The following is a 216955-nucleotide window of genomic DNA, read 5'->3' as shown; positions in this document are numbered from 1 at the left end:
GTAGAATTTATTGTGACGGAAGAACGTAGTACATGCATCTTTGTCTTTTAAATCACGGTTTGAAGCCTGGATTAAAGGTTTGAAATTACAGATTCAAGTCTGGAGTGGATCAAGCCTAGTGGGTAAGGTGTCAAGTTTAGGTTGGGGTTTCAATTCAGGGATTCAAGCCTTGGCTGATGTTTCAAGTGCACATTCTCTTTTCTAAGTAGGGTGTCAAGCACAGGTCATGTTTTCAGAATAGGGTTTCAAGTTTCAAAGAAGAGATTCAGGACAGGTTTAGCGTTGCAAGGTAGGGTTTCAAGCCTGGGTTAGACTTTCAAACAAGGGTTAGGTTTTCAAATTAGGACTTCATGACAGGTTTAGGGTTTCAATCAAGAGTTAAGGTTTCTAATTCAGGTTTCAAGGCAAATGTTGGGTTTTAAGTTATGTTTTAAGCCTGGGGTAGGGTTTAAAAGGAATAGGGTTTCAAATTATGGTTTCAAGATATAATTGAGGTTTGAAATTAGAGTTTCAAGCAAAGGTTACTGGTTTCAAGTCCAAATGACAAACTGACAAAGTGTTTCACCTCTGTCTGTCCCATCCTGCGAGGGGGCGACAGATTGTCATCTGACATTTTTCCACTGCGCTGCCCCCGTCTGGGCGGCGACTGGTCTGAGTCGGAATCTCGCCGTCCCTTCTGCGGTTTCTTCCTCGGCGGAGATTGGTCGGAATCTGAACCTTGTCTGATGGCAGCTGTGCTTTGCACTTTTCCCGACTTCCTTGAACGCTGCCTGGGGGGCGACATGTCGGGAGAATCGTGGCGTTTCCTCCTGGGAGGTGAAATGTCAGGTGAATTGTGGCGTTTCTTCCTGGGTGGTGAAATATCGGGAGAACCGTGGCGAGCTCTCCTTGGAGGGGAAGCGTCTGGTGAGTCGTGTCGGGTTTTTCTGCCCGACGATTGCTTGTGACTGGATGACTGGATGTCCTCCTGACTGGACTGGATGTCCTCCTCTTCATTTTCATCTTCTATAATGTAAGACAACACAGAATGTATACTTTCACATATTATGTGTCTGTTCCCCCAAATCAAAATAGCTGACCTCCAATGACTTTCCACCTGGAGCTGCTTCGGAAGGCTTCCAGCATTCTCACATCATCGGGGCGCTCGTCAATCACTTCAGCGATCTGATAACAAGCAGTCGGTGGGTCAATTCCAATGTCCAAAACATCGGCACCAATGTTATTTACACTATTTTGTGTATTTTAGAAAATATATATATATTTTTAAATTTTTTTTTTTTTTTTTTTCCAAAGCCAAGAAAAGAAGTGCAATGAAGTGGTACATTTTATTTAATTTGGTTGTAGTTCAAGTTTCAAGACAGGGTTTGGGTGTCAGATTTGGGTTTGAAATTAAGGTTTCAAGACAGGGTTAGCTCCTTAAATTGGGGTTTCAAGTTAGTGTTTCAAGCCAGTATTTGGATTTCAAATTATAGCTTCAAGACGGTGTTAGCGTGTCAAACCGTGGTAAAGCGTTTCAGTCAGGGTAAGGGTTTTAAATTTATGTATCAATCAACCCAGGTACACCTGGAACCAACATATATGTTGTCATTTCCCCTAGTCTATAGATGAATGACGTCGAAATTTTTTTTTATTTTTGTATATAAACAGCAACTGTGCGAGCGTGCCAAATCAACCTGGCCATCATTTCTTACCACGGGCGCTTCCTCGTCGTCCTCTTCAACCTCATTTTCTTCTGCCACCATCTGTCTCCAATCTATATCATCATCGACTATTTTAAGTCTTGCATAAGAGAGAGGAAAAGGGAGTTAGAAGCCACCATATGCCATTCATAGAGAAAAAGGTACCGTAGGTTAGCAACTAGCTGCTAACCACGCACACACATAAGCGGAGAGAAACAGCTCAATGTAAAAGGACTAGAACTCACCCTTTTCCTGGAACTTTACGACGCTTCTTTTTAAGTTTCCCCTTAGATTTTTTGGCGTCATCATCGTTGGACAAATAGCGTTTTAGGTACTCCGCTTTGGATAATTCTGCTCCTTTAATGCAAGTACCGGAGGCAGCCATCTTGACTTGGGGCAACTACGGAAGCGCGGAGTGTCCTAACACCGACCCATCAGTTCGGAAATCATACCGAATGACCGCGGAGAATCTTCACATTTGGTGCGTGTCTTTGGCTACTTTATACTAAAAAATAATACATTTTGCTTAAACATAAACGTATCTTTGTTTAGCATGCTAAGATTCAGCTTGTGAAATAAGCAATTTTGTAATATTATTGGCCAGCGGAGGCAACCATCTTGCTGTGGGGCATCTACGTAAATTGCGGAGTGTCATGCGCTCCCCATTTCGAAAACGTTAAAGGAATGTGGAGAAACAGCAACATTTGTTGTGTATTTACTACTAGTTCTACTACTACTACTACTACTAGACCTTAGTCGAGTTAGGGCGAGTTTTGAATTTAATGAAGTTGAACTTGAATTAAATATGATGTAAATCCAATAAATTATTTAGAAACTGAATCATTTTGTCTGCCATAATATAAAAACATTTATCATGAAATAAATAAAACCTTCAGTGTAAATTTGACATTGAAATTAAATTAATGTACAATGTATCAAATTAATAAAATTTTTCGAACTGCTTATCCTCACTCAGGTTGCGGGCGTACTGGAGCCTATCCCAGCTATCTTCGGGCGAGATGCGGGGTACACCCGGAACTGGTTGCCAGCCAATCGCAGGGCACATATAAACAAACAACCATTTGCACTCACAGTCACACGTACGGACAATTTAGAGTCTTCAATTAACCTACCATGCATGTTTTTGGGGTGTGGGAGGAAACCGGAGTACCCGGAGAAAACCCACGTAGGCACGGGGAGAACATACAAACTCCACTCAGACGAGACCAGATTTTTATCCTGGGTCGTCAGAACTGTGAGGCGGATGTTCTATCTATCTATCTATCTATCTATCTATCTATCTATCTATCTATCTATGTATCTATGTATCTATGTATCTATCTATCTATCTATCTATCTATCTATCTATCTATCTATCTATCTATCTATCTATCTAATCTATCTATCTATCTATCTATCTATCTATCTATCTATCTATCTATCTATATATATATTACAGTTGGCATGAAAACTAGATTATGAAAACAGGTCAACATTTTATTTTTGATTTTTATGACTTTATTGATGAGTGCTAATGATGAGCTTTGTGGTTGTGAGACTATGCTTTATGTGTGTGGCTTCACAGTGAAATACAACTGAACTGTACTTAACAAATGTCCTGCGCTGGATTTAAAAAAAAAAAAAAGGTTAAATCACTGTAACATTTAATTCAGTGATTCTTTTGCATATCACGAGAGGGAGAATCACTTTGAAAATCATTACTTTATGTTTTTACATGTAATGGTAGAAAAGCAGGACAGCAACAGTCCAGGAACTCTGCAGAAACATGCTGACAGCGCTGCACTGGACAAGTTGATCTGCAAAAGAAGGCAAAGATGAAGAAGTTTGACCCAAAAGTTCCTCCCTGCCTCCACTCACCTCTCTCCACATTAATGCTGGCTCCCTCCCCGGTTATCTTGCACATGTAGGTGGTGTTGTGCGGCAGCTTGTCCCAGTAGCCACTCAGTGTCAGCCTGTAGCCGTGCGGCTCCACCTCCGTCACGTGGCTCACTTTTCTGAATTGCGCCTCCGCTGCCAGTCCGGACACGTTGACATTGATGAGCGACTGCTTGGAGCCCGACGACCAGGAGAACTCATAGCTGCTGGTCTTGTCAGGCTTGGCCTTAACCAGGCAGTCCACCCGCAGATCACCATCGTCTTCCTTGCACACTGTGATGAGGTTGCACTGTGCCGGCGTCAGCAACACTGACACACACAAACAAGATACATTTAAACTATGTAAACACACCTGTGGAAATATTTTCCTCACCTCCTAGTATGACGAACACAAACAGACATTGGAGCATGATGGAAAGCTTCCATCCAACTGGGAAAAAAAATAAAAAATACATTTTCATGACAAATCCTCAAAAAAACAAAAAAGGTTTACTTTCTGACCGATTTCAGGCACAGGTCCCTGAGACTTTTTCGTGCATCCTGTTATGATTGACATGTCCACCCAATTTCATGTCTATCGGGGAAACTGGTGTCGGGGGCTGATATTTTCAAGAACAGGCCACTGCCTTTTCATGGTAGAATCAAACATCAAACAAAAACTTGCTGCCACATTCTGCCCACATTAGGCAAAACAAGCTTCACAATTTAGAGTCGCCAATCTGTCTCGCATACATGCTACCAAATGAGGCTCATTTGGGCAGAGATGTTTGTCAAAGCACGAGCCATGGAATTCAAATCAAAATGTCTGACTTCCTGTTCGATCTCAAGCATAGCCCACGGTCCTTAAGACTTTTTGATGTATCCTGTTTTATTAGTAGTTAGTATATGTTTTATGGCATTATTATGACTTGCATGTCCACCTATTTTCATGTCAATCAGTGAAACTGGTGTCAGCTGCAATTTTTTTCTAACTGTACTGAGCCATTTCAAAACATACACCATCAACTTTCATACAAAGCAAGTTTTTAAAATAAATCAGATGAAAAGATGACGTAGGATTGTGTTATCATCACCACATCTTATCCACAGTAAGGAATCATTCAATGTTTGTTTATCAGCCCTGATATCCCTTTTTTTCTCTTAGAATAGTCAAATCTAACATTTTGCACGAGACTTACCTGTGCTTCGGTGCAGGATGATGAAGCAAGTCTCAGCACTGCAGAGCAAAACACTGAATGGGTTGGGGGAGGATGGGGGAAAGAGAGAGAGAAAGAGAGAGAGGGAGAGAGAGAGCGAGAGCGAGAGCGAGAGAGAGAGATAAGGATGGATCCCCGATGAAAGTGGGAAAGAGTAGTCGTCATCTGTGTTGTTTTACCACCGCTGCTCTATTTTTAACCTTGTAAGCTACGACGCTATTAATAACGAATCACAGTCAATTGTAAAATTTCCACAACACAGACCAGACTATTTTGGTCATGATGCTGCGTCATCACAGTGTGTGAATGAGCTGCTTCCATGGCTGGTAAATTTCTGCACACTGTATGTCATTATTATTTATTAACAAAAAATATGAATTGTATTTATTTTTGCTTAAAGTAAAACTCTAGTTAATTTAATCATCATAGCAATATAAATAAATAAATAAAATAAAATCTACGTCTGTCGCCAAACAGCGTTACAGACTGTTATGAGTCCTACTGTATAAGGATTCCGGGTGTTCCCGGAAGTAGTTGCTTGCAAAACGTCGCACTGACAAGCTAACAAATCCGATATTTTGGCGAGAAATAGTCACACTTTAGTGGTAGTCTACGCTCTGAATAACTTAAAAATAGATACCCCCCTCCCCACACACAGAATGGTTCACTGAGAGTTAACTAACATAATAAGTTATGTTAGTTATCTGCCGCCTGAGGCGGAACAGCGAACACGGAGGACAGATCGGGCATGCCGCCGCTTTTTCTCCCTTGGCTAGACGAAGATGTAACATTTGGTTAAGGTAATGGCTTTAAATCTTCATAATCTTTTCTATACGTTGTGTGAGTTGTATGAAGTAAATTATGTTTAATTAGGGCAAATTTTGACCATACCTAGGAACTGAGGTTGTTGCAGTTGTTTCTTATCGGAAGTATTTTGGGAACTCATCTTACGGTCATGTAAATGCTGCTTCGTCAGCCTCGGTGTATGGCTACGATGAGGCTCATTTGTCATGTTTGAATAAAGAAATGTGAAAATAGAACCCAAATTGACCATTGCAGTGACATTAAGGAAATACACAATACCAAAGTAAACGTTTTGTCATAAATATATATTTTTTATTGCATTGGCGGAGTTACAACGTTATCTTTGTACACATTTCTTTGTTTTTTGGGGCTAATAGGTCACTGAGTAGTCTACTATGCATTTAAAAGCAGATATTACAGTGACCACTAGCAATTAAAAAAAAATTATAATACAAAAAAAGCACAAGCTTACATCCGAGACTCAAACGAAAAGTGACGGCCATATATTTACTGAAAAATGTGTGGTTTAATAGACCTCATGTACAGCGGCAGTGCAGATAGGTGAGCGCGGTTCACTTCCATCCATCTGTCTATTTTTTGAGCCGCTTATCCTCACAAGTGCTGGAGCCTATCCCAGCTCTCTTAGGGCAGGAGGCGGGGTACACCCTGAACTGGTTGCCAGCCAATCGCAGCGCGGTTCACTTGTCTTGCATTTTTTCCAAGATAGGCACGATCATGTCAAACTTGGGCCTCTTGGCGGGGTCCTCATTCATGCACAGCCTCATCAACTTGCAGATGTGAGGCGAGATCCCCGGCGGGATGGTCGGTCGCAGGCCCTCCAGAGCCACCTGCGAATAGGCCACACCGTTACAAGCCATATAGAAAACAGGGGTGAAATTTTCTTGTGAACGTGCTTGCCTTCATGCCTATCTCCATGGGCGAGAGGTTGGCAAAAGGCACCTCCCTGGTGACCAGCTCCCACAGGAGCACAGCGAAGCTCCACATGTCTGCTGATCTCCTGTTGATGTCCTCGGAGCGCTTCTGGAGGGCTGAAATGTCACAAGATAGGTGTTTAAATTTCTTTTCTTAGATCATGTATTTATATGTGGGTAGTGAAAGGTAGTAATATACCTTCCGGGGCCATCCAAGCCGGAGAGTACATGCGCCCGGCGCACTGGAAGGAGAACTTTGCGTCCGCCATGCTTATCCTGGCTGTCATGTCCTCGTCAATCTGTAGTTTATAATCACATCAGCGTGGATTATTTTTACAGTGATTGAAAAACTACCTAAATATACATACATTGGAACATAAATTCATATTTTTATTATCAGGCGGTTCCATAAAATTGCATTTTTACTACCTAAACATAAATATATGAATGTTAGCAGAATAAACATTTTTTGTTTAATTTTAATGTAATTAAACTGTTTAATGTAACGTAATTTAGTTAGTTGAACACAAATATTGTTTTGTAAATGTGTTCATTGTAATTAAAAAAATAATTAGATTAGTTGAAATATGTTGAATTTAAATTTAATTGTCAAATTATAATTCAATTTAAAATGTCAACATTTTAATCGATAATTGACTTGACTCTGTGAAATTGAAAATATGTTGAATTGAATTAAACATTTTAAGTTAAATGTTTCATTCAAAATGTATATTTCAATAAAAATAAAGTATATGTACTTGCATTTATATGCTTTTGTTTTTATTTATTTTCAATTGATGAATTAATTTTAATTTACTTGATAGAACTAAAAGATATTACATTTAAATTAAATATAGTTGTGGTTTAATAGTGTTTTCCACGCTAACGTACAAATGACAAAGCATAAATATACATTTTCTATATTTATAGTTATACTTTTGTACATATACAGTATTTCATTCAGTATGCATTATAATTATCCTTGGGCCCCTTGTAAGATGCTCTATACACTCGAATTATAGAGAGCTGACGTATAATCAAGACTTCCGAGCTCCCGTGCGCTCGGCCGGCTCACCATGACGTGTTTGCTGTTGAGGTACAGACGTGCCACCATGGGCTCCAGCGTGTGAAGGAAGGTCATGGCGCTGGCGATGTCCAAGGCGAACTTGACCGCTTGGCTTTGGTCCACCACCAGAGCTGAAGACCACACGAGAAAGATGCACGGCTACTCTTTGTTGCATTGTTTTATTTATAACACACGAGAGGAAGAAGACTCACTGGTGCCCTGGTGGAGAAGGTTGAACAGAGATCCATACGGCATGTAAGGGGTGATGATGATGGGGTGCGGGGCCGGGGGCGACTGACACGCTCCCAGAACAGGGAGAATGTTGGGGTGAGAGAAGATCCTGAACCCAAAAATAATATCGAATCGTAGTCAGCATGACATGATATTATAAACTCCACTCCCTGTTATCCATGACAACTCATTGCAGCTTTTAGAATGCAAACATCATGTTCATGTTTGGCCCCTTTTGGGCGACCAACTATACCTTGTTTCTGGCCCACGTGTTGAATTTTTACTTTAATTTGTTAAAAAAAAAAAGACCATTACAATGTGTGCGTAGGTCAATTTTATTTATTTTTCAATTATTAAAACATATTATTATGATTATTGTAATCATTACTGTTTGAATTTGGATTTTTCCTTACAATTTTGATTTATTTGGTTGAAATGTAATATATTGAATTGAAAGGAACTCCAAATTTTCATTTTTTATGAAATTATGCTTTCATTTTTAAAGTACAGTGCTGCCTTAAGAGTTTAATTCGTTTCGTGACTAGGCTCGTAACTCAAAACACTTGTCTCTCAAATCATCTTTCCCCATTGAAATGAATGGAAATGCCATTATTAATCAGTTCCAGCCTCCCCAGAAACCCAACAATTTGTTTGTAATGCACTGTTTTTGTTCAATTATCTGTTGCTTAAAGCATTATATTACTGTCACATAGATGCCATTCGTTAGCCCATCTATGGCGTTTTTCATTGTTTGTTAGCATTAAACTAAGTGGACTTTGTAAGACAGAGTTAATGTGGTTTGGTTCAATACACAACAGGTACTGTAATTCTCTTTGTTGTATGTTTAGTTTGAAGTTTGAAGATGTGGGATACGTTGCAGTTGTCTACCACCAGCATACATTTTCGTGTTTCTTATTGAAAACGCGTGAATTGATGTCATTATCAAGTCTAGCGCGGTAGTTCGGGAGGTTACTGATGTTGCGTCAGTTACCGTAGTTTGGGATGCTCCTCGCTAAAGTCTCTGCTCTTCCTGGTGCTCCACTCCCTCACCTGCAACACCTTCACCACCACGTCGTCACCCTGCCAGCGACCCTGCCAACTCTACAACACGCACATATAGACACCTTAAAATATCACACAACTAAGAACCCACACGCACATGCACACGCGAGAGCGGTTTGGGGGACACAAACCTCTCCTGAGTGGTTTTCATTGATTTTTGCCAGCAGTGAAAGTTGTTGATAATCAATACCGGCCTGCTTGTTGAGGGTGCCGTTACCTGAAAGCAACATTTTAAAAACAATATTAGTTTCTTTATCAAGACAAAAATGTGTGCTTGTTAATTGTATGCTGACTGACGAGGCCTGGTCCTCATGGTGCCCTTCCAGAAGGTTTCCTTGTAAGGAACTTTGGTCAAACTCTGGCCCAGTTTTTCTGCTTTCTCTGAATCAATCAATCAATCAAACATACAAACACCCACAAATATGTAACATATGTCAGTGCTTCATAATAATAACAGTGATAATAATAATAATATTTGATCATGATTCCGCTGCTGACCTTGAAGAAGTTGCTTAAGGTGAGCCTTAGCCTTGTCCAGAGGCGTCTGTCCGTACCTGTTGCACACACACACCTGAGCCCCGCTCACCACCAGGTCCTAAACACACATTTAGTTAATGGTGGAAAAACTTTTGAAAGGATTTATCTTGGTCTTATTTTTTACATCACATTAAACCGGCATTTATGGCCACGGAATATGGGTTTGGAAAAAATGTTTGCAAAATGATTTACAGCTTCTCACACATTTTTTTTCATGACATATCAATTATTTGGCAAAATAGTTATATTATATTTATAAATTTGTAAATATCCATAATTAGGATATATTATTTTTAAATTGATTTTATACTTTTTATTTGGGATCATTTTTATAGCACCATCCTTGTGTGGAATTTGAATTTCAATTCAGGGATTGAAATAATGTAAATAGAAAAACTTAATAGTATAAAATAATAAATTGTAATTAAAAATGTTTTTAAAAATTATAAACATACAAAATAAAAATGCTGTGTATAATAAATAATATTTATGGATACACTGTAAGGATCAACCAACATTACAATATGATATGAAATTGTATAGTAAGAAGAGTATAATATAATAAAAAATGTACAATTGTAAAAATACACAACATAAATGTAACAAATATATAATAAACAGTTTGTATGCACTATAAGGATCAAGCGATATGAAAATATATCACAATAATAATAATAATAATATATAATGATAAATATGTACTGTAATATACAAATAAAAGTATAATATACCAATAACATGCTCTCGTAAAAATAAATAAATACATTTACTATAAGGATCAAGTGATATTTATCAATAATTTGACTCAAGCGCTTTTATTGTTACAAAACAAATGTGTTGTATCCATTTTTCTTCAGCAGGGGGCATGCACAGCATGTGCACTCTACTGTAAATATACTGTATTATGTATTGTACCTGTGCTACTGTCTCTTGTCCCCAGAAGCATGCGTAGTGCAGCGGCGTGTTCCCGTGCTCGTTGACCGTGTTGGGGTCCGCCTTACATTGAATCAGCTGCGCACAACATGATGATGATGATGTCACTCCACACTTATGACATCATCAAAATGAGCATGTGACAATAGCATACCTTGGCCACAATGTCCGCGTGGCCGTGACTGGATGCCAGATGCAAGGGGGTGTCGTCCCCGCGGTTCACAACGTTGATGCGGGCGCCCCTCATGATGAGCATGTCCACTACCCCACCGCGACCCTCCCGACACGCCCAGTGCAGCGGGCTGAAGCCATGGTCGTCCCTGGGGAGCGAAAAGCCCGTGTCACATGTCAGACATTTTCAACTCCTCGTGTGTGGTTAACTCCCTTTCATACAGGCTTTTAAAGCTGGCCTTTTCTCAACTTTTCCCGTGTGTCGCTGTTCTGTGTGAAAGGTACCGACACACAATGTGGGGGTCGGAGTAGATCTTCAAATTTCTCGGCTACCGTGGGAGTATCAGAGGCAGGATGGTGGTTTTGTGAAAGGGTATAGGGGAAAACTGGGACCGGGTTGTGTTTAATACACTAACACTCATTCGACCGTCATTCCTCCCACCCTGTTGTGTTAAAACCAATAGTTGCTTCCCGACAACTATTTTGCACTTCCTCATTAAGCCCCTTTAACACAGCCAGCTGTATCCAGTGTCATCCTGTGTGAAAGGTACAGATATGAAATGAATATTTCCCAGTTTTTGACGTATCAGAGGTGTGACGGCAGTCTGTGCGGAAGAATGTAGCGGGAAGTTGAGACAATCCAATGTTAAGCCCCTTTCACGCTGCCTCTTAAAGCCGGCTTCTTCCCAGCTTTTTTCCCATGTCACCCTTTTGTGTGAAAGATAGATACAAAAAGCTAAATTTCCGGCTTTTGATGTATCAGAAGTGGAATGGCAGTCTGTGTGAAAGGGGAGAGCAGAAAGCTGGGACAGGGGTATATTGACTTTAACACCTGACACTCATTTCTCCCACTCAGTTGTGTTTAAAGCCATTGTTGCCATCCAACAATTGTTTTTTATGTCCAAACTTAAGCCTCCTTTCACGCTACCAGCTTTTATTATATTGCTGCTCTGTGTGAAAGGGTCAGAGTATCGGCAAATCTGTTAGCAAACCCAGATGGTGTCAGAGACAGGATGGCAGTTGTGTGAAAAGGAATAGCAAAAAGTCGGGAACGGGTTTAACACCCGACACTCACTTCTCTTGCCTTGTTGTGTTAAAAGCAATTGTCGCTGTCATACAACTATTTTATACATCACAACAGACACTGTGATCTATGTGAAACGTCACCCCTTTCACATAGGATGCCGTGTCGTTGTGTGAAAGTGCGTAAAGACGGAGCATTGTTCCGTCTTTGTTGTGTTCTGCGTGAAAGGCAAAGGCGGACAGATCTGGGAGGAATTTGTATGAAAAGAGCTCAATGCGGCAATTTTTTTGTATCTGTGTGAAAGGGGCTCAATGGTAAATGCCGGAAAGTCGTGCAGTCTCTGCCATATTCTCACTTGCAGACTTCTCTGTCTGAAAGCGCACAGATTTGTGGCAATAGCCCCTGTTTGTTGGGTTCCGCGTGAAAGGCAAAGGCAGATACATATGGGTGCTTGTTTTCTTTTGGTCAGCTGATGCTCCTCCTGATTTTCTCTGACTCTCGTTCCCTAATCTTTATTTAGACTCCAGTGCACGCTTCCTTGCGCTGTGGGTGGTCTGAAGCCCACCGGACGCCTGGCGCGCTGATAAACACGCCTGTGAAAAAGTGGAATGACTGTCAATAATTTTACGCCCGCTGGACAGCTGCCAGGATTCAACACTAAAAGAAGACTATCTTACTCTTAAAGACGCACTCACACTGGACTATTAGGCGGATTATTTCTGTTCTGCATGTGGCGGTTATCATGAGTAATTGGTGAGAGGAGCGATTGCACTAATTATATCATAGTACATTTCATATGTGCACGCTTTTTCCACACCGTAGATTATTTCCCGTTGTCTTTATTTCTGTTGTGCAAGGTGGCTGTTTTCATGGATAACTGGCGAGAGGAAACAAGCACACGAATTGTGTCATAGTACATTTCCCATGTGCACGTGACATGGTCTTTTTTCTATTCTGTGGATTATTTCCTGTTGTGTTCATTTCTCTTGTGCGAGGTAGCTGTTATGAATTATTGGCGAGAGGAGTGGTCACATTGATTATACGACATACATTGCACGTCGGGCTGTGAATTTTTTTGACGTGTATTATTTCTAGTGGTTGTGTTTGTTTTTCATGTGCAAGGTGGCTGTTATCATGAATAACTGATGAGAGGAGTGATCACACGATATTGTAGTACATTTCACATGACGTGACTAAGCGTTCTATCTACGGTAATCTATAATTCCTAGTCATTGTGTTTATTTCTATTGTGCAAAGTTGCAGTGGATATTGCATTGTAGTGATCAGGTACATTACATGCACGCATGTGACAGAATGTGGATTTTTTTTATACTGTATCAATTTGATTTGTAGTTTATTTTTATTACAGGACCCATTGTTTTTTCTTTTTCTTTTTTAAACTGTGGTTTATTTCTAGTCACTGGGTTTATTTCTCTTGGGCAAGGTTCACAATAATCATTTGTGACCAATCCTGTCACATCCTTTTTTTTTAAATTTGTGGATTATTTCTAGTTGTTTTGTTTATTTCTATTGTGCATGCTGGGGGCTGTGAGTAACTGTATCGCATTAATTGTATGAACGTTTCAAACACTGTGGATTTTTTGTTGTCGTCTGTAGATTATTTTGCCATTACACTTAGAATCCGCCGCACCCCTCGCACCACCACTTTGGGAATCCCTGACGTAAAGTGACGTCACCGTCTGTGGATTCCTGACCTATAAAAAGAATCCAGGAGTGGCTGAGGGTCTGAAATATTCCCAAACAGCTCATCATGTTTGCATTCCAGTTGCAGTGAAGGAAAACATGGCATAGTGACCAGACCCCCTAGTGTTGGTGTAGCCCCGCCCACACGGGAAGTGAGGGTTGTCAACATACATATATGGGCCGGCCAGACCCTTGGAATGAACTTCCTTTCTGGGTATGCTGCTATTATATTGAGCTCTCAATTTTTTGGCGATGACATCATTAAAACTGCACAACTCAGCATGATCAGTATGGAAACTATTTGATGGCGCGCGCGCACACATACATCAGGCTTTCCCCCCCGGTGTATTTTTTTCCACTTACCCTAAATTGAGGTCATTTTCCGTGTTGTCCAACCACAGTCGAACCGCCACGGAGTTGCCCTCTCGACACAGTGTGAAGATGTCATCCATGTTTACAGTGGGGTGCTCCTTTAAATTTCGTTTGGACTGTGGGATGTGCAGCCTGAAATGTAGTTAGAAAAAAAACGAAAAAAAAAACCACCGCAACCTGAAATGTACCTAAACTTTGGTAAACTAAACAAGAGGCACAAAACATTCAATTAAAAGAGCTTACCGTTACAGCTCCGTTTCAGTTTTCCCACCCAGTCTTTAAAAAGTTCTTCCCCATAAGTGAGGAAGCGCAGCGGGCGCGAGTTCGCCCCGCCCCGGCGGTCATTATCCAGGCTGTTGCCGGCGGATGGGCACGGTCCGGAATCATGGACCTCGGACGCCCCCTGGTGCACAACGGTAGCGGTGCGCCGTGCCTGCATGCCGCTGACGTCACTATTCGACTACCTCACACATACCGAACCAGCATAACGCAAGTCTCCTTATATGGAATTACAATGAGTGACTTTTTCTTGGTGATCGTTCATATTTGGTCAAATGGATTTATTGTTTATGTTTTGACGATACACGATAAATTATTCATATTTGCTAACAAGTTCATATACACATGACAAGTACAGTAGTTTATCATACACTCTTAATATTTACACATATTTTACTCCACTCTGAGGCAATGTTGTAATGGTTGCGCCTCATTGTAAAGCAGCCTCCTCTTCCTGCTCCTTCTGCTCCTCACTGTTCACCTTCCCGTTGTTCCAGCAGCTCCTTGTGGTCGCTCTTATGTGCCCTCTTTCTCACCTCCTCCTTATCCTCCTCGTCACACCGCTCACGCTTAATTCCCTGGTTCTCCTCCTGGCCACTCTCCTCCTCCTGCCTCACTGATCCGTGGGCTCTCCATCACTCTATTGGCCCGCCTCCTCATTGCGACCAAACTCCTCTTCGCCTTCTTCCTCCTCCTGGTGGTCATCCAGCGCCTCCTCATTGCTCTGTACCTCCTCCCCCTCATGACCACCCAGCGCCTCCCATTCTCTCTCCTTGCCCGTATCCATCTTTCCACCCAGAGCCTCCTCACTGCTTCGTTCCACCGACCCTCCGGCACCTCCTCCTCGAGGTCATTCTCCTTGTCGTGGTCGCCCATCGCCTTGGCGTTGCTCTGTCGTCCCACCTCCTCCTGCACGTAACTTTCGTCCACATCCATCGCCTCCTCCTCCTCTTGCGCCTCATTGGCCCTCTCATTTTCCTTGTTGTCCGTGTCCTCCTCCTTCTCTTTCTCCTTGCCGCCATCTTTCTTCTCCTCGTGGTTACTGTCCTCCTCACTGCCACTGTCCTGCCCGCTGTCACTTTCATCCTCACTGTCACTCTCGTCGTCGTCGTCCTCCTCCCCCTGGTCAGTGTGCTCCTCCTCGTTGTCAGTGTCTTCCTCCTCCTCGTCCTCCTCGTCATCGTCATCGCTGTTCTCCTCCTCTTCGTTATCCTGGTCACTCTCCTTCTCGTTGTCACTTTCTTTCTCCTCCTCGTCATCGTCGCTCCCTTCCTCCTCCTCCTGGTCGCTTGCCTCCTCTTTGTCACTCCCTTCCTCTGCCTCCCCCGCCTCGTTGCTCTCCTCCTTCTTGGGGTCAATCTCTTTCTCCTTGTCCTTCTTCTCCCCTGGGCCATTCTCCTCAGGGTCACTCTTTTTCTCCTTCTCCTCGTCCTCCTCCTTCTCATGGTAATTTATGTTCTCCTTTTCTTCCTGGTAGCTCATTTCCTCCTGCTCATCATGGTCACTCGCTTTCTCCTCCCGGTTGGTCCTTTCTTCCTCCTCGTCACACTCTTTTTCCTCCTCATCTTTCTCTTCCTCCTCCTTCTCAAGCTCCTTCACAAAACAACTCTTTTCATCCTCCTCTTCTTTGTCATTATTTCTCTCCTCATTGTAACTCATTTTCTCCTCATCTAAATCAGCTTTTTCCTCCTCTTCTTGGTCATTTTTCCTGTTCTCCCCTTTCTCCTCCTCCACATTGCAACTAATTTTCTCCTCCTCCAGTTCATCTTTTTTCTCCTCCTGGTTGTTCATCTCCTCATTTTCATGCTCACTCCCTTTCTTCTCCTCCTCCTGGTTGCTCTCTTTCTCCTCTTCATGATGATATTCTTTCTTCTCCTCTTCCCCATCACCCATTTTTTCCTCATCACCATGATCACGCTCTTTCTCCTCCCTCATGCAGTCAATCTCCCGCTCTTGGTCATTCTGTTTCTCCTTCTCATTGTAACTCCCTTTGTTCTCCTCCTCCTGCTCATTCATCTTCTCCTCTTGATGAACACTCTCTTTCTTCTCTTCTTCCTCTCGATCACCTCTTTTCTCCCCTTCATCCTGGTTGCTGTTTTTCTCATCTCCTTCATAATCTCTCACTTTCTCCTCCTCTACTTCCCGGTCACCCATTTTCTCCTCCTCAACAACATCACTTCCTTCCTCCTCCTTCACCCTGTCAATCTCCACCTCTTGGTTATTGTGTTTCACCTCCTCCTCATTGCAACTCATTTTCTCTTCCTCCTGGTCATCCTTTTTCTCCTCATTTTGAACGCTCCCTTTCTCCTCCTCCTGTTTACTCCTTTTGTCCTGGTCTGCAGAGTCACCCTCCTGCTCCTCTTCCTGGTCAGCCATTTTCTCCTCTTCAACATGATCACTCACTTTCTCCCCCTTCACCCATTCAGTCTCCTCCTCTTGCCCATTTTCTTTCTCCTCTCCCTCCTCCTTCTGGTCATTCATGTTTTCCTCATTTTCATGATCACTCTCCTTCTCCTCCTTGACCCAGTCCATCTCCTCCTCTTGGTCATTCTTTTTGTCCTCCCCCTTCTCGTAACTCCTGCCCTCCTCCTCCTCCTGGTTGCACCTTTTCTCCTCCTCATCAAGATCATCCACTTTCTCCTCCTCGTTGTCAGCCTTTTTCTCCTCTTCATGATCACCCTTCTCCCCTTCCTCCTGCTGCTGCTGTTCGTTCATCTCCTCTTCATGATTAATCTCTTTCTCCTCCTGCATCTCCTGGTCACCCCCTTGCTCTTCATTGTAACTCTTTATTTCTTCCTCCTCCTGGTCATTCTTGTCCTTGTCTTCATGACTATTCTCCTCCTCCTCATCCTTCTCCTGGTCACTCTTCATCTCCTCCTCATTATTATCATTGACCATGTCAAACTCCTCCTCTTGGTCATTCCTTTTCTCCTCCAGGTTGCTCTTTTTTGCCTCCCCTTCACGATCACCCTTTTTCTCATCTTGTTCCTCCTCTTGGTCGACATGATTACTCCCTTTCTCTTTCTTCAACGAATCTTGTTCATTCCTTTTCTCCTCCACTTCATGGTTGCTCTTTTTCTCCTCCTCATTGTGATCACTCTCTTTCTTCTCCTGCTCTTCTTCTTGGTTATCCATTTTGTAATGACCTCGGTTTACCTCTTTCCCCGAGTCAATCTTCTCCGCTTGCTTGTCTTCCTTCTGTTTGCTCTTTTTGGCATACTCTTCTTGATCACTCCCTTTCTCCTCCTTCATCCAGTCAAACTCTTCCTGTTGGTTCTTCTTCTGTTCATCTTCACCACAGCTCTCCTTTTCCTCCTGCTCCTCCTCCTGGTCATCCTTCTTTTCCTTCTCAATATGATGGCTCATCCAGTCAAACTCCTCTTGGTCATTCCTTTTGTCCTCCTCTTGGTTTCTGTCTTCCTCTTCCTCTTCATGATTACCCTCTATCTCCTCTTGCTCATCCTCCTGGTTACACATTTTCTCCTCCTTCACCCAGTCAATCTCCTCCTCCTTCTCTTGCTGGTCGTTAATATTCGCATCTTCATGATTACTCGCTTTCTCCTCCTGCTGCTCCTTGTCACCTGTTTTTTCCTCATTGTAACTCCTTATTTCCTCCTCCTGGTTATTCTTCTCTTCATCATCATGACTACTTTCCCTCTGCTCCTTCTCAACAAAATCACCCCCTTTCTCCTTCATCACATCCACATCATCTCCTTCATTCTCCTCTTCTTCATGATAACACTCTTTGTCCTTTTGCTCCTCTTCCTGGTCACCCCTTTCCTCCTCATTTTGATCACTCTCCTCTTTCATCCAGTCAATCTCCTGTTGATCATTCCTTTTCTTGTCTACCTTGTGGTTGCTCCTTCTCTCCTCCTCTTTGTGATGTTTCTCTTTCTCCTCATCGTGGTTTCCTTTTTTCTCCTCCTCAACATCCACTTTCTCTTCCTTCATCCAGTTAATGTCCTCCTTCCACTCTTTCTCCTTATTGTAACCCTTTATTTCCTCCTCTTTCTGGTCACCCTGTTTCTCCTCATTAGGACCACTGTTTTTCTCCCCCTCTTTCTCTTGGTTGTTGTTCTTCTCCTTCTCGTCATTACTCTCCTGGTCACCATTTCTTTCCCATTTCTTCTCCTTCACCCTGCCAATCCCTCCTTCTTGGCGATTCATTTTCTCCTTTTCCACATTGTGACTTTTTTTCCCCTCATGGTGATTTTTCTCGTCCTCTTCATGACCACTCACCTTGTTCTTCTCAAGGTCGACTTCTTTCTCCTTCTCATCATCATTTCCTCCTATGCCAATCACTTCTAAATGTCTCTCCTCTGCTCTTCTCTCTTTCACCTCCCTCTTACCTCCTTTTAGCAAACAGTTTGTGTCCTTTCCAGACATTCCTGGGGCTTTTGAGTTGCTCAATGAATTATTGGAATTAATGGGAAATATTCTACGCTGCGCCTCCTCCACACATGTCAGGTAGAACTCCAGCCAGCCGTCACGGATGCAAATCGCGTGATGTCGGCGTTCTCCCACCCGGTAAATCTCCCGGAAACGTCGCGGTTGCAGGCTCGACAGGCAGGAGCGTATTTGCAGCTTAATTTTACTCTCCATTTGGCGTGACTCTGCGTCACGCTGCTGCCCGTCGTAACGAGACTTCTTCTTCTTCTTTGACGCGATCGGGTCACCGCATTGCTTCCTGACGAGTTGTGTTTTTTTTTTCTCCTCTCATTCCGGCGAATTCCAGACTTTCCTGCCTTTGTCGATGACTACTTTCCTGTCTCATAAGGGATGACAGGGCTGTGATGTTTGGCGATGATCATTATGACACGTGGGGGTAAATAAGTCATTGTCAACAAGTGTATATTTGTGATTCACGAGTCAGTGGTAATATACCAGAGTGGGCTCCTACATAATGTTTTTAGACTTCGTTAAGGAACGTGACTCACTGCTTCCCAGGAACTTTTCCGAGTAAACAATTGTATGTTTGTGATGACTATGAGGCGGCTCCATGTTTAGTATGAGTTTGACAGCAGCTAATCAGAAGACCTTGTGTACTATATTCGCTGTACAATTTGCAACTTGTAGCATTGCTAATCAGTGGTAGCTCTGCTTACGTCCTTGTTTTTGCTTGTCCACTTAAAAAGTTCACTTGTGTGTGTGTGTGGCGTCTCTGAATGTTGGGACCAGTTGGCCCAAATCCAGCAGAGGATCCATACAGAGGCCAACGTTAGGTATTGATGAGCTGTCGGCCCACGCTGACTGGATGTGCTCACAACTCTGTTCCAGCCCTTTCTATTTGTTTTGTTGTTTAGATGAGGTTTAAAACAACAAAAACGCAGATCTCCCCCATGGCTTAGAATTAACATCATAGCGACACAAAACTTTTCCATATTATTCCTTTTATCTATTAAGATTCTACATGAGCACAATTGCAACCTGATCTGTCAGACATTTGATCTTGAGTTTAGATTGGTGCCAATTGTGCAATCTGGATTGGATCTGGATTTGGAGCACAATTGGGAAAAATATATTGAAAGAATATTCATATATAATATAGTTGACATAAGCAATTCACACTCTTGAAGTTCCATTGTTGCTATTTGAGCAATCTGGATTGGATCCGAATTCAGAACACACTAACAAAATACCTTGGAATAATATATACATCTAATATGATAGACACATAAGCATTTGAAGGTGTTAAAAATGATTACCTGTTGATTTTACTTTGCTGCTACATGACAAATCTGGATTGGATTCGGATTCAGCGCACGTGGGGAAAACACCTTGGAATAATCGATATATATCGATTCATTCTATTCGATATGTATAGAATAGAATGGCCATACCAGCATCCTTCCATGTAGAGTTTACACTGGGCAAATGTGCAATCTGGATTGGATTTGGATTCAGAGCATGTGATGTGTGTGTGTGTGTGTGGTGGTGGGGGGAACAATGTAAAAGACACAAACATCTGAAGATGTTTAATAGGATTTTAATCATTTTTTGTACATTGTTGCTTAATGTGCAGTCTGGACCAGATCAAGATTTGAAGTACATTTTGGGAGAAATACATTGGAAGAACATAAATATAGGATTTTCCCTGATGAGAACATTGTTGCCAAGGGTACAATGTAAATCAGATTTCTAATCTGAGCACAAGGAAAACAACTGTGGAAGAATGTATAAATATATACAAATACACAAAAGCATGTAAAGATGTTAAATAGAATCTTCCCTGCTGAATTTACATTTTTGCCATCTATATAAGATTTTTATTAAACTCGGTCAAAAATTACACCTTCTGAATACACACAAAATAGCAAATTTTATTTTAAATTGGAAAAGATTTTACACCGGGTTTTCTCCCTCATTAGACTAGGAATACTTGTATGCATGTGTGGAATCTGGATCAGATCTGGATTAAACTCGGTCGAGCTTTACAGTTTCTGAATAGGAACACGTCCTGCCTTTCTCGATGGTGTCCGTCTCCTGGGCGATATACTTGCTGTTCAGGTAGACGCTGCTCTGAGAATCCACTGATCCGAAGTGGGGGCCATGGGTGGTGTCCGTCACATGGACTGACAGCTGCTTTGACCGGTTGCCTTGGAGCTTCTGCTGTCGTTGTTTTGCCACATTGAGATCCAGAGAGGCGTAGTTCATCAGGGCCTCTGAGGGCTGAAAAAGATGTCACATGAATCTTTGCATGGTAGCATACTGCAAGGCAGAGGTGGGACCAAGTCATTGCTTTGCAAGTCACAAGTCAGTCTCATGTCTTTGCCCTCAAGTCCCGAGTCAAGTCCCAAGTCGAGACAGGCAAGTCCCGAAACTCAAACTTACGTCACAAGTCCTAGACTTTGAAACGCAAAAGTCAAGTCGCAAGTCCTAGACTTTCAACTCAAAGTCAAGTCGCTAGTCCTAGACTTTCAACTCAAAGTCAAGTCGCAAGTCCTAGACTTTGAGTTTCAAAGTCTAGGACTTGCGACTTGACTTGGGACTTGCGTGTCTCAACTTGGGACTTGACTTGGGACTTGAAGGCAAAGACTTGAGACTGGCTTGTGACTTGCAAAGCAATGACTTGGTCCCACATCTGCTGCAAGGATCGTTGCATGTTAGCCTTTTTGAAGACATCACGATTCAATGAATGTGAACATTGCAGATGACGTGACATGATTCAATGCATGTTTGTATTTTAGATTATATCACACAATTTAATGCATGTTAGCCTTTTTTGGTGTTTGCATTTTAGAAGGGAATGCTTGGATCAGTGCATGCTAGCATTTTAGATGAAGTCACATGATTCAGAGCATGTTTGCATTTGATAAAATATTGCATGATTCTATGCATGTTAACATTTTAGAAGACATCACCTGACATTTGCATTTCAGAAGGCATCGCATGATCATTGTTCCTTTTTAGATGACCTCAGGCGATTCAGTGCATTTTAGCATTTGAGATGACATTGCAATATTGGGTGCATTTTGTTCCCAGACATTTCCAGACATGCCAGGGATCACTGCATGTCAGCATTTTGGACAACATCACATGACGCAGCTGATGTTAGTGTTTTTAGAAGACGTGACATGATTCAATGCATGGGTTTGCTTTTGGGTAAACATTGCATAATTTGATCTATCTTAGCATTTTAAAAGATATCACATGCTGTTTGCATTATAAAAGGCTTTGCTTGGATTAAGGTATGTTCGCATTTTAGAACACATCACCTGGATGGATTAATGTTAGCATTTAAAATACTGTATTGCAGTTCATACATGGTTCAACATGTGCTTGCATTTTAAACGACCGCACTGTATGCTAGCATTTTAGAAGACATGGCATGGATACGTTTTAGTGTGTTAGAAGACATGGCATGGATCGATGCATGTGCTTTTATCAGAAAAGCAACACTGACGTGCGATTGTGCCACATGAACAGCTTGTGGTTGTCAAGGCTTTTTGACGCATTTCCGCATGTTTTTGTTTTTTTTGGAACACTTTTTTTTTTTTTTTAAACTTCATTTTTCATAACTGCCTGAGGTTTGACCACAAATGTGTCAACCCATTTTCCGCTATGAAATCAAATCTTCTGCTTCATGAAATCTGCTCCATCAACCTGCTTTCAACCCTACATTCTATTAAAGCTATATGACCTGTGTAAGTGCCCTAGAAAAGACTTAAAAATAAATAAGCCTGTAGATCACAGAACTCCAGCAAGCCTGAAGTGCTAATTCAGGTTAAAAATAAATGTTTGTTAGTAAGTCCTTGGCCCAGGCATGAACGAGCTTGATAGAAATTTTAGTGGGAATGTAGATGACACTAGATTTTTAATTTTGTTGGTTTAAAATGATAATTTCTTATAGTGTTTATTTTTTAATATATATTTTTAATCATTCAATTTATTTGAGTGTAGTTTAACATGAACAAATATAAAATATGAAAAATATTTTTGAAATTCTACTTAATTTTATTTATTGCTTTGCCATTCAACAGATATTAATGTATACAATACATTGATTTTAATTCAATAGATTTTTAAAATTTCAGCATGTAGTCATTAGTTTGTAACTTAATTGAATTAAATTAAATTATTTTGGGAGTATGTTTTTGATCATCTCATGAAATGTAATTCTTTTTAAAATGTTTTTTTCAATGATGCATTCAATTATTTACACAGCTACTGCTACTACTACTGTTTTAAATGTCTGTATGTAGTGAATATTTGTCTAACTTAGTTTAATGACTTAAACACTTTTCTGGATTTTTTTATCACTTAATAAAACTTATTTTTTAGATTCAATTAAATACTGTTTAATGATATGTTTAATTATTTATCAAAAAATAATTCAGTCACTTTAATCTAATTAAATAATACTCATGTTGAAATTATTGTATATTTTATTATTATTATTGTTATTATTGAATGTATTTCAATGTCATGTGATAAATTATTTTTGGATGGGTTTTAATTTAATTTAACACCAACATTCTCACTGAGGACTGATATTTTTCCTTACCAGACGTGAACCAGAGTCTGTAAAATATCTGTATTGAAACATTTAATAAACATCAAATATATAAAAATGGAAAAACTTTATAGTAACAACTCATAGGGACACAAATAAATGACCAGAAGAACACCTTTTTTTTTGCTTGCAGTGATGCATTGAAGTATGGGTTCACATGAGGTACTTGTAATGTGTCACAATCCCCAGAACCTGAACACAAAAAAACACCTTTGTGTTCATTAAGTCACACAAAGACGAGTTAAAAAAAAAAAAAAGTAATTGCAGGCACCGCTAACCTGTGATGTTTCCGTAGATGGGATTATGGTGTTTATGGTCAGCCTTGTCTTGCTGCTCGGGTCGATGGGCGTTAACAAAATGCCGCCTCCCCTCCTGTGAAGGCCTTTTGACAAAAACAAACAAAAAAAGGAACGATTGTCAGCTCTTCTTGTTGTTGCTGTTGAAGTAGGAACTAAAATGGGTTACCTGTCTGCTGCGTGAGTGTATGCGCACCGGCAGCGGTCTGGTTTGATAGAAGAAAGAGTTAGTTTTGGGATGTTGGGCTACTCTCATTAAGCGCGACATATTTCATACCATACCTGTACACAAAGACGCCCGCCGTGTGACGCAACAGGTGGCGTTGACGCACAACGACACGAACAATGCCACAGACAGCAGCAGCAGTGCGGCTAGTGTATCCGAGCAATCTAGAGAAAGAAGGAAACAAGACATACTGTAGAATGAAAACTTCTTTTTTTTTTTTTCCATTGTCATACCTTTATTCCAAGAGGGACAAAGAATACTTATTTTGTGTGTCACACAATGAAGATGTGAGCTGCCTAGCAAATCAACAACAAATGCAAAAGCTACTGTGCAAACATCTGTTACTACAACCAAAACTTAATCTTATCTTAACCCACCACAGCAACATTTGAAATAATAAACACGCTAATAACGACCATAACAACCACTACAAACAACTAGTCATTAACAGCAACAACTGTAATAACAGCTGTAATCACAACAACCGTAATAACGCATTTGACAACTGTAATGACAACTCTCACAACCAATGCGGTATAGAAAGCTGTGACAACGACGAATGTATCAACGACAACAAATATAACATCAAGGGTTAGGGTTACAGCAGCAGCAACAACAACAGTATGAACAACTGTAACAACCGAAAAAGAGAGGCGAATAACAACTCCAATGACAACTTTAAAAAACAACAAATGTAATATCAACAACTGTAACAATGACAAGTGTGTTTCCAACTTGAACAACAACTAATGACATCTGTAACAACAACAACAGTCACAACGACAACTGTAACAAAAACGATATTAACAACTTTGACAACAACTGTAATAACTAACTACATGAAGGCAGCTAAACAACTAAACGTGTATCAATCAATTGTATATGCATAAGAATCATACATTAAATCAATATTATATGAACGTTATGTAAAAAAAAAAAAAAAAAAAAGAAGCAGTGGAGTCACAACTATACATAGTATACTGTATAAACACAATATGCAGATTTGAATGTGAACAGCAGCAATAATAGTCGGCAGCGTTTTAAGGAGCAACAATGTTGTACATATATAAGTATGGATGCATAACATAAACAGAATACAATAAAATTCAGCATAATACTGTATGCTGATGGTGTGTATACTGTTTTTTCTCTTACCTTCTCCGCTGTTCATGATGGGTCTCGGTCGTTGTGTTGTTGTGTGCCACTTTGTCTGCATTTGGCCACACACACGCGCACACACATGCACTCACAAACACACACCTACACACACGCACATACACAGGATGTGGTTCAAAGCTGGCAGGACGTCGCAGCACAAAAGGTCACTTGGGCAACCGCATCACACAGCCGATTTAAAAACAAAAAAAAAAACAAAAACAAAAAACTTTCCACTGATCCAATTTATACAATTACAAAAATAAATACATAAATAAATCAAATCAAAAAACAACATAAAATGCAATTTCCTGTTCTGTGATTATCGTCTCATTGGCAGGACAACAAAGCAACAAAAGCGAGAGCAGCACGATCCATAACAAAGATGAAAGGTGTGTAGTGCGTTGCTATGATACAGGACGTATTGATCACTTCTTTGGCCTGGTGGCTTCTCGGTGTGAACAAATATTGATGATTATTTTATGTTTTAGAGCCACTATACGTCATTATTTATTTTTATATATAAAGGACAGTGCATTTATTCCGTAGAGGGAAAAAGTTTGCAGTAAGACACACACACAGAAAAGTGTTTTCAACGGTGTTCATTGAACAGTACAGTTCAACTTTAGTATTGTCCTTGCAGTTGAATTGGTTTTATGAAAAACCCTTTCAAACCCTAACCTTTGCTTGAAACCCTAATTTGAAGCCCTTTCTTTTGCTTGAAACCCTAACCCAGTCTTGCAACTTTACTTTGAAATCCCAACCTCCGGCCTGAATCTCTGGTTTAGCACCCTACTTTGGAACCTTAAACCAGGATTTGAAAACCTAAACTGAAACCCAAACTGTGACTTGAAGCCCTACTTTGACACCCTAGGTCTGTCTAGAAAAGCCTACTTTGAAACACCATCCTTGGCTTGAAACCCAACTTTCAAATTGTAACCCCAGTTTGAAAGCCAAATTTGAAACCCTTACCATGACTTGAAACACCAATTTGAGTCCCTAACCCTGTCTTAAAACCCTACTTTGAAACGCTAACCATGGTTTGAACCCCATCTTTGAAACCTTAACCCTCGTTTGAAAGCCTTACCCTGGCTTGAAACCCGCATTTAACGCGCCAACTTGACACCCTTGACTTAAATGCCTACTTTGAAATCCTAACCCTCGTTTGAAAATCGACCTTGAAACCCTGCCTGCTAAGAAACCCTAATCCTTGCTTGAAACCCCAATTTGAAACCCTAACCCATTTATTAAACCTGCAACAGACCCTACTTTGAAGTGCCTAATAAGGTGGTCAATAGTCAAATTTTTTAGTTTATCGTAACTTGAATGAATTCTTTCGCTGAAACATCACGCGTATGCGTGTTTATGCTTATTATGCATTTCATCATTAATGAATGACATTAGTGCCATACCACCACCAGGGGGCAGACAAAATACACTTTAGTGATTTACAGCGTAAATGAGTTGAAACGTGTTATTTATGAAATAGTTCATATATTACGATGAATATTGTTATAAACTCATAAAGCTGTCGGTCTGTGATATTTTTCTGATCCCCCCCCCTGCCTGCGCCGTCTTGTGCGAATGATGTGCAGGATGTGAAGTGGCTGTGATGCAATCGACAGCAACGTTGCATAATATATCAAATATATTTATTCAATTATTTACTGACTTTCATGTCCTGGTGCAGGCAAAATCACAGAAAAAGTAGACAAAGCAAGAACACGATTGATTTTTTTTAATTCATTGGGATAAGCGGTACGGAAAATGAATTAATAATTCAGTTGAATGGGGGAGAGAGATCATGACCATCTTTATTTCCCCCCCTTTTTCTTTAAGGGAGAAAACGTAAAACCGCCTATCTGTCCGTCCGTCGGTCTATCGACCATGCATCCATCTGTACATTTATCATCATCATTCCCAAAAATCTTTTGAGAAAATATTTGTAGTTGTTAAGAAAAAAAAAGTATTTTTGCGAGACAAAGTCACATTTTCTTAAAACAAAAAAATCTGATTTTCTAAGAATAAATTTTGATTCATGAAGAAAAAGAATAATAACCTTACAAGAATAGTTATAAAATGTTATTAAGATAATGGCTGTATAGTTATGAGGAAAACATTCTTAATGTTACAAAAAAGTCTTTTTTTTTTCTTTTTTTCATCATTAATATTATTATTATTATTTTTTTTTGTGAACCCCCCGCCATGTTACAGGAATAATTTTGCATCTTATTTATTCATACATTTTTTCCCCCAGAGATGTCATGTGCATGAGAAAGAAAAGCACATTTGAAAAAAGTTCAAATTTTATCAAATGGTCATACGACAATAAATTATAATAATTAAAAAAAATCCCAATTTTATGATGATGAAGTTATATATATATATATATATATATATATATATATATTTTTTTTTTTTTAGAGAAAATTGGAATTTACTAGGATAAATTTGTATTCATTGTCTAGTTTTATAGAAAAAAAGTCATAACCTTAAGAATAAAGTAATATTATTCACCCAAAATATAATAGATAAATAGTGGAAATGTTTAAAGACCCCTCCAAAACATATATTTTGTTTGAAGATAATTTTGAGTTTAAAAGATTAATGTCATGTTTTTGGGGAATAAAAAAAAGTTTATTTTACCAGGAAAATAGTTTTTAACAACAAAAAAAAAGACATTAAAATCGTATGGGATAAAGTTGTAATCTTGCAACAGAAAAAAAACACACCCCGGGAAAAACCTAGCATACTTGAATAAAAGTTATATTTTTTCGGGAAGAAACATTGTAATCTTATGCGAACAAAATCCTAATTTGTTCCTAAAAAAACAGCATTATTTTATGAAAATAAATTGTAATCTCACAAGTGTAAATGTCATATTTTATTGAGTAAAATAATCAGTTTTACAAGAATAACATATTTTCTCAAGGTTCAAGTATCATTTTTGTTCTTTTTCTCAGTTTTTGTTTTTGTTTATAAACAAATTTCTATCTTTACGTGAATTATTATTTTTTTGAATAAAAAAAAAAAAAAGGTCCAAATCAAATACAGGCGCCGAATTGGAATCGCGCACTTTGTCTGCAATTGTAAAAATGCAGCTTTAATTAGAACGAGTAGCTTTTTATTTTATTTCCCTGAGATAAAAAGGTGAAGTCTGGACGCTTTTGTTTCTTCTCGAGTCTCCCGAGTGTCTCGAGTTCATTGAAGAAGAAGCCGATGAACAGCTGACAACCTCGGGCTACGACTCTTCAATCCTTCATGCCACCTTTTCTGCCAACGGCCGTCCGTCCTCCTCCGCCGAGACGCTCGGATCGCGTGCCAAATTACCCTGAAGCCCTGATTTTTATATTTTGATTGTTTGGACTGTGTTCCCTCAGGAGGAGTTTAATAAAGTGGAATAAGTTTATGAAGGTGGATTATTCCATCAAGAGGGACATTTGTACCAAAGAACCTCTTAAGCTCTGCTGCTTTTATTAATAAGCCTGGAAGAAATGGAAAGCGGCTATGGCAAAATGAGCTGCCGTGCGGATTAATACAATTACCCAACATGCGCCATCAACTGTAACTTATTAAACAAAAAAAAAATACTGTATATGTCATTATCAGTTTGCACCGAAAGAACTTTGTCTAGTCTCATTACAAATAAAAACAATTAAAAAAAATTATATTACACAAATGGTTTCATGGAAGATTTTCAGATTTGAATAAGAGAGCCACAATAAAAGTAAAAAAGTCTTACTCTTACAAAAATGTAATCTTATTAAAAAAATAAAGAAAATAAGTTTTACTGTTTGGGAAAAAGTCCTAATCTAATGAGAATGAAGTCATATAGTTTAGATAAAAAAAAAAAAAAAAAGTAATTTTATGAAAAAAGTAGCATTTTTCAATTTTAAAAAAGTCAATAATATTACGAGAATGTACAGCAGTCGTATTTTTTTGTAGAAGAAAGTCTTGCATGAGAATTACGTCTTTTTTCGAAAAAAAAAAACGTGAAGTTTAACTTTAAAAAAGTTAACTTTAAAAAAGTTAAAAAAACAATTCACAAAGTTCTGACAAAAGAAAAGGTTTTGTCTTTCTGAGCAAAAGCTGTGATTTTCAGAGAAAAAAAAAATCTGACAGAAAGTCGTAATTTGTTTTAGAGGAAAGTCAAATTTACAGAAAAATAAAAAAATGAAATCATAGTGTCATGACAGAGAAGTGTATTTTGTCAAGATTAAAAAAAAAAAATTTTACGACAAAAAGACGTCCCAGTACAACAATCATACTTTTTCAGAAAAAAGTTGAAATCTTCTGAGAAATCCTTTTAAATTGAATTGAAAATGATTGTCATTTTACGACAAAACATTTTGTTGAGAAAAAGTAATTTTATGAGATTAAAAGGACTTTCTTTCAGAAGTTCTAAAATAATTTTAATGAAAAAAAAAATCACAATTTTCTGACAAAATGTTTGAATTTTTTTTAAACAAACAGTCAAGTCATTCGTATGAGGAAATGTTCAAATTTCTTTAAAAAAAAGGCGCAATCTGAGAAGGATTAAATTGGATTATTTTTTAGAAAATGTGATTTTTCGCTTTCTTTCAGAAAAAGTAATCATTATAATTAAAAAAAAAAATTAAAAATTAGGAGGAAATTTGACAAGAGTAAATTAACACTGTAAAAAAACAACCAAAAATTAATAAAACCACCTTGGCAGGGGTAGTGAAATCGTCCGTGACGGTGTCAACCAAAAGTGAGGATCAGCTTTCCAAAGTCAGACTTCATGCATTGAGACTGTGAACCTTGTCCATACGTAGGATTGACTCAAATGGCCTTCATTAAAAAAAAATCCTTGAGTCTAACGTCCTCCTCCACAACATTCCTTCTCTTCTTCTTTTGTCGTTTGTTGCGTTTGCGGCGAGCGACAACCACAAAGGAAGTCGTTAATGTTTTGTCCTTATATAACTGGGCGCGTGCACACACACGCAGACACACACACACACATGCAGCATCCAGACAGCGACGTCAAAGGCGATTACACATGTCGCAGATGATTCTTCTGCCCACATCGCGGCTAGCGTTACGTAACCCAAATAGAGCAACATCCGTCATGCCATGTATGTACTGTACAGGACTGAATATGCATTCATACAGGATGCATAAATTATAGCATCATCATTGGGTGCCTCACACAATTGGAGCCATCTTAAAATCCATTTTTTTTCGAGAATTTTTGAGAGAAGTTGCGATCTTATGAGGAATAGAAAAAAAAAGTGATTTTATGTGCATAACGTATTAATTTAGGTAGAAACAAGTTGGAATCTTATGAGCAGATGAATTCATAAGACTGTTAATTTTTTCATCATCATCATCATCAATCATAATAATCTTCATCAATTATAATAATCATCATCAACGGTAATAATCATAACATAAAAAGCTAGATTAAAATACAAATAAAAAACAAATAATACAAATGTATTGAATAAAATCTAGATAGATTATTTTTCCATGTAATAAAATCACGTAAATAATGTGATATAAAATGTTAATCATTAAAAATAAAATGAAGACATTCAAAAAACAAAACAATTGAGATGTTAATATTTGTAATGTAATATAATATAAAATGTTAATTATACATTACATACACATGTACATTAGAAAAACAACAACAGTTGAAAAATGAGAAACTGTAATAAAGATTTAGAAATCTTGAATGTTCATAGTTTACATAGAATACTGTATTTGGAAAATATTGATATTTCTCATGGACTGGAATAATACAAATACAATAAGATACTATAACAATCAATAAATCGATAAAATGAAAACAAAAAAATGAATTAATATTTTTTAAATTCCAAAATACGATGGTATTTTCTGTGAAATGTTAAAAGATGAATAATATAACTGTTTAATATACACAAATTTAATATGAATGAATAAAATAAAAATAAACAAAATTTGAGAAAATTCTGAATAAGAATGTTTTAAAAACAGTGGAAAATCTTTCTTTTCCATCGGTTGCCACATACTGATGCTGAGGACCATTCCAGCATGGTACACTTTATGTTTTTGTAAACAACAGAAGGCGTGAGAACACAACAACATGTTCAAGCACACAATCACACTTTCCAAACACGTCGTGGTCCGAACCCCCCCGAGCGGAAAATATTCTCTCTTCTTTGCAACGCTCCCGTGTGGGAGAGAGAGGAAAAAAAGGGGATAAACGTCTCCTTGTGGTGGACGTGAGGTCGAAGCCAACTTTGGGGGGGAAAAGTCAATGCAGGCAGACTCTTGGATCTTTTGATATTGTCTTAAAGGAGCGTCGCCTTTTTAATTTGTTCAAAGGCGTCCGCATTGACCATTCTCGTTATCGATCGTGCATCCGGCAGACGGTACCGAGATGTTGTTCCTAATTAGATGCCGTGTTCCTTGAGGAGCAACTTTCACATCTTCAGGACATGAGAAGAACTTAATTGAGATTCTTCATTGCAGAAAAAATTAAGCGCTGAAGAGAATGGATGTTGTCGTTCGCTGATGTGTTCACTTTGTGTGTTCACCAACGTCATCAGGTAGTCATCAGACCCCCTCCGAAAGTGATAAAAAAAATTTTTTGGGAATTCTTATTTTGGTCTGACTGGGAATCCAAATGTGTTTGTAGAAGGTTTCTCGAAGCTCCCTGACCCAAAAAGTATTTTTCTTAACAACTTGAAAAATTGTAGTTTTCGCGGTAGCCGCACTTTGCGTCACTTGTGAAAATGGCCCCCCTTCGAAAGTGCAATTCTTTCATATTTTTGGGTCTTACCAGGAATTTCGATGTGTTTTCCGAAGGTTTCCCGAAGCTCCCTGAGCAAAACAATTATTTTTATTAACGGCTTGAGAAATTGTTATTTTCGCGTGAGGCGCACCTAATGAAAAAGTGTGATTTTCAACCACTTCATAGGTCATAATCAGAATCAGAATCAGTCATAGGTCAGTAGTCAGGCACCCCTCCTGGACGAGCGGAAGATCTTATGTGCCGACACGCTCTCAGAACCCGTAAAGCATCATTCACTTTTTCTGGGAAAGGATCACGTAATGGTTTGAAATGTCTTTGTGTAAATCGAGCCGCACATAATCAACACTATTTAACATGAATACAAGGTGTTTTCGTCCTCATTTTGTCACAGGAATCCATGCATTATTTATGCTTGTATATTTGCTACTACTAACAACTATTCCCTCTCCATGCATCCATTATAATTATTAAGTACAGTATTATTACAGCCAATAATAGGCTATATTCCCGACAGCTTTTACAGCTCAATCAATTTGCAAACACTGCGCCGAAAGCTCTTAAGGACAACTCGCTTTTGTTTGTCCTTAAGGACCACAAGTAGAATTAAAAGTCCCAAAAACACAATGTAAAAAAAAAAGTCCCTCGGGGGCGGGTGGTATATTAAAATACACTCACTCATTGTTTTTATTTTTTTATTTTTTTTCCCTCCTGTTTCCACACAGCAGTAACTTGTTCAAAAGATTCATAAGCCAGTGAATAAAGCGACCCCACATAAATCTCCATAATGCGGCCAACCTTCAACTAAAACACAGATAATTCACAAACAATAAAAGCCAGGAGGAAAACATTAAAAGGACATCCATATTTGTATGTCGAGTAGTCTTTTCATTTAGCATTTTTAAGAAATTCTGATTCATCTACAGTATAAGATGTGAATAAGAGCCTTTGTGTACAACAGAAGCAAAAGAATGACATTTTGTGCCATATTTTACTGCGATCTGTCAAAAGTGTACAATTTACTCTATTTACGTGGAAAATGCACTTTATGATGACAGGCAAGACACATCAGGATGAACAACAACAAATAATACCAATAATAATGATAGTAATAGCGAGCACATTTGGACCATGTTTGTGTTTTTCCCAGTGGTGACATGAGATGAATGCTGACATGATTCCATTCAAAAGACAAGCACAGCCTGCTGTCAACGGAAGAAAATTGTTTCAGGGTCTTCTTTCCATGTTTGGAAAATTCAGCCTCCATAGCCAGTGTCCAAAAAGATTTTCGACCGACTGCAACCAAATTGGGTTGAAAATTGACTCTTTTGAGCTCTTCATATAAAAACTTGTCACCTTGACAAGCGTACAAACACGGCTGTACAAATATGATTTAGAATATGTAAGATGTGACGTATGCAAAATCAATGGCAGGCAACCTTTGCATGTATGCCATTCTATGAAGGTCTACAAACGATAAGTCAAGGCCTGTTTAATCAAACCAAGCTCCATTATTATTCTATTGTCACACACACACAATATATAAGACATATGATTAAAATTTTGCATGTCTTGATAATAATGTTTTTCTCCCCATTGTTTTATAGTCAAATTTAGTGATTTCATTTTTCAAAAGAACTATTCATTGGGATTCCAAACCACAGTCGCCATATCACAATGAAATGTGTCATTTTCCAAATGACTTCTGTCTACACAATAACACTTTCCAGTTTTATTCACTCTCATATGAAAACTTTTTGATATTCACTTGGGGTAAGTCTCAAATTTAAATTTAATGCTGGTCAGGGAAAAAAATAATGAAAGCGTCCCCCTTTTGTGATAGGGACGCGTCAGAAATGAAACATTTTGAGGGGCACCGACATCAATTATTACCTTTTTTGATCGTCTCCATACACAGTTTGTCATCCTCGTGGCTTTTATGGCTCATATTTGATGTGCTGCGCACCACCTGCAGTCACACAATCCTCCTTTGACGTAAATCAATGTTTTCACTTTTAATTTTCTTTTCAACGCCCAGACGGCCCGCAGAATTTCACCTGCAAGCAAATTGAAATTACACTCAGCCATTTTAATTCATGTAACAATACGTACAATTTATTATTGTGGTTAGTTTCAGTTGAGCTTAGGAACAGGATTTTTGGGGAGGTAGTTTTCGAATGAGTAAACACACAAAACACGTCTCCAAAAGCCATGCTCCAAATGACACGGAAAGCGCGCCATTTTGGTTTCAGGTGGCCATTTTAGAATCATTTGGGGAATTTCCAGGGGTCCTTCAATGACAAATGTGATGAAGTTTGATGACTCAACAATTAAAAAAATAAATAAATTCAGTATTACTTTGCAGCATGAAATTTGGTAGTCGCGTCTATCATGAGTAGATCCACAAAAAAGTCTCAAGAAGCCATGCCTGAAAAGACTCAGGAGGTATGCCATTTTGCTTTGAAGTGGCCATTTAAAGTAATTTAGTCTAATTTCCAAGATAAACTTGTCCTACAAAATTTTGTCTGATTGCTACCAAATTTGAACCTCACTAGACGTATAGAAGAAGCTCACTTGGAGTGAATCATTGAAGTTTTTGTCGTTATTGTTCGAAATTGATAGGACGCTTGCTTTAAAATGTAACCACAACTCCAGAAAGTGCGACGAAGGTCAGTTGCAACGTATTGCTCTACATTAGAAACAATTTGCACGGTTGATCTGCTGCTATGTCTATCTTGTCACATGTAGTCCAAATTCAATAGGATTCTCGCCTTGACATAGGACAATAATTCATTCAAGTTTGAAGATTTGCTAAAAATTGCTTCCATCTTGCTTTGCATATATTCAAAATGAATAGGAATCTTGTTTTTGCTGCTCAGTCAGAAACAGCTCATAACACACACACTGAAAAAAACAAGACTTGTATGAGTATAAGGGAAAAAAAATGAATTTGAAGCGACACAAAAAGGAGGTGAGATGGCTATTTATTGACATTTCCACACAATGAACCCCCCCCACAATAAATTATTATGTACTGAAAAGGGACATCATCGGGTCCACGTCGGAGGAGCGTGGTGGTGCCAACGTGAAGGGCCCTTCAGAGTGGCCGCTTTTCATAGGTTCATCCATGTTTCACGTGAAAAGGATGCACGGGACAAAAGACAGGCGTATTAATTCAGTCCACATTGCTAATTAATTTTCTTAAGAACATTAAAGGGGGCCCATGCTTCGATTCAACCGCTGTGAGCAAAACACACAGTCGGCTAAGCTTTGCTAATTTAAGCCCAAAGTAAAAAGCCAAAGTTCAAAAACAAGCTCCGGTCATCTACTTTTGATGAAAGTGCACTTGTATCGTTATCACACAAGATACGCTGTTGATACAACTCGATCAAATATTTCTAAAATAAAATACACTAAAAACATAACCAGCTTTATTTTCGTGGTAAAATTTGTGAGTCATTTTACATTTACTCAGTTACACAAATATGGTAGTGCAGCTTTTGCACATCATTAGCCTCATCGCATTATTGTCAAAATATCAACACAAAATTTCGACGTGCCCTGCTAGAAATTTCGATTTTTCATTACGTTTGTATATATGCTCAGTCATCCAGAATCAGTGAATCGAGGCAACTGGACTCTTGCCTCTTTTCGTATTTTCTGAAATATGTTCAAAAATGACTTCGGCAAATATGCTAGTAGGCAAACAATTATAGCAAAATCGCTATTGGTATCACAGCAATACCGTATCGGGTATGGACGTCCAATTATTTTCTACCACAACTTTGCGAAGGCCAATCCCTCTCCGTTACATTCAGCGTCCCTCAAACTCGGGTGAACTTTACACGTTCTTTCAACATTGCGCCGATTCATGATAAAGTCATAGCCCATTCCACGCCGTTCACTCTGGTTGCAGCCAGTGCGAACAAGACCAGAATGTTAAAGAGAGGAGACGTCAAAGGGACATTTGAGTTGGAATTGTGCAACTCTATCCCCCAAAATGTTTTTTTGTGGTTATACAGGGTGACTTGAAGAGTTTTAAAAAAGGTTTTTGGGTGTACCTAATGAAGTGTCCAATGAATCCACTAATTACAAGTAAATCCAACATCAATGTTAATCTGCCTGGCATTTACCTCATCATATTTGCAGTTATATAAAGCAGGCCAGGTCACTTTAATAAATGTGTGTCCTTTCCATCAAATGAATAGCTGTCATATTGTTTGGGGACTAAATGAACACTCGGGTTAAAACGTGTCCGTATAATACGTCGAATAAGTCGTTAATCTGCGCGTTAGATGCAATTAAAGTAAGAGATATGAATTATTCATCTGCTCGCGTCCTCTGCCTCGCTCCTAACCGTTCTCTTTTTCCTCTCTCAGAGTTCCCGACGGAACACAAATGCAACACTGTTAAGCGGTACACGTCTGTTCTTTCTCCCAGCCAATTACTAAAGAGACTATTAATATTAATAAAACAATGGGACAATATTATGATAATATATTCTTATGTATAATAAAGTCCATCCATCTGTTTTAAAGTACTATATATATATATATATATATAAACTAAACTAAACTAAATTAAATGCTACTTTACTGTAAAATAATGTATCTTCTTCTTTCCCTTTCGGCTCGGGGGTGCCACAGCGTGTCATCCTTTTTTCCACGTAAGCCTGTCTTCTGCATCCTCCTCCATCACTACTGCAAGCAGGAAGGGGCTTAGAGCTGATCCCTGATGCAGTCCCATCTCCACCTTAGACTCTTCTGTCACACCAACAGCACACCTCACCACTGTTCTGCTTCCCTCATACATGTCCGATATTATTCTAACGTACCTCTCTGCCACTCCAGACATACAGTACCACGGTTCCTCTTTGGGTACTCTGTCATCGGCTTTCTCTAGCTCTACAAAGACACAATGTAGCTCCTTCTGACCTTCTCTGTACTTCTCCATCAACACCCCATGCATCTGTGGTACTCTTTCTAGGCATGAAACCATCCTGTTGCTCGCAAATACTCACTTCCAGCCGTCATCGGGCAGGAGGCGGGGTACACCCTGAACTGGTTGCCAGCCAATCGCAGGCCACATAGAAACAAACAACCATTCGCACTCACAGTCATGCCTACGGGAAATTTAGAGTCTCCAATTAATTCATGTTTTCGGGATGTGGGAGGAAACCGGGGTGCCCGGAGAAAACCCACGCAGGCACGAGGAGAACATGCAAACTCCACTCGGGCGGGGACGGGGATTGAACCCGGCTCCTCAGAACTGTGAGGCTGACGCTCTAACCAGTCGTCCACCGTGCCGCCTTAAATAATAATATATACTGTAATCTAAATGATATAGACTATAAGAAATACAATGAAATAAATAGTGAAACACATCAAATAAAAATATATGGAATAAAATATGGAATACAATTTATATGTAATAAAGAATTTTTTAAAACTAAACTACAATAAAATATTGTATAAAATAAACAAATATAAAACATAATGAATGCATCCATCCATCCATCCATTTTCTGTACCGCTTCTCCTCACGAGGGTCGCGGGCGCGCTGGAGCCTTTCCCAGCTATCTTCGGGCGAGAGGTGGGATACACCCCGAACTGGTCGCCAGCCAATTGCAGGGCACATATAAACAAGCAACCATTCACACTCACATTCATACCTACGGGCAATTCAGAGTCTTCAATCAACCTACCATGCACGTTTTGGTATGTGGGAAGAAACCCACGCAGGCACCGGGAAAACATACAAACTCCACACAGGCGGGGCCGGGATTTGAACCCCGGTCCTCGGAACTGTGAGGACGATGTGCTAACCAGTCGCTCACCGTGCCGCCACCATATATATAAAATGAACAACATTTTCAAAATGAAATAAATAAAAAAATAAAAAAACATTGTGTTATTCATTACCAGAGCAAGAATCCTATTGATTTGAGTGATATCCAATTGAACATAAATGAGTTGTGTGGAGGCGGCATGGTTGGTTAGAGCGTTTGCCTCACAGTTCTGAGGACCGGGGTTCAATTCCCGGCCCCGCCTGCGTGAAGTTTGCATGTTCTCCCCGTGCCTGCGTGGGTTTTCTCCGGGCACTCCGGTTTCCTCCCACATCCCAAAAACATGCATGATAGGTTAATTGACAACTCTAAATTGCCCTTAGGTGTGAATGTGAGTGCGAATGGTTGTTTGTTTGTATGTGCCCTGCGATTGGCTGGCAACAAGTTCAGGGTGTACCCCGCCTCCTGCCCGATGATAGCTGGGATAGGCTCCAGCACGCCCGCGAGCCTCGTGAAGAGAAGCGGCTCAGAAAATGGATGGATGAATGGAGTTGTGTGTCCTTAATTGTTTTATTAGCTTTGTCAAAGTCTCAAGATGAATCATGAGCTGCGAAAGTGGGTGAAATATTCCATATGAACCGCAGGCAAGGCTTTGATTGATTTTATTATCACACATCTTTTTCCAGGCTGTGACTAGCTTCGCAATAACAGGCGAGCCTTTGCACCCGTCACATGTCTGGGCGGATCACGTTCCACACGTCCCTCTTCTGGTCCATGTTTTCACTCAGAGCGTCCTGCGGGCATCCGGGTGCCGCACCTGTCGGAGAATTCGTGTCAGTGAACATCAGCCGTGAGCGGCGGCAGTCGAGCGTGACGCAAGCACCCCTCCCCCTACATACTTCCTCCACAGCAGCAAACATTTATCCCCCCAAAAAACTGAATAACAAGGAGAGGTCTAGAATGCTGATGAGGCGTTGGCAGAAATTTACAGCAGGTGGCGCTGTAACCGCCCTAGCTTCTCTACCAAATTAGCCAACTCGAAGGTGGAAGAAAGTCCTTTTTGGAAAAGGCACAACGAGAAAAGCAACATTTCAATTAAATTGGTGGATTTAGACGTAAAAAAATAAAAGCGTATTCATGTTATATGTTTAATAACGGTTCTGTTATGTATGACCTCATTCAACCAAAACAAGCCAAATAATTAAATTAAACTAAAATTGAAATAAAATTAGGGCGGCACGGTACACGACTGGTTAGCACATCTGCCTCACAGTTCTGAGAACCGGGTTCAAATTCCGGCCCCGCGTGTGTGGAGTTTGCATGTTCTCCCCGTTGTTGTGTGGGTTTTCTCCGGGCACTCCGGTTTCCTCCCACATCCCAAAAACATGTGTGGTAGGTTGATTAAAGACTCTAAATTGCCCGTAAGTGTGAATGTGTGCGCGAATGGTTGTTTGTTTATATGTACCCTGCGATTGGCTGGCGACCAGTTTGGGGTGTACCCCGTCTCTTGCCCGAAGATAGCTGGGATAGGCTCCAGCACCCCCGCGACCCTAGTGAGGATAAAGCGGTAGAGACAATGGATGGATGGATGAAATTAAATTAAATATATTTTTTATTTAATTTAAAAGAAGCAAAATAAAAAACACACCATACACAAAAAATTAAAATATAATAAATCAAATATAATTTAATACATAATTAATTTGATAATACTGTATTTATATAATAGCATTGTTATTTAAATAACAATAAATAATATAAAAAATAAAAAAATGACTATACATACTACCCCAAAATAAAATACAAAAATAAAAATTAAATGGAAATAAGCGGAACGGTGACCGACTGGTTAGCACATCTGCCTCACAGTTCTGAGGACCTGGGTTCAAATCCCAGCCCCGCCTGTGTGAAGTTTGCATGTTCTCCCCGTGCCTGTGTGGGTTTTCTCTGCCTATCCCAGCTATCATCGGGCAGGAGGCGAGGTACACCCTGAACTGGTTGCCAGTGTGGTGGATTTTTTCGCCTGTCTTTCCGAGTCGGAGGTCACCTGGGAGAACTCCGACGTCCGTCGGGCATTGGATGAATGAAGACTTCGAGACACTTGCCGTTTGGGCTAATTCGATTTATTGAACAAGCCTTAGTGTCATAACAGCTGCTTACATTGTCAGAACGACGAAAAAGCCCCCGAAAACCCCTGTTTCTCAGTTTATCAAGGTTCTAATTCTCTGGGCGTGGAATTAGCCCCTCCCTTGGGTGTATCCGGAAGATGGCCGTTCCTCATGACCATATTTGGAATTGCACCCGCCAGCTGGTGGCTCACCTTCTAGCTACGCTCACACCCGGTTCCCTCATCTTGTAAGATGCAAATCCATCCTCTTTGCAGACCGGGACGCCTGTTGTGAACCCAAGATATGTTACTATCTGGGCGGAGAATGAAAACCCTAATAAACATACAAATGATTGAAGGAAGTCCTTTGATGTAGAACTTCAAAGAAAAGATGGTTGGCTTGAATACAGATCTCCAAACATTTGGCCCTTCCAAAGGAAGTCTGATTGTGTTACTATTAAATATACTACACCAGCCAATCGCAGGGCACATACAAACAAACCACCATTCGCACTCACATTCACACCTACGGGCAAGTTAGAGTTTTCAATTAACGTGCATGTTTTTGTGATGTGGGAGGAAACCGGAGTGCCCGGAGAAAACCCACGCAGGCACGGGGAGAACATGCAAACTCCACACAGGCGGGGCTGGGGATTGAACCCCACTCCTCAGGACTGTGAGGCTGACGCTCTAACCAGTCATCCACCATTCCGCCTAATATATAACAGTAAAATACAAAACTTAACACAATAAAAAATAAAAATAAAAATAAAATAAATAAAATGTCATCATTTTCCCCCTTGCATCAAATCATTTTTCACTAACCTGTTTCCATGTGGCCGAAATGCATAAACTTGAACTAAATATTGTTGCTCTATAGCCTGAGGACAATCAATAATAAGTAATTTTCTATAACCACTTCATAAACTCCACCGTGTGGCTTTTAATAATTAATCATTAATTATACAGTAGGCGTCTTGTGCTGCTTGTCATAAGCAACATTTGACTCACGGCATGCAGATTGAAGGCATCCATTGTGGCCTATTTGTTTGCAGCGGCATAGGCGTCAATGAGCATTGTTACATCACTTTGGCCGCGGGCGAGCTGCATTAACAGCAACAGACCAGAGAAAGAGAGTGATAGCACATGATTACTCCACGTTTGTTCATACTGCTACTGTGTAAATGTCCGCAACACGTCTACTTGTACACATGCAGTGAAAGTGAAGGCGTTGAAATGTGACAGTGTTGTGTTGAGTGTCAGCTATCACCTTGCCACAAAAAAAAAAAAAAGACCTCAGGTGTTTGCAAAGTTTACTCCATGAAATGCTAATCCCTTTAGCCAAAAGTCTCTACTTTGGCTTCTAAAAGCAAAACACACCTCAAAGGAACTTCAAATTCTCGTAAAGGGACTAAAATATCAATGTTTCTTTGATCGTCACATCATATTTAGCATGCTAGCTGTTAGCATTCTAGTGTTTGATCAATTGTCATCTGAAATGGTGTAAATATAACCATGTAAAGTGCTTATTGATCTGTCTAGCACTTTTTATACTTCGGGTGTTAGCTTGCTATATTTTAGCATGCCAGCTGGTCACACGTTAGCGTTTTATCAGTTGTCCTGTGAAATAGTATGAATGTCACCATGTGAAGTGATTAGCAATCTGCCATAGCTCTTTTTGTACTTGGGTTGCTATCTTGCTATGTTAGCATAGCAACTGATGGCATTTGAGCAGTTTATCACTTCGAATTTGAAATAGTACTGATAGCATGTTAGAATTTCATCAACTGTCATTTGAGTCTAGTACCTGACTCTAAGCGAATGGTGGAGGATCTTAATGTTTTTTTTGTTTTTTTTTGCAGGTAGCTAGCTTGATGTATGTTAGCATACCGACAGAAAGCTTGTTGGCATTTAATCAATTATAATGTGAAATATTACCCAACTAAAAGATATGATGACCAACTAACAGAATGCTAGCTTTTTATCAATTCTTAATTGAAGTAGGCCCTGACCACATGGTATGATGTACAGTAAAATCCATGTTGCGCTCTGCCTTAATGCTTTTTTATTCCAAGGTTGGTTGGTATATTGCTGTATGTTATCATACCAACTGATAACATGTGAGTATTTGATCATTTCTTGTTTAAAAAGCACCTGACTAAAGAGAACGATGCATGCTTTTTGTACTCAGGTTACCATCTTGCTATATGTTAGTATAGCAGCTGATAGCCTGTTAGCGTGTTATCCGTTTACATATGAAACAGTACGTGAGTAAAAGGCATGGTGTAGAATCCCTATCGATCTACCTATCACTTTTTTACCTGGGTTGGTATCTTGCTGTATGTTAGCATACAAACTGATAACATGTTAGCATTTGACCAATTGTCACCCGCAGATTATTCATTTTTTTTGTACTCAGGTTGCTATCTTGGTATATGCTAGCATAGCATATTAGCTGCAGGACTATTTTTCATTATTCAGTCTAGACATGTTAGCGTCCTTTTCCCAGCATTCCTCTCTCGCCCACTGAGCATTTCGAGGACATCCGACTTTTTTACATTTTCACCCCGATTTTAATGTGGCCTTGTCCATTTCACGCGTGAACACCAAACGCTTTGACGTGACGATTTGTTAAATGCGCCGCGAAGGCGACACGCACAGCGGTCAATTAAAGCACAGAGCGCTCAGGCGGCGGCGAAGGCCTGCAGTTGGGGCGGCTTTCGGGCAGTACAGGTCAAACAGAAACCAAGAGCAAACTTTTAATTGCGTGACATGAACTCCCAACGGCGTGAGAGTTTTAAAAACAACATTTTCAAAAAACACGTCCAATGACGACAATTAAAAGTCCACACTGACACTAATTTACAAAATATTTTCGTAGAATTTTGGAAAAAACAAGAAAAGGCGCCCTGAGATGGCGAGAGAAGCGGCAATGAATGTCATTGAATAACAACAAGAACAAGAGACACTATAAATTGCACTGAATATTTTGTTGATATGAAAATAAATTAACCACAAAAAATATACTGTAGATATGAGGCGACTGTGTGTGATGTGGAAGGAAGAGCAGCTGTTCTTTAAATTTTTTTCTTACATATACCATAACACTATGAACTTTATTACAGTAAATTGCACAGCGGCTATGCCCAATGAAAAGCATGTCCAAATCGTATTTTTTGTTTAAAAACACCTTATTAATATGAATTTAAATTCATTTGGTTTAATGGAGTTCTTAATTTATTTTAAAAAATCTAATGAATTACAATAAACGTGGCTAAAAAAAAATGCAAATTGATATTTCTAAAGAAAAAAGTCGTCATGTCATTTAAATTAGTATTTAAATTAGTTCTTAATTTACTTAATAATAAATAAAATACAATAAATAAAAAAGTGAAGCGGTAGGATTGATTTAATTTAAAATGTAAGCCTTTTTAATCAAATTGAATAATTTACCTCAATAATTTATTAAAATTAATTTAAGTAATACAATCTTTTATTTTAAAATGTATAAATTGTACATTCATTATTAAACAATACATGAAAAATAATTATCTTTGTTAATTTATTTCAGTAATTTAGTACAAATTACCTTCTCTATTCATAAAAAATAGAAATTAATTATTTTATTTTTAATGAGAAAACATTTAATGTAATTGTTCTGTCTTGCTGAATTTCGTTGAGTTGTTGATTTATTAAAAATAATGACATTAATTACATTAAATTAATATAAAAAAGTAAATTTTTACATTAATTAAAAAAATATTTTGTGGATTACTTAATTTTTTTAATTTTAGTCCTTAATTCATTGAAATAAATAAATTACATAGAACCAGAAAACCAATAAAAAACACAAAATAGTAATGTATGTTAATGTATTAAAAACAAATATATATATATTTTTTAATTTGATTCGTTTGTAGCTTTTTTTGCTTCATTGTTAAATTTTCCACATTTGAAATAAAATGCTTCAGCCGCTCAAAGCAGGAACAATGTAATCTACATATAACAATTAAATGAAACACATTGTCCAATGGTGAGGCATCCTCAAGATGCTACGTCACACGCAGCGAGTGAGCAGCCATGTTTGCAAACACATTATGAGTGGAGAACAACTTCCTGATTGGGAATTATTTACTAAGTTTGACTACATTTCGGCTCAGTATACATCTGTATACATCAGAACAGGCCATGTTGAAAACTCATTTCCCATTCTTGCGAGAAATTTTGTACAAAAAGTGCATGGTGATTATTAAAAACAACAACAAAAAAAACCCTAACATTTCCACATAATCCCACATAAATATAATAGTTCCAGGAATAAGTCAAATAAAATATAAAAATTTGAGTTCTACGAAGTACAAGTGCCAAAAACTAGTTGGCTCACCCAGGATCGTGTCATGCTATATGTTAGCACACCAACTGTGAGCATGTTAGCATTTTATCAATTCACAGTAGGCTTTTGCACATTAGCACAGAGTCCACTGAGGCACGGGATGTTCCCAAATGAACAGTAAGGGCGCAAAGAAGGTTGTTAGCATGCCTGCTCTTGGCATCTTATCAATTCTCATTTGAAATGGTACCCAACCACAGTAGATCAAAAAAATCCTTATCAATCTGCCTTACCACTTTTTGTACCCAGGTCTTCTTTCCTGCTATATGGTAACATACCAACCGTTAGCCTGTTGGCATTTGAGCTGTACTTTTGCACATTGGCGGTAGTCTATTGAGGTAGGGGATGTTCCCAGGTGAACATTAGGGGTCCAATGAAGGTTGTTAGAAAGCTAATTGTTAGCATGTTAGCATCTTCTCAATTCTCAGTTGAAATACTTTCCTGTGCAATCAGAGGTACATCACATTATCAACCTGTCTGCATATTTTGTACTCAAAATGGTATCTTGCTACATGCTAGCATAACAAATGTTGGCATGTTAGCATTCATATATATTTCAGTAGGCTTTTGATGGTTTTGCGGCTTCATTAGCACCTATAATCCATTGTGCTACCTGTTACTTTTGTTAGAATTTTTATTTAAAAAAAGTTAAACTGGGCAAGCAAGCCTATAGTCGGTCACAATTGTCAGCTTACAGGCTAGCGACAGCTAGTGGCACCATACAGTATAAATAAATATTAACAATAAATAAATAAACAATGATAATTAATTAATAATACGTTCCTGGAATTTTTTGTAGCATTTCCTACTAAATTCTGGTGAGAGCACACAGCTACTTCCTGATTATCATCTCTGGTTTGACTTAAGTGGCATTCAAGTGAAGAGAATAGGAGCATTTGATAAGTGAACATTATGGTTCCAACGCAGGTTGCTAGCATGCTATATTGTAGCATACGAACTGGTAACATGTAAGCAGTCAACTCCCAATTTCAGTCTGCTTTTGCACACTAGCATGTAATCCGTTGAGGCACGGGATGTTCCCAAATGAACATTAGGGGTCCAAAGCAGTAGTTAGCATGCTAACTATTAGCATGTTGGTATTTTATTAATTCTCATTCGAAATAGTACCCAACCACAGCCCACAATGTAAAATATCAATCTGCCTCAGTGCTTTTCGTACTCCGGTTGCTATCTTGCCATATACGGTATGTTATCTTAATGACTGCTAGCTGTTAGCATGCCAGCTGTTAGCGTCTTGTCAATTCTCACTTAAAAATAAATAGCACCCAACCACAGGGCATAATTTGAAATATTTAGCACTCATTTGAAATAGTACCCGACCACAGGGCATGATGTGAATCTTTATCACTCCGTCTTAGTGCATTTATTTTAGTCAGTGTAGTCAGTGTGCTATCTTGATATATGTTATCTTGACTACTTTTAGCATCCTAGCTGTTTATTGTTTCATTTAAAAAATATAGTTTGACAGAGCGATACTGTAGTCTGTCACAAATGTTGGCAAAGGAAGTACCAAGAATGAAAAGTTCCTGGATTTTATATTTGTAGCAATTTCTATTATTTCTTCTTTTTTTTAACGTTGCATTTCCTACTAAATTCTGACATACCCTGATTATCATCTCTGGTTTTTATTAAAGTGGCACTCAAGAGATGCAAGTCGTACGTTTTTGAGGCTTTGGAAGTTCATCAGGCAGTTCACGTGCGACCAATCTGTGCGTCGTCACGTTAACACGCTCAGTCTTTGTTGTTGGCGCGGTCCCTCAGCGACTCGTTGTTGTTGAGCGGCGGCGGCAGTGACTGCTTGCTGCGCAGACTGCGGCCGTCTGTAGCAGCCCGCGACGTCTCTGTGACAAAGAGGCGCGTCACCCACACGGAGGTGACGATGCGCTTGTACTCGTTGCGGAAGTTCCGGTTGAGCAGGCCGTAGATAACGGCATTGAGACAGCTGTTGAAGTAGGCCATGAAGTAGCTGACCACGAAGAGCCACTCTGGGATTAGTGGCACCACGCGCGACGGGTCCACTGCCACCGCCAGCCCGATCAGGTTGAGGGGCGCCCAGCAGATGGCAAACAGCACGAACACCACGAACATGGTGATGAAGTTGCGCAAGTCGCTCGGGCGCAGGCGAGGGCTCTCCTCCGTCTTCACTTTGCGACGCACCTGCAAGCATGGACCAGAGGAAAAAAACGTAAACTTCACAATTACAAAATTGTTGGGAAAATATGCTGACTTTTTTCTCATAACCATTTGTTTGTTTCTCTAAAAAATAATTTTCTAAAAATCTACTCAGCTCTCAGAAGATTAGGACTTTTTTGTCATACAATTACAACTTTATTTACAAATTGTATACTTTTTTTTCAATAATTTATTTTATCTCAATAAAAAAAAGTTTTTTTTGTGTGGAAAAAAGGGTTGAATTTTTCGAAAAATAAAATTGAATGTTAGGGCAATAGTTGTATTTCTTTCAACCAGAAAAGTCTGAATTTTACTCGTAAAATATTTTTTATTCTTTCAGGGAAAACAGTCATATTTGTTGAGGAAGAAAAATTGAATCTGATGAGAATAATGTCATATTTTCAAGAAAAAAGTTATAATCTTTTACAAGTACGAAAGTATTTTGTTCGGGTAAAATGTAATGTTACGAGAGTAGTTACTGTACATATTTTATTTTCTCACAAAATATTTTATCCTCAGACTTTGTTTCTCTAAAAATATATATTTTTAAATGTATATATATATATATATAAATATATATATAAATATATATATAAATATATATATATATATATTTTTAAATATATATTTTCCCCCCAAAATGTTTTCTGTAAAAAAAATCTTACAACAAAAAGTCATACTTTATATTTAGAAAGTACTTTTATTTTTACTTAAAAAGTCATACTCTTATGATAGAGATGGATTTTAGAAAACCTTCAAAATGTTTTTGAGAAAAAAAGTTGTAATCATACAATAAAAAGTTGTTTATTGGTCAAAGAAAGATCCAATCCTCTCAAAAAGTGCAATGTTTCGACAATAAGTCTTTTTTTTTTAAGCGGTCATGTTACAAGAAAAAAGGTATGGTTACAACATTTGTTCAAAAAGTATGACTTTTTTTCCCTTATGACTGCAAGTTTGATCCCCCCCCGCCCCCAAAAAGTACGTTTTTCTGTTCAAGATTTGTTGAGGTAAATGTTTTTTTCTCCCAAAATAAAACTTTTTTCATAGTAACATTGTTACTGTTTTTGTAAAAAACAAAAAAACCCACAAAAAACAAAACACGTTTCACTTCCTTTTCAAAATTGCTCTCGACTTTGTTTTCTAACCATTAGCAAATGTCCAGAGATTTTAGTTCAGTGAGCATTTTAGGATTGTTTGTGGGTGTTTTGGTTGGCTGGCCGACCAGTTCATGCCAGGTTATCACAAGCTTGTATACATGTCACTATAAGCTAAGTGCAGTCACGTATGATTTTATTAGTACGATATCGATCTTGGTGTTACTGTATTGTATCTCCGATCATATTTCGACTACGCCAACAGTGTAATTGAAGAAAATGTCCTTTTCTTGTGCACACGTACGCTGGCTTTAGCGCACGTGCCCAGAAACACAGGTTTAGGAAAGCGTTGAATTTTGCCTTGTTAAAGATCAACGTGATCAAGCTGAAATGTTAATATGTCAGGAAGGATTTAAACGGCATGTTGTGGCATTTAAAGAATTATGCTGACTCGTGCGGCGGTTGGGTCACAAATTTAAAGGTCGTTATTTCCACATTCTGACAAAAAACAGCAGTTTGGATCTGTTATGATTTGGTCCACTGAGCTGAGCATTATTTACAGATGCTAGCATTTTCAGAATCATTTCTCCCGCTCAAAAATGCCTTATTGTCTTAACATCATGACTTTTGTTTCGAAATAGTAGGACTTTTTGTTGTAAAATTTAGATTTTTTTTTTCCTCTTAGAATTCCAGGCTTTTTAAAATAAAAACAACAACTTTGATAAATAATAAAACATGTTTCTTACAAGATAGGGACTTTTGTCCTCCCTAAAAATCTATATTGAACATAAATATAAAATAAAAAATTAAACAATTAAAACATTCAAGTTTGACTTTTGCCATGAGTTTACAACTTTTTTATGACATTTTGTTTTGTCATAAGGTTACATTAAAAAACAACAACATACGACTTTTTGTCATATGACATAATACAACTTTATTCTTTTAAGATTAGGACTTTTTCATCACAACCTATTTTTCAAGGACTTTTAAAAGTAATTTATGTGGTACTAAAAATAATAGAAAAAAATAAAAAAAAATCAATATTTTCAAATTTAAAAAAAAACATTTTTTTTCAATGAGATTTGTTTCTTGGAAAGCTACAACTTTCTTAGAATATTACGAAAAATTCCAACGGTTTTTCCTAATAAAGGCTGTTGAAAGATTACACCTTTTCTCTTGCAATAAAATGTTCTTAGGGCTTTTCTTTTGTCAAACAGAGACTTTTTGTCATAGAATTATGAATTTTAAAATTACTTTTTGTGTTAAGAATGTTACAAACCCCAACAGAAAGTTATTGCTATGTGATTGTAACAATCATACAACAAAACAAAAAAAAAATTTTGAATGAATTATTTTTCTCTTGAAAATCAACAACTTTCTCGTAAGATTATGAAAAAAACAGTTTTCTATAAAAAAAGACTTTCCCTTGAAACAAAAAAACCTCTTTTGGACTTTTTTCAAAACAAAGATTTTTTCGTCGTAGGTTTGTGACTTTTAAAATGACTTTTTTTTTTTTAAAGTAAGAACATTAAAATAAAAAAGTCAGGTTTTTGTTGTTGTATGAAAACATGACTTTGTATCATGAGATTTTTTTTCTTGAAAAGCTACAACTTGTAAGATTAATACAAAATATAATTTTTTTGTAAATAAAAAAAGACTTATGCCTTTTCTCCTAAAATTTCTCCTAAAATACAAAAACAAAAAGACTTTTTTTCTGAAACACTTTTTTTTGTTCAAAGGATTGTGACTTTCATTCATTCAATTTCAAGAACAGTATGATTCAATTTTTTTCCCCCCCCCGTACAATTACAAAACCTTTTTTTCTTGAAAGGCTGCAACTTTCTCACCGGTTTATGAAAAAAAAATCCAACTTTTTATCATAAGATTATGCCTTTTCTTTCTAAAAAATATATTTTTTTGTCATAAGATTGTGAGTTTCTTAAAGATGACTTTCTCTTTCTTGAAGAAAATGCCCTTGTTTTGCAAAATAAGATTGTGGCTTTTGTAAAAAAAAATACAACTTAATCCTCACAGGACTACTTTTTTTGTCTGGATGCTTCTGTTACGTTTCTAGTCATTTGCTGCCTGTGAGGTCACCAAAACAACAACAAACTGACCTGAATGACAAGTATCCAGATGCGCAGGTAGCAGAAGGTAACCACCGCGATGGGCACCAGGAAGTGCACCACCACCACAGCCACCGTGTAGGAGGTGCTGACGTTCTGGGCGAAGGTGCACGAGTAGACGCGCGGGTCGTAGCGCAGCGAGCCCACGAAGAAGTTGGGCACGATGGCCACTACCGTCAGCAGCCATATTAAGGCCACGAACAGCAGCGTGTTGCGGTAGCTGTACAGACGGCTGTAGGAGAAGGAGTGGCAAATGTAGCAGTAACGGTTGACCGCGATGCCCGTGATGTTGAAGATGGAACCGATCACGCTCAGGCCCATCAGGAAGCCGCTCACCTGACCACAAAATGGACACAGGACCGGGAAGTGTTAGCAATACACTGAAAACCCAACGTCAGAATGTTAGGAGATGAGTGCGATTTTTTTTCATTGTTTTTTTTTGGTTCATTGGTTTAATTTTTGGTGGGGAAAAAAAAGGAATCTTGCAAGAATGAAGTCACATTTTTTTTCTGTTGGGGGAGGGGGGGAAGCTTCCGAGAATAATATTTTTTTTTCAATATAAAAAAGTCAAAATCATTTTTAGAAGGCGGAGGAGTCTGATCTTTTTGTTTTTTATTATACTTTTATATTAAAAGTGGTTATCTTGCAAGAATTATGTCACTTTAAAAAAAAAAGTCATTTCTGTGGGAAAAAATCTTGCGAGAATAAAGTAGCATTAAAAAAATGCTACTATTAAAAGGTCAAAATTATTTTTAGAAGTTGAAATATTAGAATAGTCAGAATTTTTGTTTTTTAATACAGTACTTGTTTTTGCAAAAAAAGTCGTATTTGTAAGGAAATAAAATCATCTTGTGAAAACAAAGTCACATATTTTCAAGATAAAAAATCCTAAATTATTTTTAGAAAAAACGTTTATTTCTGATTTTTCAAGACTTAAGTCTTATTTTTTAAGAATTTAATCTCTATATTTTGAATAACAATTATAATTATAGAATTGTAATTTTTTTGAGACAAAGATTATAATCTGAAAAGAATAAAATAGATTTTTTTCCAAGATAAAAAGTAAAAATTTTTCAGGACCAAAAGTATTAATCATATGAGAATTAAGTAATTTCTTTGAGGAAAAAAGTGTAAATTATTAAAGTAATATTGAATAAAAGATTTTCTTGAGAAAAAGTCAAACTCTTACAAGAATAAACTGTTTTCTTTTGTTGACAATTATTATTATAATTATTTATTTATTAATTAATTTATTTAATTATTGTTTTTTAGGAAGTCTTAGTTTTCAAGATAAAGGTTGCTATCCAATGAGAATAAAGTTGCTCACATTTTTAAAAATGTTTTTGGTTAAAAAAAAACAAAAAAAAAACAAGACACTTTTTTTAAATTGAAAAAAGTCATCTTACAATAGTGTACATTTGTTAAAGGTCTTACCATGCACTGAGTGTTGCCTAGTGCCCATCCATCATGGAAGAGAGCGTAGAGGACCAGAGGATACGGGTAGAACGCCACCACCAGGTCGGCGAAGGCCAAACTCACCACAAACACGTTACCTGCCATCACAAGAAAAATCCTCTTTGGCCTTGAAGTTCCTTTTTTTTTTTTTTTTTTAAAAAAAAAAAAAGTATTTTTAAATGACTGACCCCTGTCCCCTCGTCCCTCGCCTGCTGTTGATTTTGGCACATCCATCCGCGGTGGTGTATTTTTGCACCGAGGTGCTGCTTACTTTGCATTATCGCACCTTCAGCCGTTCTCATTCTACGGGACACCACCGCCGCTCTCGACGTGTGCCGGGAACGCATCCAGTTTGAGTGAACGCGTTGGCAGGGGAGGCTGAAAAAAAGGTTCCTGGCCCCTGCGACACACGCGACACTTTTATCGGGAAATGGCACATTTGCTGTGTGAGTGTGGAAGGACACGATGGTGGGTGGGCACAGCGGCGTGTGTGTCTACTCGGCATCCAGGGCTTTTTTAAAATCATGTTTTAACCTTTGTCAGACATTCAGAATGTGCTGGGTTCTATGCAGGCTGTGAGTCAGACCAATGTAATTAGGAGCCTACATTTTTATTTCTTTCAAGAAAAACGTATTAGTATCATGAGAAACAAAACATATTTTTTCTGAGAAAAATGTCTTACCAGTCATATTTTTTTCGAAGAATAAAATGTGATATTGCGTTATCCCGCTTACTCGCCTATTCATGGATTTTTTTCCAGAACTATCCGAAACCTTTTGTGCTCAAGCCAAAGTGCTGTCTAATATAAACGTGACCTTTTGTCATCATAAGATTCTTTTTCTGCAAAAGCTAGTAAGATTACGAAAAATACCAACTTTTAAAAAATGAACGTTTTAAGATTCCACCTGTTCTCTTCACGTTTTTGTCATATGAATACAGCTTTTTCGGAAAACATGACTTTTTGTAATTTTTGGGGTGCTTTGGCGCTATCATGGTGTCAATGTTGAAGTGAGGGGAGGAGCTTCATTTAGTTTTTACTACGCGAATAAGCTGTAAATTTATGAGAAAAAGTTGATAATTTTTTTATTTTTAGAGATAACCTTTTCTTTTTCAAGGAAAAAAAGAGTAATCTTGTAAGAAAAGTCCTTTTTCTGAACGTAATCTAACTCGCTCAAAGCCAAGCCCTAACCTGATGGATGTTTTGCTTAAGGGATGAACAATTTGACAAAATTAGCTTGATCCACTCTGGAAAAAAATTATAATGAATTGATTCATATTTAAAAAAAAAAAAAAAAAAAAAAAAGAGTTAATGTGATGCTAGAATTTCTTTTTCAACATTTTGAGCTCCTGCTTCAATGCTCGTGTTGCATTGAGTAGACTAATTGTTTTTTTCCGCCCTGGGGGGAAAATTTGACTAATGCATTCCACTGTGTACGTGAAATATGTTTTGAAAGTTTTACAGTGCTGGCAGTGGGTGGTAGGTGTAAGGTAATAAAAGATAAAACCATAAAATACGTTTTTAAGTGGCAGAGCAGCAGCAGCAGCAGCATCAGCAGCAGCAGCATCCATCCAGGGAAAATTTGCTGAGTCAAGCAAAAAAAACACCTCAGTCAATATAAGAGAAGAGAAATGCATGGATGAGCATTTCTAATGTTGAAATACTAAACTTTAATTTTGGTTAAAGCAAGGACCTCCAACTTTCTCAGGGGTGAAAGGAGCTAATCTTTGATGAATTATTTTCAGGGGGGGTCTGCAGCCATCCAGTCCCCAACGGCATTGAGCGGATCAATAAGCAGAGATAGCTTTCACATATCACCTTTGAAATCATCCACACTGCTGAAGGTAGAAGATAAGGTGAGAACAGGAGAGGCCTCGGGAGGCTACCTTGAGGGACACCAAGCTTTTCAAACATTTACCCTAGTTTGAAAATCTAACCATGACTTTGAACCCTAACTCAGGTTTGATTGTCTAACTTAAAACCTAAACCATGGCTTAAAACCCTCATTTAAAACCCTAACCATTGCTTGAAACCCTACTTTGAAACACTCACCCTTCTTTGAAACTTTAATTTAAAACCATAATCCTGGTTTAAGACTCTAACATTGGCTTGAAAACCAAAGTTAAAACCCTAACCCAGGCTTGTCACCCATTTTAAAAGCGGAAAACCTCATTTGAAGCCCTAATCCAAGTTTAAAACCTGAACTTGGAATGGCTTGAAATCCTACTTTGAAAGCCTAACCTTGGTTTGAGGCCTTAACATTGGCTTGAAACCCTAACTTACCATAAATGATTGTTTGAATCCCCAATTTAAAACCCTAACTTTGGCTTGAAACCTGAACTTGAAACACTGACACTGACTTGAAAAAATTATTTGAAACATTAACCCTAGTTTAAAACACTAACCCATGCTTGACACCCTAACCCTTGTTTGAACTCTGAAAGCTGGCTTGAGACCCTAACCCTAGTTTGAAACCCAAACCCATGCTCGAAACCTGAACTTGGAATTCTAACCCTGGCTTGAAACCGTAATTCTGGCTTGAGAACCGAATTTGTCAAGTCTCCCAACTTTCCTCTGAACTCGTCATGACTTCTTTGTAGAACTTTCTTCACACCGAAATGAAGAAATAAAACTTTCCAGCCGTCGCACCACTTTGAATACACATTGTCAAGGAAGTTTTTTTTAATTATTTTTTTTTTAAACTTACTTTTTGTTACTTGATTGATGTGCGCAGCTCTACTCTAGCAAGATGTCTTCATTGAAAAAAAAAAAAAAAGACTAAATGTAGAGTACGTCCTTTTGAACACAGTATAAGTGCGGAATGGGCAGTTAGACCAACGGGGGACAATGAAAGGGGAAATTTTATTCTGTATCTTAAAAAAGAAAAAAAAAAGGCTCTCTTTTTAATTATTGCCGCTCGGCTAAAAGGCACAATTATATCGGCTTCCTGTTCATTAACTTTGCTTTTGTGCGCAGAGAGAATAATTTCACTTCCGGGCTACCATGGTCACGCACCGACAGGAGATTTTCCCTGGCGATTAGCGGTGAAAATCACTTGAAGCAAACCTTCCATGGCCTCTGGGGTTAAAGTTCATGGGAGTAATTGTGCTTCTCTGGCTCGAGAAGACGTGTTTAAAAAAATAAAAACAAATAAAAATTTAAATAAAGGCTTCAAACTACCTTGCTAAGCACGTTAACAAACTGATTCTAGGCTATAAAAGTGACATTTATTGAGACAATCAATTTATTGAAACATCAATATGAAACCTTAACCCTAACTTGACAACCCGGTCCTGTTTTAACACCCTAATTCGAAACCCTTGCTGCATCATAAAACCCAACTTTAAAACCTTAACTCTGACTTGAAACCTTAATTTGAAACCCTAGCCCTTGTCTGAACCCCAAATTTTTAAAACTCTACTTTGAAAGCTTGACCCTTTCTTGAAACCCTATTTTGAAGCCCTAACCTTGGCATGAAACCCTACTTTTAAACCCTACCTCAAAACCCCAATCCTCTCTTTGAAACCCTTACCCTACTTTAAAACTTAAAACCTGAATTTGAAACACTAATTCTAGTTTGACCCCTTTATTTCAGAACCTTAACGTTTCCATGGAATCACTATTCCTGGTTTAGAAACACTATTCCTGCCCCGAAACCCTCATTTCAAACCTTAACCCCCTATTGAAAGATACACTGAAACACTATCCCTGTGTTGAAAAGTTAACTTGAAACCCCAACTCTAATCCTGATTTAAAACCCTAATTTGAAACTGTAACTCTTGTTTGAAACTCTTGTAAAACCCTACTTTGAAAGTCAGACCCTGGCTTGAAACCCTTACTTGAAACCCTAACCCTTGTTTGAAACCCAAGCCCAGTCCTGAAACCCAGATTCCAGCATCAAATCCTATTTTGAAGACTTAACCATGTTTTAAGACCTATTTTGAAACACCAACCCGGTCTTGAAACCCTACTTTGAAACCCTATCCCTGCTTGAAACCTTGCTATAAAACCCGATCCCTGGCTTGAAACCTTAACTTGAAATTGCAACCCTGTCTTGAAACCCTATATTGAAACACTAATCCTAGCATTAAACCATACTTTGAAATCCTCATTCTGTCCTTAAAGCCGAACATTTGAATTCCTACCTCAAAACCCTAACCGTCTTTTGAAAACCCAACCCAACTTTAAAACTTGAACCCTGTCTTAAAACCCTAATTTGAAACACTAACCCTGACTTAGAGCCCTTCTTAGGAACCCCATCCTTGACTTGAAACCATACTTTGGAACACTAACCCTTGTTAGAAACCTAAACCCAGGCTTGAAACCCCAATTTGAAACCCTAACACCAACTATCAAAAAGTGTAGCTTTGTAGAAATGACATTTGAAGTCTAAATGACCTGAAAATGAGTCAGCAAAACGAAGGAATTCAAGTGACACGTTCCTCACAGCGGACGTGTCATGTCCCGACAGCTCCCTGTGCTTTTTTAAATGTATTTATTTATTAAATTTTTTTTTTTTTTTTTTTTATGCCAACACCGACCTAGAAAATGACCCAGTGGGCTGCGGCGTCACGTCGGGCACGAGGGACGGCGAGCGTTACGTAAGCTCCTCTGTGACTCTTGTGTCGTTCATTTAACTCAAGCGGGTCGAGACGCCACGGCAGTTACGCGTGTGAAACGCTTTTTGCTTTTGGGACGTAGTGAGCCGGAATGTTCTATTCGTTTCATTTTGACGTCTGAGGGACGACAACGGGAGAGAGGCGCTAACGGCGATCTTTACAAAATATCAGCACAGAAAAGAGAGCAGTAGGCTACTTTTTAAATCACTTGTCGGTTAGTTTTTTTTTTGTTTTTTTGTTTTTTTTTTGTGAGTTAGTGGGGCGGTGACCCTCCACGTCCAGCAGATGGAACTCTGTTGAAAAAAGTGGGAGTTAGCTCTTATTTGGCCCTGACTAGAAACCCTACTTTGAAAGACTCACTAATGCAGGCTTGAAACCCTAATTTTAAACAGTAATCTTTGTCGAAACACCACTTTGAGAACCTAACCACGGCTTGAAACTCTAATGTGAAATCCAGACGCTAGTTTAAAACTCTAACCTAGACTTTAAAACTGTCATTTGAAACCCTAATGCCGGTTTGGAAGCCTAACCCCATTTTGAAACCCTATTCTAAAAGCCTAAGTCTGGCTTGGACCTCTAACCCAGGCTTGAGACCCTAATTTGAAACGCAAACTAGGCTTGAAGCCTAACTGGAAACCCGAACCCTGGCTTCAACCCCTAATTTAAAACACTAACCCTGGCTTGGAAACATAACTCAAGTTTGAAACCCTAACTTGAAACCTTGATGGTGGCTTGAAACCCTAACTTGAAAGCCTAACATTGACTTAAACTCAGGTTTAAAACCCTAGCTGTGGCTTGAAACTCCAATTTGAAATCCTAACCCTACCTTAAAATTTGAAAGACTAACCCTGGCTTGAGAACCTCACTCAGGTTTGAAACCCTAATTTAAAACCCTAGCCCTGGATTGTAACCCTTGAAACCCTACCCTGAAACTCTAACCCCGGCTCGAAACCTGAACTTGAGCCCATAACTGTTGTTCTGGGTTCAAACATGGCTCATGACCCTTGTTTAAACCACGACCATTGGCTTGAACCTCACTCTTCAAACTCCCAACCCTGACCCAAAACCCTATTTGGAAATCTGCTCCAATGTAAACGTTGAATTGTTGGGATGTTTTTTTTTTTTTTTTTCTTCCGACTTTGGGGATTAAGTGGTCCTTTTGAAGTGTTGACTTTAATTTTTTTATTTGTTATTTTTTTACTTCAGCTTCAGCTCTCGGAGCAGGAAATGAGCAGTAAACAGCGGTTTTTACAATCCTACTTTGCACGCCTCGATGGACACTGACTTGGATTTCCAGACAGCCAGCCGGCCGGACGGACAGACTCGGGGCATCCTTCCTGTCACAAGCGATTCGATTGGTCTCTTTATCGCCGCACAACCGGAAAGAGATTGCGAGGATTTTGGTTTCTTCCCCCCCCTCTTTTACTGAATGCCTTTTTCCCGTGGGAGGATGAGCCTTGTTTGCATTTAAATGTGTTTTTAGTCAGGGAATTGTGGGACGAGAGAAAGAGATGGAGAGAGAGAGAGAGAGAGAGAGAGAGAGAGAGAGAGATGGAAAGACAACGATGGAGGAAATCCAGGAGGGGGGAAAACAGATGCAGTCATACCCAACACTAAAATTCCCAACACAGGCTCCAAACCCTACTTTAAATGAAACCCTAACCTACATTGGAAAAAACAATCCCATCTTTAAACAATACCTTGAATCCCTGATCTTGTCTTGAAACCATAATTTGAAAACCTAACCCTCTCATGAAAGCCTACTTTTACAAATTTGACCTGGTTTGAAACCCTAACCCAAGTTTAAAAGCATAAATTGACACCCTAACCTGAGTTTGAAACCTCACACCTAGGCTTGAAAACCAACTTTGAAAGCCGAACCCTGCAATTTGAAACCCCAATCATGTCTTTCAAACCTACATTGAAACAGGTTTAAAGGTTAAGGAAACCCTAACCACTTTGAAAATCTAACCACGGTTTAAACATCCTAATTTAGAGCTTTAATCTGGGTTTGAAACCTTAACACAGGCATAAAACCCTAGTTGGAATTTCTAATTTGAAAAAAAAAATGTTTGAAAGCGTGTCCAAGGCCTAAATTTATCGAGGCTTGAAAACCCTATTTGAAACCCTAACCTAAGCCTGAAATTCTACATTGAATGCCTAACATTGGCTTGAAACCCCATTTTACAAACCCTAACCCCAGTTTAAAACTTGATCACAGCCTTGGAACTTTATTTTGAAAGCCTAACTGTCTTAAAACCCTCATTTGAAACCCTAACACATGCTCGAAACCCTAACCAAGTTTGAAAATCCCGAGATCGAAAGCTGCTTCAAAAGCCAAACCCTGCCTTGAAACACTCATTTGCAACCCTAACCCAAGAGGGAAACCCCAATTTAAGAGCCTAACCCTTGCTTGAAGCCCTAAGCCTGCCACGAAGCCCAAGGAACAAAAAAGAAAATTACAAAAATAAATAAATGTCATGTTGCTCGAGCAGCCAAAGCAATAAATGATGTTATCATGGTTGCTATACATCACTGCCCAAACGTGCCCCTCCCCTGCAAGTGTACCCTCAAACTCAGGAAATAAGGTGCTTTTTAATTATTTCCCTCCTTTCGACAACACTAATCCTTGGCAAAGTCTGCCTTCCTCTGCCCTCTTGCCGTTCCCTCACTCCAGCGGTGCTTTTACTGCCAACCAAATATCTCCTCATTTATATTCTATTCAAAGCAACCAAAAACAAAGAGAAATGCTTTCATGTCAACACCTCAGTCCAAACAAACGTGCCCCCGAGCCATTAAAAACTCTCACGAAATAATTAATTACGGTCTGCTTCTTCTTGCGTGATGATTCCTCGTGAAAGCCAAAGACATCGTGTGTGTGTGGGGGGGGGGCTGAATTTAAAAAGTCAGTTCATGACTAAATTGAAGTGAGTATTGTAAACTTCATTCAAAGAAGCCCAGACTTACAGTATGTTGCGTGATTTCAAAAAAATAAATGAAAATTACAACTCTCACTGTCCGATTTGTACACTTATTAGCACATCTGCCTCACAGTTCTGAGGACCCGGGTTCGAATCCCCGCCCCCGCCTGTGTGGAGTTTGCATGTTCTCCCCGTGCCTGCGTGGGTTTTCTCCGGGCACTTCGGTTTCCTCCCACATCCCCAAAACATGCATGCTAGGTTGATTGAATGGATTGATAGTCTTGTATTGGAACTTGTGCTGCACAATTTTTCCACGTATCTTCTAAATTCTGAACTCGAAAGCAAACGTTCATCGAAGGAAAGAACCTCAGAGTTATGTTGCGTGCTATTTCTAAGTTACAACTCGCCATGTGCCATTTTTTTTCAATTGTTTTAAATTTCAAACTCGCACTGTTCGAAATGTGAAATTCCAACTTGCACTATAAGATTCTTACAGTGATATTTAAATGTGCTCAGTATGATGAAGTGTTTTAAATTCTAAACTCGCACTGTACGACTTTTACAATGAATTAGGGTTCTATTTTCATCAACAGCGCATCTGTGGCGGGGCGCAAATGCCGGCGGATGCCGATTTTCGTGCAAGGCAAGAAGTTAGTTTTGAATTCCAGTCCACATGAGATGGTTTTTAGAAGTGTTTTGAATTTCAACTCGCATGGTACAATTCTTATTTTTTTTTAATTGTCTTAGTCAAACTCGAATGATCCGTTTATTATTATTATTTTCTTTATTCCAACTTGCCATTTTCAAATTTGTTACATACAATTTTAGTAAAATTTTTATTTTTTTTATGTCTCGTGTTCATACCAGCTCTGCGTGATTTTTACATTTGTTAGTCATGTCTTTGAAATTGTACTGTAGCAATTTTGCAGTGTGAGTTTTTAATTCCAACTCGCACTGTCCGATTTTCAGTGTTTAAAATTCCGATTACATTTGACGTTCACATCGTGAGGACTTGGAGAATACTGTATGCAAAATCATATTCTTCCACCTGAGGCCAATCCAGAGCCTCGGTGTTAAGGTTTAAACTCTTAAGCCGGCGTGTGTGGCAAGGACCAACATCGCCTGCGGTGTGCAAAAATATTTACTCGCAGTCAGAAATATAATCACAAAAGCCGCATTTACTTTGCAGATGGAGAGAAAAGGATCCAAAGTTGGACGGGAAAGAATTTGGAACTGCTCCGTTGGACAATGACATCGACCTCCCCGCCCGCCTCCTCGTGTGCTCCAGTTAATAGCTGGCAACAAGTTTAGGTTTTAATTAGAAAAAGTGTTGATCTAGGAAGTGCTGACTTGAAGAAAGATGAATCTCAAGACGGTGGAGAAAAGGGGATTAGACGAGAGCAACGGAGGAGAGCTTGACATTTGCAATACTGTGGGAAAAAAAACAACTAATGAGATTTTCTTGCTGGTGTCGCGGTCGTCCACGCTTCTTGCTCATCACTTTTCACGTGCGGAGCCCAAATTATCGGAAATCGGAATCGTTCGCACGGTCCGACCGTTTACAATTTCAAGAGAAATCTGCTCAAAAGTAAATATGCGGCGAGAAGGTGCGTTAACTTTCCAAAAGTGGTTTTGTGTGAAAATTGCAATGACGACAATGTTTTTAACAAGTAATGTTATACAAGTGTAAAAGCAACACTACGGTAGCCCTTGTTCGAAACCCTAACCCAGGCTTCAGGCCCAAATTTGAAACCCAACCCCAGGCTTAAAACCCGAACTCAGTTTTGAAACCCTACTTTGAAAGCCTAATCCAAGCTTGAAACCCTATTTTGACAGCCTAGCTCAAACTTGGATACCTACCTTGAAACCCTAGCTGTGGCTTGAACCAGAACCCAGGCCTGGAACCATAATTTGAAACCCTGACATGGGGTTGAAACACTAAAAAATAACTAATTTGAAACCCGAACTTAAAACGTAAACCCTGGCCTGAAATCTTACTTTGAAACCCTAAATGCTCATTTGAAACACTGACCCAGACTTGAAACCCAGTTTGAAACCCCAACCCAGGCTTGAACGCCCAACCCAAGCTTGAAAACCCTATTTTGAAACCCTGTCTTGACACACTAACCTAGGTTTGAGACCCGACTTTGAAAGCCCGATCCAAGCTTGAAACCTTACTTTGAAACCCTATCCCTGAATCCTTTATTTAAAACCTTTACTCAGGTTTAAAATGCTTTTTTGAAACCCTAAATTAGGCTTAAAAACCCTGTTTTACACCCCTATCGGAAACCAAAATTTGAAAGCCTTAATTGAAACCCTAACCCAAATTTGAAACACTCATGTGAAACTCTACTACAATCCGCTCACCCATAGGACCCCTTTCCCCTATTATTTTCTCATGTGTGTTATATTTCAGATTGTACGACCTCATGGGAGTTTCTTTTTTTTTTTTTTTTTTTTTTTTTTTATATAAAGCGGAAAGTCCAACCGCTTGAACAAAAAAAATTCTATTTCCATGATTTCTTATGGGTGAGAAAACAAATCAAATAGAAGATCAAAAAGCCTCCTGGCGTGGATCGTGTTTGGTCTCTCAGGATCTGGTGTATTTGTATTTTCTTTCTTTCTTTTTTTTTTTTACTTTGTGTCAATCTGCGCTCCCAAACAAAAGCTCATAAGAACAGTATGTAGCTCACATTGTGTCCAGAGAGCATATCGAGCATATCACCTTCCTATTAGAATCCATTGCAGTCGTGTTGTGTTCACCACAAAACTCTGGAGCCAATTAAAGGGCTGCTGGGAGTTTTTTTCTTTCTTTTTCTTTTGACCAGCACAAATGCCAGCTGAATAAACCACAGAGGTGGCACAGTTCATGTGTTTTGGATTAAAATTTTGTTTTTTTGTTTTTTGTATTATATAAATGTGGAACTAAAGCCAGCTTGTTTTTGTTGTTAAAAACAAAGCTTTTGCAAACACGGGTGTAGACGCTTCAAACCTTTCTGAGCTTTCTGGCTCGTGTTCTTTGAGCAACATTATCTCGTGGAACAAAACTATATTTCATAATAAAATGTCTCATCACATTATCACCGTACTTGCTTGAATTGCTCGAATATGTATGTACAACATCCAGTATGTCAACAATACATGAGTGTAAAATGTTGAAGAGGCTTAAAGCAGTAATTTGAAACTTTAACATGAAACCCCATCCCTGATTATAAATCCGAACTCTTGTTTAAAACTGTAACCCTTTTTTGAAACACTCATTTGAAACACTAAGTCAGGCTTGAAACCCTACTTCGAAAGCCGATCCCTATTTTGTAACTCTGACCCAAATTTGAAACCTAATCCGAGATTAAACCCTAAACCAGGCTTTGAAACCCCAAATTGAGGCTTGAAACACTACCTTTTGTAACCTATTCTCAACAAATGTGTTTTGATGCGGACACAGATGATTTCGAAACCCCATTATGTGCGGACATTGAGTTTTTACCCCGCCTGTGTTTGCTGAAGCCCACCCGGGTGAACGCCACAACAAAATACAGTTCGATAGATCTTTTATGCAAACATGCGGCATGTGTCATTTACATATTCAACTGAAAAGTCAACACAGATGCAAGGTCGCGTCGCGCAAGCTATTCACAGTCGCTCATCTTTGCGAGCATCAGCGTAATCTAGTGTGTATGATAAACAGCGTACATATGCAAATGAAGCTCCTAACCTTGGGAAAGATAAAAGTATTTAAGTGTATAAGATAAACAGGATTGAGTCAAGGCGCCCTGTGCCAGATGTAATGAAGCAGCCGCTCTTTGTTGGCTCGTCTATGCCATTTCCCATTAAGTTTTAGCGTCTAAAGCTATAATGTCTAAATTCTGTCGCCCTCTAGGCTGGAATTCAGTATTGCAACAACAGAACCGTTGCGTCGCTTTCACGTCACTATGTGATGATTCTACAACATTCCTCAAGATTTTTATTCTGTTTTGAAGGACAGAAGGTGGATTCTTCGGAAGAGGCAATTGTTGGACGTTCCCTATTATTGCTGCGTTTCATGCGTCGCTCGGACGGTGCTGAGCTTCATTCATTTCACGTCAGGCACCTTGTTGGGCAGCTCAAGGGTCCCCGAGAAGATGTGTGGATTCCGTTGGCGGCAGACGACTGTTATTGTTTTCCTTTATCATTGAAGCATGAAGATATCGCACAGAATGAGTCATTCTTTATGATTGCTGCATTTTGCGCATGCATTGTTCGGTTGCGACTATTTTACGTCAGGCAGCTAAGGGGTCCTCGGAAAGACCCATTTTTTAATATTTATTGAACATATTCAATTTACAAAAGAAAAAAAACAGGCAACGAGACAACGTTTGCGGGAATTATAATTTTTTGTTTACACAGTAATTATTGTATGATTATATTCACCTACAAACTCAGGATAGTGTCAATTTCTCGAGTAGTTTAACAAATAAAACAGTTACACACTCTAGCTTTAAGGTAGCCACCATTAAGGCAAAGTTAAGTCGTTTTACTTATGTAACATATAATTCTCTTTGTTTTATGTTTAGTTTGACAATAAACACCAACTGGGAGTCTTTCAAATCGAACGTGTGCTACCAAACTACTTAAAAACACATTTTATTGTACCTTGCACAGATTCAAGACACCGTGGGCCGGCTGCAGCGAAGCAGCCCCCGAACATGAGCGAGTCTCCTGCTTATTCTGCAGCAAGCACCACAGTAAATACTTCCACTGAGTGTCATTCGATCCTCTACTGGAGAATTTGAATTCCTCCCCGTCACATCTCAAGGTAATTAAAAGCCTTATCGTGGTTGTAATTTGTTATCGGGCTGTAAGAGCCCCCCACCCCCCATCCTGAGAGAATTCAAGGCTTAAATGTCACCTCACTATCTGAAATGTACTCTCTTCCTCTCTGATCTGTTGCTGTGTTTTTTTTTTTTTTTTTTTTGTCTTTTCCTGAGCCAAACCCGAGAGAACATCTCTCTCTCTCTATCGCTACTGCCAAATGCTTCCTTATGACTTGAGAAAGACAATGAGAAATTGGCTGGATAAGAAGACGGCTGGTAAGAGAGCAGCATCTTGCATAACGCCACTGGAGCGGGTCCAAGCGGCGGCCGTGCCAGTGTTCGACATTAGTGTCGTTCCCAGCCAAGGATACGCAGGAACTGGAGCGGCAGTTTTAATGCAAAATAAATCCATCCAGGTGTCACATAAATATTACTATATATGCTAATCATTCGGGATGGAGGATGCAAGGATGCCACTGTGAGCATACATAAACAGTCACACTGTTGCTATTTGTCAAAACTGTGAATTCACACTATCCATGAGGGGTGTAACGGACATGTATTTAGATTTTTCAGTCCGGAACATTTGGTGCATAATAAATTAGGGATTCCCAACCATGCGAAATGATACAATTTCACTTAATCAATCAACAGTGCTTATTGGTCGTTTATCCCCACTTATTCAAAAATGTTTCGTGTTTAAAAAAAATAAATGTTCAATGCAATTATAGTGGGCGTCAATCATCCACAGATTTTTACTATTTGGGGTCTGGCCCGGTCCCTATCCCCCCACAAATAGCGGGGGTCCACTGTAAACTAAATGGAATATGAGGACGAAAATGACACCATAAAACTACATTTGACCACTTGTAAATTGGTCGATATGCTATGTGCTGTATATTAACACGTTTCTGCTGGGCCACATCATCTCCAAAAAACCCATAAGGGAATGTCACAGCCGTTTGCAAAATCAGCCTTCATTCAGGGTCGTCATTAAAGACTCTTGGAAAGTTTCAAGGACATCTCCGGTAAGTAGAGGCCTCTTTCCCGCTACGACCTCTCCGAAATGGACTGCGGCGGGCGTGCGGGGCGGGTGGGCGGTTCTGCGATGTAATCAAACAGTCGGAGATTAAAGCGGATCTTCGGGGCTCATCAGGTCAGCTGGTGATACAATAACTGCGTCATAGCGTACCCAGCGCCGTTCATCCAAAAATCTTCCTAAGAAAGCCCCTTGGCGGGTTTATGGACACAAGCGGGAGAATGTTTATCTGTTTTATTAGCGTCAATACTGTTGAAAATATGAAAATTGAAAATACACCTGTTCAAAAGTTTGGCGGTCACTTAGAAATGTCCTTAATACCACTGTGCCGTGAGACGTCATCGGGTGTGCTGGGAGAAATAAATCTGATTTCATTTGATGTCCCTTTTAAAGAGATAATAAATATGTCTTGTAAATTTGACACACCACAGAGAAGAGTGACGTTAACACTTGGAATAGTGAAAATTGGTGCCTATTATAATTGGAAAAAAAACGTTGCCTTTTTCCTTTTTTTTTTTTTTTTAAACCCCAAACATTCTGGAATAAGTGGTGCACCAATAAGCGTTTTCAGTGTTGGTTCCCCCCCAACAAAGAAAAAAACAAAAACAAAATTGTAAAATATTTTAATCTGCAATCAGAATCATCTTTATTTGCCAAGTATGTCCAAAAAACACACAAGGAATTTGTCTCCGGTAGTTGGAGCCGCTCTAGTACGACAACAGACAGTTAATTTACAGAACACTTTGGAGACAGAAAGACATTGACAAAAAAAAGAAAAACTGTCAGTGAGCAGTAAAGGGTTGCTAGTTATCTGGTAATGCCGGTACATTTATTTTTTTAACATTTTTTTTTGACAATTGTGCAAAAAGATGCAGAGTCCTCTAGCACTTCGAGCAGTTCGAATGACTAATATTGCAATAGTCCGGTGCAATGACCATTGTGCAAAGGGCGCTGAGACTTCAAGGAGTGTATGCGGTTTAAAGTGACGAGTAGTGCGATCATCTGGGACAATGTTGGTTGTGCAAATGTTACAGATACTCCTCAATCGGTGTGCAAATGGAGCAGATGCTACTCTGCCATGAGTGGCCAGTATATGCAAATAGTGCAGCATGGCGAGACAGCTACAGTGAGTGCACGAGTAATACATAATTGGCCCCACAGAAATGTGACAACGAACTCAAGTCAAAAAATTGCCAGCTTGTTGTAATGGAATTATAGGTTAGGTGTTTAAGAAGTTGATCGCAAGAGGGAAGAAGCTGTTGGAATGTCTACTAGTTCTAGTTTGCGTTGATCGGTAGCGCCTACCTGAGGGAAGGAGCCGGAAGAGCCGGTGACCGGGGTGCAGACGGTCCGAGAGGATTTTGTACGCCCTTGTCTTAGCTCTGGCAGCGTGCAAGTCCTCAATGGTGGGTAGGGGGGTACCGACAATCCTTTCAGCAGTTTTGATTGTCCGTTACAGTCGGAGTTTGTCCTTTTTTGTAGCAGCACCAAACCAGACTGTGATGGAAGAACACAGGACTAATTCGGTGATCGCTGTGTAGAACTGTCTCAGCAGCTCCGGTGGCAGGCCGTGCTTTCTCAGAAGCCGCAGGAAGTACATCCTCTGCTGGGCCTTTTTGAGGACGGAGTTGATGTTGGTTTCCCACTTCAGGTCCTGAGAGACTGTAATTCCCAGGAACTTGAAGGTCTCGACAGTTGACACAAGGCAGCTGGACAACGTGAGGGGCAGCTGTGGCGAAGGATGCCTCCTGAAGTCCACGATCATCTCTACATTCTTGAGCGTGTTCAGCTCCAGCTTGTGTCGGCCGCACCACAGCTCCAGCCGCTCCGCTTCCTGTCGATATGCAGACTTGTCACTGTCCTCGATGAGGCCGATGACAGTGGTGTCATCTGCAAACTTCAGGAGTTTGACAGTCGGGTTCACTGAGGTGCAGTCGTTCGTGTAGAGAGAGAAGCGCAGCGGAGAGAGGACACAACCTTGGGGCGCCCCAGAACTGTCCTTTTCAAATCTGCAGTAGAAGGTATTCAAGTCGTTGGCTAGTGTGCTATTGTTCTCATCTTGGGGGGGATCGTCGCTTGTAATTAGTCAGCGATTGGAATGCATGCCAGACTGATTTAGAGTCGTTTGCGCTAAACTGTTTTTCCAACTTTGCTGCATAGTTCCTCTTTGCAATGTTAATTTCTTTAGTCAGCTGGTTTCTAGCTCGATTATACAGGGCCCTGTCCCCGCTCTGATATGCATCCTCCTTAGCTTGGCGAAGCTGCTGAAGTTTAGCAGTGAACCACGGCTTGTTGTTGTTGAATGTGCGAAATGATTTTGTTGGTACACAAACCTCTTCACAGAAACTGATATAGGATGGAACAGTGTCCATATATTCATCCAGGCTGCCAGCTGAATTTTCAAAGACACTCCAGTCTGTGCAGTCTAAACAGCTTTGAAGTTCCATCTTGGCTTCATTGGTCCAATTGATCACTGTTTTCACTGTAGGCTTCGCGCATTTAAGTTCTTGCCTGTACGTCGGTATTAAGTGAATTAAGCAGTGATCAGACGAGCCCAGGGCTGCACGAGGTATGGCGCGGTATGCGTTTTTTACCGTAGTGTAGCAGTGGTCTAAAGTATTATTTTCCCTGGTAGGACAGTCGATGTGCTGCTTGTATTTAGGGAGTTCGTGGTTGAGTTTAGCTTTGTTAAAGTCCCCGAGAATAATGAGGGGTGAGTCCGGGTGTTTTTTTTCAATTTCGTTGACTTCTTCGGCGAGCGTTAGCAATGCGGTGTTCGTGTTAGCTTGAGGTGGACTGTAGACTCCAGCCAGTATGAATGATGCGAACTCACGTGGCGAGTAGAATGGTTTACAGTTCAAGAACAGCGACTCCAAATGCGGGCTGCAGTGTGTGCTGAGCTCCTTGACGTCCGTACACCATTTTTCGTTGCTATAGAGGCATATCCCGCCGCCTTTTCTTTTCCCCGATGATTCCATGTCGCGGTCCGCTCGATGAATGTGGAAGCCGGGAAGCATGACGGCGCCATCGGGTACAGCGTCGCAAAGGCCGCGGAACGTCCGAAGTATTTACTGGTCTTTAACAGAAGATGAAGCTCGTCCATTTTGTTGGGTACATTCGCGAGGTGGATCGACGGGAACGCCAATCTGTGTCCTCTCTTGCGGAGTTTCACCTCAATGCCGGCTCGCTTCCCTCTGTGGCGCCGCTTCGGTCTCTATGCGCCGAAAACCGCGGCCGCCGCTCCGGTGAGTAACTCGGGGAAAAAACTGAGCGGATTTGCGAACGTTGGTGACAGAAAGTCCAGAGTAGCCTCCTTGATGGTTAGCAGGTCCCCCCTTGTGTAAGTGAGTCATGTAAGGTCTCCAAAGACGGACGAAAAACACAAAAACAATACTAGAGAGCGCGCTACTGAGGCGACCACACTGGTAGGCGCCATCTTGGTAGATGCATCAATATGCAAAAGCAAGTGAATCCGCAGGTGCTGAACCGTGAGTATATGGCGGTCCGCTGTATATTCAAATACCAAAATGTTCAACTCAAACTTATCATTTCATCTAACGGGAGTTCGCTAGGCCGGGACGGCGAACGACTGGTTAGCCCACCCGCCTCACAGTTCTGGGGACGGGGGTTCAAATCCCGACCCTGCCTGTGTGGAGTTTGCATGTTCTCCCCGTGCCTGGGTGGGTTTTCTCCGGGTACTCCGGTTTCCTCCCACATCCCCAAAAACATGCGTGGTGGGTTGATTGGAGACTCTAAACTGCCCGTAGGTGTGACTGTGAGTGCGAATGTTTGTTTGTTTCTATGCGCCCTGCGATTGGCTGGCGACCAGTTCAGGGTGTACCCCGCCTTCCGCCCGAAGATAGCTGGGATAGGCTCCAGCACGCCCGCCCCTCACCCCTAGTGAGGATAAGCGGCTCAGAAAATTGATCGATGGATGGAAGTTTGCTAGCTTAATGCTAATGTCCAATGCCAAACTCCGTAGTTGGGCTCATGGAAATTAGCATCGATGTTGCGTTGATTAAAAAAGTGATATGAACTACTATTACTGTGGCTCGGTAGGGGACCTTTTCTGCCTCTTCTTCTTGGTCTTAATTACGCTGCATTTACATCCAGCTGAGCTCAGTGTTGCCCTCCATGTTGTGGCCCAACATGGTACTACACTTTAGGCACGCAACTCTAAATTTGGACTTTGGGAGGTATTTAAGACAAATTCGTATGTCCGAAATGTTTGTAAGGTGAATGCGATGTAGTGGGGGAACACTGCACTTGTTATCCTTCCTAGTTTTAGGAATGGTTACCTTTGTTCCTTGTCTTTCCCTTGCATGTTTAAAACTTCAATCGGCTTCATTCTGTGACTACTCGTGCCTCTAGTGCGCAAGACGCTAAAGGCCGCGCGGCTTTATTCCCATCTGACATCTCTAGGCTTACATCTAAAGAAGCCTCGTCCGTCAGCGAATCTCAGACGAAACCAATTTGTTTTTTTAATTTATTTTTTTTATCAGGCGTGATTGCATTTCCTGTCGGCCCGACATGCACGGGTGCCGACATGGGCTTCTCGTTGCCTCCCGACGGATAAGGAATCCACGTGAGCGGCTGTCGGGTTAGGTTGAGGATATTTGGATGTGCTCGTGGGGTCACTGGCAAACAAATGTGTGCATTCACTCGCCAGTTTATTTGCTACGCTTAAATGGAACTCATGCAGAATAATCGCACAGCCTTGCAGTCATAAGTGCTCTTAATATTTTATGGACCAAACAAGACAACTGCAAGAGTCAATATTCATCTTGATTGCTCCAGAACACAAAATGTTGTCATGGGCAGGCTTTAAAATTGACAAACAAATATAAAACTAAAGTAGGAATGCACTACTTTTTTTGTGTGTGAGTTCAGGCAAATACGTGGACTCTTGTTATCAATCAGTTGAAATCGGAACAATTGATCAGAATTTTACAGTTGTAGTGTTTGTATTATTATGTAATTATTATATATTTAAATGTTATACTTCTAATATATTTTATGTATTTTATGTATTGTCTTTTTTTGTATTTCCCACATATTTAAAAATAAATACATAAATGAATAAAAATACATTCCAAATATTTATATTTATTTAGTAATAAAAGAAACCAAATAAACAGCAGTCTGATATATGCAAATACTGGAAGGATACGTGTATAATGTCTATTTTTTTTCATTACATTTAAATAAAAATATGTTATCCCAATTTTAGAGGGAAACCATAACAGAGATGAAATTTTTAAACATTCTGTTTAATTGAAAATATATATATATTTATGAATTTTTACAATACATTTTTGTGTTTTCTATATATTATTTTCTAAATAAAAAAAGGCAGCCCTCGCACTGCTCCTCTTTTATTAAAAAAAAAATCCAAAGGGAGTAGTTGACAGCTGCTATTAAAAAAAAATATAATAGTGTAATATTTTCTAAATTAAATTTAAAAAAATACTTCAAAATGTATACATTTTAAATTGTCAGCATTAAAAAAGAAACACATTTGATTAAAAAATAATGCAAAAATAATCGTTTATATATATATATATATATATATATATATATATATATATATATATATATATATATATATATATAATATTTTACTATTATTTTTATTATATTATGACTATTTTTAAAATACACATTTTTAACATTAAAAGTAGATATTTAAAAAACATTGGGGATGAAAATATATTTGAAAAGTCTCCCATGTAGCTCCAGTTTTTTTTTTTTTTTTTTTTTTTTTGTAATATTGTTGATAGACTTGAAATGTGATGGAGACGTTCCACATTTATCTGATTAAATATACGCTAGATTATTTTTCATTTAAAACACATACACAATTTAAATTGTTGCACTGTAGGTAGACTTGCTGTTTTTCATGTTTCGTTTTAGAATCGTAACTGTAGCCTACTGCTACCTGCTGGCATGCAGGATTGGTCAATTTGTCGCGTTTTTGCCTCAAGCCGTGATTTAACGCAAATGAACTGTCAAGTGCAAACGTTTTAAAGAGGGCGTTTTAAAGAGGGCGACAGACGTGGCTGCCGGGAGTCTGTTAAGCTTGCTTTTACTTGCCTCTGGAGGCTCCACTTGGAGTCTTTGCCTTTGTGCTTAAAGCAAGTGAAGCAAATTATTGGTGAGCCAAGCAAGGAGAGTTGGGGGGGGCGCATGCGGGCATTTTGTGCCAACTGCGTGGCCCCCTCGAGCCAGATGGAATCTTTCCGAATGTGTTACGGCGCATCATTCCAACTGCTAATTGTGTGCTTTCCACGGTTAAATAAATGATGGTCTTTGGCACCGAGGGCAAAGAGGATGTCGGGTCAGGGCCGCGCTCATTCCGCATGCTCTTTGCCCCGGGGAGTGCCGGCCCGGTTCCCGTGTACCTGCCGAGCATTTTAGATGCACAAGAACAACATCTTGAATTGTGCAAAACGCTGCCAAAGTCGAGCAGGTGGCGAGCTTAGATAAAGAGCAGACGCGCTCCTTTAAATGATATTTTTTAAACTTTTTAAATGCACAAAATTGTGAACAGACTTTAACACCATGCATCATCCACATTAGACACCTCCCCCTTTTCATGGCCAATCATTTATTTAATCATCAAACCTTGACACCATGCTCATCACTTTCAGGTTGGATCTTCAGACTTTTATTATAAAGATGGGAGTCCAATTTCATATTGACTGGTCAAACTGGTGGAGGAGCAGATTTTGTTTGTCTGAATTGCGATTACATTTTTGAATAGAAAAGAAGAAAAAACATTGTGATTGTCTAGTGCGGATAAAAACAAGAAAATTAAAAGACACAGGGGTAAGTCCTTGAGACCTTTTCTTGCGTTCTGTCATGCTGAGCATTTAAGATGCACAATTATGACGCTGGGACCTCTTGAATTGTTCAAAACAATGCCAAAGCTGAGCAGGAGGCCAGCGCTGGGTCTCAGCGCGGCTGTTTGTGGGAGCTTTAAGACACCAGCTGGTGTCACCATCGTTGGGATTGTCTCCACACTGCAATCTACAGTATGGAGAATGTATGCGCACATCGGTTTTTTTTAACGTCCATCTGCGCTGGACTGACTTTAATGCTGACGCGAGCAGGCCAGACGCCCTTTGAACTTTGAGAACCAAGCAGATGATCGAGTCGGAAGGCTGTCGTGGCTCGTCGCTATAGCGTCGGAGATAACAATCTGGATTGAAGGCGTACGCTGATGAGGGGCCCTCGAGGCCCCATGTGACGAGTTGCACTCGACCAGAAATGTCAGTTTCTGGCGTGCAAACGCGGAGAGATGCCCGGCTGAAATGCCAACAAACAAAAGAACAAATGGGGAACCGGTTTCAAATTGTTCAAATGCATTCATGCCAGTGAAAGGGGGGGGGGAACTATGAATCTCAAAAAGGCTTTGGGTTCGACCTTTACCTTGAGGAGACGAGTTAGTAGAGATTCATGTTTTATGGCGAGTCATCACATTTTGCTGACATCCCCGGGCCACACGCAATGATAAAAGCTCAATTCTGTCTCATTTTAGCTTTGCCCGTCTGGTGAGTGGACATGGTGGCAATCGGACAAAATCTCTGGTACACTTTCGTCTTTAAAGGATCCTTGGCCTGGCCCTAAAATGGCCACTTTTAAACCAAGATGGCCACCGTCCTGTATCTTTTAGGTCATGGGTTCATGAGATATTTTTTTTGGTTGGGTCTACTCACGATAGACATGCCTTCCAGATTTCTTGTGACAGAAAGGGAACGAGCCTCAGTGGCTGATTAGTATTTTTTTCCCCCAGTTTTATGCGAATCCCTCCCCCCAACACACACACGCACAAAATGATGAAAACTTACAAAAAAAAAATAGTTATTTAGTGTTGCCCATCTGTCTAGTATATGAAGTTGAAATTTGGGTCTACTCATGATAGACATTTCTATCAAATGTGTCTAAGGGAAACTTGCTTCAGAGGCTGAATTTCCAAAGTGCCTCTTGCAACCCAAGTGAGGGTAGAATATGTATGAATGGAAATTGTTTCATAACAAGTCATCAAAGTTCTCCTTCAATTTCCAAGTTTGTCTGTGAGGACCCCTGCAAAAATGAGCCCAAAATAGCCTTTTTAAAACAAATTACCAGACTTCATGATCATTTTCTGACTTTTTTGTGTGTTTACAGGGGATATAGCCATGATAAAAAGCTTTAATATCATGTGGACCTTGGACAATATTTTAAATAATCGACTTCCTGTCCGCCGTGCCAAGCCATCAGAGCTGGTGATACGCGAGAACAGACAGCAGAGGACTCGAAGGCCCTCGGGAGGGCAAAAGTGACTTTGCTTTAAATCAGTTTGTTTACTCGCATGAGCTGATGATTGCACTTCAGCCCGAGCGTGATTGTCAGCGACACCGATGCACCGTCTCGCTCCGACTCGCGCAAAAACGCCGGTGCTCATATTTTTCCCAAAACAGCTTAGCGGCCAAATCTTTCATTTAAATGAAAGACGCCATTTTCCATTTTACGTTGCTGACGGGAGATTGGGTGAGCATCACTTGGCGTGAATGCCAGCGGATGAAATATTCAGTGCGCAATCAATCGCATTGCTTTTGCGTGAAAGATGTTTGGATCGCTTCGGGGTTTCTGTTACATATATTTTGCTTCCATAATACAGCTCAGTTTTGTGCAAATTTTATTTGACATTATTGTGGCAGTGGTGTAAGTTGGTTAAGATAGCTGCTTCCGATTAGCGCCCATTTGGGCAAATAGTCAAATAAATTATGCTGTGATCACCAGTACCCACTACGGGTGGATGACATGATGGTTTGAACAAAATTATAGCAAAGTTTGGGTTGAAAATTTGCACTGCTCACATTAGACGACGTTAGCTTAAAGTTTTGCCATTTAGTGTCTTCCATCTGTCTAAGATGCCTGCTTCCAATTGGGGCTCATTCAACCGAATTATTTAGTAGGACTTCCTCAAAGTACGAACTTATGACGTATGACTTCCTGTTCAATTTAAAACATGGATCTTTGAGACTTTTCCGTGCGCTCTGCCATGATAGACGTCCATCCAATTTTGTATTGACTGGTGAAACTGGTGTTGGCATCAGATTTTATTTTTTTCTACGTTCCTGGAGTGTTATAACGAAGTGAATTTTGATCACATTTTCCCCTTTTGAGAATTTCTGAGGTATAGTTTGCATAAGGATGTGCTTTGAACTCCAAAATGTTTAACTTTTGGACTTCAGCTATGTTGTTAAATGAATGGCTGTGATTTGCGTACCCAATGACGTGTCGCCTTATTACAAAGCCGCTAAGACTGACAATGCACCACAAGGAAATCCGACAGATGCGCGCTAACTTGAAAACAGCTGACGTGTGTTTACAAACAAAGATGGCAGCTGTCAGGAAAACAACAATGGCTTGATTCCTCCGCAGGCAGCTCTGAATTTCTGGATTCTCACAGATGCAATAAAAAGGATTAGGAATTCCTTCCCTGTTTTCCCGCTGCTGAAGAATGTGGATTTTGTCCCTTCTAAGCTGATCATCAGACATGGGGAAAAAAAAAGAATGGACAAAAGTAGTGGGACGTGTTGCAAATTTGGCAGGAAGTACAGCTTTTATGCTTTTTATGGGCTTTGCATTCTTGCTATTCTACTCCAAACTCCTCCAAGCATGCACCGGAAAGAGAAGGGGGCCTTCCCCAAACTTTTGTCTTTTGGCAAAATAAGGAGTAGAAAGTACAGAGTCGTCTTCGGTCGATTTTTAATTTATTTATTTTTTGCTTTGACTTGCACGGAAAAATTGGCTGATCGGATATGTGAACACAAATAATGGCGCAACATAAGTAGAAAGACAATATAACAATATTCATAGTTCATATGTTATCTATTCTTTTGTGAAAAATGCCAAATATTACTGCGGCTTATTGAGCTCGGTTGCCAACGTCTCCACGTATGTCTGTTTGTCGGAATTATACTGCCCCCAGGTGGCCAGGGCCAACACGCAGCACATTGTACATTGGACTCCTGCGATTCGTGGGCCAAAGGGACCAGGCTGACCGAGAATAGTGCAACTCAATGAATGGTTGATGCTTATTATAATCTTTATGAAAAAATAATCCGTTTTTTCCCTATGTAAAAAGCACAAATATGTGGGGGATCAGTCAAAAAAAATACAAATACAGCGAATAAGCACAGGGTTCCGCGAATAACGACAGATATGTTCTCCCCAAAAAATCTGCGGATAGCTGAATCCGCGAATACTGAACTGCAAAAATAAGGGGTTCCACTGTACATTGAATTGATGCAAAAAGTATTTTCTTTACATTCTATTTAATGTCATTACTGTATGTTCTTATGGAATTCAATATCATACTGATATTTTTCTTTATCCAATGTCAGAGAGCTTTTCGTCATACATCTGTGAATGGATTTAAATGGTGAAGAAGAAAAAAAAGCAAAGAAAAAAAAAAGCATAATACAGCATGTGTCATTTAATGCATGGCAACACCAATGTGAATGAAGGCTTGGCTTTCTCCGGATTCCCACAGTCACATTCCAGGTATGCTTTCAGTCATCTACATTCCACACGCCGCCGCGGAAGCATCGCCGAGCAAACATTGTGTTCACCTTGTTTACGGATTTGTTTCGCACGCGGCGGCATCGCAACATCCTTATCCTCCCTTCCTCTTCCTCCTCCATTCTCATTTTTTCCCTCTCCCTCCCTCGTCTTCCCACCTCCTCACCCACGGCCGCCTGGAGGTTGGCAGGAGCCGTTACGTAACTCGCTTCAAATTACCGCCGCTCATCTATTATGGATACGGGCTCGCACGCAACGCGTTTGACCGATTTCGGTATGGAGGATGGCGACGAGGGATACGGGGTCAGCCGTCCGCGCTCGTGGACATTCGAGGGGGTGCACTCGGCGAGGGGAAAGAGTGAATCACCCCGACTTCCCCCCCGAGTCGGCGGCAAAGTGCACACGAGCGGCGGGTGATTGTGATGACACATGACAGCATCGGTAGAGGCGGCCCTTACGTCGTGGTACAGTTATGTCGGCCTTGAGCCTGGCTTCTTAGGCCAATGTTTCCCAATCTTTATTGAGCCGAGGCATGACAGTATTTAACATTGGAAAAATCCTATTTTAATGCTAACACACTATCAGAATCAGAATCATCTTTATTTTGCCAAGTATGTCCAACAAACACACAAGGAATTCGTCTCCGGTAGTTGGAGCCGCTCTAGTACGACAACAGACAGTCAATTGACAGAGAACGCTTTGGAGACATAAAGACATTGAGAAAAACTGAGCAATAACAGGTTGCTAGTAATCGGGTAATGCCGGTACAATTTTCTTTTTCTTTTTTTGGACAATTGTGCAAAAAGATGCTCGCACGTCCTCTAGCACTTAGAGCAGTTCGAATGACTAATCTCGCAATAGTCCGGTGCAATGACCATTGTGCAAAGGGCGCAGAGACTTCAAGGAGTGTATGCAAGTTTGAAGTGACTCGTGGCGCGATAATCTGGGACAATGTTGATTGTGCAAATGTTGCAGATACTCCTCAGTCAGTGTGCAAGTGGTGCAGATGCTACTCTGGCATGAGCGGTCAGTATTGGTCAACAACACATATGCAAATTGTGCAGCGTGGCGAGACTACTACAGTGAGTGCACGAGTAATGCATAATTAGCCTGACAGAAATGTGAGAAGCAGCATGTTGCAATGGAATTGTAGCTTAGCTGTTTAAGAAGTTGATGGCAAGAGGGAAGAAGCTGTTGGAATGTCTGCTAGTTCTAGTTTGCATTGATCGATAGCGCCTACCTGAGGGAAGGAGCTGGAAGAGCTGGTGACCAGGATGTGGAGGGTCCGAGAGGATTTTGCTCGCTCTTGTCTTGGTTCTGGCAGCGTGCAAGTCCTCACGGGTCGGTAGAGGGGTACCGATAATCTTTTCAGCAGTTTTGATTGTCCGTTGCAGTTGGAGTTTGTCCTTTTTTGTAGCAGCACCAAACCAGACTGTGATGGAAGAACACAGGACTGATTCGACGACCGCCGTGTAGAACTGCCTCAGCAGCTCCTGTGGCAGGCCGTGTTTCCTCAGAAGGCGCAGGAAATACATCCTCTGCTGGGCCGTTTTGAGGACGGAGTTGATGTTTATCGCCCACTTCAGGTCCTGAGAGACTGTAATTCCCAGGAACTCGAAGGCAGCTGGATAGCGTGAGGTGCAGGTGTTGTGAAGGATGCCTCCTGAAGTCCATAATCATCTCTACAGTCTTGAGCGTGTTCAGCTCCAGGTTGTGTCGACCGCACCACAGCTCCATCCGCTCCACTTCCTGTCGATATGCAGACTCGTCTCCGTCTTTGATGATGCCGATGACTGTGGTGTCATCTGCAAACTTCAGGAGTTTGACAGCCGGGTGCGTTCAGGTGTAGTTGTTTGTGTAGAGAGAGAAGAGCAGCGGAGAGAGGACACAACCTTGGGACGCCCCGGTGCTGATGCTGCGTGTGGATGAGGTGGCCTCCCCCAGCCTGACCTGCTGTGTCCTGCCCGTCAGAAACCTGTAAACCCACTGGCAGATGGCAAGCGAGACGCTGAGCTGGACCTGTGACGCTCTTGAGGTGGTCCATTACGAGGCGTTCAAAGGACTTCATGACCACAGATGTCAAGGGCGACAGGCCTGTAGTCATTCAGACCCGAGATTGCAGGTTTCTTGGGGACTGGGATGATGGTTGAGCGTTTGAAACGGGATGGTACTTCGTACAGTTCCGGTGATCATTTGAAGATCTGTGTGATCCTGATATAGGATGTGACAGTGTCCATATATTCATCCAGGCTGCCAGCTGAATTTTCAAAGACACTCCTAAACGCCTTAGATTGGAATGCATTAATGGCAGTTCAATATTGAAAGGTACACGTTGAAGGGTAATGTAACATGAGGTTGAAATGATAGGAAAGTGCTTTAAGGTAATAGTTTGTGGTTTGTTTACAGTTTAAACTATTAATAAAGGCAATTCTAAACATTTAAGGGGGCATCAATTACTCATGTTTCTTCGCTATTCAGTGTAAAATCTTGGCCTGTTTTATTTGAACACAAAGCTATTATTCTGTTGTATGAATTTCAACAGGTAGATACACAGGTTAATTGCATCTCATGCCATCTAGTGGAAAAGTATTTAACAAATCTGCCTGTCACTATACGTTGCTGACAAAGATGAACAAAGTGCTTGGGAATCATTGTCCTAGGCACTTCCTGTTTGCCCAAGTGGGCGCCTCCCTAAGCACTTAAAGCCACTGGAACCGTCCCACTCAGTCAGTCAGTCAGCCATACCAGTGTGGCTAAATACTGGCAAAAACCAGATGAAAGAATTGTATGATGGAGAGAATCCCCTCCAAAGCCTGGCGGACCCTCTGCGGCATGCATTATAGATCAGTCGCAGTTCGTATGAATGGGACGTGATAAAAAGGAAGGCGAGCGGCGGATATTTGTCACAATGGGACATATAATGGGGGTGCCGCATGCAATTTCCACGTGTGGCTCCAAATCATTCAATCTCAACTCAAATGAATTAATACTCATCAGGCCCTGCGGCAAATCTGCCACCCCACCCTTCTTAAAACCCCCCTTTTCCATTCCGTCCCACTCTTCCTCATCTCATTTCAAAAGAGCTTCCAATCGTGTCCCTGCCTTCGGATGTCAGGCGAAGCCTTTTTCACACTCGGCCAAATCTCCCCTGGATTAAACGGGATCCCATTGATCTGACAACTTGCCCGCTTGGCTGATTTGCGTTTTTCAAGATTCCGACGGATTCAAATCAACCACCCCTCCCTCCTCGGGGCGCCGAAAAACCCCTAGGTCGGGAGAATACATTAGCCGGGGAAGGAGGTGCTCTGCCCCCTCTGCGGTGCCCGCCGGGTCGCGACGGGGAGAAAACAAAAAGTAATGCAACGAAGGGCATAAGTACGTTTTTAAAAACTGATGAGGGGAATATTAAAAAGCACTAAAAGCAAAGAGTGGAGAAGTGAGGCTGGGAAGCGGGGTCGTGGGATGTCTCTTTTATAGCTAGTGCACTTAGCAGGCCCACCTCCTGGTGACATTTCAGTTCCCAGAGTGATTTTGGAAAACATTTGGCCTTCCGGCGCCTGCCCCGCGACGGCCTGCAAACGTAGCAACCGACGTTTGTCCCCCTGAAGACGCGACAAAACCTTTCTATCACAAACTTTTACAGTATACGCATGAGCCATCCCGACCAAGCTGATTTGCTTTTTGTGCCTCATTTGCTGTTTTTTCTTTTTTTTTTTTTTAGAAATTTCACAACATCAGGTGACCATCAGTCGTGAAAGTGAAAGTACAGGAAATGTTTCTGATTTGAGGTCTTATTTCCCTACTTTTGTGCAGGTTGAATGTGCTAGCTGCTCCATGTGTGTTAAAGTCGCAGTTGTTTGAACGCCTATGGCATTTCAGTTAATATGTTAGCGATAAACTAGCGCACTTTCGTTAGAGGAAATTTTGGTTGCAGATTTTAGTTTTCAAATACAGTATACAATGTTTAATTCTCTTTTATGTGCCAGTTTTACAGTAAACTTCAACTGGGGTGTCAAATAAACAGCTTGCAGCAAGCACGCTTAGGTCTGAATCAGACTACAAGACAAATTTGGTCGTTCCCGATTGCACTATGTCAGACTGCTGCCATCAAATCTTGCCGTTTCTCGGGCAGACAGTGGGAACACTACCCGACATTTATTCCGATAGCGCTGTATCCCGTCTTTTACGATCACTGGGCTTTATCTTGTCAAATCAAACACTGTCCGCGAGGTGGAAGCAGAAAACGTGTCACCGGTCAACGCGGCCGGATACACGCGTTACCATGGTGACGACAACAACAGTGCACCGCGCCCATGTATAGTTTCTGTGTGTGTGCGTGTGAGTGAGTGTGGGGGGACAAAATGAGGAAAAACATGTGGTGTTCGTCACTGGTGATTGGGAGAGAAGCTTCATTAAAGGCAACAAAACGTTATGTAGCCTAGTAAGGTAGTGCTGGCACATAGGGTTGTACGTAAACATGCCGGCATTCTGTCGAATCATGCGGTGATGCGTCGGTCACAATGCGCAATCGATGTCAAGGTGCGCTGTCGGAGAGTTGCTGTTGATATGTCACGCGACGTAAAAAGTCCCAAAAATCAAACTTGCTTGACTTTTCATTTTGGCGTCGTAGGGCTATCGTAGGTCCAAGTTGTTGGTCATGGATTATGTCACACTACAATAATTTTTGTTGTTCCCGACAAAATATATCGGGGCTAAAATCCTGTAGTCTGATCTAGGCATTACAAGTCTTGACCTCGGTAGAGTGAGAACAGGCGCTAAGGAATTATTTAAAGTGTGTTTAACAAGTTTGAATGTATTTGAAGCATTTGGGAGGGATAAAACTATAAACACTTTTATATGATCTCTCTCTAGCAGACTTCCACCTATGGCTGATGGGTCTGGAATGTATCCCTGCGATAAACGGGGGTTCACTGTACTGCAGCGTAGGTTAGCGATAGACGCGTTCCCTGTACACGACGGTCTCATCACAAAATCTTACGTTTGGCTTCATTAAACTCACAGATATTGTACAATAAAAACACCCCAAATTGTATCTTGTGCACTGCTACGCCAAGACAATCCCATTCGAGATAAAACACACCTTCAAGAGAAGCATGTCTCGCGTTCATGTTGAAATAAATTGATTTTGTCTTTTTTGTTTTTTTCTCGGATGCGTGTCACATTTTTTTTCATTTCCTTTTTGATTATTTGAAACACCGCCCTGCCTCTCGTTGTGCTCCAAGGCCTGATAGCAAACGCGAGCTCCCTCCTGTTTTAGCGCGCTCGTTTATAAACCATCGAGCGCATCACGTAGCGGGATGACAAATGACATATATAATTGGTACGGACGTGCGGGAGCTCAGGAGGATTCCTTGCAAACATTTCTTTGAACGAGATGCCAACATCCTAACTGCCTACCCTCCGTCCCTGCGTACTCATTGGACCGGAGAAACACAGAGGATTAAGCTGCTCCGGTGTCAAATTAACCGAGAAGTTGCGTTACAAAAGTAATTCTCTCACTCTCATTTTTTTAATGTGAATTTGAGGAATGCATCGATGTCGACTGGGGTGAAAGCTTCCCGCGGTGCGTCAGACATCAGCGCTGCGCGCAGCCATTTGGAAACACGGCGTCAAGCAGAGCGTCTCGGCAGCACAAAAATGTCTGGCGGGAAATTTCTGATTGGGCGGGGGGGATTGGGGGAAAAACCTATTTGTGAAGAAACCAGGCGGGATTTTTCATTCTTGTTGTCATTTGTACTTCTCCATTGATCCTCCTTAAATCCTCAGGAAATTTAGACTATGCAGGAACTATCTGGATTTAAAATAGATAGTATCTGACAAAGGAGCAAAGAAAAGCCAATCGGCCCCACTTTCTTTTATTGAGCCAATTTCTGGATCATGAAGATTTTGGCAGATGACTGACAAACAGCACATAGTTTTACTGATCCTTAGTAATTTTGGTCCGATATCCAAGCGGGTATAATCTGGATAAATAACGATATCGACATAAAAGATAAAAGGAAAGCTAATCGCTGCCTATTTGTTTTAGTGAACCTAGTTCAGGATTACGAATGTTGGAACAAATTGACAATAAAAGGTATTTGCTTCTTGATTGGTCCTTGGTCATTTTGGGCCTATATCCAAGCATGGACCATTTGGATTCATAATGATAACCTTCATCGAAGACAAAAGAAAAGTATAATCACAGCTACTTTGTTTTAGTGAACCTAGTTCTGATAACAATGGTCTGAACACACTGACAATAAACAAATCGATAAATGAATATATATGTATATAAAACCATTACATAGCTTAACATTTTAAAATAAAAATTACTAAAATAATTAGAATTGTCAAATATATAAAGAATTTAAAAACATTTTACACAATTACACAATATATTGTTTTAAATATATAGCCGAACAATATATTTTGATATTATATTATGATAAACAATTTAAATGTAAAAAAAAATAATAATAATAATTAAAAAATGCATGGGGCACTTAACATACCCAAATATATTATATAAAAAAAATAAAATAATATATATATATATATATATATATATAATAATACGACAAGACGATAAAAATATCCAATAATGTATATTACAAAATATGACAGAACCCTCCAAAAAGGCAGTTTAGTTTGGGTAATTATGTTCGATAAATAAGCTTTAAAATAGAGTTTGAATCGGGGACCTAGAAGGGGGACTTGGGTACATCACAGATGTCTTGATTGAAAATGGAGCCATGTTTCTATAGTTTTGTAGATGTAGATTACCAAAGGCAGCCAATTCTGGGTCTTTCTTGCCCCTTCCCAAAGAGGCCGGAGGGTTGACCCAGACCACGCTGACCACCATGGAGAGGTCTCCCACCTCCTTCTGCTCGCTGATGAACTGATCGAACACAGCGCCAAACTCCTCGTGGAGCTTCTGCATCTCGTTGATGTTACTCGCCACCTTGTTCATCGCCTTCATGGCCACTGAACAAACATGTATACGCACGTCATGTATGAATCCCTTAATAAAGGTCTAAGCCGATGTGTCTGAACTCCCTTAAGTGAAAGCTAAACATGGATGTATTATTCCCTTAATCAAGGTCTAAAGTGTGGGCAGTGGGTGGGGTGGGGTGGTTGGCTAGGGAGATGGCATTGGGTCCCTGCGGCCCCCACTGGGTGGCCGGTTGTCGGTGTGGGACGTGTCCCGTCCGCCGGGCTGCTCTCGGGCGGACCCTTGGGCCTGATCCCGCCCCTCGATTGATTGGGTGGGGTCCTCAGCCGCCGCGGTGCGGCCACAGCAATTACAGGACACTTCTGTCAGTCTTTGTGCATGGAAAACGGTATCAATTACGTATCCGCAGGCACACACCCCTAGGACTCTTTCACTGGGTGTGGCGTCACGTACTTACTGCGACAAATAACTCATGAATATGCAAATCGCTTGTGTATCCCCTCACTTATACTCTCGTTCTGTACACTTTTATAATTTACATAATTAACGCCACCACACTTCAGTTGTACAGCCGAGTTCAAGACCCTTGTCCTGCATGCGTCTTCTCCTGTCCTTGCCCTGTTCTATCTTGTCCTGTCTTTCCCTCACTGGGTGTAGCACTACAGCCCCACGCAACACTCATATTTAACGTTTCCTTGTTGTAGATAATGTAACGATTTACTTCTCTCATCCTGTTTCCAGTTCGTGCTTTGTCTTTTGTCTTTATTTCGCTCTCCCTTTTAGAAACTTTGTTCTGTTCGACTGATCAAGTCTGATTCTCAATAAACCTCAATTATAATACAAAACTCCACTGTGACACAGTAAAACTGTTTCTGCGTAAAAGGGATACAGATTTTCCATTCTGCTTGACCTAACAGTTTAGATTTGTACTGATTTTCTGTGATTTTGGTCATATATCCAAGATGTAACTATCTGGATTCATAATAATATCTGACAAAAGCTCGAAGGACAGCTAATTGCTGCCACTTTGTTTTCATAAACCAAGTTCTGAAATTACAAATGTTTGTTCAGACTGACAATTAACAGTATGTAATATACTCTACTCCTCCTCTGTAATTTTGGTCCAATATCCAAGCAGAAACTATCTGGATTCATAAAGATATCCAACAGAAAAGCTGTGTGGATCTGAGGATTTCTGTAATATGCAGTGATGATGTATTAGCAAGCCTTATAATCCTCAATTTATTAGTTTCTTTGGGGTTTTGACCTGATGATGTCCTCTCACTGTTCTCAACGTAACTATAGTTTTTATGGCGTTTTTAGCACATTCCGCTGTTTGATTCCAATAACAATAACATCTGCAGTGAAGGGATATACGACACACTTTGTCTTAATGACCCGAGTTTTGAAAAGCGTGGACTATGAATGCAAGGTTTTGAGCAAATAACTGACAACAAAGGCGATTTTGATGATATACCCCGGTCAAAAACAGACGCTGTTCCCCAATCGGTCTTTACAATGTGTTTATTTTTGTGCGCCTCATTTCAAGTTGTTTTTTTCAAGCATTATGTTCAGACGCATAAGAGCTTTGGGGAAAAGTAGCTGTGGTGGGCAGCGAGGAGGAGGGGGAGTTGTAGATTTGAAATAAATAGTCTCTTTGAAGCGACTTACGTGTGATCGCTTTGACGCTAATCCCCTTCAAAGGCAGTGCTCCAAAAAAAACTTCTGACCCATGCGGGGTGCTCGTATATGCACACACTTTGGTGCACCCAAGCTGGTATGCCCACAATAGTGTATTATGATGTCGCGTTTTTAAAATCTATAGGGTTCTTGTCGTGACCTACAATTGTATTCCCTCTAAAGTTGATTTTTCCTTTGATGTTAACAATTTCAAGTTTGCAGCAGCAGCAGCCAATTTCTGGTCTAATCCTTTAAAGTCAATAGTTTTCTTGCTGTAAAGTGGCTGACAGAGGACATGACCACTGGAGCTATCTTGTTCTGGATAGCATTCAAAATCAATAGGCTTCGCGGAGAACAGCAATCCCCTGATAATTCCGATGAAACAAGTGCGTCTTGTATCAGAAATTGCTCAAAGGTTAGAGATTTCTCCCTCTGACTTAGTACAATATAGTTTCCAAGGCTTGTTCTTAAATGCTAATATCTAATTAGCGTGTGATTAAAAAACAATAGGATGCTAGAAGCAATATTTTTGGGGGAAGTTTCAAGACCTTTTGAGAACTGCCAATCGTAATATCGTTCAAAATCGGTAGGTTGCCCAAACAAACAACGACGACAGTCGTTCCTGAAAAGGTCCTTTAAGAGTAAGATGTGCCCTTCAATCAGATATCAGTCAAAAGTAATGGATTGCTTGCTTGACACAGTATAGAACAGTTTGCAGTTTGACTATTTGATTCACAACCGATTGGAAGCCTTCTCCGACACAGAACAACAGTTCAAGCTAGCTATCATTCAAAATCAATTGGCTCATTGACAGTAGACCTCCAGTCAAAGTGGCCTGCTGTGTATTACTTAACTTTCTCCCTTCAGCTATTCTTATGATGACAATGTGGAGCCTACTGTATGTAGGTGAGAGCGAAGCCCATAGTTAGTCATCACCAAATGCCGTTTGCCCACGTAAACAGTGAGTGGCCTTCAAACAGGTGTTTTCCCACCTGAAGCGCGCGGAGGGCGGAGGGCTTCACCCTCGCGGATGAGTGGGCCGCGACGTAACGAAGAGTGCGTGTGGCTAAAAGCGCTCCTCTGCCCACTGTAATACCTCTTAAAAAAATACAACGTGGGCTGTGGAATAAAGTGTAATAGTCCTGAGTTGTGAATAGCAGTTTATGGGTGGCAGAAGTTGGCGTGGACTCCATGCAACAAAGATGTGAAACAGTTCTTTCCCCATTGCGGCTACAATTTATTTTAATGCTGTAATGACCATATATGAGCCAATGGTGCTGGACTTTTCCAGAAGTTGGTGTGGCTCCATGCAACACAGATGTGAAGTACTCATCGAAAAATGTGCTTGTATAGCAAAATATTGGTGGACTCCATGCCGATGCCGATCTGAACTCTTGAAAAGAACAATGCGTATATAAAGACCGTATTTTCACGACCATAAGGCACACTTAAAAGTCTTGAATTTTCTCCAAAATGGACGGTGCGCCTTATAATGCGGCGCACCTTATGTGTGCACCGAGCTCCAAAATGCTGTTGTGTGATGAGCGCTCCGCATTTCCTGCCGACACTCTGCTTGTACAGAGGAAAGGCGGACGTGGCTGAGGACAGCATGCGGCCGTTAAAGGGGAAAGAGTGCGCGTGAAGGAGGACGCGAAAGGCACGCCCCCAGTAGGTATATAGCGCCGGTATGTGCATTGTGCAAAACAACATCGGTTTGGCTATGGACCCCCAAAAACGGCACCTACGAAGAGACGCGCTTACGAATCACAGTTTAAACTGCAAGCTATCAGTTACGCGGAGGACCATGGGAATCGAGCAGCTGCGAGAGATTTCAAGATCAACTAATCCATGGTTCTCAAGTGGAGGAAGCAGGAAAATGAGCTTCGCAAATTCAAGAAGACGAAGTTGAGTTTCCGTGGAAACAAGGCGAGGTGGCCCGAGTTGGAAAACCAACTCGAGCAATGGATTAATGCGCAAAGAACAGCCGGGAGAAGCGTCTCTACAGTCACCATTCGACTGAGTGCGATAACTCGGAGCTTGCCATTATTCCCGGAGGCTTGACGGAGGAACTCCAACCGCTGGACATCGGTGTAAACAGGGCGTTCCAAGTGAAGTTGCGAGCGGCGTGGGAGCGATGGATGACAGATGGCGAACACAGCTTTACTGAGACTAGGAGGCAGCGCCGGGCGAGTTACGCCACAATTTGTGAATGGATTGTGGATGCTTGGGCTAACGTGTCTGCTTGCAGTTGTTCGAGCTTTCGTAAAAGCCGGCATCATTTCTGAGGAGCCGCACGGCAACGAGACTGACTCCGACAATGACAAGAGGGAACCTGGCGTGTTTGATGGAGAACTTGCCCAGCTGTTCATTTCGGATACAGAACATGAGGACATTAATGGATTTGTGGATGACGATTGATCAAAAAATAACGTGAGTACATTGTTAAATACTTCAATAAAGTACAACCAAACTCAGTTTTGCTACTGCTGCCTTTTTAAAAACATTGTTTTAGCGTGCATGCATGCTACAGTATGTTTTAAGATAGCTTATGTTTTACCATGCCTGCGCCCAATAATACGGTGCGCCTTATGTTTGTGCAAAATACAGAAATAAGTAACTGAGAAGTAACTGAGACTGCGCCTTTTAGTACGGTGGGCCTTAAGGTCGTGAAAATACGGTACACACATTGAATTCCATGCAACATAAATGTGAAGCAGTTCTCAGAAAATGTGCTGATGTAACTAAATATTAATTCGTGGACTCCATGCAACACAGATGTGAAGCAGTTGAAGGGAAGAATTCGTATATAGCTTGTTTCCAGATGGTGGACTCCATGCAACACAAAATGGGAATTAGTTCTCAGAAATGGTGCTTGTATAACGAAATAGTTGTTGTCGGACTCCATGCATGCAACACAGATGTGAAGCAGTTCACAGAAATGGTGCTTAGTCAACTAAATATTACTTTTAAACTTCATGGAACACAGAGGTGTAGCAGTTGAAAGGAATAATATGTATACAAATACATTTTAGTTGCTGGACTCCATGCAACACAGATGTGAAGTTTATCACACAAACGATGCTTGTACAAATAAATAGGCGGTGGAGTCCATGGAACTCTGATGTGAAATAGTTCACAGAAACGGTGCTTGTAGAGCCAAATATTAGTTGGTGGACTCCATGCTATACAGATGTGAAGCACTTCCAAGAAACAGTGATTATGCAACTAAATATTAATTGAGTGATATTATTGCTACAATGACCACGTATATTCCAAATGGACGTGGGCCGGGAGTCACGGCTCACAGCTGGCAGACGCTGAGGACTTCATGAAACACAGTTGCACAGGATCACAGGAGTTAACCTCTTGATGAGGCTGTTTGAACAATGTTGTGAACCAAATCAGCAATCTTGGATGAATGTGAATTTGTGTGTGTGTGTCTATATAGACTGCACACACGGTCTTTCATTAAAGTTTCCACAATTTTTGAAAGTCTCTATTCGAGTTGAATGACAGCAGTGAAGGCAAACACGTTTTCTTCCCTCCATTCAAAATACACACTGACGTGTTTTTTTTTCTTTTTCTTTTGATGCACAAATGGAGCCTCCGCTGTTTCCGTGCGTGCGTTCGATCACCTGAGGCCAAGGCGATGGCGAGAGGAACAAAAAAATAATAATAATACAAATAAAAGAATTAGGCGGCACGGTGGCCGACTGGTTAGAGCGTCAGCCTCACAGTTCTCAGGTCCTGGGTTCAATCCCCGGCCCCGCCTGTGTGGAGTTTGCATGTTCTCCCCGTGCCTGCGTGGGTTTTCTCCGGGAACTCCGGTTTCCTCCCACATCCCAAAAACATGCATTAATTGGAGACTCTAAATTGCCCGTAGGTGTGAATGTGAGTGCGAATGGTTGTTTGTTTGTATGTGCCCTGCGATTGGCTGGCAACCAGTTCAGGGTGTACCCCGCCTCCTGCCCGATGACAGCTGGGATAGGCTCCAGCGCGCCCGCGACCCGAGTGAGGAGAAGCGGCTCAGAAAATGGATGGATGGATAAAATAATTATTTTTTTCCTCACCTTGTAGATGGAGTGGGGGGCTGCAAGTGAGGCAAGTTAAAGGTGGGCGGGGTGGCTGGGGAGCGGTGACGCAGGTAATCGTTGTAAGGCATTCACTCTCAATATATATTTTTTAATACGAGCTCTTTTTTTTTTTTTTACCCCTTGGAAATTCACACCTCCCATATTTGACACTTTCAGCCCATTTTACCTATGAAGGTCATCATCATTATTACACCAGAACCGTTTTCACTTTAAACCTGCCGCACGGGCCCCTGGGAGAATGAGACCCAAATTTTAAAAGTCAACTTAGTCAAGGGTACAAAAGCAGTTAACATGCTAAAATAAAACTAATAATTTACAGCGGTGCCCTGAGATACGGGTGGTTTTTTTTTTAGATACGGGCTGTCATGCGGACAATTTTTTGCTTTGACTTGCGAGCAGACATTTGAGACACGAGTGCTATATGGTGGCAGTGAACTGAACTCACTTTACAACAACAACAAATTTCTACGTTGTGTATTTAAAACAACCGCACAGCTCTGTCATTAAAAAAAAGTATTTAATGCTAACAAACAATCCTAAATGCCATAGACAGGCTAACGTATAGTATCTTTGTCGCAGTGCTGAACCCCTTAAAGCAACGGATATTTGAACAACATATGTAGACAGACAGTATAACCATACACACAGGCATACAGTATATTCATTATCATTTTTAAAAAAATAGACCGATGTTACTGCAGCGTGTGTATTATACTGCCCTCAGGTGGCCAAGGCGCACACCACCAGAAGGAACAGCACAATGCCCAATGAATTGAAGCGAAAAAATGTTGCGAAAATGCCATTGCTGTATATTTTCACAAAGTAGACTTTTATATCGTGCTATTTTTTCTTATATATATATATATATAGATTATGCTAAAAGAGTCAGGAAAGGCATTTTATTCATTTTCAAGCTGCCGTGATAATTCCGTAAAAACTCCGTCCAGGCTGTCATTCAGCTTCCTGGCTAATTTTACCTGGCAATCATTTTATGCTCTCTCCACTAAGTGAGTGAGTGAGTGGCTGCTGGGGAAAAAAGAAGAAACGGAGCTGTTGGGAGTGCAGGCGGACATCAATCAATGCTGTCAATACGCCATCATAATAGCGGCTCAAGCCTTAATTAGCCTGCGGCCAGTCCTCGGTTATAAAAGGTGCAAACCCTGTGTGTGTGTATGTGTTAGTGAACGTGCGTGCATGCGTGTGCGCGCACCGCATCATGCGTACCGCTGAAATCGACAGTACGATTTACCCTGATTGCAGGCTGACAGACTCGATACACGCACACAAATAATAATTAAAAAAAAAAAACAAACACTCATGTTGTTGCATATTTACAAGCACTTTTTCCTTATGTAACAATGCAATGCACACGTTACAGGCAGAAATAGACGGAGCGTGGGAGTACGATGTGGAACATGACACCCGAAGGTTCCCGGGTCGGTCCAGAGAAATAGCCGCAAGTAAGTTCCCACATGCTCCAAACACACACACTGGTCCTCAAAAATAAATAAATAAAATACAATTTTGGACCCTCACCACGTCTAATTTGGAACTAATTTGTAATGTTACAACAATGAAATCCTTTTTATTTTTTTTATTTTTATTAATTGAGACAAATAGTATTTTTCTTTCAGGAAAAAACGACTTTCTGTTTTTTAAAAAAATGGTGAAAAAAGTCATTTTATTTCGGTAAACACTGAAATGTGAGAATAATTTGTGTTTTTGGGGAAAAGCATTATTTTTCAAGAAGAGGGAAGACTTTTTCTTTTTATTAGATAAAACCAACATATTATTAGAATAGCATCATTTTTGAAGAAGGCCAATTTATTCCAGAAAAAGGATTATCATATTTTCTCAAAAGAAAGTTGTGAAATAACTTTACATTTATGTAAAAGAAAAATAATTTCTTCATAAAAAGAATATCCTCCAACATTTCTTTTGTCTAAGAATATGATTTAACTTACAAAATAATTGCCTGGAAAAATATGACTTTTTTCTTTGCGAAATGCATTCCAAAGAACAAAACTTTCCCCTGCTGCAAAAATAGACTTTTTTTCCTTCCCCAAAAACTAAATATTAAAAAATTACTTTTACGTAAGAAATAAAATTCCCCCCCCCACCAAGAAAATGCTTTAAAAAAATAAATAACACCGATTTCGAGCGGGGGAAAAAAATATTTTGGGGGATTAAAAAACAACTCTTTTCTCTCCAATAAGTGTTTTTTCCCCTAAAAATGATACTGTAATTGTTGTTGTCCCCAAAAACTTCATCAAAATATTTTTTTCTTCACTTAAATCATTTATTTCTGATTTTTCTCCCCAAAATCTTTGAACATTTTTACTTTTTGTCAAAAAAACCTCATTTTCGCTGAACAAACACTTTTTGAAATACTTTTTTTTTTGTACGCAGGTTTATTTTGTTACGACTTTTTCTTGAAAAACACGACTTGACATTGCTTCTTCCAAATGTTCATTATAGTGTAATTGCGCCCTTGAGCAAGGCATCATCCGCCCTCCTTTATCTGACCAACTCGCTACCTAGATCAGCAATTCTCGAAGTGGTAGTAGTATGCAAACTCCTCCTCGTGGTATGCAAAAAATAAATAAATAAATCACTGCCCAAGTACAGTTCACTTCAGTTGTATTTAACTTTTAAGTTCAATACATTTGCATTCCATCTTTAAGAATTGTTTCCTCTTAAGAAACAGTTCTTTAGGTACATATATATATATATATATATATATATATATTATTTTTTTTTTTTTTTTTTTTTTACAGTAATGTTGGCCACGTTGATTGGCACTTGAAGAACCTTTTTAGGTGGTACTTGGCGTAAAAAGTTTTGGAACCTCTGAAGCAGACAAATCCAAGTCAATCAAGGAGAACATGCCAACGGGAACGTGTCTTACCGGAGTTCCTCAGCTTGCGGTTCCGGAAGACGCTGATGATGACCAGCAGGTTGCCCAGCACGTCCACCACGGTGGTGAAGATGAGCACGCTGGCCAGGATGCCGATGACCCACGCGGGCCGGCCGCCCTCCTCGCCGCCGCCGCCGCCGCCGCCGGCACCGGTCAGGGCTCGCGGCTCCTCCGAGCGGTTGCGGAGCAGCGCCAGCGTGTCGGGCATCAAGTCCCGCGGAGCATCGCCGCGCCTCTGCTGAGCCTTCTCCTTCTCCTTCTCCTTCTTCTTCTTCTTCTACTTGCGCTGCTGTTGCTTTTTGTTGTTGTTCTTGCTAAGACACTTGATCGGCAGAGGGAGGCGCTCACGTGTGACCTACATAAAGTTACACCCGTCTTTTGTTCACAAAAAGTCATTCATTTTTTTTGAGGCGCCCTCTCTTCCGCTCCTCTCTTTGGTTTATTACGGGGTGGGGGGGACGGGAGGGACGGGGGGCAAACCGGGGACGTCTGCTCTAAGCCGTTGCGACGCCTCTGCACGCAAAGCAGAGCGGCAGCGATGTGCTCAACATCCCGGAGGAACGCCCGCCCAACCCGATGATGCCTTCATACTGCCCCCCCCCCCCCATCACACAGCCACCCTCAGCCCACCTCACGCGCACGCACACTCCCCCTGGTGAGGCGCGCATGGAGACACCCCGCGAGTAACACTAACACATCACCTCCTCCCACGCGCCTTTATAGGTCTATACTCTCTCTCTCTCTCTCTCTCTCTCGCTCTCTCTCGGCATGCTGAGGGATGCTCAGTAAACAGAAACGCAGCGCAGCACACTGGCGCAATTTCCTACCTTTTGAACCTATCAACATATTTTGATTAGATTTTCATTTGTCTCTGTCCTAAATATTTTGATGGGATAAATTGAGAAAAAAAAAAAATCGTGTTTTTTTTATAGATTATTATTACATATAGATTTTTTTAATGGACAAAAAAATAATATTTTTTGAGAAAAATAATTTGTATTTTTGAACAAAAACAATTTCATTTCCCCCAGAAAACGCATTTAAAGGAAAACCTTCATGACATTTTGTCGTTTTTTTTCCGCGAATGCGTATGCAAATATCTTTTCCCTGAGTAGGAGACAGGGAAGAGAGAAAAAAACAATTTAAAAAAACATTTTCAACAAAAACTCATTTATTTTAAGGGTAAATAAGTTAAAAACCGTTGTAATTTTCCATTTCTTTTTTAAAAAAATATTTTAAAAAGTAGTATTTATTCCACAAATACATTTCTTTCAACAAAAAGTAGTATTTTCCCGCAAAAACAAGTTGTATTTTTGACTTTTTTTTCTGACAAAAAAAGTTTGTAAATTTCCATCCATCCATTTTCCGTAATACTTATCCTCACGCGGGTCGCTGGCGTGTTGTTGTATTTTGTATTTTGATTTTTTTTAATTTTATTGTTTTTGTTTGTCATGAATGCGACGACAAAGTGGCGGTGTGCACGGAGCAAGTAACACTAACACATCCCCTCCTCCCACGCATCTTGTTTGTGCTCTCTAATGCTCTTTTTCACTCACTCGCTCGCTCTCTCCATCTCAGCATGCCGAGCGATGCGTGCAAACATCTGCAACGCATGTCAGCACACTGACGCCATTCATTCACCTTTTCCCACTCAAACTACTTGATGTTAACTGCCTGCATGCTGACAGGAAGATGATGTTGCTGTGTTGTGTAATATATATATATTTTTTTACATTCATTTGTATATACTTGTTTAAAACTCATTCACTGCCAGCCTTTTAACATTTTTGCCAGCCAGTTAACATGGATATTTTACTTCTAAAGCCGTCAATGGCAGTGAATGTGTTCAGCAATGTGTCATCAGCTTTTATTTTCAAACACAATGGGAACACTTTGGAAAAAAAAAAAATATTTTTTTACCTAAATAAAATAATAAATAAATCAATTTAAAATATGTATTTATTCCAAAAAAGAGTGCTGTCCAAAATATTGTGACGGGAAAAATGTCTTGACAAGAGAAAAACCCTTTTCTTCAGAATTCTCTTTTCAGGAAATAAGTAAAATAAAAAAAATAATTTACAATAGAAAAAAATAAAGTTTTTATGATATAATATAATTAATTATAGTAAATAAATAAATAGATTTGAATTAATGGTTTTTGACAATAGGTTTTATTTTACTTTTATTTTACTAATAAAAACATCTTAAGCAAAAATGGGAATATTTTTTCATAAGTTTTTTTTTTTTTTACTGACAAAGAAAATCGTTTTTTGACAAACAAAATATTGGGGGAAAAGTTGTTTTGTTATCAAAAATGTTTGTTGTTATTGTTGTAGTATCTTGTTCACCCCAAAAATATTTTATGACCAAAAAAAGTAGTTTTCCCGAACAAAAAAAGTAATTTTTTTTTGTATTTTATTTTTTTCGAAATAAAATTTTTTTTTACTCCAAAAAGACGCTTTTTGGGGGGACAGAAAACCTGTTTTTTTTTTCAACAAAAAGGGGGTAATTCATTTTTTTCCCGACTATCTTTATTTTTTGACACATATTTTTTTTCAACAAACACATGACAAAGTTTTGGGGAAAAAAAATGAATATTTTTTTGACGAAAAGTTTAGCTGGCCAATTATTGTAGCTCAGAGTTTTGCTGCACTTCTCCGCGCGTAATCGACTCTCACGTCGCGATCCGCAATCGTTTTGAACTGCACGTTCTTGCTTGTCGACTCTGTTGTAACGCAAAGCAATTCTCAGACTAAAAAAAACACAAAAAGCATTGCAAAGAGTACTGTTTGTGGTGGAAACGTAACGATCCTTTTGATTTGAGGCAAAATGCTGTTTTGAGGTCATATTGGTTCCTTTGAGCGTAGCGCGCAATAGATTGTGTTTCACAAGCGTTTGAGGACAAAAAACCCGTGTCCAATTTGTCTAAAGCGTGCCGACTCACTCTCGGGCGTCATTACGGAGCTCTCAGTCAGGGCGGACAAATTGCATCATCACGGCTGTCATTGATCCCTGGACCTTTATGACGCACGCACAATTTGCAAGCATTTTTTTTTGCGTTGGTTTTTTGGTTGCGCCTTGCGTCCTCGTGTGTGTCTGACACCGAGCAGGACGCTTTCATCCGCCAACGGCCGGGTGTCGCCGGCCTCAATGTGTCATCGCTCAAAATGTGGATGACAAGAGAGCGGGGCGGGGGGGATATCCAGCAAAAGTGACGGCGGTAATCAATGCCAGATAGGAATAAAGTGCCGGATGTAATAATTTTAGTCAATTGAGGCGCTGAGAACTAAAGTGGGTTAACACCATTTTTTCATTTTTAAGTTAAGTGCAGAAATGCATGTTTGTATATGGGAATGTTATTTATCATCATTCATGACGTTCATGATCCGCTACTGCACAATTTGTTTCTCTAATCCGTTTGTTTCTTTTGTATGCTAGTATACGGGAAAATTATTTATCATCTCTCATGAGATATTGATAGATTTGACGGATGTTTGGACTTAGACCACTATTGCACCAGATGTTTTTTCAATTCATTTCTTTCTTTTTTTTATGTTAATATATGGGAATGTTATTGATCATCTTTCATGAGATATTGATTGAGTTGACGGATGTTTTCATTTAGACCACCACTGCACAAAGCTTTTTTTCTAATACTAGTTAGTGCATGTATGCACAGTATAAATAGTTCATTGTTATTCATTGTTGAATATTCTTTAGGCTTATTTTGATAAACGTGGTATTTCGAATTGAAGATTATTTTATTTTTATTTTTACAATAAAATGGAAATTTTTCAAAAGAAAAGTCACTTTTGGCAATACCAATTTAAAAGTTGACAAATCTTCAGACAAAAAGATTGAACAAAAAACAAACAAACAAACAAAAAAAGGAATATTTTTACCATGAAGAAGTGTTACTTTCAAAAAGAAAGCTACCCTTTTCTCAGCAAAATAAGTTGTTTTATTTTATTTTTCGGGGGGAAATATGTGGATTTTGTTTCATCAAAACATGTTGTTTTCCCTAAAAAAGCTGTTCATATGATGTTAAGTTGCTGAATTTGTACAACAAAAAAGTACTGTATTTAGACACAAAGGTCAACAAGAATGTTAGACTGATTGCTTTTTTTTTTTTTTTTTACAAAAAGTTGGATTTTTAGAAATCACCTGTATTATTATTATTAATATTTAAACACTTTTTGGAGGGGTGGGGACACAAAATGATGCTTCAACAAAAATATTTTTCCAACAGAAAAGTGATATTATTTTTTTTCCCAGTGAGAAAGTTGTATTTTGTTTTACAAAAAAGTTATAGAAATCATTTGAAGTTTTATATATATTTCTTTGGGTCCTTTTTATTTAAAAAAAAAAAAAAGCAAATAACAAAATTCAGCATTTTTGGAGGGGACAATATTTAGGGTTTTTGGGGATATTTTTTGTTTTAACATAAATATATTTTTCTTTTTGTTGTTGAAAGGAACACCATCAGAAGAAGTCAAGATGATGTTCAATGACGACATGGTATTGCCAAAAGATCAACGCCCTGATTACACATTCAGTTGTGTCGTTCTTATGTCATCCCTTCCAACTTTCATTACATTTGGTAGGCTTTAGGATGCACTGAATTTAAATTGGAACAGAAAATTGTTGCAGCTGTTTTTTTTTTTAAACTTTATTGTGGTGGCATGGCGGAGGACTGGTTAGCACATCCGCCTCACAGTTCTGAGGACCAGGGTTCAAATCCCGGCCCCGCCTGTGTGGCGTTTGCACGTTCTCCCTGTGCTTGCGTGGGTTTTCTACGAGCACTCCGGTTTCCTTCCACATCCCCGAAACATGCACGGTAGGTTAATTGAAGACTCTAAATTGCACGTAGGGGTGAATGTGAGTGCGAATGGTTGTTTGTTTATATGTGCCCTGCGATTGGCTGGCGACCAGTGCAGGGTGTACCCCGCCTCTCGCCCGAAGATTGCTGGGATGGGGTCCAGCACGCCCGCGACCCTACTGAGGAGAAGCGCGACAGAAAATGGATGGATAAACTTTATTGTTGTCAGCTGGCAAATGTTCACAATCCTCTCTTGTGTCTCCAGTTGGTCCGAAATGTTTGCTGTTTGCCTGGAACACGTAGGAGGGAGCATTTATTTCTTAGCTTGTAGCACAGCATGCGACGCTGCCCTTGTTTTAGTGACTTATTTATTTTTATTATTTTTAACTTTGTTCTTGTTTTTGTCTTGCAATTAATTGTTTTAGCTTTATGTCTGTTTTTTTTTTTATGTATGTATGACTCATTTTAGCTTTGGTTGGTTAAGTGCGCTATGAATAAAGTTGAGCTTTGTTAACAATTTAGCATCATAGTGCAAGTGTAATGCAGTAAAACAATATGCTCCTTATGCACACTGCTGATCATTTGGAGTGCTGACATCCTCGCTGTGTTTATGCGGCTAATGTGTTTGCTTTTGTTTGCTCTAACGAAGCGCTGGGCCACTTAGCGCTCCACCAGTGACTGATGCATTATTTTTACATCCAAGCCGCTGAGTGTTTGGCTAGGGTGAAACAGCTGCTTATAATTACAAAACCAGAGGAAGCCATTAACCTTTTGTGACGCTTGCTGGAGGGGGAAAAAAAAAACCGTAAAAAAAAAAAAAATGAAGATGAGTGTTTGAGGAGCGTATGTCTTGTCGTTGATTTAACATACCCGTCAAACACGTCCAATAAGATCATTACATGGCAAATGAACTTCGTTTGAATAATTCTTTGATTGATTAATCATGTCTTGAAATCACTGTGGTGGCAAAATGGAGGTCACTACTTGGTTGCTTCCAGCAGAGGCACTGTTGATTCACTCAAATAGTTTGCAACACAAAGAAAAAAAAAATCTTTTTTGTGTAGTCATAATATTCAAATAATTTATGTATTATAAAAAAACAATACAAAAAGTCTGAAACAAGGGAAAAATAAAGTTTTGTTTTTAGTCAGTCTAATTAAAGTCAGAACAAAAAAAAAAAAATTTAGCCATTAGCCTACAAAACAAAATTATTTTTCAACACGCCTTTCCGCAGATATTTTTTTGTCTTTTTTGGTGTCAATTTTATAAGAACAACATTGTCGTATTTTAAAAAGCAACAATTGTGTCACGTGTGGGGAGTAGCTGGACCCAAGCGCAGGCGGAGGCAGATGTAAAATGACGAACAGTATATTGAGCAAAGGTTATGGAGGTGGTCCTGGATGTGTTGGCAGGCAGTGGACAGAACAGGCAGCTGGCTTGGTGGCAGGAATGGCGGGGGTCAGGAACACAGGGGAGCACTGGGAGACACGAACGAGGAGTTAAGTGGCTAACTTGAGTACGGCGGGCCGTGGTGCCGCTAGGAGAGGCTGCAATAAAGCCTGCCTGTTCCAGGCTTAAATACCGGTGGTGATGAGGCTGATTGGAGACAGGTGCTGAAAACAGAGAGGGGAGGGGGGAGAGAGAGAGGACGCAAAGAGCCCTCCAGGCTACTATGATGGAACAGCAGGGCACTATATGACAAATTGAATTGATTAGCCATAGTCAAATTTGAAAAAAAATCATAAAACTGCTTGGATATTATCAAAAGAAAAAAATGTCATTAGCCAAAAAAGATGATGAGTTACATGAATAACAATTGTTTTCTTTCTTTTTTTTTTTAAAAAAAAGCTTATTATTAAAAAGAAAAGTTAGCCAACGATTAAGGTTAATTAAAAAAAATATCACCATATAAGATGTCTTTTTTCACACTAAAAAATATTTGTAATAGTTTTATTTTTGTGTAAGTCTTTTAAAGATGTATTTTGTTCTTAGTTTTACATTTATTTGACGTTATTTAAAGTCTCAATGTTATGCGAATACAATTGTATTTAAAACATAACAATTAATTGATTGTTGATAGTAAAATTATGAAAAAAATAAAGCAACGGGAATGATCCTCAAATTTCAAAGTAAAAAAAAACAAGAATAAATGTGTCTTTTAATAAGCTTAATATAAAAAGTTAATGATGAAGTTGAATTTTTTAAAAATCATACTATATTAGCAAAAAAAGTCACTTGTAACGAGAATAGCTGTAATTTTAAAGTCATAAAAGAAAAATGTTTTAATAAAAGAAAATCACAACATAAGAATAATGAAGGTATATTTTTTACCTCATAATTGGTCTTTTTTTAAGATGTCTATTTTTTTAAGTTGCAGTTATGTAATAAAGTCATATTAAAAAGTATATCAAATAAACTGCAATCCTGATTACAATTTGTTTAACTCCCCCCCCCCCCACACACAAAAATGTCATTGTCAATATTACAAAATGAATTACAAGAATAAACGTGTTCTTCTTCCAAATGTCAAGCACCGTTGTTGCGTGTCAGAGCAAGAATCCTATTCATTTTGGAGGCTCTGACTAAATTGTCTCTTTCCTGCATATTGGTGATTTCTGGTGAAAACAAAATGCTAACATGCTAACATAACACTAGTGCATGATGGAATTTGCTGACCGTGGTTGGGAGTCAGTACACACAAGTGCGCATTAAACAAACATGCAGCAGCAGCAGTGCTCCTGGCATATGTCGGAGGATTGTCCCGCTAATCATCTGACACACACACACACACACACGAACACACAAACTCTGGCATGCCTCGCTGCAGCTGATTACGCTGTTGAAATTAAAGCATTGGTGAATAATACATGAGCAGCGGTTGCGTGAGATGCTGTTTGTGTCCGTTCCAGCTGTGCGTGTGTGCGCGTGTGAGCGTGTGTGCCAGGCAGATGTCGGCCACACGGATTAGGTTGCGCCCTGTGTGTGTAATCCCGGTGTTAGTGAGAGCAAACCCTCCTCTTCCTCCCCCCCTTTGCTTCATGTGATTTCTCAGCATGCGTCCTGCTCTCTGCGAACTCAAACCAACATCGCCGTGGACCAATGGCGCGATGCAATTAAGCCAGAAAGACTTCCCCACAGTACTTAAGTAGATTAACGTATGGCTGTCTGTTACGGCGCGTTATAGATAGGCCAGTGTTGAATGGCGATATTGTGACGTATCCTATCATCGTTTAAAAATACAAATGGATACAGTATCGAAACTCAATACTGTGAGGTGCCGTATCGTTGTCTATTAGGATACCATGTTGATACACCGGCATTGAATATCATTGTTATATGCCGTATCTAAAATCGACATTTCATACCTGTCTTAATGACTTCATTTTGCTTAATTAAGTGTCGGCGTTATCAATCTGGTGTGAGGCTCCCTCATAACCCTGCATCATCACCAGAGTCAGAGGTGTTCCTAATATTTCACCCTAAATAGAAAAATGTCTATTTAGACCTATTTTGTCCAAATGAGGAGATGAGAAAAATTAGAAACATCTTAAATCAGGTGCAGGGTCATATGTCATACTGTAATGGTGCATGACAAAGAGGTTTGTGGATGACTGTGATAAGGCCAATGTGACATTAAATAGATATGTATATCAATATATGAACATATACAGACACACAGACGTATATATATATATGTATACGTGCATAAATAATTATTGTATATGCACGTGTATGTACTGTGCGTATACAGTACGTATATGTGATTACATTCATTCCTGCGGTGGCACAGAAATGTCTGACAATGAAGATGCGTGATAAGAGAGCAGACAATCTTAACTTTGATGTCAGCTATTAGAAACGCCTTCAATTAAAATGCTGGTCCATGTCAACAAAATCAATTCATTTCTTGCTTTGACATGAAATTAACACGGAACATTGACGGGCCAGAGAGACATCAGTGAAGTGTGAAGGGATGGAGAATCCATTTATCAGATTGAGAGACAGACGGAAGAACTCAGCTGCCATTTGCTTTCTTGGCTTGTAGGAAGTGCTTCGAATGATTAAGGCCTGGCGGAGGTCTAGTGCGAGGTGAAGTGCAGCCACAAACGACAAGAACGAGTTTCACTTAGTGTACACAATTTATTCACAGTGAGAAAACACAGCGATAAATCGGAGGCAGGGTGTGTGTGTGTGTGTGTGTGTGTGTGTGTGTGCGGTCTTAAAAATGTCTCACTTTTAATTATCTTTCACTTTGAAGCTCGTGATGCTCGGCCGCCAAACGACCTTCTTATGAAATAAATAATTGATGAGTAATGAAATGATTAAACAAAGATGCCGTTAATCTTAATAACATCTCTGAAGCGGCGTGCCGCATGTGGCTAAGAGTCCTTTCCTCGGAAAAACAGGCCCCGCTAACGAGATGAGAGAGGCGTCACTTTTTTCTTGTTGTGTATTTTGTGTCAAGAGTCATGACGGTCATTTGAATCCGTGCCAACCTGCTGCGGGTTCTGACCCAGTGGAGGTTCTGTTGGTCCTCGTAGCCCTCCTGGCTCGCAGTGACACCAGGTTCAACAGTCTTTCCAGCTCATCCGCAGAAGCGGTCATAGCACCAGAGCCGAGAGGTCCGCCGCTGTCCTCCCGAGACCCAGAGGCCCAAGCCCGCAAGGGAGGCAACAGCTGGGCCGGGTGCAAGCTGTGGCCCGGTGGGCTGGATGGGTACCCGTCGTAGGCTTCTCGGGTTGGGGGAAGGGTGTCGTAGAGACCCTCAGAGTCTTCGCTGTGTACCGAGTCTTGCCGGGGCTCCCGGTATTCCTCGTAGACGGGTGACTCCTCGCTGCTCCTTTGCCGCCCTTCCCCATCCAGCCACCTCTTCCGCTGCCACTCGCCCGACTGGTTCTTTTCCCACTGGAAGGCCCTCCGCCCGGCCTCTGGCACCGACTCTTGGCCTCTGTTGGTGCTTGGGACCTGGATCGGATAGTCCAGCTGTAGGGAGCGGGTGCTGCCTCCCCGGCGGATGTTCTGGTGAGCGTTGCTCAGGTCATAGTGGGATGCCATCTCGGGCAGACGCAGGCGCGTTGGCGAGAACCAGCTGGAGTTATGCCTGGACGAGTCCCAGTGGTAAGCTGCAGAGACAGGATGAAACTTTTAGACTCTGTGGAACTTTACCCAGAATGATTCATATTTGGACCCTAGTTGGGAGGTAATAGTTTCAAGAGATCTAGCAACATTTGGGGTGTGGTCAGCAGCAGAGAATGTGAGTTTAGTTCCTGAGGACTACCAAGCTAGACCCCCCTGGGCTGTGGGAGACGAGCCCCTTTCAGACCAACATGAAGTGGGGGGGCGGGGGGGGGACCGTCGACCTGACAATATACCAGATTTGGCGGTACTATCAGGATTATAAACGATGAAGGACATTGCCTGTGTGTAAAGGTATTTGGCATTGGTGGGACTGGAGTGTGAATTTTAACACCCGACTCGTTACTCCAGCCATTTTGCATTGAAAGCAATTATGGATTTCCGCCTGGCAGATTCCCAGTGGTAGACTGCAGGGACAGGTAAAAACCTTTCAATGCAGGATGAAGGAACTTTGGGAGTGACCCTGCTTGGGGAACCTTTAGGGTTGGCTTTACTGGATCCAGGAACCTTTAGGGTTGGCTTTACTGGTACCAAATACCAAAAAAAATTAATAGTTTGATTCCTGAGGACTACAGAGCTGCCGTTAAGAATGACACTTCAGTCTCGACGTGTTCTGGGCGATACTGATACGAAATGGGGGGACAAACTAAACCTGACATTTTTTCTGCTTTGGAGGTAGTGTAAGAGTGTGAGGTTTTGCTGCTCCTGTGTCAAAAGCAATTGTCACGGTCACAGGAAAAAGGGGGAGTACATGCTGGATCCTCGGTTATTCTGCACGATCTCAGTGTGAAAGAATCTTCCGTTTTATCACATTCGGCCTCTAGCTAATGTCTCCCTCATAATGAATGAGTATGATGATGATTACATTTGTTATTGTTAATGATTATCGCTTGGAATCATGGAACTGATGATTATTATAAGAGATGCCTTGTGACAAAAGAAGTCAAGACTTGTTTCTCTGATATCTTTGAAGTTTAACACCCTCAAGTCTCTTTTTCTTTCTTTTGTTTGCACCAGCGCAGGGGGCACAGAGCTCCGCGAGATGCGCCATGAGGAGAAGTGGCATCGGTTGCTAGGGAACAAGACATAAAAGTCAATAACCGATGTCTCGGCTAGGGCCATCACACCTTCCTGAACCTGATGGGAGAATTTTAGCAGTTTACTTCATATTACTGCCGGTAAGACTTGTTGTCTAATTTGCTAACAGACAGTCGGTACCAGTTTTGGGGTTCTGCGGGATGGACCAATCCACTGATGAAATTTAGAGCCCCCTTCCCAACCATCTGTAAATTCAAGTTATTCTCACTGTTCTGTGTCAACAGCCGTAGACTCGGAGGGTTCAGAAAGCGGGGGCAATTTTAGAGGTAGTATCAGACCCATAACCATCTTCGTTTAAATGGTATTCTGCTCACGCATCATTAGCAAATTATTAGCATTAGCATATGTCCGGTTTTGGAGGTACAGTGTAGCATCAGAGCCATAACATCAACAGGACAATATTTGTGTGTTAAGGGTATTCCTTGATGTCTGGACGTCGATTTGAAGTTGAACACATCTCCTGCCCGCAACAGATGTCGTCAAGAAATCTTTTAAAAGTTAATATTGGCATTATTTGCATTGTTAGCATATAGTAGCATATACTAGTGATGCAATTAGCATTGCATCACTAGCATATATATTCAATTTCAGAGGAGCCGGAACACCATCTGTGTGTTCAGGGTATTCCACGATACCAAGACCGTGATGTGAACTTTAAAACTTCTCCCGCCCTCTTATGTTAAAAGCAACATAAGAGTTGCCATCACCCATTAGCATAGCATTATTAGCATGTTGCGCAACATCGGTGAAACATCATCTGTGTATGACCTTTCCGCAGTGGTGTGACATTTGACCCTTCTCCCGCAATGTTGTGTTGAAAGTGACATCACACACGAAGTCACGCATCTTTAACATATAATTAGCATTGTTCACATTTGATCATAGAAATGGCACAGAACTGTAAGCATATTTCCGGTCCATATCTCAGGTAGTATCAGAGCCGTAACATTAGCGGGAGACCATCTGTGTGTTAAGAGTATTCTGCAAATGTTATGAAGTTTAACACTTCTTCTGCCCTGTTGAGTTAAAGGCAACACAACAGATGCTGTTACATATTATTAGCATTATTAGCATTTGATTTTAGAATTAGCATATCATTATTAGACAATGTCCGATTTTATGAATTTGTACAATTTGCTGCGGATCCAGTTTAACTAGCTTGGGGGAGGTCCTTGCTCACACCTATTTCTCTTGGGCGTGCGAGCGACTCCCGCTAACAACAATGCTACATGGTCTACTTGCGCTAGTGAATAATTGAGGTTGGTGTTAATGAGGTGTGAGAGAGTGTAAGATGTATACAGAAGTTATGGTACTGATGAGGTGAAGTAGAGTCTATGTGATATTGCTGAGCTACTGAGAGGAGGCGAGCAGATACACTTCATCATTGGTCGCTCTTTAATGCACACGCGTGTGGAGATGCACACGACCAAGACATTGAAGCTATTGTAAAACAAGAACACGCACAGAACTACAAAAGCTCCACCAAACCTTTACAAAGAAACGTGTCTACCTGCTAGGATCTGTCTGAACATGTTCAATTGACATTGAATTTATACTGTAATCTGGATCAGATCAGGATCAAATTTGGTTTGGCATTACAGCCTCTACCTGTCAACCTACCCCCTTACGGTATCTACCTACTTATCATGTGCCTACTTTTGCATCTTTCTATCCACCTTCCTACCTATCCAACTACCCATCTATCATCCTACCTACAACCTACCTATCAATCTTTCTACCCATCACACCCACCTGCTGACCTGCCAACCTTCTGACCCACCCACCTACCTATCATCTACCAACCTTCCGATGCCTACCACCCTACACACCATCCACCTACCTATTGTACTTACCCATTTACCTTTCTATACTTACCAAACCAACTACCCACCTACATACTTTCCTCCTCATCCAACCACCCGCCGGCCCGACCTTCCCACCTACTGATCCAAACGCTGACCTTTCAACTTTCACATGAACATGTGTACATAAACGTGCACAGTAGCGGTCAATGTGAACACAGCTGTTTAAATACAGTTTGTACAGTATGTATAATGTGACACTTACCAGGACTGTCCTGCCACTGCTCATTGTCCATGTTGGACACTACAAAAATAATGATTATAGATTTATGTATACATTATGTAAACAGTATAATTTTGAATATCAAACTGTGTCTACAAGTGTGTTTTCCTACCTTCACTCTCAATGTGGTCCACCGTGTCGTTGACCAGACGGATGACTGTCACGATGGAGGCTACGCACACACACAAATACAACCACACACAATGTCACAACCACTAACTTGAATAGGTTAACATATCATGTGTGCGTGCATGTGCTAATAGCGCAGGGTCACGTTTGTACACGTGTGTGTATGGCATGCATGTGTACTATATAGGTTGTCAGCTCTGCTACAGTAATTAGAGAGGACACACGCCACGCACACACACGCTATTGGCGTGTTAGCCTTCCTGGTAGCAGAGGGAGGATCAATGCTATTGAGTTCTTTGTGGGAAAAAAAAAGTTCTTCTTCTTCATCTCCTTCTTCTTGCACCTCTCAATTCTAATCGGCTCCTTAATGACTTCATTTTGCTTAATTAAGTGTCGGCGTTATCAATCTGGTGTGAGGCTCCCTCATCAGTGGTATTATTGCTATCTCCACCAGGGAGATTTTTTTTTGCTTTTCTTCTTTTTTTTAACTGAGATTACTCATAAAATACTTTAATTTCTGCAAAACGACACAAGCAAAGGAACAACTCCACTAATTCCAAATGTTGGTGCAGTTTAAACCATCATTTGAAACCTGTACCCAGGCCTGAAACTCTTAACCAGACTTGGAACCCTAACCCTTGTTTCAAACTAGTACAGGCTTGAAACCCCAATTTGAAACCAAAATCCTGACTTCAAACCCTATTTTTAAACTCAAACCCTAGCTTGGAACCCCATTTTTAAATCATACCCCTTTTGTGAAACCCTAACTATAGGCCTGTAACCCTAATGTGAAACCTCAACCCTCTCTTGAAACCTTACTTTGAAACTGTAACCCTGGTTGAAAAATTCAATCTTGAAACCCTAACCTAGGCTTGAATCCCAAATCTGAAATGTCAACCTTGGCTTGAAACACAAATTTGAAACCCTAACCCTTCATTTGCGACAATAACCAGGGCTTGAAACCCTAACTTGAATCCCTGACTGTGGCTTGATGCCCTCCTTTGAAACCCTCCTTTGAAACGTTAACGCAATCCAAGGTGCGCTGTAATCTAGAGTAATAAAAAATGTTGCGGTGCAGATCCGGGTAAAAGTGCGGTGTTGACGTACCGTTGTCGTCGAAGGACTCTGACGTGTACGAGCTGAGATCCTCTAACGTGGAGTCTGACGAAAGACCGATCGCGTCGCTCTGCGTAGGCGACCGCTCACCTGGACAGACACAAAAGCATTGCACAATTAGCCTTGTTAGCAGTGTGGTTAGCATGTAAGTTTGACTCAGGTTGACATGAAGCTCCTCAACTGGAGCCGTTGTTATCCTCAACAATCCGTCATGCTCTGAGGCCCTTGAACATGTGTGTATGTGTGTGTGTGTGTGTGTGTGTGTGTGTGTGTGTGTGTGAGAGAGAGAGAGACCACCCCCTGCACCCCACCCCGTCACGTGGGACCCAGGCCGGTTGTCAATCAAAGTAAGGCAAGCAGCCACTGGGCGCCTTGTGTATACACCCCAGACGCTTCAATAACACACAAACACACGCACACGCGCACAAATACAGACGAGATCTAGTGTTTAAAGCCTGGGCTAGAACATCAAGTCTAAGGTAGGGTTTAAAATTTGTGTCTGGATCAAGGTTTCAAACAGGGGTTATAGTTTCAAAATAGGATTTCAAGCCTGTGTTAAGGTTTCTAACAATAGTTAAGGGGTTTCAAGCCTGGGTAAAGATTTCCAATAAGGGTTTCAAGCCAGGGTTAGGGTTTCAAATTATGGTGTTAAGCCAGGGTTAGGGTTTCAAAGTAGGGTTTCAAGCCTGTGTTACGATTTTAAAGTAGGGTTTCAAGTCAGGGTGAGTGTTTAAATGAGAGTTTCAAGTTATGGTTTCTGGTTGGGTTAGGGTTTTGAGACAGTCTTTAGGGGAATTAATGTGACTTTTCAGTGTTGCTGCTACTAAATGATTCATTGTATGCTAATGATTGAAAGTTTTGGCTGGCTGCACCACCGGCCAATCAGCTGGCTCCGTTCCCCTCCGTCAACTCCCAGCTCGTGACGCCACATTCGCTAGCTGCCGCTTAGCTCGGCGCTAATAAACAAAGTGCGGTCGCTAACGAGGGTGTTCAAGCATCTCAATCACGCACTAATTAAGCGGGAGCGGATCCCCGCCGCAGCACGCATTCCCTGCTCGGTGGGGGAGCGCATCCTGATCCCTACGGAGGAAATCAATGATGGTGAGCAGCAAGTTGAGCACAACAAACACAAACGCTTTTGATTGGCTCCTTGGACTGGAAAGAAACCATGTGGGATTGCGGTAGCTTCAAATAACACTGGCAAGATGCTTTACAAGCACAACAAAAGCACAATTTGAAACCGTATCCATTCTTTCAAACCAGCAGGTTTCAGAGGAGGGTTTCAAGCTTGGGACGGGGTCTCAAACAAAGGTTAGGGTTTTAAAGTAGGGCTTCAAGCCTGGGTTAGTGGCTCAAGACAGTTGTAAGGTGTTTGAAATTAGAGTTTCAAGCCAGGGTAAGGGTTTCCTAGTTTGAGTTTTGTCTTATAAAATAGGGTTAGGGTTTCAACCCTAGATTATGGTTTCAAAGTGGGGTTTTAAGTCTTATTAGGATTTAAGGCAAATGTTTTAAGCCTGGGTTTGATTCTCAAAGCATGGTTTCTGAAACTGGGTTAGGAGTTTAAAGTAGGATCTAAAATCTCGTTAAGGTTTCAAGCCAAGATTAGGGTTTCAAAGTTGGGTTTTAAAATAGGGTTAGGGTTTCAATACAGTGTTAAGATTTGAAATTAGGGTTTCAAGCCTGGGTTACGTTTTCACATTAGGGTTTCCAAACCGGGTTTGGGTTACAAGCCAGGGTTAGGTTTCAAAGTAGGGTTTCAAACCAGGGGTAATTCAAGTTAGGGTTTTAAACATAAGTTTGAGTTCAAGACAGACAAATGATTTAAAATTAGGGTTACAAGCCTGGGTTTCTGTTCCCAAGTAGGCTTTCAAGCCAGTGATAATGTTTCAAGACAGGCTTCTAAACATGGGTTAGTGTTTCAAACTAGATCAGGTCTGTGGTTGCAAATTAATGCTTTCAAACAAGGAAAAGGGTTTTAAATAAGTATTATCCTTTCAAAGTAGAGTTTCAAGCCTGGGTTATAGTTTCAAATTAGGGTCTTCAGCCATGTCGCTACTTGTTAGCCATTGCCATTGTGGAAGCGATCACTCTGTCCACCAATCAACACGCGGCACTGCTGTCTGGCCCCGCCCTTCCGTTGCCCTACCGCCAAACCGTACGCCAACAGAAGAGTATCAATAACTGGTACGGATCACTTGCTGTATTTTGGTACTTCTTTCCAACTGGAGCACTTTTGCTCCAAAGTAGGACAAAGTCGAAACGCAAACATTCTTCATCATATTCATTATTCATATTTATTCATCGTATGTGTTCATTAGAATTGTCAATGAAAAAGTTTCAAGTGTATTGAGGTCAGTCGGAAGCAATCCGTCTCCATGGCAACCATGCCAGACAAAAGTGGCCTCGGCGCGCCTGTGTGTTTGAAACCCTGACCCGCGTTTGAAACCTTACTTTGAAAGTGTAACCCTTTTTTGATCCCCAAACCCAGGCTTTCAAACTGACTTTGAACCCTGAACCTTGGTTTAAAAACACAAATGTGAAAGCCTGACTCTCATTTGAAACCCTTACCCAGACATAAAACCTTAATTTGAAACCTAACCTTGGCTTTAAACCCTACTTTGTCTGTGTGTGCGCGTTCAGTCTGACCGTCGCTGCCGTCCGTCCTTTCCATCTCAAAGGCTCTCTGACTCCACTGGTCCTCGCGTTCTTCTCGCCGGCTGGCTTCCGCCGCCGTGTTGGCGTCCCCGCCCTCCCAGGACACCTTGTGAGCGGGGCTGTGCTGGTGGAGGCGGCGGCAAGGCGACGGCGGGGTCAGATTGGTGGGTGCCACGCTGCACACGGCCACGCCCCGACGGTTGCCGCGCATGTTTGACATGTCGGACAGGAAGCTGCTCAGCTGTGACGGAAAAGACGGGAGAAAAGAAAAGAAAAAACAAAGTGAGCAAATGTTAAACAGCTGCTGATGTGCCACCAGCTCAGATCCCTCTCATCACGGTATGGATAGCATTTTTGCCTTGCATCAAAAGGTTCTGGGTTTGGATCTGGGCTAGGCCTTTCTCTGTGAAGTTTGCATGGCTTTTCGCTATCCCCTTACACCCATCCCATGTTGATTTTGGTACCTTTCACAGGGAAAACTGTGTGGACGGATGGATGGATGGAGCTGGATGATGGTTGTATGGACGGGTGGACGTATGAATGGAAGTGGCTGGATGGCTGGATGATGGGTGGAGAGATGGTGGAAGGATGGAGATTGATGAGGTGATTGGATGATTGAGATGCTAGATAGTTGGGAATGGGTGAGATGAATACTTGTTGGATGGATGTAGATGATAGAGAATGGATGGATGAATGAATGGATGATGATGAATGGATGATATGAACAGATGGATGGAGATGGATGATGCTTGGTTGGATGGAGAGAAATCGATGTGGTTGGATGGATTGATAGATGGGGTGGATGGATGGATGATTGGATAGTGATGATGGATGAATGGAGGTGGATGGATAGAGATGGACGGATGTGGATGAATGTATTTGGATGGATGGAGGTGGTTAGACAGATGGAAATGGTTGGATGGATAGAGATGATGAAATGGATGAGGGTTGGATGGGTACATGAGATGAGTGGATGGATGGATGGAGATGAATGAGAGTTGGATGGATGGATAGAGATGGATGGGTGAAGACAGATGAGGGTTGTATGGATGGATGAGGGTAGTATGACTCATAGTGATGGATGCTGGATGGATGAGGGTTGGGTGGAAGGATGGATAGAAATGGATAGAGATGGATGGATGTGGTTGGATGGACGGGTGATGAATGGATGTGCCGTATGTATGCCCGACCTACCCTGCTTCCATCCGCGTCTGTGCTGCGTCTCCCCCCCATCAGAGGTGAGTGCGCGTCAGGTCTCACCACCACCTGAGGCGGTGCCGTCAGGCCGCCGCCGTCGCCTCCACCAATAGCGCTCACCTTCCCCGGCGAGCCCGGCACACGCACCGCCTCGAACTCGATGCCCTCCGCGCCCATGCCTGTCTTGCGCAGCATGTAGCTGGTCTCCGTGATAGCCGACACGACTGCGACGCTCCCCGCGGGCGCCGCCCCCGCCGAGTCCTTTCGGAACTGGATCTTCTTCCGGAAGATTGCGAAGAGGATGAGGAGCAGGATGACGACGAAGGCCAGAACGCCAATGCCAATGATCTCGCCGGGACCGACGTACGACAGCGGCTCCGCCTGGGAGACATCCGCATACGTGAGTGACACTTGACACAGATGATCAACACCTGCCACAAAGTTTAAGAAATCCGGTGCTTGTATTTGACACTGAATCATACCGACGGCATTGCGAATCTTTTACACATAAAACATTATTACTACAGCTGTCAATTCTGACCTCAAATAATGTAAGATAATAAATTGTAATAAAAATGCTTTTTAAAAATAACAATTTGTAGGGTCGCACCTGCGTGTCGTCACCCGCCTCACTGCCACCGTCGCAGGCCCCGCCCTCATATCCCGGCGTGCAGTTACAGAAGAAGGATCCTAGCGTGTTGACGCACTCGCCGCTATCGCCGCACTGGGCCCGCTCGCACTCGTCCACGTCTTCATCGCATCTGGAAAATCAACGATCATTTTTATCGAAAATACTTTTCGGGGTTATAACTGTGGCTCGGCTTTCCCACGTTCCGGCTCTGATGTGGCAATTTTGCTGGATCTCAGTGTGAAAAGAGGCTATAGACATGGCAATATCGCGAGCTGAGGAGATTCCAACACTATCAAGGGGGTATTTAACACATCCACTGCCATTGACGGATTTAGAAGTCAAATATCCATGTTAACAGCTTTGTAGATGAATTCAAGTTTTTAGACACTCTTAGTGGGGGCGCGCTCGGTGCTCGACCAGCTGCCGACACGCATGCACGCTACTGCTTTTGAAACACCTCCCCAGCGAGACTCTGCCGTTTTCTCCTCACTTGTGACGACTTCCATCATGCGCGCTCGCCGGTGTCTTCATCCTCATTAGCATTAGCGTGCTGCTTCCTCTTCCTCTTTTCTGATTATGATATTTGTTTGATATTGGGTTGTGCTACACGACACGTGTGCAGCAACTCTTGGAAATGTCATCACGCTGAATAATATCTGCTGAGTGTGCGTTCACGCCTGATTATTATGCACTGATAACAAGCTGCAGCCTCAGAACAATTACACAACAACTAATTTTAAAAAAATGCTGAATACACATTTAACCCCCCAGATTCACTGGAATACAATTATTAGCACTTCCGCTTTATATTGTTGTATCTACAGTGGGTACGGAAAGTTTTCAGACCCCTTAAATTTTTCACTCTTTTATTATATTGCAGCCCTTTGCAAAAATCCTTTTAAGTTATTTTTTTCCACATTAATGTACACAAAGCACCCCATATTGACAGAAAAAAAACTAAATTGTTGATATTTTTGATGATTTATTAAAAAAGAAAAACTGAAATATCACACAGCCATAAGTATTCAGACCATTTGCTCAGTATTTAGTAGAAGCCCCCTTTTGAGCTAATACAGCCATGAGTCTTTTTGGGAATGATGCAACAAGTTTTTCAAACCTGGATTTGGGGATCCATTCCTCCTTGCAGATCCTCTCCAGTTCTGTCAGGTTGGATGGTGAACATTGGTGAGCAGCCATTTTCAGGTATTTCCAGAGATGCTCAATTGGGTTTAAGTCAGGGCTCTGGTTGGGCCATTCAAAAACAGTCACGGAGTTGTTTTGAAGCCACTTCTTGGGTATTTTAGCTGTGTGCTTAGGGTCATTGTCTTTTTTGAAGCTGAACCTTTGGCCCAGTCTGAGGTTCTGAGCACTCTGGAGTACGTTTTTGTCCAGGATATCCCTGTACTTGGCCGCATTCATCATTTCTTCGATTGCAATGAGTCTCCCAATCCCTGCAGCTGAAAAAAACCCACACACAGCATGATGCTGCCACCACCATGCTTCACTGTTGGGACTGTATTGGACAGGTGATGAGCAGTGCCTGGTTTTCTCCACACATGCCACTTAGAATTAAGGCTAACAATTTCTATCTTGGTCTCATCAGACCAGAGAATCGTATTTCTCACTATCTTGGAGTACTTCAGGTGCTTTTTAGCAAGCTCCATGCGGGCTTCCATGTGTCTTGCACTGAGGAAAGGCTTCCGTCTGGCCACTCTGCCATAAAGCCCCGACTGGTGGAGGGCTGCAGTGATGGTTGACTTTGTAGAACTCCCGACTGTATCTCTGAGGCTCAGCCTCAGTGATCTTTGGGTTCTTCTTTACCTCTCTCACCAAGGCTCTTCTCCCCCAATTGCTCACTTTTCCCGGACGGCCAGCTCTAGGAAGGGTTCTGATCATTCCGAATGTCTTCCATTTAAGGATTATGGAGGCCACTTTTTTGTAGCCTTGGCCAGATCTGTGCCTTGCCACAATTCTGTCTCTGAGCTCTTCAGGCAGTTCCTTTGACCTCATGATTCTCATTTGCTCTGACTTGCACTGTGATCTGTAAGGTCTTATATAGACAGGGGTGTCAGACAGCAAGACAGTATAGACAGCAAAGGGTCTGAATACTAATGGCTGTGTGATATTTCAGTTTTCCTTTTTTAATAAATCAGCACAAATTTCAACAATTACGTTTTCCCCCTGTCAATATGGGGTGCTGTGTGTACATTAATGAGGAAAAGAAATTAACTTAAATGACTTTAACAGATGGCTATAATATAGCAAAGAGTGAAAAATTGAAGGAGAAAACCGAAAACTTTCCGTACCCACTGTATCTATATATATAAATGTTGTTTATTATAATGGAATGTATTGTCTCATCAATCATGTGGTTTATATATATTTTAACTGAAAACATATTTTTTTAAAAAGCAATCATATTCCATTACATTTTTGTCTTTATTGTAACTTGTTTTGAAATGAAAAGGAAATGTAAGAAAATATTTTAGTACAGTATATTGTTTTTTCTTTTACTGCTTTTGCTGATGGGCTGGGACAATATACATTTCTTAAATTGAATTTCTTTTATTCTAAGGATTATTTTAAATGAAATTTTAATTGTTTTTATTCAAATTGTGTGATCGCTTATTTATACAACAGTTAATGGGGGCCAATAGATTTTTTAAAATTGAATAATAAGAATAAAATAAAATTACAAAATATAATTTTAGAATTGTGTGCTACTTATTAAATTTTTTTATTTGTGAAAGAGCTGGTACATGATTCATTGGGGTCAATATATGTTTTTAAAATTGTAAAAGTCTATTAAAAATTACAAAATAAAATTGCATTATTGCATTATTTTGTTTAAATTAATTATTCTTATTCTTATTATTATTTACAAATGGTCTGAAACAATTTGTGTGGTTCACTGGGGTCAATACTTCAAAAGCATTGATTATTCTTCATATTATTTTATTATCCCTATTTTATATTAAAACTATGTACGAATTATTTTATTCAATGGTTTGGGATTGGGGCGGCACGGTGGACGACTGGTTAGAGCGTCTGCCTCACAGTTCTGAGTACCTGGGTTCAATCCCCGGCCCCGCCTGTGTGGAGTTTGCATGTTCTCCTCGTACCTGCGTGGGTTTTCTCCGGACACTCCGGTTTCCTCCCACATCCCAAAAACATGCGTGCTAGGTTAATCGATGACTCTAAATTGCCCGCAGGTGTGAATGTGAGTGCAAATGGTTGTTTGTTTCTATGTGCCCTGCGATCGGCTGGCAACCAGTTCAGGGTGTACCCCGCCTCCTGCCTGATGACAGCTGGGATAGGCTCCAGCACTCCCGCGACCCTTGTGAGGATAAGCGGCTCAGAAAATGGATGGATGGATGAATGGTTTGGGATTGGGTGGGACAAACCATGTGGTTAATGGGGGAGTGTCATTTTTATACAATAATATCCATCCATCCATTTTCTGTCCCGCTTATCCTCACTAGGGTTGCAGGTGTGCTGGAGCCTATCCCAGCTGACTCTGGGCGAGAGGCGCTGTACGCCCTGAACTGGTCGCCAGCCAATCGCAGGGCACAAGGAGAACATGCTCAATGCACACAGGCGAGGCCGGATTTGAACCCAGGTCCTCAGAACTCAGCGGTAACTCCGTGAACCAGTCTCCCACTGTGCGACTATGAGACAAATCATGTCCTTGTGAAGGTCAACATGGTCATCATTTTTCTAAAAATGTATTGCATATGTTTGTTTTTTTTCTTGCTAATTGGTCTTCGTGGGGGTCATTTTTCGAACAAACATCAGGTCCTTACTCTCTAAATTATTGAGCAAACAAAACAAGTGTGTAAAAGGAGTGCTGCTGCCCTCGAGTGGCAACTCTCGGTAATAATCACACATCAAGTTGTAAACAAGCCACGCCAGTGCTCCATTAAGGTCCAAAGTTTTTTGATCTTACATAAGCCCCCCGAGTCCCGGCGGGCATCCGCAGACGAAGCCGCCGCCGCCGCCCACGGCCTGGCACTCGCCGCCAGCCTGGCAGGGGTTTGGTGTGCAGGGCATCACTGGGCTTTCACAGCGTCCTCCGGTGAAACCAGAGATGCAAGTGCACCCAAAGCCTGTCAAAGAGACAACATAAGCATCACAGCCATAGTTATGCTGTTAGTTGTGTGAAAAGGCAACTAAACAGCTAAATTACAGCTTTTTTTGTGTTATGATTGATGCCCCAATTTTACAGGGTCACTGTTTGAAAGAGGCTATTAACAAAGCAATATATAACATTTACAGTGTTCTGCATGAAAAGGCCAAGGTAAATAAGTGGTAGGCTTGTTACAGCTGTAATAAGCAATTTTGCAGAATCTCTGCATGGAAGACGCTGTCAACATCAACAATATTCTGCCTTTGTTGTGTTCTGTTCAAAAGGCACAGGTGGATAAATAAATGCTGGATGTTCCATTATAGCTCTAATGGACCAATTTTGTGGGATCTCAGTGTGAAAGAGCCGATGACCGTAGGGCAAGATGATGCTTTTGGTGGCTTCTGTGTAAAAGTCAAAGGCAGATAACTTGGTTTTCTGTGATACTCTGATGTGACAAATTTTGTTCAGGATTTATATGTGTGAAAAAAGCTATAGAGGTGAAAATATCCTGCCTTTTTGGGATTCGTGTAAAAAGACAATGGCAGAAAATGCCTTTTCACTAGCTGTTATGGCACATTTTGGGGCGTTTCTACATAAAAGAGGCTAGAGGCTGTAGACATATGGCAGTACCGTCTTTGCTGGACTCTGTGTGAAAAGGCTGATAAATGCCAGATTTTCTGTTCCGACTCTTGTGGCTATTTGCAGGATCTCTGTTTGAAAAAGGCTATTATACGCATACAGCAATCTACCACCTTTGCCGCGTTCTGTGTAAGATGTTTGTTCCAAAAATTCAACATGAAATGACTTGTCGATCGAATATGACTTTTTAAAATGTATTTAACTGGTGAAATTAGTGGACCCGACCTCCAGAGGGCAGGCTGGTGCACATGGCTCCGTTAAGGCAGGGGGCACTGACGCAGGGGTCCGGGTAAAGGACGCAGCCCATCTCTACCTCACTCAGCCCAGCGAGCTCAGCGTAGCGACTGCGTTTATTCTGCAGTGGCAGCTCTCTGCCGTTGAGCGTCAGCTGGCCAAGGCATCCTTGGAAGCCATCTTGGGCCCTCGCCCCTTGGCCGGCCACCGTCAGGGGCCTCACCTGCGCCCCGAAGAAGAAAGAGGATTCCGGGGCGACTGGCCAAAGGCGGACGGGGGCTCTGGCGGCCCGTCGTCGCTCCACGTAGCTGTCGTCCAATGACAGGAGGGTGTAGTTGCTGGTCAGCTCCAAGGCCACGGCGTGCCACAGCCCGTCGTTGATCTGTCGCCCGGAGATACCCATTATGCCCAACGTGTTGTCGCAGTCCAACTGGAACCACAGGCGGCCACCTTCGATCTGGAACAGGAGGATTAAGTGTGTACAAAGACAAAAACCAAGACAAGAACCAAGTCAAAAAGTGAGTCAAGAACCATGTCAAGAACACGTCAAAAAGCAAATGATCAGTCAAGAACCAAAAATTAAGTCAGGAACTATTCAAGAACCAGGCTAAAAAAAAAAAAAAAACAAGTGCAAGAACAGAATCAAGCGGGGGGAAAAAACTATGTCGTAAACAAAGTAAAGAACCAGTCAACAATCAAGTCAAGAACCATGTAAAGAGCCAGATGCCGTTAACAACAATATCAAAAAGAACATCAAGAACCAGCTCAGTGCGAAAGGGGTAGATTTATTTTTTTATGTTGTTCTTGACTTTGATGAAGACTGATTCTTCACATATTGTAGAGTTGGCTCCTGGCTGAATCTAGAACATAGCAGCATCCTTTGCCATGGCATGCACCCAGGACAAAACTTCAGTCTAAAGAGCAAATGTTTACCTTGAGCATGGTGCAGGGGTTGACTCTGGTGAACATGATGACTCCCCTTGTCTGCAGCGTGCGGACTCTCAGGCCCAGCTTCATCTCGCCGCTCTGACTGCTCTGACCGCTCTCCGTCAATTTGTACTTGATGTAGCCGTTACCAGAAAACCTCAGCGAGCTTTGACCTGTGTGGAGACAAAAGACACAAAAAGTGTCACAGGATTGAGTGTACATGAGTCAAGTCAAGTCCAACCCCAATTCCAATGAAGTTGGGACGTTGTGTTAAACATAAATAAAAACAGAATACAATGACATGCAAATCATGTTCAACCTATTAATTGAATACACTGCGAAGACAAGATAATTAATGTTCAAACTGATCAACTTGATTGTTTTTAGCAAATAATCATTAACTTGGAATTTTATGGCTGCAACACGTTCCAAAAAAGCTGGGACAGGTGGCAAAAAAGACTGAGAAAGTTGAGGAATGCTCATCAAACACCTGTTTGGAACATCCCACAGGTGAACAGGCTAATTGGGAACAGGTGGGTGCCAGGATTGGGTATAAAAGGAGCTTCCCTGAATTGCTCAGTCATTCACAAGCAAAGATGGGGCGAGGTTCACCTCTTTGTGAACAAGTGCCTGAAAAAGTAGTCAAACAGTTTAAGGGCAATGTTCCTCAATGTACAATTGCAAAGAATTTAGGGATTTCATCATCTACGGTCCATAATATCATCAAAAGGTTTAGAGAATCTGGAGAAATCACTGCATGTAAGCGGCAAGGCCGAAAACTAACATTGAATGTCCGTGACCTTTGACACCTCAGGCGGCACTGCATCAAAAACCGACATCAATGTGTAAAGGATATCACCACATGGGCTCAGGAACACTTCAGAAAACCAATGTCAGTAAATAAGTTTGACGCTACATCCGTAAGTGCAACTTGAAACTCTACCATGCAAAGGAAAAGCCATTTATCAACACACCCAGAAACGCCGCCGGCTTCTCTGGGCCCGAGCTCATCTAAGATGGACTGATGAAAAGTGGAAAAGTGTTCTGTGGTCCGACGAGTCCACATTTCAAATTGTTTTTGGAAATTGTGGATGTCGTGTCCTCCGGGCCAAAGAGGAAAAGAACCATCAGTACTGTTATGGACGCAAAGTTCAAAAGCCAACATCTTCGATTATATGGGGCTGTGTTAGTGCCAATGGCGTGGGTAACTTACACATCTGTGAAGGCACCATTAATGCTGAAAGGTACATACAGGTTTTGGAGAAACATATGCTGCCATCCAAGCAACGTCTTTTTCATGGACGCCCCTGCTTATTTCAGCAAGACAATGCCAAACCACATTCTGCACGTGTTACAACAGCGTGGCTTTGTAGTAAAAGAGTGCGGGTACTATACTGGCCTGCCTGCAGTCCAGACCTGTCTCCCATTGAAGATGTGTGGCGCATTATGAAGCGTAAAATACGACAATGGAGACCCCGGACTGTTGAACAGCTGAAGCTGTACATCAAGCAAGAATGGGAAAGAAAAAGAATGTTAAAAGAGTTTTTGTTAAAAGAAAAGGTGATGTAAACATGACCCTGTCCCAGCTTTTTTGGAATGAGTTGCAGCCATAAAATTCCAAGTTTATGATTATTTGCTAAAAACAATCAAGTTTATCAGTTTGAACATTAAATATATTGTCTTTGTAGTGTATTCAATTAAATATAGGTTGAACATGTAAATGTAAATCAATGTATTCTGTTTTTATTTATGTTTAACACAACGTCCCAACTTCATTGGAATTGGGGTTGTATTAAATGAACCAAGGAACCATCTCAGTCTTCAATCAACCAGTCAAAATCAAGCCCAGAACCAGTCAAGAAACAGCTAAAGCCAGTCAGAAGTCAAAGTCAGGAACCACATCAGCCATGAAACAATCTGTCAAAAATCAAGTCCAGAACCAGTTAAGCACGTCAAAAGCAGTCTGAGCGAAGGACCATATCATCAATCTTGAACGAGTCAGTCAAGAACCAAGTGAAGAATCTCATTACGAATCAAGTGAAGAACTATCCATCCATCCATCCATCCATTTTCTGAGCCGCTTCTCCTCACTCGGGTCGCGGGCGTGCTGGAGCCTATCCCAGCTGTCATCGGGCAGGAGGCGGGGTACACCCTGAACTGGTTGCCAGCCAATCGCAGGGCACATAGAAACAAACAACCATTCGCACTCACAGTCATTCCTATGGGAAATTTAGAGTCTCCAATTAATGCATGTTTTTGAGATGTGGGAGGAAACTGGAGTGCCCAGAGAAAACCCACGCAGGCACGGGGAGAACATGCAAACTCCACACAGGCGGGGACGGGGATTGAACCCCGCACCTCAGAACTGTGAGGCTGACGGTCTAACCAGTCGGCCACCGTGCCGCCAGTGAAGAACTATGTATAAAAAAAAAAAAACAAGTCAAGAACCAGTCAAGAAACAAGTTAAAAACCAGTCAAGAACCACATCAAGAACCAGGCAAAAACCAAGTTAAAATCCACATAGCACATCAAGTACCAGTTGAAAAACCAGCTCAGTGTGAGAGGGGTGGAATTGGTTCTTTGATGGTTCTTGACTTTTTTTTTGACTTGCTCTTGACTAGTTCTTAAGTTGCTTCTGGTTCTTGACTCATTTAATTTTTTGCTGGTCCTTAAGTTTGTTCTTAAATTAGTTCTTGACATCATTCTCTACGTCGTTCTTGAATGTTTCTTCACTGGTTTTTGACGGGATCCTAATGTGTTTTTTGATGTGGACCTCAAATGGTTCTTGATTTGGTTTTCAACCGTTTCTTGACATGGCTCTGTAGTTTTTGACTTGTTCCTGACTTGTTTTCTGTCTAGCTGCTGACATGGTTCTTGATGTGGTTCCAACTGGTAATAACCCCAGTAGCCAATTTCCAAAGGCACCAGATCAGTGTGAAAGGGTTAGACAATAACCAAGTCATGAACCATGTCAAGTACCAAATGTAGAACTAGGTTACGGATGTCAGACCTTGTGACTTTTGTAACATGGTTCTTATAGGTTCAGGAAGTTAAAGAAAGTCTTAAAAAGATCCTACCAGCACACTCGTCCAAACGCTCAGGTAGACACTGGCAGACAGATGGTGCGGTTGGGCCGGAGCGTACACACTGCATGTCTGCTGGACACGACTGACCTTCACACAGCTCCACAGGAGCAGAGCAAGCCCCACCTGCTTGGAGCATTGGCAAATCACAATGATGGATAGAACGTTAGGTACCCCAAGAGAGATCGATGAATGGTTACTGCAATTTACTCAAAAACTCACGAGGGCAGGTGCAGGTCTCAATGCGTCTGAACGGCAGTGACACCAAGCTGACCCTCTCTGTGCTGTACGTCAGTAGCGAGCCAGCCTCCATGGCCAGCGTCTGCTCGCACACCTTGTCGCCGCATGCCAGCTCCCCGGAGCAGGCGCCACCCACTGCAGTCGCTCCAGCCAGGACCCCGCGGAGCTGCCCCCTTGCCTCCCGTAGCTTGGCGGCCACCTCTTGGGGCGCGTAAAAGCCCCCCATTCGCCCACTACCACCACCAGCTGACATCTCTGGCCTCTCGACTGCCACGAGGAGGTCCACGTCGGACGTCCCCTCCACCGGCTGCACGCCGAGGATGTGGAGCGGGTCCTGTTGTCCCGCCGACCATTTCCAACCAGCCAGCGCCCGCAACGTCAGCCGGATCTGGCTTAGGTAGCGGCCCAGTAGGTCCTCGGGTGACAGGGAGCGGAACCTCAGGGCGATAGCGCTACGCAGCAGCACATCCGTCACCTGTTCCACTCGGACCGAGACGTCAGCGATCACAGCAAAACGACCGTCGCTGACAGTAGCGTTCATCTGATACCTGAGAACATAAAAAAAGATAAAATAATGTGAGAAGGATCAAAGAATACTCAAAAAGATCGAAGAACAAAGCAAGGATAAGTATATTTACCTTCCCGGCTCTAATCCCGGTAGAACCATAACACTGCCGTCCTGCCTGTTGATGCTAAACATGCTCTTGTCCTGCGGCGTGTGGGTGAAGGACAGCGCGTCGTTTGGGTCGCGGTCTGTCGCGTGGATGCGACCGATTGGGCCGCCCTGGAATGTGTCGGTTGCCGTCACCACAAAGATTTCCAGGGGCGAGACGGCCGGCTTGTACTGACTGTTCCCGATGACCCGCAGAAAAACCCACGAAGACGAGACCAAAGGGGGCCGGCCAGAGTCGCTTGCCTGCCGAACGAAAGGACAATTCTGAAGCCAGTGGTTTCAAACTAGGGGTCCGTGCGGCATAACTTGGGGGCCTGGAAAATAATTTGCCTACATATGCATACGCACTCATTAGTGAAGGTATAACTTTAATTAGCGTAGCGTTTAGGGGTATCCATGGTCGTAATGTATTTGGCACTGTGATGATGAGGGCATCCTTGCAAAAACATTCTCCCCGTTAAGTGGTCCCTAAACCCAAAAGGTTTGAGAACCCCTGCAATAAAGGCTCCAGTTTAAAATAGTTTGCATTTTCTGTCAATTATTGAATGGTTGAGTTTTCACAGGGCAAGACAGGGCATAAAACATTTTTTTAAAAATAGTTTCTGACCTGGACCTCGAGGGTGAACTCCCTGGGGGACTCCGGGCTAAACACGCGGTCAGACCTTAGCGTTCCCGTCTGGTCCAGCGTAAAGAAACCGCCCTCGTTCCCGGAAACTAAGCTGAACCCAAAGGGCGGGCCATTCCTAGGGGCGTCCTTGTCACTGACAGACAGACGGAGCAGGACGCTGCCGGACGCTTGGTTCAGCTGTAAATTTGAAAAATGAAGAACAGTGGTGGGAAGTAACGCAGTACAAATACTTCACAGTTCACACTGCATTTTCAGGTATCTGTACTTTATGTGCATATTTATTTTTCTGATGATGTTTTACTTTTACTCTCTACATATGAAAACAGATAACTGTACATTCTACTCCTTTGTCAAAATGGTTACTTTTTTTCAAACTCCACGGATGATATTCAACCATCTGGTGTTCAAAAATTCTGTTTAATCTGGAAAAACACATGCAGTAGGTTAGGGCCCAAACACTGACCTTGAATAGCGAAAATATGGAAGTAGTTGATGCTCCTACCCTAATTATCTTTGTTTATATTATATATATATATATATATATATATATATATATATATATATATATATATGTATATTTTATATATATATATATATATATATTATTTTGCCTATAGATGCTGGCAAAGCACGACTTTTGTCTACATTAAGCTCCTCAAATCACTTCAACATAGTTCATTGGCACCAAGTTGCCACAAGATGGCAGCAAAGCAAAGCAATATTTTTATTCCTTTTGCTGGAGCAGTAAAACAACTACGTGACCCGAAAAAATGAGCGATAGGATCTTCTACCTGGACCACGGCAGTGGCGTTGGGCGGAGTGAAGACGGGTGGATTGTCGTTGACGTCGGCAACGTCTACGTTGACGGCGACAGCCGAAGACATGGCGGGCGAGCCACTGTCGAAGGCCTGCACTGACAGAGTGTAGCGGGACACCTGTGCGGGGCGGGAGGGAGCGCATCTTTATGCATAAGGCGAAGCTCCCGACAAGCTTCGTTACGGCCGCATAATGTGAGTGCACGCTGACCTTGCGCTGACTCAGAAAATGACTATTGATTTCCTTATGAGTTATTTTGCACTTGAAGGTGTGTCCGTAAGATGGGTCTACACGTACCGGCAATCCAGCCACATTCGGCATTTGAAGCCAGCAAAGGCCCGATTATCGGATGTTCCTGAAGATGATCCTGAGCAATCATACTGTAGTGTGGCGTGTGTATAGAGTAATTTTTATTGTCTTTCCCGATCAAATTCAGGGAAGGTCTAGTGATCATATGGCTCTAAAAGATGATCTTTGAGCGATTATCCTGCGGTGAGGGATGTGAGTTTTCCTCTCTTGCAACCAAAGTCACCAAATGTCCGATTATCGGATTTCCCTGAGATGATCCTGAGCGATTATCGTGTAGTGCGTTTTTTTTTTCTTCTCTCTTTCGATCAAAGTCGGGGAAGGTCAAATTATTGGTGTCTGTAAAAGATGATCCTGAGTGATTATCCAAAGGTGTGTGTGTTAAGATTGATTTTTCCTCCGTTGCGATCAAAGTCAGGAAAGACCTAACTATCGGATGACTCGAAGTGATCCTGAGCGATTATCACGTTTGGAGTTTGTTAAGAGTGATTTTAGAAATGATCGTGAGTGATTATCCAATGGTGTGTTAAGAGTGACCTTTCCACTCTTCTGATCAAAGTCACCAAAGGCACGATTATCGGATGTCACTAAAAGATGATTCAAAGTGATTATCCAGTGGTGTGTGTTGAAAAAGATTTGTCCTCTCTTGTGATCAAAATCAGGAAAGGCCCGACTATCAGGATGTCTCTGAAAAATAATCCTGAATGATTATCCTGTGGTGCGTGGTGGGTCAACAGTGATTTTTCCTCTGTTTCGATCAAAGTCAGTAAAGGCACGGTTATCGGTCATATGTCTCTGAAAGATAATCCTGCTGTGTGTTTCATGTGTTAAGAGTGATATTTCCTCACATACATAACCATTCCCCCCCCCCCCCCATCACGTGTGGGGTCTCTCACATTTTAAAAATCAGTTTCAATGTTAAAAATTAGTATGTGTGTAGGCCACTTTACCAGCTCCCGGTTCAGACGCTTATTGACTTTGAGCAGCCCCGCCACCGGGTCGATCCAGAAGTGGTTGCTCCTGTCGCCTTTCAGGATGGAGTATGTGATGCGTCCATTAACTTGACTGTCCAGGTCTTCTGCCAGCACCTTAGACAAACACATGCCCGTTCAGTAATCGAGATTCCGAAAGGTTACCTCTCGCGACGCAATCACACTACCCTAGTTATGGACTGGCCGACCGGGGCGTCCTCGCTGACCAGGACATTGTAGACATCCTGGCTGAAGACAGGGGCGTTGTCGTTGATATCCATCAGCTGGATGGTCACCATGGTGGCAGCGCTGAGGGGCGGGCTGCCTCCGTCCCAGGCCTCCACCGTCAGGTAGTAGTCCTTGCATACTTCAAAGTCCAGATCATCAGCCACGAAGAGGGAACCTATGAGGCAGAGGCAGGAGAAAGTAATGCGTTGTTTTTTTTGTTTTGTTTTTTTTAAATGAAAAACTAAAGGTGATAGAGCCTTATTGGCCTTTGCACCCAAATTGTGGAATGCACTATAATTAAACCTAAAATCTGCCTTGGTCAAAGGAAAGTGGAAGTCGAAGTGGAATCTGGAGAAAATCCATCCAGGCGTGGGGATAACATGCAAAGGCCCCAGTGCCAGGTGGTAAGAGCAGAGCCTTCCACAACTCTCTCAAACCACATCTAGAGCTCCAGATATCGGTTTGGACAGCTCACCCAGGTTCCTGTCAATGGAGAACTTGGCCATCTCGTTGCCTGAGCGGATTCTGTAGGAGATCTCGGCATTGGGCCCAATATCAGCGCTGGTGGCCAGCACCCGCAGCACTTCAGTGCCCACCGCGACGTCTTCGGGCACGGTGACAGTGTAGTCCCGCCGCTGGAACACCGGCGCGTTGTCGTTCACATCCAGGACCAACACGGTCAGGTCCACCTGGTGGACACAAGGCACAACAATTCAGATTCAGAGTACTCGGCGAAGTTGACCCAACTAATACACCATCTGGAGTCTCCGGTGTACCTAAAGTGTTTTTGTAATATTTTGTAAATATTGAAGACAATTTTGCCTTTTCAAAGACAAACAAAATATCAAAGAAAGAAAGAAAGAAAGACAAAAAGATAGTGGAATGTGAAAAAGATGAAAAATATAAAAGAATATTAAAAATGTCAAAATTGTAAAAAAAAAAAAACCCTAAGATTTCTGGAAATCGTCTTCAGTGAACCTAACTTTGGTTTTAATAAACCTCAACGACAGTCTTTAACAAGGCTAATGTAGTTCTTTTGTAAACACAGCAGACAGCTTCGTTTTTTCGAAGAGCATACAAAAATTCAAAGAACATGAATTAAGTGTTTTTAGTAAACATCAAAAGACAATTTAAAATCTTCAGTGACGATAACAAATGTTGTTTCAGGGAACACAAAATTATCAAAGAATTTGAAAAATGTTTTAAGTATGAAATATATAAAATATTTGTAAAAAGCGCAAAGAACATAAAGCTACAATATGTATTTTTGTTAATCAAATCGTTTTTGTAAATGTCCTGGAGAAATTGGAAGCTAATATACGTATTCTGATAAACATCAAAGACGATTTAAAACCTCCAACTGTAGCTATCATACAAGTTTATTTTAACATCAAAGACCATTTTGAAGCTTCAACATAGCTGATGTATATTTTTAGTAAACATAAAAAAAATTTGTCTGAGAAAAAAAAAAAAAATGAAAGAATGCAAATGTGAATGACAAAGCAAAGGTATGTGTTTTCAGAAATTACGCTAACGAACAATCATGTTTTTGTAAAGTCGAGTCCTCAATGAAGATAATGTACATGTTTTTGTAAACATGGAAAGCGATTTTGTCTTTTCAATGACAACAAACCAAAGAGCAAGGAACAGAAACATCAAAGAATTGAACAGGGCGCAGATCGGTGTTTCTGTCAATCGTCATCAATGAACCCAACCCAAGTTTTAGTAAACATAAAAGACAATTTTACATCATCACCATATTGAACGTACACTGTTCAAAAAGAAGTTTCTTTTCTGATATGCAGCCTTGCTTCTCGACATAATTTGTGTATTTTCTTTGCAAATATTAATACAGATTTTCCACAGCATTTACACCAGTGGGCGCCAGAGGTTCGCTCGTCCCTCAGGTGTCAACTCTCGTCATTTTACCATCTCCGTGCTCATGTGATAAGCATTGATCTTAATTAAAATCTACATGGCTTGTTATCGGCACTCCTTGCGGTGGCCTCCTTTCGATGGGAGGCGCGTACCGGCAAAGAAGACAGACCATCTATTTCCTCCGTTAATCCCGAAATACTGTATATCTACAAGGCTCGTGCTTGTCTGAGCCTTCAAGGAGACACGATATTCATATTTATTCATAGTTTAAAACAGTTCCCAGGTGTCAAAATTCCCCTAAGGATCAATAATTAAAAACAGGCTAATTTCGGTTCTTCTCTTGCTGAAATCAGCCTGTTTTGAAGGGGCGGTCTCATGCAAGCGAGCCAGCTCTTGTCCAAGGCCTACATAGTCCTGGACCAATGACGAGTCTGGCTTTCGTTACGACTGAACAGTGTCCGTGGGCTGCCTCTCGTCATCTTGCCGGGGATCTGTCAGTCATTACAGTGGTTTACAAACCAAAATTTCAAAAGCTGACCCTCTTCCATACCCTACCCGATGAAAAACGTAACTGACAAATGCATCGGTTGGTGGCAGAAAACGCTTGGATTCCAAATAACGAATATAAATGTCCATGGCAGTTAATGAGTTAAAAGCCATTTAAAAAGTCAATTTTCAGTTTTATGTCCAACTTTAATGTAATTTATTTGTGTCTAGATGTTTTATTTTCCTCCTTAAAGTTTGTGGCCACCAACCTGTGAGAAGAGCGCCCCCTGCAGCCCGGCTTGGTCTGTGGCCCGAACGCGGAGCCGGTATGAGTCTTGACTCTCTCGGTCCAGGGGTCTCTCCAGGACCACCACTCCGGACACGGGATCGATGGAGAAGACCCCGTTGGCCGAGTCTACCAGGGAGTAGACGATGGTGCGGTTGAGGCCTTGGTCTGGGTCGGTGGCCTGCAGCCGCGTGAGTAGCGCGTTGGGCGCAGCGTTCTCGTATACGCTGGCCACGTAGCGTGAGGACGCGAAGGACGGCGCGTTGTCATTGACGTCCAGGAGCTTCAGCGACACGTCGCAGCGGCAGAAGAGGCCCCCGCCGTCCGTAGCCTGGGCGATGAGCTTGTAGGAGGGACGGCTCTCGCGGTCCAAGGGCGCCACTGTGCGAAGCTCGCCTTTAGAACAAAAACACACACAATAAACATCAAAGACAATTCAGTCTTAAACCTGACTTTAATTTTTTTCCAGAAATACCAAAGATAATTTAGAATCTTCAAAAAAGTTAACGCGTTGTCTGAAATAAAGACAATTCAAGCTGGAACCTGTCTTTCAATTTTTACATCCATCAAAGACAACAATTTACCGGAAGAATTTAACCTACTTCCCTCCGATTGTTATGAACATCAAAGACAATTTATTCTTGAACTTACTTAAAAAAAAAAACATCAGCGACAATTCACTCTTCAAGCTATCAATTTCTATGCACACAGATCAGTCTTGAAACTAAGCTTTTATTTTTTATAAACAACAAAGACCATTTGGTCTTGAACCTGAAATAAATTAAACCCTGAAAGACAATTCAGTCTTGAACTTAGAAAAAAAACATTTAAAAAAAAACAACTTAAAACGAACTTGATCTTTTTTTAACATAAAAAACCATTTAGAATCTTCAAAAATGCTACAGTTTTCCTAAATATCAAAGCCAATTTAGTCTTGAACCTGATTTCAATTATTTTTTTATCCAAGACAGTTCAATTGTGTAACTACTTTTAGTTTTCATAAAAAAGAGACAATTTAGTCTTGAACTTATATTGAAACCAAAATTAAACCATCAAAGATAATTTGGTCTCGAACTTACATTAAAAACATCAAAGACAAAGCAGTCTTGAATCTAACGTCAATTATTTTATAAACAAAGACAATTTAGGAAAATCTTCAAATCTTGACATTTTTTCTTCAACCTCAAAGGAAATTTGGTCTTGGGGCAGTGCTTTTAAACATGTTTTTTTTTTTTAGAAATACCAAAGACTAAACATCAATGAACGAATCTTCAGTTAACTTGAATTTTGCAACCAAAGACAACTAGGAAGCCTGAACAAATCTAACATACGTATTTTCGAAACATCAGTCAATTCAATCTTACCTACGTTTTCATCAATAATTTTCAAAGAAACTAATGTATACGTCTTTCTGAAACATCCAAGTCAATTTACAGTTCAATTAATTTGTTTTATACACCAATTAAAAGAGTCCATCAAAATTAATTGTTATTTCGAACATTAAAGCTCAATGCTGCCTTAGCTGAATCTGACCTGACTTTTGTCATAAACATCAAGACAATGCCAACATGTATGTCATCCAACGCATCTTTGCTGCTGTGAAGTACCAGTGTTGGCATCCATGTAGAAGTCTTCCACGCCGATGCCAAAGAGCGAGTACTGGATCTCGGCGCTGGAACCCGAGTCACTGTCGGACGCGCCCACCGTCAGCACGCCCTTGTTGGCCGCCACGTCCTCTGGGAAAGAGGCGCTGTACACCGCCTGGCGCACACACACGCACACAGACACGTGCATCCATCATCCCATCTGACAAAAGCTAAGAAAACAAGATTTTAAGTGGTCTCCATCGACCGCATCCCAAAATGGCCGCTGCGATGTGACGCAAACATATCTCGGGGCTTTTACGTATTGTAAAGATATTCTGTGCTTTAGGTAGCAGACATTTTGAAAGAAAATTAAAGGGCTACACATTGTTAGTGAGGAGTAGAAACATCAAATGTGAGCGCAGCAAAACATCCTCTGTTGGTAATGAAGCACATTTTCACAAATAAATGTCTTTGAAATGTAAACTGCCCCAACGGAGGCTTTGCATTATGTGGGGAAAAAAATGCATGAAGGTGAGAACTGATTAGATAACAAATGAATGGGAAGCTAGAATGGGAAGCTAGAAATCTACACCATGGTCTATCTATCCTGGTTTGGATAAACACAAAATTAATCATGCAGTGTAAGGGGGACAAAAATTCAGCCTCATAATTTATTAATTTAAAATTATGCATCTAAATTAATGATGTACTATTATTCAGATCTGGTAGGTGTGAATGTGAGTGCGAGTGGTTGTTTGTTTAGATGTGCCCTGCGATTGGCTGGCGACCAGTCCAGGGTGTACCCCGCTTCTCACCCAAAGTTAGCTGGGATAGACTCTGGCACGCCCGCGACCCCAGTGAGACTCTAGTCAGAACTGCACCAAAAATATTTCATTATTATTATTATTATTATTATTATTATTGTTGTATTATTAATTTTTCTCTGTGAAAAAAATGTTCTTTTCATTATCTTAGTTTACATTTGTGTTATTTAAATACAAATAATATCTGCTACAAAAAATATGATATATCTAATTTGTCATCTCATTCTAATCTGCACCAACAATAAATACAATTTAACACAATTTATTTAATATTTTATTGTTTTCATACCTCTTTTCACTCATCTGTATATATACATTTAAAAAATATAGATAAATACAAATAATATTGTATTCAAATTTTCAAAAATCTTTAATCATTATTATTTTAATTTTTAATGCTAAGGGAAGTTTTTTTTCCACTATGTTTATAAAATATTTATATTCTTTATGATTTAGATACAATTAGTAATTACTGGAAGTTTTCTTTAAACTAAGCTGTATTTATACATTGTATTATTTAAATAGAAATAATATAGAAAATATATTACTGTCATTTATTAGTTTTATATATATATATGTTAATAAGGTTATATTAATAAATTAGTAATTAGTATTCAAAATAAACAGGTTTATTCTTTTTTACAATGCTGCCCAGGTGTTGTTTAATTATGAAAAAAAAAGATCATTATTATTTATCATATTGAAAAAATATGTATAATCAATGCGGTTTTTGATGAAATTTGGACAGTGCAACTCTAACCACGGTGGACATAACAATGTTTTAATGCCACCTCGCCCACCTGGTTGCAGACGGGGCTGTTGTCGTTGGCATCTATGACGGTGACCTCCACAGCTGCGCGGGCCACGTAGAGGCCATCGCTGGCCGTGACGTTGAGCAGGTAACGATCCTGACGCTCGCGGTCCAGCGGCCCGCTCACGTACACCTTCCACTCGCCCTGCACCAGCGCCAGACCGAACACACCGCCCACGTTACCGCCTGACAAACAACAACAAAAACATATATTATACATTATACACATCTTACATTTTTTATTATTATACATTATACACATCTTACATTTTGCTACAAACATTACAAGCAAATGAGTCCGTACACCTAAAAATTCGAGTCTCTTACTATCCCAACTTAAATTTCGTCATAAACGTTAAAAATAAAAGACCTTTTAGAATTGGCACCAAAGCTAACGCACGTGTTTTCACAAACAACAATGAACAAACATCGTTTTGTAAAGACAATTTAGTCTTTGAGATGATTTTGAATCTTCAGCAAAGCTAACGCGTTTTGTCAACATCAAAGACAAGTTAGTCTTTAATAAGCGTATCCTATTTTTTTTTAAATTTTATTTAAACACCCGTGTTCGTTAATCATTTCAAAGAAACTAACATTTTCATAAAAATGAAAGAAAATGTAATCTTTGATTAACCTAAATAAAATGTGTTATAAACATAGAAGACAAATTTGAGTCCTTAAATAATATTTAAAGAAGGTATCATACCTGTACACGTTTCAAACTTAAATTGTTCTGTACACATAAAAGACAATTTAGAAACAACGCTAATGTTTTTGTAAATTTCTTTAAGTCTTCAAAGAAGCAAATGTACAGCTGTTCGAAAACATCATTGACAATTTGGACTCTTTCATTTACTTAAATATGGTCACTAATAAAGAACAATTTAGAATATTTTAGAAAGCTAACACATGATTTTGCAAACATCAAAAGTTGTGTGTCTTTGATCCAACCAACATTTATAAGCATCAAAGACCCATTTAAAATCCTCAGCAAAGCTAACACATAGTTCCAAAATGTAGGATTTTTAACCCAAAATGCTTTTTAAAGAAGATAAAGTAGACACTTTCATAAACGTCGAAGACAGATTAACGTCAACTTGGTTGTTTCAAAACGTTTCCCAAGTTGTCACTATGCGACCAGAAGTAAGCACGCCGCCGTACCCCAAACACGGAAGTGTTGCGTCCATAGAGTCCATTTTGAATCCAATGTAAATTTTGTTCAAAATAAACAATTTAGTGTCTTTGATCAACACAACTTAAATGTTGTCATAAACATCAGCAAAGATATGTGTGTTCATAAAGACATCAAAAAAAAATTAACGTAAGTGCTTTTGTAAACTTGTATTAAAATTTGGAGTGGAACTTTTTTCGTAAACAAGATGTCAGAGGAGAGCTGTCGGCGGTTGATAAGCGTCAGTCACGTTACTGTGGAAACGACGCGTTTGCGGCATTTGGGCGTGTGACCTTTGATTACAGCGCGTCCATTAGGCCAATGAGTGTACTAAATGGCAGAAAAACAAGGCGGCATGATGCCATCCTTCGTCCGGAATACGGAACACGTCCCGCCAAGAATAACAACAACAATCCCAGGAACAGTTTAAAACTCACTTCTCCTATTCCTAAAGAGTCCGCCTGACTGCCGAATAACAATCAGGTACACGAGAAAGGGAGGCTGAGACTAATGAGCAAATAAGAAGTCACATTGCAGTTACAAATGAGGATAAATGAGAATAATGGAAGGACTTGAAAGTCTTTCATGTGACGTAGTTTCAAAGCAGATAGGAATTGATTGAAGAGAGCAAAAGTTAAGGCACTAAAGCAGGAAAGCAAACGTTGAAAGCATGATTTATTTTATTAAATCTCGTCTTATTAAAACTCATTCTTGAATCTGCACCTTTGTCCCCAAGAAGTTTTTTTCTTTTAAAAAGTTCAAATTCCCCCCCAAAAAATAATGATCTCAACTGGATCAGCTTTTCACCATGCTGAATATATTCTTTTATATTGTTATACTTAAGAACATATTAAAGCTTTTAAACTATGTATTTAAAATCCATTTCCTTTACCGCTTCTCCTCACTAGGGTTGCGGGCGTGCTGGAGCCTGTCCCAGCTATCTTCGGGCCGGAGGCAGGATACACCCTGAACCGGTCACCAGTCAATCACTGGGCACACGAAACCAACAACTATTCACACTCACAATCAAACCTACGGGCAATTTAGAGTGTCCAATCAACCTACCTCGCATGTTTATGGGATGTGGGAGGAAACCGGAGTGCCCGGAGAAAACCCACCCAGGCACGGGGAGGACATGCAAACTCCACACAGGCGGGTCCGGGATTTCAACCCCGGTTCCCAGAACTGTGAGGCGGATGTGCTAACCAGTCTCCAATGTGCTGGCTATATTTAAAATATATAATTTAATATTGTTTTCATCAGCATCTGCACTAAAAAATATTGATAAATGTTGTCGATGATGTATGTTTTTAATGCGTTTTTAAAATTAAAAGTATTTGTTAGATTTAATTTTAAATATAGGGTTAGGTTAGGGTTAGGGTTAGGGTTATCTATGTTATATTACATACGTAGAATAGTAGTAGTTAAATATTAATTGTTTTTTAGTTTTTTTCCTTTTTTCCTTGTTATCTGTAGGCTGTTTTGTCGCTTCACATACAGCATCTTAACACATTACCCTATATTGGATTGGTTTCAATGTGTTTCATAAAACACATCGAAATGTTCCTCAGTGTAAAAAGTTTGCACCATCAGAAGACTCCCTCACCGGTGATGTAGAAGCTGACCATGCGGTTCTGGTCGGTCCCGTCGTCGTCCCTGGTCTTGAGGACGGCCACCACCTCGCCGGGCGGGTCGCTCTCCTTGACGGCGCCGCGGTACAGCTCCCGCCGGAAGCGCGGCGGGTTGTCGTTGACGTCAGACACGGCCACCGTGACGGCGGCGGCGGCCCGCAGCGAGCGCAACTCGCCCTGGTCGGACGCCAGTACGCGGAAGCTGTAGCTGGAGCGCTCCTCGTGGTCCACACCGGCGGCAGCGGTGATCCAGCCCGTCTTGCTGTCAATGGAGAACACTGAAGTGGCGGCGGACGTCGGCTCTTCTAGGCTGTAAGTCACCTGCGGGGAAAGACAAGGTGCATATTTTGATAGAGTGCTGCTTTGAGAGTCGAGCTTCCCCGATTTACGAGTCGATATGAGCAGTCGTTCGAATAATTTTTTTTTGCTTTGACTTGGGGGCGGCACGGCACAGAAAATGGATGAATGGATGACTTGGGATAACAAATTTGAGATACGAGCACCGTATGGTTGCAGTGAACTCAACATAAAACGAGAATTACACACTGCTTTGAAAACAACCACACAACTTTGCTTTTCATTAACTTAATGCTAACGAACAATGCAAAATGTCATAGACGGGCGAACAAGTAGCATCAATAGTTGCAGTGTTGTAACCCTTTATTCAAGATATTGCCAATGAATTTGTATTGATCAATGCATTTTCTATCCTTTTACTTGGTAGTATCTGTTACAGCACATCCCACCTGACCGTTGGAGCCCCGGTCGGGGTCCAGCGCCCGCACTTGGACCACCCGGGTGCCGACCGGCATGCCCTCCATCACCGTGGCCACGTACGTGTCCGTCTCGAACGCCGGCTCGTTGTCGTTAACGTCCAGGACCTGCCGCACAGAGGAGTTTTCTTTTTTATTCGTTGCAGGGAAGGGGAGATGTTGCGTGGAGCAGAAAAACACAGAATGCGGTAAATACAAGGGCTTGGGGAGTGAGCCACATGCTGCTTCACCTCAAACCTTTACTTTGATGTTGTCTGAAAAATGACAAGGAAACTGCCCTGCTACGGCTTTTAACCAACGGTACCTCAAGACACCAAGCATAAAATGTGCCTTCTTGCTGCATTAGAAATAAATAAGGTTTTCGCTATGGCATTCAAAAACAATGGTCTTGTAATAACACTCAAAATTAATAGTCTTCTTGCTATAGTGTTTAAAATTAAAAGTGTTCTTGCTGTAACATTAAAAATTGATGGGGTTCTTGCTATGACACACTGAAAATCAATAGGGTTCTTGTTTAACCATATTTAAAATCAATAGCGTTCTTGCTACAACGCATTAAAATCAATAGTTTTTTTCTATAGTGCATTCAAAAGCAACAGTGATCTTGCTACACAGTGAAAAATCAATTGTTTTCTTGCCATAATGTGTTAAAAATGGATAGTGTTCTTGCCATAACAGATTAAAACTCAACGCCGATCTTTCCGCCAACCTTGACTTCCACGTCCACGCTGGTGATGGCCTCGATGAGGTCCCTGCGGGCGGCGGCGGCCACCTTGAAGCGGTATACGGGGACGCGCTCGTAGTCCAGGGGCTTGACCAGACGGACGAGCCCCGTGTCGGCCTCCACCAGGAAGGTCCCACCCTGGTTGCTGTCGGCCGTCTCTCCGGCCACAGCGGAGAAGGCGGCGCTCTTGCCCGGGCCCATGTAGACGGACCCCAGCGCCGTGCCCGCCGGCGTGTCCTCGGGGACAGTGAAGGAGTACTGGGGCTGGCTGAAGGACGGGATGAAGGCGTCGGGAGGCACCACGTGGATGAAGGCCGACACCAGAGAGTGTTTGGCCGGGGAGCCGCAGTCGGTGGCCTTGACGAAGAAGGACAGCACCGTACCCTGGAGGTGGGACACCGAGCTCTTGGTCATCATCCAGCCGCTGTCGGACTCCACCTGCGCAACGTGACACACGGCAGACGGCTTTTTGTTAACAAAGGACTGAGTTGTCTATCCTATCGCTGGTTTCGGGATGTTTCTGCTTTTATTTTGGTGGTTTGGCACTTTTTGTCATTGCTATTGGCTTGATAGAACTCTCAGCCAGTAGCCTTTTGTGAACAAATGACGTTTATTTGGATACCCAATCAGAGGTTAAGTAGTGTTGCTGCTTTTTTTTTTTTTTTTTAGGTAGGCTTGCCACTCCCTGTTTTTTTTTTTTTTTTTTTTGCCGTTGACATGATAGTACTTTCATTTAAGAGCTTTTTGTAAACAAAGGACTTTGATTGGAATCTGTGACTGGTTTAGCACGGTTACCACTTTTGTTTTAGTATGTGTGCCACTTCTTGTTTTTTATTCCATTGCTTTTGGCTTGATAGGACTTTCAACCAGTAGCACTTTGTCACTGATTTTGTCACTTTGTCACTGATTTTATTTTGGCAGCTCGTCAGTTCAGGTTTTTCATCAATTGCCAGTACGTTGGTATGACTCTCAGCCTGTAGCTTTTTTTTTTTTTTTGTGAACAAATGACTTTGATTTGGATATTGTCATTGGTTTAGCAGTGTTACTGCTTTTATTTTGGCAACAGGTCATTACTTCAAGTTTTTTCCATTGCCATTGGGTTGATCGGGTTGTCAGCCAGTGGCTTTTTGTGAACAAATAACTGATTTGTCTCTCCTTTGACTCATTTAGTGGTGTAACTGCTTTCATTTTTGTAGGTCTGCAACTTCAAATTTTTGTTCCATTGCCATTGGATTAGTATGACTTTTGCCCATTGGAACTTTTTGTTAACAAATGACTGATTTGGCGCTCCTTTGACTGTTTTGGTTGTGTTACTATTATTTTGGCAGGCTTAACACTGCTTGTTTTTGTTTTATTGCCATTGGCTGAAAAGGACTCTCAACCAATGGCTTCTTCCGAACAAATAACATTGATTTGACTCTTCTCAGATTGGTTTAGCGCTGTTACCGCTTTTATTTTGATATGTTTGTCGCTTCCTGTTCTTGTTCAATTGCCTTGCCAAAGGCTGTAGTTGAGATGTTGGTTTTGAGTCTGCGGGTTTTATGCTTTTGTTTTTTACAAGAATGAGTGCAGAATACAGAGAAAATCATAACAAACAAACAAACATAAATGTAGATGGAAGTTAATCTACAGAGTTTATGAGAGGATTGTCACATCATGGATATTAATAATTGTGTACAGCTGATAATTCAGACTGACCTCGAGGACGTCGACCAGGGACAAGCGCGCCTCGCTGTAGAGCGAGTAGACGATCCTGCCGTTGGAGCCGGCGTCGGGGTCGCTGGCCTGGATCTGGGTGACCAGGGAGCCTTTGCCCACGTTGGCCTTGATGCTCATGCGGTACTCCACCGCCCGGAAGCGCGGTGCGTTGTCGTTCTCGTCCGCCAGCACCACTCGCACCGTGCAGAACGACGCCCGGCCTAGGAATGAACTTATGCTGAACTCAACTGGACTACTTGGCAGAAGGTTTTGTACATGATGATGATGAGCATGAAGCTGATGATGGTACCTCCTCCGTCCAGGGCCATGACAGTGAGCAAGATGTCTTTGTTGAGAGGGTCCTCTCGGTCCAGTCTCTGCGTGGTAGAAATGATTCCGTCCGCGTCCACGGCGAAGCGACTCTTCCCAAAGTCGTTGATGAAGGAGTAAGTGATCTGGCCGAACAGACCCGAGTCCTCGTCGGAGGCGCGGACCTGCGATGCACGCGACACGCATAGATTTTAAACACTTTGTGCAGGTCACATTAAGGAAGATGACCTCGAAACATGAACGGATACCTGGATGACCTTTGAACCGTGCGGCGCATTCTCTGGGACTTCTGCCAGGTAGAACCTCTGGCTGAACACCGGACTGTACAGGTTGGCTCCCAGCATGTTAACCACCACCTGGAAATCAGCATCAAGATCACCACCAGTTTTGGGATAATACTGAGCATGTACAGTATGTTGATGTGGATGCTAGCTAACTGCTAACATGATAAACCTACACTGTTGGCCTTGTCATCAAAGCATCCACCTGGGATGTTTTGCCTTTCTTTTTGGCCTATTGCTGCAATAAAGCTCAGTTGTTCCTCTTATTACCATTCGAGAAGCGTTCACACTTAACGTAGGCAATTACAAAACAGCCGACACAGCAAAAACTACGTTCCACTTGGCAGACGCTCCCGTCAGTAAATCCGACGTGACACGAACACGCATTAACCTCGGCGCACCCGGGTCAAAACGCTCCCCAAACGTCGGGCGTCCGCTAATTGAGCGAGCGCGCGGGTCGGGACGGCGGCGTCACCTGAGCCGTATTTGTGAAGACGCCGTCAGACACGGACACGTTGAGCTGATACGACAGCTTCATGCCCTGTCGCCTATTGTTAGACAGACGCAGAACGCCGCTCTCCGCTTCCATGGTGAACGTCATGCGCTCGTTACCAGACAGGATGCTGTACCTGGGGAAAGGATGGGGAGTCAACAACTCTCATGATAATTGCACCTCAAAGATCACTGAAACATATGGTGTATTAGGGCCACAATGAAAAGAAAAGGGAAAAATGGCAAAATCAATCGGATTCTTGGAGGATAAAAAGTTTGATTTTTCAATTTAACAGAAGAAATGTGTATTTTTTTCAAGGAAATAAAATAAACAAAGTTGTATTTTTCCAAGGTAAAATCTTTTATTTTTTCAGATACAAATTCATATTATGGGAGAAAACAATTTGGAAATTGATGTCTGTTTTTCTGAGATGAAAGTCAGAATATTAGAAGGATTGAGTTGTATTTTTTTGTATTTTGTTGAGAGAAAAAAATAAAAGTCTTAATTGTATGGGAATTAAGAAATTAGAAAAAAAAATATATATATATTATATATAGAAAATAGACATTACAAGAATAAAGTCTTATTATGAGATTTACATTTTATTTTTCCAGATAAAAACGTTACATTAGGTCATACAGTTTCAAGATTTGCATATTTATAGAAAAAAGTCTGAAAATTACCAGAATTACTCTCTGATTCATATTTTTTCAAGATTGAAAATATTTATTTAAACCTCTTAATAGTCTGCGACTTAAATCATATGGTGTAGTATTATTTTTAAGTATGCACCAGTTAATATGTTCAAGTGCTCAATATGAGAAAAAAAGTCATTTTCTTTCATATTAACCCATAATTTTCTAGATTTACAGTGGCATGTTTCAGAGATAAAAATTCTGAATTTTCCAAGAAAAAATGTCTTCATATATGAAAAGAATTAAGTCGTATTTTTGTGGGGGGAAGCTTCTATTACAAGTAGAGTCATAGTTTATCATGCTTTGGGGAAGGGAATTATGAACAGTTCCAAATGTAAGTCAGTGTTAGCAGGAAAGCAAAATAATGTCAGGCAAAGCCTACTACAACATCTGAACTTTATTTGGGAGGCAAACAGAAGCATTTCAATTGCTGAATGTGATTAGTTAATTCTGAGCACAGCCACATCCCCAGTTTTAAGAGGGTGTGTGCAGTTGTGCAACCACTTTAGCCACGTGGTTTATTTTTTCCTCTCAAAAAGATTATTTTTTCCGATTGAGTTGTACAGGTTATATGTCACATTAATGGTGGAAAAAGGTTTGAATTTATTCTTCTTGGTTTTCATGTTTTTATATCACAAAAACCTGGCATTTGAACAGGGGTGTGTTGACTTTTTACATGCACTATAACTTCAAACTGACCGGAGCCTCTGGGCATCGCCCATGTCGGCGTCCGAGGCCTGAACGCAGGTGACAAAGTGCCCTCGGGGCGCCAGCTGGCTGACGAAGGCCTCGTACAGCGTCTGGCTGAAGTCGGGCGGGTTGTCGTTGATGTCGGCGACGGCCAACGTGACGCTGACGTCGCTACTGAGCGGCGACTCTCCGCCGTCCGTCGCCCGCACGACGAAATTGAAGCGCTGGGCGAGCTCGTAGTCCAGCAGCCGCGCCGTCAACAGCAGACCGCTGTCGCGCTCCACGTGGAAGTAATCGCTGCTGTTGTACACGTCGGACACGATCTCGTAGCTCACCCTGGAGTTGTTGTCCGAGTCTTGATCCTGAGCAAACACCTGGAAATGAGATCACAGTCGCCAGTTTTATTTAAACATGAATTTGGGGAGGGATGTCTATCATGAGAAGACCCACAAAAAGTCATTACCCGAAAAACACGGGAAGTCGGCCATTTTCGCTTGAAGTGGCGATTTTAGGCACATTTTTCCATTCTTATAGGAGTCCTTCAAAGACAAATTAGATTTTGTCCGATTGCAACCAAATTTGAAACTCAAATAATAGACAGAAGGACAACGCTGTGTGACATAGGATTTGAGTTGTTGTCATTGTGTATGGATGGAGCATGTTCCATGACTCTCTATAAAACACAAAACTGATTTTAGAGCTGAATCCAACATATTGAAAATCCAGTCCCTGAAGCCAAATGTCACTTAGCGACATGAAATTTGGCAGGCATGCCGATCATGAGTTCTCAAGTCTCAAAAAGCTGTGACGGAAAAGACACAGGGGGTCTACCACTTTGGTTTGAAGCAACCATTTGAGGCTCATTTGGTCCATTTCGACGGGTCCTTCAAAGACAAACTCCTCCTTGAGATTTTGTTTGATTGTTTTCAAATTTCAACCACATACACTAGACAGATGGGCGATGCTAAATCACCAAACTGTAATAAGTCAACTTCACAAGGTCAGGTCTTGATCAAACATGCGTGTGATGAAGGTCCTGCCCTGAAGAGATTTACAGGCACCTACTACTGGCATAAATTTAGAGCTGAAATAATTCTGCTCCTGATGCACTCATCTCCCTAAAACACAGTTCTTGTTTTGGCATTGGGACACAAGCTTGGAAAGCTCAGGAAAGATTAAATAAATTCTTAGTGGCAGATGTCAAATGTTCTCCATTACAACAACAATAATAATGAGCTTTAATGATTTATGACGTGATCCAATATAATTACATTGTCTCTGTGAGTCCAGACAGTTTAATTACACATCGTCTTGAGAAAATGTTTCCACAGCGCCGCTCTATTATTCGGAGAAGGTCAGACTCTTTCTCAGGGAGCTTCCCGAGGGAACGAGCACAGCTCTGCTTCGGAATAACGTGGTGACTGATTAGCCAAGCTCAAAGTCGAGATATTGTTAAATTTCATAATTGTACAAGAATTCATTCTTATTTTTCAAGATTAAATCATATACATTTTTAAAATGTCTTAATATAACAAGAATTAAGTAAATTGTTTTAAATAAAAAGTTGTATCTTTTTAGATATGTCACGTTTTCCATACGAAAAAGGTGTATTCTTTTGAGATCAAAATATTGTCTGTATCAAGACAAAAAAGTCATATTTTTTTTAGAATAAATCGAATGAAGTGAAAAAAATTAATGAAAAAAAAAGCTGTTTTTTTTTAGATAAGTCACATTTTTTGCAGCAGACAATTACTAAATAATGAGATTTAAATTGTATTTTTTCAAGAATAAATTCTAAAAGTCATAACATTTGGTAACAACAATATACAGTATTTGTATTTTTTCAAAGATAAAGGTATATTATTTTTAGAAATCATCATAATATTAAGAAAATTCATTATTTTTCAAGAGAAAAAGTAAGATTTATTTGAGTTTAAGAGTTGAATTTATTCAAAATTAAAAGTCAGATTTCTGTCAAGATTTTTTTTTTTTTTTTTTAGAAAAATAACCTACAGCAGTAGTCACTTTTTTTGTTTTAGATAAAAAGTCATATTTTCATCTCAGTCATATTATATGACAAGAATTAACCCATGGTCTTAGTTTTGAGAAACAGTCTTCATATTATATAATATTATGAGAGGAGCGACACAGCGAAAGACTGGTTAGAGCGTCTGCCTCACAGTTCTGAGGACAGGGGTTCAATCCCCGGCCCCGCCTGTGTGGAGTTTGCATGTTCTCCCCGTGCCTGCGTGGGTTTTCTCCGGGCACTCCGGTTTCCTCCCACATCCCAAAAACATGCATGGTAGGTTAATTGATGACTCTAAATTGCCCGCAGGTGTGAATGTGAGTGCGGTTGTTTATTCGTTTGTATGTGCCCTGCGATTGGCTGGCAAGCAGTTCAGGTTGTACCCCGCCTCCTGCTCGATGATAGCTGGGATAGACTCCAGCATGCTCGCGACCCTCGTGAGGAGAAGTGGCTCAGAAAATGGATGGATGGATGGATGGATTGAGAGGAAAGTCTTTTTTTTTTTTTAGGAAAACATGTGTATACTTATACATTCAAAATAAATTTATTTTTATTTATTTTTTTTTTACAAAATTCATAGGCTTTTTTTCTATAGGAAAAGATTTGTTCTGACAAAAAAGTAAAACTTTTCATTTATTTCTTGGTAAAGATGGTATTTCTCAAAAGTTGTAGTTTTTGGGGAAGTTAATAAGTATGTTTTAAGAAAAAAGTTACATTTCTAAGAGTTAAAAGAAAAAACATGACTTTATTCACATGAAATTACGACTTTATTCTCTACTCTTAGATTTACATTGAAAAAAGAAATTGGGAACCTGTAGGACACTGGTTCCGATCATGGCGTTCTCGGGAAGCATGGCCCAGTACGCTGACTTCTGGAAGGCAGGCGGGTTGTCGTTGACATCGAGAACCACGACGTCCACGTCCACCTCAGACCTGGCGCCCGTCAGCGTGTCAGTGGCCCTGGCAGTGAGGCGGTAGTACGGCGCCATCTCGTAGTCCAGTGGGTAGAGCACGCTGATCGTGCCCGTGTCGAAGCCGATGTCGAACTGCAGTGACGGGTCACCGCCGGCCAGCGTGAAAATGATGGGCTGGCCTGTCGGGCTGCTGGCGTTCAGGCTCAGCAGCGAGGTGGACACAGCCACGTCTTCGGGCACGGTGACACCGTAGAAGGGCTTGTCGAACAGTGGCATCGCTTTGTTCAGCACGCTGACTGGAAGCTCCACCTCGCTGGACAGACAGGGGGTGCCGCCGTCGGAAGCCACGACCACCACCTTGAACTCGCCGCTGGACAAGTCAGCCTCAAAGGCTCGCTTTAGCGTCAGCTCGCCTGTCACAGGGTTCACCTACACAGTAAGAGGGTTCACGAGTAAAGGTTACATACAGTGATCCACGCTTTTCGCTGGGGATGGGGACCAAGTCCTGCTACGAGTAGCGAATATCTGCCAATAATTGACGCAGCTCCAAAAGACATTTGTAATTGCGTAGAGGTGCCAAAACATGGCAGCAAAGCACTTAAAATGGAGGGGATCATAAAGCACCAACACCATGCATCTAGCATGTACACAATCATGAACGCGTTACATAAATGACTATTCTGTAGCTAAATTAATTGACACAAACAAACTACCTTCACGTGAGGCTACTCAATAGTATTAGCGAGTATACTGGCCTAAATAACACACTAGCAGAAACTGACGTGACATTACACGTGGGCAAACAAAAATGCGTATTAGCACTTCAGACAAATGGTACTGAGTCATTAAACTCACGTTTTCGCATTTACACAAGATAATAAATATTAGGAATTATAATGGAAAAGTGGAATACTCAGGCTATCAGTAGTAGCTGCATCGGGAGATCTCACACGCAGAAGAAGAAACACTATCGCTGAATTAAACCTCACAGAAACAGCAAGATTCCATTAGATGGCACCAAAGTAAAACTTCTGTTACTCTGGGATGAGCACAAAAAATAGACAATAGATGATTCACTACACGTGGCAGGGCTTGGTCGGACAAATGTACTGTAGCTTTAAGAGGATGCCACTGAAAATCAGGAGTGACTCCTACCTGAAAGTTCCTGTGTGGTTCCTTGAGACGGTACGTCACCTGAGCGTTGACACCCAAGTCCCGGTCGGTGGCCGTCACCGTGAAAATGGATGAGCCGGGTTCTGCTTCCACCTGCACTGTGGCGTAGTACGGGAGGTTCACAAACTCGGGGGCGTTGTCGTTGTCGTCCTCCACCTGAAAGGAGACGAAGGTAGTGGGACCACGTGCTAGCATCGCATTCACAACTCTAGGACAAGTTTGTGGAAATTGCCCTAAAATGGCTGCTTCGGAGCAAAATGGTTGACTTCCTGTGTATATTCGGAAAACACACTACTAGTTACTTTAAACTGCTTAAATTTCTTGACTGCTCTGCACAATTTGCACAATTATCGCTGTACCAGATTATCACACTATTAGTTACTTCAAACTACTCTAAATTGCTTGAGAACTGATTCATTTGCACAACTGTTATTTTATCAGGATTACCACATTACTGGTAACCTTTTATTCCTCAGTGACTCTCCATAGTGTGTTTTTATGTCTTAAAAGTATATTTTGTCGCAGTGGCTGTCTGTTGTCGTACTAGAACGGCTACAATTACTGGAGACAAATTCCTTGTGTGTTTTTGACCAACACGGTAAAAACAGATGATTCTGATTCTGATTCCTCTGTCTTTTCAGGCATGGCTTCTTCCGAGTTTTTGTGTGCCTACTCAAGATACATATGCATACCAAATTTAATGTTTTTAAAGGAAACTGGTTTCGGGGGCTGAATTTTCAAAAATGTTCGGGTTGTATGGCGAGTCATCAAACTTGGGAAAATGGCTTCTTGAGACCTTTTTTTGGGAAAGGCTAAGATTCATTCTCACCTGCACTCTGACGGTAACTCTGGCTACCTTCAGTACTTCCTCCTCCTTGCGGACCTCCACCACAAGCTCGTAGCTGTCCCGTTCCTCACGGTCAAACGGGACGCCGACGGTGAGCAAAGCCCCGCAGGTGGGCCTCACAGCGAAGAACCCACCGGGGTTGAGCAGCGTGAACATCAGGGGCTCGTTCAGGCGCTGGCCGGCAGCGTGGACCACTGCTAGGACGCTCTCGTTGCGGGTGTTCTCCCGGACGGTGGCCATGTAAAACGGGGCCACGAAAGAGAGATCACTGCTGATGGCTTGGCGGACGAGCACCGTGACCAAAGCCACACTCGAGAAACGGCCGTCCCAAACCTGCAGCGCAAAAACACGAACGTGCAGAGCGTGTTTACGGCCATTTTGTGGCCATTAGCTTGTGTCTAATGAAGTGTCTGGGTTTGTCTTTGTGTCAATGCGCTGACCTTCACGTTGAATCGATAGCGGTCCTTGCTGAGGTTCTGATTGATGACCGTCACCACGCCGCTGCTGCGCTCCACAGAGAAGTGCTCCAGGTTGCGGTCCACCAGCGAATACACCAGTCGGGGAGTCTCGTTTTCAGGGTCCAGGGTCACGTCAGGATCGAAGGCGTCCAGGTGGAGGACCTTCACTCCAGCATAGGTGGGCAGCAGCAGGATGCTTTCGTATATGTCCTGGGAGAATCTTGGTGGCGAGTCGTTGATGTTGATCACCTGAGATTCACAAACCAGGGTGAGTAGATTGACTTGTGAGAAGAAGACAAACAAGGGACCACTCACCTTGATAAACACCTCAGCAGGACTGTCAGCACTTTTAGGTGGCTGTCCACTGTCTCGGACTTGAACCCTGAAGACAAACTCTGGGAAGGTCTCGTAATCCACACTGGCAATCGTCCTAAAATACAAGAAGATGACGATGAAGCTGAAGGACTGGACCGTTTGGTCAAGCTCCAACCTTGTAAAGCTGACTTTCCTGTTCCATGATGTGTTAATTTCTCTGTGGTTCAAATTTGGCAGTATTCGGACAAAACTGCTATAAATAAGTTTGTCTGTGAAGGATGCCTGAAAAATGAACCTAAAATGGTTGCTTCTATCCAAAATGGCAGACCTCCTGTGTCATTTTGGGTATGGCTTCTTGAGACTTTTTTGTGGGGTCTTCTCATGTTAGGGGGCTGAATTTTCAATAGGTCAATGGCAAGGCATTAAATTTCACCACAATGCTTTGCCCACGTAGAATGACGAAAACTCAAATGCTTCGTATTTTACCGTTACTCGTCTGTGTAATATACAGTATATTATTACAAATTAAAATCTTTCGGACCAAGTTTGTCTTAAAGGAAGACTTGGAAATGGCCAAAACAAGCCTTCAATGATTACATGAAACCAAAATGACAATCTAACCCTATGAGAAATTTTGGTGGGCCAACTCATGATAAACATGCCGACCAAAATGTGTGTATCTAAGTTTAACTGGCTTCGGGGGCTGAATTTCCAAAAATCTGGCACCTACCGGATGGATCCGGTTCCAGGGTCCACACTGAAGAACATCCGAGCGGTCTCGTCCACAATCAGGAACACCAGCAGGGCGTTGTGATTGCGGTCGGCATCCGTCGCCCGGATGACCAGGGGATCGCCGTCGTCCCCGAGGACCACGCTGTTGACTGGGGCCGCTTCACTGATGGCCCCTGAGTACCTGCCGCAAGCGTTCCGACAGCAGGGTCAAGACTTACGGTCTAAACAGTGGCCAAAGGGTTTTGATACCTTAATTGCTGGAAGACAGGCGCGTTGTCGTTGACGTCGCCCACCTGAACCACGACTGGGGCGCTGGCCTCTGCACCTGCCATGCTGGAGGCGCGGACCATCAGGAAGTAGGATGACGTTTTCTAACCAAAGCAAAGAAATGGGGCAGACACCAGAGATTAGCTGGCTTTCTTTTTAAAAAACGATTAAAGGCAAGCCTGTGAGTATTGTCATCCATCCATTTAATTAGATTTTTGGACATTGAGCCCGCGGCACGGTGGACAACTGGTTAGAGCGTCAGCCTCACAGTTCTGAGGACTCGGGTTCAATCCCCGGCCCCGCCTCTGTGGAGTTTGCATGTTCTCCCCGTGCCTGCGTGGGTTTTCTCCTGGCACTCCGGTTTCCTCCCACATCCCAAAAACATGCATAAATTGGAGACTCTAAATTGCCCGTATGTGTGACTGTGAGTGCGAATGGTTGTTTGTTTGTATGTGCTCTGCGATTGGCTGGCAACCAGTTCAGGGTGTACCCCGCCTCCTGCCCGATGACAGCTGGGATAGGCTCCAGCACGCCCGCGACCCTAGTGAGGAGAAGCGGCTCAGAAAATGGATGGACGGATGGACATTGAGCCCCAACTGATTTAATGCCCTGAGAAAAGATTAAAGTCAACTACCGGGATTTTCAACACAATTTTCTAAACCAAAACATTTAATGTCAAGTGATCAAACTTTGCTGTCGTTTCAAACCAATATGACTATCTTGATGTGTCCTTTCAGGCATGGCTTCTTGAGACTTTTTGTAGGGCTACTAATGATAGACATGGCTACCAAATCTTATAAGGGAAACTGGCTTTTGGGGCTAAATTTTCAAATCAACATCCTACCAATCATGTCTTTTGACTTTTAAAAATCAAAATTAGTGTCTTTTTGTAAAACTGTGTCTTTTTGTACATGGTTTCTGCAGACGTTTTGTTGTGGGCGTCATCATGATAAACACGCCCACCAAATTTTGGGTTGCTAAAGAAAACTGGCTTTGGGGCCTGAATTTAAGAAAAAAAAAAATCTGCTAATCATGTCTTTTCTTAAAAATCTGGATGATTGGTAGCAAAGTGATTGGTGTCTTAACCAGATCACATCATACAAAAAAAAAATTATATTATTCCTCTACATTTCATTGGAGTGTTATACTGTATTTTGAGTTAGTTAACCCACATGATACCATATGATCTACATTAAACAGGTCCACAAAGTATGAACTGACCTCAAAGTCGAAGCGTTTGCGTGTGCTGATGACGCCCGTGTGGCGATTAATGAAGAAGCACTTCTCCTCGTTGCCCCTGGTGATGTCATAAATGAGCGCCGAGCGGCTCAGGGCGCTCACTGTGGTCACGTGAGCGCCGGCTGTGCTGTTTTCCATGATCTGCAAAAAAACAAAAAACAAAAAACAAAAAAAACCATCAATAAGTTGTTGTTTTCCGGGTCTTTCAGATCGGCACTTGCTTTACCTCAGCCTGGTACTCCTTCTGGGAGAATTTAGGCCTGGATAAGTTGGAGAGCGTCAAGGATACACGGGCGGAAGCAGTGGCCATTAGCGGTGGAAAACCGCCATCCGTGACTTGCACACTGAGTGTGTAAAAGCCCACAGAAGTGACATCCAGGTCCTTGGCAATGAAGATGAGGCCCGTGTTGTTGTTTATGCTGAACATGCCACCTGTGTTGCCTGTGAAATGACAAATGCACACAAAAACACTTGAGTGAAATGAAAGACAGATTTTGTCCAATTCCTATGAGATTTTAACCACGTATGCGTGAACCTGTGTGACATTATAAGGGGAAAGTATTTAATTTTTGTCATTGCATGTGGGTGGAACATGGCAGCAAAGTTTGATTACTTGCATGAAATACAAAAACATTTTTCAAAATTCAGCCACTGAAGCCAGTTTTCTTTAGCCACATGAAATTTTGTGGACATTTCGATCATGAGTAGACCCATAATAAAGTCTCAGGAAGCCATGTCCGAAAATGAACGGGACGTCTGCCGTGTTGGTTTGAAACTGCAGCAAAGTTTAATGACTCAACAGTAAGCAATTTTTTTTAATTCAGCCCCCGAAGCCAGTTTCATCAAGCAACATGAAATTTGTTAAACTTATTGATCATGAGTAGACCCACAAAAAAGCTTCAAGAAACCATGCCTGAAAATGCAAAGAACGTCCGCCATTTTGGTTTGAATGTTTGATGACTTACCATAAAACTTTTTATTTTTATTCAGTCCCCGGAGCCAGTTTTATTTAGCAGTAGGAAATTTGGTAGACAGTTCTATAATGAGTAGACACAAAAAAGTTTGAAAAAGCCATACCCAAAAATGTACAGATTTTCTGCCATGTTGGTTTGCAGCGGCAGTAAAGTTGGATGACTCGACAGTAAACTATCTTTATTCTTAACTCAGGTCCCGAAGCCAGTTTCACTTAGGAACATGACATTTGGTAGACATGTATATCGTAAATAGACCCACAAAAAATAGAAAGAAGCCATGCCCAGAAATACATAAGAAGTCTGCCATTTTGATTTAAAGCACCCATCCGACTGCTATCGAATTTGAACCTCGTATGCAAAACAGAAGAAGAATAAGAAGAATCATTATTGTCATGAACATGCATGCATGCACACGAAATGTGTTCTCTGCATTTAACCCATCACAGTGAACACATACAGATACACATGTTAGTGGAACACACTGGAGCAGGGGGCAGCTGAAGCGCCCGGGGAGCATTTCAGGGTATCAGTGTCTTGCTCAAGGACACCACAGACAGATGGACGAAACCCAAAAACAGATACTACACATAATCACAACCTGCTTGTATGGTGTAGGTGAGTTGTCCGTTAATCCCGTTGTCCTTGTCTAGTGCTGTGACTTGCAGGACCGAGGTGCCGACGGGGGAAGATTCGTAGGTGACGGCATCATAAACAGTGCTGGTGAAGTAGGGGACGTTGTCGTTGGCGTCCTCCACCGCCACCAGGATCCGAGCCAGGTCCCTGTTAAACGGAAACTCCTGGTCCTTGACCTGAAGGACGAAGGCCACGAGGTAAGGTAATCAAGATCAATTCACTTATGCTAACCATGCTGTCAAGAGCTCACCATGACGGTGAGGATGTGCTGCGTCCGGGCCTCGTAGTCCAGACGGTCGGCTGTGTACACCGCCCCGGTGCCCGGGTTGAGCCGGAATAGCCGCATGCTGGCCGGGTCCACGCTGCCGTAGATGGAGAAGCTGAGGCGGCTCCGTTCATCCATGTCTGACGCACGCAAACGCAGCAGCTCTGTGTCCACCGCGACATCCTCCGACACACTGACGTCGTAGGCCGGCTGCGAGAACACCGGAGGGTTGTCGTTGCTGTCCTGGACCCGGATAAACACCTGACATGGCAGAGCAACATATTCGAGAATAAATAATTTTTTGAAAATTCAGCCCCTGAAACTATGTTCCCTTAGCAACACAAAATTTGGTAGCTACTGTATGTCTATTATGAGAAGACCGACAAAAGATTCATCCATTTTGGTTTAACTTATCCTTAAGATTTGAGAGCTTGTACACCAGACAGAAACTGTGAAATATTTTCGTTTACATAATTGCATTGGGCAGACGATGACAGCAAATTCTGACGACTCGCCATAAAACATTAAACGTCTTGAAAATTCAGCCCCCAAATCCAGTTTCCCTGAGAAACATGAAATTTGGTGGAAATATCTATCATGATTAGACCTAAAAACACACAAGAAGTCTGCCATAGCCATAAAGAACATGTTCTTTGGTCCTTCATCAGATGTTCTTCACAGCTCACTAAACATTGTGATAAGTTTATGTAGTTTGTGTGTAGTGTGAGCGTTTGTATGTGTGTGTGTGTGTGTGTGTGTGTACCTGTGTGGTGGCGACATTGGTCCCATCCGTCACCTGCACCGTCATATTGTATACGGCCTGCACCTCGGCGTCCAGCGCCCTGGCCACCACCAAGGTGCCCACGCCCACTTGGAGGTCAAACTGCATATCGAAGCTACCTGCGCACACACACACACACACACACACATACACACACTAGCAAGTTAGCATTTACGTCTAGACCTCACCATGTAATTATTGTTTCCATCTGGGTCCGGCGACTGAGCACAGTAAAGTGAAGTGAAACGTGTCAATGCGCCGCCGGTCAGCCCGGGAGCCGTTAGCAACCTTGCCAACATCTGCCTTATCGCTCGCCAAACACCATCCACCTCGCGGCCCAGGCCAGTGTACAGTTTATAGGCTTAATCTTTGATTAGAGGCACACAGAGCAAGAGAATTGATATGCCTTAGCTATTCAACGCCATCCTCGCTCTCATCCCTGCACATGTCTGAGGGCTCTGGCTTTATGCGCAAGCACATGAATACTGATGCTCACTGCAGGAATTGGCTTACTTTTCCCTTTTTTTGGGGGGGGGGGGGGGGGGGGGGGGGGTTCTTGTTGTTGCTGTTCCTCCCTGAGGAGAAGATGGTCAATATTACACTCAGGGGTGAGCTGTCTCGCAGTATTACCAAAAAGAGATATCAAAATTCTAAAGGCTTCAAAGAAGAAGCTTTTAACTCCATGCAACATAAAAGTGAGGCAACTGTCAAAATCAATGCTCGAATGACTATACACAGTCCAATGGTGTTGGGCTGTGACTTGCAGCTCGTAAGTAGCAGAAACTGGTGTGACTCCATGCAACACAGATGTGAAGCAGTCTGAAAGTCCAACAGTCCAACTGTCCTGGGCTGTGAATAGCAGCTCATAAGTGCCAGAAGCTGGTGTGACTCCATGCAACACAGATTTGAAGCAGTTCTCAGAAACTAAAATATGAATTGGTGACTTTTGTTATTCAGGTGTGAAACATTTACGAGACAGTGACTGTGCAACTAAATATTACCAGGTTGGCTCCATGCAACACTGGTATGAAGCAGTTAAACACAGTGAATATGCAATGCATATTAGTGTATGTTAGTTGGTGGACTCCTTGTAACACATATGTGAAGCAGTGCTCATAGGACTAAATTCTTTTGGCAGACTCCAAGAATCAGTTCACAGAAGCGGCACTTATAAAACTAAATAGTACTTGGCGGAATCCATGCAACACAGATGGGAAGCAGTTCCTCGAAACAGTGATTGTGAAACTAAATACTACTTTGTGGACTCTATACAACACTGGTGTGAAGCAATTTTCAAAAACAGTAGTCTACTTATGTAACTAAATATTAGTTGGGATGACTCCATGCAACAAAGATGTGAAGCAGTTCTCAGAAATGGTACTTATACGACTAAATATCAGTTGGTAGACTCCAGGACACATAGATGTGATGCATTTCATTGAAAAGTAATCTTGATGCAACTAATATATTAATTGGAGGACTCCAAACATGCACCACAGATATGAAGCAGAAAAAAAGTGTTTATCCAACTAAGTTGCTGTGACTTCATGCAACACAGATGTGAAGCAGTTCTCAGAAACTGTGTTTATACAACTTTATATTAGTTCAGTGATCTTAAGGCTATAATGACCATATACAGTCCAATGGACTGGGTTGTGAGCTGCAGCTGAGCTGTGCAAAACGTTGGTTCATGTAACACAGATGCGAAGCAGTTCACAGAAACAGTAAAATACTGTATTTATCCAGTGTTTCACAGGAAAGAAAAATGTTTCAGTTATGACAGTAAATATTTGAGTTTGAGGGAATCTTTGCAATATTTGGAGAGCCCGCTCTTGATTGTCGTTTACTTTTTGTCAAGGAAAAACGCATTGTGATGCATTTTTATTCATGTTTTGATTTGGAATGGAGCGTATTGATGTTGCATCAACCACTCTCCCATTTGCAGGCCTAATCCATCTACACACACTGTCAGAGTGTGTGGATGCTTCTTCCAATTGAGATCAATCTGTATTCCCTTTGGCTATACACAAGCTGCTGTGCTGAATTTACCATTTTGTTTTGTTTTGCTCGTTTTTTTCATGTGGCTAATTTGCTTTTCGTCTTACCTGTGTCGAGAGAGCAGTTCCTCCCACACGCGTTCTGCGGAATGTAGAACATTTCTCTGGCCACGCGTCCTCCTGCACGCAGAGAATGGCATGAATTAAAAAGTGTGATGAGTTGGCAAAGGTATTGGGACACCCAAAGGAAGAGAAATGTGAGGAAAATTGGGAGTTTCGACAAGATGTTTGGAGGACTTTTCTAATATTTGCGAGGTCAAAAGAAACTTGGGGACTGACTGCTTAGGAATTTCTTACACGCAATCTGCATTTTGTTGCCTTGTACTTGTGAGCTGTACAGTGGTGGATAGTAATGCACTACATTTACTTTACATATACTTGAGTACATTTTTGGTCAATTCTACTTGTCAGAGTGGTTTTAATGCAACATACTTTTTACAGCAGCTATGTCATGCACTGTCATACTGTATGTGTCTGCCTAAAACGTCTATATTATTTTTTCAGTTGAAGTGATATTGTTGGGTAACAGTTGAAGTTACACATTTCTATGTTTTTGTTTATTTGACTGTCATGATGCTCTGAACAAAATAATAAAGCAGAAGTAACTCACCAGTTACTCAGTACTTGAGTAGTTTCCTCACTGAGTACTTACTCTTACTCTCTGCATGTGTAATGAGAATACAATTGAATCTAATCTAAGCCTTGCTTTGTACCCTGGCAGCGGGAAAACAAATGTCTTCCGAAAACAGTTCCCACAAAAGTTGGCCGCATCCAATTGTACAAAGTGTCCTAATACTTAAGTCCAAACAGTGTACTTAAAGCAACTTTGTAAGATCTATCATGATGTGATTAGACACTAGTTGAGTCTGATAAGTTCTAATAACAAGACTGTGGCCACTGAAGCATGAAAGATGCAAGCAACGATTGCAATGTTTCCCCTGCACCAGCTAATCAACTTATTTTTAATTAATGTGTCGGCGTAGTGTTGATTATTTTGAACAACAACAGCAGCAGTAGAGAACAACCAGCGCAGTGAAAGGTCATCGAAATCAATTACATGATGTCACTGTACAAAATAAATAAATACAATTGAACACAGTGCTTACGTATGTAAAAATAGAAAGCATTATTGATGTTGACGGGTTGGAACACCATTGTGCTTTTATAAAAATGGTCACAGTATTTTCCAGCATTAACTCTTCAAAGTGCTTTTACCGACAATGTTGAACCAAACGGGAGTGTTGGACTGGCCCACGGCGACCACTCCCACGGGCTGAGCCACAGTGGCCGTCTCGGGCACGGAGAAATTGTAGCAGCGCTGGGTGAACAGCAGGGGCAGCACCGAGGGTGTGGGCCTGCTGATCCATTCCACGTGAAGTTTGACTGTGGACCACAGCGGGGGATCGCCGCCGTCCTCTGCCTTGATCTGACACAGGAAATGATGTCACATGAGTGGATTCTACCAGGATGTACTGATTTATTGCATTTAATGAGGCTAAAATGGATGCTTCATACCAAAATTTCATCTTTGAATAACTTCTCAAAACTCCTGAGACCAAAATTGATGCAAAATGCGTAGATGTGCCTTGGCGGAGGTCTGCGCTCCACTGACTAGACTCGTTTCTTTTTCAGACTCAACATGGCATTGACCAATCAAAGAAAATGTAAAGCTAATGTCTGCAGTAAAGTGGTCTGAAAAGAAGAAAAGCGAGTCATTTATTACGATGACATTTGTTTGTATATGAAAGCCCCAAACCAGCTTTGTGTTGACGTGATTGAGAGCAAGCAAACTCAAATATAAAAGCAATTCCATCGGCGGGTTATCAAATTTATCTTTGCCAACTCATAAAAATGCATTGGGATGATAAAATATGGATTTATGCCTGATGAAAAATGGCCCAAAAAGCAAGTCCAACCTACCGTGAGGATGTGGTAGCTGCCGGCCGCCACCGCCTTCCTGGACACCACCATGGCGGTGCGTGGGTCCAGGCTGAACGTCTCGTCCTGGTTGCCGTCCACGATGCTGTAGCTGACGTTGGCGTTGGCGCCCAGGTCGCGGTCGTGTGCAAAGACACGGTAGACGGACTCGCCGCGACGGTTGCGGTCGCGCTCGGGCAGCCGGATGCGGTAGGTGACCTCCGGGAAGACAGGCGGGTTGTCGTTCTGGTCCTCCACGTGGACCATGACCCACACGGTGGACTGGCGGGTGATCACCGGCCCATCGATGACCGTCACCTAGGAAACCGACACGGCTGCGTGGATGTGAAATGTTTTTGTGCGCTTTTAGCGGACACGCATTGGCAGCGGTGAGGAGTCGAGCTCATGGGAAATCTCTTTGTATTAGCGAGGCCTGCGGTGGAGGCAAAGGTCTCATCGATTGGATCACATCACTAGCGCGAGCTGCCTGACTGCTGACTGGACTCTTAATTACACTCTGTGCCGGGCAAAGTCGCACACACCAGTACTCACACAGCAGGTCTTAAATGGAGAGCCCACTTCCGACTGTCTATTTACATCCACTTTCAAGTGAGCATGCAGAGTTTGAAGGAAGTCAGAGCATCTCGAGGGCGAGTTTGTCTTTTGACCAAAATGAGCCTTTATGTGTCCGCTTCATATCAAACTGGCAGATTTCCTGTATCCTTTCGAGCATGATTTCCGTAAAGTTTTTTGATAGACATGATTGACATGGCTCCCAAATTTTATGCGCCTAAGGGAAACTAGCTTTGGGGGCTAAATTTCAAAAACAAAACATTGACTGTCAAGTTATCAAACTTTACTGGCTTTTCAAACCAGAATGGCTGACTTCCTGTGTCTTTTTAAGCATGAGTTCCCTGAGACATTTTTTGGGGTCTACTAATAATAGACAAGCCTACTCAATTTCATGTTGCTCAGTGAAAGTAGCTTCAGGGGCTGAATTAATAATACAAGTTTGATGCTGAGTCATCAAACTTTGGTGCCATTTCAAACAGAAATGCCTGCCTCCCTGTTCGTATTTTATGGCGAGTCATCAAACTTCGCAGCCATGCTCTGCCAACACGCAATGACGGAAACTCAAATGTTTCACCGTTTAGTGTTACAGATTTGTTGGTAATCAGACCAAACCTCTAGGATAAGTTTACTTTTGAAGGACCCCTGAAAAATGTGCATAAAATGGCCACTTCAATTTAAAATGAAAGACTTCCAGTGCATTTCCAAGTAGAGCTACTTGAAACTTTTTTTGTGGCTCAACTCATGATAGAAATTGATGTCAAATTACATGTTGCTCGGCAAAACTGGCACTGAGGGCTCTATTTTCACAAACTAGTGAGTCTAGTGAGTTTCAACAGTGAGTCCTCAAACTTTGCTGCCATGCTCTGGCCATAAAGACAAAAACTCAAATGTTGCACAATTTTACATCACTAATCTGTTTCGTATGTGTGGATCAAATTTGGTAGCAATTGGACAATATCAATCGAACAGGTTCAATTTTGAAGGACCCCTAGAAATGGCTGAGATGCCCAAACGTTTCTGAGATGCTGGGGGGCATGGCTACTTCGGACTTTTTTGAGGGTCTACCAGTGACAGACAAAATAACCAAATTTTGTGTTCCTAAAGGAAAGTAGCTTCCGGGGCTGAATTTTCTTTTGCATATTCGTGTTTTATGGCAAGTCATTTAACTTCGCTGCCATGGTTTTTCTTCCAAAATGCAATGATGAAAAAATTTCTGTCTTTCTCAGTCTTTTCAGGCATGGTTTTTAGACTTTTTTTATGTGTCAACTCATGATTGACATGCCTACCAAATTTCATGTTCCTAAGTTAAACTGGCTTCATGTGCTGAATTTCCCCCCACAAAAAAATACAATTTTTGGGTTTGATGGTGATGGTGAGTCATCAAACTTCAGCACCGTGCTCTGCACCGCCATGTTCCCCAGACTTTTCGAGTCTTTTGGGCATAGCTAATTGAGACTTTTTTTATGGTTAAAATTATGATGGACATATCTACCAAATTTCAAGTTGCTACGTGAAATGGGCTCCTGGGGCTGGATTTTTAAAACATTCCTGGCTGTACAAAATGATCTAAAGTTATCTTTGCGATGCAGAATTATTGCTCCAGCTCTTGTATTGGATCTCATTAAATTGCCTACCTAATGAAGTGAGTGTACATGATTTTATTGTCTTCCCCTGTGTCCTCTCAACGTGTCCAGACGCTGTGACATCGTTAGGTGACAGATAAACATCTCGGAGGGGGTCACTCAGGGGTGTTATTTCTTTTCAATGCTGCGGTTAATAAGTTGCGTGCAAAGTCTCGACAGGGATGACGTTTTCCCTGTGAAGTGGAGACGCTGCGATTATCCGCTTCATCTGCATGGAGCGCGAGTTGAGTTAATGCTAATCGTGGCGCTATCCGGACGTCAAGTGACTGCACTTATCTAACACTTACTCACTCACACACAAAGTCCTGGCCAGCCCGAGCCAAGGAGATAACCAATGATGAACGATTACATTTAAGAAATCCCCACGCCCGCAGCCCCAACCCGCAGGCATTCATCAGCGTCTCGGAAGGGCCTTGAGGGGCTTGGTGTCTGGCTTGTCCTCGAGCCAGTCTGCTCTGTTAGCGGCGTGGCAGGTGGCTCCCAAAGATAAACAAACCAGTGGACCCCTGAGCCACCGCGCCGGTCATACGTTACCTCCAGGAAGTGTTCCGACTGGTGCTCTCGGTCCAGCTTCCGCGCCGTCGTGGTGATCAAGCCTGGCAGCCATAAGACAGAAGAGAGAAAGTATAATACTCTGTCAACTTTCGCAGAATGTTAAGCAATCAATTTTATGGGTTTTCACAGGATACAGGTAAGTGCGAATTTTGAGTTGAGAGCCTTTAGTGTAAAACCATGTTGTGCTCTAACATGACGGGCAGCTCTGAGGTACTCCAGGAGAAGTCATTGTTCCCACTGCGCAGAGAAAATACACTAGACAGTATATCTGTCTGCAATTTGTATGTGTTGCTGCTCTGTGTGTTTTAAAGTAGCTGTTGTTTGAAGTTTTATAATCACAGATGCTAATTTCCGTTATCCTGTCTGTGGCATTTTCCATAACAGTTTAGCATTAGCGAATTCACCTATTCACATCTTTTTTGGGGGAACCTATCCTTTGTTAATCGCTGAAAAACTCATCCATAACAGTATTGCTTTGTTGCCATCTAGTGACATCTATAGGCAATGACAAAGCCTTTTAGGGGCGGCATCCATTTTTCACAGATTTTTACTATTAGCGGTTTCCCTCTTTGACGTGAAACAAATAGGATCGGCTAGCATCGTGGATCCAGAGTATATGTCAGCATTAAGCTAAGGGGCTTTCATTATTACATTGTTTGGACATTTTATGTTTAAATATTCAATATTTTATTATCTTGTTTTAAGTGTCAGTTTTACAGTAAACTTCAACTGGAGGTGACAAATAAACAGCTTGAAGTAAGCATGCTTTGCCTTTTATTTGGAGAACTGTGGAAGCACAAGTCTTTTTTTCCTTTCCTTGACAGCAACAAAGTGAGCACAGGCACTAAAGAATATTTTAAAATGTATGTTTTAATAAGTTTAAGTATGTTTTAATAAGTTTGATAGTGTTAATAGCGTGCGGAGAGGTAAAACTATGAAAAAAAATAATTATATGGTCTCCATATGCGGCACGGGGGAAGACTGGTTAGAGCGCCTGCCTCACAGTTCTGAGGACCGGGGTTCAATCCCCGGCCCTGCCTGTGTGGAGTTTGCATGTTCTCCCTGTGCCTGCGGGGGTTTTAACCGGGCACTCCGGTTTCCTCCCACATCCCAAAAACATGCATGCTGGGTTAATGGACAACTCTAAATTGCCCGTAGGTGTGAATGTGAGTGCGAATGGTTGTTTGTTTCTATGTGCCCTGCGATTGGCTGGCAACCAGTTCAGGTTGTACCCCGCCTCCTGCCCGATGATAGCTGGGATAGGCTCCAGCACGCCCGCGACCCTACTGAGGAGAAGCGGCTCAGAAAATGGATGGATGGATGGTCTCCATATATCGATTTCACCGATTGTGGGTGGGTTTGAAACGTATAACCTGCGATAAACAGGGGCTCACTGTTGTTCTTGAGTGAAATTAAAATGTTATTTTTTTTTTTTTTAACAGAATTGCTTGTGTGTGGACGCAGTCATAACTGACCCACGGAGCCCTTTAATATAAATATAAATATGTTTATTAATAGTATTACAGTCACAATCACACATGCAAAAACACAAAGTATACACATACACTTACATTATCACAACACACACTTGATATACAGTAAGACAAAAAACCTTCACACACAACAAATTCGACACAAAGATCTATACACACCTACAGTATATCATCATAGACTCAACAAACACCTATGCAGCACTAAAACACACACACACACACAAACACACTTATGTACACAAAGCTGATAACATGCACTACACACACTTACCTTCACACATAGCTGCACCCACAACAAACCCTATACAAAGATACACATGCCTGCTCTTAAACCCGTCACACACACACACACTCTTGCTTGTTGCAAGGCAGTTCGTAGAGCGCGACTACTGCCCTACGGAAGAAATTAGCATATGGAACCACACCCCCAACCGACAGGAACAGGACGTCAAACACTAAGGAAAATGAGTTTAATATGGCAAGTTTTTTTCAAATGCAATAATTTCACATTTGCATATTATAATATTCACATTTTGAACATAAAAGAAATACTAGTGAGAAAAAGCACCTCTAATGGATCTGGTGGTTCTGTAATGCAGTGGCCACTGAACTACATAACTAAAATGATACATGTTAGACTTAACTGCAGCAATGTTGCAGCAGTGTGAGGACACGTTAGGATTCTAATGGCGTACACGTATACTAAGTATAAAATGTACTTCAAAACCACCAACAAAAATGTAATCAAGTCAGTTTACACTACATTGACCCTTCCTTCACTTTTAGACGTATTTAGTAGTGTCTTTGTTTTCATGAATATGCATACAAACGTGTCAGTAATTAATACATGCAGGCTAAATAACGTCACACTATAATGAAAGTCGATTCATTTACTTAATGGCAGCGGAATTAAGGCACAAGGATTAGTAGCATTCTGTGCGTGCGCCTGTATTTTTGGGTGTTATGAGGTGGAAATGTGCATGTTTCAGTCACACACACACACACATACATACACAACTCTTGCAACAGTCACACGCCTGTTCTCACGCCGTCTCACACACAACGAATACTACAAAGGTGACACACACACATTGAACAATCACTCCACAAACACACTATCATTACAATAATTCCTTTTTGTACCACAACATTTTGTGACATGAATCTCTCTATACAAAGTAGTTGGACGGTCCATTTAAAAAAAAAAAAAAATCTCGCGCATCTGGGGAGGACAAACATGGGAGCTTTTCCCCTTGTCTTCGACCTTGTGTCAACACTCATCTCTTGTGTTTGCTCCCCCGCCGAGGAAAAAAACGAGGAGGAGGAGGATGAGTGGGAGTTGGAGTGGAGGTGGCGGGGGTTATAAGTGGTTTTGGGGTGGTAGTGGAGGGTGGGGGGATTGTCAGTGCTCCTAAAGCAAAGAGCAGCGCTTCAATCTTATGTTGTGCTTGGCTACACACACACACACACACACACACAACAAATCAAAATGTGGGGGTCGAACGGCGCACATCAATCAGTTAGGCCCAGGACACACGGAAAGTTCCAGGACTCCTGACACACACAAAAGTCCCATCGCGCAATGATAACACGCCTATCATATCAATCCGCCGCTTTAATATGATCCTGCTCGGGAGGCGGCGCTGGATGCAGTATAAGTCCATTTATCAGGAGACAGGGACGTCGATACGGACGGGAATGAGCAAGAGATAACAGCACCAACAACACAGACGGTGCTCAGACGGGGGGCAGGGGGGAGTCCAACCCCTGTGGCAAACCACACCACACCACATGCAGACTAATATTAACTTCTGTATGTTAATCAAAAGTGTTCAAATATGATTTAAAATCTTCCCTGTTCAGTTCAGGTTTTCATGGCAGTAACAGTTTGACCCTGGATCAGACTATTTGTGTGCTTGTGTTTGCTCCCTGCTGACCAATCAGATCGCTGATCCCACCCACCACCTCCGTGATGGAGGGACTTTGACAGATTACATTCTGTGGTGTCAACACCATTAAATAAGTAATTATTAATTAATTAATTCATTCATTCATCTTCCGTTCCACTTCTCCTCACTAGGGTCGCGGACGTGCTGGAGCCTTATCCCAGCTATCTGAGGGCGGGAGGCGGGGTACACCCTGAACTGGTCGCCAGCCAATCGCAGGGCACATATAAACAAACAACCATTCGCGCACACATTCACACCTCAGGGCAATTTAGAGCCTTCAATCAACCGACCCTGCATGTTTTTGGGATGTGGGAGGAAACCGGAGTGTCCGGAGAAAAACCATGCAGGCACGGGGAGAACATGCAAACCCCACACGGGGGGGGGGATTTGAACAGTGGCCCTCAGATCAGAACTTTATTTGGGGTTCACCAGAGGCACTGACTCCCATTTAACATGAGTTTGAATGTGATTGGTACAACCATATCTTCAATTACTGTATAATGGGATGTGCACACTTGTGCAACCAGTTCCCAATCAAAAAGATTTCATTTCATGTTTTTTTTTATTGTACATGTTATAGATCACATAGACGGTAGAAAAAGCTTTGAAATGATTCATCTTGGTCTCATTTTTTTATGTATATCACAAAAACTTGGCCTTTGAATAGGGGTGTGTAGACTTTTTATATTCACTCTGTCTATCTATCACGATCTATGATGTAATATTGTAATATAAATGTATTTGACCTGTCTTTGGGTTGACGTAGAAGAAGTTCTGCGGGTTTCCGGCGCTGATGCGGTAGCTGAGGCGGCTGGGCGTCGCGGTGAGGTCGGGGTCCTGCGCCTGGATGCGGATGACCGACACGTCCTTGGGCGAGTTCTCCATCACCGACGGGTGGTAGATGGGGTCCGAGGTGAGCGGCGCGTTGTCGTTCACGTCCTCCACCTGATGAAATGGACAAATATTGATAGTGTTTTTTTTATGACCGTTCTGTTAGATACACCTGCCCACTCTAATGATATGCAATACTAATACTACTTATAATAAACATTTGTTAAAATATTATATTTTAAAATTAGGAGAATACAAAAAATGGAAAGAAATTATTTATAATACAATTGATATAAAACAAAGTTTTCTGTGATTTTTATTCTTGTTGGATTTCAGTTTACATCCGATACTCTATCAAGAATTACTAAACTAGGAAAATGATTCCATTTTTCAAATTAATAAAAAAAATAAGGAAAACATTTTTTATTATTACTTGAAAAAATAGATTCGTTTTGATTGACACTCTCATTCAGCACACCATACTGTGGTGTATTTTGATGACTTTTCTACTATCTACATGAGCAAAACAATTTTAAAAAGAATGTGTTTCACTACTTTCATTTATTTATACAATGTTTTCCTTTTTTTGTATTATTCTGAATAATATTAAATAGTAGTTGGTTAATATTTATTGCCAATTATAATATTGTCAAAGAAATTTTTTTTTATACAGCAGCTGGTTTAGATCTATTTTTGTACCTCTATGAGCAGATTTTTTGTTATTATTACACAATGTATTATTTTTTGTTTTCATATTTTATTTTTTTATTTTATTTTGACACCGATGTTTATATTTTCAAAGGTCATATTTTAATACAGCTCTTGTATTAGTGAATTTTTATCTCCATGAATGGAAAAAGAATATTGTACATAGTTTTTTTTCAAATTTTTTACTTAAACCATGTTAATACAATAGTAGGTTATTCATATAGTGTATCCCAAAAGAAAGGAAAACAAAACAAAACACAACCCTCTATATACATATGCAGATGTTCTTATGGTTGAGCTCAACATATAAACCCTTATACTGTACATACACTTACGCATGTGTATACACATACTGTTACACATGTACATGTATACATACAAACATATGCAAATATACACAGATACTCATATATACACAAACATACAGACACACACACACTTACAGTAGTAGTAGAGGATGTACCGTATTTTCACGACCATAAGGCGCACCGTATTAAAAGGCGCAGTCTCAGTTACGGGGTCTATTTCTGTATTGAACACATACATAAGTATTATTGGGAGCAGGCATGGTTAAACATACGCTAGCTTAAAACATGCATGCACGCTAAAACAATGTTTAGGCAGCAGGAACAAAACGGAGTTTGGTTGTACTTTATTGAAGTATTTAACAATGTACTCACGTTATTTTTTTTATCAATCCTCATCTACTAATCCATCAAAGTCCTCATCTTCTGTATCTGAAATGAACAGCTGGGCAAGTTCTCCATCAAACACGCCGGGTTCCCTCTCGTCATTGTCAGAGTCAGTCTCGTTGCCGGGGGGCTGTTCAGCAATGATGCCGGTTTTCGCGAAAGCTCGGACAACAGTCAAAGCAGATACCTTAGCCCAAGCATCCAGAATCCATTCACATATGGTGGCGTAACTCGCCCGCCGTTGCCTCCCAGTCTTAGTTGCACTTGGTTTCTCACAGCGGCTGTGAAATGGGCGCGCATGGAGTCACAGATCAACAGGGACGGTGACGCGTGGAAAAAAACATCCGGTCTCTTTACGTACACCTCACTCAGCCACACTCATTTTCTCCTTGTCCATCCAGCCCTTTTGATTGGCCTTAATGATGACTTCGGCTGGAAACATTTCTTTAGGCAGCGTCTTCCTCTTAAAAATCACCATAGGTGGCAGTTTCTGTCCATTACCATGGCAACCAAGCACAACAGAAAAAGCCGACTTCTCGAGCCCCGTTGTGCGTATCGGTACCGCGGTGGTCCCCTTCTTCTCTACAGTGTGGTTCACCGGGATGTCGAAAGTGAGCGAAAGTGAGCAAAAGTGAGCGGCACCTCGTCCATGTTGGTGATGTGGTTGGGCTGGATGTGTTTGTCGGCAATCTTTTTACTGCAGTAGGAGCGGAAGATGTCCAGCTTTTCCTTGTAATCCGCCGGACGTTGCTGCGCCACGGTAGTCCTTGCCCGGATGGATAGATGGCGCCGTTTCATAAAACGAAATCACCAAGACGGACCTCCTTGAAAATGTTCGATTTTCATTTCTTCTGCAAGCGTCATTGCCCTCAGTCGAATGGTGACTGTAGAGACGCTTCTCCCGGCTGTTCTTTGCTTATTAATCCATTGCTCGAGTTGCTCTTCCAACTCGGGCCACCTCGCCTCGTTTCCGCGGAAACTCAGCTTCGTCTTCTTGACTTGGCGAAGCTCGTTTTCCTGCTTCCTCCACTTGCGAGCCATGGATTCGTTGATCTTGAATTCTCTCGCGGCTGCTCGATTCCCATGTTCCTCGACGTAACTAATGCTTTCAGTTTAAACTGTGCTTCGTAAGCGTGTCTCTTCGTAGGTGCCATTTTCGGGGGTCCTTAGCCAAACCGATGCGCATACCGGAACGATATACCTACTAGGGGCGTGTCTTTAGCGTCCTCAGTCACGTCTGCCTTCCTCTATATAAGCAGCATGTCAGCAGGAAATGCTCCCAGTCAGTCAAGCGGAGCGCTCATGAAAGTCACACAACAACATTTACAGATTTTGGAACTCGGTGCACACATAAGGCGCGCCGCATTATAAGGCGCCCCGTCCATTTTGGAGAAAATACGTGAAAATACGGTACTATTCTTCTTTGTTTGTGTCTTTATGATTGAAATATTATTCTGCCTCCCGGTGGCCAAGGCAGGCACACCAGAAGGATCAGCACAATTAATTGGATTGCAGTGTCAAATCATGATGCACAAACTGTATAATTCTCTACATTCTGTCTCATTGTGTGTCATTACTTTATATATATATATATAGAGAGAGAGAGATAGAGTACAATAATATAGAGCGCTATGGTTCCTGATTAAAATACACATTACATCAATTTTTGTTGTTCTTCCGGAATGCTGGAACGCATTAATAGCATTTCCATTCATTTCAATATGAATTAGATGGTTTGAGATACGAGCGTGGTCACAGAACAAATTAAACTTGTATCTCAAGGCACCGCTGTACGTATAAAGTACCTGGTTAGGCACCTTGTTGCTATGTACTTCACCATGTCGAGGTGAATGAATGAATTTTTTCATGAATGTCTTGCTGTTGTACTGTAATGTTGTGGCCAGTGAGTGTGCAATATATCCATACATAAAGAGTGCAGCCCGAATGCGAAGGCTCCCATTGTCATGCAGAGCGTGTGCATCCTACCTGGATGAAGACCTCCACGGAGGCCGACAGCGGCGTGACCTCTCTGTCTGTGGCGTACACCGTGAGCCAATAGGAATCCTTGCTCTCGCAGTCCAGGATGCCTGCGGTGTAAATCACCCCTGTGAGAAGGAGGACATATTAATAGCAGCGGGAACATATAACAATCAGGTGTATGTGTCTGAGTGTGTGTGGGAAACAATATGAGTGTCATTTCCCAAAAGACGCAAACTGGTAGCCCCCACCCTCACCGATCAGAAACAGTAAATTTCAGTCAGAGTCAGTAAAAAACAAAGCAGTAAATAAAATTGTTTAAATTTTATATATGTCACTGCAATTGTTATTGTAATTGCAGTGACATTCATGGCCATTAGGGGCGCCGCTGTTGTCACCTTTAGCGCTACCGGCCAATCACGACTCGCTGCCACTTTTTGTTGGTTGAAAAAATGTGAGATATATGAAATTGCTCCTGAAATAAAGTATTTTATTATAATAAAATAAATAAAGTAAGGACTATTTAATTATTTCTAATTTTAATTATGTCACATTTCAGTTATCTATTTAACTGGCATTATGTTTGTATAATGTAAATTTGACACTGTTTTGCATTTGTGTTAGATCAATAAAATATATAAATATGTGATTGCTGAAGAGCAAAACTTTCATGGAGACATTTTCCAAATTGAGCTCATCGTTCCGTATTTCTTTACTTATTCACCCATTATTCAAGCGATTCCGATTTCAAAATGTTCGGCTCATTTGTGACATATTGGAATTTCTCACATTTTCACTTTCTTAGAATTGAACATTTTCACATTTAAAATCTCAAATGAATGGAGACATTTTACGAATATATCGAATCCGTCCACATTTCTCAACTGATTAGATCTATTCCTAATTAAAACTGTTAGCTCATTCCGGATATCTATGGAACTTTTTTTTCACATTCCCCAAATTCTCACTTTTTCCCGCACTCCACATCTTCCAAGACAAAATTCCCCAAAATAATGCAGAAATGTTACAATTTTAACCTAATCCTTCCACATTTTTCAACCGATTCAAACCATTCCAACTTCAAAATATTCTACCGATTTAGGACATCTCAGGACGCATTTTACCCAAACTCCCACTTTTTTTATTTTTTTTTATTCCACATTTTCACACAAAAATGTCCATTTGACATATTCACCTCCTCCTTCCATGTTTCGCGCCCGATTCAAACCATTCCAACATCAAATCTTTCAGCTCATTCAGGACACTTGCTTTTGAAATTCAAGCATGTGATTAGCATGTAATCACTTGAGCAATTCCCATAAGAAATACAACATAAATACAGGGCAAGATATAAAATCCTCAGTGATTGCAGCGATTTTGACAACCAGCATTATATTACTAATTCAGTACATGTATTATTTAATGTTCTCACATTCTTCTTTTTTTACATTTCAGTTAATGAATAGACAGTTTCAATATTTTGCATTTCTCATTCGAATGAATTATTTCACCTTCACTTTAATGATACATTTTATTTGGCTTTGCATTTATTTGCCCATGAAAATCCCTTGACACTGGCGGCTGCAGTGATATTCACGGCCATTAGCGGCGCCTCCGTGGTCACCTTCAGCTCTTTAGCCAATCATGGCTCGCCCCTCGCTTGCTGCCACTTTTGTGCCAACACCAATAAAGTCACAAACACATGCACACACACGCACACACGCACAAGCACACGCACACACACGATGTGTCAGTGGCCCCAAGTAAGATGAGGAGCTGACAGCTTTGGTTTGACCCCTTAATGGACTGTCTGCTCTGTTCTCCATGCCAGACTGCATTGAATTCAAGTCCACTGACTGACAGCCTTTGCAAAGGCTAGTGTAGACAAAAGTATTTAGATGCACCTCCTGATGGACTCCCCCAAGGAATGTAAGCATCCATTACAATAGCTGTCTTGTTTTTTAGTAGCAGGCTGAACCAAAAACAACTTGGATGAGTCCCAAAAAACTTGACAGAGAATTTTAGGCAGGGGTGAAAGGGAAACGCAGGGAATGTCAGTGCACTTCTGTAAAATCCATTAACATCGCATTTTCCTTACTTTCTCTACGAATAATTCATAACTTTTAGCATTGAAATACATTCATATGCAAGGAGGTTTGTGTCTCCGATGCGGATCCAATTGAGGATTGTTGAGGTCCGAGTCTGATTCCAGTTAATTAATCGTTCACTCAAAAGTTGCACGGAGCCCTTAATTCCCCCGCAATCTGAATTATTCATCATCGAAATGTCCAAAATGTCTTTGTCATTATTATGTATTTGAATCTATTAACTATATTCTGGGAGCATTTTAATTGGATGAAAATGTATTTCAAACACTCAAATGCAATGAATTCAGCACAAAATACAATTTTGCGCAAGCGGTTGATGAAAAATTATGAGTCGACTTACTTAATAACTAATATCTTTTGCATTAATTACAATTGATTATATTCGCCATTTAAAGGGGACATGATTTGCCAAACCAACTTTTTCTAGTTTTGTAATATTGTCTCTATGGATCAGTGAACATGTGAAATATGAGTTAAAATCGCCCATGCATTCCTGAGTTCCGGACATTTTTCTGCCAAGCGGCCTGAAATTAGGTCATTTGAATTTCTCAAGCTTATCTACGTCATTAGAGAAGAGCTCCGCCTTCCCTTTCCGCTCCCGAGCCAGCGCTGTCAACATAACAAACATAAAAGTGGGTCTTCGAGACTGAAGCAACCAATCAGAGGAAAGGGGGCGTACCTTAGCCAAATATGGACAAAGCGGTTACAAAACTGGGTCTAACAGAAGTAAAAAAAAAAGGGGGCCTTTTCTGGACAATCGTATGACAAAACCGAGGTGTTTTTTTTTTTTAATGAAATTGATACTTTTATACTCAGTCCATGTTCGAGAGTCACTCTTTGGAAGTCTAAATAGCCACAATACTGGACCTTTAAAATGGGCCCCATTCTTCAACACTCTAAATGCATTTTAGTGTTTTCAATAGCTATTAGTGACACAAAGTTTATGCCATAGAAGAAGGAAGACTTTTTAGTAAACTTCTCGACATCTTTTCATGTTCAAAAATAATTAACAATAAAATATTAGATGGAAAAATTTAATCGAATTATAGTGTTTTTTCGTTTGCCTTTGAGATGTCCTGCTTTGTTAGCGGTCTTTGAAAGCACCTCATGCACAGCAAAGTGAAACTGAAGGTGAAAGTTTTTTTTATCCTTTGCCAAAAACGACTAATGTTATTGTAGCTTACTGAGTCAGTTGTGAAAAACTACTTTGCATGTATCGCTAGGTCTGGATTATACTGCCCCTAATTGGACAAGTAGGACAAGAAGGAGCATCACAAAGTGCATTTAATTGAAGCACAAAATGTGGCAAAAACTCTTTAGTTCTTTACATTCTATTTAATTGTGTAATTTCAGTATGTTTTTATAAATTACAGTATTATAGAGTGATATTTTTCATATTAAAAGAACATTAAAAAAATTTTTTTGGGGGGGATTAATGACATTTCCATTCATTTCAATGGGGAAAGATGATTTGTGATGTTTTGCGTTACGAGTGTGGTCATGGAAAATTTAAACTCGCATCTCAAGGCACCACTCTACTATCGATGAGCCTCAAATGAAGGTATTTACTTATGTTGAATAATTAAACTACTGAATACATTTATTTATGTACCATGGGTTCACGGTTTGGTACATGCTAGATCCATGGTGTTGATGCTTTATAATCCTCTCCGTTTGGAGTGTTTTGCTGCCCTTTTTTTGGCATTTATGTGCAATTACAAAACCCCTTTGAGGGGGATGTCAATTATTTGCAGATTCTTGCTATGTTTAAAGAGTGTTCTTGTCTGCGGCGGCGACGCGCTCTTGTGAGCTCGTCCTTGACTTTGTCCCTTTCAGAGTGCATCCGTCCGTCTCTGTCGAGAGGGAGGCGAGGTGGTGTGGGGGAAAGAAACACACACACGGGTTTTTTCAAAAAGCTCTTTGAACTGTTAAAAGAGCACAGTGCCAATTTCATACAAATGTGACTTGACAACCTTCATTTTCACCATAAACAACACACTCCACACCAAACTGAGGTGTCGCCACATGCATTCCCCTCTCCCTACATCTCAAAAGGTGTCCATCCGTCACGCATCATATTTCCCAAGAACATGTTCCGTGACCAATCTCGGAGCACATTAAAACAGCTCACTAATGCGGAGGAGCGAGAGACACCAGATGATGTGAATATCAATTTTCTCGTTGCCCAGTGGTTTAAGAGCGGCAAGGACGTGGCTTATTACTGATAGACGAGAGGAAGATCTTTGCATTGCACACACATGGGAGGAGTGAGTCATCTCCAAAGGGGAACGATAAGGCCGGCCTTTCCACAAGGGGGAAAAAGGTGCAAATACTCTGGGAAATTGCCTCGACGTGAGCAGACGCCGAGGAGGAAGAGAGGGATGTGCTATTTGCTTTCAATCGATACCTCCGCAACGTAACAGCAGAATGAAAAGGAGTTTTTTTTTTTTTTTTTTAACCACATAAGCATTCAAGTCTACATCGTAAAAAAGTCCAAATTTGACCAAATCGTTCTGGGAATGTACAAGTTTAAAAAAAAAAAAAAAAAAAAGCTATGTTCAACAAGCATCAATGGATGAACTCAGTGCAGACATGCTAACTAATCTGTAAACAAACATAGTGCAGCTCAACCTCTGGCTATCAGCTGTACGTCAAACTTGTTAACTTATTTGAAACAAAACTGAAAACCTTGCAACCAGCGGCGGTTTCTGATACGGGCCATGGGGGGAGCTGCCCAGGGCGGCATCCTGTTGGGTGGCGGCACAAACGGGGGTTTTGTCGTAAATATTGAACATGTTCATTATTTAAAGGTCCCATACTTTGGCTATTTAGACCTCCATAGAGTGACTCTCTAACATGGACGAAGTCAATTTCATTTGAAAAAAAACACTTTTTGTTATGTCGTACGAGTGTCCAGAAAAGGCCCCTCTGACAGCTACTTCTGTTTGACCGAGTTTCGTATCCACTTTGTCCATATTTGTCTAAGACTGGCACCTTTTCTCTGATTGGTTGCTTCCGTGTAGAACACCCACCTGTGAGAGCACACGTGTTTGTTATGTTGACATCGCTGGCTCGAGAGCGGAAGGGGACGGCGGAGATCTTTGCTAGCTACATAGACAAGGTCGAGACATTCAACTGACCTGATTTCAGGCCTCTTGGCAGAAAAACGTTTGGAACTGGGAAATTGCGTAGACGATTTTAATTCATATTTTTACTGAGGGACCATACAGACAATATTACATCCCAAATATTAGAAAAAGTTGGTTTGGCCAAATATGTCCCCTTTGAGACTGTCGGCCCCGACCTGTTTCGGACCCCAATATCGAGAAGAATCAGGTCCATTGTCTTTATGTGTGTACCGGCCCTAAGCCAACTAAGCTCACGATGCTAACTAGGTGCTCCAGCTTTCACCATTTGAATGAGCCTTAATGCTTTTTTGCCTTTGAATGTTTATAATAGTAAATAGAGCGCTAAGGGCTTTACTGCTTACCATTGTAGTGGGCTGTGCGATCTCAACGCTACATTAGCTTAGCATCCTGATTTGTTTTGTTCTGCATGATTTCCATGTGTCACGTTGATATACTGAACGTTAACTTAAAAGGCAAACTTCAAAAGCCTGTCTGAAATAAATAAACAACGAGACAATACAGTATCTCTCCTGGGAGTGTTGACATTAACTACTGCCGACCGTGTCCTTTCGAGATAAAGTTGGGCAATGGCTATGAAATATGTCAAACAGTCGTAAAAAAAAAAAATGTAATAAGGTGTCTTTTTTTTCCCGCACTCCCCTGCAATCTTCTTTCACTTTCTGCTCCGACGGGCGCTCGCTCGGACCCACCCCGGAATAATCTTGGCCTCACCTCCAGCTAGCTTTGCGCCTCGCTGACTTTGTAATGTTAAGGTACCTAATGGAGCTGTCTATCGTTACACATTACTGCAGGGCATTGCATCGGTGGAAACATCTTTAACTTCAAAAGCAACTTTATATTTCGGCTCACTGCGGCATATAATGAGGCTCAATATGAGAATTTATACAAATGTTTTTGCATTTAAGAAAAGACAAAGGCAGGCTCAGAATAAAGCTATGCGGTCTGCTTCAAGGTAATAAATATTCATGTAAAATAAGGCATAACATGCACTTAAAGACTTCACGTGCTTTGGTAGGGAGGTGTTGGTGTTTCGCACCTCTCAAAACTGAGCATTCCTCATTTTTGTATTGGACCTGATAAGGCTCCTCAACTGTATCTAACGTTGCATCATTCGAGTATACAATGTGCATACAGTACAACGAGGGTGGGCATAAAGAGAATGCGGACTAGAGCCAACAGGCCTTGTATGTGACTGTCAATTGATCGTTCTCCTCTGACTGGCCAATCAATACTAATTAGCCTAGTTAAAGGTCAATATGGGCCTTCAGTGGACACTGACGAGCGCACAAGATGAGAGAAGCTGCTTACCGTCCCTGCCAGGCTTGATTTTATTCACGATGATTGTGATCATTTCACCGACACGAAGCTCGCTTACGGCTGCTAGTTTTACGTGAGGAGGCAAACCAATCAATTGCACCGAGCTAGCTATGTATTATTTGATTTTATTTGTGGTTGTGTGAGGTTGTTTGATGGCTCTGTGCTGTGCGGCTGCTCCAACAAAATTCCCCCCGCGGGGATAATAAAGTTCTCCTTGACCTTGGGCAAGTGTCAAAATGAGAGCGGCGCTAAGTGTATATTACACAAGTATAAATAAAACTGTAGATATGTGTGTATTACTGGACCTGTGAAGGCCTTTCATTAGTGCAGATAACTTTGTATCGTATGTCATCATATAATGTGATAAAGTGTTGTATCGTATCTTACTGCAGTTAATTGTTTATCATTAATTGTACATTGTGTATCGTAGTGTGTGTCATTTTATATTGTGCTTTGTAGATCACGGTAGATTATAGCAGATCGTGCCCTATCACATCAAATTGTTATATTGTATTGTATCATACTGTATTTAATCATATTAGATTTTTACATAGCATGTATCATATCTTGAATCATTGTATATTTGATCAAATTGTACATTTTATTAAATAGCTATTTTTTGTCATATTGTGTCATATCACATCCTATCATATCTGATATCATGTATCATCTGTATCGTGTATCACATTGTATCATACCTTATCATGACATTACCATATGGTGTAATATTGTAACGAATCATGTCACGTTTTATGTTTCTCGTATTCATGTTGTCTCTTTTTTTATCGTGTGTATTTTGTATATCATCCTATTGTGTGTCATATCGTATATCGTATACGTCATAAAATGTATTGTATTATACTGTATTGCATTGTATAATGTTCAATCATATTGCGTCATATTCCTATCACATCAAATCTTATTATATTGGATTGTATCAAATTTTTTCTTATTGAACATACAATATCGTAATGTATCGTACCACATCATAAATAATCTTTTATATAATGTGTATTGTAGCCTGTATCATATTGTATTGTATATTGTATCGCATTGTAGATTGCATCCTATCCTGTCACATATCATATCATATGGTGTAATATAGTAGCAGATCATATTGTATCGCACGGTATTGTTTCGTGTGTATCATATCTTGTGCAGCATATCGTATCGTGCTGTATTGAATCTTTTCATTTTGTACCAGATCATATCCTGACACGTCATAGCTCATCATATCGCATTATGTCGAATCATCAGATTGTATTATTATTACATTATGTCATATCATATTGAATCTTGTGTATAATACTGAAGCACAATGTATCGGATTATATATTTTACCAAACCGTATCTTATTGTAATGCATTGCAACATGTCATGACATATCGAATGCAATTCCATTGTATCATATCACAACGTCCAGTACATATAGTATATATCGCATCGTATTAAATAATATAGAAAGATAAAGTCTTGTATCGTACAGAAACGTCATATTGTGATGCGTCATATCACATCATTTCGTATTATGTTGAATATGTAGTGTATAGTGTATCGTTTCGCATCATATAATATCGCATTGTAATGCTCTAGTCATTGTGATTTATCGAATCCTATCCTATTGTATTGTATCGCATGTCGTATCATATAAGTCGAATGTTACCGCATTGGATCATACTGAAACTTATCGTATCATATCATAGATCATCAGAATTATTATAAGGTGCGCCATATTCTGTTTCTCATGGATTGTATCTTGTGTTTATATTTTGTGTATCGTACCGTGTTTCATATTGTTACTATATATTGTGTAGCGTTGTGGATCAAGGCTGAGACATCTCCACCACAGTAGAATCATGTCATACAGTGAAAAGGTGAAGGTAACATTTTTGATATTTTCATATTTGCACATCACAAAGACAGACAAGGAAATGTAATTTATTGCAGCGAGAGCTGACAGAAAATAAAATGAACTCTGATAGCAAAGTGCACGTTACTGCACACTCAACTTTCATGCAAATATGGAATGTGCAGACATGCGTGGCATTTTCAGCGGTCGGTCAGTGGGAAAGCCCGGGATTTCATCTAATCCACACGTGCCGACTGAGGTCGTGTATAGCAAATGTCAACACCGTATGCGGAGAGTGACACCATCGCACTGCGCAAACACCTTTTGGCATTTTTTGTTTTGTTAGACGACACAGAGTTACACGGATACAGGAAAGGCTCTATCCGAGTTGGCGATCAGTTGCAGGGCACACTCCCAGGCCCTGCCAGTACTGCTGCCATGTTGCCTTCATTAAAATAATGATCTCCCAAGCAAGCAACTCGACGCCTCTGACGTCACCCTCATCACCTGGCTTCATTATAAGGACAAGAAAGTATTGAGAGACACCTTTTAAACCTCTTGTAGACCCACTTTTTTTTCTGTATGGAACTTGTGCTTGGCTTAATAAGTGCATTAATATTTACATTTCACAAACTGTATTTGAAATGGATAATAAAACATAAAACTTCAATCCAAATACAGCCATATGAACTCACAGTGACAAACTCAATATAATTAATAATATTATTCTTATAATTCTTAATTACGTAAGCCGAGCGTGAATATAATTGCTGATACAGTATAATACAACATAATATAACACAAATATTTTTATAAATACATTAATATCATAAATATTACAGAAATATTACTATATTTATTATATTAATGTATTTATAAAAATACTGTATTATTTGCGGCGGCACGGTGGACGACTGGTTAGAGCGTCTGCCTCACAGTTCTGAGGACCAGGGTTCAATCCCCGGCCCCGCCTGCGTGGAGTTTGCATGTTCTCCCCGTGCCTGCGTGGGATTTCTCCGGGCACTCCGGTGCATGCATGAATTGGAGACTCAAAATTGCCCGTAGGTGTGACTGTGACTGTGACTGTGAGTGTGAATGGTTGTTTGTTTGTATGTGCCCTGCGATTGGCTGGCAACCAGTTCAGGGTGTACCCTGCCTCCTGCCCGATGACAGCTGGGATAGGCTCCAGCACGCCTGAGTGAGGAGGAGCAGCTCAGAAAATGGATGGATGGATGGATTATTTATATTAATTCATTTATAAAAAATCAAATTGTGTATCGAACCGTGGTTCAGAAATGTAAATACAGTATGAATCGAATCTTAACTATTGGGTATTGGCACAGTCTTATGTTTTCTTTAGTTTTTTCATTTCTGACAATTCTGGATAATGTCCCTAAGTGAAATTGACCCAGGAAGATTTTTGCTGTTGCTACGAAACAAACATTATGTTGTGGGTCAAATTGACCCACTTCTTTTTTATCTACAATGAAAATTGCACATACAGGAAATGAAGTTGAGATATACACTTATTTTTGTATCTGACATTTTTGGGGCGGCACGGTGCATGACTGGTTAGCAAATCTGCCTCACAGTTCTGAGGACTGGCGTTCAAAGCCCCACCTGTGTTGAGTTTGCATGTTCTCCCTGTGTCTGCGTGGCTTTACTCCGGTTTCCTCCCACATCCCAAAAAAATGCATGATAGGTTAATTGAAAACTGTAAATTGCCCATAGGTGTGTGTAGAAATGGTTATTTGTTTAATTGTGCCCTGTGATTGGCTGGCAACCAGTTCGGGGTGTACCCCGCCTCTTGCGTGAAGATAGCTGGGATAGGCTCCAGCACGCCCGTGACCCTAGTGAGGAGAAGCGGTACAGAAAATGGATGGATAAATGGATGACATTTTTGGATAAATAAAAATGCTCGGGTCAAATTGACCCAGAAATATTAATGTTGTTGCTGAGAAGCAAACATTACCGACTCTGCTGTTACGCTGCAGGTCAAATTGACCTGATTCAAATTTAAATTATTTTCTATATTAATCTTCCACACATGCATACACTTTAATAAACAAACAAAAAGCACAGATATGTGTTTCATCCCAAATTTGAATTTTTAAAATATAAAATATAAAAACAAATTAATACCGTATAAAACTATCAACTGTCACATTAAATGTATTGCTTCCATTTCTGACCCTTTCCAATAATGACTGACTCGATCATTTTATTTCATATTAAACATGGAGCGGGTCACATTGACCCATTAACATTTTTGATGTACCAAAGAGGTAGGTAGTTAGTTTGACTTGAGCCTTTCATGATCTGTGAAATAATTGTGCGTATCCGACTTTGTGGGAAGAGCTTGGGGAAGGCCCATTTGTGTGTTCCAGTGCACACAGATAGATCCATAAAACCATACTTGGATTTTTGGTGTTGAAGAACAACGCCACTGAATACTATCAGTGACTATCCTCCCAAATGCTGTACAAATGCCCGTCCGGATACTTTTGTCCCGCTCATATAATCCGAGTAACAATGCATCGTTTGATTCCTTGTATCTCACAGCTGCTGAATTCCAAAACACAACAGGAGTTTAATAGGAGACCAATTACGAATAAATGGAAACATCTGCCGCGAAGCACATGACTTGTATTGGATGTTAATTGGGTTTGGTGCATCAAACCTGTGTCTTCGTCGATGATGAAGGCGCCCAACCCGCTGCCGCCCTGGATGGAATACTTCAAGGTGCCATCTTTTCCCTTGTCATCGTCCTTGGCAGCCACCGCCAGCACGCTGGTGCCAGCCCGGGAGTTCTCCTTCACCGAGCCTCTCACGGCGAAGTCGGGAAAGTATGGTGCGTACAAATTCTCATTGACATCCACCACCTGGAAACCAGAAGAACGACTGGGTCAATATCACTATAAAGTGTCTTTGGTGTCATTATGAAAATGTAGCAGAGTAATGAAACTCTCTGTAAAATTTCTCTTAAAATCAGTTATTTTCATTCAATGCCTTTTTTTCATTGGATGTACGTGATTTCGGCACAAATAGTGTGCGTGATAATTGTTTAAATGAAACTAAATCAACATTTTTTTTTCACATGGTTTTGTGTCCACAACGTTATTTGATAGGAGTCATTTTTATGATGTACTGTATCTTCTTTTTTCATAATCCTATTGAACATTTTGCACATATCCCTAAAATTGCTGTTTGCCCTGTCATTATGGACTTTAGAAACCCATTTACTACATAACTACAAGCATATTGTCCTCTTCAGTGGAGGCTGACACATTGCAAAATGAACATTTACACAAATGTTTAGGAATTTTCATCGTATTATGTGTTGTTGGATGTTATCAAGCTTAATATCAATTGATGTAAAAAAAAAAATTAAAAAAACAACTGAGAAATTCGAAATATAGTTGTTAAAGAGTACACAGTCCACTTGCTAACTAAACTTTTTTAAGTTTTTACTTTTACTCTCAACATTTGAAAACAGACATCTGTACCTTCTACTCCTTACTTTGTCCAAATAGGCTTGTTAGTTTTTTGAAACTCCATTTTCTTAACTTGCAACAAAACTGTGTCCTGGGAGTTTTTTTTTTTTTTTTTTTTTGTCTTCTTCTCTGTGTGAGCAATAATATATAAGTTAATAAAAGAAGGAAACTATTTTGTGCAAAAACAAGGTTGTTGTTTTTTTTTTGCCTTGTGCCAAGTTATCAAAATGGGCATTTCCTTTGACAACAGAAATTTGTTTTTACTTTTAACATTCATACTTGAGTAAATTTCAGAGTCTGTACTTAAGTAAAGGAGTTGAATCAGTACTTCTACATTTACCAGAGGATTTTTTTTACATACGTATCCGTATTTCTACTTAGGTACAGAGTGTGAGTACTTTTGCCACCTTAACATAACTCATATCTCATGTTCATGGGCGTTGCGCACCTCCACCTCCACATACGTCAGGCTGCTGAGGGTGGGCATCCCCCGGTCCTCGGCGAGCAAGGTCAGGTTATAAAACGGCTGCTTCTCAAAGTCCAGCTCCTTCCTGATCCTCAACACGCCGCTCACAGTGTCCATCTGCCCAGCACACACACACACCCACACACACATGTACAAGAGTCAGTAAAAGCAGCATTTAAATATGTAGGCCATATGTAGGGCGGATAATCCATTTTCTATACCACTTATCCTGTTCAGGGTCACAGGGAGCTGGAGCCTATCCCAGCTGACTCCAGACTGGTGGCCAGTCAGTCACAGAGCACACACAGACAACCAATCACTCTCACACTCACACCATCACTGAGTGGGACGTGAACCCACGTCGCCTGCACCCAAGTCAGGCAAATGTACCACTAGTATGCCATCAGTGACTTAATCCAATTACTTTTCTTTAAACCAATCTCTTGTCATTGCCTTTGCTTTCAATATACTTGATGGTCATGTAGTATCTGTGTACGTTGTGCTAAAATGTACTTGCTGACCCAATTCACTCTATGATGTACTTTCTGTTTGCCATTCTGGTCTACCTGTGGTTGTAAGTTTTGATGATACTGTACGCTGTGCAACAATTCCCAGCATATTCGTGGTTTACTATTCACAAATGTTTTTTTTTTTTCCTGCTGAACCAATCCCTTACTATTCGCTGAAAAACGTTTTCCCAGAAACGCCTAACGATGCCACAATATTCTGCCTAAAGAGGTGTCTAAATAGGAAAGTAGTACAGTGGTGAAGGTGAAAGTCTCAACAAATAGACAAGCTTTGTATGTCAGGGAGGAGCTAAGTTTGGCCTAGCTTGTTAGAGGAGGTAAGAGTCTCCATCACGTGCATGTCTATGTGCACTTTGGGTGCATTTTTTTCTAAATCAAATCACCTGTAGGCAAAGCTATTTATTTTTAGAGGTAACGTAAGATGAGTTTGAAATGATATTAAACTGTTTGGGACTCATAGTTTGTGGTGTATATATATGATTTAAACTATTAAAATAGGCAAATACGAACATGTTGGGGAGGCGTCAAGTACTCGCTATTCCCAAATAATTCTATCTGTGTTTAATGGTGCTGTGCTAATATCTATTGTATTTAATAATCCAATTTACTCCATTCAGGCCTACCTGTGGCTAGAAGGATTTCTTAGTCTCTTGATTGTGTTTTGTTGTGCTGTTTTCTGTATTTTATTGATGTACTTTTTTTCACTCTTGTCTTGTTTTGCCTTGTTTCGGTCTGCCTTTTTGCAGCCTTATTTTGTTCTGCAGTCACTGTGATGTTTATAACGTATGGTAGTACCCACTCAAATATGAGATGATACAGTTCAAGGGGTTTATCATACTAAAAAAAAATTACAAATCTATGTCAGATCATCAAAGAATAAAATAAAGCATTACAGACCTCAAAAGTGCCGTTGAAGTCACTGAAGAGGGAGTACCGGACTTGTCCGCTTGGTCCGATATCCGGGTCCTTGGCCTGCACCCAAGTAATGACAGCCCCAGGAGGGAGATCCTCCAGCACTCGAGTGGTGTAAATGCTTGGGATGAAAGACGGGGGGGAGTCATTGACATCCTCCACGATTATGTTCAACGTGGTCACAGCCGATCGCCGGTTGCCTCTTTCCGCCTTGTCTCTGGCTTCGATCGTCAGCGTGAACGTCGGGAAGCTCTCGCGGTCCAGGTGGCTAGCCACGAAGACACCGCCGGTCTCGCTGTCAATGCCGAACTGAGGGACGCCATTCAGCAAAAGGTAGGACAGCTGCGCGTTCTGACCGGCGTCTTTGTCAAAGGCAGTGATGGTGACCACCTGAGTACCCAAGGGGGCGTTTTCGGCGACCAGCGTAGTGAACGAATCCTGGGCAAACTGCGGATCATTGTCGTTGGCGTCCTCCACGATGACGGTCAGAAGCCTCCAGTTGGACATCTGGGGGACACCCTGGTCATAGACAGTGATGTTGAGGAAGTAGCGGTCGGTTCGCTCGCGGTCCAGTGGCCGCAGAATGGTCAGCAAGCCGCTCTCCATGTCCACGGTCAAACAGTTCTCTTTGCTGACATCAGATATGGAAAAGAGAAGTCGGCCACTGAAGCCTGTGTCACCGTCCCGCGCCCTCACCTGGAAGACGCTGGCTCCGGTTGGGAGGTCCTCCCGAACCAGGATACTCGTAGGCAAGGCCTCGAACTGCGGCGCTTGTTTGTTCACAGAGAAGACATCTGGACTTCTGTCATCTTGCCTCACTCGAGCCATCGCCATGGCCTTTGAGAGCATTTTCTCTGCCATCAACTGGGCCACCTGTGTGTCCTTGCAGCTGAGCCCACGGGGCGGTATCGAACCCCTCACGACGGATATATTGACAAACATAGGCTCAGAGAAAATCTCTCCATCAGTGGCGACGACTTTCAAGTTGAACATCCCATTCTTTAAGTTTGCCCCCACTAATGATCTCTTCAGCGACAAGGCGCCGGACTCTGCGTTCAAGTTAAAGTAGTTCATCTCGTTGCCGGAAACCACGTCATACTTCACCATTCCAAGATCATCCATGTCTACGGCGGACAGGGTGATGATGGTCTGGCGGATGGGGAAATCCCGGCCTATCATCCCTCTGCAGGAGACCCTCTCAAAGACAGGTGCGTTGTCGTTTATATTTATCAAACGGACTGTTACGTTCACCTCGCTCTCCCTTCTGTAGGGCGAGCCCCAGTCTGAGGCTCGCACGGCAAATATGTAGATTTCTTCTGACGACTCAAAGTCCAGGTCTCGCGTGATCCTCAGCTCCCCCGTGTCTTGGTCCACAGTGAAAGGAAGTGACGGATCGCCATTAATTGTGTGTGTGATGTAGCCGTTCTCTCCTTTGTCTTCATCCACGGCTGACACGATGAGAACAACGCTGCCAACAGACAAGCGTTCATTGACGGAAACTTCATAAAACGGCCTGCTGAATACTGGAGAGTTGTCATTAGCATCTTCCACGGTGATCCGGACCTTTGCTCTCAGCCGGCTGACAGCCTCTAACACTTCCATCTCCATGAAAATCTGTGATATCGTTGTCAGCCTCCTTGAGGTCATAATAACGCCGGTCGACGGATTGATATCAAAGTACATTAGTTCTGAGAGGCTGCAGAAGCTGTAATTGACACTCGTGGGAGCTGGGGAGAGTCTCAGCACCTCAACAACAGTGCCCGGGGGAGCAATTTCACTCAGCACCACTTCATAAACGTCTTTCTCGAAACTCCTCAGTGTCGGTTTGGGCTTCGTGACCAACAACTGAAGCAATTGAGTGTTAGAGAATTTAGGAGGGACGCCTCTGTCTTTAGCCTGGAGGGTTAAGTTGCAGCCATAGGAGTATTTGTCCCAGTCAACCTGCTGTGATGCTCTGACCCAATACTCATTCGCAACAAGAGGCGATAGATCAATCACAAACTGTTCAAGTAGGCCACCATCAATAATGGACACCCACTCTATGTACCCGCTTACCCCTTCGTCTTTATCCTCCACTGTCACTTTGGCAAAGACCGGATTTTCGTCTGTCCACGATGGGACCACAGCGACCGCCCTCAGGACGGGTGCAAACTCATTTATCTGCATCACGCTCACCACCAGCCGGGCCGTGCTGCTGATGTCATTGTTTCCGTAGAGTTTCATCCCTCTGTCCACCACCTGCACCTCCAGCTCGAAGCGGTCCTGCTTGTCCGTCCTGGGCTGGCCGGTCAGCGTGACCACGCCGCTGGTGGGGTGCACGGCAAAGAGGTCCACTTTGTTCTTGAAGAAGTAGTAGAAGTCACCGTTGGCGCCAACGTCGGCGTCGGTGGCCGTCACCCGGCCAATGCTGGCACCCAAGGGGGCACGCTCTGACACCACAAAGGAATAGGAGGTCGGGGAAAAGAGAGGACGGAGGTCGTTAGTGTCCAGGACGTTTATGTACACGGTGGCCAGTGCCTCCAGGCCTCCTTGGGCGGAGGCTTTGACCGTCAGAGTGTAATTGTCTTGCACTTCCCGGTTCAGCATGGCGCCGCTGTTGCTTCGTATACGGAGGAAGCAGAAATCCCCCATCGTAAAGTCCTCCGCCTGAAAGATTCCCTCGCCGTCGCCGGGCTCAATGGAGAACTTGATCTCAAACGATGGGACCAGGACAATGCCCATTTTGACCTGGCTTTTGGCATAGCTCCCGGCGGCGGAATTCTCAAAGATGGAGGCGTTGTAGGCAGGCTGGGTGAAGAGCAGCAGGCCTTGGCCGGCCCTCGACTCCGGCATCAACTGGCCATGTAGTGTCGGGAAGGGGAAGGTGAGCAGAAAGCAAATACGACGGAAAAGAAACGGGAAGCGCATCATAATTCCCCACAGATTAGGCTTCATGGCTGTTACATCACCAAGTCATCCTGCAAGAAGAAAGCAACTCTTTCAGTGGCTGGGATTCTCACTGCTTCTTACAACTTTCATAGAGAACTGCGGTAACAAAGACATTTCAGGGGTCATCCCTAATATTACAGGGATGTGACTGCATATTGAAGTTTACTCTATGACGTGTTTCCATCCAAACGCAGCCCAAAAGCAAAGAAAGAGCAAACTATATCAGAACATTCAGCAGTCTCTCGCCCTCTAACCGGTATTTCTAACGCAAAGACTGACAAAATTGAAAGGGAAATTGACTTTTTAATTTCTTGTGTTCAAATAGTTGGTTCTCTGGAGGGCATGCACTCCCATCTAGTGTGAAATTAAACAACCAAGTCAATCTTTTGCTTGCTGCTTATTTCCCAGAATGCATCTCTGGGAGAGCCTTTATCAATTCAACATTCCCACATCTACACCTAGTGTTTATGCTTACAACTTGGAGGCTAGGGCTGAGTGAAGATCTGCCATTTTTAAGTGATGGACATGGAAGCACTATCGTGTCAAAACAAAAAGATAAGTCAAGCTGCAGTGCTCAGCATTAAATTCTGATAAGCGGCACATACTCTAACATTCAGCTAAGTTGTTAATATTGGGACAAGGGTGTATTTGCTTCTGCAGACGTGTTCGCTGCATGTGCCACACGCACAGATCTTTAACGCTAATTAAGTTTCACTTAAAATGTAAAGTGTAATTCGTAAGCGTAACTATAAAACAAATTTTGGATCTGCGGTTTTTTTCTTTAAACCCCGGGCTAGTAGTAGGCCTCGCTTCCACGCAACACCCTAGCTCCACCCTTGGTCGTCATGGCAACGAAAAGCCATACTTTGCATGGGAGTTGGGGGGAGCAAGTGCCTGTAAAGAAAACAAAACATTTTTAATAGTGGTGCCAGCACTTCATACACTACATTTATTGTGCGGATCTGTGGACGTGGTACATGCAGTGTACACAAATACGCCCCGACCACCACCTTGTCGGCAACTTCACAGAGCAATCAAGTATCTGCTGCTTATCAGAAGCCAATTCTGTTCATCCAACAAAACCCAAGGCAGTTCCACATCACAGTGTTTCAGACAATGTAGTGGCTTGAAAGTGGCTCTGGATCTTTGCCCAGCCTTGCTCTGCAGGTCATGACCGGAGGAACTAGGTGTGGGGTAGGTTATTGTTCAGCTAAATTGTGGTGGGAACTCCGTCACAGACACATTTTCAGAAATAGGCAACAAAAAAATGGGTTGTTTAATTTGACACTGAACAGGTGGGCTCCAATGAGCCAACTATTTGCATACAAGCCATTAAATAGTACATTTTCCATAATCTGTTCCATTTAAGAAAACTGGGAACTGTTATTTTTAAAATGGAAAAAAAATGCATAATCTGTCTCTTTTAACAATAAGCCATTTTTTCCGAGTAGAGTGGGGGGGGGGGGGGTTAAAATGCATAATTCATAATACTGGTCAGACTGATCATGGCCAGGGCGTGCAATATTTTTAAATTGCAATATGACGGCTCCATGGTTGAGAATAGTCTGCAGCCTAATTAAACAAAACCCTGGATAGACTATCACTCACAAATTTCAGGTTGTCCTACCTTTCTTTTGCGGAATCACTCAAAAGTGCATGCTCTCTCATCCTCCCAGGGGGGAAAAAGTCTTCAAAATCACTCAGACGAGCACGTTACATCCCGCCAGGAGGCACTCGTCTCGAGCCGCAGCAATCCGCCGTCAAAGTACACGCCAATTGTCCCAGTTTTCACGCACCTGCGTCCTGCCGAGCGCGACACAAAATGGACGTTAAAAGAACCCGAGTAGTCATTTGCATTAACTGGAGATAAAAAAAATTAAAAGACGACAGGGAGGGAAAAGAGGTGGAAGAAAAAGCCTTTGCGTAAGTTTTTTTTGAGAGAGACCGGCCAGCAGCATCAGTTGCCGCCGTTTTGGGACCGCGGATGGGTTGAGGGTGGGTGTCAGTGGGCGAGCGAGCGAGAGAGGGAGCGCCGATGTTTGCCGAAAGGAACCGAACAAACACGGAAGTGAACGAGGGAATTTTCGGCTATTAAGACTTTTTTTCGGGGGGGGGTCTTACGTTACAACATTTAAAAAAAAATTATAAAAAATAAATATTATGATGACTATCTAAAATAAAAAGAATCAACTTGTAGCATACGAGTGTTTATTGTAGAAAATTCATAGTTAGACTGTGCAACGATAAGGAATAATTTCTCGAACTCTTGCAAGATATTAAGGAAGCAATTCTCTGCCCCTTAGGGGCATCTGACCACAATTTCATACACCTTGAGACCACCAAGAGGCCGCTGGTGGAACTGCAGCAGGCCAACACAAGTAAGTTAAATAAGTATATTTTAAATAGAAAAATAATATTTCTTTACGTATTGGGGTTTTATCATTTATGTTAAAGCTTTATTATGTACATTAATATTTTACAGCCGTGTTTGTAAGTGTTCTAGAAATAAAACTTGACTTGAGTTAAGAGCATATTCTGATTTTTTCATTTTCATTAAATTGATTAAAAAATTCTACTTTTTTTCTCTTAAAAAAATGTCTGAAAGTTTAACTATCTAAAACTTTGTTCAATAATACTGACAGAAAAATACTTTTTAATATTGTCCGAGAGACATTTCTTGAAAAAAAAAGAATATTCTCGTAACATTACGACAGTTTTGTCAAATAAAACTATTTACTCATAATATTCCAATTTTTTTCTTTCTGACGTTTTTCAGGAAAAAGTAAACTATTCTTGTATTGAAAATTGTATATATATATATATAAATACGACTTTCTAAAAAAAAAAATCATTCTCGTAATATGGCGAATTTTTATTCAGAATATTAATTTCGCGTGAGAATCCAACTTAATTTGAAAAATAAATATTGCAATAAAATATAAACAATATTGGTAAAATCATGAATTCTCGAAAAAAAACCTGCCAATGCTGGAATAAAAAACGACTTTTTAATCGAATATTCTTGTAGTAAAACCATTCTTTTAAATAAGAAGAATATTGTTGTAATTTAACGACTTTAAAGAAAAAAAAGGCTCTTGTCCTTAAACTAAAACTATCTTGCGCGATGTTGGCCGAAGAAAGCCGAGCAAACCCGGAAGTGAGCGAGGGCAGCTTCGTGTGCGGCATCTGCTGTGTCTCCCCGCACTGGTCTCGTTTTTTCTATGTGCTGCCTTTTACGGGTTCATTTCCACATTTCAAGTACAATTCCTCGTCGCCATGTCTACTTTGTGCTACAACAAGGCCTGCGGGCAGCGGTTCGACCCGGAAAACAACCCGGATGGTGAGTAGCTAATGTGACTAGCGAGGCTAGCAGATCATCTGGAAAATTCTATGAGGCAAAATCAAATGAGCCTTGCTAACTGACACGATTTCAAGCAAGCTCACCCCAAAATGTCACACTCTAATTCACTGTCAAACTTATTTTAGCTGACGACACAGGTTAATTAAGCTTAGGCTTGGTTATTAACTTTGGAAAACGATGTTATTAACTTTGGAAAACGATGTTAGCATGTGGTTGCCGGACTGTCGTGGTGTGGGTGGTGGTTGGCCTCTGGTTAAAGTTCCAGAAAAGACCATTTGCGGACATTTTTACGTTTATAGTTTGAATTCGTCATTTATGGTCTGCCTCACATACATATGGACATAAAAGAATTGGGAAAGGGTGAACGCTTCCATAAATGACATTTAAAATGCTATGTTGCTAAAACCCTTAAATATACTTTTAAAATAATTTAATGATATCCAGTGCAAAAAAAATGCCTTGACAGAGATAATAATAAGGCTCAGTTTGTCTTGTCATTTAAGAATAGGTTGATGATTTTGGTTGTAGTTTGAGAGTTGTTGCTAATTTTCAGCCAGTTTAGCCACACGAGAGGTGAAAATCTTATAAATATGTGCGTGAATATTCATCTGACAGTGTCAGTCAATTTTCCTCCAGGATCAATAAAGTGTTCTTTGTTAGCATTTCCTTGATCGATAGAATGTTACCTCTGTCAACATTAACTCATTCATTGCTGGCAAGTTTTCAGCAAAGAGTTTCCCCATATTGCCAGTCATTTTAGAGCATTTTGACTGATCTTTCAAGACCCAAAGAATATTGTTCAATCTATGAACCGAACCAATCAAAAAAAAAAAAGTTCACTCACCAGCAAATAAAAAAACAAACAAAAAACAAGTCTCTGACTTTTAATGTTTTTAGTAATCAGCGGTAGAACATGGGTTGGTTTCACCCAAAACCTTTTTTCTTTTTTGACCAAGAAGCAAAGAAAACAATTTTTTGTGCGAAAATAAACATGTCAAGCGGAACAGGGATTTGGATGCTAATATTTTAGGCTTTTGTGACGCCTCAAACTATAAAACAACAAAAACAAGACAGAGAAAATCCTTTTTATGCCAAAACAGTAATTTATTTAGGAATAGAAAGTTAAGAAATGCGCCGCAAGCGATGCGGACTCACCGCATGACCCGAGTTGAACCTCGGTGGCTTTTGTACGTGACGTTCGCTGTTCACCCCATGAACTGCATCATCTTTTCCCACCATCGCGACACATACATTCTACTACCTACCACGACACATACTCTGTTTATACCATACATATAAATACTCTATTCGCGTGTCAGGTCCCTAAACTTGTCCAATTTCCAACATGTTGGGATTTCTCTCCCTCATAATCTGTGATAAACACAGATTCATCACCTAAGATTTGTATACTACTCAAACTGTGCTGATTTTAAAATCCAAAGCGATGCAACGCTGCCATCCATAGGTGTCAGTGTTTTTAAAAAAAAAAAAAAAAAAAAAAAGCATGCAACCTTTATTCATGTTTGTCAATCTGTGTTATGATTTCGAACACAAATATTCTGGTAATATGCGCCCCCCACCCTCGCCAACATGACTTTTTGTTCCAATACTGAAATTATTATGTAAGATTACCATTTAACGAAAACAACTTTTTTCTTTAAACTGTATTTTCTTTTTTTCTAAAAAATCTTAGACTAGTGTCATAGTATAATTTATTTCTTTTCAGTGTGGCCCAAAAAAAAACTCGGTGAGGATGATTTTAAGAAGGGCAATGAGTGTAATACTAAGACTTGGCAGTTAAGAGTGACTGTTTTGCATGCATCTGAATGCAATTCCTTGACGGCTTATTGTTGTAGTTGAAATTCAATCGAGTGTCTGCCTAGTTTTGTGTGATTAAACATGCGCACGTCGTCCTGCGTCTTCATCTGCAGGAATTCCGGGCAGGACTAGTCTAATTTCCATTTTAATTGCATGTCACTTTTCATCACAGCGCGGTACATTGCAGTGCCATTACCTTAAGGCTTGATGGAGGACTGTGTGTGGACTGGGCTGAGAGGAAATTGTTGCTTTCTAAGGTTACCCAGGCAATTTGATACTCTTTATGTGATTTTTAGTTAAAGGTGTTTTTTTTTTTTTTTTTTCTATTTGTTTCTGCAGTCGGCTGCATGTAGCACCAAGTATTGTTACCACGATAAAATCAAAGTTTCAAAGCGGCAGGGAAAATCAAAGTGGTATTTCTTTCGAGATAAACAGTCAACATTTTAAAAGAAAAAAGGAATAATAAGACAATAAAGTTGTAATTTCACAAGGGGCAGAGTGGGAAGGATATTGGGACTTGATTTTCATAGTATCATGACTCCGAAAATAAGATTGTAAAATATTACATATTCTGAATTATTTTTGTACAATTCTAACTTTTTAATCTAAAAAAAATAATATTTTTATTTGGGCAAAGTAAGATTATTCTCACACACTGACTTTTTATCTGGAACACTTTATTATTCTTTTTTTTTTTCTTTGTGGCTTCAGGAGGCTGCACGTACCACCCCGGCGTTCCGGTGTTTCATGATGCATTAAAGGTAAAAACCCTTTTAAAATCTTCCCCGTGTCCCGCCCCCGCCCAAACGCGCTTCTCTCCCTCCCACAGGGATGGTCCTGCTGCAAGAGACGAACCACCGACTTCTCCGACTTCCTCGGCATTGCGGTAAGCTTTTGTTCCCGCTCAGGGCATCCGTGCACGCATGCGCGTGTCGCTTTAACGCCGCTCTTTCTCGTGCTCGCAGGGCTGCACGAAAGGTCCCCACAACAAAGAGAAACCCCCCGAGCCGGTGAAGCCTGACATGACCTCGTCGGGACAGAAGAAAGACGGCGACGAGCAGAAGCCCAAATTTAGCGAGTACATCATCTCAGCGCCGAAGCCCCAGGAGGCCATTTGCAGACCCAGGTTGTCCAACACCTTCACTTCGAATCAATAGCGTTCACGTCCGAGGCACTCTCTATTGATTCGAGAGGAACTTAAAAAGAATAGAAAAGCGGTGCCTTTTTGATTGACACATTCAGCTGCCACTGTGTAGGTATTACTGTGCTTGTAGTTCACAGTAGTACAACCCCAATTCCAATGAAGTTGGGATGTTGTGTTAAACATAAATAAAAACAGAATGCAATGATTTGCAAATCATGTTCGATCTATATTTCATTGAATACACTACAAAGACAAGATATGTTCAAACTGTTGAACTTGATTGTTTTTAGCAAATAATCATTAACTTAGAATTTTATGGCTCCAACACGTTCCAAAAAAGCTGGCACAGGGTCATGTTTACCACTGTGTTACATCACCTTTTCTTTTAACAACATTCAATAAAAGTTTGGGAACTGAGGACACTAATTGTTGAAGCTTTGTAGGTGGATTCTTTCCCATTCTTGCTTGATTTACAGCTTCAGCTGTTCAACAGTCCGGGGTCCTTTACACATTGATGTCATTTTTTTGATGCAGTGCCGCCTGAGGGATCGAAGGTCACAGGCATTCAATGTTGGTTTTCGGCCTTGCCGCTTACATGCAGTGATTTCTCCAGACTCTCTGAACCTTTTGATGATATGGACCGTAGATGATGAAATCCCTAAATTCCTTAATTCCTTGCAATTGTACGTTGAGGAACATTGTCCTTAAACTGTTCAACTATTTTCTTGTTCACAAAGAGGTGCACCTCGCCCCATCTTTGCTTGTGAATGACTGAGCAATTCAGGGAAGCTCCTTTTATACCCAATCATGGCACCCACCTGTTCCAAATTAGCTTGGTCACCTGTGGGATGTTCTAAACAGGTGTTTGATGAGCATTCTTCAACTTTCTCCGTCTTTTTTGCCACCGGTCCTCGCTTTTTCGGAAAGTGTTGCAGCCATAAAATTCTGAAAATTCCACGTGGCTAACAAGGTGTGTTCCCTTGTGCCGCGTCAGCGCCGACGAGCCTGTGGTGAGGTTACAGCACAAAGTGTCGTCCTCTCTCAAGCAAGCTCTGGACAAGCTCAAGCTGACAGACAACTCACATGCACTCAAACAAGGTGAGAGCGCAACTCTTTTGTTTTGAGGCGTCACTCAGTTCACCAAGAACAGGAAGTAAACCGCAGCTGGAAAGTTAAAAGACCACCACTGAGAATTTGACCTCCATTTATGTCATTGTAGCTCAGTCAAAGTTGACGTTGATGGATCATAACTGTCACTCACAGCACTTAGTGTGTGTGTGTGTGTGTTTGTTTGTTTGTTTTCATCCCCGCAGAGGACGACAGCGATGAGGTCAAAATCGGAACGTCCTGCAAAAACGGAGGATGCACTAAAGTAAGTGGAATTATCTGCATTTTCCTATTAATTGAGTACCAAAGTGTGTTGGGCCACGATACGGGAAGGTGGGGGTGGGGGGACGGGACTATACAACCGGAATATTAGTTAGTTTTTTTTTTGGAGTCTTTTAAGAAATTTTTTTTTTTTATCCCAAATTAAAAAAAAGACTAATATAATGAGGATTGCGTTAGACCCATGATTACAATTTCTTTCCCCAAAAATGTTTTTTTTTACGAGTGTTTATCTAAAAAGAAATTTTACTTTTTTTTTTTCTCGAAAAACTACAGATGAGTATTCTTTTTTCTTTTTTTTTTTAAGAGCTATGCTGGCCCCTCCTGTGACTCTGACGCGTGCTTCTTCCACTGTGGCTTTCCCGTCTTCCACGAAGGGTCGGTGGGGTTGCACTTTGTACATCTATCTGTCTATTGTGAAAAGAAGTAAGTACATGTTTTTAATTCCGTGTCCAGGATGAAGTACTGGAGCTGCTGCAAGAAGAAAACCTCTGACTTCAACTCCTTCCTCTCCCAGGTGGGCTGTACCAAGGGCCAGCACCTGTGGAGGAAAAAGGACGAGGTAGGTAGTTAGAAATAGTGCTTTGGCGTCACCGTGTGGTGTGTTGTGTAATCACACCCCAAAATACAGTGGTACCTTCATTTAGGATTTTAATTCGTTACGTGACCATGCTTGTAACTCAGATCACGCAACTCAAATCAACTTTCCACATTTAAATGAATGGAAATGCCATTCATCTGTTCCAGCCCCCCAGAAGACTCCCAACATTTTACGGAACATTTTGTGTTGTTTTTAATAAGAAAAATAGCACTGGGCTGTATTGTAAAGTATTAAATCATTTAGTAATAACATACAAAAATGGAATGTGAATAAACATGTTTTCACTTCACTTTCAATGTACTTGATCTTCACCTTTTTTTGCCACGCGCCATCTTTTTTCCGACCGAGGTATACAGTTTTATCATTTGGTAAAATACTTGCACACGGGAAAAAAAAAAAAGAAAATGCAAGCACTAAAGTTTTTGTAAACTGATAGTGGCTGGATGTTCTAAAGTTCGTTTAATCTTTCTAGTGACGGGATGATTATATTCCAAGTCCAAATTTTGCTTGATTCAGGGCAAGAAGGTAGTGCCGTGTCGATTCGACTGGCACCAGACGGGCTCGCAGGTCATCATCTCCATCTACGCCAAGAACGCTTTGCCCGAGTTGAGCTTTGTGGACGCCAACAGCACCACGCTGCACATCCACGTGGTCTTCGAGGGCGATAAGGAGTTTGAGCAGAAGATCAGCCTTTGGGGAGTAAGTCCACAAATGGAGGAAAAGGGCGCTACGAACCTCACCGTTGATGCCTTTATCGCCGTCTTTCCAGGTGATCGACGTAAGCCAGAGCGCCGTCAACATGATGGCGGCCAAGGTCGAGGTGGCCATGAGGAAGTCGGGGGCCGTGTCGTGGGCTCGCCTGGATCTTCCGCCGCCTGTGGCTCCAACCACGCGGCACCACGAGAATAAAGGAGAGGAGAAGAGCGATAGTGACGAGGAGGAGAACGAATGATACGAAGGGAGACCCCTTGGAACTTCTGCAGGAATATTCCACTATTTCTGAACTTCTATAGCCACAAAATGTCAGGTGTGACTTCATAATGCTGGATGACCACATTTCCACTTGACTTTTAGCCCACTTTGTTTTTTACCTCTCATTCCAGTTCAGATTTCAGTGCCGATTAAGCAGCAGTCAATCATGGTTCAGAATGTTCAAGAACTGAAAATTAGGTTTTGCACTTGAATGAATATGTTGGATTCAGTGAGTTTTTTGTTAGAATTGTTTATGTAATTCTCTCTCTTGTCCTCTGGGTGGAAGTAAAGACAAGAAAATGTAGTTATTTACAATGACGTACTGCAATATTCATGTGTGGATGCTGAAATATTAAAATGACTTTTTGAAAAATGATCCCCCCCAAAAAATTTACCTGCATAATGTGTTGAAGGAACTGAATGTTATTTTCTGCCTCTGAAATCATAGGATTGTTTGTTTTTACTCGTGTGGTTGTGTTTCTGTCCTCCCCGTGGCAGTAAAGACAAGAAAATGCAGTTTTTAACAACAGCCAAAGTTTTCGAGGAAACCTCGAGGATTCTGAAGTACAGGGACTGCACCATTAACGAGTCAGTGTGTGGGCGAACAATATTGTTTATATCGGGGTAGGGGACATTTGAGGAAAGAAAGGAAAGTATTTATTGCAACATTGACACGTCGAAAAATGAGTGCAGATCGAGCCGATGAAGCGTCGTCACATGGTCGCTGTGTACACGCGGGGTTTGTAGTCTTCCTCCCTCCGGATAAGAGGCTGCTGTTCCGGGGCGGCGAGGAGCGACGAGAAACCTCTCTGGCGCCGAGGCCACGCCGGGATTCGCCGCTTGAAGTTGACGGCGGCCGCGGCCACGCCCAGCGCCAGCCCGGCGCCGCAGAGGCTGGCGAGCAGCAGCAGCGGCCACACGGCGTCGACGCCCTCCAGGTAAGGACGCAAGGACTCGGACAGACGCTGGTCTGGACAGGCGATGAGGAAACGTAATGACAATTTAGTTCTCAATTGGTGTTTTGTTCGCGTCAAACACAACGGAGAGTCTTCAACAGCAAGAACAACAAAAAAGAGTTTGAGAAAATAAATGTTTTGCTCACATCAAAGACAACTTTTAAAAGAAGCTTGTGCGCATGGATTCCTAAACAAGACCCAATTTCGTGTTCTCAATTGGCGTTTTCCTTCACATCAGTGGCGCTTTGTGGCGTGAGCAATATGTGTGGCCGCACAGGTCGGCGGCATTCGAGCAAGGAGGTTTAATCATTCAAAGGAGCAAACATGGAAGACAATTTAGTCTCCCAGGAAAATGAACATACAGGTTTTCAATAAATGTCAAAAGGCAATGTGGTCATTAACAAACCTCGCTTAGTACATTTTTCATAAACGTCAAAAGGCGATAGAGAGCCGTCAACGAAACTAGCGTGTGTTTTAAGACAATTTGGATGGAGTTCTCAATCTGTTTCTGTGAATACCAAAGACAATTTAGGGTCGTCAAAAATTTTTTGCAGGTAAACAATGAGAATTTGACCTTCCCGATAGTTTTTTGTTTTGTTTAAAACAAACGATTTTATATAACCATTTATCCAGGTAAGACAACTGTGAACAGATTCTCATTTTAATGCTAATTAATTAACTGACTTACGGGTTTTCGTAAAAAGTCTTTGTAGGTCTCAATAAGTGTTTTCGTAAACATCAGACAAATTAGTCCTCGAGGAAACTAACGTCTGCGCTTTCATATACATCAAAGGCCATTTTAGCTCTCAGTAGGTGCTTAGTTAATATCAAAGACAATTTTTTAGTCTTTGACAGTAATCATACAGAAGATTTTGTAGAATTGTTTTTTTTCACAAACAAAGATAATTTCTCAAATGGTGCTTTTGTAAACATCAAGGATTAGTCTTCAAACAAGCCCATGCTAAACAATTTCTAGTGTTCAATTAACCGTTCAGTCCAGTCTGGTTTTTTTTTGGGGGGGGGGATTTTTTGTTATGTAAGCCAAGAACATTTCAAGTCTTCAAAGAATGTAACGTGCAAGTATTTGTAAACATCAAAGACAATATAGATTGTTGGACATGAGGAAAGACAACAACTTACTGGCGCCCAGCAGACGTGAGTACTCGTATCCCAGCTCTTTGCCGGTTATGAAGTATTCTCTGTTGGTGTGCAGGGGCAGGAAGGGAACCATGTGGTACTCGCCGTTGTGTCCAATGGGAGCGTTGGAAGTTGGGTACTGGGACGGGTCAGGTCTGTGCCTCCTGAGCCACTCTTCGTAGAGACTTACATGGGAAAATGTGTGTTAGTGTGCAGTGCATCCAGAAAGTATCGACAGTGCTTCACTTTTCCCACATTTTGTTACATTACAGCCTTATTCCCCCCGCCCCTTAAAATCAAAAGTAAAATCTTTGAAGCTTTGCAGTTTCCAGCCAGCCGCTAACCTGAGCTCACAACAGCCAACTCTAAACTCTCATTCGCTAATTCCCACGTCCCTCAGGCCAGGCCGCACCTTTTAAAGCCACACACACGCAAAGTCACAGCTAGTGTGGAACGTGAGGATGGCGACCCCAAGTGGACAACAATAATACCTGCACCTCACATGCAGATTTGGACGCTTTACAATGCAAAACCTTTTTTTTTTTTAAATATATATATATATATATATATATCTGATTACTTGATGAGATAATCAATAGAATAATTGATTCTAAAAATATTCGCAAGTTGCAGCCCTTAATAAGATAACATGATAAAACTTTAATTGACATAATTTCATTAAAGATGGCTGCACGGTGACCGACTGGCTAGCGCGTCAGCCTCACAGTTCTGAGGAGCGGGGTTCAATCTCCGGCCCCGCCTGTGTGGAGATTGCATGTTCTCCCCGTGCCTGCGTGGGTTTTCTCCGGGCACTGCGGTTTCCTCCCAAATCCTAAAAGCATGCAGGTATTGGAGACTCTAAATTGCCCGTAGGTGTGACTGAGAGTGCGAATGGTTGTTTGTTTGTATGTGCCCTGCGATTGGCTGGCAACCAGTTCAGGGTGCACCCCGCCTCCTGCCCGATGACAGCTGGGATAGGCTCCAGCACACCCGCGTGAGGAGAAGCAGCTCAGAAAATGGATGGATGGATGGATTAATTAAAGATGTGTGATAGCATTTAGGAGTGTGTGTGTCTCACCTGTCCACAAAGGAGTGGTGGAGAAGGAAAATCGGGTCATTGGCCGAGCCTTGCACTGACGACATGGATCCATTCATGAAGACATGCAGAGCAGCATGCATGCCCATACGGGGGCTGCCCCCCAAGCCTGTCTGGGGATCCCCAAATCCTGGAAAGTGACAAACATGATCTATTAGAACATTGTTTACACAAAAATCTTTTTTTTTTTTTTTTTTTTTTTTCTTCTCGCGCTTTTCCAACCTTCCATGGTGTTGCGGAAGCTCATGTTGGCGGTGCGGTCCATGGTGCCTGTGTCGTAGTTGGCCAAGCTGAGGGTGAAGGCCACCTCGGTGGAGGTGGGCAGACGCTCCACCCGGTTGCGGTCGTGGTTGCCGGGGTTACGGCGAAGTGGGCCCTCCGCCAGGGCGTTGCACAGGACGCCGCGAGCGTTGTAGTCTTGCACTTGGGAGCACAGCGACTGAGGGCGGAGGCAGACAATGTCAATATGTCCATTTTAAATCGGCTAAAACAAAAATTAAAGATTTTGTAAACATCAAACAATTTAAAGTGTTCAACGAACCTAACATACAAGTCGGAATCGACATGAAAGATAATTTAGAATAGTCTTAAGGTTCAGCTAATTGAACGTGCTTTCATAAGCAAAAACAATTCAGCGCTTTTGTTTCTGCTCCGGCGGCACGGTGGACGACTGGTTAGAGCGTCAGCCTCACAGTTCTGAGGACCCGGGTTCAATCCCCGGCCCCGCCTGTGTGGCGTTTGCATGTTCTCCCCGTGCCTGCGTGGGTTTTCTCCGGGCACTCCGGTGCATGCATGAATTGGAGACTCTAAATTGCCCGTAGGTGTGAATGGTTTGTTTGTTTGTATGTGCCCTGCGATTGGCTGGCAACCAGTTCAGGGTGCGCCCCGCCTCCTGCCCGATGACAGCTGGGATAGGCTCCAGCACGCCCGCGACCCTAGTGAGGAGAAATGGATGGCTCAGAAAATGGATGGATGAATGTTTTTGCTCCCATTTTTCATGAGCTTTCAAAGATCTACGTTTTTACAATTTTGACTTCAACAATTCTTGTGTACATGTTTTTAGATGCACTTAAAGCACATTTAATGTTTTCATAACAAAGAAAATTTAAAGTCTTCATCAAACCTCACGTGAAGTTCACTTTATAAACAAAGACTATTTTTTTCATCACCGAAACTGGCATGTGTTGAAAGTATTTTTTTTTTTGAATAACAGTAATTAAAAGAAAAGCAAGCTCCTTGCTGGAGGTAATTAAAAAAATAAAATGTTAACCCTCCAAGAGGAGAAGACAGAGCCGGGACTAAGCAGACTGGGGTCCCGGGGGTTCCGGCCCCCCATGAGCTGGTCAGTGCACACGTCGCATCCCTGGGCGTCCCTCCAGTCCCAGTAGGGGATGGCGAAGCTGTCGTCCCCGGTTACCTTCCTGATCTCACGCTCCCAGTGCAACAGATAGACGCGGTGCCACGGCAGGAACCCGGGTGCCCAGTGGGCAAAGTCCACGTCGGCCCACACGTTTCCCGGCCCGCCGAGCAGCGCGTCACGGGACACGTAGTAGTGCATCCACACAAAGATGTCGTACACAGACACATTGGCGAAAGTGGGGTTGGAGCCGTTCTCCATCTCCAAGTAGGTTCCCGTGGCAACCACGTAGTCACTGCTTGGCGTCTGCTTGGCCAGGTTCAGGTAGGACACCAGTTGGATCCTCTCGGCTCGGGTCAGGTGGAAAACGTTCCTCCTGAGGGACTCCCTCCTTTCTTGGCAGGTCTCCCCGAAGTAGCCGAACTTGCAGTCGGCACAGTTGAACCCCATGAAGTTCCCTGTGCACTGGCAGGTTCTGTTGTAGAACACCAAGGGCCACCTCTCCCGGTCGTCCAGCCCTCTGAAGGGGTACTGCGTCCCGTCCGGGGTGTCGGGTACCACCACATCCCAGCAGAAGCCCCGACCGGAGCCGGCCCCGCACGGCGAGCCGTCCCCTTCCCAAGGTGGGCAGCACTCCTTGGCCAGGAGGGCCTCTCGGGTGGCACACGGGCGCGGGAACTGCTGGAAGGCCGGCGCCCAAAAGAGCGTGAAACCCACGGCAACGAGACGCCACATCACACCAGGCTTGAAAATAATTCCTCAAATAACCTACACGCTTTCAGGCCTTAAAAGCCCTTCCTGCGGAGACCCCTCCTTCCTCGCTGAGCCCGGTCACATGCCGCTTAACCTCAAGATGAGGCTTTCACTGATGCCATTAGGGAGCTCACAACCGCTCAGATGGAAATGATTTGCAATGAAGTTGCACATTTTGAAAATAATCAATGCAGCAAAAAGACAAAGGCTGCTTCAACTTCAAAAGGAGCACCTTAAAAAACAGGAGTGAGCACCGTCAAAAACACAACAATCAACAAACAATCAAAATTGAAACAATGACTTTATAGACCCACCCAAACACAGAAACTCAAGCAAAATCATAGCAAAAAGTCCTAATAAAAATCATACTTCTACAAACACAAAGTTGCGATGTTACAAAAAAATGTCTACATTTTGCAAGTTGCAGAGTAATAGTAGTTATTCTTTGCAGAGGCTAACGAAGATATGCCTGTACGTATTTTGATATCAATCTGTCTTCATGTAATATTCCACCATTTGTGTTCCAATATCCGTTACTTAAAGGGTTAGATAACACCGTGACACCAAGGCGATTCGTTAGCCCGTTTATGGCATTTTGCATTGTTTGTTAGCATTAACTGATTGGACCTTCCTATGCCAATGTTAGGTGATTGTTTTACATACACAAGGTGTAATTATCTGTGTTTAGTTCGACAGTAAACCTCAACTGGGAGTGGCAATAAACAACTTTAAGCCTTTTTTTTTTTTAAGATTTGTTTACTGTCTGCTTGTTGTGAAATGCGTTCACTGCCACCATACAGCGCTTGTATCTCAAATCTTTGCACGCAAGGCAGAGCAAAAAATATATATATCGGACGTATCTCAAAGCACCACTAAAAATATCATTTATAATGAATGCCTGCGGTTTCGTCCGTGTCCCGCTGAAATCAATTTTGGGATAGTGTCTTTGAAGACGCATTAACATGTTCGACATGTTGCCTGTGACTTTGAGAAATGTTTTAAAGCACTTAGGGCAAATATCCAACGACACAATTACCGTTTCTGTTCTCTCTGTAGCCATATTGCCCCCCCCATACTGCTGCCACGTGAGCCTGGAGGGTCCGCAATTTCTGTCTGCGCGTTGTAATTGCCATGTTACTTCCGCTCCCCCACTCGATCGGCTCTCCTCTTGTACAGTTGAACAAAACGACCATTAGCGGTAGCCAAGGTTTTGCTCACTCCGGGCAGATGATGAGAAAATGAGTTCACATGACACGCAGTTGGAGTAGGCTTACTGAAGAAATATATCCTCATTCCAGGGAAATTTTTAATTTTTTTTTTAAACTAACTTCAATGAGAGGCACACACTGGGGGAGTTGGAAGAGGCGTGTTGTGGTTCTGCCATTTCAAACGCGACACAGGTTCGCATCTTAAGAGTATTGTGATTGACTCTTTCGATACTGTATCGTTACAGCCCTAATTAGAACATAATATCACAGGGGGAAAGTTGTAATTTTGCATTCATAAAACCACATTTCTACATGAACATAGTTTTCATATCACAAAAAAAAAGTTGCAAGAAAAAGTCAGGTTTTTATGATCATTCTAACATCACAGGGAGAGTCTTGAGCAAATGGATGAGAAATCATTTTTTTCTGAGATACAATTCATATTTTTAATAAGAATTAAGTTTTATATTAAATTCGATATCCTAATAATACATAATAAAAGGGAAAATAAGTCAGAATTGTGAAAGAATAAAGCAAACATTTCATACGAAAAGAACTCTTGTTTTGACCAGAAAAAAAGTATCCCATTTTCTTCAGTCTTATGAATTGAATGCTATCTAAACTTCTGATTTCCAAGAAACAAAAAGTAATTCAAGAAAAATGAACAAACAGCTGCTTTTTTTTTATACAATTATAAAGTGTGTATGATATCAATATATAAAGTTAATTTATCGCATTATTCACCTCAGGGTGGGGTTTTCACTGAAGCCAATAGAGAGTTTACAACCACTCAGACAGAAATGATGAGCAACAAAGCCACTCATTGTTATGATCATCAATCCAGCAAAAAAAAAAACGAAACTTGGTCCAATTTCAAAGTAACCGAGAGTGTGAAAATCTCGCAACAAAACTTTTTTGCGTCACAGTTTTCACAGAATAAATTCCCATTTTTGCCAGAAAAAGTTGTAATAATATAAGGGGGAAAAAGGCCTAAACTTGGCAAGAGCAAAAGTCACATTTATACAAGAATTAAGTCATGTCACGGAGAAAACGTTGTCATTTTGGAAGATTGAAGCTGTAATATCACGAGAAAAAAAACTAAGTTTTATTTTCATTTGATGAGAATTTATGAGGTTTCTACCAGAATTAAATTGTGACCTCCTGTACGCGAGATGCCAATGCGAAGGGGGCACTTCTTTCCCTGACACTTTGATACCACCGATGGGCTGCTGGCGAAACAGCAGGTGACTCCGTCGAAAGACACAGCGGAGGTGCTGTAGGCGTGTAACTGACTATTTGTTTTGAAAGTATATATATATATATATATTTTTTTTTAAATGTTGTTTGCTGTATTGTTGTTGTTGTTTTTTTTTTTAAATGCTCTGTAAATACAGTCGAATTGAGTTGAGTAAACAACTGTAACCCATGACCACACCAGGAATTTAAGAAGAAGTCACAGTAGAAGCCATGAAACCCTTAAGGGGATCATTGAACTGTAAGCTTTTGTGGTCAAACAAACAAACTGTGATGGTACACAGACAAAATGTTCTTAAGGGCATAATGAACAAAGGAATTCACATTGTATCCTAATTTAGGAGTTTATTAATCAAGGCAATACAGTGAGAGCGAATTGTGTGTCCATTGTGTGTGTTCACAGAAACTTATCTGAAAATCTTAACATTTCAAAAAGAAAGGGACAAGGGTGAGCCATCTGCTTTCGTTGGCCTAAATAATTTTGATTCTTTTTTTTTTAGGCATTTTCACTTGGTCTCATGGCAAATGGGAAGACAAAAACTATAAGCTTTTTATTGAATAACTATACAATATAAGCAAGGGAAGATGGGACAATGATATTTTACATTAGACATTTAATGCCAATGTTGTCTTTTTGGACACAGTCATTGGAAATGGGACACCCATTATTCCAAAATGCTAATTGCTGTCAATCTGACCTCTAATATAAGCACTGCAATCAAGCCAAAACACTATCGAATAACCAGTGTCGGGTCCAAGCCCTACAGCTGATAGCAAAAATCTGTAAATGACGCCCGCCCAAAAGGTTGAAGATTGCCTATAACTGCCGCAACATTGCAGCAAAGCACTCGAAGAAGCTCCTCGGCTCATGTCCACATAGTTCTTTGGCAACTAGATGCCACAAGGTGGAAGCAAAGCACTAAATTAAGCTCCTCTACTCACTTTAACTTAGTTCATTTATACAAAGATACCAAAGGATGACGCCAAAGCAATACGTTTTATTAAACAGGGCTTTGGGGTAGTTTTTCAGCGAATAAAGGAGCTGAATATGAAGCGAACGATGAGAGCCGGTCCATGTTTGGGAACCGCTTTCGTCGTTCACTTAAGAGAGAGCCCAGCCCGCACGTGATTGGTCAAACGTCATCGCTCTCTTGTCTCTGACTGCGCGGAGCAGAGGTGAGGAAGTGTGGGATGCACTCAGCAGCGCACAGACGAGGAAGGAAGACGAGTGAGAAACGGCAAGGGGCCGTAAGAGAAAGCACAAACATGTTGGTAAGAAAATGAGCGACAGCAGGAAAAGGAGTAATATCTGGACACATTTCAACTTTATTGACAATACAACGGCAGTGTAAAGTCTGGAGGGGGGGGAAAAAATCTCACTTATTGGGCTGGCTGCAGTCCCTTCTGAGAGTCCCTTTGTCGTCTCCTATTTTGCTGTCTCCTTTGCAAATCATTTCCGTTAGAAGAAACCAGATGAGCTCCTCAAAAGTTGAGACGCTCGCTTTCTCGGTGCCAGTCTTGACTATGGATAAGTTCTCTGAATGCAGACGTTGACATATTTTGGGCGCCGAAAGGGCTTTTTAGTGAGCCGATCCGAAAAAGAAGCGGTTCTCTAAAAAGAGCCGGAATTCCTATCACCACATTATAATGTTCCATACAACAAGTTGTCCCTTCAGCTACATTTGATTGACTTCAGTCAAACAAAATGATGAACCAAATCACTCATACGTTTTTCTTTAATGTCGCATTAGCATATTCCTATATGAATAATACTATAAGCTAACTTTGTGATTGGGTGTAAATATTTCGCATTTGTTACTGATTTGCTTTGAAATGTGTGTGGCACCCACCCTTCGCCGCGCTCCAGAGCGAACCCTTCCTTCCTCAGTGATGCTGTGCTCATGGAGCCGTCCGTGAGTGGGAGGGGACGGGGGCGGTGAATTCAGAGACAGACCGAGAGTCCGCTGCGAGGGGTATTTGCTGGTGCTGCTGGTGCTGGTAGTAGTGATGTTCTTACGAAACATCCTCCAACAAAACGAGATGAAATATCAGCGTTAAGAATGTAGAAGATTTCTCTGTGATGAAGATCCTCACGTCCCCGCGGACTTCTTCCTGGATGCTGGAGGACAGCAGGTAGGCTGAAAGGAAGTTTTGAGTGTGGCTAATTCCTGAATTCAAAGCAGCTCTGTTCAGTGCATGACTGGGGAGTAATATGTTTTTATCTATAAATCGACACCCTAGCGCATATAGCGTGCTATTTCAGAAGGCTCAACGTGTTTCTGTGCTTCACTTGTGATTTGCATTTAAGATGTAGTCGACCCCTAGCACCTGCACTATTAAAATAACAAAAGACCAAATTGTTGAATATTCAGCGACTTTCCACAAAATCATAAACAAGCTTGTCTAAACACGCGCACACAAAAGTTGGACGTGTGCCAGCAGGCTTCTAACACGCAGTATGTATCCTCATTGTTCATCTCAAGTAACTCGTCGACAAATCCAGATAGGCTTTTAGACGACAAGAAATATAAATATGTCCAAAAGCTGATTAGAAATACAATACACACTAGAGTGTGATTAGAAATACAATACCCCCCCCCCCCCCCCACCCCCACTTGCTAGATCTGGTTGCACCACTGGGCCCCAATGCAAGCAGACTGTAACAACTAAACGTGGCAAATAAATTCCTCGATGTGCACCTTTATCTTCATATGCGCCAAACTGCATGGAAGTCGCCAGCTAATTTTTATTTTTATTTTTTTTTGTAATATCATGCCAATGTAAGTCACATTTTGCACAATTTTTTGTTGTTTTTTAAATGAAAATAAATAAAATGAAGTCGTATTTAATGAGAATAAAGTCTTCACATGATGAGAAAATATCATTCCATTAAAAAACAAGTATTACTTTCACAAGACTAAAGTTGTAATATTATGAGGGAAAAAAATGGTCATGTTACAAGAATTAAGTCATTTTCTGACAGTAATTTAGTTGCAATATCACAGGAAAATATTTTTGCTCGGAAGAAAAGTCCGAATGTACAAGAATGAAGGATGTCTACAGGAACGTAAACAGAAGTCTATCATTTAGTCTTATATTTACAGGAATAAAGATGTAATAGGACAAGAAGAAAATCTTGGAAAATGAAGGCATAATATGTGCATAAAATATATCGCGATAAAATACAGGTTTGTCGCAATTAAGAATATACTTGTAAAAGGCCATGGAAATTGCTAGCCAGTTAATTTTGGGGGGTGAAAACAAAGGAGAGGAAAACTAAACCTCCTTGGTGGAGGTAATAAAAAGGGAGCATTGTGTGCGTTTGCCACCCACAAGCCCCCTTTGGCCACACTCCAGCTTCATTTTGTTTGCCTTCAGCACCATGGACAGCAGTGTGTTGCTGCATTTGTGCAACGTTTATATTAAACTGTTGTACAAATGTAAAAATTCTGCTCTCTTTCTCCTCAGGAACTCTAACCGATACCAGCGAGCGGCGCTCATGTGGACCTCAGCTCTGAGAAGATGGCGGCAGGCATGAGGAGGAACACCGGGATGGTGTGGAGATTGGGGTTTTACGCACGCCTGCTGGCGGCGAGCGTGCTACTGGGAGCCGAGTTGAACCGACTGGGTCGGAGGGATCAGATCGGGGTCGGCGCCCAGAACAACGAGAGACGGGTGCTAGCTCGCATCCCGGGCGACATCATCATCGGAGCCCTGTTCTCCATCCATCACCAGCCGCCCGCAGACAAGGTGGGTGCTGCCGATTGTCTGCATTAAGTATGACGTGACGTTTGCACGGCGACCTTTCTCAGGTGCACGAAAGGAAGTGCGGGGCGGTGCGCGAGCAGTATGGGATCCAGAGGGTGGAGGCCATGATGCACACGCTGGATCGGATCAATGCTGACCCCAACATCCTACCCAATATCACTCTGGGCTGTGAGATCAGGTAAAAGGAAAATAAAAGTACATTCAACACCAACAATATTTCAAATAAATAATCAATCCACACTATTACAGTTTAAAAAAAAAATCTCCATCTTCGCCAATGATATATACATATACAGTATATTTCAAAATCTCTTATTACGCACTAATGATATATATATATATATATATATATATATTTTTTTTTTTTTTTTAAATCTCCATCTCCACCAGTGTTCTTTCTTTAAAAAAAAAATCTCCATACACTCCAATGATACCCTAAAAATCTGGACACCAATGAGATTTGAGAAATATCCTTCCACACCAATATTAAAAATGCAACATCCACACAACATTTAAAAAAAAGTCTCTGTCCATGTACCAAATAATTTTTTTTTAAAAAGCCCCCTTTCATACCAATTACATTTTAAAAAATCCTATTCCACACTAAGGATGTTTAAGAAAAGAAAATCTATCCACATAAACAATAATCAAAAGAAAATCCTCATCCACACCAATGAAATAAAAAAAAAAATCTATCCACACCAAAGATCCATCCATCCATTATCTGAGCCGCTTCTCCTCACTAGGGTCGCGGGCGCGCTGGAGCCTATCCCAGCTATCATCGGGCAGGAGGCGGGGTACACCCTGAACTGGTTGCCGGCCAATCGCAGGGCACATACAAACAAACACCCATTCGCACTCACATTCACACCTACGGGTAATTTAGAGTCTTCAATCAACCTACAATCCAAAGCCGCCTCACACCAAAGATATTTAAAAATATATATATCTACACCAGCGATATTTAAAAAGCCTTATCCACACCAATGATATAATTTGTTTAAATGAATCTCCTCCCACACAAATAATACATATTTTTAAAATCAATTATTATTATTTTTTTTTAAATGAACACAACAACAACAAAATTCAGGCTAAGTCAATTTTAACCAATCAGAAATCTGAAGGAAGTCATTTCCGGAAAAGGCACAACAACAACAAACAGTATAAAGTAGTCCACTTAAAGATCCAATTTGACTTTTTACTTGAATCGTCACAAGAAAGAAACTGTCTTCTCCATTGATACAAAGAGTGAATGGGAGTGGTGCTAGGACAGACCCCTGAGGCACACCTCTGTATGCCCACACAGGGACTCGTGCTGGCACTCAGCAGTGGCCCTGGAGCAGAGCATCGAGTTCATCCGGGACACGTTGGTGTCCACCGAGGAGGAGGAGAGCCACGCCAGGTGCACCGCACCTGATGGCGTTGCGCCGTTGCCGCAGAGCAAGAAGCCCATCGTGGGCCTCATCGGCCCAGGGTCCAGCTCAGTGGCCATCCAAGTGCAGAACCTGCTGCAGCTCTTCAACATCCCGCAGATCGCCTACTCAGCCACCAGCATGACTCTCAGTGACAAAGTTAGGGAAACATCCATCCATCCATCTTCCGAGCCGCTTCTCCTCACTAGGGTCGCGGGCGTGCTGGAGCCCATCCCAGCTATCATCGGGCAGGAGGGTACCCCACCCGATGAACCCTGAACTGGTTGCCAGTCAATCGCAGGGCACATACAAACAAACAACCATCCGCACTCACATTCACACCTACGGGCAATTAAGAGTCTCCAATTCATTCATGTTTTTGGGATGTGGGAGGAAACCGGAGTGCCCGGAGAAAACCCACGCAGGCACGGGGAGAACATGCAAACTCCACACAGGCGGGGCCGGGGATTGAACCCGGGTCCTCAGAACTGTGAGGCTGACGCTCAAACCAGTCGGCCAAGTTAGGGTAACATTTTGGCTTCAATGATTAAGTCACCTTTTGCTAAACACGGTAGTCTAGCATTACCATTTTGTTTAACAAGCTAACAATTAAATGCATTTTTTTACAAGGATATATACTGTATTGTATGTTGCAACCAAGAGCGTGCATGGCTTGCCTTTTTAGCTTTGCAAGTGAGGTGGATTTTTTTGCCCTGTGGTTCTGAGTCGATGGTACCCCGGGAGAACTGCGGCTTCCGTTGGGCAGGAATGAATGAAGACTTCGAGACACTTGGCTTTTGGGCTAATTCGATTTATTGAACAAGTCTTAGTGTCATAGCAGCTGCTTACAAAGCCAGGACAACGAAGAAGTCCCCGAAACTCCCGGATGCCAGTTTATAAAGGTTTAATTATCAGGGCGTGGAATTAGCCCCGCCCCTGGGTTTACCCGGAAGGTGGTCGCTCCGCATGACCATATTTGGAGTGTTCTGCTGGCCACAAGGTGACACTCTGTGCCCGTGAAATACCCACACCCGCCTGCTGGCGTCTAATAGACTGGCCCGGTGCCCAAATGGTACCCTTATCTCGTAAGATGTAAATCAGTCCTCTTTGAAGACTCGAACCTCTGCTGTAAACCAAAGACAGGTTATGGTCTGTGAAGAGAAGGAAACCCCTAATAAACATACAAATGGCTGAAGGAATTCATTTGATGTAGAAATACGAAGAAAAGATGGTTGGCTTAAATACGGATCTCAAAACATTTGGTCCTCTCAAAGGAACGCTGTCTTCGGTACTATTTAAATACACTACACAAGCTAAGCTTGCTAGCTCCACAGCCTGACGGTGGTAGCATGACGTTGGCGTTTTGGTAAACGAGTTAACATCTGCATAGCATTCACAGGTAATACAAAGGTCAATTTTTGTTGGTTGAAAGGATACAAATGTTGCAACCAAGGTCGCGCATAGCTAGCTTGTTAGCCTCGCTGGGTAAGCTTGCGAGTGCCATGGTGGAGGGGTCGTGTTGTAGCTAAAGGTGAACTACGACCCCAATTACAATGAAGTTGGGACGTTGTGTTAAACAAATAAAAACAGAATACAATGATTTGCAAATCATGTTCAACCTATATTTAATTGAATACACTACAAAGACAAGATATTTCATGTTCAAACTGATAAACTTTATTGTTTTTAGCAAATAATCATGAACTTGGAATTTTATGGCTTCAACACGTTCCAAAAAAGCTGGGACAGGGTCATGTTTACCCCTGTGTTACATCACCTTTTCTTTTAACAACATTCAATACACGTTTGGGAACTGAGGACACTAATCGTTGAAGCTTTGAAAGTGGAATTATTTCCCATTCTTGCTTGATGTACAGCTTCAGCTGTTCAACAGTCCGGGGTCTCCGTTGTCGTATTTTACGCTTCATAATGCGCCACACGTTTTCAATGGGAGAGAGGTCTGGACTGCAGGCAGGCCAGTCTAGTACCCATACTATTTTACTACGAAGCCACACTGTTGTAACACGTAATTTGTAACACAAATTATTTGCTATTTGATATATTTGATTATTTGCTATAAACAATAAAGTTTTATCAGTTTGAACATTAAATATCTTGTCTTTGTAGTGTATTCAATGAAATATAGGTGGAACATGATTTGCAACTAGGCGGCATGGTAGACAACTGGTTAGAGCGTCTGCCTCACAGTTATGAGGAGCGGGGTTCAATCCCTGGCCCCGCCTGTGTGGAGTTTGCATGTTCCCCCCGTGCCTGCGTGGGGTTTCTCCGGGCACTCCGGTTTCCTCCCACATCCCCAAATCATGCATTAATTGACAACTCTAAATTGCCCGTGTATTCTGTTTTTATTTATGTTTAACACATCGTCCCAACTTCATTGCAATTGGGGTTGTATTACTACACTAATTGAAGACAAAACGCACCTCCATCTTAATGCCTGTCCTTGCTCCAGAGCCTGTTTAAGTACTTCATGAGGGTGGTGCCGTCGGACATGCAGCAGGCCAGAGCCATGGTGGACATTGTCAAGAGGTACAACTGGAGCTACGTTTCTGCCATACACACAGAGGGTAAGACCGTGGCTCGGGAGCGCCCCCTATTGTCTTTGCAGGGAGAATTCAAAAGATGAAGATTAATTAGGGTTTTATGCCTGGGTTAGGGTTTCAAATTAGGGTTTAAAGCCTGGGTTTCAAATTGGTGTTTCAAGCCAGGGTTAGGGTTTCAAAGAATTGTTTCAAACCTCTGTTGGAGTTTCAAATGAATGTTACGGTATCAAATTAAGGTTTGATGTTTGGGTTAAGGTTTCAAGCTTCCTGAGGCATTTTTGAACCTTTTCAACTGTCAACTTCCTGTACTTCAAACTTTTCCTCCCACAGGAAACTACGGCGAGAGCGGCATGGAGGCCTTCAAGGACATGGCGGCCAAGGAGGGCATCTGCATCGCGCACTCGGACAAGATCTACAGCAACGCCGGCGAGCGCGCCTTCGATCGGCTGCTGCACAAGCTGCGGGCCCACCTGCCCAAAGCCCGCGTGGTGGCCTGCTTCTGCGAGGGCATGACGGTGCGTGGCATCCTCGCCGCCATGCGCCGCCAGCGCCTGGTAGGCGACTTCCTGCTGGTGGGGAGGTGAGACTGGGACGAGAGCTCGTTCTCATCATTTACATCCCATCATCCATCCTTCATCGTCGCCGTGGAAACCAAAGGTACATCTTTTTCCATTCTTTGCGCTCGCTCCGTTGCCCTTTTTCTGAATGTGCTCAATAGTTGGATGGAAGGAAAGCATGCAGAGGAGTGGAAGGGAAGGATGATGATGATGATGGGGGGGTTGCAGCTGCCGTTGGGCCGAGGAATAAGCGACAAGCGCGGGGGTTGACGGAGCCGCACGACTGGCCGCGTCTCCCAAGAAGGTGTTTTATTTTAAGGTTGCCCGGTGTTCTATAAATGCTTCTTCTCATTAGGAGACGCACAAGTGGGCTGCAGTGGGAGGAGAAGAAACATGTAAAGTAACCTTGAACTACATATCGCAAAACACGCCACTCGCCGTACGGTAACGCACACACCGAGTGTGTTCGCGTGGGCGCTGTGCTGCGTTTGTAAATCGTACCGTGACATCCATTTTGTTGCCAGTGTGTTTGTAAGACAACATTGCTTCAGTGTCACATTTTGGACGCCAACATACAAACTAACCGGACAAGCAATGTTTCACGTTACAGTTTAACATGTGTAAATGTCATACAAATATGGAAAAATAAAGGGAAGTACTGTCACCTAGGTTACTGAATTTATAGTTGTGATGTAGGAATGTGTGTTCAAAAAATATTAAAATCAGTTCAGCACTGTTAATATTCCATTTACATTTTAGTGTAAAAAAAAAAAAAGAGCAGTGATGTCAAATTAAAATGTTAAACTATTTTTTATATGTATTCATTGCTTTTTAATGATCAAGGTGTATTATGAAGGTTAGGGTTTCAAGACAGGGATATAATTTCAAATTAGTGTTTCAATCTGGGCTGCAAGTAACAATTATTTTAATAATCGGTTATTCTGGCAATCATTTTTTTATCTATTTATTGATGAATTGGATTTTTTTTTAAAGTTGAAATCTCCATCCCTTTATTCACATGATTTCAAATTCAAACATAAATTGATTATGATTCAGTTACTGGTTTGGTCGCTAACATGTCAGAAAATAGGCAAAAATGTTAATCATTGCTTTCCAAAGTTCACACAAAAAAATACATATATATATATATATATATATATATATATATATATATATATTTATTTATTTTTTTGGATTAAACACTAAGCTAATCAGTCTGCTTTCATGGAGGACCACAGAAATCAGAGAATATTTACTGTTGAGAGCCTGAAATTCCAAGGATCCGGGCGATTTGATGTTAAACAAGGTCTCTAAACGATTCGATTAATCGATTTATTGCTGCGCCTCTAGTTTCAAGTTTGGGTTAGGGCGTTAACTTATGGTTTGAAGAATGCGTTTCAAGAAAGGGTTCAGGTTTCAAGCTAAGGTTAAGGTTTCAAATCAGGGTTTCAAATCAGGGTTATGGTTTCAAATTAGGGTTACGAGCCGGAGTTGTGCTTTCAAGGTAAGGTTTCAAATAAGGTTTTCAAGCCTGGGTTCAGCTATCAAACCACGATTAGGGTTTCAATTAGGGTGAGGATTTCAAATAAAGGTTTCACATCTGGGTTAGGCTTTCAGACTAGGGTTAGGGTTTTAAATTAGTGTTTCAAGCCAAGATTAGGGTTGAAATCCTAGGTTAAGGTTTCAAATTTGGGTTTCAAGTCTGGATTATAGAGACAACAGTTACAAGTTGTTAAATACGTTTTCTGAGTATTATTAGCGTGTTCGATAGAGCGCTTGTATCGTGCTATTGTGTTGGAGGTGTCCCTAATGAAACGTCCAGCGCGAGCCGACTGAAAAGCACATGAGCTGACACGTTAAGGGAGGACCATACTGGGACTGCAGCCAAATAAGATCACGTCTATTCTCACAGGTCCCGCCGGACGCCGCTCGATTACATCTCCACACGTGCACACTTGTTCAAAGAAATTTGAAAAAAAAAAAAGTCGACGACGGTGTCCTGGAGTTACACAAGCCCGACGTGGGCGTCCATTTTGTAACACGTCCTCAGAGAGGCTACACGCTCGTGCTAAAAAGCACGCGGGGCTCTGACTCTGATAGCTTGAATCACTTCTGAACCAGAACCCACGCACACGAGCGCTCGGGGCAGCAGCAACCACGCCACCGCCTGTTCCTACACCACCTACACGAAGGCACACGCACGCACACGCGCACACACACACCCGCACACATACTCAGCGCAACACTGAACTTTGAAGCAAATCTTTTTCCGAGTAGCCACTTTTACTACAGAAGAACAAACATCATCCAATGATGTTGAAATGAACCGAAATAGGAAACCACTTGTTTCAATCGAGGAGCACACTCGATAGGAATTGTCCACATCCTGCATGCAAACCTTAATTTGAAACCCTACCCTTGGCTTGATATACTATACTGATGATTAATACCTGGCTTCAAATTTCAATTTGAATCCATAACCCTGGCTTGAAACTCTCCTTTTAAAACTCCAACCCAGTATTGAAACCCTTACATTAGCTTGAAACCACAACCCAGCCTTCAAACCCTAACCTTGGCTTGAAACCCTTATTTTCACGATACACCTTCCTTAATAAGGTTAAGAAGGTTTTTCTTATTTATTTGCTTTGGTTATCTTTATTTTACACTTGTATGACAGTTAAGAAGATGCAAAAGTGAGTCCAAACTAAATAAGTAAACTTCAGTAAGTGTCGTCCAATGAATAATCATTTTTAAAACCGTGACTAAATGTTTCTAATTGCGTTCCTTTTCGTGCTTAGCGACGGCTGGGCGGACCGCTACGACGTGACGGACGGGCTGGAGCGCGAGGCGGCGGGCGGCATCACCATCAAGCTCAAGTCGGCCTACGTGACGTGGTTCGACGACTACTACCTGAAGCTCAAGCCCGACGCCAACCCGAGGAACCCCTGGTTCCCCGAATTCTGGCAGCACCGCTTCCAGTGCAAGCTGAGGGGAGTCCCGCAGGAGAGCACCGCCTACAACCGCACGTGCAGCCGTGAGACGTCTTCTTCCCGCCCGTGCCGGCAGGTGACAGTACGGTAAGATTGTTTGTTCTGTGCAGGGAGGGAGTCCCTGCGCCACCAGTACGCCCAGGACACCAAGATGGGCTTCGTCATCAACGCCCTCTACTCCATGGCGTACGGGCTGCACGCCATGCAGCAGGACCTCTGCCCGGGCTATAAGGTAGATCCTTGGAGGGACTGCCACCAGATCAGTACGTTTACGTGACAATAGAGAGAACGTCACGAGAGCTGAACCTCTGAGGACGAACACAATAGGGATCGACCGAGCGAAAACGGCCTTGAAAATAAACACGTCGGTCTATCTCTAGAACACAATTGGATTATGGACGTCCCATAGGAAATGATACAGAAAGGAATCATGTGTTAAACTGTGGCCATCATAAAACGTCAATTGACTTTTCGTATTGCCCTCTGCCATTTGCAACACGAATGCAGATTCTTTACCTGCTTTGTTTTGTTGGGTTTCAAAGCAACATTATGGTTTCAAATTAAGGTTTGAAGCCCGGTTTGCTAAAGCGACTGCCCCCGCGACCCGACCTCGGATAAGTGGTAGAAAATGGATGGATGGATGGATGGATGGATGGGTTGGGGTTTTGAAGTAGTGTTAGTAGCCAGGGTTATCGTTTCAATGTAGGATTTCAAGTCTGTGTTAGGGTTTCAAACAAGGGATAGGGTTTCAAGCCCGGGGTGGGGTGTCAAAGTAGAATTTGAATGGAAGCCTGGATTTCGGGTTTACATTAGAGTTGGGATTTAAAAAGAAGGTTTTCAAGCCGGGGTTAGCAGTTGAAACAATGGTTAGGTGTCAAGCCAGTGCTAGGGTTTCATTTCAGGATTTCAAGTCTGGGTTAGCATCGCAAACAGGATTTAGGGTGTCAAGCCAAGAGTCGGGTTTCAAAATAGGCTTTAAAATGAAGATGTTAAGCCTGGACTAGAGTTTTAAAGTTGGTTTTAAAGCCTGAGTTAGTATTTGAAACAAGGGTTAGGGTTTCAAGTCAGTGGTGCGGTTTTAATGTACTGTAGGGTTTGAAATTGGGTTTTCAAGCTTATGTTAGACTTTCAAACTATGGTTGGGGTTCAAAAATACGATTTTAAGTCTGAGTTACAATTTGAAACAAGGGTTAAGGGTTTCAAAGTAGGGGGTCAAGCCATTGGTGGTGTTTCAAAGTAGGGTTTGAAAGGAGGTTGTCCAGCCTGGGTGAGGGTTTCAAATTGTGTTTGGGGTTTCAAAGTAGGGTTTCAAACAGTGGTTGGAGTTTTAAAGTAGGGTTTTAAATCAGGGTTATGGTTTTGAAATGACTGAATAGAATAATATATAAAGTTTTCAAATTTGCGTTTCAAGCCTGGGTTAAGGTTTGAAAGTAGGGTTTCAACCAGGGGTTAGGGTTTGACGTTAGGGTTTCAAGCTAGGTTTAGGGTTTCAAATTTAGGATTCAAGCAAGTGCTTGGGTTTTAAAGTTGGCTGTCAATCTCAGGTTAAGGTTTCAAGTCAGGGTGAGGGTTTCAACAGTGGTTGGAGTTTTAAAGTAGGGTTTCAAATAAGGGTTGTGGTTTTCAAATTACTGAATATAATATAGAAAGTTTTCAACTTAGCATTTCAAGCCTGGGGTAAGGTTTGAAAGTAGGGTTCCAAGCATGGGTTAAGGTTTGACGTTAGCATTTCAAGCTAGGTTTAGGGTTTCAAATTTAAAATTGGCTGTCAATCTCAGGTTAGGGTTTCAAACAAGAGTTAGTGTTTCAAGCCTGGATTTGGATTTCAAGCCAGAGTTTGTTTTTTTTCCCAATTTCAAAGTAGGGTTTTAATACGAGTATATTTAAGGAACGTTCAGGTTTTCCTGTGTCCAGGGTCTGTGTGAGGCCATGCGGCCCATCGACGGCCGCCGGCTTCTCGACTTCTTGATGCAAACCAACTTCACGGGCGTGTCGGGCGAAGTCATCCACTTTGACCAGAACGGAGACTCACCTGGCAGGTGAGAACGAGGAAGACGCTTTCCACACACGCGGCGGCGCACTGACGGCGCGTTCGTCCCAGGTACGAGATCATGAACTTCAAGCAAATGTCCGAGGACGAGTACGCCTACGTGCACGTGGGCAGCTGGGACCAGGGCGGCCTGCGCATGAATGACCAGGAGATCTGGAGCAACGACAGCGACCTCATACGCTCCGTCTGCTCCGAGCCCTGCCAGAAGGCCCAGATCAAGGTGAGACCGCCGCAAGAATACTCGAGGTTTTCAACGACATCTGCCACAAAACGGTGAAATGTGAACAGGTTCCTTGTCACTTAAACGTCATTTAAACCAACCATGTTGCGTTAGGAAAGGCTGCTTATCTTAATGCTAAGAAACAATGCAAAACGCCATAGACGGATTATCAAATGGCATGCATGTGGTGGTGGTGTAACTTTGTAAGCCACGGATATTTGAACACAAACAGTGCAGAAACAAGTGAACGGACAATGTAACAATACTTATTCTTAATGTTCTACAAATAATGACTAATATTACTGCAGCTTGCTAAGTAACTTAAAGTAGTTGTGAAACTCTTCTAAATTCGTGCGGTATTACTGTGTTTTTGTAAAGTACGGTAGTCCAAAATATAAAGTAGCATCACAATTTTATTTATTTTTTGCAGGGGAGGCTGGAACAGATTAGTGGAATTTCCATGGTGTTTTGAGCTACAAGCATGGTCACAGAATCAGTTACACTCATATCTCAAGGCAACACTGCATTTGTGTCTTATATCAAAACAATAACACTGTTGATTTGTAATTAACTGCTTTATGTCAGATAAAAACAAGCAAAGTGTTGATTTTGAGTGACCGAAGTAGCGGCACTCGTCGTCACAATTCATCTTGAAAGCCTCAGTGACTTTTTTTTGTTCCCAATTTTCAAAATTAGAATTTAAAGTGTTTGTGTAGCCGATTTTGAACGATGTTGGCAGGTGATCCGCAAAGGTGAGGTGAGCTGCTGCTGGACATGCACGCCCTGCAAGGACAACGAGTTTGTTTTCGACGAGTACACGTGTCGCGCCTGCATGCTGGGCTCGTGGCCCACTGACGACTTGCGTGGTAAAAAAAAAATAAAAATACTACCAACATTTTTTTTACAAAATCACATGCACAAAACAATACACAAAAACCCAATGATGGAATTTTCCCTGTTTTTTCTGCGCACAGGTTGCGAGCCAATCCCGGTGCAGTACGTGCGCTGGGGAGATCCAGAACCCATCGCCGCCGTCGTGTTCGCCTGTCTGGGCCTACTGGCCACGTTCTTTGTCACTGCCGTCTTCATCAAGTAAGTCAAAAGGGCCCGTTTGTTTTGTAAGTCTTGCTCCTCTCTTAAACTGCTGGGTTGCTCACAAGCCTGGCCACATGAATGACCAACACAACATCGCCAATACGGTACCAGCAACCCCAGAGCAGTCACGTGACTCTCGCCGTCGTCCGCTTGACCGACAGGTTCTGGGACACGCCGGTGGTGAAGTCGTCCAGCCGCGAGCTGTGCTACATCATCCTGGCGGGCATTTGTCTGGGCTACGCATGCACGTTCAGCCTGATCGCCAAGCCGCACCTCGTCTACTGCTACCTGCAGAGGCTCGGCATCGGCCTGTCGCCCGCCATGAGCTACTCCGCCCTGGTCACCAAGGTGAAACATGTCACTTCCTGTTTACCTGTCCGCCATCACCTCCAAAGCTGAACAAAATATTGCAAGTTGTTCTAATTTACCACAGGAATCAATGTTAAACCACTGCGTAATTAGAATAAATAGAGCTAAATGAAACGTTAATCTGTCACCATCATAAAGTGTTACCGTGCATGTGATTTAATCAACTTTTGAACATTCTTAACTGCCATACAAGTGTTGAAATAGGTGAAGACCTGTAAAATAAAACTGAAATGAAATAAAACCACTCAGTCTTTTAAAAAAAAAAAAAGACTGACAAATAATCCCTTCCAGGGTCAAAACATCAGAATCAGAATCAGAATCATCTTTATTTGCCAAGTATGTCCAAAACACACAAGGAATCGGCAACATAAAACTTGTATGAAGTTTTTAAACAACATTTGAACAATCTAACCTGCATAACAAATACATTTTTAAAATAACCAAAAGCACATCTCCCTCACAGTTCTGGGGACCGGGGGTGTACCCCGCCTCTCGGGCTACACCCTGAACTGGCCTTTGAAAATGATCTTCTGTTCAAATATTTCCTCATCAAATAAAAAGCGTAAATAAGTAGTTAATATAACAAAGTAAAACCACTCACCCATTCAAGATGCATTATCGACACGACTGTCGTGAAGTAGATCATTCGGGTTTTTTACGCCAGCATCTGCATTTCTGCTTCTATTTGGATCATCACATTTTTCCAACGCTGGTAACCATCTGCGCTACTGTAGCAGCACACTGAAGCTAATGAAAAAGCATTGTGGTGTTAATCCTTTAGATGCATGTTATTTCCAGTTCTGTCTAAAGTGAAGAATAAACTGGAGGAGGCCACGTGAGGATGAAAGCGACATGGACTGCATTATATTTGTTCTATGTTGGCTGGGGTACATGTTGTAGTGGGAGTGAGGAAGGGGGATTATATATATGCATTTATATATTTGTGCTCAACCGCTCAATAAGCACTTGATCTATTTTGGAACGCAGACCAATCGCATCGCTCGCATCCTGGCAGGCAGCAAGAAGAAGATCTGCACCAAGAAGCCTCGCTTCATGTCCGCCTGCGCTCAGCTGGTCATCGCCTTCCTGCTCATTCTGCTGCAGCTCGCCATCATTGTGGCGCTGCTTGTCATCGAGCCCCCAGAGGTGGGTGTGCAGGATGTCAAAGGGAGGTGTGTGGATTTCTTTCAACAATTTCACCGGGGATGAAGAGAGGCTGTGCGGCGACTGTGTCATGATGGTGAAGGTGGTGCGTGGCTTTAAACGGTCTTTGCTCTGCCATTTTTTTTTTTTTCGGGCTTTTTGAGAGCAAGAGGGGGTGCACCAAATGTTGAAGCGGGCGTTTGTATTAAGAAGTTTGATGTAAAACATTAAATGCGCTCCTCAGGTGATTCATGACTACCCCAGCATACGTGAAGTGCACTTGATCTGCAACCTGACCACTCTCGGGGTGGTGGCGCCGCTGGGCTACAACGGCCTGCTCATCCTCAGCTGCACCTTCTACGCCTTCAAGGTACGAATGCACATGAACTACGTCGAGACGATACGATCTCTGCAGGGTTTCTTCTTTTCTCGGCGCAGACTCGTAACGTTCCGGCCAACTTTAACGAGGCCAAGTACATCGCCTTCACCATGTACACCACCTGCATCATCTGGCTGGCCTTTGTGCCCATCTACTTTGGCTCCAACTACAAGATCATCACCATGTGCTTCAGTGTCAGCCTCAGTGCCACCGTGGCGCTCTGCTGCATGTTCGTGCCTAAGGTAACCACCGCAGCCGCTCCTCACTAAACTATCCCCCGCCGTTTTGAGCTTGCATTCCGCGCCATCAGGTGTACATCATGCTGGCCAAGCCGGAGAAGAACGTGCGCAGCGCCTTCACCACGTCCACGGTGGTGCGCATGCACGTGGGCGACGCCAAGAAGGCCGCCAAGGCGGGCAAGCCGTCGAGCAGCATGGCCAACCTGTTCAGGCGCCGGTCTTCCGCGCAGGACAATGTCAGGTGGGTGTTCCACGTGGACGGCGCCTGTCGGCGCACCCCCACTCCACTGCACACATCCTAAAAAAATATCAAAGCAAAGTCCGGTTAAAGCCATGCCCTCCATTTAACATAGCAAGAGTTAGGTGCGCTTACTCTTGTGCCTCAAACGCACCCTAAAAAAACCACCCTTCAACATCCTGACTCAGTTGGCACACCCCCTCTCCAGCGCATAGTCTAAAAAAGATTAAAAACACTGCACCCCCTTCTAAATCCTGACACACTTGGCCTACTACCCAGAACACCCTGAAACAAATTGCCAAAACACGTTTAAACCCGCTTCAACATCCTGACAGATTTCACACACCACGTCTCTCCCACACACACGCTCTAAAAATTTTAATAGTCTGTTTAAAGCCACTTCAACATCATGACAGATACCACACCCCTTTTCCCCGCACACACCATTTAAGACAAAAATAAGTCCGAGCCAACGGGGAAAAAAAAAACAGTACAATTAATTTATCGCCACAAAAATATCAGCATTGCCAGGAACTACTCACGGCCTGATCCTAATCTGACATTGCAGCGACAGGCAAAGTACATACAGGGGGGGGGGGGTCCCCTGAGCTGAGAAATGGCCTCATTTTGGTTGGTCCTGTGGGAATTTCATCAGGATTTGTCTTTCGAGGAAAGCTGAGGGATAACGGACGGGAATGTACAATTATGTGGAAGGAGAGAGGGAAGGGGGGATGGTGGGAATAATGCCAGGAAGTGGAGCTTTGAAGGTTGCGATTGTGACCAGAACTTTGTTCCCAGGTCCAACGGGAAGTCCGCTGCCTGGGAGCAGAACGAGCAAAGCTACAGGCCCAACCTTTGGAAGAGGATGACCTTCCACGTCAAGAAGAAGGACACCGTAGAAGCCAACCAGACCGCCATCATCAAGCCTTTCTCCACAGGCGGCGGGGGTGAGGTGGCGACAGGTGGCGAGACTCGATGGTTCCAAGACGGAGACGACGCACAAGTTTTGCCTTCTGAGCCCCCTGTTAGTGACATCAGCGTCGTCGCCGTGGGCGAGCTCGGCATGATGGGCGGCCCCGTAGAGGGCGCCACCGTCATGGAACAAATCAACTGCGTGGTCAACAGTTTCAATCAGCTGGATGTCGCGGTGCTTCCGGCCGCCGCCCACGCCGACAGCCCCGCCGGGAAGCTGTACGAGCGCCTGGCACGCCGTGTCCGAGACACGGACGATCTGGCCGTGCTCACGCCGCCGTCGCCATTCCGAGATGCCTCGCTGAGCTCCGAGGGTAGCTGCGACGCTAGCTCCTCCCGCTCGCTATCCGGCGCCTCCGAAGCGGAATACGGGCAACTGCTGCCGAGACACTACAGTCAGAGCGCCTCCTCTCTGTGAACCCTCTCCCGTGGACCAAACTTGTGGTGCCTTCAAAACGGGGGAAAAGTTTTACATGGAAAAGTACTTTTAACGGACAAGTGACGAGGACATGCTGATGGAAGTGAAAGTGTGAATGTGAATTTATTGCTGCGGAAATGCCAATTTCTTTCAGGAACAACCCATGTACCGCTTTTAATCTGACATGGGTGCGCCGCAATCGGGTGTGTAAAAAATAATAATAATAATAATAAATCGACAAGTGAATATGACATGTTAATGTAACATGAAAAGGGAGCTAAAGCGGGAACAAGCTTTCCTTCCTTGGAATTTAGCAGCTTTTCCAGGAACTATCCACATCCTCCTCCTTATCCTACATCAGGCTGAGAAACACACCCGGGGAAGATGACAAGCTAATGCTAAACCTAAAAGCAAGCTAAAGAGAGGCTTGTGTTTTCCTTGTGCCTCATATCTTAGAATTTTAGCACATGGCAGCTTTTCCAGGAACTAGCCATGTCCTGCTGCTCAAAGGACATTGTGAAATGCAGTGGGGCAGAAGGATTCCCACATAGTTTCCAGGCAGTACACTCCCTGCTCCAACATTACTAATATTGCAGGACACGCGCTGCTGCACTGTGATTGGCTGCTGTATCCCGGTAGAACATGACCTCCTCCTTCCAGACGGGGAAGAAAAGAGGAACCAATCATGTTGGGGGGGGGGGGGGGCGGTGTGTCCTGCCTGGAAACTAATCCTACCCTTAACCCATTTTAAGCCACTTTAGCCAAAATCCTAGTCCTAAACGTAACCAGTACAAATTTATTTTTATTTAGGAACCAATTATGTTGCAGGGGGGGCGTGTCCTGCCTGGAAACTACGTGGGACTCCTAATAACGCGGGGCGGAATATATGAAGCTGAGGAAAACTTGAAAGCTGCCATTCTAATGCTAATCCTAAAAGGAAGCGAAAGAGTGAACGTGAATCTATCGCTGCGCAAATAGATTTTTCCAGGAACTTTCCATGTTCTGCTCCTAATTCAAAATGGGTTCACTGCATCAAGGAGTAAAATATATATATTTTTAAAATCAATTCAAAATGACATGCTAATGCTAACAGGAAGCTATTGAGCGAGAGCAGGTTTTCCGTTCAGCCTCATCACTTTGTACTGTGAATGTATCACTTCAGATATGTCCAGGAAATACCCTCATCCTGCTCCAAATTCTACATGTATTCACTCCAACAGGCGGGGGGGGCATCCATTGAAGATGACTTGCTAATACTAAATGGAAGCTGAAGCGGGAATTAAAGAGATGGCGGTTTTTCCAGGAACTTTCCACGTCCTGTTCTGAATCCGACATGAATTCACTGCAACAGGCGGAGAAAACGTCAAGATGAGATGCTAATGCTAAAAGAAAGCTGAGCAAAGATGCCAGGGGCATTTTCATCGTTTTTTCCCCACTTTGAAGCTTCACATTCCAAAGAAATATGAAACTAAACTGAGACTTTTTTTTTTTGTACAGTTTAATATTCAGAATAGTTTTTGTTAACTATTGTTTATTTAGGGGGACTTTTTTGGAGGACCAGGAAGTGTTTACAGCAAAATTTCTAAGGTTGAAATCTAAAATGCTGATCTGATATGTTCAGATTTGTTATTAATCCCATTGGAAACAATGCATATGTGAACGTTAAACCCTGTCAAATGTAAAAATAACAAAACAGTCTATGTTGACCTTAGCAACAAGTGACGGCATCTGTTTACTTTGCGTAACTTCCTGCGTGTCTTTTTCGAGTTAATGCGTTGATGCTCACTAATTTGAGGTCACACGGGGACTCCCGACCGTTTGTTACGTGCAACTTTAAAAGCGGATTTATCCCACTTTCCACTTTAGCTAATAATATTAATATGCTGTGCTGTTTGCATCTTTGTGTATGTGTTTCTTATGGACTAGTACTTTGTAAAAGTTTATACAAGCTCACAGGCAAACATTTGTTCAGCTGCAGCTTAAGAAAGAAAAAAATATATATATTAGCGTGAATGTCAGCGTGGTTTAAAGTGGACCGAAAACCACCTCAGGACCGATAGTGTAGCAGAGTGCTGAAATGATGTTAATAATTAATGAGAAGTTGTTTTTTAAGATGTTATCTTTTACCTGAAAATGTAAACTTTTACCTTTTTGTGCAACGTGACCCGCCTGTACGTACACTATGGGCTCATTTTACAAAGGAGGCGTAAAAGCAGCGCCAGACTAAAATGTTTTTTATTATTCAGCCCCAAAACACAAGATGGGTGGGAATGATTTATGTTATTGATCGTAAGTGCAATGTTTGTTTCTTTTTCTGATGAGGTGATTTTTAAGATTTACCGTGTGCGTGTGTGTGTGTGTGTGTGTGTGTTTGCTGCATGTTTACACACACACGCGCACGTTGGTGCAATTTGACTGCAGTGTTGCCATGTTAGCATGTAGCTTTGTGCCAAAAGACACTCTTTATAATCTTATTTATACACTGATGAGTTAACGCCACTCAAAAGCAGTTTACCTTTAATCGTTTATTAACTTGTTTATTTCAAGCATACTAGTTTACACTGAGTGATTAGTCATTGTGTAAATAAAGTTAAGTGAATTGAAATGAAATGAGTTGTTTCCTTTGCAAATGGACAAATGTTACAATTTATTTTGAAGTATATTTAGTTATGATCAATTATCACTTTTTGGTTGTCAGGGTCAGGTCTCGAGTCCAGGCTAGGATTAGGTTGAGGTCTGTTTTAAGGTTTGAAACAAGGATTAGGATTTCGAGGCTGGGTTAAGGTTTCAAATTCGGGTTTCCAGCCAGCATCAGAGTTTCAAAATAGTGTTTCAATTTATGATTAGAGTTACATATTGGGGTTTCAAATTGGGGTTTCAAGTCTCAGCCATGGGTTCAAACAAATGTTAGGGTTTCATTTTTAGTTTTAAGTTTCAAATACGTGTTAGAACTTTAATAATTGTTAGGGTTTTAAATTATGGTTTCAAGTAGTGCTCGGATTTGCCCCCTAAATCCCGATTCGCTATTCGCGTTGAAGGTAACGAATAACTTCCAAATCAGAATTGAATCGTTACTCCTTGGACCGTTCCAAAATAATAGTCCAATAAATGAAAAATCCAATTGTATTATTTGAAAACTATCTCTCGACCAAGAAAGAGTAGTACGCTGGTGCATTTTGACTGCCGCTTCCCCCTTCGAAAGCTTTTTTTCTTCTTACTTTAAAATGGTTTACTTTAACCGGGATCCCTCGCCGTACCGTGGCCATAATTTGCTTTTGCGCCGTTGGACTTCGCTGCCGTAGATACATTTGTGTCACCGCGCATTTGTGCACAGCCCTTGGTTTCAAGACAGGGTCAGGTGTTAGGTTTCAAACAAAGGTTAGGGTTTCAAACTAGGATTTAAGTTGTCCAATTAGGGTTTCAAGATCGGTTAAGGTTTCCCATAATGGTTTAAGTCTGGTTTAGAGTTTCAAACCAAGGTTTGGGGCTTCAAAGTAGAGTTTCAAGAGAGTTTTTTTAATGTTGCGTTTCAAGACAAGGCTCATGTTTCAAATTAGG

At 41.6% G+C, this 216955-nt stretch overlaps 9 protein-coding genes across 11 annotated transcripts in view; 2 read left to right on the top strand and 7 right to left on the bottom strand.

Moving 5' to 3' along the window:
• Positions 1-2253, bottom strand: part of bud13 (BUD13 homolog) — a 3894-nt gene extending 1641 nt beyond the window's left edge. Inside the window, exons 1-4 of the mRNA XM_061701693.1 lie at positions 1925-2253; positions 1692-1779; positions 1080-1164; positions 566-1005 (exon numbers count right to left, since the gene is read on the bottom strand). Coding sequence (XP_061557677.1) covers positions 566-1005; positions 1080-1164; positions 1692-1779; positions 1925-2064 — 753 coding nt within the window. The 5' untranslated portion in view covers positions 2065-2253. The remainder of the gene's footprint in view (positions 1-565; positions 1006-1079; positions 1165-1691; positions 1780-1924) is intronic.
• Positions 2254-5861: 3608 nt separating this feature from the next.
• Positions 5862-13936, bottom strand: LOC133415574 (integrin-linked protein kinase-like). 2 transcript variants are annotated; one of them, XM_061701695.1, is made up of 13 exons: positions 13851-13936; positions 13599-13739; positions 10491-10656; positions 10319-10414; positions 9365-9461; positions 9164-9247; positions 8998-9083; positions 8796-8905; positions 7786-7913; positions 7583-7704; positions 6707-6806; positions 6494-6624; positions 5862-6423 (listed from the first exon to the last, which is right to left on the bottom strand). In XM_061701695.1, the coding sequence occupies exons 2-13, from the start codon at positions 13685-13687 to the stop codon at positions 6274-6276; spliced, it is 1359 nt and encodes a 452-aa protein (XP_061557679.1). In that variant the 5' UTR covers positions 13688-13739; positions 13851-13936; the 3' UTR covers positions 5862-6273. The 2 variants fall into 2 exon arrangements, with proteins under 2 accessions (XP_061557679.1, XP_061557678.1); XM_061701694.1 differs by having other exon boundaries at positions 13599-13723; positions 13851-13912.
• Positions 13937-14456: 520 nt separating this feature from the next.
• Positions 14457-18488, bottom strand: LOC133416370 (trichohyalin-like). The gene has a single exon (XM_061703221.1). The coding sequence runs from the start codon at positions 18486-18488 to the stop codon at positions 14457-14459; it is 4032 nt and encodes a 1343-aa protein (XP_061559205.1).
• Positions 18489-19856: 1368 nt separating this feature from the next.
• LOC133416427 (uncharacterized) lies at positions 19857-24672 on the bottom strand. The gene is made up of 6 exons (XM_061703299.1): positions 24577-24672; positions 23478-23585; positions 23365-23401; positions 23178-23281; positions 23015-23091; positions 19857-20555 (listed from the first exon to the last, which is right to left on the bottom strand). Exons 1-6 carry the CDS (start codon positions 24635-24637, stop codon positions 20301-20303), a joined length of 642 nt encoding a protein of 213 aa, XP_061559283.1. The 5' UTR covers positions 24638-24672; the 3' UTR covers positions 19857-20300.
• An 18135-nt stretch (positions 24673-42807) lies between these two features.
• On the bottom strand, positions 42808-90743 carry LOC133415575 (melatonin receptor type 1B-B-like). Of its 2 annotated transcripts, XM_061701698.1 has the most exons (5): positions 90069-90140; positions 50678-50889; positions 50469-50587; positions 49026-49370; positions 42808-45796 (listed from the first exon to the last, which is right to left on the bottom strand). In XM_061701698.1, exons 2-5 carry the CDS (start codon positions 50721-50723, stop codon positions 45371-45373), a joined length of 936 nt encoding a protein of 311 aa, XP_061557682.1. In that variant the 5' UTR covers positions 50724-50889; positions 90069-90140; the 3' UTR covers positions 42808-45370. The 2 variants fall into 2 exon arrangements, with proteins under 2 accessions (XP_061557682.1, XP_061557681.1); XM_061701697.1 differs by lacking the exon at positions 50678-50889 and having other exon boundaries at positions 90069-90743.
• An 8285-nt stretch (positions 90744-99028) lies between these two features.
• LOC133416369 (protocadherin Fat 3) lies at positions 99029-177946 on the bottom strand. Its single transcript, XM_061703220.1, has 50 exons — positions 174998-177946; positions 173556-173690; positions 172294-172495; positions 161200-161318; positions 157729-157927; positions 153520-153581; positions 150773-151087; positions 150068-150278; positions 148901-148972; positions 146778-146914; positions 146000-146275; positions 145715-145925; positions 144369-144583; positions 144125-144283; positions 142886-143007; positions 142635-142817; positions 141905-142019; positions 141572-141838; positions 141114-141464; positions 140267-140440; positions 139010-139540; positions 136181-136545; positions 134769-134922; positions 134261-134368; positions 133993-134176; positions 133683-133903; positions 131970-132422; positions 131234-131368; positions 130463-130808; positions 127675-127871; positions 126072-126225; positions 124448-124860; positions 122290-122503; positions 121775-121989; positions 121566-121703; positions 120285-120428; positions 119473-119670; positions 118831-119108; positions 118175-118740; positions 117947-118078; positions 114876-115042; positions 113934-114399; positions 112890-113049; positions 108923-109073; positions 108310-108693; positions 107107-107356; positions 104452-104550; positions 103328-103387; positions 103198-103236; positions 99029-100019 (listed from the first exon to the last, which is right to left on the bottom strand). Exons 1-50 carry the CDS (start codon positions 177944-177946, stop codon positions 99373-99375), a joined length of 14043 nt encoding a protein of 4680 aa, XP_061559204.1. The 3' UTR covers positions 99029-99372.
• A 3151-nt stretch (positions 177947-181097) lies between these two features.
• chordc1b (cysteine and histidine-rich domain (CHORD) containing 1b) lies at positions 181098-187598 on the top strand. The gene is made up of 10 exons (XM_061703211.1): positions 181098-181280; positions 183831-183880; positions 183949-184005; positions 184085-184245; positions 185258-185361; positions 185577-185635; positions 185957-186027; positions 186106-186211; positions 186767-186949; positions 187020-187598. Exons 1-10 carry the CDS (start codon positions 181217-181219, stop codon positions 187200-187202), a joined length of 1038 nt encoding a protein of 345 aa, XP_061559195.1. The 5' UTR covers positions 181098-181216; the 3' UTR covers positions 187203-187598.
• Positions 187599-187777: 179 nt separating this feature from the next.
• Positions 187778-192503, bottom strand: LOC133416504 (tyrosinase-like). Its single transcript, XM_061703485.1, has 5 exons — positions 191682-192503; positions 190634-190850; positions 190394-190541; positions 189319-189500; positions 187778-188192 (listed from the first exon to the last, which is right to left on the bottom strand). The coding sequence occupies exons 1-5, from the start codon at positions 192501-192503 to the stop codon at positions 187936-187938; spliced, it is 1626 nt and encodes a 541-aa protein (XP_061559469.1). The 3' UTR covers positions 187778-187935.
• Positions 188001-215996, top strand: grm5a (glutamate receptor, metabotropic 5a). Its single transcript, XM_061703490.1, has 18 exons — positions 188001-188160; positions 198452-198733; positions 198796-198929; positions 200061-200325; positions 202637-202751; positions 203058-203307; positions 206083-206318; positions 206385-206506; positions 208189-208313; positions 208376-208544; positions 209284-209410; positions 209519-209636; positions 209801-209987; positions 210996-211154; positions 211396-211521; positions 211590-211772; positions 211841-212010; positions 212806-215996. The coding sequence occupies exons 2-18, from the start codon at positions 198506-198508 to the stop codon at positions 213395-213397; spliced, it is 3306 nt and encodes a 1101-aa protein (XP_061559474.1). The 5' UTR covers positions 188001-188160; positions 198452-198505; the 3' UTR covers positions 213398-215996.
• The last annotated feature ends 959 nt before the right edge of the window (positions 215997-216955 follow it).

Source organism: Phycodurus eques, chromosome 17 (assembly GCF_024500275.1).
Source record: "Phycodurus eques isolate BA_2022a chromosome 17, UOR_Pequ_1.1, whole genome shotgun sequence".
Taxonomy (NCBI): Eukaryota; Metazoa; Chordata; class Actinopteri; order Syngnathiformes; family Syngnathidae; genus Phycodurus; species Phycodurus eques.
This window is presented reverse-complemented; position numbering and strand designations above follow the sequence as displayed.

Coding starts and splice junctions, on each gene's coding strand:
- LOC133415574 (XM_061701695.1), bottom strand. CDS start 13,687: ATGGATGACATCTTCACACTGTGTCGAGAGGGCAACTCCGTGGCGGTT. Junction 10,415..10,490: donor ACGCGGACATTGTGGCCAAG/GTATGCTATTGT, acceptor TGTTGTGCGCAG/CTGATTCAATGTAAGGCGGA. Junction 7,705..7,785: donor CCTTCTCCACCAGGGCACCA/GTGAGTCTTCTT, acceptor TGTGGTCTTCAG/CTCTGGTGGTGGACCAAAGC.
- LOC133416370 (XM_061703221.1), bottom strand. CDS start 18,488: ATGGAGAGTAAAATTAAGCTGCAAATACGCTCCTGCCTGTCGAGCCTG.
- LOC133416427 (XM_061703299.1), bottom strand. CDS start 24,637: ATGCAGACAAAGTGGCACACAACAACACAACGACCGAGACCCATCATG. Junction 23,402..23,477: donor GCGGGCGTCTTTGTGTACAG/GTATGGTATGAA, acceptor CTATCAAACCAG/ACCGCTGCCGGTGCGCATAC. Junction 23,282..23,364: donor TACACTCACGCAGCAGACAG/GTAACCCATTTT, acceptor TTTTGTCAAAAG/GCCTTCACAGGAGGGGAGGC.
- LOC133415575 (XM_061701697.1), bottom strand. CDS start 90,285: ATGCCCGACACGCTGGCGCTGCTCCGCAACCGCTCGGAGGAGCCGCGA. Junction 50,588..90,068: donor CCGCAAGCTGAGGAACTCCG/GTAAGACACGTT, acceptor TTGTGATGGCAG/GTAACGTGTTTGTGGTGAGT. Junction 49,371..50,468: donor TAGGCAACACTCAGTGCATG/GTAAGACCTTTA, acceptor TTTTGTGGTCAG/GTGAGCGGCTTCCTGATGGG.
- LOC133416369 (XM_061703220.1), bottom strand. CDS start 177,946: ATGAAGCCTAATCTGTGGGGAATTATGATGCGCTTCCCGTTTCTTTTC. Junction 146,276..146,777: donor CCAATGTCGCCACCACACAG/GTACACACACAC, acceptor CTGCCATGTCAG/GTGTTTATCCGGGTCCAGGA. Junction 127,872..130,462: donor GGTCAGCTTCTACATCACCG/GTGAGGGAGTCT, acceptor GTTGTTTGTCAG/GCGGTAACGTGGGCGGTGTG.
- chordc1b (XM_061703211.1), top strand. CDS start 181,217: ATGTCTACTTTGTGCTACAACAAGGCCTGCGGGCAGCGGTTCGACCCG. Junction 184,006..184,084: donor CCGACTTCCTCGGCATTGCG/GTAAGCTTTTGT, acceptor TCGTGCTCGCAG/GGCTGCACGAAAGGTCCCCA. Junction 186,212..186,766: donor TGTGGAGGAAAAAGGACGAG/GTAGGTAGTTAG, acceptor TGCTTGATTCAG/GGCAAGAAGGTAGTGCCGTG.
- LOC133416504 (XM_061703485.1), bottom strand. CDS start 192,503: ATGTGGCGTCTCGTTGCCGTGGGTTTCACGCTCTTTTGGGCGCCGGCC. Junction 189,501..190,393: donor CACCACTCCTTTGTGGACAG/GTGAGACACACA, acceptor TTCCCATGTAAG/TCTCTACGAAGAGTGGCTCA. Junction 188,193..189,318: donor CTCACGTCTGCTGGGCGCCA/GTAAGTTGTTGT, acceptor TCGCCTGTCCAG/ACCAGCGTCTGTCCGAGTCC.
- grm5a (XM_061703490.1), top strand. CDS start 198,506: ATGGCGGCAGGCATGAGGAGGAACACCGGGATGGTGTGGAGATTGGGG. Junction 206,319..206,384: donor CTACAACCGCACGTGCAGCC/GTGAGACGTCTT, acceptor TGTTCTGTGCAG/GGAGGGAGTCCCTGCGCCAC. Junction 212,011..212,805: donor TCCGCGCAGGACAATGTCAG/GTGGGTGTTCCA, acceptor CTTTGTTCCCAG/GTCCAACGGGAAGTCCGCTG.